Genomic DNA, 288358 nt, shown 5'->3' on the forward strand with positions numbered 1-288358 from the left:
AGAGTGATGTGTGCTGTATTCATGATGTGGATCTGCCTGGACTCACCGATCATGCAGGATGGACACATCTGTATCAAGTGTACAGAGGTTGCACTCCTCGAGGTGAAAGTAGCACAGCTTGAAAATCAACTGAACATCACTTCACAGCATTCAGGAGAGCGAAAGTTTTCTGGAGCAGGCATTCCAGAACCTGGTCAGCCCACAGGTTGCTAGGAGTAGAGAAGCTGGGAAATCATCATAGAAACATAGAAACATAGAAAATAGGTGTAGGAGTAGGCCATTCGGCCCTTCGAGCCTGCACCGCCATTCAATAAGATCATGGCTGATCATTCACCTCAGTACCCCTTTCCTGCTTTCTCTCCATACCCCTTGATCCCTTTAGCCGTAATGGCCACATCTAACTCCCTCTTGAATATATCCAATGAACTGTCATCAATAACTCTCTGCGGCAGGGAATTCCACAGGTTAACAACTCTCTGAGTGAAGAAGTTTCTCCTCATCTCAGTCCTAAATGGCCTACCCCTTATCCTAAGACTGTGTCCCCTGGTTCTGGACTTCCCCAACATCAGGAACATTCTTCCCGCATCTAACCTGTCCTGTCCCATCAGAATCTTATATGTTTCTATGAGATACCCTCTCATCTTTCTAAACTCCAATGTATAAAGGCCCAGTTGATCCAGTCTCTCCTCATATGACAGTCCAGCCATCCCAGGAATCAGTCTGGTGAACCTTCGCTGCACTCCCTCAATAGCAAGAACGTCCTTCCTTAGATTAGGAGACCAAAACTGAACACAATATTCCAGTGAGGCCTCATTAAGGCCCTGTACAACTGCAATAAGACCTCCCTGCTCCTATACTCACATCCCCGAGCTATGAAGGCCAACATGCCATTTGCCTTTTTTACCGCCTGCTGTACGTACATGCCCACTTTCAGTGACTGATGAACCACTACACCCAGGTCTCGTTGCACCTCCCCTTTTCCTAATCTGCCGCTATTCATATAATATTCTGTCAGCGTGTTTTTGCCCCCTTCTGTGGAGTTGGATTTATCTGATAGGTTAGGTACGAGTGATGCAGACAAAAAGTGTAACACATGAGCGTCTACAAGGCACTGAGGAACTTGGGACTGGATGGGAGAATATAAAAAGGTAGAAAGAAGGTCATTATCATAGGCAGCCCCTCAAAATCAAGGAAGATTTGCTTCCACTCTAAACGTGAGTTCTCAGGTGGCTGTACAGTCCAATGCAGGAATTACAGTCTCTGTCACAGGTGGGGCAGACAGTGGTTGAAGGAAAGAGTGGGTGGGACAGGTTTGCTGCATGCTCTTTCCGCTGCCTGTGCTTGCTTTCTGCATGCTCTCGGCGACGAGACTCGAGGTGCTCAGCGCCCTCCCGGATGTTCTTCCTCCACTTAGGGTGGTCTTTGGCCAGGGACTCCCAGGTGCCAGTGGGGATGTTGCACTTTATTAAGGAGGCTTTGAGGGGATAAATAAAAGAAGACTGAGTGACCATCAGACAGGGCAGCAAGAGACAAGCGAGGAGAGAAAGGGAATCTTCTGTGGAGCTGGATTTATCTGATAGGTTAGGTACGAGTAATGCAGACAAAAAGTGTAACACATGAGCGTCTACAAGGCACTGAGGAACTTGGGACTGGATGGGAGAATATAAAAAGGTAGAAAGAAGATATTTCAGTAAGGGTGATCAGACAGTGGAAATACTATGGGTATAATTAACAAAAAACAAAGAATGCAAGACTCTGTGGTGGAAGTTATCTACACTCCCCCAATACTTTTGGGAGGGAAATATAAATACAGATACCAGGGAAGAATATAGCAAAAAGAGTATGGTTATAGTATAGGAATAAGCCAGACCATGTAAGGATGGCAGGTTTCCTTCCCTACTGTCGGAAGTCGTGGATTGGAAGAAATTTGTGAATTATAAAGAAATTGTTACGTCCGTAATAAGGTAATGTGATTGAGTACTGTACACGTGAGTAAGTGTGACCTTAGTCTCTTTATTCTAACTCCAGAGTGTGGGTACAGCATGGGAGGCCTGCTTATATACAGTGCTCCCAAGGGATGCTGGGATCCCTTGGGACTCCAACAGGTACGCCCTCTGGTGGTGGTAGAATGCTGGTTACATAGGGTTGCATTCATAATAGAAATAATATGGTTTTCCTAGCTCAATAGTTTACCTAAGTTCATGACACAGAAGGATTCCAAATCACATCAGATAAGGAATTGTACAGAGAGCTGAGTTACAAGGTCATAAAGCAAAAACAGGCTTTGATAAGAGGTCTAGCAAGCAACCTTGAGATAAACAAACTGTTCAAGAGAAGGCATGATCTCATGAAACGGGGGAGGGTTTTTCATCTGAGAGTTGAGACAAACAACTCGACATACCATTGGGTACCTGGGTTTGGGAAGAGCCCTTACAGGTTAGATAGTCCTATCCATCTTCTACCCCAGCCCACCCCTAAAAAGCGAATAAAAGAGATATCTCAGGGACTTTTTAGCACAGACGGTGCAGAGAAGAGCTGTTCACGCACGCCAACCGTCTGTCGGATCGGGACCAATACCAGCTGCTTGTCACGGGCGTATGTCTACTATATCTACCCTGATTATTTGTTGTATTTGACTATACTTGAACTACCGCTCCTTAATAAAATGGCCGATGACTCTGAAGTCCCTTTTGGGTAATGGCCCATGAATCCTAAGATCCTTTGGGTACTCTGTGTATGACCTGTGATCCAAATCTTACACTAAAGTAGATTAGTGAACCATTTGTTTTTTTTAATGACAATCTGACAGTTTCATGGTCACTTTTACTGACACCAGCTTTGAATTTCCAGGGGTTTTAAAACTGAATTCATTCAAATTTTCTAACTGCCATGTGGGTGGGGAGCGGATTTGAACTCTCATTTTCTGGATTACTAGTCCAGTAGCACAACCACTACACTACAGTACCCAACCCCAGTTAAGTGCATTGTTGTTATAGTCTCATGTTAAATGGGAAACATTGCCTAATTAAAATGATAGTTCAGCTGAAAGATTACTTGTTGTATCATTTGTGCTCTTCATGATTCCTGCAAGCCAATGGGAGGAGGGAGAGGGGGGGTGTAGGTGGGGGGGTTGGTGGTGGAGAAGAGAGATTCTGCTCCTTTGAAGGACATCATGGCTGATGTTTTCCATGAATGAGCTGAAGGAGTCCATACTCCATTGTGAACTTGGTACCACACCTCCGCCTTCATCAATGTGTGAGGTTTATAGAGCCCACGTTCTCACTGCAGGAAGATGAGCCCAAGTACTTTAATATACATTGTAAACTTACAAAAGAAGCAACAGCTTAGAAAAAGCAAGCACTTGTATTTACATAGGACCTTTTACAGCCTCAAGATCTCCCGAAGTATGTTACAGCCAGTTAATGACTTTTGAAGTGTGGTCCCTGTTGTTTTGTAGACAAACATAGCAGCCAATTTGCAAATAGCAAAGTCCCACAAACAGCAAATTAAATAAGTGATCAGCTGACCTGTTTTTGATGCTTTGGTTGAGGGAGCAATGCGATCGTGGGATCTTTTACATCCACGTAAGCAGGCAGGTGGGACCACTCCCACAGGACAGCCCCGTTGACAATGCAGTACTTAGCCTAGACCACATGCTCCATTCCTGGAGTGGGCTGTGAACCCACAACCTTCTGACGAGAGTGCTACCACCAAGGATGAGCCGAGACCAGAGGGAACCCACTAAGCTATATATTAAAGCAAGACACGATCTGACTAGTTCAGGACCAGCACAAACAAAATTAAAGTTATTTGGGTGGCTTTAATTTCAAATAAAACATGCTTAGAAGACAAAATGTAATTTTTTGAGAATCGCAATGTTACGGTGAGGCAGTAATAGTCATTAGGACATTAAGATACAATGCACTTGCAAAATTCAAATGCACCATATCATTTAATTAGCATTTCCCTTATGCCCAGTAGATGGCGCTATATCTCAGGGAAACCATTGGAATTTCTTCTCCTGAAGATCACTATGCCTGTTCCCTTTGCCTAACGACCAAAGACATTGTTAAAATCATACTATACAGCAACGGGCCAAAAATCACAGTCTCTACGGGCATGGACGATGTGCACATGCACTTGTAGAGGTCCCGCAAGTGCCAGTTCTCGGTGCGCATACGCCAAAATCTGGCACTTGCAAACTGTCAAAATTTCTTTTGACATTCCAATGCATCCCCGGGAGAAGAGTCTTCGCGGGCGCAGATTTGGGCTATTTACCCAACTCTTGCCCAGTGAATGTCCTTCAAACTCAACTACCAGCATAAGAGTTTTAAAAGATAGAAAACAAAAATGTTATCAATAATTTTTATATTAAAAGCACTGTCCATTAAATTAAATTGATTTTTAATCTTATTTAAACATATTTTTAAAAAATTCCAAAAAGTATATTTTTGTCCAAAACTGAATTCAATTCAATTTCAATTAATTTTAAATATGTGAAATGTTTTTCTCATTTATTTAAAATGTTTATGGTCTAGAAATCCCGGTCAGCTGCTTCCCACGGACGATCGAGTGAAAAAGTTTAAAAAGATGCGCCCCTACTTGTTCCTGCTGCGCCCATGAGGGATCCCAGTCCTGAGGCCTTCACTGACTGCGCGTCGGAACGCGTGCACGGCAGGACGTGTGCAGGGCTGGAGCTGCAGTCACATGGCTCTGGGCAGCCAATCCAGGTGCAGTATATTCTCATTCATAACAATGGGAACTCCGTAAGTTGGAGTTCCCATTATTATGATTGAGAAACCCCCCCAAACACCCAAAACACTAATAAAAAATAGAAAAAATGCATCACATATTTAACATTAATTTAAATTAAAGTTATTTATGTCATAAATAAATATATTTTTCCTATTCTTTTTAAAGTTTTTAAAATTATGGCTTAAAATAAACTTACCTTAGTAGGCAGGGTTTTTAACAATAAAATGGGTTTTTAAAATGTTATTTTATTATGTTTTTGTGTGTTTTAGAACTCTTAAGCCTGTAAAAGTAGGCTATGCGCTTGCTTTTATCAGGCGCAAGAGTTTTCAGGACATCCGCTGGGCAAGATATGGGTAAATATCGCACTCTTGCCCTTGCAAATGCGCTGGCTCCCGAGATATGGAGGACCCGTCAAGCTGGAGCTGGCGCTGGAGCTTGACAGATCGGAAAAGCTGGTTTTCAGCGCATGCGCGTTGTGCGATGACAGCTGGCTTTTGCGATGCCTTCCCGGGTCCATACACACTCCGAACGGACCCGGGGAGGTCGGAATTTCTAGGTCATTGTGTTTTTGGGTGTATCCCCATTGATAGAAATGGTGATCTCCATACAAACGGAATGGGAATACGCCATTTTCATTGGTTGGTCCACGTGATCCCAGGCTGCACATACACTCCTGGAATACATGGGCCCGTATGCTGGACTGTGCAGTTAGGTCTCTGAGTGCAAGTCTACGTTCCTCCTGGACCACCAGGTACTTTCGTTAAAAATAATTTGGAAGGAGGCGTCTGCCCATGGGAAGCCTCCGACCATAATTTCTGGGCCATTATATTACTACAAAAATATCAACAAGGGCTGAGTGATAAAATCTTTTATAGAAACATAGAAACATAGAAAATAGGTGCAGGAGTAGGCCATTCGGCCCTTCTAGCCTGCACCGCCATTCAATGAGTTCATGGCTGAACATTCAACTTCAGTACCCCATTCCTGCTTTCTCGCCATACCCCTTGATCCCCCTAGCAGTAAGGACCTCATCTAACTCCTTTTTGAATATATTTAGTGAATTGGCCTCAACAACTTTCTGTGGTAGAGAATTCCACAGGTTCACCACTCTCTGGGTGAAGAAGTTCCTCCGCATCTCGGTCCTAAATGGCTTACCCCTTATCCTTAGACTGTGACCCCTGGTTCTGGACTTCCCCAACATTGGGAACATTCTTCCTGCATCTAACCTGTCTAACCCCGTCAGAATTTTATATGTTTCTATGAGGTCCCCTCTCATTCTTCTGAACTCCAGTGAATACAAGCCCAGTTGATCCAGTCTTTCTTGATAGGTCAGTCCCGCCATCCCGGGAATCAGTCTGGTGAACCTTCGCTGCACTCCCTCAATAGCAAGAATGTCCTTCCTCAGGTTAGGAGACCAAAACTGTACACAATACTCCAGGTGTGGCCTCACCAATGCCCTGTACAACTGTAGCAACACCTCCCTGCCCCTGTACTCAAATCCCCTTGCTATGAAGGCCAACATGCCATTTGCTTTCTTAACCGCCTGCTGCACCTGCATGCCAACCTTCAATGACTGATGTACCATGACACCCAGGTCTCTTTGCACCTCCCCTTTTCCTAATCTGTCACCATTCAGATAATAGTCTGTCTCTCTGTTTTTACCACCAAAGTGGATAACCTCACATTGTAAGTATCTTTTCAGGACATAAATGCTTACAGTGCCTTTCCACTCACACAAATGGGACGGATAACCCGCGACTAAATGCTGGTGAGGTTCTCGGCAGGCAAGGCACAAACTTCCACAATTTCTGGTCAGGACTGCGGTCCAACCTAACTGTGATTAACTAAAGAACGCCAAACACCAGACCAAGCTGGTCAAAGAACACCGCACTTCTGGTCTTCCCTACAAAGGGCCCCTGGACCCAGATTTGATAAATGCCTGGATTTCCTCTTAACTACAGTTCGATGGTGCATCTGACGGAGATGGTCAGTGGATCCTCTCACCAGGTGAATGTGGCTCCAGCTGCTATAGAACATAGCCCCGTCTGAAGAAATTAGGTACTCAAGGCTGAGCTGGGAGAAATTGGTCTCTAACTTGCTTGAAATGAGTTACAACACACTTGCCTCTTTAAAAGAAAATTGCACTCGCTGGCGCCCTGCAGAGGGAGTTTATAACCGGCTCATTCTCATTAGTGCATTCATTGATGCAAAACCCATAAAAAATTAGTGCGAATAGCTGAACTACCTGAAAACTACCTTTAGAAAAACAGTTCAGCCTACCATCTTCAGTAGCCGACTGTGGGACAAGCAGATAAGACAGGAACAGTGATTAGCCCTTGCACTTCACTCTCTGATAACATCACTGCCTGTCTTAACAATATTTATGTTGTGTTTGTGCAAATAGGCAGACACCACTTGGACCAGAGGGCAACAGGGCATGGCACCAAGCCACGCAGTTCTTCGTTGATTCAGACCTCCCAGACGCTCTGAGGAAATCAAAGGCAGGAAGCACAGACTGCTGGGTATGGATGTCACCAAGCCACCCAGAAATCTAACTGTGCCATCTGGAGGAAGGTGGCATTGGCATTGAGTGCCAATTCCTTCACGTCGAGGACTGTAGAACACTGTCGCAAAGTTCGATGACCTTACCAGAACTGGCAAGGTAACACACTGAGCACCACCTTAGGCATCAGCACACTCTTCACTCTCTTAAAGCAACACTTCCACAACTAACTCTTCATGCTGCAATGTGGTTAAGGGCGGCTCCAACTCGAGATGTTGCTACCCAGCTCCCCTTACAGAAATTGACACAAGTTAACAAGGTTATAACAAAAGCAAACCAAGAACTAGGGTTTATTTCTAGAGGGATAGAATTGGCAAAGTAGTGAAGTTATGCTAAACTTGTATCGAACCTTGGTTTGACCACATTTGGAGTACTGCGTGCAATTCTGGTCGCCATATTATAAAAAAGATTTTGAGGCACTGGAGAGGGTGCAGAGAAGATTTACAAGGATGATACCAGGAATGCAAGGGTATACATATTAGAAACGGATGAACAAGCTGGGTCTCTTTTCTCTTGAAAAGAGAAGGCTAAGATTTGACCTAATAGACGTTTTTTAAATCATGAAAGCTTGTGATAGAGTAGACATAGATAGAGTGTTTCCACTTGTGGGGAAGAGCATAACTAGAGGCCATCAATATAAGATAGTCATGAATAAATCAAATAGGGAATTCAGAAGAAACATCTTTACCCAGAGAGTGGCAAGAATGTGGAACTCGCTACCTCAGGGAGTGGTTGAAGTGAATAGATGCATTTAGGGGGCGGTTAGATAAGCATATGAGGGAGACGGGAATAGAGGGTTATGCTGATAGGGTTAGATGAGGAAAGACTGGGGCTGGGCTGAATGGCCTGTTTCTGTGCTGTATATCCTATGTATTATAATCCAATGTAAAATCATTTGTGTGCACAATCAGAAAATATCCTTCTCCCACCCAGCTTTAAACCCCTCGCCCCCTTCAAGGACAAGACTACGCAGCTCGTGTGCACTCACTCAACTCTTGCTTTAGGAGTTGGTGAGGTCGGTTGAATCTTGCCTGCACAAGGTTAATAACCAAGCCGGTTGTCCTGGTGCACTACAGAGTACAGAGACCGAATCTTCCAGACACTTTCACTATCGCTTTAAACTGAGGGGCAATGCTCATCCATTCTTACCTTTTATGCTCCTTTCCTACAATTTCACCACAGCCTCGGGGGAGGGGGAGGGATGCACAGGAGGAGCCTGAGGAGGAGGAGGATGAGGTGAAGGAGGAGGAAGAGGCGAAGCTGGAGACGCGGAGGATAATAACCAGCCCAGCCACCAAATGAGCTGCTTCATTCCGTCTCATCTTTCTCTGTCGCAACTACCTTCCAAATGACTCCCCGTCTCCCAGAGAGCAGCTCAGACAGACTCCCCAGGGGGAATTAGTTTGCGGGTTGTGAGGATGTGGCACCTGGTGATTTATCGACCAAGAAGGAGGAGTGAAAGCTGCCACTTTCCCAGCACAGGCCAAGAAGAAAGTTTTGGAGTCATGGGATCTGGAACCCTGGGTGCTCACCTGAAAAGAGGGATGTTTGAGGAACAATCCACCCACGTGCAGACTCTAGCATCAATCTTCAAGGATGAGCGGCAAATGACAGCCGCGACTCTCAAGTCTGCAACTGTCATTTGTGGCAACATCACGGAAGCTTTATCTTCCTCGTGGCACCAATGGGTCAAATGGTAGCTTCTTTGGAATGTGCAGCAGACCCCCTGGTAAGAAATGGCTAGGGACCAGACAGTGTGTCTCCCCCTCCACGTAAGCACATACTACAGTTCTGGAGGCAATAGGGGACAGAATGGAGGGCAGAGTGAACCACAGCTTCCAGACTGTGGGCCTACTGTGTCTCAGGGGTTTCGGGATCGGATAGCTGCCATTAGATCAGCCATCCCATTGATCAATGGGGCCACCAATCCAGAGCCCATTCAAGTGTTTGACTTAAACAAAATCATTCCGAACTAACATCCTGAATTCTCGTTCTGAGTCTGGCTAAAGCGAGACTTCAAAGCTTTGTCTTTAAAACCTGCCTCTGTCGCTGTCACTCTGTTCTATATCAGCCTCTGTCCACAGCCAGAAAAGACCAGAGACACGGTGGGGTGTTTATGAATTGCCGAGATATGCTAACAAATTGCTTTTTAATTACAGCCCAAGGAGAAATAACATCAAAGCTTAGCTCACTTGCATTTTAACCACCTACAGTCTCAGTAAAATTTTTAATAAACTTCTGTTAATACACTTGATTATTAAAAATGCAAAATTTAAAAGTAATTATTTTTTCCATATTCTTTATGCTGAAAAACCATTTACAAATTCCAAAGGTGACGCATGTATTACCTTTTTCAGTAAGATTAAACTTGGATGTCTCAGGATTGCTCCAACATGTTTCTGACAGTGAATAAATCACTCTGACCCACCTTTTCCTGGACACAGGAAGATAGAACACCTGATTAGATCAGAATACATGCCATCTGGTGGACAGGTTTATCAACTACAATATAGCATGGAGAACACATTCTCCAGCTGGACATAATATAAAAGCTCCTGACTCCTGACAACATCAGAAAGAGACAGTAGGCCAGACTATGTTGTGGAGATAACAATGAAGCTGTCAGCGTTCACCGTTATTTATGTGCTAATCGGATAGCAGCTTCCTTTCCGACGAATGCAAATACGCAGTTAAACGCGAAAATCTGGAAGTTGCTGTCCGAGATACGTCGGTCCTCCATAAGCTGCATGAAAACAGCATTTCGCCAACTGTCTCCCCATTCAAATGTATTGAATTGAGTGAAGTTCCTGTAATGACATCATAGATATTGACTAAACTTGCCACAATGTTAAGTCAAGTCATTCTTGTCTACATAATCTTTTACGTGATCCTTACCAACGGATCCATCACAGACCCAATCCACGTCCAGACCAGGGTCAAACAGGGCTGCGTCATCACCCCAACCCCCTTCTCAATCTTACTCGCTGCCATGCTGCACCTCACAGTTGACAAGCTCCCTGCTGGAGTGGATCTAAACTACAGAACCAGTGGGAACCTGTTCAACCTTCGTTATCTCCAGGCCAGGTCCAAGACCACCCCAACCTCTGTTGTCGAGCTACAGTACACGGATGACGCCTGCGTCTGTGCACCTACAGAGACTGAGCTCCAAGTCATAGTCAACGTATTTACTGAGGCGTTCGAAAGCATGGGCCTTACGCTAAACATCCGTAAGACAAAGGTCTTTCACCAGCCTGTCCTTGCCGCACAGCACTGCCCCCCAGACATCAAGATCCACTGCGTGGCTCTGGACAACGTGGACCACTTCCCCTATCTCGGGAGCCTCCTATCAACAAGAGCAGGCATTGACGACGAGATCCAACACCACCTCCAGTGCGTCAGTACAGCCTTCGGCCGCCTGAGGAAAAGAGTGTTTGAAGACCAGACCCTCAAAACTGTCACCAAGCTCATGGTCTACAGGGCGGTAGTAATACCCGCCCTCCTTTATGGCTCAGAGACGTGGACCATGTACTGTAGACACGTCAAATCGCTGGAGAAATACCACCAGCGATGTCTCCGCAAGATCCTACAAATCCCCTGGGAGGACAGACGCACAAACATTAGCGTCCTCGTCCAGGCCAACATCCCCAGTATTGAAGCACTGACCACACGTGATCAGCTCTGCTGGGCAGGCCATATAGTTCGCGTGCCAGACACGAAACTTCCAAATCAAGCGCTGTAATTGTAACTCATCCACGGCAAATGAGCCAAAGGCGGGCAGAGGAAACGTTACAAGAACACCCTCAAAGCCTCCCTGATAAAGTGCGACATCCCCACTGACACCTGGGAGTCCCTGGCCATAGACTGTCCTAAGTGGAGGAAGTGCATCCGGGAGGGCGCTGAGTTCCTCGAGTATCGTCACCGAGAGCATGCAGAAATCAAGCGCAGGCAGTGGAAGGAGCGTGCGGCAAACCAGGCTCCCTGCCCACCCTTTCCCTCAACCACTGTCTGTCCCACCTGTGACAGAGACTGTGGTTCTCGTATTGGACTGTACAGCCACCTAAGAATTCATGCTGAGAGGAAACAAGTCTTCCTCGATTCCGAGGGACTGCCTATGATAATGATGTTCAGCCACCTAAGGACTAATTTTTAGAGTGGAAGCAAGTCTTCCTCGATTCCGAGGGACTGCCTATGATGATGATGATGAAGTCTTAATTACTGCCAATCTGGCATTGAAAATGAACTTTAACAAGTGTGGGGTCTCATTCCTTCAGATTTTAATTATTGTTGGAGATTTTTTTTAAAGTAAATAATTTTTAATGTTACTTTATCTTTCTGTCTCTTTTATATCTCTCTTATAATCCAATCTTTATTTCTCTCTCTTTCTTTCGCATTCTGTACCTGATTTGACATTGAATTTAGCATTCTAACTGACACTTTCTGGTTCAGAATCTGCACGGCTCATTAGTGATTCTTTCATCTGATTGGTTAAGGAGATACACAGTTGCTTGTCCTGCTGACACAGGTCTCAGATGTCCTGTAACATAGAAACATAGAAAATAGGTGCGGGAGTAGGCCATTCGGCCCTTCGAGCCTGCACCACCATTCGATAAGATCATGGCTGATCATTCCCTCAATACCCCTTTCCTGCTTTCTCTCCATACCCCTTGATCCCTTTAGCGTAAGGGCCATATCTAACTCCCTCTTGAACATATCCAATGAACTGGCATCAACAACTCTCTGCGGCAGGAAATTCCACAGGTTAACAACTCTCTGAGTGAAGAAGTTTCTCCTCATCTCGGTCCTAAATGGCCTACCCCTTATCCTAAGACTGTGTCCCCTGGTTTTGGACTTCTCAACATCGGGAACAATCTACCCGCACCTAACCTGTCCCGTCCCGTCAGAATCTTGTATGTTTCGATGAGATCCCCTCTCATCCTTCTAAACTCCAATGTATAAAGGGCGTAGAGGGTGCCACGCTGTTTGAATGTACCAGCGACAGCGACTTGCCTTGCAATACCCCATGGAATGTCTATGAGCAAGTGCAGGTCTAACAAACGGCTGCTGCAGTTCGTTTGCCGCTCACAGCAAAACACGACCCATGGTCTTGTGATTTGTCACAGGATTCTGCAGCTACTATACGTACCTGCTAAATGTATGGGATCGGTTTCATATGCCAGGGCACACGCATCATGACAGAAGTTAAATCATGATTGATTGTTTCTCAAGTGCACGCTGAGTGAACATCATGTGTCTGCATGCATTGTGACATTGCTTGTTTTGACACTCCCCAGGTTGCACATGCATAGTCACTAAAATGCATAATGTGCATGTCGTCAACTAGAAACTGGCCTCCACTGAGCATAAAAGAGGAGCAGTGGCAAATCACAAGGGAAATCAGAGGGGACAGCACATGGTAGTCATGGGTCTCTATTTTGGCACCAATCTCTGGACAATAGCATAAAAGTACCTGTAACATTTTCCAGTTCTGACAAAAGGTCATTGGCCTGAAACAGTAACTCTGTTTCTCTCTCCACAGATGCTGCCTGACCTGCTGAGTATTTCCACAATTTAAGTTCATGTTTCAGATTTTGAGCATCTGCAGTATTTGCAAAAAACTATCTTATGTTTAGGTCCTCTTTGCCTGTTCACACATGCTAAGTCTATTCATTATAGAGAGGAGTTTATGCTAATTTACAGTAAGCTTGTCTGACCTTTTGTTAAATCACTTGCAACATACATAATTCCTCTTTTCTGTAAGTTTTACTATAAAGTTTGTTATATTTTCTGATTATCAAAGATAAAAGATTGTGACTGTGATTAGAAATTTCTTAAGTGTACAATTATTTGTATTTGTTCACAAGATTGCTGGCAAGACCAACATTTATTGCCCATTCCTGCCTTTGAAAAGGTGATGGTGAGCCACTGCAGTCTGTAGCGCTTTGGTACAACTGAGTGGCCATTGCTGTGGGTTTGGAGTCACATATAGGTCAGACCGGGTAACGATGGCAGGTTACCTTTCCGAAAGGATATTATGGGTTTTTACCAGATAGGTTCTTACATCAATACAGTTGTTTCATGGTCACCATTACTCCAGATTTATTTAATTAACTGAAGCTCTGGGATGTCCTGTGGCCATGAACGGCGCTATATAAATGCAAGTCTTTTATTTTTTTCATAGAAAACAAAAATATTGCCAGCTGCCAAGTGCAGTAACAGAAATCAATCATTGTCTCGACTAATTGTACAATACAACCCATTGTCTGAACACTGATGAACTAATTGCTTTCTTTTAAAGCTATTGAGATCAGCTCTTCATCGTGACATTTGACACTCAAATCCATATCATTATTGGAATCACTGTGAGAGGAACACAGGAGTGGGGAGGGCTAAAAGGCCATATTTGATGGCAATGTTTAATCATTGTCAATTCACACTGGAATGGACAGGGGCTATAGTTGTTAAATGATTGATAATTTGATGCACCATTTACTGAAGCAAGTAGCTAATTGGGTGAAAATGCATATGCCTTTTTCCCTTCAAAGGAAAGCTCCAGATTTTCCAGCGAGGCACAATTTCCTCAGCCACAGGAGTCCAGAATGTAACGTTCTTGCTGCCTCAAGTGCTGAACAGATGATTCTATTTAAATTTACGTATGTGATCCAAGGAAAAAAAACACTTTTGGTTTTCCATTCATTAAATAAAGTGGCAGTCATCAGGAAAAAGGAACTTTTGGCTGCTCATTGTTTTGCTTGGGGGAGGAAGAAAAGTCCGAAGATCCACATATTATTTTCACCAATGCTACATCATCCTTTAGCAACAGAAAAATGTACTTTTGGTGGGATTCACCTCATGGCATGATGTGCTTGCAATCAAATGAAAATGTTTTTTTCCATGAGAAAGATGCCTTTCAGCCTTGATGCATAGCATTGAAAAACCACAGACCACACAACTGGATGATTTCACTCTTTTTAATGAGATCAGTGCTCTTTAGAGTCACAAACTCAATGCAAAAATAAAACAATTGTCAAAAAATGAATAATTCTCTTGTCATGACAGTAATTAAAGAGTACATCGCAGACTGGATGAAAAAAAGTCAAGGCCAGATTTGGATCATGTTGTGCAAGGCTGGCAAACAGAGTAATTTCTTCAAAATAATATGCTGCAGATCAAAAGCTTGCAAGGCAGATTTGTTGCCTAAAGATAAAAGTAATTATACCACACGACTGAAAGCTTTACAGAGATGATTGAGGTCCTGTAAGATCAGCAACTATCTCTTGCAATCTTGTTTGTCCTTCTCATGTCTTTTGTGAACTAGCTGCAGTAAAAACATTGCCAGTGTAATAGTTGGAAGTACGATAAGTAACACTCCCGTTGGAAATTATTTGAACACAGTGTTATAAAAGTAACCCCAAAATAATGTTTTAATTTATAATCATTGAGCTTCTATAGTATATAGGGCAAGACGTTCTACTTCACATCGCCCATATATCGCCCAAAATGGACCTCTATTGCCCATTTTGGCCAAAAAGTGGAAACTAGGCCAGAAACATTGCCGGAAAATTAAGTCCCCACGTTTTGGCTCACTTCGCCGAACTGATCGCTGAGGTGATCACCCGCATAGTGTCCATCCCAACTTTCGGCACATCGCCGGCACTTCGCTGGGCTGATCGCTCACCGAGAACATCGCTGGATAATAGTTGCTTTTCCCGGGCCTTTCTCATCGAAATGGGCACTATGGACGCCATTTTGAATTTCGGAGGAAGGGAGGTGGCAGCAAAAAAACTGCAGCTGAGGTATTTGTTAGTTATTTAAGACTATTTTACAGATAGATCGACTCAGATTTATACTTATATTTCATTGTACAATTGTAGCTTAGTACATTAAGCATTTTTTAACTTAAAAGTGCATTTATAACAAGTGGCAAAAATTATTGATAGTGATGGGGCCTATGCTTTCTGTGCCATTACTCGTAACTGCTCACACGCTGGTTTCTGAAAGGATCAATCGAAGAGGTGGCAGAGTAATGCGTAGACAGAGACAGAGGAGACAGAGGAGGCGAGCACACAGCCAACGAAGGTACTTGGAAAAGCAATCTTACCTCAACTTGTCTGAAAACACGTGTCTTAGGAGGCTGCGCTTCCGGAAGAAGGTCATCGATGAGATTTGCGGTCTCGTCACGAGGGATTTGCAGCCTTCCAACACCATCAGAACCGCACTGTCCGTTGAGGTAAAGGTTACTGCAGCACTAGCCTTCTACACATCGGGATCCTTTCAGGCTTCAGCTGGCGACATCTGTCGTATCTCTCAGCACGCCAAACACTGCTGCATTCGGCAGATGACTGAAGCCCTTTACGCTCACAGTATTAACTTTATAAGCTTCCCTATGACCAGGGAGGCACAGATCGGGAGGGCTTTGGCTTTCTCCAGAATAGCAAAATTCCACAAAGCGCAGGGAGCAATAGACAACACGCTCATCGCCCAGAAAGTGCCTTTACAGAATGCGGAGGTGTTTCGTAACAGAAAGGGATTCCACTCCCTAAATGTGCAGCTTGTTGTTGACCACAGCCAACTCATTCTGACAGTTAATACTACATTTCCTGGCAGCATCTATGATGTACATATCCTACGTGAGAGTGCTATCACTGACCTGTTTGTCAATCAGCCAGAAGGTCATGGTTGGATGCTGGGGGATAAGGGATATGGCCTTGCCAGCTGTAATTCCATCACTGAAGCAGAGAAAGGTTACAATGAAAGCCTCATTGCGACATGGAACATAGTCAAGAAGACAATTGGAGTCCTAAAGCAGCGCTTCAGATGCCTGGACCACTCTGGTGGCAGCCTACAGTACCACCCTGACCAGGTCGCTGAGTTTATTGTGGTGTGTTGCATGCTACATAACCTAGCAATAAGGAGAGGACAGCAAATGCCTGATGGGGCTGCAGGTCCACCTCCAGAAGGAGGTTAGACTGAAGAGCCAGCCGGCGAGGAGGAGGAGGAGGAGCAGGAGGAAGAGGAGGCTGGTGAGGACTTCAGGGAGGAGAGCCTGGCGATATAGCCATGGTCCTACCACCCCCACCCCCACCCCAGAAGAACAGTACCCCGTGGGAGTTACGCGGCCACAAAGTTGTTGCGTCAGCAACTGATAAAGGAACGCTTTGCATGAACTTACATTGGGGATCGTCACATTTACATTTAGATTAACAATGACATTTATACAAAAGTTGCATTTGCGTTGAGTTACGTTGAGTTACATTTTAGCCTTGGCTGCACTGGCCTGGCCTTTGTAGTGCAGCATTTGCATTAATGCTTAACTTAAGTAATGTTATTACAAGAGAATAAAGATGTTAAATTATTCAAAATGCCTAAGTTAACTAACCTTATCAGAGAATGCACAACATTTGTTAAAATCATTAACAAAATTTATTGCAAACAGAATTCTTTTCAAACACCCTCCTCCCCACCCACCCGCCTCCGTACCCCGCCCCCACCAACTATGAATGAATATTTTGAACAATTTAACATACCATGAACAATGATCTCTCCTCTGTCTCTGCCTTCCTCCTCTCTCTCTAGCCTCTCTCTCTCTCTCTCTCTGCCCCTCCCTATGCCTTCTGTGCATGTGGAGATGACCCCTGACCTTCCACACATGCGCAGAAGCCCGTTGCTAGGGAAGCCTTTGCCTTCCACATCACTGGCCGTTCGGTGGGCGAATGTCACATCGCCGACATTTCAGATCACCCATTTCACATCACTGGCCTATCGCCGAGTGGAAAATCGCTCAAAAAAAATGGGCGATGTTCCAGTGATCAGTAAAGCTGAGACGGCATACATCGCGGAGTCGCCAACATTTCATAAATTTCCCTGTGTGTTTTTGCCTGCGGTGATGGTCACCATGCTGCCCATTTTTAGGGCGATGGCCAGCAAAGTGTAGCCCATACAATCTATGATGATCAACCCTAAAAGAATCCCAGTGTCACAGCTTGTCAAGTGATATGATTTAATCATGGAGCCTGCTGTCGAACCATCCCAGTCAGGACACTCCCACAGCAAAGCATCAAACATTGGAAGCAGTAACTAAAATAGTTTGACATCAGTACAAGAGAAATTCCTGTATTCAGCAATTTTAATGAAAAAGTAGATGTGAGTAACTAGTGGTGTTCCATTTGAGAATAAGGCATTCTAAGTGTGATGTGAGACAGTATTGATCTCAGTCTAAGGGGCCAAAATTGCTCCTTTTTATAAGAGCCGTGACTGACTCAAAGATGCCACCTCGGGTCGGTAAGGAGTCACCGTCGAGTCGGCGCGGAGTCGCCGACATTTCATAAATTTCCCTGCATGTTTTTGCCTGTGGTGATGGTCACTGTGCTGCCCATGTAGCTGCCCTGTCAGGCACGCGTTGACCCCTTTCCGCCCGGCGGCGACCTCCTTTCCGCCCCGCGGGGGAAATTGCCCCGCGGGGGTGGAGCGGCTGCCGCTCAGTGCCCCCGACAGCTTTCCCCGGTGGGACGCTGTGTGCGCCTGGGAAGGGCGCTCTGCCGGGGCAGCCATTTTACTTTAATTGTCGGCCGACTCCGAGGTCGGCCTGAAAATGGCGGCCATAGGTTCGGCCGGGCCACCAACAGGCAGCCCGTCACCCTCTCTTGGGTACTGGAACGCTGGCCCGGCCAAAACCCTCCCTGGTGGCCCAGTGGATGCCACTAATGTGTCTGCAGAGTTCGCAGTGGCCCTCCCCTTTACCTGAAGGGGACGGACATTGTGACACATCAGCGTGACGCGGCACATCCGCATCACGGTGACGTCATCAGCGACGTGCTGATGACTCCGAGCAGCTTCCGACCCACTCCACACGCACTTCCGCCCCTCAGCCGCCACGAACACCGCACCAACCGGAAAGAAAAGTTAACACCTGTGATGTCTGTAAGTGCTGTAAGCTTGTAATGCTTGTAGCTCCATACTCTGGATGTGGACGTATTGTGTACTGCAGCTGCAAAGTTATAATAAACAGACAGGCAGCTTCCGGTAGCTTCCGGACCAAGCAGCCTCCATGTTAGGAGCTGTGTGTGTGTGCTCTGTGAAGATATCACAGTTGGCGACTGAGGATGGAGATTCTTCGGATGTTTAAAGCTTAATTTTTGTTGGTGAAGGATTCAGCCAGTCGACAGAAGACTTTGGAAGTTTCTGTCTTTGAGAAAAAAGCTACAAAATCCGAGGTAAACTACAGCACACGGTGTGAACAGCTAGAGATTAAACATGGCAGGTGTAATCAGATATTTGGGTGAATATAGACACGACCATGAACGTTTTAAAGCGTATGTGGATCGGCTAGAAATATATTTCACTGCAAATAACATAATCGAAGTTCCAGACAATGCAGTCCAGAACCGGGCTGTATTGGAACGGAAGAAAGCGATCTTCTTATCGGTGGCGGGTCCGGCATTGTACAAAACCCTTGTAAATCTGCTTGTGCCTGACAAGCCAAAGGACACAACACGTAAAGAGATTTTAATGAAGCTGGAGCAGCACTATAACCCCAAACCGTTAGAAATTGCTGAAAGCTATCATTTCGGGATTCGGCAGACAGCGAGGTTGATGAGCATGGCCGAACAATATTCCCGAGAATTAAATAATGATTACGGTCGTCAGTCAACCAAGGTAACTCACCTGAAGGTTCAAAGTAAAAGACGGCCAGGGCCGAAAGTCTCAGAAACTGGAAATTCTACCAGAGCGTCGAAGTAGTGCTATAGGTGCCTGGGACAACACATTACTCAAAGTTGTCCATACATGAAGGCAGAGTGTTTCTTCTGCAGAAAGACTGGGCATCTTGCAAAGGCATGTCGACTGAAGGGTAAACCAGCTTTTAAAGCTATGAGTCCAGCGTTCAAAGCTATGAGTAGTAATCCAAAGAGACTGCATGGCTTGGAAGAACAACAACAGGACGAGGAGATGCTAGAATTACACGTCATCAGGAGCACGAGGTTAACGGACAACGATTCGGAAAGTATCAAAATCCACATAGATGTTGCGGGATTCAAGATACCAATGGAAATTGACATGGGTGCCTCCGTGAGTGTAATACCGGAGTCACTGTACCTCGACAAATTGCGTGATTTCGAACTGGAGAAATCCAAAATAGAGCTGCGAGGCTACTCAGGAGAGAAAATTCCTGTGGTAGGCCGTATCACCGTACCGGTGAAATATAAAGATCAATTTCAAAACTTGCCTCTAATAATAGTGAAAGGAGACTAGACTGCTTTACTAGGAAGAAATTGGTTAAGCTCACTGAAGCTGGATTAGAGTAAGATCTTCTCTGTGGAAGTGAGATTTTCATCAACGGATGAGGTTATCAAGCAGTATCCGAAGGTGTTCTGTGAAATGGGCAGTCCAATCCAAGGCTTTAAGGCGAGTGTCAGGGTACAGAAGGACGCTAGATCGGTTTACTACAAGCCACGTTCTGTACCATATGCACTAAAGGAGAAAGTTGAGCAAGAACAAAAAAGACTAGAGACTGAGAACATTATTTGTAAGGTAGATCGATGTAATTGGCCTACACCCATTGTTGTTGTACCTAAGTCTGATGGTAAAGTAAGATTGTGTGATGATTATAAGGTAACCATAAACCAGGTTCTAGAGGGTAATGTCCCCAATACATTGCCGAATATAGAAGATTTGTTCACAACACTGACAGGTGGTCAGATCTTCTCAAAACTGGATCTTACGAATGCCTACTTACAGCTTGAACTAGATGAGGAGTCCAAGTCATTTTTGATTATAAATACTCATCTAGGCCTATATCAATTTAATAGGCTACCGTTTGGAGTGTCTTCCGCCCCTGCCATATTCCAAGGGGTGATGAACCAGATTTTGCAAGGTATTGAAGGGGTAGTATGTTATTTGGATGACATACTAATTTCAGCACCAAATAGGTAAATTCATAATAAGATATTGAATGAAGTTCTCAAATGGCTAGAGAAGCACAGAGTACGAGTGTCTGGTCGTAAGTGTGAGTTATTTAAAAACTCAGTGGAGTACTTAGGGTACAGCATAGACAAAAATGGTTTACATCCAACCAAGGAAAAATTGGATGCAATTAGAAATGTACCCACTCCCAGGAATGTCACTGAACTTCGTTCATTCTTGGGTCTTTGGAACTATTATGGGAAGTTCCTACCAAATTTGGCTACAGTACTCCATCCACTGAATGAACTTTTGAAAAAACAGGTCCAGTGGAAGTGGTCAAAAGAATGCGAAGCAGCATTCAAGGAGTATAAAAACAAATTGGTAGAGAGCACCATGTTAGTTCACTATGACATATCTAAGGAGATTAAACTAGCATGTGATACCTCTCCGTATGGAGTTGGGGCAGTAATCTCTCATGTATTAAGTAGTGGGGAGGAGAGACCAATTGCTTTTGCTTCACGCACTCTCAGTGTCAGTGAGAGAAATTATGCGCAAATTGAAAGGGAAGTTTTGGCATTAATTTTTGGGGTCAAGAAGTTTCACAAATACTTGTATGGTCGTAAGTTTACCATCGTTACAGACCATAAGCCCCTAACAGCAATCCTCCATCCAAAGTCCCCAGTTCCAACATTAGCTGCAGCCCGAATGTAAAGATGGCCTTTGATTTTGTCAGCATATACATATGATATTGAATACAGACGATCAGCTGTTCACAGTAATGCTGATGCAATGTTTAGATTGCCTTCCCCATCACAGGTTACACCCGATAGGGAAGAAGTGTTTTATTTTTCATACATTGATGAACTGCCAGTCACAGCTGGGGAGATTGGTAGAGCAACCAAACGTGACCCCGTGATGTCAAAGGTGTATGAGTATATTGCAACTGGATGGCCAAACCAGGTAACAGACAAAGATACACATCCATTCTTCATTCGTAGGAATGAATTATCAGTAGATAAAGATTGTATCATATGGGGTGCAAGAGTGGTTATATCTAAGAAATTCAGGTCCAATTTATTAGGCGACCTCCATGACCAGCACCTGGGAATGTGCTTGACCAAGAGTTTTGCACGCAGTTATTTATGATGGCCAGGTCTTGATAAAGATATAGAGTACATTGTGAGTCAGTGTACGACATGTCAATCGGTAAGCAAGCAACCACCACCAGTACCATTACAGCCATGGGAATGGCCTCCCAGGGTGTGGCAAAGGCTACATATTGATTTTGCTGAGTTAGATGGACAACAATTGTTCATTGTAATTGATAGCCATCCAAAGTGGGTTGAGGTGTTTCCAATGTGGAAAATAACAACAAGTAAAACATTGGACATTTTATGAAAATTATTTTCTGCATTTGGCCTCCCTGAAGAAATTGTTTCGGATAATGGACCACAATTTCGTTCAGACGAATTTGCACAATTCACGAGCAAAAATGGTGTGAAACATACCAAGGTTCCACCATACCACCCTGCTTTGAATGGTGCAGCAAAGCGCATTGTACAAATTGTCAAACGTGCCCTCATAAAACAAATGTTAGATCCAAATCCAAGAAAACGACAGTTGTCATTGGATCACAAATTGGCAAATTTTTTGATTACATATCGAAATACTCCTCACACAACTACTGGTAGAATGCCAGCAGAGTTGTTTCTCAAACGACAGCCATGAACCAGATTCTCATTGTTAAAGCCAAATTTGGCACAGTCTGTAGAAGAGACACAAATTCGACAAAAAGAGAATCATGATAAAGGGAGACTAAAAGAGAGAAGAGTGAAATTAAACCAGAAGGTGAGAGTGAAGAACCATCACCATAAATGGTTAAAGTGGTTACCAGGAAGAGTGGTGACGCTATGTGGTCCTCACACATATTTGGTAAAGATGTTTGATAATGGGCAGGTTAGGTTTGTTCATATTGATCATATTTTACCTACAGACATGGAAGGAGTTGAAGGTGGGAATGATTCAATTATTTCTGACTCATCAGATAGTTTTGATATACCAGTAGAAAATTCTAAATCCAATGTACTGGAAACAAATCCAGGAGAGAATCAGAATGAAAGTCTGAGTCCAAGTCAGGAAAACAAAGAGCCTGAAGTTAGAGTGAGTGCAAATGAAAATCAAGGAAATTCCATGGAGGAAAATGTTCCTCAGGATGAGCCTCAAATGAGTGTGAAATCAACACCATGTTTGGAAGTTTCTGTTCGAGAGCGAAGGTATCCTCTTCGAAACAGAAAACAAGTCGTAAAGTTAAATTTGTAAATATGTATAAAAATGAAGTTATTTATGATGTTTATTATGATGGTTTTTTCATTAAGGAGGGAGAAGTGTGATATCTGTAAGTGCTGTAAGCTTGTAATGCTTGTAGCTCCATACTGTGGATATGGACGTATTGTGTACTGCAGTTGCAGAGTTATAATAAACAGACAGGCAGCTTCCGGTAGCTTCCGGACTGACAGCCTGCCATCTTAAGAGCTGTGTGTGTGCGCTCTGTGAAGATATCACAACACCTGAATATCGGTCAACTCTCCGCCCCATGGATTGGGGTGGAGAAAAAAGAACAAAAACGGTCGGTCTGCAACTTTTCAGGCAGGGGGCAATTTCAGTCCCTAAGTGTGTTGTAAGACAGTAGCAGATCTCAGTCTAAGGCTGGAATCTTACCAGCCCTGTGAGTGTGGGTTTGGAGGCCCACTGACAAAATGGCGGTGATTGACAGCGGGGCAGGATCCCGCTCTGAACCCGCCTCCTTGTAGGTTTCCAAAGTGTTGGGTCTGGCTGCAGTTCACAGACCCGACACCAAGTGGCGGGCCAGCCAATTAACATCATTAGAGGCACCTTAAAGTTATTTTAAAATAATTTTACCGGGTACTTACCATTTTTCCAAGTTTTTTTTTGTGAGGTTCATATCCCCTGGGGAACACGTCAGGTAAGTGTGTCGGCTTCTCAGTGACTCTCCATCGTTTTGACTAATTGACAGCTGCAGAAGTGGTATAAAAGCTACCATTTCACAGCTGCTCACTTTCCAATCTCAGAAGGATTTGAAAGACACTTTTGAGCTGTATGCAGTTTGGAAGTGTCTGTAATGAATTGTCTATCCAATGTAACCTCCTTGGAGCAACCTCTCTCACCATTGACAGATCCCTTCTGTCATCTCAACTTCAGCTGCCATCTATTCCATCAGCATCGGTCCCCTTGAAAAAATCTCAGCTTGGTCCTCAGTATTCTACCACGATCAGTTCCAACACCAACATTACCCAACACACGAGCATCACCAACAACAACAACAACCTTCTCTGCAATCACCTGATGCTGCACAGGACCACACCAGGGATGGCCTCACTGTGGCCAGATTTACTTCACTTGAAGCTGTACACCCTGGCTGCCACATGATGTGCCAGGTTGGCACCACCCCACACCAGCACCAGAAAGCATCCCTACAATGCCCAAGACATTCCTTTCTCACTCATCACCATTAGGCAAGGTACTCTTATGTCTCACCATTCACTACAACTCACTAAGCCACTTCCAAAGATGCACACTACTCTGTCCAAGAATGCAAAGTGTTCAAAATAAAGATTTCAATGTTTGACAACACATTAGCAGAAACTCTACATGAACATTGGCGAAAACGCTCAAGTGCTTAGCCTTGTGTGTTGTTAGTTGGTATGATTGGGCAAGGATTGAAGGTGAGTGTGAGGAGTGGTTAGTGAGATGGGGAAGTGATAATGTAGATAGAGAGAAGGATGGGTGGAGGTCGAAGGTAAGTTGGTGTGAGTAATGATGTGCAGGAGTAAGGTAGGGAAGGCAGAGTGATGGGGATGTGATGAGTGGCACAGCAGAATGAGGTTGAGTGTGGCTTTGCAATAACGTTTCGTGATCTACTGAGATAATTGAAAGGTATGTGCCACTGCACCCAGGCCCTCCTGATGACATCCCTGTTTGTGCCCTCCTGTGCAATGTGCAACCAGGCTGCGTTGGTGTCCTGGCGAGGTCTCTTCCGTCCATTGGAAGGGAAGAGAACCTGCCTGCATGCTGTGACTCCCTTCATAAGTGTATGGAGGGAGTCCTGTGAGAACCTCTGTGCAGCGCTTGTCTGTGTTGGCAGAATCTCAATGCTGTAGAACACTGACAGCGCAACTGTCAAAATGAATGTGGCCATGGTCCCTTTAATCATCAGATGACGTCATCAGACCCACTTCCTTTTAATTGGCCGGGAACCTCGCAGGGCGGGCTTAACAAGCCCAATCAGGGCAAGAACACTTCAAAGTAGCGTGATGGAACCGGGAGCGGGGTCGCAGTCCGCCAGCTACCTCAGCTGCACGTAGCCCGCCTCGGTAGGCGACATCGCAGCCTAAGTGTGTTGTATGGTAGTAACAGATCGCAGTCTAAGTGTGTTGTATGGTAGTAACAGATCGCAGCCTAAGTGTGTTGTATGGTAGTAACAGATCGCAGTCTAAGTTGAATATGAAGTAACATTTAGTGGAAACTCAAAACTAGAGGCTGGAATTTTGGCTTTTCTGTTTTCGGGGTATAATGGCGGCGGGGCGGGAAAGTTGGCGGCCGGGAATAGTTTGCGGTTTAGTATGTAAGTTTGGGCATCTGGGCCCTGCGTCAGAGGGTGCAGTGCTAAGGGAGGCATTGTACACCTCGCGTGGTGCAAGGAAGGGAAATTACCGAGTTAAAGAGCCAGGCCGTGAGTGCTCCGAGAGAGGCCTGGGGGAGGGGCTGGGGGGGGCGGCGAAACCTAAAAACCCCACAAAAACATTCCTAAACTATTGCCCACACCACCGCAACACAAATCGCACAATAAAAAAAACACTCGCACTTACTTTTGAAGAACTTACCTTCCTCTCGGCCGCCGGGATCGCTGGACCGCTCTGATGTTCCAGGCGGTCATTGCGGGCGCACTTCCGGGTGGACGGGTCGGCAAGAGTCAAAACTTGTGCTGGCGTTGCAACCAGGGGCGGTGCACAACCGGCGAAGCTCTTCCTGGCAGTGCTGCTCAGCGCCGCAAAACCCGACCAGAGCATCGCGGCTGGGTGCTGGAGGCTTCAGCACTGCCTTTCACGTCACTCCGGCGCGAAACCCGGTGCCTAAAGCACTGGAAAATCCAGTCCTAGGTATCTAATGAAATGTTAGATTCTATAAATATTAAATATATGATTTTCAACAAAATAAGTTTGAAATGTGAGACAAGTGCCTTGGAATCATTCATTTTACTGTCCAGCTTGGTAACTAAATTAATAAGTTGACTTACTGGTATACATGCAATGAAACACAAAATTAAAGAATTATCCAGCTTGATATATACTAAGAATTATGTCACCCAGAGGTAATGAACACACATACCGTATGTCAGATTTAAGACTGAACTTCATTAAGAAAGACATCTTTTAACAAGACGATAGCAATCTGCAGAAATGTATTGATTTGCTGACAGGACTGTGAGTCAGAAATGGCCTTTTATAGTGCGCACTAATTAGTTAATGTAGTTTAACTTCTGATGCTGGATTCAGCTGGGAATGACTGGGTACAATATTCAATGAAGGGTACAGTTTATGTAACACAACTGTAGGACATGCCAAAGCAGTTCACAACTAATGAAGTACTTTTGACGTACAGTCACTTTTGTCATGCAGGAAAACACACACAGCAAATACTGCAATGAAGTGTCAGCTTACATTATCTCCTAAAGTCTCTGGAGTGGGACTTGAATCTTCAATCTTCTGACTCAGAGGCGAGAGTGCTACCCACTGAGACAAGGCTGACACATATAAATCAATAATTGATGCAATTTATAAGGCTGCAGTGGTGTTTAAATCTTACCGGTAACACTGTGACTGTCAATGCTCCAGCCTTCTATCAGTCAGATTGCAAAGTACCATCTTTTGTCAAAAAAATGGAGATTACAGGGCAGGGAGATTACCCTAAAACCAAGACCGCCAGCTGCAGTTTTCAATGCTGCAGTCTGTTTTTAACTATGTAGTCATTAAGAGCTCATTACAAATCTTCAAAGGTGACAATAGAAATATCTCCTGTGTCAGACTCTGTCTATTCATTTTCAAAGTGGCAACATAGGGATGCAGTACCAGTTATGCCTATTGGGGGTAATGTGCTAGGCTATTTCTACATTAAATATATCATGTAATGTCAGCTTAAAATACCGAGGGCTAGAAATTTGTTTTTTGGCGAAAATTGAATTTTTTCACAAAAAATACCACTTTCGCTTCACTACCGCTATGAGGCTTAAAATTCAGGCTTCAATTTGCGCAGCAGTAAAAATCGGCGTTGCTCGAGAATTCGTGGCGCAAACCGCAAATTTTCTGCAACTTTACTCCGAGGCCGATACCGCTGCGAGTGAGGCTTTAGGAGGAGGGGAAAACACCCCCAAAAATTGCAAAAAACAAAAAATAAAAAAATCACTAAACATTCACAAGACACTTAACTATCGAATCGCTGGAAAAGAATTAAAAAATAAAAACTTTAACTTATCTTTTATGCAGGTCTTCATACTTACCGCTGCTCCAAGGGCTGCAACACAGCTTTTTACCTGTCGGTATTTTTCGCGTTAAATACAGGTGCGTGCTGAGCCAAATTTTTAGCGAAAGCGATGTTTCGAGTCTTGCACGGTGGTACTTAAAAACTGCCGCCGCAAGACGTCTCTGAATTTCCCGCCGACCGCATAGCGCCAAAAAAACGGTCGCAAGGTCAGCGAATTTTTAGCCCTCTGATACTCTAAACATATAATTGTGAGTCTTCATGCAGTTCATCACCTCGGCCTCCAGGTGGCTCTGCACCATTAAGTTAGTCGCACTGGCAACTCCCGCAAGCATTTTATTTCTGATATTCATTCACAGGATATGGGCGTTGCTGGCAAAGGCCGCATTTATTGACCATCCCTACTTGCCCTCAAGAAGGTGGTGGTGAGTCTTGTTTTTGAACCGCTGCAGTGCATGTGGTGAAGGGACTCCCACAGTGCTGTTCGGAGTTCCAGGAGAAATGTCGGGATCAAGATAATTAATGTGCTTAAGGTTTTAGCATACTATTCATCCTGGACCACTTCCTGTTCTTTCCCTCAATCTTTGAACCTGCCTTCTTTGCTGAGCCCCCATGTTCTATATTAACCTTGTCCTGGTGATCTTGTGGTTTGATAGTCTGCAGCTGCCCTGGGCCTGGGGTTGAGGGAGGGGAACACAACATCCTGAAATTGCACGAGCTTGAATCCCCATAGTTTCGCTCCGACCATTTCTTCTGACTTGCTCTCCCCACCGCACCATGATTGACCCTTTGGCGACCTTCCCTCTCCCTCCTCCCATCGTCCCTCCCCTTGCTAACGGTGGCCTTCACATCCAGTTGCCAGCAGCTGGGTTGTGGATGTTTTGCCGTGACCTGGAGAGTACGACTGCACGGTGTGATGTTTTTATGAGCCCTGTTGATTGATTTTCTATGGACACCCTGGGCCTGCAGTTGCAAACAAGCATTTTGGCCTCAGTGTCGCTTTATTCTCCCCCGCCCCCCACAAGTACAGCCTGGCCTTTATACAGCTTTCTTTTCTCTCCCCCGCTCCTCCATTAATGGCTGCTGTATACTGTAGCTTGATGTCTAACGCCCTCCACCCTCACAATCCTTTTTTTGGATGTGTTTCTGGCTTTTCACCCTCTCGTTGATTTAAATTTTTGTGGCCCCACCTCACCACACGTTGAGCAACAAATTCGGGTCTGCTGATGAGGAGCCTCCCGAATCCCGCTGAGATTGGGATTCGGTGCCTGGGCAGGGTATCACAGCACCCCCCTCCCGCCCCACCACAGCCCATCCCAGTGACGGCAATTTGGAGACGGGGGGGGAACACTCACTGCTGCCCTCTGCCTATCCCCGCTGAGATACACAGAGACTAATGGGGGATGGTTACTTCACAGGCCCCGCTCAGCCCTGACTTTAAAAAATCCAGACCTGGGTTAGCTTAATCCAAACCTTCCCTTCCTCACCCTTTTGAAAATCTGGATCTGGGGCATCAAAGGGGACCTCGCCACATTCTCTCAACTGAGCTAATATTCCAACCCTGGCAGACAGCCGCGTAGCTTCGGGAGTCGCTTACTGCTCCCTGCTGACAGAGTTTGCTGGTCTCCTCTCCTCCCCCCATTCTGCAGAGGCAGTTACTGGCAGCACTAACTCCATTTGGCAAGGAGCCTCCAATAATCAGATTCCGGCCATTTAATCAATACTTCTGGAAGAAAATTAATGGAGTACGGCGATTTCCAATTTTATACAGCTGCTTAAAAGGCTGAAGATATTGGCCCAGAGTACATTCTTTGCTTCTGTTAGACCTCCCACAACACAACAGCAACACTTCAGAATACTCCTGTTTCCTTTATCCCTTACCCAAATTGCTTGCTCTTGAAATTAAGGATTACCATCTACAAGATGCACTGGAGCAACTCGCCAAGGCTTCTTCGACAACACCTCCCAAACCCGCGACACCTACCACCTAGAAGGACAAGGGCAGCAAACGCATGGGAACACCATCACCTCCAAGTTCACCCCCTAAGTCACACACCATCCTGACTTGGAAATATATCGGCGTTCCTTCATCGTTGCTGGATCAAAATCCTGGAACTCCCTCCCTAACAGCACTGTGGGAGTACCTACACCACACAGACTGCAGCAGTTCAAGAAAGCAGCTCACCACCATCTTCTCAAGGGCAATTAGAGATGGGCAATAAATGCCGGCCTTGCCAGCAATGCCCACATCCCATGAACACATTTTTTAAAAAGCAGGTACATTACATTAAATGCTACAGTTTTGTGTCAGAGTTGTTAGAGAAAGAAAGAGCGAAAAGAAAACTCAGAAACACATTGGTTTACCACTGCTGTCTTCAGCCTTGGACCTTTTCTTTCAGTATTTATGAATTAGGAGTGACTTCACTCTCTACTCAAGTCCATAATGAACCCATCTGTTTATTTTATCATTATGACAAATTCTACGCAGACCAGCAGACAATGTTGCTCCTACCTCCCACTGATATGTACAACCGGGAATGATCTTCCCCCACCCCTTCATCAGCCTGGTTACATCTTCCACCCCTGGAGATCAGGCCTGGAAACATAGAAACATAGGTGCAGGAGTAGGCCATTCGGCCCTTCGAGCCTGCACCACCATTCAATAAGATCATGGCTGATCATTCACCTCAGTACCCCTTTCCTGCTTTCTCTTCATACCCCTTGATCCCTTTAGCCGTAAGGGCCATATCCAACTCCCTCTTGAATATATCCAATGAACTGGTATCAACAACTCTCTGCGGCAGAGAATTCCACAGGTTAACAACTCTCTGAGTGAAGAAGTTTCTCCTCATCTCAGTCCCAAATGGCCTACCCCTTATCCTAAGACTGTGGCCCCTGGTTCTGGACTTCCCCAACATCGGGAACATTCTACCTGCATCTAACCTGTCCCGTCCCGTCAGAATCTTATATGTTTCTATGAGATCCCCTCTCATCCTTCTTAACATCAATGTATAAAGGTCCAGTTGATCTAGTCTCTTCTCATATGTCAGCCCTGCCATCCCGGGAATCAGTCTGGTGAACCTTCGCTGCACTCCCTCAATAGCAAGAATGTCCTTCCTCAGATTAGGAGACCAAAACTGAACACAATATTCCAGGTGAGGCCTCACCAAGGCCCTGTACAACTGCAGTAAGGCTTCCCTGCTCCTATATTCAAATCCCCTAGCTATGAAGGCCAACATACCATTTGCCTTCTTCACCGCCTGCTGTACCAGTATGCCAACTTTCAATGACTGATGAACCATGACACCCAGGTCTCGTTGCACCTCCCCTTTTCCTAATCTGCCGCCATTCAGATAATATTGTGTCTTTGCATTTTTGCCCCCAAAGTAGATAACCTCACATTTATCCACATTATACGGCATCTGCCATGCAGTTGCCCACTCACCTAACCTGTCCAAGTAACCCTGCAGCCTCCTAGCATCCCTCTCACAGCTCACAGTTTAGTGTCATCTGCAAACTTGGAGATATTACACTCAATTCCTTTATCCAAATCATTGATATACATTGTAAAGAGCTGGCGTCCCAGCACTGAGCCCTGCGGCACTCCACTAGTCACAGCCTGCCATTCTGAAAAGGACCCGTTTATCCCGACTCTCTGCTTCCTGTCTGCCAACCAGTTCTCTATTCACGTCAGTATATTACCCCCAATACCATGTGCTTTGATTTTGCACAACAATCTCTTGTGCGGGACCTTGTCAAAAGCCTTTTGAAAGTCCAAATACACCACATCCACTGGTTCTCCCTTGTCCACTCTACTAGTTACATCCTCAAAAAATTCCAAAAGATTTGTCAAGCATGATTTTCCCTTCATAAATCCATGCTGACTTGGACCGATCCTGTCACTGCTTTCCAAATGCGCTGCTATTTCATCCTTAATAATTGATTCCAACATTTTCCCCACTACTGATGGCAGGCTAACCGGTCTATAATTACCGGCTTTCTCTCTCCCTCCCTTTTTAAAAAGTGGTATTACATTAGCTATCCTCCAGTCCATAGGAACTGATCCAGAGTCGATAGACTGTTGGTAAATGATCACCAATGCATTCACTATTTCTATGGCCACTTCCTTAAGTACTCTGGGATGCAGACTATCAGGCCCCGGGAATTTATCAGCCTTCAATCCCATCAATTTCCCTAACACAATTTCCCGCCTATTGAGGATATCCTTCAGTTCCTCCTCCTCACTAGACCCTCGGTCCCCTCGTACTTCCGGAAGGTTATTTGTGTCTTCCTTTGTGAAGACAGAACCAAAGTATTTGTTCAATTGGTCTGCCATTTCTTTGTTCCCCATTATAAATTCACCTGAATCCGACTGCAAGGGACCTACGTTTGTCTTCACTAATCTTTTTCTCTTCACATATCTATAGAAGCTTTTGCAGTCAGTTTTTATGTTCCCGGCAAGCTTCTTCTCGTACTCTATTTCCCCCCTCTTAATTAAACCCTTTGTCCTCCTCTGCTGAATTCTAAATTTCTCCCAGTCCTCAGGTTTGTTGCTTTTTCTGGCCAATTTATATGACTCTTCCTTGGATTTAACACTATCCTTAATTTCCCTTGTTAGCCACGGTTGATCTACCTTCCCCGTTTTATTTTTACTCCAGACAGGGATGTACAATTGTTGAAGTTCATCCATGTGATCTTTAAATGCCTGCCATTGCCTATCCACCGTCAACCCTCGAAGTATCATTTGCCAGTCTATTCTATCCAATTCATGCCTCAAACCATCAAAGTTACCTTTCCTTAAGTTCAGGACCCTAGTTTCCGAATTAACTGTGTCACTCTCCATCTTAATAAAGAAATCTACCATGTTATGGTCACTCTTCCCCAAGGGGCCTCGCACAACAAGATTGCTAATTAGTCCTTTCTCATTACACATCACCCAGTCTAGGATGGCCAGCTCCCTAGTTGGTTCCTCAACATATTGGTCTTGAAAACCATCCCTAATATACTCCAGGAAATCCTCCTCCACTGCATTGCTACCAGTTTGGTTAGCCCAATCAATATGTAGATTAAAGTCGCCCATGATAACTGCTGTACCTTTATTGCATGCATTTCTAATTTCTTGTTTGATGCTGTCCCCAACCTCACTACTACAGTTTGGTGGTCTGTACACAACTCCCACTAGCGTTTTCTGCCCCTTGGTTTTCCGTAGCTCCACCCATATCGATTCCATATCATCCAAGCTAATGTCCTTTCTTACTATTGCATTAATTTCCTCTTTAACCAGCAATACCACCCTGCCTCCTTTTCCTTTCTGTCTATCCTTCCTAAATGTTGACTACCCCTGTATGTTGAGTACCCAGCCTTGGTCACCCTGGAGCCATGTCTCCGTGATGCCAATTACGTCATACCCGTTAACTGTTATCTGCACAGTTAATTCGTCTACCTTATTCCGAATACTCCTCGCATTGAGGCACAGAACCTTCAGGCTTGTCTTTCTAACACACTTTGCCCCTTTAGAATGTTGGTGTAATGTGGCCCTTTTTGCTTTTTGCTTTAGGTTTCTCTGCCGTCCACTTTTACTTTTCTTCTTTCTATCTTTTGCTTCTGCCCCCATTCTACTTCCCTCTGTCTCCCTGCATAGGTTCCCATTCCCCTGCCATATTAGTTTAACTCCTCCCCAACAGCACTCGCAAACATTCTCCCTAGGACATTGGTTCTGGTCCTGCCCAGGTGCAGACTGTCCGGTTTATACTGGTCCCACCTCCCCCAGAACCGGTTCCAATGTCCCAGGAATTTGAATCCCTCCCTTGTGAACCACTCCTGAAGTCATGTATTCATCTGAGCTATCCTGCGATTCCTACTCTGACTAGCACGTGGCACTTGTAGCAATCCTGAGATTACTACTTTTTAATTAACTCCTAGCTCCCTAAATTCGTCTTGTAGGACCTCATCCTGTTTTTTACCTATATTGTTGGTACCTATATGCACCATGACAACTGGCTGTTCACCCTCCCTTTTCAGAATGTCCTGCACCCGCTCCGAGACATCCTTGATGTTTGCACCAGGGAGGCAACATACCATCCTGGAGTCTCGGTTGCGGCCGCAGAAACGCCGATCTATTCCCCTTACAATTGAATCCCCTATCACTATCGCTCTCCCATTCTTTTTCCTGCCCTCCTGTGCAGCAGAGCCACCCACGGTGCCATGAACTTGGCTGCTGCTGCCCTCCCCTGATGAGTCACCCCCCTCAACAGTACCCAAAGCAGTGTATCTGTTTTGCAGGAGGATGACCGCAGGGGACCCCTGCACTACCTTCCTTGCACTGCTCTTCCTGTTAGTCATCCATTCCCTATCTGGCTGTGTACCCTTTACCTGCGGTAAGACTAACTCACTAAATGTGTTATTCACGTCATTCTCAGCATTGTGAATGCTCCAGAGTGAATCCACCCGCAGCTCCAGTGCCGCAATGCAGTCCGTCAGGAGCTGCAGGCGGATGCACTTCCCGCACACGTAGTTGTCAAGGACACCGGAAGCGTCCCTGACTTCCCACATAGTTAGTACAGGAGGAGCATATCACATGTTCGAGCTGTCCTGCCATGACTTAACCCTCAGATAAACTTAAATTGGCAACAACAATGCTAAAGGTTACATACTGATATAGAAAAGAAAAAGAAAAACTACTTACCAATCACCAGCCAATCACTTACCCCCTTGGCTGTGACATCACCTTCGATTTCTTTCTACTTCTTTTTTGCCTCCCTGCTGCAGCTGCACTGGCTGGCCTTTTGTAGGCCTCACCAACACTACCACTCCATCTCCCGACTCCCTGCTGGGCCTCCCAACGATGCTGGCCTTTTGTAGGCCTCACCAACACTGCCACTCCGCCTCCCGACTCCCTGCTGGGCCTCCCAACGACGCTAGCCTTTTGTAGGCCTCACCAACACTGCCACTCCGCCTCCCGACTCCCTGCTGGGCCTCCCAACGACGCTAGCCTTTTGTAGGCCTCACCAACACTGCCACTCCGCCTCCCGACTCCCTGCTGGGCCTCCCAATGACGCTGGCCTTTTGTAGGCCTCACCAACACTGCCACTCTGCCTCCCGACTCCCTGCTGGGCCTCCCAACGATGCTGTCCTTTTGTAGGCCTCACCAACACTGCCACTCCGCCTCCCGACTCCCTGCTGGGCCTCCCAACGACGCTGGCCTTTTGTAGACCTCACCAACACTGCCACTCTGCCTCCCGACTCCCTGCTGGGCCTCCCAACGACGCTGGCCTCTTGTAGGCCTCACTGATGCTGCCGCTCCACCTCCCGACTCCCTGCTGGGCCTCCCGATGATGCTGGCCTCTTGTAGGCCTCACCAACGCTGCCGCTCCGCCTCCCGACTTCCTCGGGTCCTCCATTGAAACATCTGTGAACTCACCCCTTTTGGTGTGGAAATAAGTCATGCTCGTTCAAGGGACTGATGATGATAAGTCATTACAAATATGCAGTTCTGATTTTCACAATGAATACTACAAACAATATACAGGCTCAAGTCTGACACAGGTTAAAGTTCTGTTGTATTTTTAACTCTGCAAACCTATGTTTGATCACAGCATAAATATTGTGTTCTGGTCCATATTGGAGCATTATAAGCCGCTCCATTTTTAAACTTGTTCTTAGGATGTGAGCAATATTGGGAAGACAGTATTTATTGGCCATCCCTATTTGCACAGAATGCATGAAGAGCCAACCACGAAGTGTGGGACTGGCGTCACAGGTGGGCTATTCCAGGTAAGGGGTAGCAGATTCCTTACCCTGCCGGACAGTAATAAACCAGTTGAGGTTTTAAAACACTAGGCACTCTCAACATCAGTTTATCTGGTGCCAGCCAGCAAAATACCCAGATCTACTAAATCCAGTTTCATAAACTTGTCATGGTGGGATTTAAACTCACAACCGCTGGCATGTTAGTCCAGTACCATAACCCCTTGGTAATCACACCCACGGAGCTTGTGGTGTCCTGAGAAAGAAAGGGTACTGACAGCTACCTCAAAGTTTTGTGTAAATGCAATGATGTAGTATAGAGCCATACAGATCCAATAATACATTTTCCCCTTCAATGCTAGGTGTAAGAATGTAGCTGGCTAAAAGCCTTTGCAAAATTAACCCCAAACTGCTTGCGCCTTTCCATCCATTCATTTTCAATGTGCCTGATTATTTGTTATATTCTTTCACCCCACCAAGCTCTGACCAAAGATGACATTTCTGCCCTGTGCTATTCAATTCCTGGTCTGTTGAGTTAGCCAGTGTTAGCCAGAACAGCAGTGGGTATTTTAGCTGGTTTTATTGGGCTCAATTTTCCCCAAAGCTGTTTTTTGGCGTACTTGAAGAGTTACGCCCATTTTTTGGGGGCCCCAAGTACACCAAAAAGAAATCATCCAAGTTTCCCTGTTTGAATTCTTCATTTTGGTGCCGCCTAGCCTGTCGTTTAGTTTTGGGGGTGGAGCCCAAGATCTGCGCCAAAAAGATCGGGTTGCCACGGTAACCAGGGACACAATGCAGGCTGAGGCTGGAAAGTGAAACATACAGCCAGCTCACAGCAACATGCACAAGCACATTACACATTGCAGCAACTTACCGCCATTAAATTATTAAAGTGTGATGACAAAGGCCTATCTCCCTCCCCCCCGCCCCCACCCAATGCCGGTCTCGGTCCCCGCACCTATCCCAGGCTGAATGGCTTCCCACTCCTATCCCTGGCCGAACGGCCTCTTCCCTCCCGGTCCCCGCACCTACTCTACCCGAAAGGCTTCTCCCCCGCTCTCTCCAATTCTCTCTCACCTCTCTGCTGCTGCTCTCTGGGCCCTGGAACTGCATCTGCTGCACTGATTTACTTACCTGCGCCGATTTTCTTAACTCACCAGAAGGTTTTTCCACAGAGGCCACATACGCTGTCTAAGAAGAATTGGAGTAAATTGGATCTGGCCAAACTTGCTTAACTGGCCAGAATTGGCCGGGTGGCAGGTTCTGACACAAAAAAAACTAACCTAAAAATATCGTAACTAACTGAGTTATGCTGGCGCACATTGATTGGGGAAACTTGTATTTTTTAAACTTGGGCCAAACAAACGGTGCGCGCCAAAAAAATGCGCAAATCGCTGGGGAAAATTGAGACCAATGTCCCTGGGCTAAGAAGAGGAAAGCTGACCAGCATTCGGATCTCTGATCACTGTCACATGACCCCTGCTGAACGTGGGTACGTGTACGTCAGTGAGGACAGGACCAGCCTTGACAGTGATTCACACAGTAAAACAGACTACGAACAACCATTGTCTGGCTCACACATGACGAATGGTCGCTAGGATAGTTAATGCACCTCGCAACTCATTTCCAGCTTTCCTATCAATTTGCAATGTCAGTAGTATGTCCTGTAACTGGTGTCCTGAGGTAATATTAATAAATTATATTCAGATACCAGCAATGAAAAATATGAGCAGATTTATTGCATGGCCATAAATCTAGTGTAAAGCTTTAATAATTATTTGGATGTTCTGAGAATGTTTTCTGGCCAACTTCAGATACCGTCATTTTTTCAATAAAGTTGTCTGCTTTACATTGGAACATTAGTTGACACTGCACATGGAGACAGGGTACAGAGATGCTTCCTACTGTCCATTAATAAAAGCTCCCTCACAGCATATTTCTTTTGTCTCTGGAGTCAAGGGGTAGAAATTTGTCATTGGTGGTCAAGCAAAACAGACAGTATGGCTCCAACCACCCGTTATACGCCCAGCCCAATATTCAGTCCTGTTGAACGACACTGGCATTGGGCAGGTCGTTGAACAGACAGGCCACCCAACACCACTCATTCTGCACGACAGCCCGAGACGCATTTCTCCTCCAAGCTATTTGAAGAAAAGATTTAAATATTATAGTGCTTTGACAATGATTGAATACCTCATATACCGTGTCCTTGTATACAGTGGAACCTTTTCAGGAGGTTAATTCAACCAGCTGCATTAATGCTGACCCTGGCTCTGGGTCTGTAAGTCAAGCAGGCTGGGCTCTCAGGAATGCAGTGGCAGTGCAAGGTCAGCACGGAACAATTCAAATCCTTCAAGGAGGAAAATCAGCTGCACCATTCGTCACTGTTGGAGGCTTAACTTCACAGCCATACCTATGTAACATGCCACTTAATATAATGCCAACAGGGACTCTCAACAGATAAAAAGGTGTCAACAGCAGCACTTCCTACTTATTCAAGGCATTGGTGCGCTCCAGCAGTGTGTATGCCAATTAGGAATGTCCCAGGTAGTTATGTTGAGGTAAATCATAACAGATATGATTTGTGTGAACCACAGTGAAGTGATCCAACTTCATGTCACATTCTCCAGAGCAGAGATACAGCACACCATTCAGGTTTGCTCCAGAAAATACTGTTGAAAGTAGCAGTGATGGATAATAATAAACCCTTCATTGTCATTGCAGATTCAGAACGCTGTATCATGATGAAAAAGAGCTTGCCCAGATTAAGGGTTGGAGGATGCTGTTTTAACATGATTGAATTCTCAAAAACTATGCAAGGTCCTCCATTGATGGTCCTACTCCATTGATGGTCCTCTCACTCCCGTATATGACCATGAGAGATATCGGGGGTGAAATTGCGTAGCGCCCCGGTTGGGAAGGGCGGTAATAACTGTGAGGTGGGACTTCCTGTGCCATGTGCCGAAGTCCCGCCCCAGCAGCTAAATTCTCGGGCTCCATTTCCTCTCGGGGGCGGAACCGGGGCGCTAACCTCGGGAATTTTCCAGCGCAGCAACATCGCGGCACGGACCCCGCGATTTGAAAACGGCAAGGCCGCGACCGGTAAGTCGGCCATTTAAAAAAATGCCAGTGCCGCACCGCCACATTAATTGTCGCCCCGCGCGCGGTCTGAAGCCCGGTACGCACCTCATGGGGCGTTACCGAATTTTCGCTTTGGGGCGAAAACGGATTGCGACACAAGGTGGTGATGATGTCATTGCTGTCGCAGTGGCCCGGGGCACTACCGGCTGGAGCAGGGCGCTACCGGTCAGCGCCGCCACTAACTCCCGCGGAATTTCGTGGGAGTCGATAGTGGCGCTGCGCCTCGGGGGAGAAGTAATTTGCTCCCCATTAGCGGCCCCCACTACATTTACACAACATCATTCTCTTCAAGGACTGCAGTCCTACACCAACATGGTTGACTATTAATTGCCCTCTGAAGTGGCTTAGCGAGCCACTCAGTTGTATCAAACTGTAATAAACAATAGAATTTGGAGCGGTTCAATGAGAAAATCCACCACCACTATCTCAGGTGATCACCATCTAGAAATGGGCTTTAAATTATATAGAATTACATAGAATATCCAGCACAGAAACAGGCCATTCGACCCAACCAGTCCGTGCTGGTGTTTATACGCCACGCGAGTCTCCTCCCATTCAATCTGCCTTATCTCAGCCTTTCAACATCTCTTTCTATTCCCTTTTCTCTCATGTGCCTTAATGTTTCCTTTTGAAAACATCTAAGCTATTTGCCTAAACTACTTCCTGTGATAGCGAGCTGCATATTCTAACCACTCTCTGATGAAGAAATTACTCATTTTCCTATTAGATTTAGCTTGTATTCATGGCCCTTCAATTTGGATTCTCCCACAAGTTGAAACAATTCTCTCCACATTTACCCTGTTCAACACATTTATAATTTTAAAGACCTCCCTCAGCTCTCCTCTAAGTCTTTTTTTTTAAAGAAAAAAAAGCCTCAACCTATTCAATCTTTTCCGATAGCTGTAATCTCTCAGTTCTAGTACCATCCTTGTAAATCTTTGAAGCTCTTTCTCCAGTGCTTCTGTGTCCTTTTTATAGGATGGAGACCAGAACTGTGGTGTGGCCTGATCAGGGTCCTGTACAAGTTTAACACAACTTCACTACTTTAGAATTCTGTACCCCTGGAAATAAACTCCAGTCCTTTATTAACATTTTCAATTGCTTTGTTGACCTGCGGTGGTGCTTTCAATGATTTGTTCACCTGTATCCTGAGATTCTTTTGCTCTTCTACCCCATTCAGTTCTTATTTGGTAAATCCCACGAATTGAAAGAAATGGAGAATGTTACCTTTGAACCAGAAAAAAAGGCGATATATCTGCACATTTGCCAGGAACTGGAATAAATTTATTTTAAGAGATGTTGCAATACTGTACTGATAACACTGGCTCATATGGTGTGCAGAATTTACCTCAAATGATTTATTACTGCACTTGTATGTGGTGTGTTGGAATCCTAATAAACTGTTAGCATCAGAGCAGACCCTGTGGAAAGATACATGAGTGCTGACATGGTAATATTTTTCCCGGTTTTGCTGCAGTCTATTAATAGAGGTTGATACCACACCTCCCACGGTCACTGCTCTAACAAAGCAGTTATCTTTAACCTCAAAAAGCATGCCGACTTGTTGAAAGGCAGTCCATCTTCCTCATTATGGCTAGATTAATGCACTGCTCGCCAAAGATCACAGGGAGTAAAATGGAATATTCCATAATCAATTCAATCACTGCCTTCTCTTCCCCTAGCCAAAATACATCTTAACCATTAGTTTTCTGAATATAAAGCCACTACGACAAGTCTTCTAAGGGAGGGCATTGGGGGAGAAATAGAAGGGGATGCACAGACTTGAGAGAGAGGATATTTAAAATTCCTATATAAATATTAGTCCAAAACACAGTGGAATTCTTACAGATTTGTTCAGTTTTTCTCCGGGACATGCTCCTTAACATCCCAAGGAAGCATATTTCCCACATTATAATAGCGACTGCACTCCAAAAGTACTTCATTGGCTTTAAAACGCTTTGAGACGTCCGGTGGTCATGAAAGGCGCTATATAAATGCAAGTCTTTCTTTTTTTCTTTTTCTGTAGAGAACCTACAGGCATGACTATGAGAAGAGTTAAAGTATTTGAAATAAAACTCCCCTGATGGGTAAAGGTTCTGGTTAGAATTCCCGGGTCTGCATTGCATTAGCTAATCTCCACCTGAGAGGCGGTGGGCGACAACGTTGGCCCCAGTGTCTGTGGGTTCAGGAGGTAAAACGTACAATCCCCTCCAGCTTTCCAGTGACTCCCACTGGAAAGTGCACACTTATGGGCGCGGGGAATGGATAGGATCAGGCTCACTCATCCAGAATGGTCTTTTGGGTCAGGTACTCGAGGGCGGTTGGTATCCGTTGGACTCTGCCTCAGAATGAGTCCGTGCCATCAGGGCTGGAGATGAGAAAGAACAAAAGGTGGAATAATATCAGTCTCTGTAACATGTGGAATGCTGTGTGAGGTAGAGAGAATACACGCACTGGAAAAGGTTAAATGTGTCTTTGAAGATTTATTATCATCACCATGAAAGTACATTGTGTCGTGTTTACTTTACATAAATTAGTCCAGCAGAAGGGTGTAATCTATTCTTCATCTACAGGTTAACTGCTATTTTGTAGGAACACCCAGTTCACTGGTTTTAATTTGCTGTTTACTCTGACAGCAATTTAACTTTAGTAAAAACTGTACAGTGACTTTTGATTTCCTTCCTGTTCAATTTAACTTGCAGCATATACTGGTAAATGGAAGAGAAATGGTTAATTTAGTGAATCTTTTAAATGTACTTTTCGACCACATACCTGTAGCGTAACTAAGATCGCCTATTTCCACCACTGCAACATCGCTCGTCTCCGCCCTTGCCTCAGCTCATTCACTGTTGAAGCCCTCATCCATGCCTTTGTTACCTCTAGACTTGACTATTCCAACGCACTCCTGGCTGGCCTCCCACATTCTACCCTACGTAAACTAAAGGTGATCCAAAACCCGGCTGCCCATGTCCTAACTCGCAGCAAGTCCCGCTCACCCATCACCCCTGTGCTCGCTGACGTACATTGGCTCCCAGTTAAGTAACGCCTTGATTTCAAAATTTTCATCCTTGTTTTCAAATCCGTCCATGGCCTTGCCCCCCCCATCTCTGTAATCTCCTCCAGCCCCACAACCCCCCCGAGATATCTGTGCTCTTCTAATTCTGCCCTCTTGAGCATCCTTGATTATAATCACTCAACATTGGTGGCCGTGCCCTCTGTTGCCTAGGCCTTAACTTCTGAAATCCCCTGCCTAAAACTCTCTGCCTTGCTACCTCTCTTCCCTCCTTTAAGACGCATCTTAAAACCTACCTCTTTGACTAAGCTTTTGGTCACCTGCACTAATTTCTCCTTATGCGGCTCGATGTCAAATTTTTTTTATCATAATTCTTCTGTGAAGCGGCTTGGGACGTTTCACTACGTTAAAGAAGCTATATAAATACAAGTTGTTGTTGTTGTTAATCTACACATTACAACATACCAAATAACATTTAAACATAGCAAATAATATCTTAAACATTTAATTTACAATAAAGTCTCATAACGCATTCATCTTTACACTTTGCAGGTTTAATTCTAGGAGGAATGATGGAGACAGTATTTATTCCATTTGTAGTTATTTATGGCTCGCAGGATTGTGTTCAGCAACATTAGTCAATGTGCCTCGAGGTTTAGCGATGTGTAGATGGGTCACTCAGTGGGGGGTTGTCTGTGAATCTACTATTTACCTAGTGAAGATTCGCTTTTTTTTTTAATGACTCAATGCTGTCCAATTTTCAGTGTCGATTACTTGCACGACAAGCGACAGTAGTGATTTTCATTCTCTGCATCATAACATGAATCAGAGGCAATGCATAAACACAACACAGATCCTAAAAATTTGAACCAGAAACAGACAATGCTACAATTGCACAGCAAATCAATTGACACTTGATAATGCTTTGGCAAGGATCGTTCATTAGAACTGGAGGAAGGGCTACACAAAATGCTAACCTTCATTTCCTTGCAGATGCCGACTGGCCTGCTGTGTAATTCCAATATTTTCTGTTTTTATTTCAGTTGTAGAGCAGCTTGAAGTTTTCCAGGCAACATTTCTTCTGCGTCCTTCTATATTTTAATTGCTAATCTTTTCAGTATATTGCAATATATTTAATGAGTATTTACAGAATTGGATTCTGAGGGCTGGATTTTCGGCTTTGCTCATTTCGGGGCGGTAATGGAGGCGGGGCGGTAAAGTTAGCGCCCGGGAACAGTTTGCGTCTCAGTCAGCAAAATTGGGCAGCTTGGCCCCGAGTGTGGGGCAGAGCGTTAAGGAAGGCGTTGCACACCTCTCTGAGGGCGCTAGACAGGCTGAGCAAGTGATAATCCCAAGCTAAACAGTCGACCTCGGAGCGCTCTGAGAGAGGCCTGGGGAGGAAAAAAAAAACCTGAAACCGCCCCCCACCCCCCCCAAAATATTTCCAATAAATAACACATGCTACCACAACATAGATCACAAAAAAAAACCAATCACACTTACCTGAGGTCGACACTGCTTACCCTCACTGCAGCCGCTATAGCTCGGACCGCCGCTTTCACAGGCGGTCCCAGCACGGCACTCTGCGGAGTGCTATGGATCAGGCGGGAGCCAAAAATCGAGCCGGTGTCGCAACCACGGGAGTTGCACACCGGCTCGCCTTTGCCAGTCGGTAATGCTTCGCACCCTGCCGAAACCATCCTCGAAAACCCGGCAGGGCGCTGGAAGCTGGCCTCCCGCCCGGAAGAGCTTACTGTTGCCATTGCTGCCCCTCCAGGGCAAAAACAGAGGCAGCAGCAAGTGGGAAATCCAGCCCTCAAGATCTTAAGATAATTTTCTTCAAGGTTATGCACTTAAGATGGCATTACCTTTATATATTACACCATTATATATAACATTAAAGTGTAAGTCCAATTATTCCTTTAACCTTCCAGATCCTTATTACATTATGAAGTCGAAGGTCATTAGAAATGAAGTTGTATCACACCACACTTAATTTAACATTTTCTCATGAATGAACTGGATGCTTTGGTCCAACCCGTTCATTAACTTCAGATGAGGTTGCAGAGATCATTGGCCTTGGCTGAGGAGCTAAATATGTTGGGAAATCAAAGGGCTACAGCAGCTTTAGGTTCGGAATGAAAGCACAGGTTTGAAATAGGTTACTTTTAAACACAGGTCAATAGAATACTGCCTCCTCATAAGTTATTACAACTAGCCAGGAATTAAATCTAAACACATATCTGGACATTACAAAGGAAAAAAGTCTTTAAATAGCACAGACAACTTACAGCATAAAATGCTCTGTTAATCACAGCATGCTCAAACATTACTTAAGAATTTAGTTGTACTTTGAAAAGATTTTTAAAAAATGAAGAAGAAAAGACTACAGATGTATTCTGTACACTTTATATTAAATAGTTTCAATCCATCGAAGAATTATTACTTCAAGGCAGTCCTTTAAGTACCGGGCAACTGGTTTCTTCTATTCCGACTTTTCCTTCTGTCGATGAGTGCCTTTAGTTTCGGGTGATCTATTCGAATTGCTTGTCCCTCCGGATTCTGTCTCTGCTGATGCCAACTCTCCTTACAATACTTATTGATCGCCTGCATTTCTGTGTAACTGAATAGTCCGACCAGGTCCTTGTGAAGGAGTTGCAAGCCATTCAGGCCATTAGCAGCACCCCAGGACCACGAAGTCCCTTTGTTAATTATGGGGGGAGCTAGGTCCATATCAACAACCTTCAGTTTGATCTTGATCACTGTGCTTTTAAAGTTGTTCTCGGTGGCAATGCAGTGATAGAGCCCTCGGTCAACGTTTTGTACAGAACGAATCAGTAAGCCGTGCTCAGTTACGAGAATTCTGTCATCTTGCTTTACCTGTTATGAAATAGACACTTGTTTTAAAAGACTGTGCAGCTTAAAGAAATGTTTTTCCTCTAAAATACATCAAAAGACACTCTGAACAAATCTTGCTCATCCTGGAAAGCATTGTCATGCCGGCTCAGAGACAATGACCATGCACAGTTGTCACCTCAAATCTCTGGAGAAATACCACCAGCGTTGTCTCTGCAAGATCCTGCAAATCCCTGGGAGGACAGATGCACCAACATTAGTGTCCTCGACCAGGCCAACATCCCCAGCATCGAAGCACTGACCACACTCGATCAGCTTCGCTGGGCGGGCCACATTATTCGCATGCCTGACAGAAGACTCCCAAAGCAAGCACTCTACTCGGAACTCCTACACGGCAAGCGAGTCCAAGGTGGGCAAAGGAAATGTTTCAAGGACACCCTCAAAGCCTCCCTGATAAAATGCAACATCGCCACCGAAACCTGGGAGTCCCTGGCCAAAGACCGCCCTAAGTGGAGGAAGTGCATCCGGGAGGGCGCTGAGCACCTCGAGTCTCATCGCCGAGAGCATGCAGAAACCAAGCGCAGGCAGCGGAAGGAGCGTGCGGCAAACCAGTCCCACCCACCCTTTTCTTCAACCACTGTCTGTCCCACCTGTGACAGAGACTGTAATTCCCATATTGGACTGTTCAATCACCTAAGAACTCATTTTTAGAGTGGAAGCAAGTCTTCCTCGATTTCGAGGGACTGCCTATGATGATGATGAGTGCGCAACATCACAAGGTTATAGATTCACACTCCTGGAGAAGTGCAGAGACCGGGTAGGGAGGGAGAATTACCCTGGCCTGTTCTCATGCCTCTCCTGGGAACCAACCCACAGTGGTACTGGGGGAGGCTGGGAGCTGGTTCCTGATCCACGTTCTCAACTGTGATGATATGTAATGGGGGTAACAGGGGAACAAGGCAAAAGAGAGAAAATCAATAAACTTAGATTTAAAAAATTGTTTGTATTCTGACACATAAAATAAAAAAAATCATACCTAAATCCAAATGCAATGCCATGTTTTTATATGCATCTTAAATCAATGAATGAACATCTGAATACATTATCATGTACAAATCATTCATTGGCCCATCTTAGCAATTAAAGCAAAGAAGAGCAACAACAACCTATATTTATATAGTGTCTTTAATGTAGAAAAAACATCCTAATGTGCTTCACAGAAGCGTAGCCGGTCAGAAATCAACATATTAGAAGGGTTGACTAAAAGCTTGGTCAAGGAAATGGGTTTTAAGGAAGCTCTTAAAGAAAGGGAGGGAGATGGAGAGGCAGGTGGGTTTTGGGAGGATATTTTGTCATTGTAGACTGCGATCAAAATGGGGATGAAGAAGGGAGGACAGTTACTGTTCTGCATTTCCCATCACCTTGTTGCCTCTGTTCGGGAATGTGTGGACGTAAACCGGTATGAGAGGGAGCGCTGAAGGAGGAACGACACGGACACAATGGGCCGAATGGTCGCCTTCTGTGTCGTAATTTTCGATGATTCTATGAATGTAAAACAGGATGTCATTGATAACAGACCTGAAATGATAGCCTTAATTTAACTAAAGGGGCAATGGCTCATGAAAAGTGCTTGGTGAATCTTTTTTCATTTGTTTGCAGACTTACAATGGAACAAAATCAATTGCATCAAAAGTCATTGTGACAAAATTACCATTGTCTCCTGACAATTCTTCCCTAGGATGAACAAGGTTTTGCAAACAGTTTTTCATCGCTGAAAATTAAAATTACATAGGATTACATAGCATATACGACACAGAAACAAGCCATTTGGCCCATGCAGGCGTTTATACTCCACTCGAGCCTCCTCCCGCCTTTCTTAATCTAAATCTACCAACATAACCCTTTGTTCCCTTCTCCCTCATATGCGTGTCTAGCCTCCCCTTAAATGCATCTGTACTATTCGCTTCAACCACTCCCCGTAGTCACATTCTCACCACTCTTCGGGTAAAGAAGTTTCTTCTGAATTCCCTATTGGATTTCTTGGTGACTATCTTATATTGATGGCCTCTAGTTTTGCTCTTCCCCACAAGTGGAAACATTCTCTCTGTATCCACTCTATCAAACCTTTCATAATTTGAAAGATTTCTATTAGGTCACCCCTCAGCTTTCTTTTTTCAAGAGAAATGAGATGCAGCCTATTCATCCTTTCAAATTATATAAATGTTATAAAAAGTCAAATCTAAAACTGAAAAAAAAAATTCATTTTATCTTTCCTTTATATAAGAACTGGTTCAAGAACACAATACGATCACCCCTTAATATGGACACATGTATTAATTAATACTTTACCATGAAGCAACAATGACGTCCACTGACTGCTCTCTATATTGAGCATCAATATAAGGTTGCACTTACTCATTGAGAGTAACGGATTTCTCATTGCTCATTGAAAGTAAAACTATTACTGGGCCAACTCAGTAATTCTTGGAGCACATCCCCACTGAATCCAGCCAGTCAGGCCAAGCATGAGAAATGCAATACACTGAATTGAATGCTTCCTACATTTTCAAGGCTTCACCAGGAGTGTGCATGAGTTAGCGATCCTAATTTAGTGCAACCTCCTGCAAATTGGTCCCATGAAAGTCAGTGATATTTTTCACCTGGTCACCACTTTTCTGTTGCTTCCCCATATTATACGGGTGCTGCTAGGATTTGCCACTCTGGCCTGTGGGAATGGACTTCTAAAAGGCATGTTTTACTGACTGCTTCTGCCTCAAACATTCCGGCATGTGTGTAAATCTGCTTCTGTATTGCCCTTGGTGAATTCGTTGCTATTGGAGGTTGACACTGTTTTTTTCCATAATTCGTTTCCCACAAACGTCGTGCTGACAGCTGCTAGTTTACTGATAGCGAGAACATTTTTCAGCATGCTAATTCTTTCATGCATTCCTTTGGAAGCACTTGATTTAGAAGAGGAAGAGGACTTTGTGTAGAGGGAAAAAAAGCAGATACAACTGGCGAATGTGATGCTTATTCAAGCTTCCCAGGAGCCACGTGTTCAGACCTAGGTACACCTACCTGGGTTTATCTGAAAAGACCTGTCTTTGTCATCTATCATTCATATGTTTGGCTGCAATCAAATGATACCACCTCCTCAAACAGGATCTCCACACAAGTCCCATCACGGGGCTGTGAAAGTGACCTCAGCATAAGAACATAAGAAATAGGAGCCGGAGTAGGCCATTCGGCCCCTCGAGCCTGCTCCGCTAATCAATAAGATCTTCTACCTCAACTCCACTTTCCCACCCTATCCCCATATCCCTTGAGTCCCTTAGTATCTAAAAATCTATCAATCTCAGTCCCGAATATACTCAATGACTGAGTATCCACAGCCTTCTTGGGTAGAGAATTCCAAGAATTCACAACCCTCTGAGCGAAGAAAATTCTCATCTCAGTCCTAAATGGCCAACCCTTATCCTGATACTATGACCCCCGGTTCTAGACTCTTCATAGAAACATAGAAAACAAAGAAAATAGGTGCAGGAGTAGGCCATTCGGATGTTCAAGCCTGCACCGCCATTCAATAAGATCATGGCTGATCATTCCCTCAGTACCCCTTTCCTGCTTTCTCTCCATACCCCTTGATCCCTTTAGCCATAAGGGCCATATCTAACTCCCTCTTGAATATATCCAATGAACTGACATCAACAACTCTCTGCGGCAGGGAATTCCACAGGTTAACAACTCTGAGTGAAGAAGTTTCTCCTAATCTCAGTCCTAAATGGCCTAACCCTTATCCTTAGACTATGTCCCCTGGTTCTGGACTTCCCCAACATCGGGAACATTCTTCCCGCATCTAACCTGTCCAGTTCCGTCAGAATCTTATACAGTTCTATGAGATCCCCTCTCATCCTTCTAAATTCCAGTGAATAAAGGCCCAGTTGATCCAGTCTCTCCTCATATGTCAGTCCAGCCATCCCTGGAATTAGTCTGGTGAACCTTCGCTGCACTCCCTCAATAGCAAGAACGTCCTTCCTCAGATTGGGAGACCAAAACTGAACAGAATATTCCAGGTGAGGCCTCACCAAGGCCCTATACAACTGCAGTAAGACTTCCCTGCTCCTATACTCAAATCCCCTAGATATGAAGGTCAACATACCATTTGCCTTCTTCACCGCCTGCTGTACCTGTATGCCAACTTTCAATGCCTGATGAACCATGACACCCAGGTCTCGTTGCACTTCCCCTTTTCCTAATCTGCCGCCATTCAGATAATATTCTGCCTTCGTGTTTTTGCCCCCAAAGTGGATAACCTCACATTTATCCACATTATACTGCATCTGCCATGTACTTGCCCACTCACCTAACCTGTCCAAGTCACCCTGCAGCCTTTTAGCGTCCTCCTCATAGCTCACACCGCCACCCAGTTTAGTGTCATCTACAAACTTGGAGATATTACACTCAATTCCTTCATCTAAATCGTTAATGTATATGGTAAAGAGCTGGGGTCCCAGCACTGAACCCTGCGACACTCCACTAGTCACTGCCTGCCATTCTGAAAAGGACCTGTTTGTCCCGACTCTTTGCTTCCTGTCTGCCAACCAGTTCTCTATCCACGTCAGTACATTACCCCCAATACCATGTGCTTTCATTTTGCACACCAATCTCTTGTGCGGGACCTTGTCAAAAGCCTTTTGAAAGTCCAAATACACCACATCCACTGGTTCTCCCTTGTCCGCTCTGCTAGTTACATCCTCAAAAAATTCCAGAAGATTCGTCAAGCATGATTTCCCTTTCATAAATCCATGCTGACTTGGACCGATCCTGCCACTGCTTTCCAAATGCGCTGCTATTTCATCCCTAATGATTGATTCCAACATTTTCCCTACTACTGATATCAGGCTAACCGGACTATAATTATCCGTTTTCTCTCTCCCTCCTTTTTTAAAAAGTGGTTTTACATTAGCTACCCTCTAGTCCATAGGAACTGATCCAGAGTCGATAGACTTTTGGAAAATGATCACCAATGCATCCACTATTTCTAGGGTCACTTCCTTAAGTACTCTGGGATGCAGACTATCAGGCCCCGGGGACTTATCGACCTTCAATCCCATCAATTTTCTTAACACAATTTCCCGCCTAATAAGGATATCCTTCAGTTCCTCCTTCTTACTAGACCCACTGTCCCCTAGTACATTTGGAAGGTTATTTGTGTCTTCCTTCGTGAAGACAGAACCGAAGTATTTGTTCAATTGGTCTGCCATTTCTTTGTTCCCCATTATAAATTCACCTGAATCCGACTGTAAGGGACCTACGTTTGTCTTCACTAATCTTTTTCTCTTCACATATTTATAGAAGATTTTGCAGTCAGTTTTTATGTTCCCTGCAAGCTTCCTCTCGTACTCTACTTTCCCCCTCTTGATTAAACCCTTAGTCGTCCTTTGTTGAATTCTAAATTTCTCCCAGTCCTCAGGTTTGTTGCTTTTTCTAGCCAATTTATATGCCTCTACCTTAGTTTTAACACTATCCTTAATTTCCCTTGTTAGCCACGGTTGAGCCACCTTCCTAGTTTTATTTTTACTCCAGACAGGGATGTACAATTGCTGAAGTTCATCCATGTGATCTTTAAATATTTGGCATTGCCTATCCACCATCAACCCTTTAAGTATCCTTTGCCAGTCTATTCTAGCCAATTCACGCCTTATACCGTCAAAGTTACCTTTCCTTAAGTTCAGGATCCTAGTTTCCGAATTAACTATGTCACTCTCCATCTTAATAAAGAATTCTACCATATTATGGTCACTCTTCCCCAAGGGGCCTCGCACAACAAGATTGCTAATTAGTCCCTTCTCATTTCACATCACACAGTCTAGGATGGCCAGCTCTCTAGTTGGTTCCTTGACATATTGGTCAAGAAAACCTCCCTAATACACTCCAGGAAATCCTCCTCCACTGCATTGCTACCAGTTTGGTTAGCCCAATCAATATGTAGATTAAAGTCGCCCATGATAACTGCTGTACCTTTATCGCACACATCCCTTATTTCTTGTTTGATGCTGTTCCCAACCTCACTACTACTGTTTGGTGGTCTGTACACAACTCCCACTAGCGTTTTCTGCCCTTTGGTATTCCGCAGCTCCACCCATACCGATTCCACATCATCCAGGCTAATGTCCCTCCTTACTATGGCCAGGGAAAACAGCCTCTCAGCATCAACCCTGTCAAGCTCTCTAAGAATTTTATATGTTTCAATGAGATCACCTCTCATGCTTCTAAACTCCAGAAAATGTAGGCTGATTCTATTCAATCTCTCCTCATAGGACAGCCCTCTCATCCCAGGAATCAGTAAAGTGAACCTTTGTTGCAGCCTCTCTAAGGCAAGTATATCCTTCTTTAAGTAAGGAGACCAAAACTGTACACAGTACTCCAGGCGTGGTCTCAAAAGCCCTATATAATTGCAGCAAGACTTCCTTACTCTTATAGGAAGCTTATAGGAAAGGAAGCTAACAAAGGGAGATGGTTGTGGTTGTTGGAGTTCAATCATCCCAGCCCCAGAACATTGCTGCAGGAGTGCCACAAGGCAGTGTCCTAGGCCCAACCATTTTCAGCTGCTTCATCAAAGACATTCCCTCCATCATAAGGTCAGAAGTGGGAATGTTTGTTGATGATTACAATGTTCAGTTCCATTCGCAACTCCTCAGATAACGAAGCTGTTCATGTCCATATGCAGCAAAACCTGGACAACATCCAAGCTTATGCTGATAAGTGGCAAGTAACATTCGCGCTACACAAATGCCATGCAATGACCATCTCCAACAAAAGAGAGTCTAATCACCTCCCCTTGACATGCAATTGCATTACCATCGCCGAATCCCCCACCATCAACATCCTGGGGCTCACCCTTGACCAGAAACTTAACTGGACCAGTCACATAAATACTGTGGCTACAGGAGCAGGTCAGAGGTTGGGTATTCTGGGGCAAGTGTCTCACCTCCTGACTCCCCAAAACCTTTCCACCTGTTAGAAATTAGGGATACCTGAAAGGTATATGCTTTTGTGAATGAAACTGTGACGTGAATAATACGGTGCTTAAATGATTGTATTGGAGCCTGAGACAAGTAAGGGGATAATGTAGCAGTTATATTTTACTGGAAAATGAGTATGAGAGACTCTAACCTTGGGAGGACAGGGCTGGATGAGATAAGTGAAGACAGTCCTCAACATGCTGTAAGGCCATGATTGGTCAAGTACAGAAAGCATGTGTAATGGCTAAGAGAAGACCTCTGACAGGTGAGAGATAACAGGAGGATTGACCCTTTTTCCATGGTTTAGAAAAAGAACTCAACATGCCATTGGACACCTTGTTTTAAGGGGAACCTCTATAGGTTAAATGGTCCTGTCCATTATTTTACCCCAGGCCCACGCCTAAAAAGAGAATAAAAGCAAGACCCGAAAAGCCCTTAGTGCAGATGGTGAAGTAAGAACACCTAAGGGAGGAGTTAATACTGGCTTCGGTGTAACATCTCTGGGCAGTTCAGGAAGGAGAGGATCAAGGAGAGCTGTTCACGCACGCCAGCCATCTGTCCGATCGGGTCTGGTAGCCGCTACTTGTCACGGTTGTATATTTTTGCTGTATAACTAGTGTCTTATGTTCCGTCCTAAACTCCGATTAAACTCAAAATACCCACCATATTGGATTGCACTCAATCCTGATTGTTTGAAAGACCAGAGATAAGAACATCTCAGCACACCACCTACAAGGCACATGTCAGGAGTGTGATGGAATACTCTCCACTTGCCTGGATGAGTGCAGCTCCAACAACACTCAAGTAGCTCGACACCATCCAGGACAAAGCAGCCTGTTTGATTGACACCCCATCCACCACCTTAAACATTCACTCCCTCCACCACCAGCGCACTGTGGCTGCAGTGTGTATCATCAACAAGATGCACTGCAGCAACTCGCCAAGGTTTCTTCGACCGTACCTCCCAAACCCTCGACCTCTACCACTTAGAAGGACAAGGGCAACAGGTGCATGGGAACACCACCACCTCCACATTCCCCTCCAAGTCACACCGCATCCTGACTTTGAAATATATCACCTTTCTTCCATCATTGCTGGGTCAAAATCCTTGAACTCCCTCCCTAACAATACTGTGGGAGTACTTTCACCACATAGACTGAAATTAAGTGCATTCAATTTATTTTCCTACTAGTATTCAATGTATGTGCTATTATTGTTTCTTTCTTCTTTCCCCTTTGCCCACCAGTTTATGGTGTCAGTTTTCTGCTTATGAATCTAGTGCTCCTTCGAAGTGCTACCTTTCTGGCAGCAGTAAGTATGGCAAAAGCCTGCTGTTCCTCAATGGAGGCCTCCAGGGATTTATGTGGCCATGTACTTCCTTGTATTGGGTCCTGCGATGTTCCAGAACGACTGCCAGCACTTTGGAACACACCTTAGCTGGCAGTCTCTGTCCATTGCTATATTGATCCTATGCAGAGAGAAACTGAGTTGCACCCTCAGAGGATCCTACCTCACCCATTGCTCTTATTGTTGGACGTTCCTTCTAGTTAAACAGGGATCTGCATGGGAGCAGATCATTGGTCACCACTGAGGAATGTGAAGCCTGCCATCAAGATTGTCTCAAGCTGATTCCCTATTTTACCTAATCTGGAAGCGAGAACCTCTTGTAAATTGGGCCCCCAGGTGCAAGTAGAGCCTTAGAGATTTAATCATCTGTACATCTGTAATCTGACCCTTCATTGTCAGAAACTTCACTGCAGATGCCCATGACGTTGCCACTCCTTCCATGGTGTATGAATTGCTCATGCATTACTGCAGGGGTGCATATATGTAGAGTCTCTTCAGTGTACCTGGCAAACTTCTCTGGGCGTTCTCCAAAGGAGAGCATGAAGCATTTTTGTTCGCTGCAGGGTGCAGAAGACCTCACTGCCACTATTGCCGTTGTTCCGGGGTGAAACCCGGAGCGCAAAACACCGGAAAATCCAGCCCCAATAGTTTTATGGTCACACACCAGAATCCTGCTTCATTCCTGTGTCATTGCTTTTTGAAAAGAAACTGTTATATACTTGTATGAATACACACCTCCTTTCTTCTGTCATTTGCTTTCTGCATCAACCATTTGACTGATGCTTGGGGTGACTTTGGTGTGCATTCGAGGAAGGCAGTGTTGTTTTTCACTCCATATTGCATAGACTCCACTGCATTTCTGTAGGCTGAAATTAATGCACAGATTTTAAATATACATAACTACCATATATATTACATTAAACATGAAGCCAGAATCATAGCAAGTTTGAAATGTATCTAATTATCTCAATATTATGACTTTCAATATGTATTGAATAGAATTTAGTGCACTGACTAAAGGGAGGATATAAGAGATATCTCAATGATTGGGCTAGCCAGATAATAATAAGTGACAAAACCATGAATGAGTTACCAGTGCGACAAGTGGAATATAATTCACATCCCATAGAACACCATTCTGCATTCTATATATAGTACAGATTGGATGAGTAGGTGAAACTAAAAAAAAATGTAAGTATTCATTTAAAACTGTGTCGATGAGCAGATTCAGAGTGACTGAAGATGTCTCTGTGAATGAGATCTTTCATGCAGTCCTATCTGTTTTTTATTATAACATCATCTCCATGCAATCCAAAAAATAATGAAAAGTAATAACTCTAACCATATATCTTTTGTTGGAATTATAATTTGACAAAAGATGATGACATGTCTGTGAAGAATCTGCAGCACGTGTCTGCATTTTAAGTTTTGGATTCATGTTGTTATAAACAATCAAAACAGATGCTGACGATTTTGTTTGGCATCAAGTTTTGCAAGCCAAATGATATACAAACTATGGGAGCATTTTTGTACAGCATCACACAATATTTGTAGTGCTTTTAATGGCCTGGATTTTGCGCTCGCTGCTGACCTCGAAGAAAGCTGCCCATAAAAGTTTAGTGGGCCCTGTGGCATCACTTTCCCCTATTACGATGCCAAGTTCATTCTGGCGCCATCTAGAGGGGATCCCTGGTGTCCAGGAACAGTGAAGTCATCAAGCATGCGGAGCAGCCAATCAGATTGAAAAATTCTCAAGACAGCAAACCAGGAAGTAAAAAGCACTGATTATCATTCACTTTTTAATCATTTTACAGAAAGCAAAATAAAGATTGGGACATGCCACATGGGATTAAGGTGGAAGCTGAAATATCATAAACAAACTTTAAATATATAAAATAACAATTATTTTTTATTATCTAAAAAATCTATGGCATGTTTATCATGGAATGATGGAGGGAATGATGCACCAAACTTCTAAAATTCGTTTTTCAGGGCCAAAGAGGTTGTACGGCAATAATTATGACTTGGTATGCCGTTTAAAAATTCAGTTACACCTCATTCAGAAGGCTTTCGACAAGGTCCCACACAGGAGATTAATGTGCAAAGTTAAAGCACATGGGATTGGGGGTAGTGTGCTGACGTGGATTGAGAACTGGTTGTCAGACAGGAAGCAAAGAGTAGGAGTAAATGGGTACTTTTCAGAATGGCAGGCAGTGACTAGTGGGGTACCGCAAGGTTCTGTGCTGGGGCACCAGCTGTTTACGTTGTACATTAATGATTTAGACGAGGTGATTAAATGTAGTATCTCCAAATTTGCGGATGACACTAAGTTGGGTGGCAATGTGAGCTGCGAGGAGGATGCTATGAGGCTGCAGAGCGACTTGGATAGGTTAGGTGAGTGGGCAAATGCGTGGCAGATGAAGTATAATGTGGATAAATGTGAGGTTATCCACTTTGGTGGTAAAAACAGAGAGACAGACTATTATCTGAATGGTGACAGATTAGGAAGGGAGAAGGTGCAGCGAGACCTGGGTGTCATGGTACATCAGTCATTGAAGGTTGGCATGCAGGTACAGCAGGCGGTTAAGAAAGCAAATGGCATGTTGGCCTTCATAGCGAGGGGATTTGAGTACAGGGGCAGGGAGGTGTTGCTACAGTTGTATAGGGCCTTGGTGAGGCCACACCTGGAGTATTGTGTACAGTTTTGGTCTCCTAACTTGAGGAAGGACGTTCTTGCTATTGAGGGAGTGCAGCGAAGATTCACCAGACTGATTCCTGGGATGGTGGGACTGACCTATCAAGAAAGACTGGATCAACTGGGCTTGTATTCACTGGAGTTCAGAAGAGTGAGAGGGGACCTCATAGAAACGTTTAAAATTCTGACGGGTTTGGACAGGTTGGATGCAGGAAGAATGTTCCCAATGTTGGGGAAGTCCAGAACCAGGGGTCACAGTCTAAGGATAAGTGGTAAGCCATTTAGGACCGAGATGAGGAGAAACTTCTTCACCCAGAAAGTGGTGAACCTGTGGAACTCTCTACCACAGAAAGTAGTTGAGGCCAATTCACTAAATATATTCAAAAGGGAGTTAGATGAAGTCCTTACTACTCGGGGGATCAAGGGTTATGGCGAGAAAGCAGGAAGGGCGTACTGAAGTTTCATGTTCAGCCATGAACTCATTGAATGGCGGTGCAGGCTAGAAGGGCTGAATGGCCTGCTCCTGCACCTATTTTCTATGTTTCTATGTTTCTATTCAACAAGGCTTAACATTTTAAATGGATTTTACATTAAGAATAATATGCAAAAAGTTGAAATTCATGTAAATTTACTGATTCTGTGTTGATTGCATCTGCGAAGACTGCAACAGTGTACCCTATGGAGGAGCATGGTATCACTAATAGCAACTTCCGGATTTCCGTGTTTAACTGTGTACGTGCGGACGCCAGTAGTTGCTGTCAATTTTACACAGTAATGAGGCAAGGGCTGACAGTTTCGCTGTCATTACCACCTGGGCCATTCTATTAGAAAAACCGCTGACAAAATTCTGTGCGTTGGGTTTCCTTCCCCACCTTCTTACTTGAAGCAAATTGAACTCATACGCTACAAGAGGTAATTGTAAGTGAGTGTCTGAAAGCATGTTTATTTTGGTCCTCAATCTTTATCGAAACATAGAAAATAGGTGCAGGAGTAGGCCATTCGGCCCTTCCAGCCTGCACCACCATTCAATAAGATCATGGCTGATCATCCACCTCAGTACCCATTTCCTTTTCTCTCCATATCCCTTGATCCCTTTAGCCGTAGGCGATATCAACTCCCTCTTGAATATATCCAATGAACTGGTATCAACAACTCTCTGCGGTAGGGAATTCCACAGGTTGACAATACTCCTCGGATGTTGTGAATGTAACAAAGCAGCATAATAGGCTCAATTTTGCCCAACCCTTTTTTTCGGTGCACTTACCTTAAGTGCGCCAACTTTGCGCGCTGGAAACGGCGTCGGAAAAAAGTTGTCCCATCCTGGCCTCTCTTCCGAGTCCCCGGAGTCCCAGCGTGGTGTGCATTGTGAAGTGGTGGGCGGAGCAACAGGCCAGCGCCGAAAACAGTGCCGGCACCTGCCCGCATGCGCAGTGAAGTCTGCGCGCATGCTCCTGCCCTCCCAGCGTGTCCTGCGGGCTGTGAGCAGAAGCCGATGCTCGCAGCCCCTATCCCCGGCTGAAGGGCACCCCGATCTCGCCGCACCCTATCCCCGGCCGTGTGGTCTCCCGCACTGGCTGGCCGGCCCGCTGAGTTCCTGGGCCGAGGTAGGACTTCAGTTTTATTTTTTATTCATTGATGGTTAAGCTTGAGAGTTTTGATTGGTGGGAGGGGGGGCGGGTGGCGGGGGGGGGGGTGTGGGTGTGGGTGAGAGGAGGAGAGTTTTTGGGGGGGGGGGGATGACTTCAAAAAAAAAACTTGATTCTGGCATAAAGGTAGGACTTCTTTTTTTTATTTGTTATTGATTGATTGCTTATTACTTTTTGTGCTTTGTTTAGTGCTTTGTAAGTGTTGGTGCTTTAAATGTACTAACCTGCGACGAATTCTTCACTGCCCGCAATGTTTTTCAGAGCTGGCCACATACGCTGACCTAAGTCGATTTGGAGTAAGTTTTAGCTAGCCAAAGTGGCATAAATGGCCAAAACTGGTGTAAGTGTCTGGGAATGCCCCTTTTTGAAAAAAAACTGAACTAAAAAAAATCGTATCTAACTGCCTTACTCTGGAGCAAATTTTTAGGGGAAAATGCCACTTTTTAAACTTACGCCAGAAAAAACAACTTACTCCAAAAAAATTGATGCAAGTCATGGCCAAAATTGGGCCCAATATGTGTAGTAAAATGGAAAAAGTACGTGATATCTGCAAAAAGGTGCACTGAATTCTGTATTTCGGTATTTCCAGCAGCAATTACTTTTGTATAAATAATGGAGGCATGTGAAAAAGGAACGGCAGTAGTTATGGGGGATTATAACCTACATATCGATTGGTCAAATTAAATCGCAGGGGGTAGCCTGGAGGAGGAATTCATAGAATGCATACGGGATTGTTTCTTAGAACAGTATGTAACAGAGCCTACAAGGGAGCAAGCCATTTTGGATCTGGTCCTGTGTAACGAGACAGGAAAAATAAACGATCTCCTCGTAAAAGATCCTCTCGGAATGAGTGATCAAATGGTTGAATTTGTAATACAGATTGAGGATGAGAAGTTATGTCAGAAACGAGCGTACTATGCTTAAACAAAGGGGACTACAGTGGGATGAGGGCAGAGTTGGCTAAAGTAGACTGGAAACAAGGACTAAACGGTGGCACAATTGAGGAACAGTGGAGGACTTTTAAGGAGCTCTTTCATAATTCGCAACAAAAATATATTCCAGTGAAAAAGAAGGGCGGCAAGAGAAGAGATAACCAGCCGTGGATAACCAAGGAAATAAAGGAAAGTATCAAATCAAAGACCAATGCGTATAAGGTGGCCAAGGTTAGTGGGAAACTAGAGGATTGGGAAAATTTTAAGCAACAACAAAGAATGACTAAAAAAGCATTAAAGAAAGGGAAGATAGATTACGAAGGTAAACTTGCGCAAAACATAAAAACAGATAGTAAAAGCTTTTACAGATATATAAAACGGAAAAGAGTGACTAAAGTAAATGTTGGTCCCTTAGAAGATGAAAAGGGGGATTTAATAATGGGAAATGTGGAAATGGCTGAGACCTTAAACAATTATTTTGCTTCCGTCTTCACAGTAGAAGACACAAAAACCATGCCAAAAATTGCTGGTCATAGGAATGTGGGAAGGGAGGACCTTGAGATGATCACTATCACTAGGGAGGTAGTGCTAGACAGACTAATGGGACTGAAGGTAGACAAGTCCTGATGAAATGCATCCCAGGGTATTAAAAGAGATGGCGGAAGTTATAGCAGATGCATTTGTTATAATCTACCAAAATTCTCTGGACTCTGGGGAGGCACCAGCGGATTGGAGAGCAGCTAATGTAACGCCTCTGTTTAAAAAAGGGGGCAGGCAAAAGGCAGGTAACTATAGGCCAGTTAGTTTAACATCTGTAGTGGGGAAAATGCTTGAAACTATCATGAAGGAAGAAATAGCCTGACATCTGGATAGGAATAGTGCAATCAAGCAGACGCAGCATGGATTCATGAAAGGGAAATCATGTTTAACTAACTTACTGGAATTCTTTGAGGATATAACGAGTATGGTGGATAGGGGTGTACCAATGGATGTGGTGTATTTGGATTTCCAAAAGGCATTCGATAAGGTGCCACACAAAAGGTTACTGCAGAAGATAAAGGTACGTGGAGTCAGAGGAAATGTATTAGCATGGATAGAGAATTGGCTGGCGAACAGAAAGCAGAGAGTCGGGATAAATGGGTCCTTTTCCGGTTGGAAATCAGTGGTTAGTGGTGTGCCACAGGGATCAGTACTGGGACCACAACTGTTTACAATATACATAGATGGCCTAGAAGAGGGGACAGAGTGTAGTGCAGATGACACTAAGATTAGTGGGAAAGCGGGTTGTGTAGAGGACTCAGAGAGGCTTCAAGGAGATTTGGATAGGTTAAGCGAATGGGCTAAGGTTTGGCAGATGGAATACAATGTCGGAAAGTGTGAGGTCATCCACCTTGGGAAAAAAAACAGTAAAAGGGAATATTATTTGAATAGGGAGAAATTACAACATGCTGTGGTGCAGAGGGACCTGGGGATCCTTGTGCATAAATCCCAAAAGGTTAGTTTGCAGGTGCAGCAGGTATCAGGAAGGCAAATGGAATGTTGGCCTTCATTGCGAAAGGGATAGAGTACAAAAGCAGGGAGGTGTTGCTGCAACTGTATAAGGTATTGGTAAGGCCGCACCTGGAGTACTGCGTGCAGTTTTGGTCACCTTACTTAAGGAAGGATATACTAGCTTTGGAAGGGGTACAGAGACGATTCACTAGGCTGATTCGAGAAATGAGGGGGTTACCTTATGATGATAGATTGAGTAGACTGGGTCTTTACTCCTTGGAGTTCAGAAGGATGAGGGGTGATCTTATAGAAACATTTAAAATCATGAAAGGGATAGACAAGATAGAGGCAGAGAGGTTGTTTCCATTGGTAGGGGAGACTAGAACTAGGGGGCACAGCCTCAAAATACGGAGGAGCCAATTTAAAACCGAGTTGAGAAAGAATTTCTTCTCCCAGAGGGTTGTGAATCTGTGGAATTCTCTGCCCAAGGAAGCAGTTGAGGCTGGCTCATTGAATGTTTTCAAGTTAAAGATAGATAGATTTTTAAGCAATAAGGGAATTAAGGGTTACGGGGAGAGGGCGGGTAAGTGGAGTTGAGTCCACGACCAGATCAGCCATGATCTTATTGAATGGCGGAGCAGGCTCGAGGGGCTAGATGGCCTACTCCTGTTCCTAATTCTTATGTTCTTATGTTCTTATTTGGGGGGGTAAATTCTGTATCGCCCCATTTGGGGGCAGTGAAGCCCGAGACTTTGTGCCAGGTGCAGAAGTCTCGCCTCTCGCGAGAAATTGGGGTTACTGCCCCCCCCAAAAAAAGTGGGAAGCATTCCATTTCCTTTCTGGGGTGCTAGCGGGACGGACACAGCGGGAGCAGGGTGCAGCGCTACGCACTGGGCCGCTTAGCGCTGCCGCGTAGGAGGGGCTCTTCCCTTAATTAAAGCGAAGGGCCCAAGCTGCAAACTCTGCAGCTAAAAAAGTGTCCTGCCTGGACCACCGGGGAGCAGGGGTGCCGTGTCAAAAGCCCGGCACTCAAGCTGACGTACCCCGCGTTCGGAGCACCAACGGGCCACAGGAGAAAATGGCATAATTTTTTTTCTAAATGCATCACACCTCCCCTTTAAGTTGCGCCCCGTGAGCGGCGAGCTGCCCGGTTCACGTCCCCTGAATCTGTCGCTGTCAGCGCCGAGTGCATCTCCAGGGGGCGATACCCAATTTAGGGTCTGGAGCGCTAACTAGGTGTTGTGGACGGTCATCATCGCCAGCAGAGCAGAGCGCCACGTGTTACTGTCATCGCTAAACTCCCGCTGAATTTAGCGGGAGTCGTAAGTGGCGCCGCGTCCGGTCACAAGGTCGTTAGCGCCCCCGGGGCACTAATGGGAGGCACAAACTACCTGAATTTCTAGGCCTTGAAGTTATTTTAATAAACTTGCCCTATTTTCTTCGGTATTTGCTTCAGTAGCTCTGTATATTTCTGTCATTCAACAGTATAGGTGAACCTTTGGGCTTCAACTGTTAGTACAGCTCTGTATGTCAACCAATTAGTTGTAAGTGTCTGTGGGGCCAGGCAGACTAGAATGTATCATTTTCCCACAGTGGGTAGTCTAGTTACATACCAGCTGAGACTGACAGTGCTCATGATATATTATTTTACCAAGAGGTTCTACAGAGATATTTTCAGAGTAATTTACAAGGGGGAAGAAGTGAAAACATGTTGGGAGGGGGTGGGGATACAAAGAGTTGAGGTTTTAAGAGGCTTCTGAAAATGAGAGAATTGGCTAGCTTGGAAACAAACTCCAGAGGGTGCAATGGCTGAAGGATCATCCTCCAATGCTGGTGCTGAGGGGCCAGAGAAGCAGCACTTTATAAAGGTACTTTTGTCTATTTTTCAAGTTTCTAATGCTGTAAGAAAGTGGATACTCCCAACAGTTCTGCAAACATTAAAAATGATCTGCCCGGGAGTGGAACTCTGCTCACAAGCACGTACGAGCAGAGCTCCTTTGATCTGCAATACAGCTGGTAATATAACACTGGTCTGCCAGCTGGCCATTGTGGTCCACAGGTACCGCTTTGCAACCTCAGTCGCACTGCAGCCTTCAAATGTGGTTTCATAAAATGATAAATAAACCTGCTCTTTTTTTTTTACAAAGAATGGAATGCCTAAGGAGCATGGAAAGTTTAGAACTTATATGTAATAAAACAATAGGGGGCATTTGAAGCTCACTCTAAGGCGACTCCTTTACCTTGGTTTTATAAATACTTTCAGGTTTTGTATGGCATGCAAGTAACATTTGCTAACCATTTGCTAGGTAGACAATTCTTGGATCTTTTTCTGGAGGATGCTTTGTCAAAATGACACTTGACATATAATTGTACATTTGTTGGCTTCCAACACTTGAGGCTCTGTGAGAAATGTGACTCAGTGTGGGACTGTGTCTGCTTGTCTGGATAAGTGCCCTAAAAATGCATTAAAAGAAACAGAACCTAGTGAGGATGAACTTTAAAAAGATTGAAAAAAATTGCAAATATGACACCAGAAAAATGAACAATTTTGAGAGTCAGGTGAGTGACCAGTTTTGTGGGCGGAGATTTGTTCCGATAGAAAGTTTGATGAGCGGATGTAATAGATTGAGGAGATTTGGGCATATTGTTACGCAGGTAACTCACTTGTGACGAAAAGTGGTTTGATCCCAGATTAAGGGTGCATCGGGCACAAATGTGGAGGAAATGCCAGGCCAAGGACTCGTTCCCAAAAAACAAATTGGAAAAGCTCATGCTGTCTGCAAAAGAAACGACTAGAAGACTGCTGCAGATACTAGTGGATGAATGTTTAACCCATTCATATGACATTCGTTTATCTACTATTTTAACAGAGTTAGCACCTTCGCTAAAGTAGCAGACAAAAGAATGTGTACGAATACATTTGTCCATTAATATTGTCAACAGTCATTTCTAGGTATAGTGTTTCCTATAGCTCAAACTGACTGTTGCAGCCAAAAATTGTAGACTGCAAGAGTAGTTTTAGAACATGGTGTTACAGGAACTTATCCAGCCTCAAAATACCACAGTGCAGCTTTAACATATTTTAACAGATGACATTTTAAAGAATTAAAATGAAAAAAGCAATCAAAAATCCTTGTTATGGTGTTTACCTGCCTTTTCTTTTTCCAGATCACTCAAAGTCTTTTTCTGAGGCGGTCCCTCGTATCGAGGATGACTTGTTTCCCCCAAAATGGGATGAGTTCACAGGTGTTTCAATGAAGGAGCTAAAATTCCAGGTTCAGAACTAAATCTTGAAGGGTGGAAGATGCCTGTGTGTGGATTTTTTTAACGTGTGGTTGCCGTTGCACACCAACCATACGGGCTTGACAGAGCTCGGTCTTGTTCCAGTGGCGAGGATTGACCAAGACGACTGCAGACCTAGTGCACACACATATCGCAGTGTGGGCTGGCCTGTGCTGCCCCAGGGCTCTCACTTCTCCTGGGCCCCGAACTCATGCCTCTCCTGGGCCCCGATCACGTCGCTTCAGACATGCCACTTCAGGGAGTTGCGCGAGCTGATGCAGGAGAGCGATGACTTGGAGACGGGCGACTGGATTGGACGTCACCAAAATCAAGGTCGCTGATTGGAGCGTGGGCAGGTACAGCAGGAGAGGCAGCAAGCAGCAGAGGAGCAGCGAGGTCAGGGCAAAAGAACGCCGAGAGATTGTAAAGCGACTCAAAGTATCGTCAGGTTAATAAGGCCATTAAAAAAGCAGGATAGAATTCAAAAGCAGGGAGTTATGTTAAACTTGTATAGCACCTTGCTTAAGCCACACTTGGAGTACTGTGAACAGTTGTGGTCTCCATATTAATAAAAGGATATGGAGGCACTGGAGAAGGTGCAAAGATTTACTAGAATGATACCAGAACTGAGAGGTTATAGTTATCAGGAAAGATTGCACAGGCTGGGTCTTTTTCTCTACAAAATAGAAGACTGAGGGATGACCCAATAGAGATCTTTAAGATTATGAAAGGGTTTCATAGGGTAGACAGAGGGAAGATGTTTCCACTTGTGGGAGAGACCAGAAGTGGGGGCCATAAATATAAGTCACTGATAAATCCAATAGGGAATTCAGGAGAAACTTCTTGATCCAGAGAGTGGTTAGAATGTGGAACTCGCTACCACAAGGAGTAGTTGAGAGACTAGCCTAGATGCATTTAAAGGGAAGCTAGATAAGCACATGAGGAAGAAAGGAATAGTGGGATATGTTGATGGGGTTGGATGAGGTTGAGTGGAAAGATGCTTGTGTGAAGCATAAATCTGCTGGCATGGACCTTTTGGGCTGAATGGCCTGTTTCTACGCTGCAAATACTGTGCAACTATGTAACTATGTGACCCGCTGTGTACGTCTCATATTTTTTGTTCTTACTTGAGATTCCCAACCTTTAGAATTTTCCTTTTTATTAAACAACTGTTACTTCATAATTCCTAATTTTATTGCTGCTGCTTTTTGGTGATAAGATATTAGAATTTTTCCAATGCCTACTTTGGTAACATAAATTACTTTCAAGATCTTTCTGTTGCATCATTCATAGTAGATTGTAATGTTCACCTTTTAGATTGAAGCCCCTGCACTGTGCCATCGGGTTGCCATGTCTCACGTCCTGTCTACGGCTTCTCCTGTAACCAAAACAAAATCACAATTAAAAACAGCGGTTTTTGTGACGGAGCATTATAATTTGTATGGCAGGTAGAACTGTGGCATAAAAAGGAGTAAATTTTCATCTTCACCTCATGAGCAGTAACCTGGCGAAGTGGATCACCCATCTGGCATAGAAATCGGTGACTGAAATCAATGGATTGAAGATCGAGTGGGTTCTACAGCAGCTAGCTGAACCTCTCCACCAGGATGCAGCTTAGGCATTGGGGTCAAAATGTGCCCCCATGTGTTTCAACAAAATGTGCCCCCATGTGTTTCAACAAAATGTGCCCCCATGTGTTGAGCAAAGAGTCTGTGACAGAAACAAGCTCTGTTCATCCTGTGCTGTCAAACTCCAGAATAAAAATTGCTAATACTTAATCCTCTTCCAGGCAATCTTTGCCTGTAAGGAGATTCTCCTTTGTTCTTAGCACATTGCAATTGTCTTACTAGACAACAGGGCAATAGGCTAGAACTGTCGAGTCCAAGAGCACAATGTGAAGGTGTTTTTATAAATGGGTTGACAGGAGGCCTAAATCCAGCTACAGGAAGTAGCTGCAAAGAATCATTTGTTTGCCTCCTCCTTTCTGGTGCGGAACCTCTCACTTAATGTCCCGACTAAGAACTGACAAGCATTATCAGTGATAAACCGAGAGGCTGGTGAGGTTCTGTTTGGCTGATTTCAATCCCAAGCCTGCAATTAAGTATCTTATTACCTCTCCACTGCTGCTGTCTTCACTGGAACAGTTTGTCATTCTCATTTAATCTGTAAATGTGAGTGAGCGGGATGTGAGTGGCCATTCAGAAGTCTGAACAAGTGGTTATTTTACATGGGTAAAACTTGAAAAGAGTCATTCACGGATGTGATGTGGTATATCGCCATTATATTTATCCCTGGTGGCATGAAATTGAGCACCTATTCAGAAAAGCTAATTAAAAACAGAACAATTCCCCTCAGCCTGCTGAATGCATCATTCTTTCAGGACGATAAAAGACCCATTTAAAAACAGCATTGGCACTGTAGAAGATGGAGGCACTTGGGTCTTTACATGTGACAAATAGCCTATATTTAGTGATTGTTATATGAATTAATCCCTATCGTTGCCACTTTAACGTTGCTGAACTGCTTCCACTGAGTTTGTTCCCATTGATGCAGAAATTGCCTCATTTATTATCAGATGGATTCGGCAACAATGGGACAAATTGCGTATGCATTGCTTGTCTGTATGGGTGCACGAAGAACCTGGTTGTCTCATGGCTAGAGCCAAGGTAGTGGATCTAAAGCCGTAAATAGCTTTGACACCAAAGGCATTTGTGTTCAAGGCACCCAGCAAAGCATCCTCCGAGCAGAGTTTGATGGACCCGAGAGAATTAGTACTATGTTCTGGCCGTCCCATGCATTGGGGCGGCCTAACCTTCGAAATTCAGCACTCTTTTGGGGCGGGGCAGATGTGGCCTCATCATGGGGGCAGGTGGAGGCTGGTCGGAGTAGCCCAGGGCAGGGCAGTGTAATTAGTATTGGATTTCTCCAACAAAGAGCTGGCACTGATTCAGTGGTCTGAATAACTTCCTTCTGTGCTGGAAACATCTATGACTCTATGTTCTATTAAGGCTGATTGTTTACATAATAGATTGCAATCACCAGTGATCATGCAGTGCAAACAGCACGGACAAGTAGCCATTTAACTAAAGGATCTATTTGAATCATTTTCTGAAGAAATCAAGGGGCCGAAATTGGCCACCGCCCGAAACGAGGTGCACCTACCGGTTTTGATGTGTTCTGGCTGCCCCATGGATTAGGCCGGCCTAAGCGTCGAAATTCCGCACTTTTTTGGGGCGGGGCAGAAGTGGCCTCATCATGGGGGCAGAAGTGAAGGTGGGGCGGAATAGCTGAGGCTGTCAGTCATCAGCAGCGCGCTGGTGATGTCATCACGCTGGCGCGTCACAACTTCTCTCCCCTTCAGTTAAAGGGGAGAGCCGCTGCGAACTCTGCAGCCACTTTAGTGACAAACACTGGGCCACCAGGGAGGGTTTTGGCCAGGCCAGAGGCTTGGCACCCAAGAGGGGGTGCCAAGCTGCCTGTTGGCGGCCCGGCAGAGCCAGTGGCCATATTGTCGGACCGACCTGGCAGTCGGCCGCCAAAAAAAAATAACATGGCGGCCGCGGCAATGTGCCCTCCACTTTATGGGCAGCCGTGCCGCCATGCTACAGAGAGTGTACCGACAGCAAAGGCTGTCGGGGGCATCTATCGGCGGCGGGGCCGCTCCCGCGGGGTAATACCAGGAAAGCGGCTACTTCCCAAGGGGCAATTTTGTGAGGGGGTCCCGCCAGTCGTTAAGAGCTGGGCGCGTGCACGCCACGGCGGGTAAACGGGCGGAGCGGTCCCGGACACCGCTTCAAACCTGAGGAAGGGCAATTTCCAAAATGGCGGCCTCTCCGCAAAGACTCAGCGGCCATTCTGCGCCGCCCCCGTGACCACTGCTTTCAGGGGGCCAGAGGCCTAATCAGAAGGGGCAACTTCGCCCCCCAAATATTTTAATTGTTGGTTACAAATTGAATGTTAACTATTTGATTCGTGGTGTCTTTGGGCAACATATATCAGCATACATTATTCGTTGTTTCTCTTACCTTTTGCCAGTTAGATAGAACCTGGAGCAGGATTTGCCATCCCAGGCACAGTAAGGGTCTCTGGCCAAGCAACAGTCAGCACATGCTGTACCGTAGACATGGCAGCGATGAAAAGACACCTGGGTGATACCTTCATCTGAGCTCACATATAGCTGTTGCTGTTACAAAAATGAGATCATAAATAGCAATTAATACAGATGACCTCATTTCTCCCCTAGTTGTGAAAGAATGCACAAGGGACACAGCAACAAAGATGATTTAGGAGACTTTCTTTTATTCAAAGATTGTTTTCAATTTTCCCTTTCGCCTCCCCTCTCTGTTTCCTGAAGGTGCTGACTCATGTGACTTCAGTCGAACAACCGCATTCCTGTTTCAGTGAGTGTCGGAAGACTATTCCTTTCAGAGTGGCATTGCCACACACATTCCTGAGGAAGTCACTGGGTGCTGATGAGCACGAATGTTGGTTGAGTTTTTTGCTTTACCAGCCCAGGGGAGCTAAGGCCACATGCACTGACCGCCACTCAACACCTGGCTGTGACCACAGATTGAATACGCGTCCTTCCTGGTCTATATGTCTTAGGAATGCATATTGGTATCACTGATCTATTGTGCACTAAGGAGGTATTTATGTAATGTCACCAAGGTATTAGACTGTTAAATACATTCAGATAACTTTGCCTGAATATTTACAGAGTATTTACAGCACAGAAACAGGCCATTTAGCCCGACAGACCCATATTGGTGTTTAAGCTCCACATGAGCTGCCTCCCATCCTTATTCATCGATTCCTTTTGTCCTCATGCGCTTATCTAGCTTCCCCTTAAATGCATCTACACCATTAGCCTCAACTACTCCTTGTGGTAGTGAGTTCCACATTTTAACCACTCTCTGGGTAAAGAAGTTTCTCCTAAATTCCCAATTGGATTTATCAGTGACTATCTTATATTTATGGCCCCTATGTTCTGGTCTCACCCTAAGTGGAAAGATCTTCTCTACATTTACCCTAGCAAACCCTTTCATAATCCTAAATACCTCTGTCAGGTCACCCCTCAGTCTTCCGTTTTCTAGAGAGAAGAACCCCAGCCTGTTCAATCTTTCCTGATCGGCTTAACTTCTCAGTTCTGGTATCATTCTAGTAAATCTTTTTTGCACTATCTCCACTGCCTCTGTATCCTTTTTATAATATGGAGACCAGTACTGTTCACAATACTCCAAGTGTGGTCTAACTAAGGTTCTATTCATAACTTCCCTGCTTTTCAATTCTATCCCTCTAGAAATTAACCCCGGTGCTCTGTTTGGTCTTATTAACCTGCGTCGCTACTTTCAGTGATTTGTGTATCTGTACCCCCTAGATCCCTCTGCTCCTCTACCCCATTATTTTCCAAAGAGTCTGTGGTCTCCTTATTCTTCCTACCAAAATGTACCATGTCACATTTATCTATATTGACCCTAATTTGCCAATTACAGACCCATTATGTAAGTTTATTAATGTCTTCCTGTATTTTGTGACAGCCCTCCTCTGTATTAACTACACCCCCAATTTGGTGTCATCCGCAAATTTTGATATTGTACTTTCAATTCCCAGCCCACTTCATTTACATAAACAATGAACAACATTGGTCCCAGCACCGATCCTTGTGGAACACAACTTCCCACCATTTGCCAATCTGAGTAACTACTTTAAACTCCTACTCTCTATTTCCTGTTTTGTAACCAGCTTGCTATCAATTCTACTACTTGTTCCCTGACTTCACATGTTCTGACTTTAGTCACGAGTCTACTATGCGGTACCTTATTGAAGGCTTTTTGGAAATCCAAATATATTATGTCTACTGCATTACCCTATCTACTCTTTCTGTTACTTCTTCAAAGAATTCAATAAGATTGGTCAAGCATGACCTTCCATTTTGGAATCCATGCTGACTACTCTTTGTTATATTTTCAGTTTCTAGATATCTTTCCATTACAAGTTTCATGCCTCCCAACTGTTACCATCTCCAAACGGGGCATTACTGAATTTCGACCTGATACTCTGTAACCATTTACATAATAATGCTATAAATTTTGTTTTAAAATGGATTGATACCAACCTCCCTAACTTGTATTATGGAAAATTACATCATGACACATTGTTTTCATTTAAAGTTTCCAAAGATATGTTGATGATGTTCCAAGCCATGTGATCTCTTCACACAGAGGATTATATCATGCTGGCCATCACAATGGTAGCATCGGGCAGCTGTGCTCAGCATTTGTTCAGGAGTTCACGTGCATTTTCTACACACTAATTTTAGTCTAGCCAATTCTTTATCATGGAATAATCTGCCTCCGATTCTACTTAGCCCATCATTTTTTATAGAACAGCACTTTTTCAGTTAAGCGAAGATATTTGTGCTTCGTGATCCACTGTGTGTATTGGTTTGACACAGATGCAAAATTTTGTTCACCAATATCAAATGCTGGTTACAATTCTTTAAGTTAACAAAGAACTGACAGGACTCTACAAGACATTTAGGACTGAAGCTTAGATCATTGCGACTTCATGAAGTTTGTTTTCCCACACAGGTTGCAGTTATACTGCATCGAGTGACAAAATACCTGTTCGAGGTGGTCTCACACTGCTTGCCAGCATTTGACGATCAGTTAGATCAGCCACTTCACCATTTCATTATATTGCAGGTCTTGCAACATGAAAAGCATCTTGCACCAATCCAAATACTCCATTATAACTGGGCTATATCAATGATGAACCATTTTATTGAAATTGAATTGACATTAGCAGATCTCATGCACTGACTGACAACAGTTTTAAACTCAAAGTGCAATGAAATGCCAAGAAATAGATGTAAAAAGATACACAGGTAACAAAAATAAAAATCTACCTTTTTGGATGAGATTTTCATTGTTGTGATAGCTGATCGATTCTGCAAAAGAGAAAATAATTGTGATTATTTTAAGGTTAATTTGCACTCTTGGCGAATTGCCAAGTCGACTTATATTGGTAGATCTCCCAGTAATTTCTTATTAATTTTGCAACAATGAGCAGCAAATTGAATGGATATAACTTGCCTGTTTGAAGTTAGTCTCTATTGTTCTTTTGTGAACTATGCTTTAATGTTTACACTGTGATGAGGTCAATTGGCTATAAACATGAAATTAGTAATTGTGGATTGTTCTATGTGTAGTCATGAAGCAATTTGATTCAATTGTGATCACTTCAGTAAAATAACAGACATGAAGCCAAAACACATTAATGAATACAAACCTTCACAGAAGCCTCTAACCCATTATATAATAATGCATCCAATACGCTAAAGATGCAATTATACTGCTACGTTTGAATAACTGAAAATGAGTTTCTGCATTGCACGAATGACAGCATAACTCCGGAATGAGGTTCCTATGTGATTCTAGAATGCAGCTGTGCGAGACCCCTGGGGGAGGCCATCTCACATCCCTTGGCTTGGCTCCACAGGCACTACCAATATTGAATTCAACGTTTTGTGAAAGTGGCTACAGTCAGAACATTTACATTTTACTGGCCTGGACTGGAGCTCTGTGGATACAATGGGCTAGAAATTGCGCAGTGCGCCGTTTGGGGCGATAAGTTTTGCAAGAACGCAGAAGTATTGCCGGGCACTACCCAATTCAATCGGATGTGAACTTCCGGTTTAGCGCTCCAGAAGGGAAATGGAGCATCAAATCAAGTGCTACCACTTCCCTTGGAGCGCTAAACGGAGCAAGAGGGGCGGTAGCGACAGAGCCTGCACAATGTCCCGCGCAGTGCTGCTGGAATCATGGGCTCCTTCCCTCCCTTAAAGGGAAGGGCCAATGCTGCGGTGATTTAAAGGTAAGGCTGGGAAAGGCGGATGACGGGACCTGCGATCCACGAAGAGCAGCCCCAAGCACTGCACCAGAAGACAGACTGCTCAAGCATGGGATGGGAAAAATTGGGGTGAGAATAAGATTTTGGTCTACCTGACCACCACTGCCTTTAATTAGCGCTCCCCAAACGGCCGGCTGGGGTCACAACACCTCCTGCAGCTGGTGTTGTTGACGTCTGCCGATGTTGAAGGGGGCAGGAGCAAATTTAAGATCCAGGGCGAGAACAGAGCGAGAACCAGATGACCAGATGATGTCACGATCTTTGAGGGACAGGAGATCGTGGTGTTAAGGTTTATCGCCAGTGCTAACTCGCCAGGGAAGTTCGCGGGCGTTGGTACTTTCGTCGCGCCCGGTCGGTAAACCGTTAGCACCCAGTTATAGCCTCCAGGATGCACTAACGGGAGGCGCAAAGGAGGCCAATTTCTCTCCCAATGATTTTCCTTTTGGCTATGAGACTGTGATTCCAGCCAAGTAGGAAAACTCAGGTATTACCGATAACAAATTCTTTCTATAGTTGCTCGTCTCATAACATCAGTACAGTATAAACACAACCTAATTGTTTAATTAGCATCAATATTAATGCTGGGTCAAATTACTGTTTCATAGAAATAGTTGCACAAGGTTTTAATAAGAATCCATATGGTAGTAAACAGCGCTATATGTGGTTCAGCAGAAATTCCTAGAAATGGGGGGAGGGGGGCGGCGGCTGATTTTGATGAGATCCATTTCATTGAGTGAGAGGTGTACCCCTCTGAGGTCACATCCTGCCTTTGAAAGGTGTAACCTGATGGAGGCATGCTAAATACCAGGGGGGCGGGGGCGGGTGGAGAGTCGAAGGGCGAAATTGACACTTTTTGCGATGCCCATTAGCGTCTTTGGGGGGTGCTAACAAGGTACAAAGCACTTTTCACCCGGGGGGGAGGGGGGGGCGGTGCGCTACTGGCTCCCAGGAAATTGCCTGGGAGTTTGGGGGGGGTACCGTCACAGCAGCGCTGCACCCCTTGTTGAGCGCCCCGGGCCGCCGTGCAACCGGCGATGATGTCATCGCCATGCGCTGTGACCCCTTAGCGCTGCTCCAATTCTGCCCCGTGGGGATATTGCCCCTTCCCCGCAAGACTGGCGCGAGTGGGACAGATGTTAAAGGGGAACTTGCCAGTACCCACCCTCCCCACCCCCCCCCCCCCGCTGCCATCTTGCTTGTTTTGCCAACACGCGAGTAAGCTTTACTGGTTCCCCCTTAGCATGATCCGGGTTGCCATCGTGCAGCCCGGCACTCTGTTTTGGGTGCCAGGCTGCAGCCCTGGTACCACGATGCCCTTGTGGTTCAGTGGAGGCCATCAGAAGCCTTGCAGAGTGCACAGCGGCCCTTCCCTTTAAGCAAGGAGAAGGGGCCTTGAAGCGCTTCAGCGCTACACGGAGTATCCGCGTAGTGCTCCGGATTGCACCCCGTTAGTGCTGCTGGTCCCACCCCTACAGGAAGTGGAGTGCACGGGATTGCACTCCACTTCCTCTGAGGGGCAGTAGGGCCAATTCAGCGGCCGGGGCGGGGCTTCCCTGCCGAGCGCAGGAAGTACTGCCTGAGCAGGTTACCGCCCACAATTGGGGTGCAGGGCAATTTCACCCCCAAGACCTTTAATTCTATAGATTTATTCCATCCTGCTAGTATTTAATATAAATGATTTGTAATCAATGCTGGAATTCTTAGAGCTAGAAAACAGAATGCAAAATAAGCACCTTTTCTAAAAAGTGCCATCTTAAAACTCCTTATGAAAGCAAAAACGTCCTTTTATGTAGGCATTTTGGATTGCATTTGTTATGGAGTACAGTTCAAGATTCCCAAATGTTTATCTGTTTTTATCTAGGATATTGCTTGTATATGAATGATATATGTTTAAATAATAGATGTGTTGGCAGCCTGATTGCTCCAGTGGTTGAGCACTCGGCTCCTAATCCGAAGGTTACAAATGCAAGTCCCACCGTCTGCGTGTCACGTGCTCTCGTTTTCCTCAGCTGGATGAGGCCCATACGTTCCCTCAGCTGGATGAGGCCCATACCTTATCTCAGTTGGATGAGGCCCATACGTTTCCTCAGTTGGATGAGGCCCATACCTTATCTCAGTTGGATGAGGCCCATAACTTATCTCAGTTGGATGAGGCCCATACGTTTCCTCAGTTGGATGAGGCCCATACGTTTCCTCAGCTGGATGAGGCCCATACCTTATCTCAGTTGGATGAGGCCCATACATAATCTCAGTTGGATGAGGCCCATACATTTCCTCAGTTGGATGAGGCCCATACCTTATCTCAGTTGGATGAGGCCCATACGTTTCCTCAGTTGGATGAGGCCCATACGTTTCCTTAGTTGGATGAGGCCGAAATGTTTTCTCAGTTGGATGAGGCCCATATGTTTCCTCAGCTGGATGAGACCCATACCTTATCTCAGTTGGATGAGGCCCATACATTTCCTCAGTTGGATGAGGCCCATACCTTATTTCAGTTGGATGAGGCCCATACCTTATCTCAGTTGGATGAGGCCCATAACTTATCTCAGTTGGATGAGGCCCATACGTTTCTTCAGTTGGATGAGGCCCATACCTTATCTCAGTTGGATGAGGCCCATACCTTATCTCAGTTGGATGGGGCCCATGCGTTTTCTCAGTTGGATGAGGCCCATACCTTATCTCAGTTGGATGATGCCCTTACGTTTTCTCAGTTGGATGAGGCCCATACGTTTCCTCAGCTGGATGAGACCCATACGTTTCCTCAGTTGGATGAGGCCGATACGATTCCTCAGTTGGATGAGGCCCATACGATTCCTCAGTTGGATGAGGCCCATACGTTTCCTCAGCTGGATGAGACCCATACCTTATCTCAGTTGGATGAGGCCCATACGTTTTCTCAATTGGATGAGACCCATACCTTATCTCAGTTGGATGTGGCCCATAAGTTTTCTCAGTTGGACGAGGCCCATATCTTATCTCAGTTGGATGAGGCCCATACCTTATCTCAGTTGGATGAGGACCATACATTTCCTCAGTTGGACGAGGCCCATATCTTATCTCAGTTGGATGTGGCCCATGTTTTCTCAGTTGGATGTGGCCCATACCTTATCTCAGTTGGATGAGGCCCATACGTTTCCTCAGTTGGATGAGGCCCATACATTTCCTCAGTTGGATGAGGCCCATACCTTATCTCAGTTGGATGAGGCCCATACGTTATCTCAGTTGGATGAGGCCCATATGTTATCTCAGTTGGACGAGGCCCTTACGTTTCCTCAGTTGGATGAGGCCCATACGTTTCCTTAGTTGGATGAGGCCGAAATGTTTTCTCAGTTGGATGAGGCCCATATGTTTCCTCAGCTGGATGAGGCCCATACCTTATCTCAGTTGGATGAGGCCCATACATTTCCTCAGTTGGATGAGGCCCATACCTTATTTCAGTTGGATGAGGCCCATACCTTATCTCAGTTGGATGAGGCCCATAACTTATCTCAGTTGGATGAGGCCCATACGTTTCTTCAGTTGGATGAGGCCCATACCTTATCTCAGTTGGATGAGGCCCATACCTTATCTCAGTTGGATGGGGCCCATGCGTTTTCTCAGTTGGATGAGGCCCATACCTTATCTCAGTTGGATGATGCCCTTACGTTTTCTCAGTTGGATGAGGCCCATACGTTTCCTCAGCTGGATGAGACCCATACGTTTCCTCAGTTGGATGAGGCCGATACGATTCCTCAGTTGGATGAGGCCCATACGATTCCTCAGTTGGATGAGGCCCATACGTTTCCTCAGCTGGATGAGACCCATACCTTATCTCAGTTGGATGAGGCCCATACGTTTTCTCAATTGGATGAGACCCATACCTTATCTCAGTTGGATGTGGCCCATAAGTTTTCTCAGTTGGATGAGGCCCATACATTTCCTCAGCTGGATGAGACCCATACGTTTCCTCAGTTGGATGAGGCCGATACGATTCCTCAGTTGGATGAGGCCCATACGATTCCTCAGTTGGATGAGGCCCATACGTTTCCTCAGCTGGATGAGACCCATACCTTATCTCAGTTGGATGAGGCCCATACGTTTTCTCAATTGGATGAGACCCATACCTTATCTCAGTTGGATGTGGCCCATAAGTTTTCTCAGTTGGATGAGGCCCATACATTTCCTCAGCTGGATGAGACCCATACCTTATCTCAGTTGGATGAGGCCCAAAGCTTATCTCAGTTGAATGAGGCCCATACCTTATCTCAGCTGGATGAGGCCCATACCTTATCTCAGTTGGATGAGGCCCATACCTTATCTCAGTTGGATGAGGCCCATACCTTATCTCAGTTGGATGAGGACCATACATTTCCTCAGTTGGACGAGGCCCATATCTTATCTCAGTTGGATGTGGCCCATGTTTTCTCAGTTGGATGTGGCCCATACCTTATCTCAGTTGGATGAGGCCCATACGTTTCCTCAGTTGGATGAGGCCCATACATTTCCTCAGTTGGATGAGGCCCATACCTTATCTCAGTTGGATGAGGCCCATACGTTATCTCAGTTGGATGAGGCCCATATGTTATCTCAGTTGGACGAGGCCCATACCTTATCTCAGTTGGATGAGGCCCATACATTTCCTCAGTTGGATGAGGCCCATAAGTTTTCTCACTTGGATGAGGCCCATACGTTTTCTCAGTTGGATGAGGCCCATACGTTTTCTCAGTTGGATGAGGCCCATACGTTTCCTCAGTTGGATGAGGGCCATACAATTACTCAGTTGGATGAGGCCCATATGATTCCTCAGTTGGATGAGGCCCATACGTTTCCTCAGTTGGATGAGGCCCATACGTTTCTTCAGTTGGATGAGGCCCATACCTTATCTCAGTTGGATGAGGCCCATACGTTTCCTCAGTTGGATGAGGCCCATACGTTTTCTCAGTTGGATGAGGCCCATACATTTCCTCAGCTGGATGAGGCCCATACCTTATCTCAGTTGGATGAGGCCCATACCTTATCTCAGTTGGATGAGGCCCATACCTTATCTCAGTTGGATGGGGCCCATACGTTTTCTCAGTTGGATGAGGCCCTTACGTTTTCTCAGTTGGATGAGGCCCATATGTTTTCTCAGTTGGACGAGGCCCATACATTATCTTAGTTGGATGAGGCCCATACGTTTTCTCAGTTGGATGAGGCCCATATGTTTTCTCACTTGGATGAGGCCCATACGTTTTCTCAGTTGGATGAGGCCCATACGTTTCCTCAGTTGGATGAGGCCCATACCTTATCTCAGTTGGATGAGACCCATACGTTTCCTCAGTTGGATGAGGCCCATACGTTTCCTTCGTTGGTTGAGGCCCATATGTTTTCTCAGTTGGATGAGGCCCATACGATTCCTCAGTTGGATGAGGACTATACGTTTCCTCAGTTGGATGAGGCCCATACGTTTCCTCAGCCAGACTGTCAGACTGAATGTGATGTAATAGAAAGGCATTCCATTCTGGGGAAAATGAAAAGGGACTCTGAGCTCTGTGAGTCCCCCTTTGACTGCTTCACCCGATAGCCAGGGATGGAAGAGCTGCAAAGATTCTAGCATGGAAATGCCTACACCATCGGCCTTTTCTACACATTGTTAGAAAAAGCACATTGGCTCTGATCCACCCACCTTACAGCTATTTTTTCACATTGATACTTTCTTCACAGAGAATGTATATGCTTGTCTCAAAGTCAAATTAGTTTGTCTTGATTGAATTTACATAATTAAAGAGATTAGGGAACTAACAGGAAACATTAAAATAAATAAATGTCTCTGGTAGATGATAAAAATTCCAAATTGTTTATTGGCGAAAGGTCATAGAGAATTCCTCTCCTATTTTAACTGCATTTGCTCACAAGGTACTTATATCACAATGTCTAAAAGATAAATATAATGTTAATCATAGTGAGAAGCATTTGGATGGGACTGTGTTACAGATACAAGGAGCTGACTTGGGCTCGGAATTTGCGGTCAACAGCAAAGCAAAGGCATTCACTGCTGACCCCGAAGTATGCTCCGCACAAGGATCTCACGACCCTCATGTCAAAAACTTTATAGTTTCCCACCTTCAATTCAAATCAACAGAAGTTATTGGGGATCCCCTTGTACGATCTGCCGTGAGGTCAACAAGCTATCTAAGCAGCCAATCAAAAGACAGAATTCTCACAGACAGCGAACAAGGAAATGGGTAAGCCCTTAAAATCCTAACTTTTAAAAAATATTAGAGAGAGCAAAAGAAAGATTGGGGTTCTCACACGGGGAAAAGGCAACCCTGAAATAAAGATGGATAAACTTTAAAAAAAAATTTTGAAAAGTTTCTCAAACATTTTAATTTTTATCAAAATGAATAAATTTCACACTGCACAAAATTAAAATTAGTTTTCCAGGCCCATAACATTTGTTTAGCAGTAATAATGCTGTCAAAACTTCAGTTACACCCAAATGCGTTGGGTCTAACTTTTAGTGGGGAATTTAACAACGTACTTACTGCGGAAAAGCCAAAGTTTTTGTCTGTTTCAGTGATTTGGTTGATTACACAGATTGTTTGCTCTCTGTGGGCGGGGGGAGGGGGGGCGGTGGGGGGAGTGGTACAATACAGCCTGTTTCTGGGCTGTCAATGACTGACCGCAACTTCAGGATTTCCACATGCGCCTGGGCCAAACCCCAAAGTTGTGGTCAATTTCAAAGGCAGATTGACGGCGAGCGCTCACAGTCCGTCATCATCCCGACTGCAAATTCTGGGCCACAAGTATCAGAATAATGCTCAGGCAGTTTATAAACATTTGACCACCTGAGAATGTGTTACTCTCTATCTCACTCTAACACAATGATTAATTTACATAATTAGTTCATCCCCTGTGTCAGCACTCATAGTGTACAGGGCATAGGGTGGTAGTACATCAGCAAGTAGGTAGCAGAAAGACTGTGTAGAGTCAGTCTAGAGCAGGAAGAGAGCAACAATGGGTGATACACGGCAGTGATAAAGCTGGTGGTGCTGAGGTGGGAGAGCGTTGGGGGCAGAGTGGGGAGGTGTGGTGGGACCAGAGTTGTGTCTGCAGAGTCAGCGAGGAAGCAGGAGGAGAGCAGCAGAGAACAACACAGAGCTTTGACAGGCACACTGCTGTGGTAGGAGAATGGACCCTTACTGGGAGAAGAGGTGGAAAATAGGGTGGAGGACATCAATTTAGAAATGAGTTTTGTTCCTTTTAGTGTGTTGTTAATTAGTTATGAATAGTAATGAAACATAGCCATTCAACTCTCACAGGGACTGTACATGTTTGGTAGAACATGAGAGGTTTTGAACATAAGAACATAAGAAATAGGAGCAGAAGTAGGCCCTACGGCCTATCGAGCCTGCTCTGCCATTCAATAAGATCATGGCTGATCATCGACCTCACAAATGTGACTGTAGGCACCAATCACAAAGAGTAGATGTTGTGTTCATACTCTGTTTGTTTGTTGCACAACTTTCACTGGATGGGCATTAGGACCCTGGATGGGAGCTATTCACACACTGCTGTAAACATGCTGGTTCATGCTGGTTGTGGGACACCATTTTGAGAATTGTTATAAAGGACACAGTAAGTTACATTACTCCTGTTTCAGTTAGTCTGTTATTTACGTACACAACAGTAGTAACACTGAACCAATCAGGAAGCTGCTCCAAGAGAAGAAGAAAGGCAGATGGACAGGACAGACCAGCAGCGAGGGAACAGAGTTTGTGGTGGGGGCCAAAGACAATGGCTTCTGTCTTCCCAATATTTAATTGGAGGAAATTTCTACTCGTCCAATACTGGATGCCGGGCAAACTGTGTTACAGACAGAGTTACATATGATTATGTTCAGTGTACCTCATTTTCGGGATGCAACGATTATTTAGGCAGCCAGACTAATGGAACATTTTTCTTTAGTTTCCAGCACTTTCTACTCAGTAGCGCCTCATCAAATAAAAAGATAAATCCTTGTTTGATTTATTTTTTTAAATACCAATTAATTTGAACAAAGGCTTTTTGAGGAAAAAGACAGGATGAGCGGGAAGATAAAGAAAGGAAGGAGTGAGGGGAGGAGGAAACAAGATGACGGTGAGGGGGCCTCTCACCTCCTGCCCTTGGGGAAACACGTGGGAGTGAATATTTAGGTGAGTGCCAACAGGGGAAAGGGGGAGGGAAGAATACAGAGGTTGAGTGGGTAGTTCAAAGGCACAGAGGTCGGAGTAGTGATGGAAGTAAGGGAGGTGGAGCAGATAGTGGGAAGGTGAAGGAGGTAAGGATAGGGGGCATGATGGGAGTGAGGAGGTAAGAAGCATGAGCGATTGGGGAGGAGATCGGAGGGAAGCTGCTGAGGGCCACACTTGCCCTTTAATCTCACCCCAAATGCAGTCTGCAGCTGTTGGAGGTCTTTTCCCCACCACACAATACCACGCAACCTACCATCTCAAACAGCAAGAAGAAGGTAAAATAAAGACAGAGAGATAAGCAGAACAGAGCACAGAAAGAAGCAAATAGAGTTGTGAGAGAGACGGGGGAGATGAGAAAGAGATACGAGAAGTAGAGGGCACAAGAGAGAGAGAGAGACAGCAACACCTACATCAGAGACCGTAAGAGTGACACAGTATTCTCCAACTTACTGTGTGCAACACCTTGGGTGATCAACTAGTCGTATATTGAAACTCTGTGCACAATTCCCATCACCTTTCTCTATTATAAGTTATGTTCACATTTATAATGGAAACTATCTGTGTAAACAAGTAGGGAGCGATTTTGGCCAATTATTGTCGGTGCTGAAGAGGTAAAGAGGTGGCGAAGATGGGGGTCTTAAGCTAAAACACCGGCATCTTGCTAGGGGTCCCCCTTGGTCTACAGGAGTAATGGGAGGAGAACATCAGGCCAGGCTTCGCACCACCCGCTGCTGCAGGAGAGAAGGACAGGTGGACTCCTTCTCCCCTACGGGTACAGGACATCCCTCCTCCTTTGGACCTACTCCACCAGGACCTCCAGTGCCATGCTCGAGAACCTGTGCGCCATCTCCCTCGGTCCATGAGCCATCCTGAAACCTGCTGTTGTGTGACAACCAGCCCACTCCACACCTTAAGTGGAAGTGGATGCGAGGAGCCCACATATACTGCTCCACGAATATTGCGTCTAATCAGCACTTGAGTGCTAAACCTCCAGACAAGTTAAAATTATGATAATTAGCAATTAGGACCAAAATTGCATGCTAAAACCAGACTTTCAAACAGCCGTGTCTTATTAGCACAGCACCCACTTATTGCCTGTTTTCATCCTTTCACCAAAATAACCCTCGTAATGCTTAATCACATCCTCCCCCAATGGAAGTGTTGCAGCCCTACCACTGGCAGGAAGGTGCAGTTACAAAGACAAGTTTACAATTGCAGCTTCCATTCAAAATTTAGATGAAGATATTTATAATGGAAATATAGAAATAAAGACTGAATGCATGCTTCTAAAATGGGGACTGAATCATGCCTGCAGAATCTGGTCCCAATAGCCCCGCCTCCATCCCCTCCTCACCTGAGGCCTACACTTGGCTTTGACTCCCTTGCCTGGAATTTCCGTGGGCGTTCTGAGGCAGTGGATTAGCAGAACTCCTCGAGAAATAGCGTAAGTGGCTGGAAATGGCCATTTACGCCATTCCCCTCCTCACCTGAGGCCTATACTTGGCTTTGACTCCCTTGCCTGGAATTTCCGTGGGCGTTCTGAGGCAGTGGATTAACAGAACTCCTCGAGAAATAGCGTAAGTGGCTGGAAATGGCCATTTACGCCATTGCTCCAGGGTTTCTGCTGACGCAAAGGTGGGAAATTGGGGGAATTCCGTGGCAATTCCCACCTCCTCCGTAGGGTTGCCAATCCTCGAGGATTGTCCCGGAGTCGTCAGGAATTGAAGATTACTCTCCAGGACACTGCCACGAGCAACCCGAGAGGAAAGTCATGGTGACATCGCAAAGCATTGTGATTTTGTCCTTTTTGTTTGAAAATTTATTAATTATAAAAATATTGCCAATGGAATAAGAAGGCCATTTGAATGACAATCAAGCATCACCCAACTGGCTAATTAAGAGCCTGTTTGCCTTCCAGTCAGCGTGAGAATGAAGTATGCCGCCAGAATGGTCATGTCGGGTGGCCAATGGAGGGAGCGTAGCAGTTTGGAGGTAGGAAGTCATGTGATGAAACCACCAGGAGTCGGACCAACCAGAGTTGGCAACCCTCCTCCCCCGTGTGCTTTGCCGTGGGCGATCAACTAGTGCTTTAAATAAATATTTTGATTTATCATAATTCAAATTTCTTTTCTATATCAAATACTTTTCAAAACTGCTGGCACAAATTACACCCCAAGCTGCTTCTTCCTAAATATGCCAAGTATTGACGAGGACTGCCGAACTACCTCATGACCCCAAGGAGATCAGATCATGGGGGTCTGCGTTCGGGATTCGTTCCAGAATTTTGAGAAATTATTTGAATATATTTTTGTCATTATTTATTTCACGGACTAGTTGGCTGAAATCTACATCCTGTATTAAGAAAAGCAAAATCAGTAAAAGATGTGATAAATAAACAGTGCTGTTAAGCTTAAAATGTTACAGTTGCACAGCGTTGAAATGCATATGCAGTCCATGAGTCTAACACTATATCCACAGTGCATTACTTCAAAGCATGAATGGTTTGGCTGCCTAAAAAAATGTAAGATCTTTGGGGACTTGTATAATTAGCAGCACGCTCTGTATGTCTTCTGGTTTGAACCTAAAACAGCAGCTTCAACACAAAGAAAGGGGTGATTATTTCCACATGGGTCTGCTACACGGCATCTAACTCTGTCTGTTTCTGATTTTGACCAACATCTTTTCACCTACAAAATCCTGCTGAGTTAAACTTGGAAAGGCTTCCTTATAAATTCCAGACTAATGAATAAAAGCTGGCCAACGCTGTTGAACTTGCTCTGATGAAAAATACTGAGTCAGACCTTAAAAACTTCAATTTCTTCCAAGATAAGCTCTTCATTATCCGATGCATTTTTAGGCAGAACAACAATTTTCTGGACAGTTCCCTTATCTGAAAGACATAGCAGAGAACAAATTACTTTATTATATGAAAATTGGTTAAAATGGAACTTTGAGATTCATAGTTTTTGAAGTCAAAGTGATTTGATGAACCTTATAAAATAAATAAATAATAGTTTTGATTTTCCATACCCAGTGGGCGTAACTTTAACTTTTGGTGATAATGTAAAATGGGCACTATCGGATCCTTTCCATTAAGGAAAGAAAAAAAATCAGACGTGTATATCGGACGGCCAATCCATTATTGCCCATTTTATACTATTGTCAAAAATTAACATTACCCCCAACTGGTGTGAAATGAAGTCTGCTGTTGGCACCCAATTTTTCATGGAAAGCTCATTAGCATAATCATGCATACTTCAGATTTAGATTTGGATGGGTAGAGGGAGCATATTAGTGGTGGGTTATTATGCCACCATTCTGCAATTATGCGTAGGTGGAATATTAATGGGTGCATATAATTAAAGGGGAATAGGATAACAAAAATCATTATTGTAAAGATTCTGAAGGTATTTCAACTCATTGGCAGCTTTTGTCAAGACTGAGGGGGGAAGAGACTGAAGAAATTACAGATAAAAATGAAGTGAAAGGAAATTCAAGGTGCACGCATGAGTCTGCAGGCAAATGACCGAGCAGCCCAGCACTTGACTGCCACATAATGGTTGCTAAAGTGGAGGTGGTCCTTTATGGGGTGGTTGTGAGGAAGCTGGCCCTTCTTGTCAATCAGTGGCACTATTCTCAGGGGTCAGCATTGCAGCATGGCTTCAAGAAGGTGGAGGAAGCATTCAGGTTGCAAGCCCTATGCTGAAGTTTTCCTAGCAACTGATGGCACGGTTCTGCATCTGTCTCTCTGATGACATCTCCCCAGCATTATTGTTGGGTCGATGCAACAATCTTTAGATATGGCTAATGGCAACTTGGTAGGGATGGCCAATCAGGCTATGCTGACTGTTGCTATCCATCTGATACCAACTTTTAGAGGAACAAAGGAGCAGGAGTATTGCTCTTCTGAATGTCTGGCAAACAAGAAAGATTTCTTCTGTATTGCTAAATGACAATTGGATGCTTTTAATGCAATCTGCTTATTGGAGTTTAGATCATTTTTTGGGGATGTCTTACCTGTGCCAAGAAAGAGGACATGGTATCTTCCATCTGCAGCCTTCACTTGGTCCACCACTATCTTGGTGTACTTGTAATCGGTGTTAATCCTTACAATCAGAGGCTGCTTATTGATTGGATAAATAGGGTTATACATCATAGGATGGTTCCGTATAAATGTAACCACTTCATCTGGAAACTCCTTTGTTGACAATGTGTTTGGTGTAAAAGCTCCTCCAGGACACTAACAATGAAAAGATGAAGACTAGAAGGTAATACAAAACAAGTACAAATCTGTTTCATTAAATGACATTGAAATTAATGTTTCCTGCCTGTCTCAGACTTTGATTTTCAGGCACTTTGTCAGTTTAAATAATGTTATTCTTGTGGATTTGTTTCAGCTGTTTGGACTGATATATTACCCACAGTAACTCTCCTCTCCTGCTGTAATCAACTAGAGCGTTTTAAACAGTAAAGTTTCAATGCTTGCTCCGTCCAAAATGATTCAAAGTTTACACTGTTCATTAATAAAATGCAGTGATTATTAGCCTGATAAAACATCCCTGACAATCTGGACTTCAAACAACAGTAAGATTTAAATCATTTAAACAGGCAATATGTATGAACCCATTATATAAAAAGCTGCCTTAAGCTTCAGGACTCAACAGCAGAACATTGGATTTTCAGCCCAAAATTGAATTGAAATTCTAGCTTTTTACTAATTTTCCAATTTAGTGAAGCTGTCGGGGTGATTCTATTCGCTTTGGGTTTGTGTGTGTTGTATATATTGTATGGCACAAATAAATCCAACATCTGAAAAGGACACCTAAGCCTACAACAACAACTTGTATTTATATAGCACCTTTAACATAGTAAAATGTCCCAAGGCGCTTCAAAGGAGAGTTAGAAGACAAAACATTTGACAATGAGTCTCATAAGGAGAAATTAGGGCAGATGACCAAAAGCTTGCTCAATGAGATAGGTTTTATGGAGTGCCTTAAAGGAGAGGTAGGGAGGTAGGAAGGTGGAGAGGTGGAGAGGTGGAGAGGTGGAGAGGTGGAGAGGTGGAGAGGTGGAGAGGTGGAGAGGTTCAGGGAGGGGATTGCAGAGCTTAGGGCCCAGGCAGCTGAAGGCACAGTCACCAACGGTTGAGCGATAAAATCAGGGATGTTTATGAGGGCAGAATTAAAGGAGCGCAAATATCTCGGGGGGTTGTGGGCTGGAGGAGATTAGAGATTGGGAGGGGCGAGGCCAAGGAAGGATTTGAAAACAAGGATGAGAATTTTTAAATTGAGATATTTTTTAAAGCCTAGGAATTATTGATGGCGATATCAATGGATTCATGACTAACATGCTCACATGACGTTACTCTCTCCTTTGTTTTAGCAGTTGTGTTCACCCATTTAAAATCAGTGAAAAGCCACTTCACCGCGTTAAACCTTCATCCATAAATATCACCAACAGTCATTTCAAGGTTCAAAAGTCAAGTTTTTAATTTCAAGTCCCTTTTCTACTCCTATATATTATAATGTGGAAACATTTATAAGAACACAAGGCCTCAGTCTATAATTCTAACCGTACATTGTTTTCAAGTTTGTAAAAGGTGCCAATGCTAATCAGTTTTTGGCCTGGTTGAACAAGGGAGATATGGTTCTACTCAAGAAGGAAGAAAAACCGGAAGGATTTGTCCTATACAGCAAATGTATACTTCCGGTTGGCTGATCACTGAGTAGCAGAATGGTAGTTGTGGAAAAGCCATGATGCAGTTGATTGAGGCAGGAAGTGCAGAAGCTGTAGAGGACACTGATAGGACATCCAGGGCAACTAAATATACTGGAGCTTTTGAAAGCTTGAATGGACCACATTTTTGAATTTTTAGTTACATCGAATTAGGCAGGTCATTCTTTTTTCAGAACTTTGTGTACTTTGCTCTGATGGTATATCATGAATTCCTCACACCAGCTGAAGGAAGAGAGCTGTACATCAACTGCTAAGATGGCTCAAGGAGACAGCTCCTGTGAGCACTTTAGCTCCACTTGCCTTGGACTGATTCTATTGCCCATCAAACCTAAATCTAGATCTTACCCATTGTTATTGGAGCCAAAGTTAATAGAAGAAGCAAAAATGTGGTTCAGCAGCATACTTTTTGCTGGTTCAAAGTTTATATTGAATAAGAATTTTAAATACATTATTAAAACGAATGACCAAGGTGGGTTTGATCTTTTGAATGGGATGTGCTCTCTTACCTAATATTCAGTTCTTGATACATCCTATGTTTTTATTTTAACTAGAACAATATTTAGTAACTGGATCAATGAATTTTGAATTTACTGGGATTGCCTATATCAATTATTACAGTTGAGTAAGTGCCAAGGACTCATGTAAAGTTCAGACTGATCCTGAGGGATTGAGCATGGATCTATTTAGATATTCATAAATTGAGAATGTTCAGTTTGGATAACTTTGTGTGCTAGATAATGCTTGTAATTGCAGCCGTAGGTTGACTAGCATTGCAGACTGAGCAGGAAAACTAAGTTTTCTAAGATAAAGATGAAATTGAAGGCTGGCTTCCAGTTCAAGTGCACATAATAATCACAAGTGAACCTCATTATTGAACCTACAAGTAGACTCAGACTGTGTTTCCCAAATAGAAAGTCAAATGTTCATCTTTAAAGCCCACATGAGAGGTCAGTTTAACATTTCATCTCTAAAACAGCACCTCCGACAGTGCAGCACTCCCTCAGTACTGCACTGAAATGCCAGTCTAGATTACATGTTCAAGTGTCTGGAATAGGGTTTGAAACCATACCCTCTGACTTAGCAGGGAGAGTGCTACCACTGTGCCAAGGCCGACACATTTAGGCTAGAAAATAATTTCTAAAATTGACTGAATTATTATACAAGCCAGGTCAATGTATGGAAGACCTCTATTACTTACTGTGCCAGGCCTTGGATATGGAATCCTGCCTTGGTATGGGACATATTGATGGTTTGGTCCCTCTTTGTGAGCAAATGGTCCGTTGAAGACAGTGTGAATGTCAAGCATGTTATAAACGCACACAGCTGAACCTTTAAATACTGAGCTATAGGAACAAGGGCAAATGCAGAGTTATTGGCAATGAAGGTATAAGAGAGGAAATGTATAATTTTTATTTTTTCAGCACTTATTCAACATCACATATAGATGGAGTCATAAAGGATACCATCAAATATTAAAATAATTTCAATCTAAATGAAGAGGTAAGCTTGTGAAAAAAAAGAGAGAAAAGAGACTGATAGAGCATTATTCATGTTAGGAACAGGTTTTTCTCAACTTGAGAAATTGAAACACTTATTGGGTTCTTCTGAGGTTAGATTTAAATGCAATGATAGAGTTTTTTTATTAGTTCTAGGATGTAGGCATTGCTGGCAAGGCCAGCATTTATTGCCCATCTCTAATTGCCCTTGAGAAGATGGTGGTGAGCTGCCTTCTTGAACTGCTGCAGTCTGTGTGATGAAGGTTCTCCCACAGTGCTGTTAGCGAGGGAGTTCCAGGATTTTGACCCAGCGACAATGAAGGAACGGCGATATACTTCCAAGTCAGGATGATGTGTGACTTGAAGGGGAATGTAGAGGTGGTGGTGTTCCCAGGTCACGGATTTGGGAGGTGCTGCCGAAGAAGCCTTGGTGAGTTGCTGCAGTGCATCTTGTAGATGGTATACACTGCAGCCCCGGTACGTCAATGATGCAGAGATTAAATGTCTAAGGTGGTGGATAGGGTGCCAATCAAGGGAGCTGCTTTGTCCTGGATGGTGTCAAGTTTCTTGAGTGTTGTTGGAACTGCACTCATCCAGGCAAGTGTAGAGTATTCCATCGCACTCTTGACTTGTGCCTTGATGTTGGTGGAAAGGCTTTGTGGAGTCAGGAGATAAGACACTCACCGCAGAATACCCAGCCTCTGACCTGGTCTTGTTGCCACAGTATTTATGTGGCTGGTTCAGTTCAATTTCTGGTCAATGGTGACCCCCAGGATGTTGATGGTGGGGGATTTGGCGCTAGTAATGCCATTGGATGTCAAGGGGCGGTGGTTGGACTCTCGATTGTTGGAGATAGTCATTGCCTGGCACTTGTGTGGTACGAATGTTACTTGCCACTTATCAGCTCAAGCCCAAGCCAGGTCTTGCTGCATGCGAGCATGGACTGCTCCATTATCTGAGGAGTTGTGAATGGCACTGTGCAATTATCAGCAAACATCCCCACTTCTGACCTTATGATGGAGGGAAGGTCATTGATGAAGCAGCTGAAGATGGTTGAGCCTAGGACACTGCCCTGAGGAACTCCTGCAGCGATGTCCTGGGGTTGGGATGATTGACCTCCAACCATCACAACCACCTTCCTTTGTGGAATAGTGGAAAGGGCTTTACTTCTCACTGTCAACGCTGTACTTGGATTTGATAATGAATGCCAAAAATGTAAAAGCATCCCATTCCACAGAACTGATATATTGATGAAAGCAAATATATCTCTCAAGAAAGCTTTCATTCAACAATAAAGAACATGAATGAGATTTGGTTAACACTGATATTCAGTAACTGTATGTGATTCTTATTTCTATTATTCAACAGCAGAAAGGCATTGCAGAAGCCAGCTAGCTTTCATTTAGAAACACTCTTTGTTGTGGTCAGCTACAGACATATAAACTGCCTTGTAATAGAAGTACCTTTCAAGGGGTCCATGTATTGTATTTAACACGATGAAATAAATATATTTAAAAAAATGCATTAAAAAGTTCTTCAGGATAAAAATAGTTTATAGAAAATGAGAGAAAGATATTTGAATTCTGCCTTACCTTGAAGATGTGAACAGTCCATAGACAAGGAGGTTTTTAGGATTCTCTGTTTCTAATAAAAATACATCCTCTGAGAGAAAGAAAATGTAATTATTAGTCATTTGTTGATTCTGAAAACATTTCCAGCAGGGATTCTCCAGTGTTTAAAACGATAAATCCTATAACTGAAGTGGGAGGAAATGATCTGAATAGTCAGATTGTGTTTTCATAAAATACAAGGCTCCTGTTATTAAACTTGCAGAGCTACACTGTATTGTGCCAAAAGTGAAAACTCTTACATTTGTACAGAGAACATGCATTTATGCCTCGATTTAACAGCAATGGAAGGATTCTTTGTCTTTCAATATGTTTCATCATCTAAACTGAACAGTCTTCCAAAATAGAGACGTAAAATATAATTTAACAATATTGCTAACAAAGAATGAGGTTTGTAATTAGAAATTTTGCATTCAAGGTTGTTTCAAAGAAGCAGCCATCACAGCAGACCTAAGATCAATGTGAGATCAACACAGATCATAGTTACATTATGTGTGAGGGCATGTTATCAAGTTTTGACTGTATTTTTGGGGCTCTGAAATATGGAAATTGAATTGATCACCAGAACAATTTCAAAAGGCAACTCATCCAACATTACAGCGAAATAACATTTTCCTTCAGGTTCTGAGCCATCTTTATATAAAGGAGAGGATGGACAGGCAAGATATCACTGGCCAGTAACTGCTCAGACAGTTTAGATTGAACGAGTTCACACAGAGTGCACTAAGTGTGGGGAACAGGCCGGCAAGGAAGGCAGTGGAGGTGGAGTGGAGTGTTTCAGCAAATTCAAAAAGGAGCTGGACAGGTTTTGAGAAAAGAAGTAATTGAGGAATAAAGGAGATGAAGTATGGTATTTCCTGAACTTTGTGATTACCAGACGGACCACAATGGCCTTTTCCAATCTTAATAACTACTGGCAGCTCTACCCTGTCCCACCACAGAACACCAGGCATTTTAAGAAAACAAGAAATTCCTTTTCTATATTGGAACTGCAGTAAAAAGCACCACAAAAAGGCAAGTTCTTTCTTTATGCCAACTTCTGCAGTGTAATAGATTTAATAATATACCATGTGATACGAAATATAATGTTATAAAATTGTTCACTTACGCAATTCATCAAAGTGAGTTTCAGTGCCATCATCATCTATCACGGAACACACCAACCGGGCCTTTAAGAATGTTGTCCATTTGTTAACAAGACTGCGTTGACCTCCTATGTCATTCTAGACAGTGAAGGAAATTTAGCGTAAATGTGCAGTGAAGGAAGGCTTAAAACATCTGGAGGAGTAAAATTAGGCTTCACACTTGTTCCATGGCCTGTGAAACACAGTTCTAACATTGTTAGCACAACATCAAAACCACATAGGTTTAAAACAAATTCTAGCGGTTTTAAAAATACTTTATGCACCCGTTTGTCAAATATTTTAAATTGTGCATATTTGTTTTAATTCAAGTTGCAGTATGGAACAAGTGTGCTCTTTCAAGTTAGCTTTAACATTAAGAACTTTCCATCAGGGATTGGTGCATTGCAGAGATCCCATTAGACTGCCCCAGAAACATTGGCCCCGATATTTATAGGGAGGTGGAGAGGGTGTTGGGGAGGGGGTGGGGAGGTGGGGAGGATATGGCGGGGTATGGGGAGGGTGTGGTGAGGGTGTGGTGGGGGTTTGGGGAGCGTGCGGGGAGAGTCTGGTGAGATGGGGATTGTGTGGGGAGGGTTTGGGGGGGTATGGGGAGGTGGGGAGAGTCTGGTGAGGTGGGGATTGTGTGGGGAGGGTTTGGGGGGCTATGGGGAGGTGGGGAGAGTCTGGTGAGGTGGGGATTGTGTGGGGAGGGTTTGGGGGGGTATGGGGAGGTGGGGAGAGTCTGGTGAGGTGGGGATTGTGTGGGGAGGGTTTGGGGGGGTATGGGGAGGTGGGGAGAGTCTGGTGAGGTGGGGATTGTGTGGGGAGGGTTTGGGGGGGTATGGGGAGGTGGGGAGAGTCTGGTGAGGTGGGGATTGTGTGCGGAGGGTTTGGGGGTGTATGTGGAGGTGGGAGAGTCTGGTGAGGTGGGGATTGTGTGGGGAGGATTTGGGGGGGTATGGGGAGATGGGGAGGGTCTGGTGAGGTGGGGAGGGTGCGGTGTACACGATAGCAGGTTGGATTTCTGGCCAGACCGGGGATGCAGAGGTCCTGCTGAATGTAATGGCAGGACTTTAGAATTTCCTTCTTCCTAGCCCGTCCAGAAGCTGGCCAGATTGACAGGCTGATCAGCTGCCTGGTGGGAAAACAAGCAGCCAGAGGCTGCAGCCGGGATCCCCGGCAATTGCGATCGCAGGGCAGACCGGGAATCAGAGCCTGGTGGGGGTGGAGGAAAGTTGGTGATCACGGTGATGGGGAGAGAGAGGCTGTGATTGGTGGAAATGAGGCCGAATGGTTTGTTTGTGGGGCCGGGGGAGCACTCCCGCTCCTCCTGTCCCACCTTCTGGATCCGGCAGCTCCCGTCTCGCTTTCACTGCCGGGTTTTCCGAGCCCTGGGAAACCCACGCGGCAGCTGTTAAATTTAAATCAGGCTCTCAATTGCACTGTTGGAGCCTGATTTAAATATGACACTGAAGTCTCTGCCTCCCCAATATAGGACAGACACAGGCCTCGCAACCTGCCACCGTACAAATGACAACGGGCGCCTACGTGCATGTTGGGGATGCGTTCCCCATTTTGTAGGATTTAATCTCCCCCCCCCCACAACCATCCTGGGGGTTAATATCAACCTCATTACCCTTCCACTATAATGTTGACATTTCATATTCCAACCTCTGAATGAGACGAGCCAGCTCTTGTCAAATTGTAGGCACTTTATGCTGTTGAAATTAGACTGAACTCTTTTCATTGCAGTGAGGCGGGAAAGAAATAAGACATTAATACCATTTGTTTGGGCAATTCCCAGTTCCAAATTTGTACAACAACTTGCATTTATATAGCACCTATAACCAATGTTTCGAGGCAGAGATGCAGAACCGTAATCAGTCAAAAATGGAGATATTGGGAGGGGTGACGAAAAGCTTGGTCAAAAAGATGGATTTTAAGGTAGGCCATAAAGGAGGAGAGGGAGGTGGAGGAGTTTTGGGAAGGAATTCCAGTGTGAGGGCGTCTAGGTGACTGAAGACATCGCCATCAATGGTGCAGTGAGGGGGGGGGTGCACAAGAGGCTAGAGTCAGAGGGATACAGAATTCGGGGTAAGGGATGTCAGGCTGGAGGAGGTTACAAGTAAGCCATGTAGGAGATAAACCATGCGAGGATTTAAACAAGAGAATGCAAATTTTAAATTGGAGGTGTTGGGAGACCAGGAGCTAACATAGGTCAGCAAGAACAGAAGTGATGGGCAAGTGGGACTTGTTGCGATAGGATACGGGCAGGAGAGTTGCGGATAAGCTGCAATTTACAGAGCATGGAGGATCGTAGGCCAGCCAACAGAGTATTGGAATAATGGAATCTGGAAGTGACAAAAGGCATGGATGAGAGATTCAGCAGCAGATGTACTGAGGCAGGGAGGGACGTGGCGGGGGATGTTACAGAGGTGGAAGTAGGTGTTTTTTGTGATATGAGGTCAGATGCTCATCTTGGGGTTGAGTAGGAGGCTGAGGTTGTGCATGGTCATGTTCAACTGGAGACAGTGGCCAGAGGAGGGGGTGAAATCAGTGGCAAGGGTGCAGAGTTTGTGACAGGGACTGAAGGCAATGGTTTTGTCTTCCCAGTATTTAACTGAAGGAAATTGCAGTTCATCCTGGACTGGACGTCGGGTAAGCAGTCTGACAGCACAGAAGGAGTGGAGGGGTGGAGAGAGGTGATGGAGAGGTAGAGCTGGGTGTCGACAGCATAGAAGGAGTGGAGGGGTGGAGAGAGGTGATGGAGAGGTAGCGCTGGGTGTTGACAGCATAGAAGGAGTGGAGGGGTGGAGAGAGGTGATGGAGAGGTAGAGCTGGGTGTCGACAGCACAGAAGGAGTGGAGGGGTGGAGAGAGGTGATGGAGAGGTAGAGCTGGGTGTCGACAGCACAGAAGGAGTGGAGGGGTGGAGAGAGGTGATGGAGAGGTAGAGCTGGGTGTCGACAGCACAGAAGGAGTGGAGGGGTGGAGAGAGGTGATGGAGAGGTAGAGCTGGGTGTCGACAGCACAGAAGGAGTGGAGGGGTGGAGAGAGGTGATGGAGAGGTAGAGCTGGGTGTCGACAGCACAGAAGGAGTGGAGGGGTGGAGAGAGGTGATGGAGAAGTAGAGCTGGGTGTTGTCCACATATATGTAGAAGCTGACCCCACGCATTCACAATATTCTAACTATGATAATGACCTCACATTGCATTGACAACTTTAAGTTCATGAAGTAGAATTATAAAAATAAAAATGAATACATTGTAATCATTTGAACTTTTCCTTGTTGTATTTGCAATATTACCCATGTATCTATTTGAGAAAACAAATTTGAAGTTAATGGTGAAGAAGATCGGGCCAGGTGTGAAATGGGCTGGCGATTTGCTATCAGTCTGTTTTGTATAACTGCCACTGACTAATTTCACCCCACAATGTCAAAAGACTGTCTTCAACTTACATTTTTGTCATTACTATTTGATTTTATGACATTTTGCCACCTGCAATTTATTTTCAACCTGCCTTTCTGCAGAGCAGCAAGAAATGGAATTGGAATGCAACACACTGTTCTATTTTCCAGTTCTCTTGTGGCTTTGCAAACTCATACTCTGTGGAAAAAGCCTTCATGATGGGGCTTCAGACTGTCATGAGGGATGTTGCAAGCACATAACACTTCGACCTTTCACTGAAGGAGGATCAGTCTATGAGCCGCCCTGGGGAGCCCTGGTTTTGTCCAAGGTTTCCTGCTGGAATTTTTTTGAACAATGAATCCCCATATATAAAACAAATGTGGCTTCTCTGCTTTGCCAACTCATTTTGCTCTCCTTTGGTACTATTTGAAGGTCATACCACCCTTGCGGACAAGCGGGGATACATTTCCCTGTGGTATACTCATAATTAGCCCACCATGAACTAAGATTCTTGCAATAGCAATGTTCTGTTGATGTTGCAGGAGTGCCAAACTGCTCCAGTTATTGCCGATCCCGAGCTAAGCCTACACTGTGACTTCACAGCGAACCTTGAACCTGATCTTTCTTACACTCTTTTGAAAACTCCTCTTTATTCAGTAAGGTATATTCACTATTCTTGGAAAAAACATTACAAATATATGTTCAAAACTATCAACTAACTGGCAAATTCTGGGCATCAGGCCTTTGGACTTCAGTGTTTTCTTTAAGATACATTTTTATGTTGTGATTGGTGAATCTGAGCCGCTATTTAAAAAGGTGTGCACAGTAACGTTAGAAACATAAGAGGAGTCAGAACAAGATTTGGCCCATTAAGCCTCCTCTCTCAACAAATTCCTTCCATTTATTTTATCTGAAGGGAACTTTCTTCATAAATGCTCTCAGATCCTCAAAAGTAATCAAGCAAAACTTCAGAATAATATGCACCCCCAAATTCTCTATTATTCAGTCTTATCTGGCAGGCCTCCACAGTCAACTTCCTTCCCTACAATCACATGTCATGGAGTATTTGATCACCACACTCTATATCTATCCCTACATCTTTCAATGCTATACACAACTAGGTAATTTTGAAGCATTCCAATGCCTGGTCTTACTTGAGGTTTGTTAAGTTTCAACCCGTGTTCCCTAGTTCTGCACTTACAATCAATGTCAAATGTCTCATTCTATCTCCATGATCTATGTGACTCAGCAATTTGAAAACTTGGATCGTATCTTCTTTTGTCAAAAGTCTTCACTCTGTAAACGAATATTTGATTAGCCTTGCTGACAACAACTTCATATGGACTGAAAGCTTTCAGTAAATGACCAATAATCAATAATGTCCGCTTTTGCCAGCGGGTGAGAGGATTGGTGTGCATTGTAATCATAAAGTGATTGGTATTGCGGTTACAACAATCTTGGTTTGAATCTGAATCATGGCATTGCATCCTTCCTCATACACTATGCAGCCTGCTTCCCATGTTTTTATGTAAAACAGGAGCTTGCAATTGTGTCCATATATCTACTGTTTCCTGTTCCACTATGCATTACTTTATATTTGACTACATTAAATCCAACTGCCATTCTTCAGACCAACTGCTTAAGTTACCACCCCAAATGGGGCGCACCCGAATTTTTAGCCCAATGTGTTCAATGGTTTATAAGAGGCACATTCATTATGCTGATCATTAATGCCTTCTAATAAGTGAATATTATCCGTGTGCATTTTCCTGAAAAGACATGGGGGGAAAAATTCGGTACCGGGGATGGTACTATTCGCACGGTGCGAGACTTTGCGCCAGGCACAGAAGTCTCGCCTTGCACGAGAAATTGGGGTTATCAACCCCGAAAGGAAGTGAAGCATTAAAGGAAGCACTCCACTTCCTTTCTGGGGCGCTAATGGGCCGTGTAGTGCTGCCGTGTAGGAGGGGCATTCCCTCAATTAAAGTGAAGTGCCCAAGCTGCAAACTCTGGAGAGAAAAAAGGGTCCTACCTGGGCCTCTGGGAAGTGGAGGTGCTGTGCCAACAGGCCAGCATTCTAGCAGATTGCCAGGATGACCAATCGCGGCACGGATTCCGTGTTCAAAGCACCAACGGGGCGCAGGAAAAAGTGGCAATTTTTTTTTTCCAAATGCATCAAACCTCCCCTTTAAATTGTGCCCCGTGAGTGACCGGCGGCTTGGTTCACGTCTCCTGAATCTGTCGCTGTCATCACCTGGCGCAGGGTCCAGGGTGCTAATATGTGATGACGTCATCATTGCCGGCGCATCGGAGTGGGGCACTATGGGTTAGTGCCACCGCTAAACTCACACCGAATATAGCGGGAGTCATTAGTGGCGTCGTGCCTAGGCGGAAAGTCGTATGCGCCTCGTTCGCGCTCCCAGTGGCGCTAACGGGAGGCGCAAATGACCCGAATTTCTAGGCCATGGAATTTTGCTATTGAAAGAACTAAATTTGACAAATGCACTTATGGTTTTGATACCAGCTATTAGGACTTAATGGGTCCAACTTTACTCCTCAGTTCATCGGTGTAACCTGGCTGAGTGAGCGAGGAAAATCAGGCTTCTGCTGTCTCCCCAGTGCCTAACGCTACTTCCATAATTCCCAGCCAGAATTGATAGAGGGGTTACAATACATCTGTTCACATCTGGGCGGATGTATCATAATTAGACACAAATGGCAGGTATATCATATTTCCTGTTATTGGCATCTTAGCAATTTTGGGCACTAGGAATGCGATATGTTCCCGATGTCTAGGGTTGCAATGGGCCGCAGGGATGGATTTATAAACCGAAGGCCCACTTTGCTTAGTGTGAGTGCAGAGAGATCAATTGAGGTGGGAAAGGCAGGAGGTTTGAAATCAAAAATCTTAAAATTTTTCAACATTTCAGTTGCACCCCTGGCCAAACTGCACAGCAACCATTTTTCTCTCCTGATCCAAGGCGATTGGCCTGGCCCACCCAAAATAGTGGCAGGGCTCCATCAAATTATTTAAATGATTCTGACCCCAGGAAAATGGTGAGTGTTAGTGGTTGAGTCATGGGTTGGGCAGAAATCTTGCCCCACCTAAGTTATACCATCACTCATACAGTAAGTGAGGTATTCATTCTGATTGCAAAATGAAATCTGCTTCAGAATCTAAGTCTTTCAAAACAAGACCACCTTTATTTATTCAATGGCTCTGCAATCTGTCAGAGGTATACTCAAGAAATCACGTCCAGTAATATAATGAGGTTGAAATCTATGGTCAAGAGCTTTACTTACGGGGCATATTCTGGCAATCCTGGAGTGAATTTGTTTGGTATTGCCATTACCATCTGTCACCTTCTCCCGAAGGAAAAAGTACAATTTTGCATCATTTGGGTCTGTGCCATCGGGAATGATCTGGGCAGCCACAAACACAGGCTCTAGTAACAGAGAGAAGGGTAGATACAGCAATGAATAGAAGATTAACACCTTTGAGCCAACATTAAAGAGAGTTCAAACTTAAATCAAAATTTAAGACATGTGACTGATAGTTCAAAGCCTTAGCGCACACAGGACAATGACCATCTCTACATGAGCAAGGTTAATAAAGTAGGAAGAGCGTAGGTGCATTTAAGGGGAAGATAGAGAAGTACATGAGGGAGAAAGGAATAGAAGCTTATGTAGATATGGTGAGATAAAGTAGGGTGGAAGAGGCTTGTGTGATGCTTGCACACCGGCACAGGTTAGTTGGGCCGAATGGCCTGTTTCAATGCTGTAAATTCTACTTAATTCTATTCTATGTCGTGGACCATGAAAATTATCTGAAAGACTTCAGAAAAAAAAATGGTATCAGCTTACATTATGTGCTTTTCTGCAGTGTGGCTTGAACCTACAGCCTTCTGACTCAAAGATGAAAAGTGCTGCCAAATGAGCCAAGTTAAAATGTTGTATAAAATATACTACTGTGATCAAAATGATGGTCCAGTATAATCTAGCCATCTGAACTGACTAGTAACTATACTTTCATAAGAAGTAACATCACTCCCAACTGCCAGTTATTTACTATTTTTTTTATTAATAATCCATATACCAATTTCAGGATTAGTTTCATAAACCAAAAATGAGTAAATTAGACACGTACTCTGACTAATAATGTCGCTGCTTTACAACTATAGTTTTGCAGTGTGGACACCTGGCAAGCTTTCTTGGTTGCAGTTGTGTACCACATAGCCCAGAAAGTGAGAATTCAAACAGTGGGAAAAAAAGCTTGCAAAAATTACATGTCACTATAGGTTGAGTTGGTGCATTAGGTACAGCTAAACTAGCTAATTAAGGATATGTACCACTTAGCCACTTGGAGTTGTGCTGGTCTGTCCTTATACTGTTTCGTTTAGTAACACTGCGGAATATTGCTGCATCAGTGCCCATGAAGTCTATGTACATTCCTGAAAATAATTCTTCATCTAGAGAGAAAGTGACATGAAGATCATAAATAACACATAATGCAAACATATTTGAATAGTGAAACATTTTACAAATATGATCTGTTGTTTTATTTTCTCCATCCTACTCACTGATCATAAAGGACACGGTGTCAACGTGAGGGTTAAATGAGCAGCGGCCCTTTCCAGATTCATTCTTTGATTCTATCTTAAATATTTGTTCCTGCAAAATAAAAAGAAACAGAAAGGGTGATTCATTATTAGCTGGAGTGATCTTCAGGTAGAACACAAGTGCAGGTTGTGAGGGGCACAGATTCCTTGAGGTTTATTTCTGGGTCTCAAATCGGGCTTCAGGCCTCATTAACATTGCCTGGACCAGCCGCCTGTTGTGCCTCCACAGACAGCTGGGTCCTTTTGATACAGAGAAAGTTCGGGCCACTTTCCCCCCAAGGCAGCGGCCCGAAGATAAATCCCAGCGGGTGGGTGGGGGGGGGATGCTGGAGCGGCAACAGAGTGGTGTGGGGGGGCGGGGGGGGGGTGGTGGGGACACAATCAAGGAGTACTATGGAGTGGGACAGCATACCCAATCCTCTTGGCTGCACAGGAATGATGTTCAAAGGTGCAAATAAACCCTCATCTTTTGTTGGCGGCTACAGCTGCCCCTGAAGAATGCAGAGCGGGTCAGGTCCAGCTCCTGCTCCATTCAGCCCAAAGCAATTTCTGGCAGGGAGCCTGAAACAAGTGTTTGGCCCATGATTTAGATATGGAAGTGACTTAACACCCATTTTAGGTGACCACCGGGACACATCAAAAATGGTCCGACTCAATATTAGAACAGACATTCTTTGGGAGCGGGACATCAGTTCCCTAAATTGGTCCTTATTTGAGGAGCTTGAGGGCCAATTTCTACCCGTGCACAAAATCAGCCTCTTAATTTGAACGAAGAATGTGTGCCTCTTTCCCAGCAATTTCAATGTATATTTAAAGATTTGTGCTGTTTAAATGAGGTCCAGTTGTATAAGGACTTTTAGGTAATAAAGCTGATAAAATCCACCCTTGTTTTCTAAGGTGATCCTGATTATAAGTAGTTCTAAAATACTAATTATTATTGCTATGATGAGGAAGTATTATGGACAGACATTGTCAGAGTTAGAAAAAAGACAACAGTTTGACTGTTTCTCTTAATCTGCCTGTTTTAGGCACTACAGCAATTTGGTGCCAATTCTCGCCTATATTTGGTGTTAATGCACCAAACTGTGCCAGAACATTTACCGCAATCCAGATCCTCAGGTAGCCGATTGTTATCGGGCAGCTGATAACAATTGCTGCATTAAAAGTTGTAGAAGCCACAAAGTGTTCTGTTTTTGTCTACTGGGCTGGAGGTACAATGTAAGTTTAATTACTCATCCTACTGCTGCTGTATACATTGCTTGTATGATGCAATTTGACCCCATGGTGGCCGACACTCCATCTTCTTACCATTATCTGTGATAAGTGTTTTATTATTTTATGCATCACATTAGGTTAAGTAGCCAACCTTAAGTAAATAAAAATGTCATTGTTATCTCTTGCACCACATGGATTATGTATCTATGTACTGCTAATTAGTCTAAGATTGGACAGCCATTGAAAACCATGAAGAATTAAATAACTCGCTGCTTCTTGTCTCAGTTGGAAGAACAGTATCAAAAGATAAGAAACAAATATAGGACAAGAAACTGGAAACAGATCTTCAAGTGAATCCTAGACTGTGGTTCCTCTTGCACAATCAGTAACATTGCATGGTTGGATTGAGCCACATGTTTGGTTGAAATGAAAACAAAATCCTCCATTATATTGAGGACAGTTCTGATGAAATGTTAGTACTCATCATTAGAAAAGGAAAAGGCAAATTGAAGTTGACTAAATAAAGTTGGAATTTCGTATTTACCAGAAAGAACAAAGGCTGTATGCTCTACTTTTACAGGCAACTAATGAAAGTCTATTTATTCATTTATGTAATTGTTATTTAAAAGGAAGTTGCAGCTAGTTTTACAATGTTGTACATAGTCCCCTGAAGTTATTGTTTTGTCTCATATCCTAAGAACTCTGTAACACATTTCACCACAGGTCAGTGAACAGCTTTCCCCTACATAACAACAGTGACTGCACGTCAAAGTAAATAATTACCTGAGGTGTTTTGAGATGTTTCCGAGAGACATGATAAGAGGTTACGGAAGTGAAAGTATTCTAAAATAAAAGAACCTGGAAAATTCAGGAAACAGAATGTAGTGCAATAACTACAAGGGTTAGAATGTAATGTGCACCAGGTGGTAGTAATCTGGATATTACAGCATTGCTGTGACAGAAAAACATCCCTCTGGTCAGTTCAAGATTTATATGCACAGCAAATATATATACATCTTATATAATGACTATTTAATTGGTGATATAATACTAACCTCAGACCTACGACCTCTGTTGATGTACGTGCAGACGGGACTAAATGCACCACTTCCACAAACAAATAGATGAGTTCGGTTATAAACTTGTATGACACGAACAAAGTTACCACAACCATTCTGTCAAAAACAGAAAATCATGAAGAGGGCAGTGATCAAGGAGTCACTATTAAATAAGTCATCTACAATACATAAGTACTAAAAATTTTGCTTTAAAAATATTCCTTGATGTATTTAAAGGCCCAAGTTTCCACATGATTTGCGCCTGATTTTTAGGAGCAACTGGTGGAGAACGGACTATCTTAGAAATCGCAATTTTCCACATTTTTTTTTCTGCAGTTCTAGTCAGGTAGAACAGTTCCACTTTGGAACAGAATTTAAATAGTACCCGCCCCCTCCCACTTACAAAATCGGTGCGAGTGTAGGCTCCGCCCCCCTGGGCGCCGCGCCAAACAGACATGGAGCTGCAGGGCTCTCCAGAATCGCGAGTTTTTTTTCCGGCGCCGTTTTAGGCGCGAAAAACGGGCGCCCAGCTCAGAGGGGCGCCCGTTTTTTATCGTGTGGAAACTTGGGCCCTAAGAGTGTAACTTGGTAAAGTTTGATTAATACAGCTGAAAATGGGTTTATCACAAAAAATAAACATTTTAAATCACCATGTCAATCCACCACCTGTGAGTAACCTGATTTTAAATGACTGAAAATGACTTAAAAAAAATATATACAAAACTATTTTCAGCTTAATTTTTGGAGCCTCCTCAAAGGCCTGCAAATGAACGCAATTAGCGGAAACTCCCAATGGTGATTAATTCACCCTGGGGGGCCGTTGAGAGTTTTGTGGCCGGGGCCTGCTTCTAGCGCCATGTTTTAAAATTAGCGCAAAGGATCGCGGAAACTCAAGTTGCGCTGAACGCAATTTGCGCTTAAAATTCGTCGATCTTTTGTGTCGGTTACGCCGATATCGGGGGAATTACGCCGAAATAACCAGTGCAAACTCCAGGCCCTAACCTTTTTACCAAATTTTTGGTTCACTTTTGTTATTGATATTTAACAAATGCTTTGCATCAGCAGTTATAAAAAGAATGATATTGAGCAGGAGGTAAATCGTAAATTGGTTAAAAGCCAGATGAGAGATATTACAATAAGTTAAAGGAAACCATTAGAGAAGTTATTTAAGCTAAAGGGGGACAAAGTGGTGAAATGGGATCCATCCAAGGATCCTGAGGGAAATGGGGCAAGAAATCGCAGCGGGTTCTATGGAGAGTGGGTGTGCGATGGAGGGCTGGAGATTGGGCACTGGAGAGAGAGCTAACCTGGGTATATACAGCCCAGTTAGTTTAACATCAGTGGTAGGGAACAATTTGGAGTCTTTCCTTAAAGAGGAGGTTACTAAATACCTAGATGGAGAAAATAATTAGAAGCAGCCAATATGGATTTCAGAAAGGTAGATCATGCTTGACAAAATTGGTAGAGATCTTTGAGGAGGAGGCAGATATAGTGGATGGAGGAAATGCATTGGATGTGTTGTACATGGACTGTCAGAAAGCCTTTAAAAGAAAGAGTGGCTTTTATATAGCGCCTTTCACAACCACCGGACATCTCAAAGCGTTTTACAGCTAATGAAGTACTTTTGGAGTGTAATCACTTTATTAATGTGGGAAATGCGGCAGCCAATTTGCACACAGCAAGCTCCCACAAACAGCAATGTGATCATCTGTTTTTGTTATGTTGATTGAGGGATAAATATTGGCCAAGAATAAATATTGGGATAACTTCCCTGCTCTTCTTCGAAATAGTACCATGGGATCTTTTATGTCCATCTGAGAGAACGGACATGGCCTTGGTTTAATGTCTCATCTGAAATACTTCCAACAGTGCAGCACTCCCTCAGTATTGCACTGGAGTGTCAGCCTAGATTTATGTGCACATGTTCCTGGAGTGGGACTTGAACCCACAACCTTCTGACTCAGTGGCAAGGTACTGTCCACTGAGCCATAGCTGACACTTTAACAATGTACTTATTATTAAAGAACATTAAGGGCTATAGAATTAGGGAGAGGGTTTCAAATTAGATTAAAATCTAATTTTAAAAGCGGAATCAGTAGGGGGGAGGAGGGGGGGGGCGCGGGGACACAGGGATTTCAACTTGCTCCCGAAATGAACAGCAAGTCAGTAAAACAATTGCTCCACATGCTGCTCCGTGTTGGCCTGAGGCCCAAGCCAACTTTGGCATCGGGCCTCATTTGAATGGAAGTGGTAAAGTGCAGGTGCCAAATGGATGACTCAATGCAGTTCACTGGTTGGGGCCTGACAAATTCCTGTTGGTTCCTATGGCTGAAGCAGCCTGCAGGTAGATTATATGGGTGGGGGAGTGGGTGGGGAGGTGAAGCCGAGCAGGGTGAGCCCAGGCCAGCCGTGGTATGCTGCATTTGTATGGCGCCAGGACGAGCAGTCCTGCTCCAAAAAAATGGAACTTTGAAACATTTGTGGCTGTTTCTTGAGTTACCTCCAGGAATCCTTTGAAGGACCGTTGGTCATGGCACTCGGGACCCGCTACAATTATGTGGAGCATGTGTGGTGCAAGCTCTGCCCATCTGTACTTGAATTTTTCATAGGGTCCTACAAATGACGTAGGATCCAGATTTGCAAAATTAAGCAGCCGTATGCCTATTTGAGACAGACGGTCTGCTTGTCCATTTACATGCCTGGTTGAAAATGGCAGCAGGCGGGCCTTGGGCGTCAATGGGGCAGCCACGGTATCCCTCTGTGCCCACCCCTCCCCGACTTTCAATTCCAGCCCACCCATTTTTCTGGGGCAAAAAGGACGGCCATGAGTTGAATAAATATTTCTGAGGGCCTTAGGAAACTACAAGGGGATATTGATAATATGGTGGAATGGGCAAAAAAACAGCAATTGGAATTCAATATCAATGGATGCAAAGTAGTATGTATGTGTTGGTAAAGAAAATAACAATAATAATTATATTTGGAATGGGGGAAAGCTGAGTGATGTGGAAGAGTGGAGGGATTGGCAGATTCAGGTTCACAAGACATCAAAAGCAGCTCCTCTAATGGCTAAGGCTAAAAAAAAATGCTAAGAGAATACTGTGTTTCATGGCAAGAGGGAAAGAATATTAAAGTTGAAATGTAATTGTGAATCTACATGAAATCTTAGTAAGGTCACAGTCGTGGTGCTGTGTGCAGTTACTGGCTCCACACTATACACAGGTTGAACTTAAGACAACAGATAGGGTACAGCACAGATTCATTGGGATGCTGCCTGGTATGAAGAAATACAAATATAAAGAACGACTTGAAGAATTGGGGCTATTTTCATTAGAACAGAGGAGAATGTGGGGTAATTTGACAGAGGTGGTTCAAATTATGAACAGATGGGACAGATAGATAGATAGAAATTGATTTCTTCTCATGGTTGAGGAGTCTAGAACAAGAGGACATAGATATAAGATGAATTGGAAGAGATTTAGGCAAAAGAGCAGGGGAAACATGTTTACACAGAGAGTTGTGAGGCTGTGCGATTCATTACCAGAGTTAATGATTGAAGCAGAGACTATGCCAACATTTAAGTATAGGGAAGGTAGCTGAAGGAAAGCGGAATAATGGAATATGGGAACAGGGTAGGCACATGGGATTAGAATTACTGCTCATGTGGAGGATAAATACCGACATGGACTGGTTGGGTTAAATGACCTGTTTCCATGTTGTAACTCTAAATAATTCCATGTCTGTCAAAAAAAATCCATCATCACATGGAGAATCTAAACATTTGCTACTTACATTTGGATCCTTGCCAGCCATTTTGCATTCATCCACTTTATTGCTCGATGCTGGCCAGTGAACCTGATGAAAGACATCGCAATACTTTAACACACTATTAAAGCAATTCAGAGCTCAGTAAATGGGAAATACACCCAATTTAGATGGAGTTCTACGATCTGTTTATTGGTAGTTGTTTCGGTTAGGCATTCTTACTGTAACAGAAAAGTTGCCGGCGGAGAGGTCAATTAGAGAAACAAATACCAAGAGGAGAGCCCCACTCCCTCTATAAAAAGAAAAGGACAACTGGCATAGTCATTAGAATCGGTTGTCTTCAGGCACGTTATTAAATCGATTTTTTTATCAGTTTATTTGGAAAGTAATTCAATATCATATAATTTTTGGATGTGCTGACATGATTATTGCCAGAAATGTCCTATTAAAAGCAGCTTCTGGATTTCCTGGACTGGCTGTAGCTCCTTAAAAACTGTGGGGAAACATGATAGGAAGCACGCTGTCACGTCATAGGAGACCAGTATGGCCAGATACACCCAATAATTCTCATCACTGGGTGGTCTGTGCAATATCTGCTTGTAACAGCGATACACCAAAGGGCAGATGGAAATCTTATAATAACAGCATTAACCAAAAGTCACATTCACATCCAAAAAACTTCAGAGATGGAGCTTACAGTAAGAGGATTCTGGTTGATGCTGTTTACGTTGAGAGACAGAATGTGATCTTTGCAGCCCACGTATAAGCGATCTTGATCTTCATCCATCAGCAGGATTCTATAATCCAAAGGCTTCGAGGATAGACCATAAAACTGAGATGTATGAGTGGCCTTCAAATCTATAAAAGAAATGCAGGTAACAACATTATTAATATAATAGCTTTGCTGGATTCTTTGTAATAAAGTAAAACATGATGAAGTAATGTCGGGTAACTAAAAACAAGTTAGCTGGAGGGCTTACAGACAAGCTCCCAATTCTACCTCTCCATGTTCAGGACTGTTGCTACACTTTCCAACTGTTTGTCCCACATCAACCTTCGGATGAGTTGAAATTTCCGTCAGGTCAGTGTTAGCAAAACTGATCTCAGATCCGACCATCTCCTATGTGCCTCTAGCTCCAACTCCACCAACTTTCCCATCTACCCTCTTAGGCAGCATTCAGCTGCACAACTTTGATATTCTTTCCCAACGGTTTCCGCTGCTCTAGCAGTGTGTCACCACGACTACATTTTTCCACTTTGAGAACATTGCCTGCTTCAAGCATTACCTCTTCCAATCTGATTCTAAAACTCGAATCCAGATCTTCATCAGCTCAAGGACTGACCTTGCAAAGGCTTCACAACCTCCATTATTCACAACTTCACCAGAAATCTGCAGCTCGTGTCCACTACTGCACAAAGTCCTACACACTGTCACCACCGCCCCTGCAGATCTCCATTGGCTCTTTGTCCACCAGTTAAATGATTTCAAGTTCCTTGCCCATTTCTTCAAGTTCCTTCACAAACTTACTCTATACTGTCTGAGTGATCTTCTCCGGCTATACATCTCTACGCTTCTCTGCTTGTTCAGTACACCTTTCCCTCCACCATCGGCAGCTGATTATTCAGTCACCAAACTCCTGCAATGTGGATTTCTGTCCCCAAACCACTTTACTTTGCTATCTCCCTACTTTGTCTTCAAAAACCTCTCAAAAGAACATACCCAGGAAATTCCCGTGACCTCCTGCCACCATTTCAATGGGAGATCAACGGAAGCCCTGGGGAAATGTTGTAAACAGGTGCTTACATGGTTTCTTTGGAGTTTCACTGATCTCTTTCCCGTTGCAGGTACAGCAGGTGACCAGCAGGAGCCCTGCGTAAATGCAGGGTCCCTCTCTTCAATACATCCCTAAAATTAATTATTTTTATGGGCACGGTATCCAGGCCTTCTCGAAGTGAAATATTCCATTACGAGGAGCACTATGTAAATGCCTGTCGTTACTGTTTCCTCGATTTAGCCGTGAAGGATCATTGTAACTTATGTTCAATTATTTCAGCTACCAGACACAATCAGACCATTACTGTGCCGATTTTCATAGTAATTAGTTTATTCATAAATTATTGTAAAAGGATAATTCATGCTCTGCAAGAACACGCTACAGTTCATCAGTAATGTACCAGCAGAAATACTTAGGCCATTAATTATTTAATTGCAGTGGCCGTGATACTGTCAAATCACCATGATTGCTTTTTTACTGGTTTGATGGCAATTTGGGCAAAATTATGGGATCAGAAATAAAGAGCATTAGAAAGAACATACGATTACAAGCAGTTATGAAGAAAAGGCCATTCAACCCATTGGCTTATCGTACTGCTCAGATCCGTGTGCAGAACTCACATAGACTGCGTGCTGTAACATGAAGTTTCTCCTCGCCATTGTATGATAGCATAAAGCACATTACATTGGCTTACACAAACATAAGTGGAACCAAAATAGTTAAAAACGTGCACTACATCTTGGTATAGGGCATAAGATCATTTATTATAAATGCTTAACTTTTAGAAACTGGGAACAATTACTTTGTATTATATCTGATGTCTGTTTCAGGTTTTCCATGTCTCAGCAACACAATCTATGGAGAAATAAAATCTAAATTGATGGATTATTTTATGACAGGTTTGAATTCAGCCCATTATCATGTCTATACCAATGGACTTTCAAACTTGCTTGAAGACAATGCTAAAATCAGTGCTGGAATGAACCAGTATCCAACATTTCCTCAATAATACTTTTTTTTCCCAAGAATCACTGAGTATAAAAGGCAATGAGGGAGAAATGTGGTTGTTTAGCGCCACCATTAGCACCAGAGAGGGGCGCTAACGGAATGCTAAGCACCTAGTGCCCGAGCGGCGCTATGACAGCCTGCTGTGAACTTCACTGATGGTTTCGCGGCAGCGCTGTCATTTAGCGTTGCGCACTCTAGTACAACGCCCCCTTTGCGACGCGTTTCCGAAATTGACTGCTTTCGCCTGCCATCGCGCCTGGCGCTACTCCCGATAGGAGGAAGCAGACAGTGCACAGAGGATCCCGCGGCGATATCACAGGGAATGAAGAGCTAAGTGTTCAGGGTCAAATTTTTAACAATTAAAGTTACCTCTCTTAATTGTGGAAGGCTGTCGGTAGCCTCCCTGCCATTTTTTTGCCGGTTTCACATGGTTGACCTCACCTCCTCTTTAGGCGCTAGGATGCCGGTGTCCTCGCGCCTCAAGTTGAGAAGCGCTCCCGCTCCACGATGGGCCTGTAGCACCTGAAGAGGATTGTTCAACACTTCCCCTAGTGCTCCACTCTTCTCTTGAGGCGATACAATCGAATATCTCATTTTTGCGGCAGCAGATATTGTCCGGCGCTAAAGGTAGTGTCTCGGCAGCATCACCGCCTCAAGTGGGCGATACCGAATTTCTAGCCCAATATTTCTTGAAATTTAAGTACCTATTATGTCTACAGCAACAATCTTGACCCAATTAAGTGCTGAATATTATAAAATAAAATGCAACGTATGTCACAGAGTTGCTATTCTCTGTGGTATTTTGAAAATCATTTAGAAACTTAAACCCTTTTATAATTCATTGGAAAAATTACTTCAATAATCCTCAAAGGGCTAACTTATTTTTAATAAATTGAACATATTCTAGACCCTCCCAGCTCACATTGTTTGCAATTGAATGTATGAGTTTGAAGTCATGACCCTGTGTCCCAGGAGTCTACAAAATCTGAGTACAATGGTTTACTAATATAATCAGCAACATCAACTTTACTAAAGAGGTCAGAGCACCTTTGAAATCATCATGGAGAAGACAAGTGGATGGTCTCATTGAGCTTCGGGTTCCTGGGCAGACCTGTCCCCGAGGACAGAGTTCAGAAAGTGATGTGATGTATGCTCAGTGCATGATGATGTTTGACACACAGATGATGCACACTTTCATCTGGTTCCATCAATTTGGAAAGCTATCCTAAAATGTGCATTATGCTGAGATTTGAGGTTTGACAAATAAAGCAATAAATGCCACTCAGCAATGCTGCTTGTGTTATTTATTGCTTTTCTTTCAAGGTTACATCGAATTTTCAAACAACAACACCAACAACTTGTATTTAAATGTCCAAATGCGCTGACTGTCACAAGCAACTGACTGCCAACAAGAGATAATGGACAGGTACAATGTAGCGTAGTTGCTCCTAACTCTGAAATTCTGTTGGTGACTTTATCTTACGAGCTATAATTGGAAAGAATAATTAATCCTGTAATAATTGACCTTGTATACTGTTCCTGTTCCAATCGGCATTGATGTGTTCAAAACTGGCAAGTTTCTCTGTCACTTTTCTCATGTAACTACAACTGTTAGTCTATGTATTTTAAGACATATTGTGATTTAAACTCTTTTTTGTGAAATATTCTTCTTGTAAAGGAAAGCCCAGAAAAACTTGATTTATAATCTTGGGCTTCATTCATGATAAAAGATTGCACAGTTGGTTTCAAACACCATCTGTTCAGCTGCCTCTGCCATTTCCCTCCCACCAAGCCTAACTTCTTCTAAGGTTCGCCCCTGCCCTAGGCCTGAGCTCACATCTTTCTCTTATGTCTTTCCTATCTCGCCTCATGGCCTCTCCGAACTCATCTTATCCATGTGCCCCACCTCCTGCTGCCTCGACCCTATTCCCACTAAACTGCTGACCACCAAACTTCCCTTCCTGGCCCCCATGTTAGCTGACATTGTTAATGGTTCTCTCTCCTCAGTTACTGCCCGCTCCCCATCAAATCTGCCGTCATCACCGCTCTCCTCAAAAAACCAAACCCTTGACTCCTCTGTCCTTATAAACTACCACTCAATCTCCACCCTCTCCAAAATCCTCGAATGTGCGGTCGCCTCCCAAATCCATGGCCACTTTTCCCAGAACTCCATGTTTGAACCCCTCCAATCAGGTTTCTGCCCTGCCGCAGCAAGAAACGGCGTTTATCAAAATCACATGTGAAATCCTATGTGACTGTGACTGTGGTAAACTATACCTGGTCATCCTTCTCGTTCTGTCTGCAGCCTTTGGCACGGTTGACCACACCATTCTCCTCCAACGCTTCTCCTTGTTGGCAGGTTAAAAAAGAATTTGTTCCTGGGATGTGGGCGTCGTTGGCAAGGTCAGCATTTATTGCCCACCCATCATTACCCTTGAGGAGTTGGTGGTGAGCTGCCTTCTTGAACCGCTGCAGTCCGTGTGGTGAAGGTACTCCCACGCAGCTGTTAGGGAGGGAGTTCCAGGATCTTGACCCAGATGGCTGGTACTGCACTCACCTGGTTCCATTCTTATCTATACAGTTATAGCCAGAGCATCACATACAGTATCTTCTTTTCCCGCTCCTATACACCTCTGGTATTCCCCAAGGATCTATTCTTGGCCCTCTCCTATTTCTCATCTACATTCTGCCCCTTGATGACATCATCCGAAAACACAATGTCAGGTTCCACGCTGACGACACCCAACTCTACCTCACCACCACCTCCCTCAACGCCTCCACTGTCTCGAAATTGTCAGACTGCTTGTCCGACTTCCAGTACTTAATGAGCAGTAATTTCCTCTAAATAAATATTGGGAAGACCGAAGCTATAACCTTCGGTTCCTGTCACAAACTCCGTTCCCTAGCTATCGACTCCATCCCTCTCCCTGGCAACTGTCTGATGCTGAACCAGACTGTTAGCAATCTTGGTGTCATATTTGACCCCGAAATGAGCCTACGACCACATATCCACGCCATCTCTAAGACCATCTATTTCAACCTCTGGAACACCGCCCGACTCCAGCCCTGCCTCAGCTCGTCTGTTGCAGAAAACCTCATTGACCTAGCTTTTGGTCATCTGCCCTAATATCTCCTTATGTGGCTTAGTGTCAAATTGTGCTTGCTAACGCTCCTGTGAAGTGCCTTGAGACATTTTACTACATTGAAGGCGCTATATAAATGCAAGTTGTTGTTACCTATTTTAAGAATAAAGTATCATTCACCTATAATTCAAGACATCGCCGATTTTAAATTTTAGTTCCCCTAATTCTACCCTGTGCATATAAGCTTTTGGGGCTCACAAGTTTATTGATTTTGATGTTACACTGAACTGGCGGAGCATAAGTTGGGTGGCAAGGCCTGAACTGACTCTGATAGAAACTACCTCCTCCAAAAGTTCTTACTCTGTGTCAGATTGGGGCATAACTCAAAATTCAGGTTACTTTTACTCTATAACTGAAGTTTTGATGCAAAATGAAACATTTCACACCGACACGACAATAATCATGTGACTGCACCCTTAGATATTTGATCATGTTCTCAAAAGGAGCTGGCTGAAAGAAATGACTGATCCTAATAGTGTGATTAATTAATGTCAGTGTATGCATTCATTAACTTAAAGTACTTCAGCAATCCTATAGCTTCAATTGTGTGTGTTAGTTCTGGTCCCTCCCATTGTCAGGCTCTGAGATGTCTCCAAGCTTGTTTCCTTCATTGATGTCAACTCATCAACATTCATTTAGTCAAAAATATTCAAACAAATCAACAGAAAAGTGTTTAAAATGAAAAATGCTTAGCATAATTATTTATACAAGTAATTGTTTTTGAAAAGAAACAAGGATAGAGAGTAACAAAGAAAAACGTTTTTGTATTATTTTTTCAGAGGCTGATCCGAAATCTCACATTCTCAGCAAGCAGGGTCAATGCATTTACAATGTTCTTTCACAGACTTGATAGACTACATAAGTCTCCAGCAGTATATAAATGTGGTCTTGTAGTTCCCATTCAGAATGTTCTTCCTGCCTTCTGAATAGAGCAGGGTGAAAACGTTGTTTATCTGTCAGCAAGTCGTCCTGAGCTTCACAGAATACATTTTCAACACAAAACCAGTGAAGTGTGAAAGTGAAAAGTTAGAACAGGCCCTTGTCACAAATGGATCAGGCCTGCTTCTACTTCCTGAAATTTTTGCTGCAGGTAATTTGATTCTGAAGCTGTGAAATTGCAGTTTTCAGTCTGCTCAAGCCCACAAGCCTCAATATCTAAATAAATAAGTCTGGATTTCGAAGGCCACCGACAAAATGTTAGGTCTGATTTATGCGGTGTATCTGGGATTTCACCAGGTTTCTTGGGCTTTGCTAAGTGTGAAACCTGATGGGACCCAGAGCCCATCGATCACTCACAACTTGCTTGTCACAGTTCCCTCAGTTCCCAGTTGGGCTGCTGGGTACAGTGGCAAAACGAATCAAAATATCCTTGTGAGAAGAGAGCACAAGTCCATCGGTGGTTCGCCCAACATATTCCAGCTGCATCCTAGCGAACCATGAAACAAGGAAAGGTTTTGTGCCACATGATCCTATCCTAGCTGAGGGAGGATATACGGTCGGCTGAACGGCAAAAAATGAGGTCACAAATAGGTACTTCTGATGTGTCTCGGTGTCATAGCAGAGAAACTGAGGCTTCTCAGCACTTCCCATAAAAATGCTTTAGTCCCAATTTTAATGGGGCAGGAATCAGACCACTGGAGGCCAAAATGGGGGGTGAACCTCCCTGACCTTTTCAGTGTGAGGCCCAAGAGGTTTTAATTCACAGACTTCATACGTTCGCCCTTGGTTAGTTTCCCACCCAAAGCTGGCGGGAAGTGGCAGCTGGTGGGCAGGCAGAAGCACAGTCAGGCAGCAGGAGGTTGTCGATCGGGACCGATGGAACAATTCTCGGCACTCAGGAGGTTGCAGGTAGGGCGTTTGAGGAGGACCTTGTGAGCTGGAGGGTGGGGCAGCCTAAACCTTCCTTGCGTGGTCCAGAATCACACTCCTGCCCCTCCTGGCCCCACAAGGAAAGTCAAGAAAAAGTTTTAAAGTTTTACCCCTTTGGGACTCCTCTGGCCCGGGCTCCTCTTCTCACTGGATTGAACTGGTGGGAAAGCCACAACATGCCTTCCTTGCTCAGGCCCACAGTTAAAAGAACAGTCAGGCCCCAATCACATCATCGGAGCCCCAACTGCATATTTAATGAAGGACGCTGATGTTTTCTGGTGGGTAGCCTCGCCTGCTCAGAAGAGCAGGTTCAAATCAAAGCTTCAAAGCTTTCAAGAAGAGAGTGAATCATTGATGGGCAAATCCACCGGGTGATTTTAACTGCCCATGCATCCCGTTTCCGCCAAGCAGGCAGAGTTAGAACCATCCCTTCTTTAGCTCTACGAGCAAGAGTTAGCTTGACAGCTCATCAGTGACACAGTCAGTTTCTCAAATGGAAATACAATTTCACAAGGAAGTACTGAGTATTGGACATGATCTCTGTGTTTTCGGGAGGGTTACATTCCCTTTGTGCCCTTTGTATCCAGTAGGCAATGCACAAGGTTTGCAGACAGGAGCGTGTGCAGTGACATGATCAGTGACACAGATGTACCAACTGCCTTTGCTCCAACACAATATTTTACTGATGGAAAAAAACCCACAAAGCTCGATTGTTCCAGGTAACATCTCAAACTCTCGCAACAAGGCCCTTTTAGAAGGGAAATTCAGTCTCCTGAAGTGGTAATTCAGGAAGGCCTGTCAGTATGGTAAATTCCACTGATGGTTGGATGAATGCAAATCGCGCTTGATTTGGCAGAATTAAAGGTTTAACCCGATTGAGCAGCCAACCAGAAACGTAGGACACCTTGTGAGATGGAGTTCTGGGACCTTCAGGGTTTGTGTTTCACAAACCAATCCTTTCGTTTATTTATACTGTAAGTCTGTGATGATTTTCCTACTGATTCGCTTTTAGCAGCAAGTCAAGAGCCAGTCTTCTTCCAATGAAGGGTAAGTGGTTGTTTAGAGAAGTTACACATGGTTCCCATTTCAGTTATTGTAATATTTATGTTAAATCAATGAATTGACAGCTCAGCAACTGTGTCAGGTGGCTGCAGGTTTAAGCTGCCCTTTCAGCAGCCTGAAGTAGTTGATCTTCTTTTCTAAACAGACCCAATACTCTGTAATTAGTTCAAGCCACAAGTTTAAAAAACGAATACCCAGGGTAGAAACAATTACCGATACAATGAATACAAGTTATCCTTGGTTAATAGAGTTTATGCCCTCATAGGAATCTTTCCAGCCCCATTGAATTTCCTCATTCTAATGTGATTTATTTTGCAATGCTTTTCCGACATATAACACATATCTACAAAATTAAAGGTGCTTTTTAGGTTTGATCTTTATAGTATTTTTGTGCTGGTTTCTCCCGAAATGATGTTAAAATTAAATTTACTTACTCCAACCTTAATGATTCTTTTCTTTTTCCACCCCCTGCTTATCCCAGGCCTTTGACAGGATGTCTCTGTACACTGATCACTGGCAGGCACTGAAGGGCAGCATTGCATCGACTTGTCCTCCACCTTTCCTTATTTTCCGTGGGGCAGCTGAGATTTGGGACGTCACCACAGGGTTTCTGCCGCACCTCCGACAAAATCACAGTGAGAACAGCTCTGAGAAAATATCCAGCCAATGCTTACCTTTTGTCCTGACCAAATTTATTCCTCATTCGACATCACTAAACCAGATTATCCTGTCATTAATTCACTGAGCCTGAATCCGTGCTCCCCCACGGGCGTGTGCGCACCTCATGTGTGTATGATATGCGCAAACGCCCGTGGGGTCCCCGCAATTCCGGATTTAGGCTTGCACTGCGCATGCGCCTAAATCCAGAACTTGCGATCTGTCAAGAATTCCCTTGACAGATCGAATGCCTCCGAAGCTAAAGGGCCTCCGCGGGCAGAGAGTTGGGCTATTTGCTATTTGCCCAACTCCTGCCCAGCGAATGCCCTTTAAATTCTTATGACTGATAAAAGCAAGCGTAAGGTCTGCTTTTATCAGCGTAAGACTATTGAAGCACAGAATAATAAATTTTTTTCAATAATTTAAACAATTAAAATCCTATTAAATAAGGCAAGTTTATTTTTAGACCCTTTAAAATATGTAAATTTATTTTTCAAAAAATGTAATTTCAGTTTTAAATAATTAATTAAATTCAATTTGTATTAATTTTAAATGTGTGATTTTTAAAAAAAATGTATCTTAAGCACTTGTGTGTTTTGGGGGGTACAGGTATTCCCATTCATCACCAGAAATATGAATGGGGATCCTCCTACCCTGATAGGTTGGGCTGGCCCACATGATCCCAGTGATGCGTACGAAGCACATATGCTGTTGGGATACATGGGTCTCTTCGCAGGCCTTCGTGTAGGGGTCTAGGACCAGACATCTCCGAAACTCTGGGAACAATAGGTACTTGCGTAGAAATTTTTGAATCTGAGGCATCCGCCCGCGGGAAGCCTCCGACCACAAAATGCTGTGCTATTGCTGTTTGCGGGAGCTTGCTGTGCACAAATTGGCTGCCGTGTTTCCTACATTGCAACGGTGACTACGCTTCAAAAAATACTTCATTGGCTATAAAGTGCTTTGGGAAGTTCTGAGGTTGTGACAAGCGATATAGAAATGCAAATCTTTCTTTCTTTTTTTTTTGTTTTGATGCTCTCAGTATCCTTCAGTCATGGCATTTAATCTGTTCATCTCATACATGACACATCTATTTGCATTCCGTCACCTCCAGTGTTTGGTGCAGCGGGTAAAGTTAATCTCACAGTCTATAAACTGAGAAGGCCATTTAAAACTGCTAGTTAGCACAGCAGACCAACAACAAAATCATAAACTGCAATGAGAAACTATGGGTGCATTTACAGTCCTTTAGTAAATGCAGCTGACACAGCCTGTGGAGCAGGTGTGACTGACACATGTGGTGAAAAGAGGCTGGGGGAAAAAAACATTATGGAAAAATAGGCTAAAGGTTGGGTGGAGCTGTTGAATTTTTCCCCCATGAAGTACTTGCGATTTCAGACTAAAGGCTACATTTTTTAGGAATTGTGTTGAAAGATGATTCCAGCCACCGTTATATGCCAAACAGCTGCCTCAGTCACATCAGCCAAGGGTTTGTGACTGATTTCTTCAGGATATCTTAGTATCGGCCAAACTGAGGATAGCAAGTGATTGCACAAACAGCTTTCAGACACAAATATCTTAATAAAAAAACATGCTCAGTTAGGGATTGCTCTGCAACATTTGTCAAATTGTTAGAGCAGAGCATTTAGTTTCACGTCTCTCAAGAATATATGCTCACTGCATGAATCACTGACTACCTGCCATTCTGTAGAACATGGGCCTAAATTCACCTATAAAGACTTTGGGGAGAAATTGGGTGCCATTGGGCCTTCCACTAGCACCCCCGGGGGGCGCTAACGGGACGCAAATGCCTTTGTGACCGCGCGCGCAGTTAACATCGACTCCCGCCATATTCGGAGATCGTGATGTAATCGGCGTGCACATCGCCCCGGTAGCACCACGGACTCGAAATTGACTTCCGCCGCCTGCAGCAGCGCCGGGCGAAAACACCGACAGCTGCTGGAGGCGCGGATCGGGTGACTGGCCGCTACGGGGGGACGATGATTAAAGACGTTTTTCTCACGGGTTCCTGCCCACGATCGTTCAGCCCAGCACGCTGCTTGAGTGCCGGGCTGATCGCGTGGGTCCGTCGCTCCCTTGGTGGTCCAGGTAGGTCCCTTTTATATTGCTCAGCCTGCAGCGATGGTCCTTCCCTTCCCTTTGAACGCGGCAGCGTTGCATAGCCCAGTGAGCAGCGATGCTGAGGTCTCTGTCTTGCCTGCTGCCGTTAGCACTCCAGGAAGGAAGTGGAGCGCTTCATTTAGTGCTTCACTTCCTTCTTGGAGTGAAAACAGTGAATTTTTTAAATGTTTGAAATTGTTAGCACCTGGCCCCTTTATTCATTGTATTGATATTTCACTACCTCTTTATAGATAATGGGCCAAAAATCGCAGTCTCTACAGGCATGTACAATGTGTGCACGCACACGTGGAGGGCCCACAAGTGCCGATGTTTGGCGTGCAATGCGCATATGCCGAAATCCGACTCTTGTGAACTGTCAAAATGTCTTTTGGCAGCTCCATCGCATCCCCGGGAGAAGGGCCTTTACGGGCAGAGATTTGGGCTATTTGCCCAACTCTTGCCTAGTGAATGTCCTTTAAACTGTTACACCTGGTAAAAGCAGGCGTAAGGGTTTTAATAGATAGAAAAAAAAACAATGTTATTACTTATTTTTATATTAAATCCCTGACTATGAAGGCAAGTTTATTTTTAACACTATTAAAACATTTTTTTTCAATTTCAAAAAAGAATTTTTTTTCTCCAAAACATTTAATTTAATGCAATTTCTATTAATTTAAAAAAAGAGAAGTTTCTAAAATGCGATTTTAGTGGTATTCTCATTGATAGTAATGGGAACTCGGAGCTTTCATTACTATGAGTGAGAATGCTACATAGTGATTGGTGGTCGAGGCCCAAGTGATCCCAGGCTGCACATACGCTCCTGGAATACGTGGGCCCCTACGCTGGGCTGTGCAGCTAGGCCACGGAGCGCAAGTCTACGTTCCTCCGGGATCACCAGGTATTTTCGTTAAAACATTTTCAGTTGAAGGCATTGTGCTTTTCAATGCTTTTCACTTTAAACTGCTGAAATACAGAAGAGGCACAATCAATTGCAGGTCATTTCTCTATCAATCTGCAACAATAAAGTTACCGTAGTTTACCCTTTATCAGCAGGTACCAGCAGGCGCTTAGAGTTGGCATTGCGAGAAGCAGCCACAGTTACCACAAAAATATGACTGCAAAGCTATAATCGAACACGGAGTTTGTATGATGTTTATAACCTCAAGCCTCATTCAATGAGATCATTGCCTTGTAAATGCTCCCAAGAGCCCAGCTATTTTCTGTTTAATTTTCTAGTCCAGCTCATACCAATCGATCCCATTGATGTAACAGGATGATAAGCAAAATGTCTCCATTGCAACTGTGTAAATCTGCTGTATCTTGCAGGATTTCACACGATTTATCTGCGATTGTTGTAATCCTGTTTAAACAACCTTGTCAGCTCTACAGATCAAACTGGTTAAAACTTTTCATATTTCCATGAAATTATGCTCATTTTGTTATTACAATGTTTATCAAAAGCTTGGTTCAATTTTATATGATTCACACACATGTTAAACCCCATTTTCTGATACAAGGGAAAGAGAGTCAGCTCAATCGAATGCATTGGCCCAGCAGGTAAGGCAGCAGCAGTTCCTGGCTCACTCACCTGGCTCTCAGATAACTTCAATTCGTGTCTCATCAATCTTTCTTACTTACCTTTGAAGCAGGATACTGTAGAGCAAGCAGCCAAACATGGCAGCAGAGTGTGGAAGCCAGGCACAGGAGGTGAACAGAGACCTTTCCTGCCTCAGACCAAGCCCTCCTCGAGGAAATTGAATGAGTCTGTTCCTCATGTCAGCTGGAGGAGGTTGTATCAGCAGTGCCGCAAAAAGTTCAATATCTTTCAAAGAGCTGGCACAGGCATGATGGGCCGACTGGCCTCCTTTTTGTGCTGCACATATTCAGAATTCTAACTTCACAGGGCAGGCAAGGTAACACATTCCTCCTTTAATTCCTCGCCCACCCTGGGCACCAACACACTATCCTTTTAAAGCCACACTTGCACAACTAACTGTTCACAATGCACTTTGGTTAAGGGGGGGGGGGGCTCTAACTCGAGATCTTTCACTGTGTTACCCAGTTCACCTAACAGTCCTAAAAACCCTTTCTCTAGTTCAACAAGCTGATCTCCCCACATCTCTTACTTCAGCTTCCCCATGCCGCTTGGCACACATTCCTCAACTGTTAGCCTTCTTCTCATGTACTCAATCTCCTTGCAGGAGTAAAAGACATACGATATTCGCCAGAGGGAGGCCACCAGAGCGGTCATCGTGATCTTCAAATACCCTCCAAAAATGCCGCGGAGCTGATGGGGCGGCACTCTGCTCACACTGTTGGAGATGGTGAGGATTAGCAGCATATTACCACTGCCAGGTTAGTGACTGAGCACCTACACCATTGCCCTGCCATTCCTGTGAAGCACCACACAGGCACAACCTTCTACACCCCTCTTCTCTGTCTCCTTAATCACAGAGGGCACAGGAGAAGCCAACTGGTGATAATGAGGAGGAGGAGACAGTTCTCTTTTGCGGCAACATTACGGAAGCTTTATTTTTGTGCAGGAGCCCAAGCAGTGTGCGGCGGTTTCGTTGCAATCTGCGGCACATCCCCAGCTAAGAAACATTCAGGGGCTACTCAGTCCCTCCACCTCCACGGAAAAACGGACTGCAGTTCTTGGGGAAGAGAAGAGAAGAGAGAGCAACCTGCATAGCAGCTTTCAGACCATGGCGGCCAGGATGGATGCTATCTCTCAAGGCTTCCACCATTTGATAGCTGTCATTGGACCAGCCGTCTTGCTGATCAGTAGGGCCACAGATCCAGTGGCCTGTGGAACGGTGATGGCTGCAGTCCTCCATTGATACTGCTCTCTCTCGGGACAGCAGCACACGGCAGGTCTCCGGCCTTCTCTATCACCCCAATGGTACTTGGGAAGTGATACCAGGCTGCTCAGGAGCAAGCTCCAGAGATGCAACCAGCAGAGACACCCTGCCAGGAACAAGTTGCCAGGAGAGGAGGACCACCTCAGTCCCATGACCTTTCTGCAGAGAATGAGCAGCCAAAAACCTCCCCCAATCCTGACCCTCAGGTTTGCTCCTCGGAGAAGCACTAGAAATGAGATTAAATGCAAGAGGACAGGAGAAACCTCTGTACACACTGAGGCCGTGCAATTCACTTCCAGGTTTAGTGGTTGAGCAAAAATTGTCAACATTCAAGATTAGATTGGATAGGTGAATGAAGGAAAAGGGGTTGAAAGGATATGGAAACATGGTGGGCAAATGTGATTAGAACTATTTTCTCGCATGGAAGATAAATGCCAACATGGTCTGATTGGGCTGAATGGCCTATTTCCATCTTGTTATTTCTATGTATCTATTTTCTGTGGGGGTTGGGTAATATCTGGTACAATGGCATCCTCCTTACGTGCCATCTAACTCTCCTTTGTTCCATCCTGTACTGCTCCTCCTCCATGATAATGCTGTACAAGGATATGTCCATAGGGAATGCCATACCTGCTTTGAGAAGATCTCACTGTAGGTAGCAGGTGGGGTGGGCAGATCAAAATCTGACGATGGAATGACCTTATCAGAAGCAAGTGCCTGGTGGTTATGTTACAGGACTAGTAATCCAGAGGCCTGGACTAATGATCCACAGACATGAGTTCTCTGACCTGTGCCTTGTAGATTGTGGAAAGGCTTTGAGGAGTCAGGAGGTGAGGCACTCACTGCAGAATACCCAGTCTCTGACCTACTCTTCTTGCCACATTATTTATGTAGCTGGTCCAGTTAAGTTTCTGGTCAATGGTGACCCCCAAGATGTTGATGGTGGAGGATTCGGCAATGGTAACACCATTAAATGTCATGGGGCAGTGGTTAGACTCTCGCTTGTTGGGGATAATCATTGCCTGGCACTTGTGTAGTGCGAATGTTACTTAATGTCATCCAGGTCGTATTGCATTGATAAATGATACCAGCATGTGGTGCGTTTTTGTTTTGAAACCTAAGAATGTTGCTTAAAAAAAATCACTTTACTGGGGGGGACAGTGTTCCTTTAAGAGTTAAGATTGAACATGCTTCAATCTCAGTTGTAGATCTGGCAATTTTTCATGGTTGGATGAATCTTTAGTACTTCTTCTTTTACACTAACTATAAGCACATACATTGTCAGTTCACCTTTTAGGTTGCCAGTGATTTAAGAATAACTTTGAGGACAATATAGAGTTTTGGAGTAAGCATCAATATGACAAAATAACTTGGAAAGCTTTTGAAAGAAAATTTTAAGAATTCCAGAGATCAAACAAAAACCGCAAACGCTGGAAATAGAAACATAGAAACATAGAAATTAGGTGCATTCAGCCTTTCGAGCCTGCACCGCCATTCAATATCATGGCTGATCATTCAACCTCAGTACCCCTTTCCTGCTTTCTCTCCATACCCCTTAATGCCTTTGGCCATAAGGGCCATATCTAACTCCCTTTTGAATATATCTAACGAACTGGCCTCAGCAACTTTCTGCGGTAGAGAATTCCACAGGTTAACCACTCTCTGAGTGAAGAAGTTTCTCCTCATCTCGATCCTAAATGGCTTACCCATTATTCTTAGACTGTGACCCCTGGTTCTGGAACTCCAGCAACGGGAACATTCTTCCTGCCTCTAACCTGTCCAATCCCGCCAGAATTTTATATGTTTCTGTGAGATCCCCTCTCATCTAAACACCAGTGGATACAAGCCCAGTTAATCCAGTCTCTCCTCATATGTCAGTCCTGCCATCCCGGGAATCAATCTGGTGAATCTTCGCTGTACTCCCTCAATAGCAAGAACATGCTTCCTCAGATTAGGAGACCAAAACTGAACACAATATTACAGGTGTGGCCTCACCAAGGCCCTGTGCAACTGCAGTAAGAGCTCCCTGCTCCTATACTCAAATCCTCTAGCTATGAAGGCCAACATGCCATTTGCCTTCTTCACCGTCTGCTGTACCTGCATGCCAAACTGGAATGACGGATGTACCATGACACCCAGGTCTCGTTGCACCTCCCCTTTTCCTAATCTGTCACCATTCAGATATTATTCTGTCTTCCCGTTTTTGCCACCAAAGTGGATAACCTCACATTTATTCACATTGTACTGCATCTGCCATGCATTTGCCCACTCACCTAATTGGTCCAAGTCACCCTGCAGCCTCTTAGCATCTTAGTCACAGCTCACACCACCACCCAGCTTAGTGTCATCTGCAAACTTGGAGATATTACACTTAATTCCTTCATCCAATCATTAATGTATATTGTAAATAGCTGGGGTCCCAGCACTGAACCCTGCAGCACCACACTGATCATTGGCTGCCATTCTGACTCTCTGCTTCCTGTCTGCCAACCAGTTCTCTATCCACGTCAATACCATGTGCTTTAATTTTGCACAATAATCTCTTGTGTGGGACCTTGTCAAAAGCCTTTTGAAAGTCCAAAAACACCACACCCACTGGTTCTCCCTTGTCCACTCTACTAGTTACATCCTCAAAAAATTCCAAAAGATTTGTCAAGCATGATTTCCCTTTCATAAATCCATGCTGACTTGGACCGATCCTGTCAGTGGTTTCCAAATGCGCTGCTATTTCATCTTTCATAATTGATTCCAACATTTTCCCCACCACCAATGTCAGGCTAACCGGTCTATAATTCCCTGTTTTCTCTCTCCCTTCTTTTTTTAAAAGTGGTGTTACATTAGCTACCCTCCAGTCCATAGGAACTGATCCAGTCAATAGAATGTTGGAAAATGATCACCAATGCATCCACTATTTCTAGGGCCACTTCCTTAAGTACTCTGGGATGCAGCCTATCAGGCCCTGGGGATTTATTGGCCTTCAATCCCATCAATTTCCATAACACAATTTCCTGACTAATAAGGATTTCCTTCAGTTCCTCCTTTTCGCTAGACCCTCGAAAGTCTAATATTTCCGGAAGGTTATTTGTATCTTCCTTAGTGAAGAGAGAGCCAAAGTATTTGTTCAATTGCTCTGCCATTTCTTTGTTCCCCATTATAAATTCACCTGATTCTTACTGCAAGGGACCTACATTGGTCTTCACTAATTTTTTTCTCTTCACATATCTATAGAAGCTTTTGCAGTCAGTTTTTATGTTCCCTAAAGCTTCCTCTCATATTCTATTTTCCCCCTCCTAATTAAACCCTTTGTCCTCCTCTGCTGAATTCTAAATTTCTCCCAGTTCTCAGGTTTGCTGCTTTTTCTGGCCAATTTATATGCCTCTTTCTTGGATTTAACACTATCCCTAATTTCTCGTTAGCCACGGTTGAGCTACCTTCCCCGTTTTATTTTTACCCCAGAAAGGCATGTACAATTGTTGAAGTTCATCCATGTAATCTATAAATGTCTGCAATTGCCTATCCACTGTCAACCCTTTAAGTATCATTTGCCAGTCTATCCTAGCCAGTTCACGTCTCATACCATCGAAGTTACCTTTCCTTAAGTTCAGGACCCTAGTCTCTGAATTAACACTGTCACTCTCCATCTTAATAAGGAATTCTACCATATTATGATCACTCTTCCCCAGGGGGCCTCGCACAACAAGATTGCTAATTAGTCCTCTCTCAGTACACAACACCCAGTCTAGGATGGCCAGCTCTCTAGTTGGTTCCTCGACATATTGGTCTAGAAAGTCATCCCTAATACACTCCAGGAAATCCTCCTCCACTGTATTGCTACAAATCTGAAATGAAAGCAGAAACTAACCAAAATATGGAGTGGCTCCATCACTACTTGAAAGATAAAGCTTTGTTGGTATTGTCAGAGCGATCTTCATCAGGGCTCAGTTCTCATGAAGAGTCAGACCCGAAGTGTTAACTTATCTTTATCTTTCAGATGTTGATAGCCAACTGCCTGTCTGCTTTTCCAAAATTGCATATTGTGATTGTACAAAATGGTGATTCTTTCCAGACATTTTTACTGATTAAGGAAATTTCAATTTGTACGTCATGTCTAGACTGATACAGTAACTAAATCAAATAGGTGGAAGAGGAGATGAATCTTCGAACAAAACACCAGACCTCTGAAATGAAAGCACAAGATCTGCAAAAGAAACCTGAGTCTGGTGCCCCTCATACAAGGTGAAATCAACTTTTTGACTTCATTGAAAATAAGATAAATGGAAAGTGGAGATATAAAAAAAAATGACATAAAATAAGTTCAGAAATTGCTTAAATATTTGTTGATGTATTTGTTGCTCTGCATTAGTTATGATGCAAGACAGCAGATGCGGGCTGAGAGCTGGAGATCCAAGGTTCATCCCGGGAGTTATGAGGCATGTCAGCTAAACGGTGTTTGAGGCTTTCTTACAATGCCCAAAGGAAGACTCAGGAGAGATGTTGCGAGCAGCATCAGTGGGCTGGGTGGCCAAGGGTGTCTGGCAGAAGATGAACTAAATCAGCAGGCTGTTCAATGAGCCAATATATTCAGCCAAATCTTCCCAGCCAATTTTGATAGTTGAATGCATATGTTTCAGGGAGCAAGGAAATTCTGAGCAACAGCACAGGTTCTCAATCTTCCACTGACATTGGTTGGGAGTTCCCTGTTCTTGCAATTTCAGAACAACACTGTAATGACTGTTTTGTTGGAAGATTAAATTCCTTTCCTTTCAGACATTTTCTCTCCTTTCCTTTTCCTGGTCTAACCACACCCATTCACCACCTGCAGCTGAGAGGTCAGAATGGTGACCGTCACTTTGAATCCAGCCACCAGAGAATATAAAACAGTGACCTTGGTTAAGTGTTCCTCCAACTTTCTGCCTTCAGCCTCACAGCTTTTGATTTTGATGACACTTTTTCTGACTATTCTCTGCGATTTTCACCATCTGCTGAAGCACATCTTCCAGGCTAAGTAACATGCTTTGTGTTGCTTTAAAACTTCATCCATCAGCAGCTTTGCCATTGCATCTTCAAAGTCATTTCCATGTCATCAGCGGCGTGCCAGGAGGATGGCACTCAAGTGAAAGATCTGCGACATACAAGACCTGTTCTCCCCGTTTTTCTTTTGCATTGTGTCACGGGTTCTCAATGGGCTCAGCGGTCAACGTGTTACTTTTCTGCAGATTGAGAGGTGTTAGTGTAACAATGCTGCCAACTCACCTCTTTTATATTTGGCCACTGCCATGGCGGGAGGTAGCAAGTAAGACCACCGAAAAACATAGGAGGTGAATTTCCCCGGGGCTTTTGTCACCAATGTTTGTCAGAAACTCCGTTTTGGGCATAAATGGAGTTTGTGCCGAAGTTTCACTGGGGTGGGGTGGGGGGAGGGAAAGGCCCTGGGAAATCACCCCCAAAGATTTCCCATGTTTTCTGCTCTCCATTTTCCAGAGCTTATCTCAAGCAGCAACAGCCGCAGACTTGTTGATAAAGATAAAGTAGCTATCCGGGCCAATAACGTCACAGCACTGCTACTTAGAATCATAGAAATTTACAGCACAGAAGGAGGCCATTCAGCAAATTGTGTTTCTGCCAGCAAAAAGAGCTATCCAGCCTAATCCCACTTTCCAGCTCTTGGTCCGTAGCCTTGTAGGATACGGCACTTCAAGTGCATATGCAAGTACTTGTTGAATGCTATGAGGGTTTCTGCCTCTACCACCCTTTCAGGCAGTGAGTTCCAGACCCCCACCGCCCTCTGGGTGAAAACAGTTCTCCTCAAATCCCCTCTATATCTTCTACCAATTATTTTAAATCTATGACCCGTGGTTATTGACCCCTCTGCTAAGGGAAATAGGTCCTTCCTATCCACTCTATCTAGGCCTCTGATAATTTTTATACCTCAGTTAAATCTCCCCTTAGCCTCCTCTGTTCCAAAGAAATCAACCCCAGCCTATCCAATCTTTCCTCATAGCTAAAATTCCCCAGTTCTGGCAACGTTCCTGTAAATCTCCTCTGTACCCTCTCTAGAGCAATCACATATTTCCTGTAATGTGGTGGCCAGAACTGCATGGTGTATTCTAGCTGTGGCCTAACTAGTGTTTTATACAGTTTAAGCATAGCCTCCCTGTTCTTATATTCTATGCTTCAGCTAATAAAGGAAAATATTGCGTATACCTTCTTAACCACCTTATCTACCTGGCCTGCTACCTTCAGGGATCTGTGGACATGCACTCCAAGGTCCCTCTGTTCCTCGACACTTTTCAGTATCTTACCATTTAATGTGTTTTCCCTTGCCTTGTTAGCCCTCCCCAAATGCATTACCTCACACTTCTCTGGATTAAATTCCATTTGACACTTTTCTGCCCATCTGACCAGTCCATTGATATCTTCCCACAGTCTACAGCTTTCTTCCTCACTATCAACCACACAGCCAATTTTTGTATCATCTCCAATCTTTTTAATCATGTCCCCTACATTGAAGACTAAATCATTGATATATACCACAAAAAGCTGGAGACCAAGTTAATGTTCCCTGTAATTTGTTTTGGCGCCGCGCGGCCCATTCAAAATACATTGAAAAGGCGGAAAGCCGGCTGCGCAGGTTCCCGGAGTATCTGCGCAGCTTAAAGGGAACATTGGAGCTCGTACTGAGCCCTGCAGAACCCCACTGGAAACAGGCTTCCAGTCACAAAAACACACGTCAACCATTACCCTTCACTTCCTATCCCTGAAGCAATTTTGGATCCAACTTGCCACTCTCCCTTGGATCCCATGGGCTTTTACTTTTCTGATCAGTTTGCCATGTGCGACCTTGACAAAAGCTTTGCTAAAATCCATGTAGACTGCATCAAATGCGTTACCCGCATCGACCCTCCTTGTTACCTCCTCAAAAAATTCAAACAACCTGGTCAGGCACGGCCTTCCCTTAAAAGATCCATGCTGGCTGCCTTTGATTAATCCGTGCCTTTCTAAATGACGATTAGTACTGACCCTCAGAATTTTTTCCAATAATTTGCCCACCACCGTAGTTAGGCTGACTGGGCTTATAATTACTTGGTCCATTTTTAAACAATGGTACAACATTGGCAGTCCTCCAGTCCTCCACCACTACACCTGTAGCCAAAGATAGGAGGCTCCCGAGATAAGAGAAGTGGTTCACGTTGTCCAGGGCCGCACCATGGAACTTGATGACTGGTGGGCAGTGCTGTGCGGCGAGGACAGGCTGGTGGAGGACCTTTTGTCTTACTGATGTTTAGCGTAAGGCCCATGCTTTCATACGTCTCATTAAATGCGTCAACTATGTCCTGGAGTTCAGCCTCTGTATGTGCGCAGACGTTTATCTTTTCTCGGGAGCCTCCTATCATAGACGACGAGATCCAACACCACCTCCAGTGTGCCAGTGCAGCCTTCGGCCGCCTGAGGAAAAGAGTATTTGAAGACCAGGCCCTCAAAACTGTCACCAAGCTCATGGTCTGCAGGGCTGTAGTAATACCCGTCCTCCTGTATGGCTCAGAGACATGGACCATGTACTGTACACACCTCAAGTCACTGGAGAAATACCACCAACGATGTCTCCGCAAGATCCTACAAATCCCCTGGGAGGACAGACGCACCAACATTAGTGTCTTCGTCCAGGCCAACATCCCCAGCATTGAAACACTGATCACACTTGATCAGCTCCGCTGGGCAGGCCACATAGTTCGCATGCCAGACACGAGACACCCAAAGCAAACACTCTATTCGGAACTCCTTCACAGCAAACGAGCCAAAGGAGGGCAGCGGAAACGTTACAAGGACACCCTCAGAGCCTCCCTGATAAAGAGCAACATCCCGACTGACACCCAGGAGTCCCTGGCCATAGACCGCCCTAAGTGGAGGAAGTGTATCCGGGAGGGCGCTGAGCACCTCGAGTCTCATCGTAACGAGAGCATGCAGAAATCAAGCACAGGCAGCGGAAAGAGCGTGCGGCAAACCAGTCTCACCCACACCTTCCCTCAACGACTATTTGTCCCACCTGTGACAGAGACTGTGGTTCTCGTATTGGAGTGTACAGCCACCTAAGAACTCATGCTAAGAGTGAAAGCAAGTCTTCCTCGATTCCGAGGGACTGCCGATAATGATGATGATGATGAGCCAAAGAGAATTGGAAAATGATGGTCAAACCCTCTGCTATTTACTTCCTTGCTTCTCTTAACAGCCTGGGATATATTTCATTTCACTTGGAAACCAAAATCTAGTCCCAGTGTTTTTCTGAAAGCACCAGTGTACTGAAAGTCAAATTACATAGTTCCTTTGGAAATTAAAGAACTATAAAATTTGACTAAGGGAACAGCAGCTTCTGCTAACAGAGCTTATGTCAGTAAGAGCTTTGCTCCCTCCTGAAACAAATAAAGACTTTCTCATGAAGATTTCCTTTGAAATATCATCAGTATACAAGAGAACAGGGCTGTGTGATTAAGTGCTTACATATTTATAGAAATGGTGGGAATTTATTTACAACCAATGTGTGTGAATTATATTAGCTATTTTCACAATGTGAATTGAAGGATTTATTAGTGCAGTTTATAGTCTAACAACTATCTTGGAGTTAATGGTGCCATCAAAATTTCAACCAAAACAATATTCTTCTTTAAAAGATATAAACAGCAAATTTATTAAATTAGCAAATGTGCATTCTCTGCCCTAGCACCTAATGTACACATTCCCACACGAGCTATAACACTCTTGAAGGAAAATAAAAGTCATGTCAGGAGATCAGGAGAATGAGTAGGTCATCTTTACTGTTGGTGACGTGGGTTAGCTGTCCCTGCTCCTGGAAAGAGGGAAGATAACTGTGACCACAGCAGGAGCTATAGTTGGGTCAGATGGAAACAAGATTGACCAAAGGCCATTTCAGATCCCCTAATGGTTTCAGTGGGGACATTTAGGACTCTGAGTGGTGATACTAGCAGCGCTAAGAAATCTAGTGACACAAATCAGTGCTATCGGACCTCACAGCCACATTAGCTCAAATTACCCATTGGGCAGACTCGCAATACTTTGACATTTAGAATCTGCAAAGTTCAGAACAAGACCGTTGAGAAAACAAGACAATCCATTATTAACTAGTTTAATAATTCACCATTTTTGGATATTAGCAGTCAGACACTAAAGCCATTATGGGAATTCTAACCGCAGTTATCTAACACATTGTACATTGTGTGGAATGTTAGATGCTCACATAGTCCTTACTGCACGAATGTGCATTTGCCTTCTCTTCCAGCAATATGATGCCAGAAGCTTTCAGGCCAGAGTATGTAAACAGCAGCTCTGTTTAAGGGTCATGTCACTGGCAAAAGTCAATATTCAGCTGTCTCCGTAACAGCTGTCAGGGAGAAGACGCGATAGATATTCCATCTGTCACGGGTGTCACACAGAATGACAACCATCTGCTCCTGTCTCCATATGGCACCCTGGTGCCATTTTACAGCTTCACAGCATAGATATTGGGGTACCTTTAGATGAGATAATTAAAGATTGCAATATAAGAGATGTGACAAATAAATAGCATTTATCAGAATATTTTCAATAAAGCTGCAATGTCTCAGTTCACATCTCGGGCCTGGTCAATGACAGCTGTGTTTCATTAAAGAAATCAATTGTGCTTTATAGGCTGATTCAGATCATGGTCATCACTGAACTGAAAACAGCAAATAACTAATTTATTTTTAATGTGGTAGGGATGAAGGAACCACTGTAATTCATACATGGGAAAATAAAAGATCTTACTGTGAAATAATGGAGGTGTTTGAAGGAGCAATGCTTGTAGAAGTTTAACTCCATTAGGCTTTAATTTAATCCTTACTTACTGCTGTCTTAATCCCTGCGTTTTCACTTTCTTAAACCCCTTAGATCATTATTCATTTAAGTTCCGCTGCTGTTACATTATAATAAGATGTCTGTGGCTAACATTAAGCTCCTACACTCAGCAGCAGCGGTTCTTATACTTCTGTCCACTTTATGATTGACAGCACTACCCATATTAAATGTCCTAAAGGTCCCAACAGTAAAATAGGCAACACTGGGAGCACAAACAGAGGGAGTAGTGTAACACACTGTCGCTGTAGTAGAAAGTAAAACGACACACCGGCTTGTGTGTCAAACAGAGCTCTGGAACCAATGGAGGGAAATTTCCTTCCATCACCGCAACATTGTAAACACAGTGGGAAGAGTTCCTCTAATCGCCATGTCATTGTGACAGCCTGACGAGCACTCATGCCACTTAGAAAATAAGACGTAACAATCAACACACTGAGCTCCATCGTTCTGTTCAAATACGGAGTGCCTGCTGCCAAAGACCGGAAGCTGCACAGAAGCACTCTGCGCATAAATCTGTGGTGGTTTAAGTATGAATATACAATAATATAGTCATATCGCTGCCGGAATCTATGGAGCTGTGGATTGGTTTAGTAATGCATAATAATAGCGCAGGTTGGTTGAAGTATTAATGTATTATATTTTTGCGGGGGGAGGGTTGCTGAGATTTATTTGTATGGAACGCGAGCCCCGTGTGAACGGAAAGGAGAAGAAAATTAATAAAAATAAGCACATTCATAAAAATGGACGTTTGCTGTATTTTGCTGCCGCAGATTTTCTTTTCCTGGTGTGGCTCTGTTCGGCAGTTCACCACCCACCCCCACCCTGCCTCATTTCTCTCTGCAAGTGTTTTCGTTGTAACGGCAACAACATTTTCTTTTCAGTTAGCGAACGACTGAAAAACACTGAAACTACACGTGCGCAACTAGTTGAATTTCATGGGGAGTAGTCGCTTCCTTTCAAATATTTAATGATTTTGCTCAAAATTGCGGATGTAGAAAACTATCTCACTGTGGGGTGGGGGGGGGGGGCGGGGGGAATGGGCCGTGATGGAAGTTAGACTTGGGCAGGGGAGCAAAACAACTGGCATCACATCTGTCGTCCGTTGGATGTTCAGTTCCATTAACTTCAAAGAAAGTGTATATCGGGCGAATATCAGCCATGATCTTATTGAATGACGAAGCAGGCTCAAGGGGCCAAATGGCCTACTGCTCCTATTTCTTATGTTCTTATGAGGCATATAAACTGGCAGCAGATATGATACTGCTGGTTTTACATCCCTCGCCCAAATCCAATTTCCCCCGTGTTGCTAACACAGAGCAACCAGAAAACATTGCCCTCAATGCCAAAGAAAACACAGGCAGGGTGCAACAATTTAGAAAATACCATATCACATAGGGTCTGTGTTGCAAAACATTAATGTGGTTAAATAACTCGCCAATTGTTGCTCTGGTCTGTACCTATTAATGTTTTGCAATTGGCTGCCGCGTTTCCTACATTACAACAGTGACTACACCCCAAAATAACGTTATTGGCTGTAAAGCGTTTTGAGACATCCAGTGGTCGTGAAAGGCACTATATAAATGCAAGTCTTTCTTCTTTCTTTCTTTAATGCCTCATAACACACAGTAGTTATGCTGAGCAAAGTTATTAACTGACAAAAACACACATTTGAATGCAACAGACCAGAATTTAGTACAGTACTATTACACTGAGGAAAATATCCTACATTATCTAAAGTCTTCCTATGGATTTCCAGTACATGCTTTAGGGCATAATAGCAATTGTAGAAGTCTAACACAATTTGTAATAAGGAATTATATGGGATCGCATTGAAGAAAGCTTTGAATTGCCCACACTGCTGGGTCGAAGCTGTGGTTAAGAGCCAAAGCAGTCCACAAGGGACCAGGGAAGAGAAAAGTTAATTTCACAAAATATTTCTCTTATCTGATTCTAGAATTAAACATAAAGACATTAAATCACTGCTCATTTGTGATCATAGACACCGTTTTAAAGCACAATTCTTACATCTGTTCTCAGTCAGTGATCAGGTAATGTATGCAGTTACCATTTGGTAAGGATATAAAACTGATTTAGGAGCTAGCGATAGCTACATTCTATACCACCTCTGCCACATTAACCAAGATCTTGCTTTTAGGGGTGGTTGAGGTTTACTCACCCCTAGACTTTCCCATACTAAATCATTACTTTAAGAAGTAATTAGCTTTTCTCTTAAAACAGTGTCACTGATTATGTTGTCTATGGCTTTGACTTTTGAATCTGCTAAATCTCCAGCTTAAACATCACATCAGCAAATGGCATAGATGTTTGTCAGGCTGGTATCGCGAGTGTGATGTGTGCAGAAAATCTGTGTGAATGCTGTCAGCCCCACTGATAAGTACGCTGATTTGCGAGATGTTGAAAAAATGCAACTCCAACAGTAGCACTTCTGCACAGGATCACAACGTGGCAATGTAAGAAGCACTTTGTGAATTCGTCATCTGGGGCTTTCATTGCCGCACTCAAACTTGTAAGGATTATAATGGAGATTGCAACCATGAATTCAATTAATTGTATAATGACAGCAACATTGATACAGCAACATTAAAAGGCACATTTGTGTAACGCCTTTCACGTTGGAAAAATCTTGCAAGGCATTTCACAGAGAAGAAATCGGGCAAAAATGGACGGAAAGACAATGAAGGAAATATTAGGAGGGGGTGACCAAAAGATTGGTCAAGGAGTCGGGTTTTAAAGGAGGAGAGGGAGGTGCAGAAGCAGAGGGGTTTTAGGAGGGAATTCCAGAGATAGGGCCATGACGGCCATAGGCATTTTCACCAATGGTGGGGTGAAGGAAGGGAGCTGCATAAGAGGCCAGAGTCATAGGAACATAGGCCCTGATATTTGCAGGAAGGTGGGGAGGGAGCAGGGGTGTGTGTTTGCAACCAGGAAACCAGGAAATGTTGGGAACGTGGAGGTCCTGCTGAGCTCAATGGCAGGGCCCCATTCGCAGCCAGCCAGCCAAACTGACCGGCGGGAAATCCAGTGGTGGGAGATCGCAGCCAGGGGCCAGCCCGAGAAGGTGATAGTGGGGAGGGTGGGGTGGGGAAGGGGGAGCTCGGAGTGCTAGTGAGGAGGGTGGGAGGGAATGAGAGATTGCGGGACAGTGACCATGGTGATGGAGAACTCTCGAGGGCAAGGGATCACAGGGGGAGAGATCACGGGGGAGAGAGATCACGGGAGAGAGAGATCACGGGGGAGAGAGATCACGGGGGAGAGAGATCACGGGGGAGAGAGATCACGGGGGAGAGAGATCACGGGGGAGAGAGATCACGGGGGAGAGAGATCACGGGGGAGAGAGATCACGGGGGAGAGAGATCACGGGGGAGAGAGATCACGGGGGAGAGAGATCACGGGGGAGAGAGATCACGGGGGAGAGACATCGCGGAGAGAGAGATCATGGGGAGAGACATCACGGGGAAGAGAGATCACATGGGAGAGAGATCATGGGGAGAGAGATCACATGGGAGAGAGATCACAGGGCAAGGGATCACAAAGGGAGATAGATCACAGGGGAGAGTGATCATGGGGGAGAGAGATCACAGGGGAGTGAGATCACATTGGAGAGTGATCACGGGGAGAGAGATCACAGGGAGAGAGATCACAGGGAGAGAGATCACGGGGAAAGACACCACAGGGGAGAGAGATCACAGGGGAGATAGATCACGGGGAGAGAGATCACAGGGGAGAGATCGTGGGGAGGGAGAGATCACGGGGTAGGAGAGATCGTGGGGAGAGAGAGATCGTGGGGAGAAAGGGATCATGGGGAGGGAGAGATTGTGGGGAGAGAGAGAGTTTGTGGGGAGGGAGAGTTTGTGGGGAGGGAGAGATTGTGGAGAGGGAGAGTTCATGGGAAGGGGGGGGATTGTGGGGAGGGAGAGATTGTGGAGGGAGAATTCGTGGGGAGGGAGAGATTGTGGGGAGCAGGCGTTCATGGGGAGCGGGCGATCACAGGGGGAGAGGGCGTGGGGAGGGGGAGATCGTGGGGAGGGAGTGATCGTAGGGAGGGGGCGATCGCGGGGGGAGAGATTGTGGGGAGGGGGTGATCGTAGGGAGGGAATGATTGGGGGGGAAGGAGAGATCGTAGGGGGAGATCAGGGGGGGGGCAAGGAGAGAGATTGCAGGAAGGAGAGATTGCAGCAGGTTTGTTTGAAGGGCCGGGGGCCAGCATCCCTGCTCCTCCTGGCCTACAGCAATGCTGGAAAAGAATTTGCTGGCTGGATCTGGCAGCTCCCACCTCTCTTTAGCTGCCGGGCTTCCCGAGCCCTGGGAAACCTGGCATGCAGCCGTTGAGTTTAAAATCAGCGGAACGAAGTCTCACTTAAATATTATAAAGATGGACCCGCCTCTCCAGAGCAGCTTACTCGGATGCCCCCAAACTGCGGTTAAACTGGAATGTGACAGGTTGAGGTCAGGTTTTTACACTTTTACCGATTTATCCTCCACCCTGACCCTCCCTAGCCCTTCATGGGGGTATAAAAATTCCACCCTATAATGTTTGGGGAGTGGGAGTTTGTAGGGCTGGAGATGGTTACAGTGATAGGGAGGGGCAAGGACACAAGGCCATGAAGGGGATGAGAAATTTTAAATTGAAGGCATTGTAAACATTCATTTAAAATGGAAACATTTCTAATTAAGTTGAATATTTAGAATGAGACACAACATACCAACATGCGCTAAGATGGTCAATAAGATTGTGATTATTACACCAACTTTGAAATTATGCCTTTGAGGACTGAAGTCTGGAAATAATAATGAACAGTATAATTGTCTAAATGCTTAGTGCATTTGTATCACATTCCTTTGTCGATAATTTTATCAGAGGAGGTTAAAATAATTGGTTTAATGCCTCAGTGAAAATAATGGACAGGCGAGCTTTATAACACATTAAGCATTTGTTCAACAATTTTGCAGTGTAATTACCAGGGTTAAGATTGTAAATTGCACTAAATTAAAATATGTAAACTGTGTTTAATTTGTATGTTTATTCAGATTAATTCAAACAAAGATCTTGTACATTTCAATAATTCATCTATAACTTATTCCGGGTGAGAAATTAATAAAGCATCGGCTTTACAGATGCCGTGTGATTGAAACCATGCGTGCATGGAGAGGGGGGAGAGAAATTTAATACTCAAGAGTTAAATAAGTCTTGAAATAATTAAACAAAACAAACAGAAATCTTCACTATTTTCTCACTTTTCCCTATTATTCTTTCCCTATTTCATAGACACCATCTACTCCAGCTGGCGCCCTTTTATACAAATTCGCCCTTCCCTCTTTGAAACAAAGTAAGATGGTAGAGTATTGCAGTGGTCATAAAAACCCACTTAGCCGCCTTGCTAAGAGCGAGTATGGTTCATCATACTTATTGTTAGCATGTCAGCCTGCTTGGACTTATCAGTTAAACCCTACAAACGGCTGCTTTGGTTTCCCAGCACCTGGGCTTAAAGGTCAAAAGGAAATGGCAAATTCTGAAAATCTGAAATACAACAGGAAATTCTGAAAATGTACAGGCCAGTCAGCGATTGGAAAAGATAGGTTAATATTTTGGGCATAACCTTTCCTAAGTACTTGTAGTGATTCTGATGAAGGGTAATACCTAAAGAATTAACCTGCCGTTCCTTTTCAGATGCCGACTGTCAAGCACGGATCGATTTTTAATGCTACCCACGTGGCAGAAACTGGGCAGACGGGCAGGTAACAATGAGCAGCTTACTGACCTGCTCAGATCCTGACCGTTTACCATATTAACCCGCAGGTTTTTGCAGGCGGACGAGGCTCCGGCCTCGTGTCAGCTGTGGCTCAGTGGGTAGCACACTCGCCTCTGAGTCAGAAGGTTGTGGGTTCAAGTCCCACTCCAGGGACTTGAGCACATAAATCTATGCTGACACTCCAGTGCAGTGCTGAGGGAGTGCTGCACTGTCGGAGGTGCCGAATTTCGGATGAGATGTTAAACTGAGGCCCCATCTGCTCTTGCAAGTGGACGTAAAAGATCCCATAGCACTATTTCGAAGAAGAGCAGGGGAGTTATCCTTGATGTCCTGGCCAATATTGATCCCTCAATCAACATAACAAAAACAGATTATCTGGTCATTATCACATTGCTGTTTGTGGGAGCTTGCTGTGCGCAAATTGGCTGCTGCGTTTCCTACATTCCAACAGTGACTGAACTCCAAAAGTACTTCATTGGCTGTAAAGTGCTTTGAGACATCGGGTGGTCGTGAAAGGTGTTGTGTAGTTCGTGATCCCATTCTCATCGGCAGTTGTAGTGTATGTAGGCACCTTTAGTAATGACTCCACGAGGCAGGGTATGGTCCTTTAACTGTGCAGACCTGCAGTCCTTTATTAGCAGCTCCTGAGTGCTGACAACAAGCTGTGTGTTCCTTTTTATACTGGGTTACCTGCCGTGTGCAGGCAACCCCTGGGTCTCCAGCAACTGTACCGGTAAGGTGTGTACAGTACAAGGGTACATTCAATGTTGCATGACAGTGTTACAGACATCACACAGTAAACAGGCATGCCTACACAACAAAAGGCGCTATATAAATCCAAGTCTTTCTTTCTTACCCCTACCCACATGTCAGAAACTGGGCAGTCAGGCAGGCACAAACGGGTAGGTTACTGGCTCGCTCAGGTCCTGCCCGTTTGCCATATTAACCTGCAGGTTTTTGCGGGCGGCTGAGGCTCCTGTCTAAAGCAGACGGGAAGCTCGCTAGGACTCCGATGCAGTTTTATCCAGGGCTGAGCTTTGAAGCTGAGGCGGCTTTCTTGCTCGTCAGAAGCTGGTCTGAAGACGGCAGAGACCCTGCTGGGGAAGACCTCGTAAAGAAAGTCCTGCCTGCACCGGACGTTCGCCCCGCTGTCCGAGACCCCCACTCATGCAAGACTCTTCCAAATTCCTTCCCCCCAGTTACCTGGAAGGTGGTTGCCTGATCATTAGCTGCCCTTAGCCACTCTGCACCGTCTCACACTCCTTCTGGGCAGAGAGTGAAGCAGCATTTAAACCCGGCCCCGCGGTTAATTCCTGGGATTAGCTTTGGCCTGACATTCGTTCTCTACAAATGCGTAAGCTGCCTGTGGACAAAATGTAAATGGCCCCAGACAAATTTTTACTGCAATAAATGTGGAAACCTGTGGTTTTGCATCAGGGAAAAAAAAACCATGAAAGCTGCTGAATTGTTGTAAATTCTCCCCCACGCCCCACGAATGTCCTTGAGGGAGAGGAGCCTGCCAGCCTGCCACCTCTATCTGGCCTGGCCTGGCCTGGCCTACATAAGGCTCCAGTCCAAAATTATTTGATTGAATCTTAATGCCCTCCGGTTAACTAGGGATGGGCAATTAATGTCGCCTTGCTAATGTTGCCCAAGGAGGAAAACAAACCGAGCTCACAGATCTGCAAGGCCATATGATTCCTATCCATCTGTCACCAGATTTCTGTGTTTTTCTGGCATCCTAACACGTTGACTTCCTAGCATGTTATTTGCTGTGTACCAATACAAAACATTTTCTGCAGTATAGTTCTGTTTTCCTGTGAGTAGTTGGCACTTCTATTAGAGCAGGGGTCCCCAGGAGTGTATTCATATTTACAGGAGGTCCTCCTCACTGGAGACCACAGATCTAAACCATACAGATCAGCACAGTTCACGGAAAACTGAACTGAATGGACATCATTGTTGTTGTTGCCAGAACGTCTCCTTTTATTGCAGTGTTGCTATTGTTTAAGATTACTGTGGTTTCCCACCAGGTCTTGACTGACCTCTTCTTCACTCTCAAGCTGAGTACACTTCACCTGAGTTTCTAAGTAAACACTAAATTGAGAACCAAAAAGATATATATTTTTAAAAAGTTAACTTTTAGGATCTCTTCTGCCCCCGGTTCCTCTTGCTATCAGGTTGGCCTGACGGGGAAGCTACAACCGTTTCCCCACGCAGGTCTCCAGTCAAGATTGCAGTCTGACCCCGATGGCATCAGCAGAGGCCGATTTGCATAGTTAAAGAAGGATTCCACTGCCTTCCGAGGGGTGTCCCTCGCGCCTGCTCAGAAAAGCAGGCCAAGATTGCAACCTGCGGGGAGGCAGTGGGGTGGTGCGGGCCTTTTTAACTGCCACTTTCTGCCGAGCGGACATGGTTAAAGTTGGCCCTATGGTCTTTCAATGATTTCTTAATTATAAGGCCTTATGCATTTCCTTTCCATAACACACTTGAACGTTTTCTATGGTGTCACATCAAACACTCCACAGCACAGGATATTACTCATTGAAAGTCACATAACAGCTCTATTAAAACAGGTTACAAACCCCCCATGTGCCAGACAGTATTGGGTATTGATAGAGTCTAGCTCAGTTGTGTTCAAAGTTTTGTCAATGTTATGAGCAAACTGTCAAGGGAAAGTGTTGTTGAAAGTGTATTTTGTCTTTTCTTCACAGCTGGATAGCAGGTCACAGCTCTGCTGGCTGGTGTTTGGATAAGGTCTGTTTTGCTTCAAGAGTGTGAAACAGCCACCAGTTCAACTCTCACAGGTTATACAATGCAGCCGATGTTTGCCCAGGACAAGGTTGGAGGAACCACATGATGAGAAGATGTGCAAAATGTGTGAGAATTTATTTCTAAAAAACATCACAAATATATGCAGAAGATAATTCCACCACTGCATTTGTTGATGGCCAACCAGATGCGATTTGTACATTTCCTTTATACTGTACAAAGTTTTTACTATAAAATCTACGTTAGAAGAAAAATGACAATTTATTATAAGCATAACTCTTCTTCTTAGGCAGTCCCCCAGAGTCGAGGATGACTTGCTTCCACACTAAAATGAGTTCTCAGGTGACTGATCTACAGTCTCTGCGGGATCTCCAGTCTCTGTCACAGGTGGGGCAAATGGTGGTTGGAGGGATGGGTGGGCAGGGTGCTTGATTTGCTCCTTCTGCTGTTTGCACTTGACTTCCGCGTGCTCCCAGCGAAGAGACTCGAAGTGTTTGGCACCTTCTCGGATGCTTCTCCTCCACTTTGAGCGGTCTTGGACCAGGGATTCCCAAGAATCAGTGAGAATGTTACATTTTATCAAAGAGGCTTTGAGGGTGAATTTGAAGAGTTTACTCTGCCCTCCTGGAACTCACTTGCCATAATGTAGCTCGGAGTGGAGTGCTTGTTTTGGGAGTCCAGTATCGGGCATGCGGACAATGTGGCCTGTCCATCAGAGCTGATCGAATGTGGTCAATGCCTTGATGCTGGGGATGTTGACCTGAGAGAGAACACTGATGTTGGTGTGCCTATACTGCCAATGAATTTGCAGGATTTTGCGGAGGCAGCGTTGGTGGTACTTCTCCAGTGCTTTGAGGTGCCTACTGTATATATGCTTCAAGCATAATTAAGAGGTAGAAAGCCAACTGTTTTGTAGATAAGTGGCGACGACTGGCTCCTGAGGCAGACATTGCATTGATTCTCACTTTTGGGATTGGTGTGACTGCATGATACAGTGCTGTCAAATCACGCTTGTAACTCAGTGCCATGACTCGGGGACAGCACTATCACTTTACTTATGGCATCGCGATGTTCATTATCTCCCAGGTTCTCATGCTTAGACTGCCACTCATTCCTGCAATTTGTGATCAGTTCCCACTCTTGAAAAGTTTCTTAATTATATTCCCAGTGAATGCCAACTGGAGAATGAATAAGAATCCCTCTGGGGCCTTATCTCCAAGGCACAGAAAGAAACACTGTTCAATTTGCAAACAGTCCACCCTGCCAGAGATTACCTGCCTGAGTTGATCAAACTGCAAGATAAAGAGTGGAACTTGGACATGAGACAAGAAAATAAACTATTCCTCTTTGAGTGCCTCAAACATTGGCAGCATGCCTCCCAGCATTACTCAGCTCGATTTCACATGGCATGTAAAGTACTCAAAATGATTAGTTGCTTTTCAGAATTCTTCCTGGAACCAAGAGCAACCCACCCCGCCTACCCATCTGAATTGAGATGGTCGGTAAATACATTGTTTTCATTTGTCCATAGGTCAGAGTGATGTCAGCTCGTGACGTTGATAATGAAATCGTCAAATAAAATGCCAAAAGGATTTTGAGCCTGTTAATTTAATATTTATGACACCCACTCATCTACATCACCAGAACAGGAGGGAGTTCACCAATGGTCTATGTTATGGTTTATACGCAATATGCTTTCTATTTTGATATCCCATCAACAGTTGGATTTTTTACCGGCATTTTCAAAAGTTTAAAAAGAACAGTCAAGATTGAGAAAAGGTCATTTGGACTACCGCAATTCAGCTTTCTAGTACCAAAACTCTTCCAATCTAGCATCCAACTTCATTTTGTACACCTCTAATATCGTCGTCACTGCTACCCTGCCTGGCAGGTTATTCTAAACATTTCTCATCCTTTGAGTAAAGAAGTTCTTTTTAAATATGTCTCCTAAAATTGAAGTCCTCTGGCGCTATGAGACTGTATTACTTTGCATTAATTTTCGAAGTTAACCTTTTTATCTTTCTATAATAAATAATTAACGTTTATCAATCATTTCCTATGCTTGCAGGAATAGTCATGCCACACTCTTTCCATCAAGCCGAGGGATCAGACTTGAGTTAGTTCCAATCTGTAAGGTATGTACGCCCTCCGCTGTCCTCACCAATAATTTAGGCTTTGGTCACCGGCCCTGACCTCCCATCTTCTGTCCTTACTGCCATCACAGTTCACATTTTCTTCCTGCTTCTTGCTTCCTCTGGCCTCATGCCTTGGACCTTGAGACTCAGATATCTGGTCTCCACCATTATACAGCACTACCCACTTCACAGACTATCCCTTGCTGCTCCCCAGTGTAGCCAGCCATCTGTTTTCACCTCCCTCGTGCTTGTCTTTGCTTCCCTTCTGCCTGTTGTTGCCTCCCTCCCACCTGACCTCACTTTCCTTCCACTCTAACCTACTTCTCCATTGACCTCACTCTCCAGCTGACCTCAACGCCACATTAGGCTTTGATCAACTGCCCTCAACTCCCGGCCTTACCACCAACACAGTCCCCGCTTTCTGCCTGCTCTTTGGTTCTGCAAACTCTAGCTCGGCTGCTGTTTCTCGCTCTCTCCGGCCTCGTGCCTTGGGTCTCAGGCTTCTGGTGTCCACCATTGCCTCCCAGCTCCCCCTGTTCCCCTGGGCCTCAGACGTTGTGCTCGCCACACCCCCTCAGCCTGCTCCTTTGGGCCTTAGCTGCCTCACTTCTTGCCACCTATTCTCTTGGGCCTGCTCCCTTCTCTTTGTCAGTTTCGCATCACCGGGCAGTTTTGTTTTTAAAGCATGCATTGTGATTATAGTGTGTTTGGCAACTGTAATACTGATGGGAAACAAATACATCATGAGCTCACAAGTTCTTTAAGAACCAAGCTGTCAATTTCCCAGCTGACTGGTGGGAAACTGGCACAGGGGGGCCAGTAACCCTTGGGGGGATGGGGAGTGCAGTGGTGGCAGAAGGCTTGTGGGGGGGGGGGGGGGGGCGGTGGAGGCAGGGACCAGAGGCTGAAAGGAAGAGGGGCAAGGGAATGAGGGAAGTGGGGAGGGAAGAGATGGGAAAGGAGGAGAACAGGAAAAGATGAAAGAGGGAAGGGACAAAGAGGGGACTGGGTCATTTTGGAATGGCGGAACAGACCTGACAACTACAAGGGTATGGCAGTGAGACAGTTGGGAGAAGCTGACAGGAGGACACAGGGTGACAGGTTGTGTGTGGAGGAAAGGGACAGTAGAGGGGAGCGAAGGAAATGGAATCCAGAGGGAATGGTCGTGGGGGAAGCATGAGGGGGAGCAGTTGACAAGGAAGATGATTGGATTATCACCCTTATATTTTGTCTTCTGCTGCCACTCTGTGACCTGCCACCCTTGAACCAAAGCTGACCTGCAGCACCGGCTGCATCCCTCCACTTGCCCACAACCCAAACGCTGCCTCCAGCCCTGGCTGTGTCCCCCCGTAAACTGTCCCCTATACCACTCACTGACTAGCACACGTAGCTCCTGCTCTGCCAGTTTTAGTGCTGCCTGCAAATTTGCTAAACTTACAATTGATTCGGGCATCGAGTTCATTTATGTAGATTAGAAACAACAGTGGCTCAACTACGAGTCACTGTAGCCAGAACAAAAATTAAAAATAACACATTTGAGCCTTTGCACGGTATATCTAGAATGTAAAAATACTTAGGATTGCATATCAAAGCTGCAACACTTTGGAGAGCCCACAGAACTCAGAGAGTCTCATGTTAAATCGTTAGCTGATCCCCTTAATATATTGTAACACCCTCCCAAGCCTTGGTTATCCTATATCTAAAAAGTAATAACATTCCACTTCAATGACCCGTACCATTTAACAGCAGTATTTTTTTAAACAGTCCAGAGGAAAAGATTATTAAATATAAAATGAATAAACTGTAACTGAGTTCAACTGGGTTAACATTCTATTCATTCTATTAGATTGGTGCCAGAATAAATTCAGTGGGGACTCAATTTGAATTGATGCAGGTAACACCAAAGCTGACAAACTCCATACCCCAAAGGGATTGTGGCTGTAAAACTCAAGCCTCAGATTTCAGTCAACTTCCACTCCAGAGATGTTGCAATATAAATGTTGTTGAGGTCTGAACTCTCATCGGGCACTGAACTGGTTTTAACTCTACAAAACTGAATCATAAGTAATTTATTGCATAAACGTTGGCGTTAGGCCTTAATATAATTGACTTTTGCTATTCTAACAAGGTTCATAGCAGGATACGTAACTCAGAACAAAACCTGCGAGTTTGAGCTTCACTTGTCAGACAGGTTGCACAAGTTCATAGCAGTTACAAATATATTGCTAAACTAAAGAATTAGGGAATAACGGTAGTAATCATATGAAATATACTACATCCTTCTTTCCTGTCAGAGCAAAGTACAGTAGAGAAATTATCACATGTATAATGAATTGGCACAAGACTCGAGATACTGAGCAGGTATAAATTATGAGTTGAAGAGTTTTGTTACACACAGCGCCATACTACAGGATGGCTCAGGGACCGAGGGAGAAGGTGTACAGATTCTCGAACACAGCACTAGAGGTCCTGGTGGAGTAGGTCCAGAGGTGGAGGTCCAGCGGAGGAGGAGGTCCAGAGGTGGAGGTCCAGAGGTTGAGGTCCAGTGGAGGAGGGATGTCCGGTACTCTCAGAGGGGAAGGTACCTTGCCCTCCTCGCTCTTCTGTACCTCCTGTCCCTCTCTCCTGCAGCCACTGGTACTGTTCTGCCTGGCCTCATCTCCTCCTCCAGTTCCTCCTGTAGACCTAGCAGGTTGCCCATGAGCAAGCACTCCCTTTCTCCTGGTGACTCCTATCAGGCATCCAATAAGATAATGTAGCACAGTACACTCTCTTTTTAGGTGACTTCCTCAGAGAATTTCCAGAATAAATGTTGAAAGAGTATTGGTGAAGCATTGACAAAGTGTCCAGAAAGTTTCCCGATGTGTCTCAAAAGTCCTTAAGAAGCCTCCAGCAACAAGTAAACAGTAAAAGGAATTATACCTTTGGGTAGTGTTGAAAATCCTCTGCCGTGACCAGTTTACCCCTAATCATTTGCTCGCTGTTAGGAGAGGGCGTTAGGTCAAGCACAAGCCACCAAAGTGCTGTGCAGCCCCCTTAAGGAACACTAACAGGCTGTTTAAATGGCAATCAGCTGCTTAATGATCCTCCGGGTGGTCGTTCCTAGCATAAGCTTCAACTCCTTTACCAAGATGGTGTCTTGCGCTAAACGTGGACTAAACCGGCGTTTCAGCTTAAGATCCCATCTTGGCAACCTCAAAGGCTCTTTAGTGCCTAAAGTATCCAGGGAAAATCACCCCATTAACTTTTAAGGGTTCCAATAAATATTTGACATCATCAAAGCAAACATCAGAACTGAACCCATCGTCCCATCACCTCAGCCCACCCCATCCTCTCTCTTATCTGATTTTGAACTTCCCAATAGGTGACGACCCTAGTGCTATGTGTAGCAGAAGCATAACCCTGCTTATAAGAGACATGTTTAAGAGTGTCTTACCAAGGAAATCGTAATGATTTTGTAAATAAAGCAAGATACACAGTAATCTTAAATCCTAACAAGAAAATGAGGTAAGCATTAAATGGCCATTAAATACCAATAAAGTAGATGATCAAATAATGAACACAAACTATTTCTAATTGATGTCCATTAGAGGGTAAATATGTAAGTTCCATTATTCAAACCTCTCACAAGAAACTAGCTCGGAAAGAGAACTAAATGGATCCCTGAATCTCTGTTAGTAAGGATGTATTTATATGCAGTGAGTAACATGCAGTGTATACAGTTCTCAACATGAAAGCTACCCACACTCTCCTTGATAGAGTAAAAGGGGTCATTGGCAACTGAAAGCATGTGAGTTATAGACTAAGCATTGAATTTCAACCAGTGATCAGCTCTATAAATGATGAAAGCCATATAAATGATGTCAAAAACAAGCTTAATGTTAATCTGTAAACACTCTGGGCTCACTGCTTTCTGTTGTCAAGTTTCCTTACAAAATAGCATTAACTGAGCTAAAAGCACTCAGAACTATCAACTGAATGGTATTAATGACCAATGTATGTGTGTATGATATATACACACACAACTGTGCACCTTTCCTATCTACAAATCCATACTTCCTGTTGTCACATTTTTGTTTCAATTTTCTTATGATGAATTTTAGTTTCCACATTTATAATGAAAACTGCCGGTGAGAACCTGCCGTGTTGTGATTGCACCTTCCCACCAATGAGGCATGAAGCTCCTCAGTGTTATGCCTCTCAGCACCTTGCCTGTACTGATCCAATCTACTTTACCGCTCACTTCCCAAATTGCTGTTAGTTTTGCTATTTAACTATAAAAAACATAAAATCAAAGCAAAATCTAAAAATGAGGACTTTAAAATGAGTTACTTCTGTACATGCTGTTCCAGTTATCCCCCACCCGCTAACCCCTCTTCACCTGAAGCCCACACTTAGTCTTTACTCCTCATAGGCCACATCAAGGGAGATCAATGAGTGTGAGGGTGTGCGTGTATTCATCTCATCAAGAGGATCAAATGACATTCCTGAACTGCTCTACTTTCGTTCTGGTGGATTAGAATGTGATTGGAGTTTTGAAAGTTACTCTCTTTATTTATTCATTCATGGGATGTGGGCATCGCTGGCAAGGTCAGCATTTTTTGCCCATCCCTAAATCCCTTGAGAAGGTGGTGGTGAGCTGCCTTCTTGAAGCGCTGCAGTCCGTGTGATGAAGGTACTCCCACAATGCTATTAGGGAGGGAGTTCCAGGATTTTGCCGCGGCGACGATGAAGGAATGGCGATATATTTCCAAGTCAGGATGGCGTGTAACTTGGTGGTGTTACCATGCGGCTGCTGCTCTTGTCCTTCTAGGTGGGTTTGGGAGGTGCTCCGCTCTGGTCATTAGTAACGGACAAGAGAAGAAGTGAAAGCTGGTATGGCCCTCAACACTATCGCTCTCACCAGCACTTTATCTGCTCCAGTAACACTTTACCAACCTTACTGATGGTTTACGAACTTAAGCAGAACTCTACCAACATCACAGACAGTCTCACCTTCATAATAATTAAGTAAGTAAAACAAAAATAACCAGACATATATTTGTTGAATTGTATAACTAATTTTATACAGAAAAAGGTACTTGAATTGTGTTACTGGGGTTCCGTGGAATTTTTATAACACGGGAGGGGGGCCTCAGAAGCACATTCCTTCTTTTAAAGCTCTGCTTTATGCAATGTGCAACTGTTTTTATTTGTTATCAAGATCAGAGATCTTCCAGCAGATTGTGTTAGTACTGTATAGGTAGAACATGTGTTCGACTGGAAAGATTTCTTCTGGGCCTTTTACAACTGAATCACAGTAGGACTACCTAAGAGGGATACATGTTTGGTGTTAATGATCGGTACTTTAAAACAACTTTCCATTTTTAGCTGCACAGTAGCGCAGAAACTGGACAGGCATGGAACGGTGAGTTTGGGTCAGGTTACCTGGCTGGGGTGAACTAATGAATCCTTTATGAAACAAAAAGAAAAATCAATAGAGACGGTTTTCAATGCAGGATTTTAACAAAGTTTTAGGAGAGAATTAACAAGTTGTATGGACTAGAGACAATGGGGTAGAAATTCAGCCCTGCCGGAAACCTGGCGCACCTACCGTTTTCCAAGAGTTTTTACCGTCACGTCAGACGAGGACTCTTGATCCATTTTCAGCTCTTTGGCAATTTTTTTGGAGCGGACCGGAAGTCGGTCATAATGGGGGCGGAAGTGAGGCGGCAAGTGCTGGTGAGGGACGGAAGTGGGGGTGGGACAGAGTCTCCGCTGTCAGTCATTTAAAGGGGAGAGAAGCAGCAACCCCAGGAGGGGTTGCCAAGCTGCCTGTTGGTGGCCTGGCGGAACCTGGGGCCATAATTGCCATAGAGGGACTGCAGCGAAGATTCACCAGACTGATTCCTGGAACGGCAGGACTGTCGTATGAGGAGAGATTGGGTCGACTCGGCCTGTATTCATGAGAGTTTAGAAGAATGAGAGGGGATCTCATTGAAACGTGTAAAATTCTGACTGGGTTGGATAGACTGGATGCAGGGAGGATGTTTCCCCTGGCTGGGAAGTCTAGAACAAGGGATCACAGTCTCAGGATACGGGGTAGGAAATTTAGGAGTGAGATGAGGAAAAATTATCACTCAGAGGGTGGTGAAACTGTGGAATTCTCGAGCACAGAAGATTGTGGAGGCCAAGTCACTGAATATATTTAAGAGAGAGATAGATAGATTTCTAGAAACAAAAGGCATCAAAGGGTATGGGGAAAAAGCGGGAATATGTGAGTTAGAGGATCAGCCATGATCATATTGAATGATGGTGCAGACTCGAAGGGCTCCTATTTTCTATGTTTCTATGCAATTGTCCAGCCGATCGGAAAGCCGGCCGGCAAAAAAAAAACATGGTGGCTGCAACCGTGCGCCCTCCCCTTGATAGGCCGCCCTGCTGCTGTGGCTCACACAGTGAAAGGAAGGTGCACCGACAGAAAAAGCACTGCGCGGTGGATCCATGATTTTCGCAGCTAAATTTCGCGGGGGTGCCATGGATGTGCGGGAGAGCAGTGGTGCGCGCTTTGATGACACGCATCAGACGGTTGGCAGCAGCGGGGTGGAAGTGGGGACCGCCAGAAAAATCCCCGAGGTGAATTTCGATCAAGGCGGCCGTGGGACCGGAAGTTGGCGGTCGCTCGACTCCGCTGCCTGGCCGCTGCTTTCTGGCAGTAAGTGGCCTTTTTGGGAGGCTGAATTTCGACCCAAATCAGTCTGACTGGTGCCACACGAGGGAGTGAGTCCGATTCAGAGACCAAAGTTTTCTAAATGGGATACTATCACAGGGAGCAAAGGGACATATTCACTTGGGTGCCCAGGGACAGTTGGACGGCCCAAGGAACAAGAGAAATGAACTGAGAGGGGAAATCAGAATGCTGCACTGACTGAGGGGCAATATTTATTGATATCAATAAATTGTGGATTGAAGCAGATATAGAAAGAAAGACGCATTTAAGTAGCACCTTTTACGAGCACCAGTTGTTCCAAAGCGTTTTACAGCCAATAAAGTACTTTTGAAGTGTGGTCACTGTTGTAATTTAGGAACCACTGCAAGCAATTGATGCGAGGCAAGCTCCCACAAACAGCAATATGACAATGACCAGATAGTCCATTGTAGTAACGTTAATTGAGGGATAAATACTGGTCAGGACAGCAGGGATAATTCCCCTGCTCTAGTGCCCTGGGATCTTTTATGACCTCCTGAGAGAGAGCAGAGGTTGACTCGGTTTAATGTCTCATCCGAAAGACAGCAACTCTGACAGTGCAGCACTCCCTCAGCGTGGCACTGGAGTGTCAGCCTAGATTTTTGTGCTTAAGTCTCTGGAGTGGGACTTGAACCCACTACCTTCTGACTCAGAGGCGAGTGTGCTACCATTGGAGCCATGGCTGACACTGTTGTGTATCCATAAAGCGTGCACTCCCATGTTCCGCCACCAGGGAGCGCATCCCCTGAAGTCCCAAGGGATCCCAACATCCCTTGGGAGCACTGTATATAAGCCGGCCCCTAAAGCCTGTTACTCACTCTGGAGTGTCTTAATAAAGACCGAGGTCACTGTTACTTTAACCTCCCTGTGTGCAGTCTCATCTGTGTTCGGAACTCAACAACTGCCGACGAGTACACGAATCCAACGCAAAGATGCAGCAAACTGTGGGCATCTTGGAGACGTTCTCGGAGGGTGAGGACTGGGAAGCCTATGTCGAATGGCTAGACCAGTACTTTGTAGCCAACAAGCTGGATGGAGAAGGAAGCGCTGCAAAAAGGAAAGTGGTCCTCCTCACGGTCTGCGAGGCACCGACCTACAGCCTCATGAAGAATCTTCTTGCTCCGGTGAAACCCACAGATAAGTCATATGAGGAGCTGTGTATACTGGTTTGGGAGCATCTTAACCCGAAGGAGAGCATGCTGATGGCGAGGTATCGGTTCTATACGTACCAGCGATCTGAAGGTCAGGAAGTGGCGAGCTACGTCGCCGAGCTAAGGCGACTTACAGGACAATGTGAGTTTGATGGCTACCTGGAGCAAATGCTCAGAGACTTTTTTTGTACTGGGCATTGGCCACGAGACTATCCTACAAAAACTTTTAACTGTAGAGATACAGACCTTCAGTAAGGCCATTGCGATAGCACAGGCGTTTATGTCCACCAGTGATAACACCAAACAAATCTCTCAGCACACAAGTACGAGCAATGTTCATAAGTTAACTGGAACTGTGTTTGCGAGCAGAAATGTACAGGGCAGAACCCACGAGTCTGCAACTGCCAGCAGGCCTCAGGTAACCCAGATGACTCAAAGTCCCCAACAAAGGATGAATGCAAAGCAATTCACACCTTGTTGGCGTTGTGGAGACTTCCATTCAGCCTATACATGCCGCTGCAAAGGGTATGTTTGCAAGAGCTATGGAACAATGGGGCACCTCCAACGAGCTTGCAGACGAGCTGCAAGCTCTGCAAAACCTGCTAACCACCACGTGTCAGAGAAAGATCAGTCCATGGTGGACCAAAACAATTTCGAGCATCAGAGAGAGGAGGCAGATGCTGAAGTACACAGGGTGCACATATTTTCGACAAAATGTCCACCTATAATGCTAAACGTAAAATTGAATGGCTAACTGTAGCCATGGAACTGGACACTGGCGCTAGCCAATCCATCATGAGTAAAAAGATGTTTGAGAGACTGTGGTGCAACAAGGCACTCAGACCAGCCCTGAGCCTCATCCACACGAAACTGAGAATGTATACCAAAGAGCTCATCACTGTCATTGGGCAGTGCCATGGTCAAGGTCATCTACAAGGGCACGGTGCATGAACTGCCACTCTGGATTGTCTTGGGCGATGGCCACACACTGCTTGGATGGAGCTGGCTGGGAAAAATCCACTGGAACTGGGATGACATCCGAGCATGATCACATGTTGATGAGGCCTCATGTACCCATGTTCTTACCAAATTTCCTTCCCTTTTTGAGCCAGGCATTGGAAACTTTTCCGGGGCGAATGTGCGGATCCACTTGGTCCCAGAGGCACGACCCATTCACCACAAGGCGCGAGCGGTACCTCACATGATGAGGGAGAGAGTGGAAATCGAGCTGGACAGGCTGCAACGCGAGGGCATCATCTCCCCAGTGGAATTCAGCGAGTGGGCCAGCCCGATTGTTCCAGTACTCAAAAGTGATGGCACGGTCAAGATTTGTGGTGATTATAAAGTAACTATTAATCGTTTCTCGCTACAGGACCAATACCCGCTACCTAAGGCAGACGACCTATTTGCGACGCCGGCAGGAGGCAAGACGTTCACCAAGCTCGACCTGACTTCGGCCTACATGACGAAGGAGCTGGAGGAGTCTTCGAAGGGCCTCACCTGCATCAACACGCACAAGGGATTGTTCATCTACAACAGATGCCAGTTTGGAATTCGGTTGGCTGCAGCGATCTTCCAGAGAAACATGTAGAGCTTACTCAAGTCGGTACCACGCACGGTGGTTTTTCAGGATGACATATTGGTCACGGGTTGGGACACCGTCGAGCACCTACAAAACCTGGAGGAGGTCCTCCAGCGACTGGATCGTGTAGAGCTGCGGCTGAAGAGGTCGAAATGCATCTTCATGGCAACAGAAGTGGAATTTTTGGGGAGAAAGATCGCGGCGGACGGCATTCGGCCCACAGACACCAAGACAGAGGCTATCAGGAATGCGCCCAGGCCACAGAACGTCATGGAGCTGCGGTCATTCCTGGGACTCCTCAACTATTTTGGTAACTTCCTACCGGGGTTAAGCACTCTCTTAGAGCCCCTACATGTGTTATTGCATAAAGGTGAGAACTGGGTATGGGAAAAAAAACAAGTAATTGCTTTTGGGAAAGCCAAAAACATTTTATGCTCCAACAAGCTGGTTGTATTGTATAACCCGTGTAAAAGACTCGTGCTAGCATGTGATGCGTCATTGTATGGAGTCGGGTGTGTATTACAACAAGCCAACGTTGCGGGGAAGTTGCAATCTGTCGCTTATGCCTCCAGAAGCTTGTATAAGGCCGAGAGGGCCTACAGCATGATTGAGAAAGAGGCATTAGCGTGTGTGTTCGGGGTAAAGAAAATGCATCAGTACCTGTTTGGCCTCAAATTTGAGATGGAAACCGATCACAAGCCCCTCATATCCCTGTTCAGTGAAAACAAGAGGATAAATACTAATGCCTCAGCCCGCATACAAAGGCGGGCACTCGCGCTATCAGCGTATAACTATACCATCCGCCACAGGCCAGGCACCGAGAACTGTGCGGATGCTCTCAATCGCCTACCATTGCCCACCACGGGGGTGGAAATGGCGCAGTCTGCAAACTTGTTGATGGTGGCGCAGCCCGCAGACTTGTTGATGGTCATGGAAGCATTTGAAAATGATAAATCACCAGTCACGACCCGCCAGATGAGGACTTGGACCAGCCAAGATCCTCTGCTGTCCCTAGTAAAAAAAACTGTGTACTGCATGGGAGCTGGGCCAGCATCCCCGTTGAAATGCAAAAGCGAATCAAGCCATTCCAGCGGCGAAAGGACGAGCTGTCCATTCAGGCAGACTGCCTGTTGTGGGATAGTGGGGTAACCGCGTAGTGCTACCAAGAAAGGGCAGGGAGACATTCATCTCGGATCTCCACAGCACACACCCAGGTATAGTAATGATGAAAGCGATAGCCAGATCCCACGTGTGGTGGCCCGGTATCGACTCTGACTTAGAGTCCTGTGTACGGCAATGCAGCGTGTGTGCTCAGTTGAGCAATGCGCCCAGAGAGGCACCACTAAGTTTGTGGTCCTGGCCCTCCAGACCATGGTCGAGGATCCATGTCGACTATGCGGGCCTGTTTCTCGGTAAAATGCTCCTGGTGGTGGTGGATGCTTTTTCAAAATGGATTGAATGTGAAATAATGTCGGGAAGCACCGCCACCGCCACCATTGAAAGCCTGAGGGCCATGTTTGCCACCCACGGCCTGCCTGACATACTGGTCAGTGACAACGGGCCATGTTTCACCAGTGCCGAATTTAAAGAATTCATGACCCGCAATGGGATCAAACATGTCACCTCGGCCCCGTTTAAACCAGCCTACAATGGGCAGGCAGAGCGGGCAGTACAAACAATCAAGCAGAGCCTCAAACGAGTCACAGAAGGCTCACTCTAAACCCGCCTGTCCCGAGTACTGCTCAGCTACCGCACGAGACCCCACTCGCTCACAGGGGTGCCCCCGGCTGAGCTACTCATGAAAAGGACACTAAAAACCAGACTCTCGCTGGTTCACCCCAACCTGCATGATCAGGTAGAGAGCAGGCGGCAGCAACAAAATGTAAACGATGGTCGCGCCACTATGTCACAGGAAATTGATCTGAATGACCCTGTGTATATGCTAAACTATGGACAGGGTCCCAAGTGGATTGCGGGCACAGTGATAGCTAAAGAAGGGAGTAGGGTGTTTGTAGTCAAACTAGACAATGGACAAATTTGCAGAAAGCACATGGACCAAACGAGGCTGCGGTTCACAGGCTGCCCTGAACAACCCACAGCAGACACGACCTTTTTCGAGCCCACAACACACATCCAAAGGATCAACGACACCACGCCGGACCAGGAAATTGAACCCATCACGCCCAACAGCCCAGCAAGGCCAGGCTCACCCAACCACCCTGCAGGGCCAACAACACGCCAGCCCAGCGAGGGCACAGCCAATACATCAGAAGAGACATTTGTACCGAGGCAATCCACCAGGGAAAGAAAGGCTCCAACTGCCTCACCTTCTAAATAGTTTTCACTTTGACTTTGGGGGGGGAAGTGATGTTGTGTATCTGTAAAGCATGCACTCCCATGTTCTGCCACCAGGGAGCGCATCCCCTGAAGTCCCAAGGAATCCCAACATACATTGGGAGCACTGGATATAAGCCGGCCCCTAAGACCTGTTACTCACTCTGGAGTATCTTAATAAAGACTGAGGTCACTGTTACTTTAACCTCCCTGTGTGCAGTCTCACCTGTGTTAGGAACACAACAGACATGACTAATAAAAGCTATCATCTATTCAATAGCTGTGTTTCTAGGTAGAAAGGAACCCAGTCAATTTGCTCCAACTGATATTTGGGGTGTTATTCAGTTGTCACACTATTTTAACACTGAGACATAAAAAAATAAGCATGTGTTTCCATTTAATGCCTAATATACAAATATTTATGGTAGTGATATTTTAGAGCAGTTAAAGAAAAGAACTTGTTTTCACTTATCACCTTTCTCAGAAAAATCCCAAAGCATTTCCTACGTAATGAATGACCTTGTGTTGTGATGTGGGTAGACATGTCTGTCGCTTGGGTCCCACAAGGAACAGTGACGTGAATGACCAGCTATTTGGTGGTTTGGTTGAAGGAAGAATGCTGGTCAGGAGAACTCCCTGTTCCTCTTCAAGTAGTGACTTGGCATCTCTAGAGGCCGGAATTGCCCCTTTCGATAAGGCCTCTGACCGCTGGAAAATGGCGGTCACGGGGCGGCGCGGAATGGCTGCTGACTTTCCGTGGAAGGGCCGCCATTTTAGAAATTGCCCTTCCTCAGGACGGGACCACCCCGCCTGTTTTCCCGCCGCGACGTGCACGACGAGCCGTCCCCTTACCATCTGGCGGGGACCCCCTCACGAAATTGCTCGACTGAAATTGCCCCTTACCCAAAATCGCCCTGTGGGAGCAACCCCACCACTGGTCGGTGCACTCCGTGTGAAATGGCGGCACGGCCACCCTTAAAGAGGAGTGTGCACTGCCACGGCTGCCATGTTATTTCTTTTTGGCAGCCTACACCCGGGTTCAGCTGGGCCGCCAACAGGCAGCCTGACACCCCCTCTTGGGTGCCAGACTGCTGGCCCGGCCGAAACCCTCCCTGGTGGCCCAGTGGACTTAACTAAAATGAATGCAGAGTTCGCAGCGGCTCTCCCCTTTAACTGAAGGGAAGAGACATTGTGACGCGCCGCGCTGATGACTGACAGCGGCAGACACTCCGTCCCGCCTCCACTTCCGTCCCGCTAGCGACGGTCACTGCGCTCCGCTCCCACTTCTGCCCCGATGATGATCCACTTCCACCCCGCCGGAAAAAAAACAGCTGAATTTCGCTGGGTAGACTGCCGCATCCATTGCGGCGGTCAGAACACTTCAAAAACGGTAGGTGCGCCCCAATTTCTACTCCTAGGATCCAGCTGAACCAGCAGACAGGGCCTTGTTTAACATCTCACCTGAAGGACAGCACCTCAAACAATGCAGTGCTCCCACAGCATGCATTGTCTGCTTACATCGTGCACTGAATTTCTGGGGTTGACGCTGGGATCAGCTTGGCTCGGTTATGAGATCCAATCTAGAGGCAATATTATTTACACAGTCCCCTGAGTTACTTCATATCAATTAGAATTAAATAGTATTAAACATATCAAAATATAAACTAATTGTGCTTCTTGTATGCAATGTTTCAGTGTGCTTACAGAAGGACTTCGAAACCAGTGGGGTGCATTTCCCATGAGAAGCACTAGCTGGGCTGCATGAAGCTTTGAAGGAGGGGTCCCACAACATCAGGAAAAGATGACTCAGTGGAGAAAAATTAAAAGTTTGGCTCCACTTATTTTGACTAGAGAGCAGAATGCATTTGCCGATATCTTGATGTAGATCACTTCTGTCTATTAATACTGAGAAATCAGCATGGTTGAATGATTTTTGTGTGCCCCTGTTTGAAATATTAAGGTTTCTGATACAGTCTGGAATGTCAGAGTAGAAGTGCGTTTCTCCAATGACCGTACTCATCAGAAAGCCCATATTCACTTGTACCTGCAATGCATCACCTTGAACACCTTTTAAGGAAACCCAGTAATGCACCAGCTGTATTGAATTTTACTGTCCCAGGTATCCTTACCGCTTTTTAATGCATTAAAATGTTCAAACTATGTTAACGCAGATATGATGATGCATATTGCTTTGATGCAAGCTGCAAAAGTAATTAGTGGGCTATTTTTTAAATTATTGTAATTGTCAGGTTCCTGTGATTCCCTCAATACCACACGTCCCTTGTCTGCAATCTTCCCGCTGTAGAGTTTGCGGTTGTGTGCTCGCACTCAACAATTCCCTTGTGTAACAATTGAGCAGTCGGTGTATGTCGCATTGTGTGCCTTGTGGAGGAGGAAGTTCTTAAACAATACGCTGACTTTTTAATCTGTGACCTTTGGTGACCTTGTACTCTAGTACTGACGAACAAGATTCCTTTCTGTTGACATATTAGAAATGCGGGTTAAAGCATCAACATCAAAAACATCAATAGCTTCTGATTACTTTCCATAACCAAGAGTTGCAAATTGTTATGACGCTGCATGACATAGCTAATCACTTTGACACTGTTGTCAGATTGACTGGGAGGAACGCCAGGATGGGGGAAATTGATGAACAACCCGACCAATCTTAGCCCAAACTATGCGGTTTATATACAATTCTGGTATCAAAAACAATTGACTAGAAGATGCAATTCTCATGTAATAAATATGATCAATGCTCTTCTTGTCTTAGCATTTATTTGCTTCTATTAAACTTCTCTCAGTGCTTTATTTCTACTGGTGTTAAAACGGTTAATTCCCACGTTAAAAGTACATGGAGGGATTTGGTACCAGTAGTTGAAGCGTTCATATGGAATTAGTGGTGATCCTGATTTCTCCTCTCAGATGGATGAACTAGGAAAAAGGTGACTTATCTATTGGTTGCAAGTAACCACAGTAACTAGGCTGAATAAAAAGAAGTAACTTGAACCGATTGGGTCTGAATCACTGCAATAATGGGCTTAACTAATATAGTTCTTGGCAGAAGGGTACAGCAGGAGGGCGAGGAGGCATTAGAGAGGCGGGGCAGCAGAGTCGGGAGGCCTACAAAAGGCCCATCAGTCGGGAGGCGCCAGCGGGAGGTCGAGGAGGCCGACCGGTGCAGCTGCAGCAGGGAGGCAAAAAAGAAGTGGAAAGAAATCGAAAGGTGATGTCACAGCCAAGGGGGTAAGTGATTGGCTGGTGATTGGTGAGTAGCTTTACTTTCTTTTCTTTATCAGTAAGTAACCTTTAGCATTGTTGTTGCCAAATTAAGTTAATCTAAGGGTTAAGACATGGCAGGAGAGCTCGGCCACGTATTATGCGCCTCCTGTAATACGTGGGAAGTCAGGGACGCTTCCAGTGTCCCTGACGACTACGTGTGCAGGAAGTGTATCTGCCTGCAGCTCCTGACGGACCGCATTGCGGCAGTGGAGCTGCGAGTGGATTCACTCTGGAGCATCCATGATGCTGAGAGTGACGTGAATAGCACGTTTCATGAGTTGGTCTTGCCGCAGGTAAAGGTTAGACAGCCAGATAGGGGATGGGTGACCAACAGGAAGAGCAGTGCAAGGAAGGTAGTGCAGGGGTCCCTTGCGGTCATCTCCCTGCAAAACAGATACACCACTTTAGGTACTGTTGAGGGGGATGACTCATCAGGGGGGAGCAGCAGCAGCCAAGTTCATGGCACCATGGTTGGCTCTGCTGCACAGGAGGGCAGGAAAAAGAGTGGGAGAGCTATAGTGATAGGGGAGTCGATTGTAAGGGGAATAGATAGGCGTTACTGCGGCCGCAACCGAGACTCCAGAATGGCATGTCGCCTCCCTGGTGCAAGGGTCAAGGATGTCTCAGAGCGGGTGCAGGACATTCTGAAAAGGGAGGGTAAACAGCCAGTTGTCGTGGTGCACATAGGTACTAACGATATAGAAAAAAATGGGATGAGATCCTACGAGACGAATTTAGGGAGCTAGGAGCTAAATTAAAAAGTAGGACCTCAAAAGTAGTAATCTCAGGATTGCTACTAGTGCCACGTGCTAGTCAGAGTAGGAATCGCAGGATAGCTCAGATGAATACGTGGCTTGAGGAGCGGTGCAGAAGGGAGGGATTCAAATTCCTGGAACATTGGAACCGGTTCTGGGGGAGGTGGGACCAGGACAAACCGGACGGTCTGCACCTGGGCAGGACCAGAACCAATGTCCTAGGGGGAGTGTTTGCTAGTGCTGTTGGGGAGGAGTTAAACTAATATGGCAGGGGGATGGAATCGTATGCAGGGAGACAGAGGGAAGTAAAATGGGGGCAGAAGCAAAAGATAGAAAGGAGAATAGTAAAAGTGGAGGGCAGAGAAACCCAGGGCAAAAAACAAAAAGGGCCACATTATAGCAAAATTCTAAAGGGGGAAAGTGTGTTAAAAAGACAAGCCTGAAGGCTCTGTGCCTCAATGCGAGGAGTATTCGGAATAAGGTGGACGAAATAACTGCGCAGATAGCAGTTAATGGATATGATGTAATTGGCATCACGGAGACATGGCTCCAGGGTGACCAAGGCTGGGAACTCAACATCCAGGGGTATTCAACATTTGGGAAGGATAGACAGAGAGGAAAAGGAGGCGGGGTGGCGCTGCTGGTTAAAGAGGAAATTAATGCAATAGTAAGGCGGGGCATTAGCCTGGATGATGTGGAATCGGTATGGGTGGAGCTGCGGAATACCAAAGGGCAGAAAACGCTAGTGGAAGTTGTGTACAGGCCACCAAACAGTAGTAGTGAGGTTGGGGACAGCATCAAACAAGAAATAAAGGATGCGTGCAATAAAGGTACAGCAGTTATCATGGACGATTTTAATCTACATATTGATTGGGCTAACCAAACTAGTAGCAATACGGTGGAGGAGGATTTCCTAGAGTGTATTAGGGATGGTTTTCTAGACCAATATGTCGAGGAACCAACTAGAGAGCTGGCCATCCTAGACTGGGTGATGTGTAATGAGAAGGGACTAATTAGCAATCTTGTTGTGCGAGGCCCTTTGGGGAAGAGTGACCATAATATGGTAGAATTCTTTATTAAGATGGAGAGTGACACAGTTAATTCGGAAACTAGGGTCCTGAACTTAAGGAAAGTTAACTTCGATGGTATGAGGCGTGAATTGACTAGAATAGACTGGCAAAGGATACTTAAAGGGTTGACGGTGGATAAGCAATGGCAAACATTTAAAGATCACATGGATGAACTTCAGCAATTGTACATCCCTGTCTGGAGTAAAAATAAAACGGGGAAGGTGGCTCAACCGTGGCTAACAAGGGAAATTAAGGATAGTGTTAAGACCAAGGAAGAGGCATATAAATTGTCTAGAAAAAGCAACAAACCTGAGGACTGGGAGAAATTTAGAATTCAACAAAGGAGGACTAAGGGTTTAATTGAGAGGGGGAAAATAGAGTACGAGAGGAAGCTTGCAGGGAACATAAAAACTGACTGCAAAAGCTTCTATAAATATATGAAGAGAAAAAGATTAGTGAAGACAAACGTAGGTCCCTTGCAGTCAGATTCAGGTGAATTTATAATGGGGTACAAAGAAATGGCAGACCAATTGAACAAATACTTCGGTTCTATCTTCACGAAGGAAGACGCAAATAACCTTCCGGATGTACTGAGGACAGTAGGTCTAGTGAGAAGGAGGAACTGAAGGATATCCTTATTCGGCGGGAAATTGTGTTGGGGAAATTGATGGGATTGAAGGCCGATAAATCCCTGGGGCCTGATAGTCTGCATTCCAGAGTACTTAAGGAAGTGGCCCTAGAAATAGTGGATGCATTGGCGATCATTTTCCAACAGTCTATCGACTCTGGATCAGTTCCTATGGACTGGAGCGTAGCTAATGTAACACCACTTTTTAAAAAAGGAGGGAGGGAGAAAATGGGTAATTATAGACCGGTTAGCCTGACATCAGTAGTGGGGAAAATGTGGGAACCAATCATTAAGGATGAAATAGCAACGCATTTGGAAAGCAGTGACAGGATCAGTCCAAGTCAGCATGGATTTATGAAAGTGAAACCATGCTTGATGAATCTTCTGGAATTTTTTGACGATGTAACTAGCAGAGTTGGCAAGGGAGAACCAGTGGAGGTGATGTATTTGGACTTTCAAAAGGCTTTTGACAATGTCCCGCACAAGAGATTGGTGTGCAAAATCAAAGCACATGGTATTGGGGGTAATGTACTGATGTGGATAGAGAACTGGTTGGCAGACAGGAAGCAGAGAGTCGGGATAAACGGGTCCTTTTCAGAATGGCAGGCAGTGACTAGTGGAGTGTCGCAGGGCTCAGTGCTGGGACCCCAGCTCTTTACAATATACATTAACGATTTAGATGAAGGAATTGAGTGTAATATCTCCAAGTTTTCAGATGACACTAAACTGGGTGGCGGTGTGAGCTGTGAGGAGGATGCTAAGAGGTTGCAGGGTGACTTGGAGAGGTTAGGTGAGTGGGCAAATGCATGGCAGGTGCAGTATAATGTGGATAAATGTGAGGTTACCCATTTTGGGGGCAAAAACACGAAGGCAGAATATTATCTGAATGGCGGTAGATTAGGAAAAGGGGAGGTGCAACGAGATCTCGGTGTCATGGTTCATCAGGCATTGAAAGTTGGCATGCAGGTACAGCAGGCGGTGAAGGCGGCAAATGGTATGTTGGCCTTCATAGCTAGTGGATTTGAGTATAGGAGCAGGGAGGTCTTACTGCAGTTGTACAGGCCCTTGGTGAGGCCTCACTTGGAATATTATGTTCAGTTTTGGTCTCCTAATCTGAGGAAGGACGTTCTTGCTATTGAGGGAGTTCAGCGAAGGTTCACCAGACTAATTCCAGGGATGGCTGGACTGACATATGAGGAGAGACTGGATCAACTGAGCCTTTATTCATTGGAATTTAGAAGAATGAGAGGGGATCTCATAGAAACGTATAAGATTCTGACGGGACTGGACAGGTTAGATGCGGGTAGAATGTTCCTGATGTTGGGGAAGTCCAGAACCAGGGGACATAGTCTTAAGATAAGGGGTAGGTCACTTAGGACTGAGATGCGGAGAAACTTCTTCACTCAGAGAGTTGTTAACCTGTGGAATTCCCTGCCGCAGAGAGTTGTTGATGCCAGTTCATTGGATGTATTCAAGAGGGAGTTAGATATGGCCCTTACGGCTAAAGGGATCAAGGGATATGGAGAGAAAGCAGGAAAGGGGTACTGAGGGAATGATCAGCCATGATCTTATCGAATGGTGATGCAGGCTCGAAGGGCTGAATGGCCTACTCCTGCACCTATTTTCTATGTTTCTATGTTGGATCCAGAGCCATATTAGGTGAAGATTCTTGGTTCTGAATTCCCACCCATGAACAACAGGCGCCATCCTGATTGTAGCCTGTGGTCCCAGTCATGTGCATATGGTTGTCTTAATAGCTCAAAAAGTAAACAAGTGACACACTTGGCATTACTGCATCTAGGTTCGGTTACTGATTTTTTTCAAATTGGAGTTATTTTATGACGTACTTTAGCAGCAGATGAAGAAGCTGTGGACTGATGCAGCTTTCAAAGCAAATGTTGTCTCACTATTGCAAAGTCCAGTTTAGAAATAAATACCAGAACAGTGAAACTGTAAGAATCCGGTCATCTGGCACTTTAATATGCAGGAGATTTCTGTTTTTATTTCATTTTTAATGCAGCAGTAAATGTATAAAAGTTTAAGGCATTGCTCATGGGTAATTGTTTTTAAATTGCCTTTCCCTTCCTGTAACCATCTACTCGTCAATCACTCTGATCATAGGAATATACGAACAGGGAACAGGAGTAGCATAGAATCATAGAAATTTACGGCACAGAAGGAGGCCATTCAACCCATTGTGTCTGTGCCCGTCAAGAAAGAGCTATTCAGCCTAATCCCATTTTCCAACTCAGTCTGTAGCCCTATAGGTTCTGGCATTTCAAGTGCCTATCCAAGTACTTTTTAAATGTGATGAGGGTTTCTGCTTCTATCACCCTTTCAGGCAGTTTGTTTCAGATCCCCACAACCCTCTGGCTGAAAACATTTCTCCTCAACTCCCCTCTAATTCTTCTACCAATTACTTTAAATTTATACCCCCTGGTCATTGACCTCTCTGCTAAGGGAAATAGGATCTTCCAATCCACTTTATCTAGGCACCTCGTAATTTTAAACACCTCAATTAAATCTCCCCTCAGCTTCCTGTTCCAAAGAAAACAACCTCCGCCTATCCAATCTTTCCTCAGAGCTAAAGTTCTCCTGTCCTGGCAACATCTCGTAAATCTCCTCTGTACCCTCTCTAGTGCAATCACATCTTTCCTGTAATGTGACCAGAATTGTACGCAGTACTCTAATTGTGGCCTAACTAGTGTTTTATACAGTTCAAGCATAACCTCCCTGTTCTTATATTCTATACCTCGGCTACTAGAAGGATAGTATCCCGTATGCCTTCTTAACCACCTGATCTACCTGTCCTGTTACTTTCCGGGATCTTCGGACATGTACTCCAAGGTCCCTCTGTTCCTCTGCAATTCTCAGCACCCTGCCATTTATTGTGTATTCCTTTACCTTGTTAGCCATCCCCAAATGCATTATCTCACACTTTACTTGGATTGAATTCCATTTGCCACTTTTCTGCCCACCTGACCAGTCGATTGTTACCTTCCAGCAGTCTATAGCTTTCTTCCTCATTATCAACCACATGGTCAATTTTTGTATCAATATTTGTATCAATGAGTAGGCCATTTAGCCTAAAAATAAAAAGAATTACATTTACGTTGCCTTCACATACACTGATGGGCTAAACACAATTGATCTTTTCTTTCTCTTGATATACGTGTCAACACATTAATGCAGTATGTCAAAGAATCAGCAAGTTATCCATCTCAAGTCCCAAAACTGTCAAATCATCATGTTTCTCTGATATACTTTGCCAATAATGCAATATGTAGGAAAAAGATCAATGCCTTGCACTCATATAAGTATAATAACTGGGCCAAAACATGGGGATATGCAAAGTTGATTCCACAAAATATTTGATTGGTTGAAATGAGACTGTTTAATTCCTACTGGGAAAGTGGAGTAGGTCAGTTGGTTGCGATGGGGCTTGAGACCAGAAGGTCTTGTGTTCACTCAAGCCTCAGAGTGCTGGAGGGGAAGCAGGAAACTTCAACATGGCTTGTTAGCCGCTCGTTTGACAATGGGGATCGGTACTGCACTCAGTCGGTACTTTCATGTCTGATAGAGTCTATCATTTGTGGTTAATCTCTCTCTCCTGGCAGGCGCCAAACCATATGGAAGTTGAATATTTCAAATAATGTGCACTGCTAATGAAGACATACCCTTCTTGTTTAATCACACATTCAGATTGTTAATAACTTCGAACTTTTCCCTCTCAGGCTGTAATGGGTTAATGAACTGATTGATGGAGAAAAAAACTGAAAAAAATCATGCAGTTTGTGTGACCCTCAACCATTCTCCTATTTTAATGTTTGTGCAGAAATCAAACTTTGGTGGCTTACTGACAAAAGCCCTACGATATGACAAGTGCCCTTTGAGAAATAAATGGGCACGTGATAATGTCAGCAGATCTGTTCAATGTTGGCTGCTCAAGTACTAATGGCTACATTATTCATTAGGTAACAGTGCTCCATCACAGAATTACAAAGAGTCTGGGAACTGACTGTGGTTTAGAAAATCATGCAGTCTGTTGATACAGTACTAATAATCGCTAAGAATGCCTACACAGGCTGTTAAAACTGGTTCTACTTTGCAAACCTTGGAAAGCTAATATATTTACAACATGCACAATTATCCTCATTGGCACTTTTAGAGAATTATCACAAATAAAATCATAGACTGAGGTGCCACCTGGAGTTACATTATTGTGAGAACACCTGGCAGTCCTGGGACTGAAACCATTTGGGCTCCTCGCCGAGTTATGCAGCTTGACGTTGAAACAAATACACATCTCTTTAATTTATTGTTTAAAAAGCTCTGCTTGTAACTTGCACCTGTTTACTCTCACTCATGGACTATTATTCAATTGTAATATGGTACATTTCACTGAATTCTGCTAGGAATCTAAAATGTGATACTAACATAGTAATAATCACACAATTCCATATACCTCGAGCTCCTACATCACTAACTATCCTTATTAACACTTGCATTACGCCTGCTGTACTGTGTTGAGAACATCAGCTGTATAATGGTATAGTTTAAATGTATAAGTATAACAAACTACATTATAACAGTGACTACACTTCAAAAAGTACTTAATTGGCTGCAAATCATTTTGGGACATCCGGTGGACGTGAAAGGCACTATATAAATGCCCATCTGGTCTGCATCGGCTCTTTCGAAGAGCAATCCCCTGCTCTTTCCCCATGTCCCTGCAATTTTTTTCTCTAGAGTTGTATTCCCTTGATGTTTCCAAGATATTAAGGGCAACAGATTGGGTAAATAGAAAGAAACTATTTCCACTGGTTGGGGAGTCGAGGACTAGGGGACATCGTCTAAAAATTAGAGCCAGACCTTCAGGAGTGAAGTCAGGAAACACTTCTACACACAACGGGTGGTAGAAGTTTGGAACTCTCTTCTGCAAATGGCAATTGATGCTGGATCAATTGTTAATTTTAAATCGGAGGTTGACAGCTTTCTGTTAACCAAAGGTATTAAGGGATATGGACCAAAGGCAGATGTATAGAGTTAGGTCGCAGATTACCCATGATCTCATTGAATGGCGGAGCAGGCTCAAGGGGCTGAATGGCCTACTCCTGTTCCTATGTTCCTATGTTGTCCTTCAAGTATTCATCCAATTCCCTTTTGAAGGCTACTATTGAATCCTTTTCTGCGGCAGCGAGGCCACGCTAAGATGCCCCTCGCGAAAGATTTGTTGCATCTGTCTCCCAAGGAGGAGAAGAGGAAACATAAGAAGAAATGCTTGGTGCAAAGCCCGAACTCCTACTGCATGGATGTCAAGTGGCCTGGTTGCTGCAAAATCACCACCGTGTTCAACCACGCTCAGACCGTCGTGTTGTGTGTCGGATGTTCCACCGTGCTCTGCCAGCCCACTGGGGGAAAGGCCAGGCTAACAGAAGAAAGCAGCACTAAGATGAAGGTTGAGGTCGGAGGATGGGTTCGACTACCCACACGGCTGGTCAGTGGCACTCTCGCTGAGGGACACTGAGACACTTACTCGTCCCCCGGCCGGTGGTGGGGGAGAGGGGCAGCTGGATGAGAAGGGGGCGCTTCACTGCCCCGTAACCTCACCCATCTGGTTTCTACACATTTTTTTTTGGAACCTCTTGCTGGTATTGAGTTCTTTGTTTAAAAGAATTGTCAAAAATAAAATGACGCAACGCTAAAAAAAAACTATTCAATCCTATCATGCGGTGCATTCCAAATCCTGGCCACTTGTGTGAAAAGAAGTTTATCCTCAGGTCGTCTCTGGTTCTTTTGCCAATCACCTTAAAACTATGACCTCTGGTTATCGACCCTTCAGCTATTGGAAATAGTTTCTCCTTATTTACTCTATCTAAACCATTCATGATTTTAAACACCTCTATCAAATCTCCTCTCTCCAAGGAGAACAACCTAAGCTTCTCCACTCTATCCACATAAATATAATCCCTCATCCCTGAACCCATTCTAGTAAATCTCTTCTGTAAACCTGACTTTAAGGCAATAATTGAATCTCAGAGATTCTTCTGATACAAAGGCACCGACCTCTTAAGGTTTGCTCCCCTAGTTTACATTACTGAGATTCAATCATTCACTTGCTCTTCACGGTTCAATATCTAGAACGCTAGTTCTGATAGTGCTGACAGACTCCTAAAACTTTGCAGCAAATTAAACGTGAGCAAAAGGCCCCGGGTGGAGATTAGTCAGAGTAAGAAAGTCACCTCATCTTTCAGAGGCTGAAATGACATCTTGCAGTTTGTCAGTGATGCAGTTTAGGAGAGTTTTATGTGTGATTACACAGAAAACTTGTGCAATTAACATCAAAATAATAAAGTGCTACTTTCATATTTGTTGTGGCTTCCTCGTATCGCACTCCACCCACATCCCCCTTCCACTGTCCCATCCCAACCCCACCCTAACCTCCTTTTGTGTCTGGCCCTGGAAAAAATTCTCTCCCGACTGTCTTACAACTGCAATGAAATCCCAACTGTCCAGACTTTGGCTCTCCTTTCACCATGGCATTTCTGCAGCCACCATCTCTTCAATCACACCCTCTCCACCACCTCTTTGATACCCTAGTCCCTATTAAAACAATTACTCTCTCTCACCCTGGCTGATCCCCCTGGTACAGCCCTCATCTTCGCTCCCATAAGTCCAAGGGACGCAGACTTGAACAGATATGGCAGGCAACTGGTTCAGCCATTCACCGCCAGATCTGGCTGGACCAATAAAGCATTATTGGCTCCTGCTCTCATCTGCCAAAATTCCTTCATAGTCGCTGGGTCAAAATCCTGGAACTCCCTCCGTAACAGCACTGTGGGAGTACCTTCACCACACGGACTGCAGCGGTTCCAGAAGGCGGCTCACCACCACCTTCTCAAGGGCAGTTAGGGATGGGCAATAAATGCTGGCCTTGCCAGCAATGCCCACATCCCATGAACGAATAAAGAAAATAGGAGAGGCGCACAACAGGGGAACTTGGCCCCCTATATGTCATGATCAGAGGTCGGCAAGGAGCGAGAGGCCCGAAGGTCGGCGAGTAGCGGGAGGATAAACCCTGCCTGATTGATAAGTATCTCTCTTTCTCTTTTGTAACAAATAAGTCTAATTAGAGGGATGGCAGGGCAGCTCAGTCCTGTGGAGTGCACGCCCTGCGGCATGTGGGAAGTCCTGGACGCTTTGCGCAGCCTAGACAACCATGTGTGCAGGAGGTGTCTCCAGCTTCAACTATTCGAGCTCTTATTTCAGAGCTTGAGCGGTGGCTCGAGTCAAAACGGTGCATCCACGAGGCTGAGAGCTACGTGGATAGCACGTTTCAGGAAGTGGTCACCCCGCAGCTTAAAAGCATGCAGGCAGAGGGGCAGTGGGTGACCACCAGATGGATGAAGAATGCTAGGCAGGTAGTGCAGGAGTTTCCCCCCCCCCCGAGTCCACCTCACTTTCAAACGATATTTTCTTCTGAGATGGCGCCTCTGGGGAGTGCAACCAGAGCCAAGTCCAAGGCAGTGTGGGTGGCTCAGCTGCACAGGGGGGAGGGACAAAGAATAAAAGAGCTATAGAGGTAGGGGATTCAATAGTTGGGGGAATAGAGAGGCGGTTCTGCGGCCGTAGACATGACTCCAGGATGGTATGGTGCCTCCCTGGTGCCAGGGTCAAGAATGTCACAGAGTGGATTCTGGGGGGAGATGGTGAATAGCTAGAGATCGTGGTCCATATCGGGACCAATGACATAGGTAGAAAGAGGGATGAGCTCCTGCAGGCAGAATTTAGGGAGCTAGGAGAAAAATGAAAGGGTAGGACCTCAAAGGTAGTAATCTCCGGGTTACTACTGGTGCCACATGCTAATGAGTATAAGAATTGAAGTATAGAGAGGATGAACGTGTGGCTGGAGAGCTGGTGGGAGGTCTTTAAATTACTGAGGCATTGGGACCGCTTCTGGGGGAGATGGGACCTGTACAAATCGGATGGTTTCACCTCAACAGCACCAGGGAGTTTAGCTAATGCTGTTGGGGAGAGTTTAAACTAGCTTGGCAGGTGAATGGGAACCCGAGAACAAATTCAATAGGGAAGGAAGTAAAGCTGAAATTGGAAAGCAAAATGTAGACAGTGAATCTGTAAGACAGAGGAAACAAGGGCTAGTAAGTACTAATCAAGGAGGTTTTCCTGTGCTAAATGGTATATACTTCAATGCAAGGAGTATAGCGAATAAGGCGGATGAGCTGAAAGCATAGGTAGACACTTGGGAGTATGACATTATAGCCATTACAGAGACATGGCTGAAAGAGGGGCAGGTTTGGCAGCTCAATATTCCTGGTTACAGGATTTTTAGACAGGACAGAGAGGGGGGTAAAAAGGAGTGTGGTGATCGTGGTATTGATTAAAGAGCTATTACAGCTGTGAGGAGGGATGATATGTTAGAGGGATCATCAAATGAAGCCATATGGGTTGAACTGAAAAATAAAAAAGGGGCGATCACACTGCTGGGAGTGTATTATAGACCCCCAAACAGTGGGAGGGAGATAGAAGAGTAAATATGTAGGCAAATTTCTGTGCAGTCCAAAAACCATAGGATAGTAATAGTAGGGGATTTTAACTATCCTAATATTGATTGGGACAAATATAGTGTGAAGAGGGTGCGGAATTCCTAAAATTAATTCACAGAACATTTTTAGTCAATATGTAACAAGCCCATCACGGGTGGGGGCGGTTCTGGATTTAGTTTTGGTCCGGCATGTGCCCTTAAAGAAAAAGGGTGGTAATAACAATTCTAGAGCCCCCTGGATATCTAGGGACTTAAAGAAAAAAAGGGAAGCTTATGTCATATATCGACAGCTAAATACTATAGAATCTCTGGAGGAATATAAAAATTCAGAGGTGAAATTAAAAAGGATATTAGGAATGCCAAGGGAGAGCATGAAAAATTCTTGGCAAGTAAAATTAAAGAAAACCCAAAGATGTTCTATAAATATATTAAGAGCATGAGGATAACTAAAGAAAGGGTAGGGCCTATTAGAGACCATGAGGGTAAACTGTGTGTGGAGGCAGAAGATGTGGGTATGGTTCTTAATAAATACTTTGCATCTGTTTTCATAAAGGAAAGGGGCAATGCAGATACTGCTATCGAGGAGGAGTGTGATATTCTGGATGAAATAAACATTGTGAGAGAGGAGGTATTAAGGGGTTTAACAGCTTTGAAAGTGGATAAGTCCCCAGGCCTGGATGAAATGCATCCCAGGCTATTGAGTGAACCAAAAGAGGAAATAGCAGAGGCCTTGATCATCATTTTCCAGTCCTCTTTGGATTCAGGCATGGGTCAGAGAGGATTTTTCTCAGATTTGTTTCCCCTATTGGCCTGGGTTTTTATCTGGGTTTTTTTGCGTCTCCCAGGAGATTGCATGGCTCCAGGTGGGGTGGAGTGTAAAGTGTTGCGATACATGGGGTATCGCAGTTGTGTGGGGTGGACTGGTTGGGCCGGATGCTCTTTACCTGTCCGCCATTGTTCATAGGTTTATATGTAACCTTCAGGGCTGCTGACTGACGGTCGTGTGGCTCTTTGTCGGCCAGCGCAGGCACGATGGGCTGAAACGGCCTACTGCGCTGTAAATTTTTATGTTTCTATCGCTTTAGAAGTAAATAGTGTATATTTACAAAGGGATTTTAACCTGTGAGGCGCATGAACTAAGCTATGAAGTTTCACAAATACCTTGACATGTTACTACGTTGTGTATGTTTTTTCTTTAATATATGTAATGTAAAATATAACAAACTGAAATGGCCTCTACGTTTCTATCTTGGTGCGTCAAAGTATTTTATATACCCCAGCTGCCCTCAGATGATCAACAGCAATCAAACGTAAGCTGCAATGGGACTTTTCGCATGAAATGTCATCAACAAGATGATCAGAAAATTAGCTAGTTTTTATTTTTAATGGTCCAACGTTGCATTTGAAGCAGAATGAAATAATTAGCCTCAATTGGTCCACAGCTGCTGCTGCTGAAGGTTTATTTGTAGCCAGGGCAGTAATGTGGGGTAGAGTAGCACTTGCTGCCAAAACAACCAGGGCACTTGAGCCCGCATAGTACTGTATGTGGCTATTATTGATGACTTTTCTGGAATAGGCCCTTTATTTTATATTAGTCACAGATACCTCCTGTAATGAAATCTTTATTTTCAATGAAAAGAACCTTTATATAGAATTGGTCATAAGAGGAACATTCCTGAATGGTCTCATCACAGGCATTATGATGATGGCATGGTACGGTAATATATGGAGATGGTGTTTCTGCACCGAATACAATCAGATTCAGTCTTCTCAGTCAAAATAGACTAGGCTTATACCCCCATCCCCTCCTCCCCCCAGCATCCAATATGAGTGTAGTAACACTGGCAAATGCCTCTACATGCACACGAGTCTGACGACATTGACACAACGGGCTAGAAATTGCTGTGCATCCCTTTTGGGGTGCTAACTTTTGAATTCTTGGAAAAGTATCGGCAGGCGATAATCATTTTCTGCTCCCGGGAATTTCAACGTGAGTGCTCCAAGCAGGAAGTGGAGCTAAATCAAGTACTACCACTTCGCTTAGAGCGCTAAAGGGAGTGAGAGAGGCAGTAGCGACAGAACACTGAGCAATGTTCTGTGCAGCACTGCCGGTATTACAGGCTCCTTGCCTCCCTTAAAGTTCATTGATGCCTAAGGCTGTGTATGTTGGGCGATGGCCCCAAGCACTCTAAGAGCAGGATTGAGCAATCTCTGGGTACAACAAAAGCAAATGCAATACACTGGGGCATAATTACATTTTGACCTATCTGACCACCATTGCCTTTAATTAACACTCCCCAAGCAGCCAGCCGACGTCACAACACCTCCTGCAGCTGCCGTTGTTGATGCCTGGCGATGCTGCAGGGGCGGGAGCGAATTTTACATCTGGGACAATAATGGGGTGTTGCGCACCGGATGACATCACGATCTCCAGGATGCAACAGATCGAGGCAGCAAGTGTTAGCGCCAGCGCAAACTCGCCATGAAAGTTCGCAGGCATCACTGATTTTGCTGCACCTGGTCGGTAAGCCCTTAGCACCCAGTTATCGCCCCTGGAGGTGCTAACGGGAGGCGCAAACAAGGCCAATTTCTCCGCAATATACTGGAAATGCCAAACTGCAAGAGCTCAGGAGAGCCAAGTTTGTTGACAGTCCCATAACTGACATCAATTGAATGCCTCTGCACTGAACATTAATATCCGCACAGGAAGTGGATATGCCACCAAATCTTCAAAAACCTCCATGATATTTTTATAAATATTTTATATTACGTAGATGAGGGGAGTATTTTACATTCCTTCCATATTTACTTCCTTTATGTGAATTTTAGCCAACAATTGATGGTAAAAAATGTGTTAGTCTTGCATTAAAGATAGTTTTGTAGCATAATGGCGTGAGCCTTTAGCTTTAGTGGTAGCGTACCTGCCTCTGAGGCAGAAGGTGTAGGGTTCACACCTCGCTACACAGTCCCGGTGATTGGGGACCAGAGCTCCGGCTCTCAATTCTGGGTTGACATTCAGCGGGATACTTGCGTCCGGTGGATGTCCCCTCATCTTGTGGGTTGTGGGAGCTCAGAAAACCCCCTCGCTGTATAGGACTAACCGCCCTATTGGCTGGTGTAATGATGGTTACCGCCGTGAAAGGAGCGTTCATTTTGCAGCCTGTCAGGCTCTTAATCGGCATACGAATCCTCCCACTAATTCACACTATTTTCCAAGGGAAGAGTGGGAAGGTACAAAAACCACTTCTTTAGCACGAGTCAGTCAACTGAACCTTTTAATGCCTCATGCATGGCAATCTGCTTCATTATCCTTCTTTGCCTGATTGTTTTTAACTTCTTACATCTATATCATTGCGTCTTCCGTCAGCAGAAGATTGGAACGGACCAATCTCACTGACCTCTCCACAGACGTTGCCAATGTCATGACAACATGAGTTGTGCAGTTAAAGAGGAATGCCCATCTCCACCCACCTCCCCCGGGAGCTGGCTCTCCCTCCTTCAGATAACCTAGTAATGACAAAATTGCCTCCAACCAAACAAGAAAATCTTCATACAAAAGCCAGAATCTGAACTCTATTTTCCTCCCTCCCTCCACAGAGAGGTCAATGCTCTATTGCTGATACTTTCAGGGCACTCCTGTCTAATATACTTCTACCATTGTTGTTTCAGACATATAAAGCTAATCAGATACTGTTTGATGCATAAAAATGTCCCAATGGAAGCAAATAAACCTGACTCGTCTGCTATAAAAACAAATATTTTTCTATGCCGTTCCTTCATTTCTAAACTACATTCCAGCTGTGATCTTCCATTCTACCTCTTTGTGCACAGTTTGTTGGTTACACATAATAAAATTCCCAAATATACAAATGTGCATCAATTTCTTTCTTGTTAAAATGAATACAATGTGCACTTAAACATGATTTAAGAAGTAAATCATTAAAATGTTTAGGAGGTGTCTTCAATCAACAGACAATCCTTTTACTACTCAATTAAACTCCTTATTAATATGTAAAAAAAGGAGTCCGCGGATAATCTGACTTCAGTAACTTCCACAGAAATGTAATCACAGCCGCGTCCATCTTATATCGTACTGCCACACCTTTCTTCAGTTTCTTCCACAATATTTCTAATTTGCTGATGAAAAGTCCAATGCACCAGAAAAAGGTTCTAAAGATGTTTAACAGCTTCAAATAAGAACATAGGAACAGGAGTAGGCTATTCAGCCCCTCGAGCCTGTTCTGCCATTCAATGAGATCATGGCTGATCTGCGACCTAACTCTGTATACCCGCCTTTTGCCCATATTCCTTAATACTTTTGGTTAACAAAAATCTATCAATTTCAGATTTAAAATTAACAGTTGATCTAGCATTAATTGCCATTTGCAGAAAAGAGTTACAAACTTCTACCACCCTTTGTGTGTAGAAGTGTTTCCTAATTTCACTCCTGAAAGGTCTGGCTTTAATTTTTAGGCTGTGCCCCTCTTCCTAGACTCCCCAACCAGCGGAAATAGTTTCTCTCTATCTACCTATCAGTTCCCCTTAATATTTTGCAAACTTTGATCAAATCACCCCTTAACCTTCTAAATACAACCCTAATTTATGTAATCTTTCCTCATAATTTAACACTGGAGTCCGGGTATTATTGTAGTAAACATACGCTGCACTCCCTCCAAGACCAACATATCATTCTTCAGGTGTGGTGCCCAGAACTGCTCACAGTACTCCAGGTATGGTCTAACCAAGATTTTGTACTCCTGCAGCATAACTTCTACCCCCTTGTATTCTAGTCCTCCAGATATAAAGGCCAGCATTCCATTAGCATACAATAATATATATTTTTTATGTTGCACTTACCTTCAGATGTGAGATAAACTCGTGGCAAAGTATGGTGATGGCTAAAAACTTTGCTGGACTCCAGACAGATTCCCAGAATGACAAGAAGAAATAATTTTGCCATTTTTTAACTTTAAATATTATGTCCAATCAGAAGAAGCTGCAAGAAAATTAAGAGAGAACTGTTACATAGATGTTTTTACAATATGTCCACCATGTCATAAGACATCTTAAAAGAAATATTCATTTTTATCCATTAAAAACTGTCCTGTTTTCTACAAAGAATTACTTCACACTTCTGTTGGGGCAAGTGTGAGTGAGTTCCCAGTCTGGGATCAATTTGGAACAGTTTAAAATGTTATGAATACAAAGGTTTCCCCGCAAGTATATTCTCTCATCCTTTGTTGGTTTCTAAAAACTTCCACTGTTCTTTGCAACGTTATATGTTTTTGTTTTCAATTTGATACCATCCTTTATTTCAATTTGATATCACCCTTTACTTCCTTAGTTAGCCATGGATGGTTCATCCTTCTCTTAGAGTCTTTCTTTCTCACTGGAATATATCTTTGCTAAGAGTTGTGAAATATCTCCTTAAATGTTTGCCCCTGTTTTTCTACAGTCTTACCCTTTAATATATTTTCCCAGTCCACTTTAACCAGCTCTGCCTTCATTCCTTTGTAATGACCTTTATTTAAGTTCAGGACACTAGTTTGAGAACTAGCTTTCTCACCCTCAAACTGAATTTGAAATTCTACCACACTATGATCAATCTTCCCAAGAGAATCCTTTACCACAAGATTGTTCATTAATCCAGACTCGTTACACATTACCAGATCCAAAATAGTCTGCTCCCTGGTTGGTTCCACAAAGCATTGTTCCAAGAAACCATCCTGCATACACTCTATGAACTCTTCCTCCAGGCTACCTTTGCCAATTTAATTTGTCCAATCAATATGAAGATTAAAATCACTCATGATTATAGAATCATAGAATCATAGAAGTTTACAGCATGGAAGGAGGCCATTTCGGCCCATCATGTCCGTGCCGCACCTTTCTTACAAGCCTCTATTATTTATTGATTTATACACTGTCCTACAGTGTGGCTACTGTTTGGGGGCCTATAGACCATTCCCACCAGTGACTTCTTTCCCTTATTATTTCTTATCTCCACCCAAACCGATTCTACATCTTGATCTTCTGAGCCAATATCATTTCTCACTACTGCACTGATCTCATCCCTTATTAATAGAGCTACCCCACCTCCTTTTCCTTTCTGCCTATCCTTACGAAATGACAAAAACCCTGAATATTCAGTTCCCATCCTTGGTCACCTTGTAACCACGCCTCTGTAATGGCTATCAGATCATACCCATTTATTTCTACTTGTGCCGTTAACTCACCTATCTTGTTACGAATACTGCGTGCGTTCAGATATAGAGCTTTTAATTTTGTCTTATACGCTCTGACCCTCCTGTCACACTGTGATTATCATTACCCCTATTGCTAACCTGCACTATTGCCTGCTCCTTTCTCTTTTTATATTTCCGCTCGTCGGATCACTGCCCCCCACTAATTAGTTTAAGCCCTATCTACAGCCCTAGTTATTCGATTCGCGAGGACTCTGGACCCAGCCTGGTTGAAGTGAAGCACGTCCCAATGGAACAGCTCCCTCCTACCCCAGTACTGGTGCCAGTGCCCTATGAATTGAAACCCATTTCTCCCACATCAGTCCTTGAGCCATGCATTCATCTCTCTGATCTTATTTACCCTATGCAAATTTGCTCATGGATCTTTCCAGATATCTGGTGTCTTCGTTGTATATTGACAAGGCCCACTCTTGGAAAAATGTTTCAGGAATGAACATTGTTTCCATCAACCACACAAGTGTGGGATACTATGTGTGAAAAATGTAAACACTTACTAGTTTTCTGGCTTTGAGGAATAAATATTTTTCCTTTGAAATTATGCTTTGTGCACACAACCACCGTCTGCTTCAGCCATCATCACACTCATGCTAACATTAATTATTGACCTGTATGGAATTTTATGTGTGAGCCAGTTTGTCAGTGGCACAAGCTCTTGAAGTATTACACTGATCCGTCATTAACACATAATATTCTGTATTCCTAATAAATTACAACTTTGCCCTTTTAAAAGTAATTACATAAATGGTTACTTTTAAAGAAATATTAATGGTAAATCGTTCCGTGGATAGATCAATTGTAAAAGAAAAGAATTTAAGTGTACTCAACAGAGAAATATGAAAGAACAACCTAGAGTAATAATCACAACTGAGAGCTTCGATCACAGAGTGTGGAGCTTGTATTGAAGGCAACATATGGCAAGCAGATTTAAAAGCTGCCATTGTTATTCAAAAATCGGGACGTACAACTCAATATCCTATTACATCCATTTGTCGTACATGGAAAATATGTAAGATGAACGTTTTACAAACATTCATGCCAGAGTGTAAAAAACTTCAATCAATATTAAATCCATCATTCATCACTGAACTCTTTAGTGCTGCCCAAATATTCCTGCATTCAATTTCTAGCCTTTCATCTTCAAGAAATTCTCTTTGCCTGTTGCAAAGCACAATATCAATAGTGGGTCTCAGTTGGTTGCTCAAATCCATATTGCATTTGTATTTATATCAAAGAGGCAAATATACATTTGTATGAACCTGTAAAATAGATTTGTGTATCCGAGGGCTAATTCTATGATCTTGGGTTTCCAATGGGGAGTTGTGCTTACAGGTGGTACAGTCACAGAGCGCTACAATATTGTCACCCCGATTCTGTAACCCATACTCCCCCAGGACTACAGGATCTCACAATTGTCTCTCATATTGTCGTGCTCCTAGTACAATGTACTAATATAACTTTGCCGACACTTATTTCTATTGAGAAACCTAGGTGAGAACAAATGTCTAAAGTGAAGGACACCGCCAAAGTTGAAAGAGTTGGGTCCATCAAGAATGGTGATAAGGGGGTAGCAAGCTGTCATATTAATCTCATGTTAATTTTTGACACTCCTAAAGAATAACAGATGGCTGGGAATGTGTTTGAAGGCTGTGCTATTATCTTGCAGCTCAGATTTTGTTCAAATGTTTCTGAAAACTTTTCTGATCCCAAGAGTGTGTGAAAGCTTGAACATATCTGTAGATTTTTTTTAAACTTCTCTCCCACATATCCAGGCACACTGTGCGTACGCATCTCCATTAAAGTTTTTCCACTGGTGTTCATGCCTTCTCCTAGCACAGATGAATTTTCTTTACGTCTGCCAACTGATACCATGATGTTTGCTGGGTTTTTCCATGCACCTTCCTGCGAGGTGACATTTTATCTAAATGTAAGAGTACAATGCTAGTTTCCATGCCTCCCCCTTCCCTATGGATTAATGGACAAAGTTATTACCCGTGTGACTCTGAACCATACAGACCAGGAAAGTTCCAAGGTCAATCTCCAGTCTGTGCTGAATTTGTCAATCTCAGTTGGAATGGCAGTGGGAGTGCTACAATTGACCTTAATACCTCTCGGGTGGTCAGAACAGATCGAGCTGATTTATGCTCCTCACTCTCCAGTGGTAACACTAATAGGATATCAGGTGGTTTTACTGGAAAATCAAATGTGTGATCTTTTTACATGGCAGGAAAAGAGCATCTTACTCAAACATAATACATTCTTTGTTATTCAGTTCGATCCCCCTGTATAAAGTTAGCAATGCTGTTGAATGAAAGGTGCATTTGTTTCAAAGATGGGGATTTTTCTTATCCTTTTGAGGAGTTTCTCTTGCCCAGCAGACGTGTGTCTTCAACAAAATCAATTGAACAGTCTGAGACACAGGTTTCTCTGTGATTGCTGCAAGTGCACTCTGTGATTTGAGTTGCTGATGGAAGGTGGTTGGGAGGGGGTCGGAGGGTGGAGATGATGATCATGCACGTTTCGAATCCCCCACTCACCCCCTCTTCCTGAGACAGTGCTTCATCTGACAGCTTGAGACCTGTGAAACCTCACCACTCTACAGAGGCAGCTGAACCCGACTGACAGATTGTTTGGGCCTCAGGGTTACAGCCATCTGTCTTGCTGTAGATGCTCAGTCACCTGTGATACTGGGTTGATATAGAAATGTTAACCATTACCTGAAGAATTTTCAGATCTGCCCCAAATATTTTATGATGTTAGAAGGTCTCACTGTAAATATTTGTCTTTACAAACGTTCTGAAATTAGATGAAACAGAAGTAATCATCGGTCTTCTCTAAAGTTTCATTCAGCCAACTAACACTGGAAGGTTGATGTATTCCTATAGGTAGCAGAGAATAATGAATAAGGCATCTGCGTATTAGTAAGAGTTATACCATATCAATGATTGTTTTGCCAAGACATATTCTTTGGGTGAGTACCAGTAAAATGTCAACCACTTGTTGAGGAAATGCACCTTCATATCTAGGAATTGGTGTGTATATATGTAAACACATCAATTCCTAGATATATATGGTCCCTGAAATAATTTAGTTATGGCTGGCAGAATTTTGTTGAGCAAACGTTGGAGTTTATTTAACCTTTGTCCTCTTCTCTCCTCCCAGCACTTAGTACGAGGGTAGCATTCTCGTACTACTTAAAAATGTGCAAGGCCAAATTAGCGTTTACTTGAAAGATTCTATCCATATTGAAAGATTGCTGTGTTTTGCATTCTTACCCACAGAGTATTGAAAATAATTTCTGTTCATTTCTGTGACTATAACTGAACACATATGTTAAAATAAAGAGAAACACTTTTCTGCACAATCAGAAAATTATCAGTTAAGTCGGTTCATATTGGATGGATTCAGAATTCACCTTATCTTCACCATTTCTGCATGTGGAATTTAAACTAAATTAAACATTATTTTAAAACTATGCCAAATTGCAGAAAAAGTGCATTTTTCTCCCTCTCAAAAATGAAACATTCAGAATAGAATACAATGTATTGTACAATGATGGTCTTTCCACTGCAACTCATTGCAGAGCGATCATTGACAGAAATAAATTGCCGGGAATCTATATTTTACAACAGAAACTATCTCACTACTATAATTGCACCAATTAAGCTTATGGCTAATAATGTGTATGTATCTCATGATCAACATCACACGCAGCATTGATATATAAATGAAGGTAGAATCCACAGCTATAAGGGGATCATTTTAGAAGCTCTTCAATGAACCAACCTCAACTTCTTTGCCAAGCTGGGGCTCAAGTGTAACTTATACTGAGAATATGACTGAGCATCCATCATGACCAAGAATATAAGGTGTACGACAAAGAAATGGACAATATTCAAGAGCTTTAATCTGATTTGATCCTTATTAAAAGTCACAAGACATTCCATTCATCATCATTCCTAACCAAATCTAATACATCAACACAAACAGTAGTTCTTGTATCCAGTGAATTGAGTAAAGTGCTAAAGTAATACAATTTTCAATTGTACACAGTACACATGCGCTTCAAGTAAAAAAACAAAACTTTTGAGATAATCAGAATACACTTCTTTGTTAGCAAAGCTTTGCACATGTCATGCACTTTACAGGAAACAACAGAGACATTCAAGCACTGGAGGCGGTGCCGAGGACAACAATGAGGATAATCCCCAGTGTCAGGGCACAGACTGAACAGACAAGGGCTTTTCAACCAGGAATGGCAGCATCCCAGAGCTGATCTTATAGAGGTATACAAGATTGTTACGGTCAAGGAAAACGTTAACCTGGCCTTCCTCATCAGTAATTATCTTGTGACTTTGTGAAGTGTTGGAAAATCCTCTTGCCCAGCCTTTTGCATTAAAACTAGATAATTCTTCCTTGACATTCCATTAAATTGGCTCGTAAAATAAATCCAGACACAAGCGGCAGCAGAATGCCCTTCGCTACCTGCCATAACACCCTCACCAGCAATAAAACACTTCAAAATGCAAAAACGATATCACTACATTTTGTATAAACTTAATATACAGAATATCATATCTTTGAATGTTTAATAAAGCCATAACACATTGAGGGACTGAGAGGTCATCAACAAATTGAAGAGCTATTCCAAGGAAGTAGCAGATTGAAGGACTGAGGTGATACTGTTTAATCTCAGATGGTCTACTTTACTCTCATTACTTTCGACATCATCCGAGAATAAATTGCAACCTCGGTGCTCCCTGCTAACCATGTGTATTATTCTGCAAGGTGACCATGTACTTTGACAATGATGGCAATTCACAGCAGTACGTCTACTGACATTTTGTGATTGGTTCAAAATGCTTTTCTTTCATCTGAAAGTTTAATTTAATGTTGTTGAAACTAGCTATTTCATTTTAAATGTCTTATTTTACTATTGGATACAATGTAGACATTTTTCTAAATTTATAGTGAAGTTTTTCAAACTGATTTTGTAATCCTGCACAGGAGCCTATGAACATAATATACTGATTTAGATTGAAAAAATGCAAAAATCAGCACTAAACTATTTGAAAAATGGCATGCAGCAAATGTAACCCTTAGACTGCTGGCATCTCCATGGACACTTGCGTCTTCCTGGACTGACCATCTCTGTTGTTTTTCACTCACACGTAACACAGAAAATGATATTAATAGCAGAATAACAATGTTATTGTGAGATCAGGCATAACTTTGCTTCACTAATATTAATCCTAAACTGGTTGATCTCACATGTCATTATTCAGACACAAATGTAAGAAAAAAATAAATTACATGTACTTAAAGGGGAGGGCCGCTGCAATCAGAGCAGCACCTTCGGTGTCGCCCATTGGGCCACCAGGGAGGGCGTTGGCTGAGCCAGTGGCCCAGCACCTTAGAGGGGGTGCCAGCCTGTCTGTTGGTGGCCCGGCTGAACCAGCGGCCGCCATTGTTGGGCCGACTGAAAAGTCAGCCGACACAAAAATGATGGTGGCCCCTGCGGGACGCAAAGTGGTTGGCGCGGGGCAATAAGGGGTCGGCGCGTATGGCGATACATCATCATCGGGGGCAACACAAACCCCTTTTCGCCTGACGACCCCCGCGGGCAATTCCAGGGGAGCGTTCTGTGCACAGCAGCCGGGCAGAAACCCTTTAGCGCACCATTGGTGCCAGCCGGCAGCACCAATGGGCCTTGTGCAAAGGGGCAATTTCGGCTCCCAAATCTCCATCTTACATTAGCAGAGGGGTGAGACTAACTAAATTGCTCTACCCCTGAAAAAAGTAAAGCCTTAAATATATTTAAGAGCTGCTGGGGACAATTCACAATATGTTTCCAGTCTTCGTGCTTGGTGCTCAAGGAGTTAATGCAAGGCATTGATACAATGGACAAAAGCTGTTGTCGCATTCATCTGAGAGAGGCAGAATATAATAACATATGCCGCGCAGAATATCTTCCAGCATTCAATCAGAAAATATACCTGTATCCCAATTACGTCAGTTATATGACGCCATGTATCATTAGATCATATGTCACTGCTTTATGTATTATTCTCGCACTCATATTAATTCCATACTGTGTGTTTGACATCTAACAATTTAAGAAAAGATTAACAGAAGGCAGCATATCATACAAGCCACCATCTGGTAGTGGGTTAAAGGCAGTAATTTAATCTTGACTTTTAAAAATTACACACGCTTTGCTTGCAATATTTATGACATCATCATATTGAATTAGAACCGTTGTACCTCACCGCCAGCTACATATATATATGTATAAAAAGCACAAAATTCAATTCACATACGGCACAAATTATATTATTTATGTTATAGAAATATGCACTCCATCAAAATTGTAGTGTAATTTAGCGCAATTACACACATAATTAAAATGGTATAAATGTATGTGCATTGTAATGATGTCTTATTGCAAAATGATTAATTAATCTCTCCTTATCAATATTTTTAAAGCATAAAATTATAGAAAAGGCAAAATAGGAATCTTTTAAAAACCTAAATCGTTTGGAAATAAGATGTGGGAATGAATCAGAACTGACAGTCTTTCTGTTCAGAATGTCCTTCTGATTGTTGCTGTGCAAAGCCAAATGAAGTTGATACAGTATTTTGAATGATGACATTCTGCAATTCAGTAACGCTAACTGCACGAGATTGCAGGGTGATGGAATTACACCACCGCATAGAACTAAAATGTACATGTAAATATATGGAAAGTATGCTGTGCTGCAGAGGCTTGCAATATTTGTGGAACACTACATAGGTTTTGTAACATATGAATTATAAATCATAGATTAATAAGCATACTCGAAAAATATTAATTACACAATTCTAGTGAATTTCAACAACCTGTTCTGAATATGATTCACATTTCAAATGTTTTCTACATTACATCTTGAAGTGTTCGTTGTGGTAGAACTTGTCTGGTCTATATGGCATAAATACAATCAAAAACACAAAGAATACTGATTTGTACTGTTCTCTAAATGATCTGTGTTAAAAAGTGAAACTGCCAATGAGTGGTTAGATATGAACTATTATTACCTTACATACTTACTAAAATCCTCATTTAATGTTACTAAATAGTCAAACTTGTTTTTTCCAAATTTTCTTAACTGGAGTACATTAATGATCCATTCTTTTTTCCACACACACATTTCTAAATCACTACACAATATAGAATCAGTGCTTACCTACAATCAATCAGAGAGTATCCTGCAGCAAACTGTTTTGAATGACTGAGTGGTTTCGAAGTTAATCAGTTTAACGCTGAACAATTGACCATGACATGGTTTGTTTAACACCTCATTGGGAAGCTCATTGTCTTCTTGCTCCCCGCCAATATAAAGGGTTTTCCTTAAGATCCCTGTGACAGCTGAAACATACGCTCTCATGCTCCTCACTGTCAGAGCAAATAGCAAGGCTGCAGTCAAGACGCTCTCTGATTGGGGAGGGACCCACAGCAAACTGTAGGTCTCCAATTACATTAAGCACAGTGAGACCTGCTCCACCACTCCACTCCGCAAATCCTGCAGCTATCCCCACACTGGATTGCATGATTAGCAAATCACATGATGTGCTGCTTGTAAATAATGATCAGATGACATCCTCATTGCTGAAATATTCTGTTGGAAAGTAAAAGGCATAACAGGATGTAATGTGAAATAAAGCAGTGCGTGTTTCTGAATATAGAGCAGGCAGTTTTTAATCTGCTCCCAATCACCCGGTGCATCACAGAGATACAATCAAAGCCTTACACAAGATCAGTTCAGAGCGCACTGCCCAGGGTAAAACAGCAGCTCCTTTAAGGCAAGGGCAAGATATGTGATGAAAAGGAACATTTCAACAACTGCACCAATTAGTGTACGGCAGCCTAGAGGTTATGGTACAGGGCTCACAGCTCAGATGACTTGTGGTCAAACCCCTGCCCCTATGGTAAATTGGAAAATTGAATAAATAATTCTGCTCATTTGCAGGCTGGCGCTAGAAAACAAAATGACCATGAAAGCTGACAGATTGTTGCAAAAACCCAACTGCTTCACAACTGTCTCACAAGTGACTCTAGTGGCACACTATGTGGTTGACTCTTAATAAATACTGCCTTGCCAATCCCAAGAGGAGTGGAGCTATGGTTCAGCCCTGTGACAGAAGGTCTCTGGTATTAATGGAAATCTACCCTGGCATTGTGATTGCTTCAGTTAGGGAGACAATTATATATGCTGTAATCTCATCTTGATTTCAGGTGACAACTTCTGATCTCCATGAGAATATGGCCTGTAATTGTTTCTAACTTTCCATCATTCTTTATGTAATTGTTTCCAATTTTCCAACTTTCCATCATTCTTCATGTAATGCTATTTGATCTCTTGCAGGCAGGGCCAAGACTAGGTGTAGTCTTCAGGTAAAACCGGTTACAGGGTGGGGGAGAATGGATCAATGCGTGCAAATATCACTGAGTCTCCATTTTAAAGTCATGCATTTTGCCCTTATTTCTATCTCCCCATTATAAATTCCAATGCCCAATTTACAATGGAAACTGGCTATGTAAACTTGGCACCCTGTCATTACATCTTCATGCAAGTGGTCATCATCATAGGCAGTCCCTCGGAATCGAGGAAGACTTGCTGCCACTCTAAAAGTGAGTTCTCAGTGAGTACAGTCCAATACGGGAATTAAAATCGCTGTCACAGGTGGGATAGACAGTCGTTGAAGGAAAGGGTGGGTGGGGAGCCTTGTTTGCCACTGTTTGTGCTTGGTTTCTGCATGCTCTTGGCGACGAGACTCGAGGTACTCAACGTCCTCCCGGATGCGCTTCCTCCACTTTGGGCGGTCTTGGGCCAGGGATTCCCAAGTGCCAGTGGGGATGTTGCACTTTATCAAGGAGGTTTTGAGGGTGTCCTTGAAATGTTTCCTCTGCCCACCTGGGGCTCGTTTGCCGTGTAGGAGTCCCTAGTAGAGCGCTTGCTTTGGGAGTCTCGTGTCGGGCATGTGGACGATGTGGCCCGCCCAAAGGAGTTGGTCAAGTGTGGTCAGTGCTTCGATGTTGGGGATGTTGGTCTGATCGAGAATACTGATGTTGGTGCGTCTATCTTCCCAGTGGATTTGCAGGATCTTGTGGATGCAGCCCTGGTGGTACTTCTCCAGCGCTTTGAGGTGTCTACTGTATATGGTCCACGTCTCTAAGCCATATAGGAGGGTGGGTATCATTACTGCCCTGTAGACCATAAGTTACAGGTAGAAAAGGCCATCCATCAGCTCAAGAACAACAAGGCATCAAGAGCAGATGGAATCCCCGCTGGGGCACGAAAATATTGTGGAGAAGCACTGTTGGCATGAATGCATGAACTCATCTCTCTTATCTGGAAGGAGGAAAACATGCCAGGAGATCTCAGAAATGCCGTAATAGTGACCATCTTCAAAAAAGGGGACAAGTCCGAGGAATCTCTCTGCTGTCGGTTACTGGGAAAATCATTGCAAGAATCCTCTTCGACCATCTTCTCCCTGTGGCTGAAGAGCTCTTCCCAGAGTCACAATGCGGATTCCGTCCACTAAGGGGTGCAACGGACATGATCTTCACCGCACGACAGCTACAAGAGAAATGCAGGGAACAGCACCAACCTTTGTTAGTGGTGGTGCTGTAGCATCTCCACCAGCAAGAGCGTCGTTACAAGATGCCGGAATTCAGGGCCACCAGAAGGCTGGCGGATGTAGCTTTTTTTGGAGTTTTATTCCGCCAGGTGCGTTGAGGCAGTCCCTGGATCGGTTTTCAGCACTTAGAAGATTTTTTAACGTTGAGCCAGAAGTCGGTCATAGTGTGGTGGTAAGGCACGCTGAAGGGTGGAAGTTGGGGTGAGATCGAGACTCCGCCGCGCGGTGGTGACATCACAGCGCATGTGCGTCACCACGTGCTCACCCCTCCTTTAAAGGGGAGCGAATTGGGCATTTCCATCTTCGGCCACTGGGTCCCCAGGGAGGGTTTCGGCCGGGCCAGCGGCCTGGCACCCAAGAGGGAGTGCCAGGCTGCCTGTTAGCGGCCCGGCCAAACTTGAGGGAGAAATAATCCTGCCAACATGGAAGTCAGCCAGCAAAAAAAATAAGATGGCGGCCGCGGCATTCGGTCCTTTAATGGCCGCCGCACCACCAGAGCAGCGAGAGAGCAGACAAGGTGCACCAACAGAGAACGCTGTCGGGGGCATTGCACGACGGGGAAATGATTTTTTCAACTAAATTTGGGGCAGAGTATTCTGCGGGTGAGGGAGGGTGGCGGTGCGCATTTTGACGATGTGCTTGTGGTGGTTATCAGCAGCGGGGCGGAATTGGGGATAGGCCGAAAAATCCCCGACCTGAATTTGGGTCGGGGCGGCCAATGGACTGCAACGCGGTGGCCACTCGATTCTACCACATGGCCACTGCAAAACGGCGGAAACAGGCCTTATCCGGACCCTGAATTTTGGCCCCATAAGGTTACAAATGCAGTTTCCATTATAAATGTGGACACAAGAATTCATAGACAAAAAATTGGCAGAAAGGGCTCACAGATTTTTATATATTATAGATTTTCTCATGAGAGAAGATCTTGGTAAAATATGGTAATCAACAGTGGAATAAATAATTCATCTTTTGCCAATATGACAAGAAATTATTAGTCTTTTTGAATATTATAATAAATTAAGGCCATAATACATGCTTTGATCGATCACTAACTGTAACAGAAAATAATTTCAGAATTAATAGAGAATGATGGATACCCAGAGTAAATACAAGGTAACAAGAAATCGAAGGGGTCGAGGGGGTTGACTTATGAGGAAAGGTTGAGTAGGTTGGGCCTCTACTCATTGTAATTCAGAAGAATGAGAGGTGATCTTATCGAAACGTATAAGATTATGAGGGGGCTTGACAAGGTGGATGCAGAGATGATGTTTCCACTGATGGAGGAGACTAGAACTAGAGGACATGATCTTAAAATAAGGGGCTGCTCATTTGAAACAGAGATGAGGAGGAATTTCTTCTCTCAGAAGGTTGTAAATCTGTGGCATTCGCTGCCTCAGAGAGCTGTGGAAGCTGGGACATTGAATAAATTTAAGACAGAAATAGACAGTTTCTTAAATGATAAGAGGATAAGGGGTTATGGGGAGCGGGCGGGGAAGTAGAGCTGAGTCCATGATCAGATCAGCCATGATTTTATTGAATGGCGGAGCAGGCTCATGGGGCTGTATGGCCTACTCCTGTTCCTATTTCTTATGTTCTTATACAATATCAGAATCCACAAGAATGAAGATCAAGCAGTTTCTAATTATAATCTGAATATCAAGGTTCGGTTACTTTCTGTGCAATGTAGTTAAAATTGGTCACTTTAAAGGGCGTTTTAAAATATTTTTATAATCCTGTGTAATTATTTTCAAAGCCTTTATAAAAGTTGATAACATCGCCAATTGGCACTTTCTTTTATTCTCTGAACATATCCTCTTAGTTCCCTCTTGTTATTTGGAAGCACTTAAGGGTGAAACTTCCACTCACAGTGTAAAAGGATTGGGCCATCTTGAGTCTCATTAAGTAGTCTTGCATTATTGGTTTGATTAGATGCCAATTTCACAACATTTCCCATGGTTGGTGTATTTAATGTAGTCTAATATACGTAGGCAAACTCCTGGCCCACTTTGGGCCTACAGTGGGAACTATCCAAGGTTAGCCACCCCACCCACAGTATCATTAACCAGACCTAGATCTGACATTTACTGCTGGCTGATGACAAGTCCTCACATAGATTTACATCTCTTTCATTTCTGATTGTGCATACACATAAGGTACACTTTATAGCTGTCAATTACAATTGAAAGCCATGGTAAATCATGCATTCATGTCATTGATATCTTCAAAGGGCTTTACATATAAAAGCACAGCAACACAACTAGGTTGCATAATCCGTGGGTCCTTAGTGACACCCAGGATTGGCTGCTGCATGGGCATGTGTCCATCACTGTGTATGTGCAGCTTCAACTTACTAAACTAAAGGAAAAGATGCTCATTAATACAAGGGGACAGACATGAACTGGAGGAAGGTTCAAGCCCCCCTTGACTTTTTTTGAAGAGGTCGTCCTGGACAATGTTGCGCATGGTAACAGGATCAAGGGAGTAAAAGAAGGTAAAGCCTCTGGTCTCCCCAAGTTATGGGCCAGCACCATCTTGTATCTCTCACTCACTCCCAAAGACACATCCACATAAACAGCATGCAGAGTCATTATCTTACAATGCAAACCCTGTTTGAAGGTGTCTGGAGACAGAAGTGTCACTCTTCTGTCATTTTAGGTGTGAAACAGCATCCTGCTTGCAAGGTCAGGACAAGACAAGACTTGACACAAACCTGCACCCTCTCACCAATATTTGCAAGCATTCACAGGGCTGTACCAATCCCAGAGAATGTAGTTAGCGAAGTTGAGGAGGCAGCATCGAATGAGTTACAGGATACATGTGTCAGAGAAATTTGGTATTGGTGTACCAGCGGGACAAGGGTTAAAGTGCTGGTTCCTACACCGACCCATAAGGAGGTAAAAGGCCTCTCTTCAGCCTTGTACCAAGGCTCCAGAAGTTATCAATTCAATAATATTCCGACAGGATACAATGTGAGAACATAAACAGACATTGATAAGACCTTGCGAAGAGGCTCGAGGCGGACTCACGGGCACCAAGGAGAATCAACAAATTCTGACCTAATGAAGTCATTCTAGTCACGGCCTAAGGTGGTCACGAGGGTCTTGGCCTGTCAATCCAAAGTAGCACTAATAAGGTAGTCCAATTAGAGAAGTAGCACTGATAAGGTAGTCCAATTAGAGATTGAGGGAGGTCTTACCAGGGAACGGAGGGGTTTTTGAAATGTATAAAAGTTGTATGATTGTGCTGTTCGTGGAGCATCTCCACTCACAGGCGGCTGTGATAAGAGGTGTTCCCGGACGTTCGTAATAAAAGACCGTTATACCTTGCCATCCGTCTCTGCCTGCTAACTCTGGGGGCTGTTACGCGGGTTGGGGCGAGCGTCGACCCTCTATATCAGGGGGCCCGCTCGTGGGAGGAGAAGCCTTCCCATTTTCCCTTACACAGGTGAGGAGAAACAATTGATGCAGGCAAAAAAGAAGGAAACTGTTAACAGCCATCAAAAACCCACTGTCATTATCAGAGGCAGTCCCTCGGAATCGAGGAAGACTTGCTTCCACTCTAAAAGTGAGTTCTCAGACGACTGTACAGTCCAATACGGGAATTCCAGTCTCTGTCACAGGTGGGACAGACAGTCGTCGAACGAAAGGGTGGGTGGGACTGGTTTGCCGCACACTTCTTCTGCTGTCTGCGCTTGGTTTCTGCATGCTCTCGGCGACGAGACTCAAGGTGCTCAGCACCCTCCCGGATGCTCTTCCTCCACTTAGGGCGGTCTTGGGCCAGGGATTCCCAGGTGCCAGTGGGGATGTTGCATTTTATCAAGGAGGCTTTGAGGGTATCCTTGAAGCATTTTCTCTGCCCACCTGGGGCTCGCTTGCCGTGTAGGAGTTCCGAGTAGAGCACTTGCTTTGGGAGTCTCGTGTCCGGCATGCGGACAATGTGGCCGACAGCAGCAGTGTAGTGACATTAGGCAGCTGTGTCATCGTCTTTGTGCTTGTTCTCGAAAAGTAGATGAAAAAGCTGGCAATGCTGACCGATAAATCAGTCGCTTGTTTCATACTTCTGTGGGCAGCACATTAGCTGATAGTGTTGATAATTCCTGTGCTAGACTTAACAGAGGAAGAGCCAAAAATGTTGTACAGGCCAGACACAAACATTGCAACTGTCCTTGCAACAGATGGAATAGATCATCTGCAAGTAGTTTCATGCTGACCCAAAGGCTGTGGAGGCAATTCCTCATAGTCATTGTGAAGTAGATGTGTGAGGATCTGCAGATATAAACATAAGAATTAGGAACAGGAGTAGGCCATCTAGCCCCTCGAGCCTGCTCCGCCATTCAATAAGATCATGGCTGATCTGACCGTGGACTCAGCTCCACTTACCCGCCCACTCCCCATAACCCTTAATTCCCTTATTGGTTAAAAATCTATCTATCTGTGATTTAAATACATTCAATGAGCTAGCCTCAACTGCTTCCTTGGGCAGAGAATTCCAGATTCACAACCCTCTGGGAGAAGAAATTCCTTCTCAACTCGGTTTTAAATTGGCTCCCCCGTATTTTGAGGCTGTGCCCCCTAGTTCTAGTCTCCCCGACCAGTGGAAACAACCTCTCTGCCTCGATCTTGTCTATCCCTTTCATTATTTTAAATGTTTCTATAAGATCACCCCTCATCCTTCTGAACTCCAACGAGTAAAGACCCAGTCTACTTAATCTATCATCATAAGGTAACCCCCTCATCTCCGGAATCAGCTGAGTGAATCGTCTCTGTACCCACTCCAAAGCTAGTATATTCTTCCTTAAGAAAGGCGACCAAAACTGCACACAGTACTCCAGGTGCGGCCTCACCAATACCTTGTACAGTTGCAGCAGGACCTCCCTGCTTTTGTACTCCATCCCTCTCGCAATGAAGGCCAACATTCCATTCGCCTTCCTGATTACCTGCTGCACCTGCAAACTAACTTTTTGGGACCAAAAAGAGTTTCATGCACAAGGACCCCCAGGTCCCTCTGCACCGCAGCATGTTGTAATTTCTCCCCATTCAAATAATATTCTCTTTTACAGTTTTTTTTTCCAAGGTGGATGACCTCACATTTTCCGACATTGTATTCCATCTGCCAAACCTTAGCCCATTCGCTTAACCTATCTAAATCTCTTTGCAGCCTCTCTGTGTCCTCTACACAACCCGCTTTCCCACTAATCTTTGTGTCATCTGCAAATTTTGTTACACTACACTCTGTCCCCTCTTCCAGGTCATCTATGTATGTTTGATGGCATCATGGATAATGCAAACAATCCAACTTTGGTGCCCGTGGATCTCGTTTATTAATTTAGTAGCAGTTAATGTATAAAATGCTGTGATTGTGGTGCTTTTAAAGCAGCCCCCAGCATAAAGGTAATAGTGACTTGCTAAGGGGCACAGGACTTAGTAGCTTCCAGTTAGATACTATGGCGTACCCTGAAATAGAATGAACATTTAACTGGGGGAAGGTCAATTTCAGTGGGATGAGAACGGTTCTGGCCCGGGTAAATTGGAATCAAAGATCGTCAGGCAAAATTGTAATGGAACAATGGTCTGCCTTTAAAGAGGAAATAGTTCAGGTACAGTTGAGGTACATTCGCACTAAGGGGAAAGGCAGGGCAACTAAAGTCAGGGCTTCCTGAATGACGAAACACATAGAGAATATGATGAATCAGAAAAGGAGCATGGATAACAGATGTCAGGTTGCAAATACATCCAAGAATAAGACTATATATAGAAAGGTCAGAGGAGAAGTGAAAAAGGAAATAAGAGTGGCAAAAAGAGGGTATGAGACTAGAATGGCAGCCAACATAAAAGGTAATCCAAAAGTCTTCTATAGGCATATAAATAGTAAATGGGTAGTAAGAGTGGTGGGGCTGATTAGAGACCAAAAAGGAGACCTACACATGGAGGCAGAGGGTATGGCTGAGGTACTAAATGAGTACTTTGCATCTGACTTTACCAAGGAAGAGGATGCTGCCATAAACATAGTGAAGGAGGAGGTAATGGTGACACTTGATAGGATAAAAATTGATAACATAGAAACATAGAAACATAGAAAATAGGTGCAGGAGTAGGCCATTCAGCCCTTCTAGCCTGCACCGCCATTCAATGAGTTCATGGCTGAACATGCAACTTCAGCCTTAGAAAGGCTGTCTTGTACTGAAAAGGAGATAAATCACCAGGAGTGGATGGGATGCATCCTAGGATGATGAGGGAATTGAGGGCGGAAATCGTGGAGGTTCTGGCCATAATATTCCAATCCTCCATAGATACGGGGGCGGTGCCAAAGGACTGGAGAATTGTAAATGTTACACCCTTGTTCAAAAAAGGGTGTAAAGATAAACCCAGCAACTACAGGAACGTCAGTTTAACATCGGCAGTGAGGAAGCTTCTAGAAACAATAATCAAGGACAAAATTAGCAGTCACTTGGACAGGTGGGGATTAATTAAAGAAAGTCAGCACGGATTTGTTGAAGGCAAATTGTGTTTAACCAACTTGATTGAGTTTTTGATGAGGTAACAGGAAGGGTTGATGAAGGCAATGCAGTTGACGTGGTGTACATGGATTTCCAAAAGGCGTGCGACAAAGTGCCACATAACAGGCTTGCCAGCAAAGTTGAAGCCCATGGAATAAAAGGGACAGTGGCAGCATGGATACGAAATTGGCTCAATGACATGAAACAGAGTAATGGTGAACGGTTGTTTTTCGGACTGGAGAAAGGTATACAGTGGTGTTACCCAAGGGTCGGTACTAGGACCACTGCTTTTCTTGATATATATTCATGACTTGAACTTGGGTGTACAAGGCACAATTTCAAAATTTGCAGATGACACAAAACTTGGAAGTATAGTGAACAGTGAGGAGGATAGTGATACACTTCAAGAGGACATAGACAGGCTGGTGGAATGAGCGGACACGCGGCAGATGAAATTTTACGCAGAAAATTGTGAAGTGATACATTTTGGTAGAAAGAATGAGGAGAGGAAATATAAACTAAAGGGTACAATCTAAAAGGAGGTGCATGAACAGAGAGACCTAGGGGTATATGTGCACAAATTGTTGAAGGTGACAGGGCAGGCTGAGAAAGCTGTTTAAAAAAGCTTACGGGATCCTGGGCTTCATGAATAGAGATATAGAGTACAAAAGTGTGCAAATGATGATGAACTGTGTAAAACACTGGTTCGGCCTCAACTGGAGTATTGTGTCCAATTCTGGGCACCACACTTTAGGAAGGATATGAAGGCCTTAGAGAGGGTGCAGAAAAGGTTAACGAGAATGATTCCAGGGATGAGGGACTTCAGTTACGTGGATAAACTGGAGAAGCTGGGGTTCTTCTCCTCGAAGCAGAGAAGATTGAGAGGAGATTTGATAGAGGTGTTAAAAATCATGAGCGGTTGAGACAGAATAGATAGAGAGAAACTGTTCCTATTGGCAGAAGGGTCGAGAATCAGAGGACACAGATTTGAGACGATTGTCAAAAGAACCAAAGGCGACATAAGAATAAGCGTTTTTACACAGCGAGTGGTTAGGATTTGGAATGCACTGCCTGAAAGGGTGATGGAGGCAGACTCAATTATGGCTTTTAACAGGGAATTGGATAAATACCTGAAAGAAAAGAATTGCAGTGCTACAGGAAAAGGGTGGGGGAGTGGGACTAGCTGAAGCACTCTTGCAGAGAGCTGGCACGAGCTCGACGGGCCAAATGGCCTTCTTCCGTGCTGTAACTAATCTATGATTCTATGATTGGTATAGTGGGAGGCACTTTACAAATCTTGTCTTATTTAAGCACCTTTCTGTTCTGATGAACTTTTATAAAAAGTTTCTTTCCAGTCAGCTTCTCCGTGACATTGATAGCAATGATTCTGCGTCTTGTCGCACTACATGAACATTTCCTCCACCGCCTGATCCGGAAAACAAAGGTAAACTCCATCCCAAATCATTCATTTAAAAATCCAACATCTCTTTAAATTGTGACTTATCAAGTGGCTTCCCTTTAATGTCTGCTCAGAATTATTGGAAGTAATGTTGGACAGCAAACTTCGCCTCAACATTACACGATTCGGTGAGTTAGCTAAAGACTTCATTAGCAGGTAGAATGCTGCTATAATTAGGCTCGCAATCAGAATGTACACAATCAAAATGAAAAACTGGATGGCGTGAGTTTCCAGCAGGGAGTGGGCAGTTGTGCTGAGCATCGAAATTCCCATTCTCCTCACACCAGAGTCTCGCCAGTAGTACCAATACACCGATCTGAATGTTCACCCTCTAACATGCAGTTATATTCCGTTATACTACAGGGTTTATATATGAGCAGTGTGTCGGACCTGCAGCATATTTATCTTAGTCTAGCACTATAATGCTACATGGATTCAACTTGAAAACAATAGTCCCACATCAGTAGTGATATACAATGGTTGCTATAACACTGTAGCCAGTGTGTAGGAGGTTACTTTACCTCTAAATACTAAAGATTGAAAATCTTCACATAACCCCTTTTCTATTACTGATGATTAATTGGGGCGGTATAGCTGGAATGGAGACTTCAAAGACATATTTTCAAAACAGTATCTCTTGGGAATATTAGAAATTCAGATGATTCCAGTTTAAAGAAGTGCCTTACTTTTGAATATTTCAGACGGTGACCATAACTTCCAATTATGTTATTCCTGTCAAAATAAAAGCATATCAACTATTTGTTCTGAACTGATTCAAAATACCTGACACCACTATTTTATAATACACTACAGAATTGTCACCAGACAAATCGCAGTATCCATATATATATTCATACGTTCACACACAGCCTTCACTTCCATATTTACAAATGTATAAATGGTCAATATTCTCAGCAGAATCACCTTTACCTTCTTTCAAATATATTTCAGTACTCCATCCACATTACAAGACACATGTAACAATAACAACTTATGTTTATATAGCGCTTAACGTAGTAAAACATCCAAGGCGCTTCACAGGAGTGTTATGAAGCAAAACTTGACACCAAGCCACACATTAAGGCAGAAAGAGGTAGGTTTTAAGGAGGATCTTAAAGGAGGAAAGAGGTAGGGAGGCAGAGAAGTTTAGGGAGGGAATTCCAGAGTTTAGAGCCCAGGCAGCTGAAGGCACGGTTACCAATGGTGGAGCAATTAAAATCGGGAATGCTCAAGAGGCTAGAATTAGAGGAGCGCAGATATCTCGGAGGATTGTAGGGCTGGAGGAGATTATAGTGATAGGGCGGGGTGAGACCATGACAGGAGGATGTTGCAGGACGGGAGAGTGGAGAGCACCAGTTCCAACTGTCACAGGACGGGAGAGTGGAGAGCACCAGTTCAAACTGTCACAGGAGAGAGAGTGGAGAGCACCAGTTCAAACTGTCACAGGAGAGAGAGTGGAGAGCACCAGTTCCAACTATCACAGGACAGAGAGTGGAGAGCACCAGTTCCCACTGTCACAGGACAGAGAGTGGAGAGCACCAGTTCCAACTGTCACAGGATGGGAGAGTGGCGAGCACCAGTTCAAACTATCACAGGATGGGAGAGTGGCGAGCACCAGTTCAAACTATCACAGGAGAGAGAGTGGAGAGCACCAGTTCCAACTGTCACAGGATGGGAGAGTGGCGAGCACCAGTTCAAACTATCACAGGATGGGAGAGTGGAGAGCACCAGTTCAAACTGTCACAGGAGAGTGGAGAGCACCAGTTCAAACTATCACAGGATGGGAGAGTGGAGAGCACCAGTTCCAACTATCACAGGACAGAGAGTGGAGAGCACCAGTTCAAACTGTCACAGGAGCATCCAGTTGTGCCCCTAAACTGCCCCCAAAGGAAGTGGAGTTTGGGAAATTGCACTCCGCTTCCATTGAGGGGTGGTAAGGCCAATTCTGCGGCAGGAGCAGGACTTCCACGCTGGGGGCTAAAATTCCCTGTCCCAGAAGGTTACCGCCCCCAAGATAGGAGCTTGTGCGGGGAGGCAGAGGGAAGTTGAGGGGAGACGGGGGCGGGGGATGAAGGGGAGAGTGGTGGAGCTGGGGGGCGGAGAAACCCAGGGCGGGGGACAGGAGGGGCCACATTGCAGCGAAGGTCTGGGGGGGCAAAGTGTGTTGGAGGGGCGGGCCTGGGGGCTCTGTGCCTCGGTGCGGGGAGTGTTTGGAGTGGGGTGGACGGGTTGACTGTGCAGATGGCGGTTGGTGGATGTGGTGTGGTTGGCGTCGCGGGGGCGTGGCTCTGGGGTGGCCGGGGCTGGGGGCGCGACATCCGGGGGTGTTCGGCATTTGGGATGGATTCTGACGGGACGGGGTGGGTTGGGTGCGGGGGGAGTGTTCCCGGTGTTGAGTGGGTCCGGAGCTCTTGGGATGGGGGGTGGGATTGGGAGAGACTTCGTCACTCGGGGAGTTGTTGGCCTGTGGGCTTCTCTGCCACGGAGAGTTGTTGATGCCAGTTCGTTGGATGTGTTCGGGAGGGAGTTGGATGTGGTCCTTGCGGCTGGGGGGGGTCGGGGGGTGTGAAGGGGGTGTGGGGGGAGGTGCTGGGGTGGGTGATCAGCCATGATCTTGTTGAATGGCGGTGCAGGCTCGAAGGGCCGAATGGCCTACTCCTGCATCTATTTTCTATGTTTCTATGAAGAAATTTGAAAACAAGGATGAGAAATTTAAAAGTGAGGTGTTGCTTAACAGGGAGCCAATGTAAGTCAGCGGGAACAGGCGTGTTGGGTGAACGGGACCTGTTGCGAGTTAGGACACGGCAGCAGGGTTTTGGATGACCTCAAGTTTACAAAGGGTAGAACGTGGAAGGCTGGCCAGGGGTGCTTTGGAATAGTCAAGTGTAGAGGTAACAAAGGCATGGATGTGGGTTTCAGCAGTAGATGAGCTGAGGCAGTAGTGGAGTCAGGCAATGTTCCGGAGGAGGAAATAGATGATCTTAGTGATGGCGTGGGTATGTGGTTGTAAATATGACACCAAGGTTGCGAACAGTGTGGTTCAGCTTCAGACATTTGCCAGGGAGCGGGATGGGTTCGGTGGCTAGGGAACATTAAACATATGCGAATACACAAGGCACACTGGTTGCAGCACAAATAGAGCCACTAACCACAGAGACAAGTGACATGTCAAGTTCACTATTGACAATGGGTCCCATCCAATCATCAATTTTGCTGATCACTTATTTGGAAGAGCAGTGCATCTTTTTTTACCCTCAATGGCCCACACAGTTTGCTGTATTACAATGCTGCATGCCATGTTAAAATGCAGATGATTACACACAGCACAGGTGAACAACAGTTCAGCAGGTCACCCGTAAAGCTTTAGGGACTTTTAACATCGGGTATGATGTATCACTAAAAATGTCAAGGTGTTTTTCCTCGCAGACAAAAGATTTGAAATACATCTTGAGAAGATGCCCCTGTAATTTCTTATTAATAATGCAGCAGTACTTATGTTTCATATACATGGATACACCCAACAAAACCACCATTACCAACACTACAAACTATCACACCATTAATCATATCTGTATTTTAAGCTGTAAAATCCACAAAACTAAAATCAAAAAATAACCATCCAACCTGTCTTCATCGCAACTTACTGTGTCGCCCTGTACTCACTGATGCTGAATTTTTAAAGTAATAGCAATACTGTGACCCCGACTTTCTTCAGCACATCGGCACAGTTTCATCAAGAGGAAGAAATAACCTTCAAACTCTGAATTATAATATATCCGTAGTCAGAAAGCTGAGCAATTTGTACTCAATGTATTTGCCTATCCTGCAATCTCTTCCTTCATTTGTGCTGCTCTACACTCATTCAACCTACATTAGTCATTTTTCTGTATACTATGAAATATTTTCCAGAGGCCCAGTCTCCACTGAATATGACTCACTGAGCACAACTGGACTTAAAGCAATTTAAAAATGTCTTTCAAATTAGAGAAAGTGGACAATTGTGGCCGCCTCGTTAAATAGCATCACGGAACCCAAATCAAAGTGTTCCCTCAGAATAAATATTAACCAACTTTGAAAGAAACTTTCAATACAGACAGCCTGAGCTACTCATAGGATACAAGTTGAGAATTCAGCTGTCACCTGCTCACATATACCAGGAGCTAAGATTCTTAGTACACTTACAACTTGATTACTTGTGTGTTAAGAGGTCAGTCATTTAGTATATAGCTGATATCCCTTACTTATTAACCTGTTAAACTTGGCAAAGTATTTCACAACATAAATCAACTAAAATAGTTATTAATACTTGGTTAATAATTTTACACATTAGCTGCTAAAAAAATTAGAAATTACTCTGTGAGATGGAAGTTAACAGTCAATTTTCCTAAAAAGATTTTATATCCTAAAATTCTATTATTCAGGTATAAAAAAATATTTGACATCAATCAAGAACCTAATAGAATATTTAATTTAACCTTGAACAGAGATCATTTTCAATAATCAAACAGTTATAAATTTAAACCTCAACCAGGAGTCAATGAAAAGCCACCTCGTTAAGCCGTGAAACACATTTCCTTTGATTTATCCTGAGATGGATCACAAACAGCACAACCCAGGGAAATTGTTGGATCTCTCCATCCAGTGGTTCACTCAGAAACAACAATAAACCCAATCTCACATTCGCAAGTAGCCAGGCTTTAATTATGTGCAGTATAGAAGACACTCATTAATCCAGTGGGAGCTATTTTAAGCCTCACTTAGGAATTAAAGAACAAAGATTGCCAACTGAGGAAGATAAATTCAGTACTGATTTTCAAGCTCGTAGATGGTGCTTGACCATTTTCCTTTTTCTTCCAGTCACCAGTTTTTTTTGTCAGTTGGTTAATTAGCCCCATTAAGTATATAGTCGGTTATTACCTGGATATCCAGCTTGCCTTTGGATCAATGCAACTTTAAGGAATGAAAAAGTACTGCACTCCCACTATATAAGCTCTTCTACCACCCACTGACACATTTCCCCAAGAGCAGGGAAACATTTACTCATGACAAGAATTGCTTCCTAAATTATCTAGATAGATTTGCTGGTCTCAAATCCACAATGACTGTGCAGAAAAATCTGAAGAAAAGCTGCTAGAATCTGTAACCTGCAACTGAACCGGGCAACGCTTCTGTGTGCATGGAATTACACAAGAATAAGTCATATCAGCTGTCCAAAATATTTTCTTTCCTGAAAAACATGTTGGAAATGCAGTGGTTGATCAGTTTCCTAAATGGATTAGATTTTCCTTAGCTATTTAAGTTCTTGGTTGCTAGGTAATTGTGCAATCTTTAACAACACACTGTGTGCCTCGAAGTCAGATTTAAGTTGACTGAACAGTAAAATGGCACAACAGAGGGAATTTCTCACTGCTTTAAGACACAGAAAGACATCTGTTTAACTCCTGATCCAAAGCCAAGAGCAGGTATAAAACAAGACGCAAATTTACAAATCAAACTCGACTGCAATTTCAAAACAGCTTGCTGACACCTTACCTTACGTTCAGCCGTGTAATAGCTCCAGCAGCTTTGAGACAACTGTACCCTATTGTTTTTCTTCCCACTGTTGACTGCTTTCCTTACTTTGGTCAAAAGCATTCAAAGACATCATTCATCAGAAGTCACCCAAGCTCAAGCAGATTATTAAAACAAGTAGCCTGCACTGGACCAGAACAGAATCTGTTCAAAAACTGCAGCTTTCAGTGTTAGTTAGTCACCAGCAGTAATCTAATGTTGTATTGAAGGAAGTTAGTCACCAACCTTGCAGGCTCATATACAGCTCGAGCAAAGCAGAAACCAGTGAAATTGAAGTTAATGCGATAAAGCTGTAATTCTAAGTGATCATGCTTATTCCAGTAACAGAAAGCAGGCATTAATCCTCTTCCCGTTGCTATGCTAATAGGTCTGTTTGGATCTGCCAGTCTGTGCCAGCATTCCTGTGTGGGGGCAGCAGTCACATAGCACACCAATTAAACGGAGCTCACAAAGCCATTGTAAGGCCAGGATCATGCATTGCAGAATCCTTTAATATTTAACTTCATCATTTATTGGACTATCAATGGAAGTAAAATAATCAACCAGTAAATGAAGCCCACATGAACACATTGAAGGATATTTTCATATAAATATTTTAAACAACACTGCACAAATTAAACACAGAAAGAGAAATGTTCAGGAAATATTTAAACACACTTGTCCCAGTGAAAACCCTAGCATTTCATTTAACTTTTACATGATACTTTCTTTAATAAAACTATTTAGTACTTTTCAACCAGCCGATTGGAGACATTTTTATGAAAACATCTCCCTTAAAGAGCCCACACTGTAAATAATGCACAAAATATTTTAAAGGCTGACGAGTTACGAACAGGAAGATTTTTATGAGCCCAAACAGTGAGCGAGATAAACAAGTGCTTTACTGTGTCTTTTTTTAGATCCACTTTATTCTCTGTGTATTGGCAACATTAGCGTAATGCTGGCGCACACAAAATGTCCAACTTGTTATTTTAGAGCTGAAGAATGTATTATATACGAGCTTCATTACTTACTGGCTTCAGTAACAATATTAAATAAACAGAACTGCAGGCATGCCCTCCATTTATCCAGCATGTCTTTGGCACATTTACCCACAGGGCAGTGCTCAACATACAGACATTGGGCATCTGTTAGCGCAACTCACACATTGTTACACATTTAGTACCTTGCTCCTCCTGTGACTTGCTATTCCACTGTAGTGGGAACACGAGAAAAAGTGCTGAATGAAACAAATCTGTCAGTAATATCTTCTGCTGACTCCTGTTTCATCCGTTTTTCCCTATTGCTTAATGTATGGGATATTCAATAATAACATTTTTAAAATGGATAAATATTGATTTCCAGTATGTTTATAGAGTGGTAGAATTTATTGCTTTTGAGTTGTCACTACACGGCACTGGCACGGCAATGTGTGACTCCACGCTGTGTAATGACTGCAATTGCAGTGATGCATTTTGTTCCCTTGATTAACTGTAAATTTTCATACACATCACTTAAGGAGGAGGTGGTGTCAGACAAACCCCTTTAACACAGTGTGCCAATGGGATTTTATACATTGTGTAGAACTTGGCCCACTGACACCAATAACACCAGGATTGTGGCAGTGTAGCAGTGTCATGTTTGTGGTATTCAAAATATTTCAGAAAGGTATAAAATATTATATTAAGGACCCTTTACCTTCAACAGGGCTCAACATGCTTGCTGTTTGCAGAATTTTCCTAATGCAGTATTTTACTTCCAATGCTAATTGAAAGTTGCTATCCTTGCATTTTGAAAAAATAGCAATGTTAGATATTAATAGCTTTTGGAGACGGTATGTCCTTCATATTCCAATTCCAATTAATATTCATCTGATGGCGCAGAATTTGTGACTGCTGAAAGGAAAATAACTGTAGCAGTTCAGTGCCACCAATCTCTATTAGTAGTTATATTAATGCCAACACAGAAATAGGGCTCATAAATATAAAACAGTCATGAATAAATCCAATAAAGAATTCAGGAGAAATGTCTTTACTGAGAGAATGGTTAGAGTGTGGAACCCACTACCACATGGAGCTGTTGGGGCAAATAGGATAGATGAATTTAAGGGAAAGCTAGATAAACACATGAAGGAGAAAGGAAAAGGAAGATTATGTTGATAGTGTTAGAGGAAAAGTGGTGAGAGGAGGCGTGTCTGGAGCATAAATACTGACATAGAGCAGTTGGGCCGAATGGCCTGTTTCTGTGCAGTAAATTTAATGTAACTAGGCTCAGGAATTCTCTCCCTAAACCTCACACCTTTCTCTCCTCCCTTAAGATGCTCTTTAAAACCTACCTCTTTGACCAAGCTTTTGGTCACCTGTCCTAATGCCTCCTTCTTTGGCTCATGACAATTTATGGCTGATTATATTCTTGTGCAGTGCCTTGAGATGCAGTCGAAAGGCACTATATAAATGCAAGTTGTTGTTGTAAAAGATAACGCTCACATGGACAGGAACGGGAGCGGGAGGTCGAGGCCCATAAAAAGGCCAGCAGCAGTCAGAAGGAGCCAGCTGGTGCAGGGACAAAAAGTTAAAAAAAAAATCAAAATCGAAGTGTGACGTCACAGCCAAGCGGGTAAGTGATTGGCTGGTGGATTGGTGAGTATTTTTCTTTTTCTTTTTCTTTTCAGTAGGAAACCTTTGGCATTGTTATAAGTAGGATCTGCCAGTAAATATATGTGATCTTTATTATCTAAGGAGAGCCAGTTAATTAAATCAGCTGTTTGCTGAGTAGCGGCTGGGTGTGTTGTGCTAAGGTTTAGAATTTAGCTCTACTCGATAGTTGCGAGTGTAACTAGAGGGATGGCAAGGCAACTCAGTCCCGTGGGTTGCACATCCTGTGGCATGTGGGAAGTCCCGGGTGCTTTGCGCAGCCAGGGCAACCACATGTGTGGGAGGTGTCTCCAGCTGCACCAACTTGAGCTCCATGTTTTGGAGCGTGAACGGCAGCTGGGGTCACTGTGGTGCATCCGTGAGACTGAGAGCAACATGGATAGCACGTTTCTAGAGGGGGTCATGTCGCAGCTTCAGAGTGTGCAGGCAGAGAGGGAGTGGGTGACCGCCAGACAGAAGAGGAGGACTAGGCAGGTAGTGCAGGAGTCCATTGAGTCCATCTTGCTCTCCAACCGGCGATGGCGGCTCTGGGGAGTGCAGCCAGAGCCAAGTCGATGGCACCGTGGGTGGCTCAGCTGCACAGGGGGCAAGGAAGAAGAATGGAAGAGCTATAGTGGTAGGGGATTCAATAGTCAGGAGAGCAGACAGGCGTTTCTGCGGCCGCAGACGTGACTCCAGGATGGTATGTTGCCTCCCTGGTGCAAGGGTCAAGGATGTCACTGAGCAACTGCAGGGCATTCTGGGGGGGAGAGGGTGAACAGCCAGTGGTCCACATCGGTACCAATGACATAGGTAGGAAGAGGGACGAGGTCCTGCAGGCAGAGTTTAGGGAGCTAGGAGAGAGATTAAAAAGCAGGACCTCAAAGGTAGTAATCTCCGGATTACTCCCGGTGCCACGAGCTAGTGAGTACGGAAATAGGAGGATAGAGCAGATGAATACGTGGCTGTAGAGATGGTGCAGGTGGGAGGGCTTTAGTTTCCTGAGGTATTGGGACCGCTTCTGGGAGAGGTGGGACCTGTACAAGCCGGATTGGTTGTACCTCAAAAGAGCCGGGACCAATATACTCGCGAGGGGGTTTGCTTGTGCTGTTGGGGAGGGTTTAAACTAGCTTGGCAGGGGGATGAGAACCTGAAAATAGATTCAGTAGGGAGGGGGGTAAAACTGGAATTAGAAAGCTAAAATAATGAAAGTGAGTTTGAAGGAGAGAGGAAACAAGCAGGAAAAATGGGTAAAAAAACAAACTTAAAGGCACTTTGTCTAAATGCACATAGCAAATAACAAAATAGATGAGTTGACGGCACAAATTGAGACAAATCGGTATGATCTGATAGCCATTACAGAGACGTGGTTGCAAGGTGACCAGGACTGGGAATTAAAATATTCAGGGGTACTTGACAATCCAGAAGGACAAACAGAAAGGAAAAGGAGGTGGTGCAGTTCTATTGATAAAGGATGGAATCACTGCAATGGTAAGAAATGATATTGGCTCAAATGATAAGGGTGTTGAAACAGTTTGGGTGGAGATAAGGAACAATAAGGGGAAAAAGTCACTGGTGGGCTTAGTCTATATGCCCTCTAACAGTAGCAACTCTGTTGGTCGGAGCATAAACCAAGAAATAGTGGGGGCTTGTAAAAATGGAACAGCAATAATCATGGATGATTTTAACCTCAATATTGATTGGACAAATCAAATTGGTCATGGTAGCCTTGAGGAGGAGTTCATAGAGTGCATAAGGACGGGTTCCTTGAACAGTATGTAATGGAACCAACCAGGGGGCAGGCTATTTTAGATCTGGTCCTGTGTAATGAGACAGGATTAATAAACAATCTCCTGGTAAAGGGTCCCCTCGGAATGAGTGATCATAGCATGATTGAATTTCAAATTCAGATGGAGGGTGAGAAAGTTGGATCTCTAACCAGTGTACTAAGCTTAAATAAAGGAGACTATGAAGGTATGAGGGCAGAGTTGGGTAAAGTGGACTGGGAAAATAGATTTAAATGTAGGACGGTGGGTGAACAGTGGTGTATATTTAAGGAGATATTTCACAACTCTCAAGAAAAATATATTTCGGTGAGGAGGAAAGGGTATAAGAGAAAAGATAGCCATCCGTGGCTAAGTAAAGAAATAAAGGACGGTATCCGATTAAAAACAAGGGCATACAAAGTGGCCAAAACTAGTGGGAGGACAGAAGACTGGGAAGCTTTTAAAAGCCAGCAAAGAACGACTAAAAAAATAATTAAGAAAGGGAAGATAGACTATGAAAGTAAACTACCGCAAAATATAAAAACAGATAGCAAGAGTTTCTATAGGTATATGAAAAGGAAAAGGGTGGCTAAAGTAAATGTTGGTCCCTTAGAGGACGAGACCGGGGAATTAGTAATGGGGAATATGGAGATGGCAGAAACTCTGAACAAATATTTTGTATCAGTCTTTACGGTAGAGGACACAAACAATATTCCGACTGTGAATAGTCTAGGGGCTATAGGGGGGGGAGAGGAACTTAACATAATCATAATCACTAAGGAGGTGGTACTCAGTAAGAAAATGGGATTAAAGGCAGATAAATCCCTTGGACCTAATGGCTTGCATCCTAGGGTCTTAAGAGAAGTAACGGCAAGGATTGTGGATGCACTAGTTGTAATTTACCAAAATTCCCTGGATTCTGGGGAGGTCCCAGCAGATTGGAAAACTGCAAATGTAGCGCCCCTATTTAAAAAAGGAGGCAGACAAAAATCAGGAAACTATAGACCAGTTAGCCTAACATCTGTAGTTGGGAAAATGTTGGAGTCCATTATTAAAGAAGCAGTAGCAGGACATTTGGAAAAGCAAAATTCGGTTAGGCAGAGTCAGCATGGATTTATGAAGGGGAAGTCATGTTTGACAAATTTTCTGGAGTTGTTTGAGGATGTAACGAACAGGGTAGATAAAGGGGAACCAGTGGATGTGGTGTATTTGGAATTCCAGAAGGCATTTGACAAGGTGCCACATAAAAGGGTACTGCACAAGATAAAGGTTCACAGGGTTGGGGGTAATATATTAGCATGGATAGAGGATTGGTTAACTAACAGAGAACAGAGCGACGGGATAAATAGTTCATTCTCTGGTTGGCAACCAGTAACTAGTGGGGTGCTACAGGGATCAGTGCTGGGACCCAAACTATTTACAATCTATATTAACGACTTGAAAGAAGGGACGGAGTGTAACATAGCCAAGTTTGCTGACAATACAAAGATGGGAGGAAAAGCAATGTGTGAGGAGGACACAAAAAATCTGCAAAAGGACATAGACAGGCTAAGTGAGTGGGCAAAAATTTGGCAGATGGAATATAATGTTGGAAAATGTGAGGTCATGCACGTTGGCAGAAAAAAAAAATCAAAGAGCAAGTTATTATTTAAATGGAGAAAGATTGCAAAGTGCTGCAGTACAGCAGGACCTGGGGGTACTTGTGCATGAAACGCAAAAAGATAGTATGCGGGTACAGCAAGTGATCAGGAAGGCCAATGGTATCTTGACCTTTATTGCAAAGGGGATGGAGTATAAAAGCAGGGAAGTCTTGCTACAACTATATAAGGTATTGGTGAGGCCACACCTGGAATACTGCGTGCAGTTTTGGTTTCCATATTTACGAAAGGATATACTTGCTTTAGAGGCAGTTCAGAGAAGGTTCACTAGGTTGATTCCGGGGATGAGGGGGCTGACTTATGAGGAAAGGTTGAGTAGGTTGGACCTCTACTCATTGGAATTCAGAAGAATGAGAGGCGATCTTATCGAAATGTATAAGATTATGAGGGAGCTTGACAAGTGGATGCAGAGAGGATGTTTCCACTGATGGGTGAGACTAGAACCAGAGGGCATGATCTTAGAATAAGGGGCCGCGCATTTAAAACTGAGATGAGGAGAAATTTCTTCTCTCAGAGGGTTGTAAATCTGTGGAATTCGCTGCCTCAGAGAGCTGTGGAAGCTGAGACATTGAATAAATTTAAGACAGTTTCTTAAACGATAAGGGGATAAGGGGATAAGGGGTTATGGGGAGCGGGCGGGGAAGTGGAGCTGAGTCCATGATCAGATCAGCCATGATCTTATTGAATGGTGGAGCAGGCTTGAGGGGCAGTATGGCCTACTCCTGCTCCTATTTCTTATGTTCTTATCTGACTTATGATTTGTTATAGAAGGCCCTGAAAGAGGTACAGGTAATTGTACCCAGCTTTGGAGCCTGGCTTCTGGGCTAGGATGTCCACATCAGGCACAGCGTGAACATGTTGAAATAATTGATGTGTGTAGGGATTGAGAGATTATCTTGTAACAAATGTTTCTAATGATTACTTTACCAGATGAATATGTTCGCCTGCATTGGCAACATCCTCGTGAAGCTCACACCACAGCCAAGCATGCATAACCTGAACGTGACTGTTAGACTCGGGCTCCAGGCGAAAACTCAGGTCAGCAAAACTTTGTGTCAAACAGTGGCCAGACAGGTTTAATGAGGAAGAATAAACAACTGCTCTCTCAACAGAGGAACAAGTAATTGACTGACTGACAGGTGTGGAATCTGATGACATTCTAGGAGTTTAACACACTCCAAGATTCATTTCTTAAATTATTTTCAGAATTGTTCATTGATTTACATACTGGTGTAGTTGAACCCTTTGATTACACCGGACTTACAACAGCATACATTGACATAATGGCTCCAATATTTACGGTGAGACGGGGAATGAGTGGGTATGAGGAAATCCAGGTCCTGCCAAAGTTAACTGCCACTTAAAAGGTTGGCTGCTTGTCAGGCAGGAAAGTCTGCATCCTGGCAATCGTGAAGACCGGGGTGAGGGGGGGCAGGGCAGAAAGTCGGTCACGCCTCAGTTGTGGCGGTGTCTCGGCTGGAGCGGTAAATTTTATGTCGGCAAATGGTTTGTGTCTGCCGCCGCAAAATTCATCAGCTGGGCTCAGGAGTTTGGAGCGGGACGCTAAGGGAGGCGTTGCACACCTCTTTTAGGGCGCTAGGCCGGTTGAGCAAGAGAAACTCCCGAGCTAAACAGCCGGCCTCAGAGCGCCATAACAGAGGCCAGGGGGGAAAAAAAACCTGAAAAAAAACCCCACCAAAAACATTCCCATAGATAACTTACACCACCACAACATAAATCACAAAAAAATCCCTTAATAAACAATCACACTTACCTGAGATTGGCAGTACTTACTTCACTGAGGCCCCTGCAGCTTAGACTGCCCGCTTTCACAGACGGTCCCACCAGGGCGCACTATGGAGCGCTACAGTTCGGGCGGCAACCAAAAATTAAGCGGGTCTCGCAACCAGGGACGTTGCACACTGACTCGCCTCTCCCGGGCGGTAATGCTTTGCGGTCAATACCGGCACCGAATATCTCGGTGGGGCACCGGGAGCTGGCCACCCGCAAGTGCCTTCTGCCAGGATTGCCGCCCCTCTGGGATGCTAAGAGGGGCAGCAGAAGACCAAAAATCCAGCCCAGGATGTTGGTGCGGGTGGGCTCAGATAACTGGGAAAGAGAGACCACGGGGAAAGAGGGACCGCGGGGGGGGGAAGAGAGACCGCGGGGATGGGTGGGGAAGAGACCGTGGGGAGGGGAGGTGGGCAGCGGGAGACCACGGGGAAAGAGGGACCGCGGGGGAGGAAGAGAGACTGCGGGGGGAGGGGGGGTTGAGGGTGGGGAGAGACCACAGAGAAAGAGGGACCGCAGGGGGAAGAGTGTCCACAGGGGGGGCGGGGGGGTGGGGAAGAGACCGTGGGGAGAGACCACAGGGAAAGAGGGACCGCAGGGGGAAGAGGGACTGTGGGGGGCTTGGAGCAGGGTGAAGAGATCGACCGATTGCATGAAAGGGAGGTTTGCTTGAGGGGCCGGCGGGGGCGAAGCACTCCTGCTGCTCCTGGCCCACAGCAGTGTTGGAAAACACTTAGCTGCTGGATCTGTCAGCTCCCACCTCCCTCTTCCTGCTGGGTTTCTGGAGCCCTGGGAAACCCAGCCTGTAGCCATTAAATCCAAATTGATGACCAAATCTGAAGCACACAGTCACATTTAAATATGATAATTACCTCTACAGAACGGGTTAGTCGGACGACCAGAATCGTCCCACGGCGAAGCCAGAAGTCGGCTCGTTTGCGGCCGGTTTGGCGGCGGAATTCCTATATTTTCAAATTTATCCCCCGACCCTCTGAGGTGGGATGGGGGTGGTTAAAGTCACCCCAATAAAAATGTTGGCGTAACATAGAACTGTCACATTAAACAGGGTCAAGCTTCGTAATATACAAGAACTGAACCATGCAAATCAATTTCAAAATTTGATTATGAGCTAAATAGCTAGCTGGATAATAGATAAATAGAATTAGTATTCAATTTTTACTGATGCATTTTGCTGAGTCATTATAATCCTACCTATTGCAGTAATTGAATTAAAAAAAAAGTTACATATGGAACAAAAATGGAGCTTAACGTTAAGGAGTTTCCACAGATTTGTCAATCTAGGGTCAAGTTGTGTTGCTGCCTCTGTTCTCCCTCAATCCAGGTATTGTGTTGATGTTGTCCTGGGGCTAGCTGGATAAGGTGAACAGGGGCTTGGTTGCATAATCTTGTCAAGAGGTTGGGTCTCTATTCTAGTAGCACCTGGAGTCTTGTGATAGTGTGTTTCCGATTCCCTCTTGTACATTTTAAACATTCATCATTGAAATGTATCCAAGTATAAACCAGGACAATGACCTAAAACTAAGCTGCGTTACAGTGAGATTCGCCGAGAGTTTTTTTCACCCCCAGTATTGCAAGAATTTACAAAAAAGGTTGTCTCCTTTAAAAACTAGCATGCATATTTGTGAGCTTGGAGACACATGTGTTTCTCATTTGATTCGTGAGCAGAGCAAGCTGCCGAGTGAACGGGAAGGAGGCCAGGAGGAATGTTGTGCAGAGCAAGGAGCACAGCTTAGCCGGTGCAGCTGGAACATTAGACCCACCCCAAGTGACTCAGCCGGCAAAATGGACCAACTTTGTGAAGAAAAATAAAGTCTATGCTTGCTGAATGTGGGCTGAGTGCTTCGAGCCTGCCTGTCATCGGAAGAGGGTGCTTAAGGGAGGAGGGGAAAAGGGAAAGGCAGGGGAGGGAAAGGGAGAAGGAGGCGGAGCAAAGGAAAAGGAGGAGAGGGGCGGTGCAGGGAAGGGAGGAGAGGTAGGGAGGAGAGGTAGGGAGGAAAGTGATGAGTGGAGGATAGATGAGAGGAGAGGAAATAAGGGGAGGGGATGGGAAAGGAAATGAGGGGGGGGGGGCGTCGAGGAGGGGAGAGGAGAGGAGAAGAGAGGAAGCCATTACAGTGCCTGATTTGCATTCCACTGATTTCAACGCAGTGAAGTTTGGACTGGTCCTATAATAGATTATCATCCAGGCAGTGAAACTGATCAAAAAACATCGAAAGTGCTGGAACTTTTTGTCAGACCTGAAACATTAACTCTGTTTCTCTCTCCACAGATGCTACCTGACCTGCTGAGTATTTCCAGCATGTTCTGTTTCTATTTCAGATTTCCAGCCTCTGCAGTATTTTTCAGTTGTAATAGTGAGGCTGAAAATCCACCTAAAAATATTAATTATATGATATACCTTGAGCAATGTCATGGAAGATGCATCAGTGATGTAAAAAGCACGAATGGATCTTCTGTGACGTGGTTCAAAGTAAGTCAGATGATGGATCATATTTTGCGTGTGTATGAGGTGCGTGCCCACCTGTAAGGGCCGCACAAGTTCCAGGTTTTTGTGCGCAAAGCACATGCGCTAAAACCCGGAACTTGCGATCTGTCAAGAATCTTCTTGACAGATCGTAGCCATCCCTAGGAAAAGGGCCTCCGTGGGCAGAGAGTTGGGCTCTTTGCCCAACTCTTGCCCAGCGAATGCCTGCGAAATTCTTACGCCTGGTAAAAGCAAGCGTAACGCCTGCTTTCACCAGCATAAAAGTTTAAATGAATATAAAAATAATTCTTTTTCATTCATTTAAACATTAAAGCACCTGTAAAATATTTTAGCCCCTTTAAAACATTTTTCAAAAAGTTACATTTTTGTTTGAAATGTTTAATTATATTGTATTTTAATTAAGTTTAAATATGTAATGTTTTTATTTATTTGTTGTGTTAATGTGTTTTTTTGTGTGAGCCCCCAACTTAAATTGGTTGGGCAGCCCACGTGATCCCGGGGCGCTTGCAAACCGCCTGTGCCCCTGGGATACGTGGGCCTTTACACATGTCTACATGTAGAAGCCCAGGAGCACAAGTCTCCATGGATCCAGGACCATCAGGTAGGTTCATAGATTTTTTTTGCTGGTTGGAGGCATCAGCCCACCGGAAATTCAGGCCCAATATGTTTGGGTAGATATTCAGCTTTACTGCCTGGATGGTAATCCATTATATAATGTAAAAAAATATTTTGTTTTAGGCAAAGGAACAAATTACTTTTAGTTGGAAACATCCTAGTTCCCAAAATCATCCACCTATTAATCGCTGCCATTCTGTTCCACAGCTTTGAAGTTAGAAGATCATTTTGAAACCAACTGCTACACTGAGCGGGCCTGGGCTCAAAGATAGATGTCTGTTTCTTTGGGTGTCCTCCTAATGAGGGCCCTCCTGCCTCAGCTATCCAGTTGCCCCAGTGGTAGGCATCCCCCGAAAGATGCCCAGCAACACAAAGGGGCAGGCACCTGGCATCACGAATCCTCGTTCCTTTTTTACTCTCCTTTGCAGAGTAGTCCCAAACTCACAAGGGAAAGTGAAATCGCTCTGATAGTAATGTTCTAAATTTAGTCACCAGCTGTGAATTCTATTTCAAGGGAAATGTGCAGAAAGTAAATTAAGAATCAATGGATTCATTCCCGAGTAAATTAGTTGGCTCAGACGCAGAGGTGGCCATTTTAGCTTAGGGTGATGGTCTACAATGGGTGATATCGAATTGGCCACTCGGTTTACACCCTGCCTGATTTTCCGCTCCATTGAAGACAATAGAAAGGACAATAGGGCGAGGTGCATAATGGGCGGCTAATTCGATATTGCCCATTTTACACCAGCACACAAAGTTAAAATGACCCCAGAGTCTTTCAGCTTACTGACAATTTTACGATAGTCAAACGGTGCAAAATTCGGATTCAGATCGACCGTTTTTTGGCCGCTATGAGTGTCCTTTGATGTCCAAAATGGCCTCTGTGGCACACATGTACACCATATTGGTGATACTGGTAACCACAACCCCAATTCCCCATTCACCAACAGTCCCACACTTTACCTTCCCTCTGTCACTGACCATCACAGACTCTGTTTGGCCACAATGCAAAAATATAAACCTCCACAAAATAACATTCCAAACCAAATTTACAAATCAAATCATGCCATATTGAATACATGTGTCATCTATTCACCCTTGTGCATTCCCTTAGCGCCTGTCTTCCCTGTGCCTTTGCCTGTCCTGCTGCTCCTACGCAGGGCTACTCCAGTGGCTACAGCATGGCCGGTGGAAGGCTGCTGACTTTCAGTGGTGGAGACTGCAGATGGCTTTGAACGACGACCACGAGCAGCTCTGGGCCTAGAAGGCCTAGCTGTAGACTACACCATGTTGGCATGGCCGGCAGCAGTTTGGGTTGGTTGGCTGACAGGAATCAGCAAGGGTATTGGCGGAATGGCTGTGGTGGGAGGACAATGCTTTCAACCTGGGAAAGGTCAGCAGGTTCATGGTCCACAGAGCCACTGCCGCTCACCTGAGGAGGCACCTCAGCAATCCTAGTAATCTGTTGGAGGACGGATTGCTGGACTGCTGTGAAAGCCGCTGAACACTGGAATCCAGAACCTGATAGCGGCAGAGCGGCAGCAGTCTGAGCTTCCACTGCAGCGCCCAGACTTTGGGTGGCTGCTGCTTGTGCTGCAATGGAAGCTGAGACATCGGCCATCAGACGCTGCATCATGGTTGGGTCCACAAGTGTGCTAATGGAGTTTGCCACCACTTCTATGTTGGAAAGAATGGGCTCCAAGCTCGACACAAAACTCTGTGCCAACTTGGTGCTGGGCTCCTCCATGCTCCTTGACATTGCACGCAGGCTTTCTGACAGGCTTCCCAATGCACCGAGCATTTCATTGTACATATCCATCAGCCTTCCTCTGTAGCCTGCCCCATCGAAGTGCTAATCTGAGCCCTCTGCAGCAGAACCCGCGTGCAACCTCACCCTCCGGCGAGCTGGCACCTGCTCACTCCTTGCCCTCTGCCCTGGCTGCAGGCCACTCATACCCGGTGTCTCACCACGTGCAGATCTCGCCTAAATGCTGTCCTCTAAATTACGCTCAGTGTCAGTATCTGAGCGGGGGGCCTGCGAGTGTGGAATTGAATGATGGTGCGTCTTCACCTTCACTACCTTTCTGCTCTTCCACCACTGCCTGAGCAGGTTGAAGTACTTGGGTACCAGAAAAGTGAAAGGCAGAAGGGTAAGGTGGTGGTGAGGGGACAACAACAACTTGTATTTACATAGCGCCTTTAACGTAGTGCAATGTCTCATGGCGCTTCACAGGAATATTATGAGATAAAAAATTTGTCACCGAGCTGCATAAGTAGAAATTAGTGCAGGTGACCAAAAGCTTGGTAAAAGAAGTAGGTTTTAAGGAACGTCTTGAAGGAGGAGAGAGGTGGAGAGGCAGAGAGGTTTAGGCAGGGAGTTACAGAGCTTGGGGCCTAGGCAACAGAAGGCAAAGCCACCAATGGTTGAGCAATTATAATCAGGATGCTCAAGAGGGCAGAATTAGAGGAGCGCAGACATCTCGGGGGATGGGAGAAAATTAAGAGGTGCAGGCTTACAGAATCTGCAGCTTGTAAATCATAAGAGATTGTGGGATGGGGGGGAAGTGGGATGTGAGAAGGAGGATTAGGTATGAGGATACCCTCATCTGCAATTGATTCAGCCCCGCCACTGGCCACAGCCTGAACAATGGCCTTCCCAATAATGATCAGTCCCATCTCCTCCATGGCGGTTAGGAAATACAGGCGGCCTGTTCCCCGCCAGTTAGCTCCTGCTGCCTCCCGTTGTTTGCAGTGCTAAGTGTGTGAGGGTGAGATAAAGCTGGAAATGTTAGGTATACGTCCTCAGTGATAGAGCTTGCTGGTAGAGGAGTGATGCGGGTGTGGTGAATTGAGCAGTGGCTGAAACTAGTGGTACAGTCAGTAGGATATGGCATTGGAAAATGTATTTGTTGACCTTGACCACTCCTGTGAGATCACTGAACTTCTTACAGCACTGCATCCAGGTCCTTGAGGTTTGATTCCTGGCATTAGCCGCCATGGCTATCTGGTCCCAATGCCTTCCAGGCGTATGTCTGGAGGGTTTCCTGGCCCTCTGCGGATACAGGACATCTCTCCTCCTTTCCACCTCCTTCACCAAGGCCACCAGTGCAACCTCAGAAAAACCTGGAGCCTGCTCTCTCATTTTGTGCCATTATTGAGTGTTTCCCAGGACAGAATCAATTGGAGATCGACTTCCACCACCTGCGCCAGCCACAATGCACCTCCCCTTTAAAAGCTGCAGGCTAGCTTTAACTGGTGCTGGCCTCCCACGAATTTGGGCATGACGTTGGTGCGTTGCCTGCATCACGTCGAACAGGCGTGGGTTAATTGAACATCGTGATCCCCGTGCCTGTTTTTGGGAGCTGTAAAATGTAGTCCCAAAAGTCTCTTGTAGAGTAATGAATAAAGTAGCTAAGGGGCAAAAGGATGGTTAAAGTAGATAAGAGCACAAAAGGATTGATCCTTTAAATATTCCCTATTTCCATCAGTTAGAAAGTGAATCACAGTCTGCGCTAACAGTACATTTCGTCAACTTAATAAATATTATCTTGGTGATTGGATTGCTCAGTGATGGAGCCATTGCAGCATTCATTGCAAGCAGAATATAATTTGCCTCAAGACTTTGGGCTGTAAACTGATTAAAACATGAATGAGCTTGAAGCACGTATTAATTTATTGATCTGTGACTACACTTCAAAAGTACCTCATTGGCTGTATAGCACTTTGGGACACCCTGAGGTCAGGAAAGGGCGATACAAGTGCACGTTCTTTCTTTCTTCTTTGATTCTTTGGGCTAGACTTTCCACTTCACATCGTCCATTTAGGCACCTAAACAGGTGCCTAATTTTCCACTTTGATCGCCGAAATGATTGTCCAAATGATCGCCCACACAAGGCCCATCCCAAGTTTCAGCACCGAGCATGCACTTCGCTGGGCCGATGCAAGAATGCTGAGAAATAGTTGCTTTTTCTGCGCCTAAGAGAAGGATAATGGGCACTACGGACGCCATTTTGAACTTCAGAGTACGGGTGGAGGATTAGTTGTGAGTTATTTAGAGAGTTAATTTAAAGAGAATTGTACTCAGAATATTGGAACAGGGAATATAAAGAGGTATTATCAAGGTATTTTTGGAAAAAAGCTTTTATATATTGAAATTATTTTGTAAATAGCTTTTACATAGTGAAGTTATTTACTGATATTGTTGGGGCCCATCAAACTGACTGGAACACATCGTAGAGAGTACAGAGAGTGCAGAGTACAGTGATTAGAGAATATAGAGTAGATAGATTATTAAAATTAGTGAAAGTAATTATTGATAGTGATATGGGGCCTATGCTTTCCTTGTCTTTAATTGCAACTGCTCACACACTGATTACTGAAAGGATCAATCGAAGAGGTGGCACAGTAATGCGTAGACGGAGACGAAGACAGAGGAGAGACCGTATAGCCAACGGAGGTACTAGGGAAAAGCAATCCTACCTGAATTTGTCTGAAAATGCTTGTCTTAGGAGGCTGCAATTATTTTGAGACTATGGAGCAGTGATTTGCACGAATAGTTTTTGCACATGAGTCATTTCAATTATGATCCAGATGAAACCAATAAGGCACCATTCAACCAGCAACAGTTTTAAAAGAGTTTCCCTTCATTTTCAAATAATTATTAGAATCTTTAAATTCCATGAAGTTGTTTTGCTGAATCTGCTTTTATTCTGACTCCAATTGTAATCTCAGTTTAAATTTTTACTGCTTCACCCAGAGAATGGTGAATGTGCGGAACAGACTGCTCAGGGGGCAGATAACGTGGGGAACATTTAAGAGAGAACTAGATAGATATTTGGGGGGTGGGTGATTTAGGAATATTGGTCTAAAAATTTGTTGACTCCGTGCCTGTTTTACAGGCATAAAATGGACGTCCAACATGGCGGGAGAGGACATCACGTGCACAATTCTGGACCAGAAGTGCGCCACCCGATATATTGATGAAGTTGCAGTATAGGTGTCCAGGGCCCGTGCCTGAAACAGGCGATCGGCCCTTTGCATGCACAAATTGGAGCCTAATGCCTGCTTGAGGCCCACTTCCCAAAATTAGCTGCCCCGAAGGCAGCCGGCGTCAGGCCTGCTCTGTTTAGGATAACCATGGCTACATGTTGACCTGAAAGGGACCGCTGGTGGGTGCCACCAAAATGGTAAGGGAGTGTTCCTCCCAGCTCCATAACAGTCCCGGATATTGTTTGGTCTCCACTTGGCCCCCCATCCAATAGACCTCCTCCCTCACGATCAACCCCTCCATTCCGATTGCCTGCCCCCATTGCCCCTATCCCAGGAACTACCTGAGGGCCGCTGCCGTGGAAGCAGTCAGGGCAACTTCATCCTCGTAAAACGGGCGAGCTGCCTCTGGATGCCTGATCGGCTTTCGCAGCTCACCGGCAATATGTTGATTAGGCCTGAGGCTCAATGTCGGGTCAGCCTTGGGCCTCCGGCTTCTGTCACGTGTTTCCAGCACACCACCTCTTTCAGCCCTGAAAACGGACAGTAACAAATTTCCACCCCATTGGCTGAATTTGCGGCCCCTACGGGCGCATATGAGGTGCACGTGTGCACGTAGGGGCCACGCAAGTTCCGGGTTTAGGCATACGAAGAGCATGCGCTGGAACCCGGAACTTGTGATCTGTCACAAATCCTCTCGACAGATCATACAAATCTTAAATAAATGGGCATTAGCTGGCGGAGAATGGGGTTAATGCCTATCTAGCTTCTGCCTAGCAGATGCCCGTGAAATTCTTATGCCTGATAAAAGCTTAATTTTAAATATGTGATTTAAAAAAATTAATTTTAAGTGTTCGTGTATTTTTGGGGGTATTCCCATTCATACCTACGGTGATTCTGTGTACCACAAGTATGAATGGAAATACCCCTACTTTGATTGGTTGGGCCGGCCCATGTGATCCAAGAGCCGCTTGCAAAATGCCTGCGTAGATTTTTTTCAGGTCGGAGGCATCGCCCGCAGGAAGCCTTCGATCGCAATGGCTGCACCAATATTTTGAGACTAGCCAGTTTGACTGTAGAGCCTTTATCAATCCTGTCATTTCTTATGTTCTCCACCGCGGGGGTCAGTGGTTTGGGCTGGCGATTATCCCCTCCCCACAGCTGCATGCTGAGGTTGCCAATTGAAAATAATCTTGCCCTTGGCAAACCTTTCACATCTTTCAGCTATTTTCTTCGTCATCATCCCTATTCCATTTTGATTCGTAATTTTGTCTACTTGGCCTTTAACATGCCAAAGAGTTTGTACTTTTAGGGTGGGTTTCCTCATTATTGCTGCCCATGAATTCAAGCAGATGCCAAAAGAAAAATGTTTCCTTATTTGATTAAAAAAACTACGATTAAGTTTATTTTTTCCGTGCTTTCTATCTATTTCTTTAGATGAAGTTTGGGTCTGAGCAGCAGGCCGATAGAATACGATAGAAACGCAGAATGTTGCAGCACAGGAAGAGCATGGAGTTGGACCTGGAGTTTTTCTCCACACTCTCCCCTTACACAATATTCCTCTTTTTCAATTATCTAATTCTTTTGTAAAAGTACTTCGGGAATCTGCTTCAACAGCTTGTGGCAGAGAATTCCAAGCTCCCGCATCCTCTATATGAAGATTTTTTTCTAACCTTTACTGTAATTCTTTTTGCGATTATTTTAAATTTAGACCCTCTCGTTGGTGCCTCACTGATCAGTGGAAGCAATCTAATACTATTTACATGGTCATAACCTTTCCTAATCTTGTAGACCTATAGCGGGTCACTCCTCTGCCTTCTCAGCTCGAGTGAAACAAAGCCCCAACTTCCTCACAACTGTAACCCATTACATCTCTGGCAACATGTTAGTGAATCTCCACTTCTTCTCTCGCCTTCGCCTAGTGAGCGGATCGTAACTGTTCACCATACTCCAACTGTAGCCAAGCTTCACAATCACCAGCTTCCTTTCTCATTCAATAAAGAAACAAAAGGGAAAGAACTTGCCCTTTTATAGCGCCTTTCACAACCTCAGGATGTCCCAAAACTCTTTACAGCCAATGAAGTACTTTTGAAGCGTAGTCACTGTTGTAATGTGGGAAACGCGACAACCAATTTGCGCACAGCAAGCTCCCACAAACAGCAATGTGATAATGACCAGATAATCTGTTTGGTTTTGAAGTGATGTTGATTGAGGAATAAATATTGGCCAGAATCAGCAATAATTGTTTTAAGTCCAGCATGAAACAAATGTCACATTATTCTACCTGGGATGGCGATACTCACCTTGCTTTCTCATATGTTAAACCAACTCTTCTGGAATGTCACAACCTGGAGAACATAAGACACCAGCAAAGTAATCAGCCCCATGGCTTTCAATGAGGATGAAAATGAAACACGCATAGCCTGAAGATGTCACCTTTAACAACAGTATACCTGCACACCAGCAGCTGAATATTGCAAGCAACTAGTTGGAGGAGGAATCGAAATTTGTGACTCCTCACAGGAGTCAGGCAGGAAACTCCCAGTGCCTGGTCATTGACGAAATATGCCTGATATCCAAACTGGCTTTACCCAGATGAATAACATCCTAAAACTTACTCATACAACTATGTGAACTTTCAGGAAGCAAGTGGCAGCTTGGCTCATGGGGCCAGCCTGCTGAATCAAATGATCTCTCCCAGAATAGCTCCCCTCCACCCAGGATAAAGATGTTGCTAGTCATACCTCCCTTTCCCTCTCTCGACATTAGATAGCCTACTTACACACAGAATGATCAGCAGCCTCAAATGGCACTGAGACTGAAATGCATTAGAAATCCAAGCTGGATCCTGTGCACGTGTCCAAATCTGATTCTTCTACACACAACTCCACACCGAGCAATATAAATCTGCCGTAGTTTCCAAGGAATTAGGCAAGGCATTAGTCTGGATTTTGTAATAGGATGATTGGTGTATCTTTGTCCATATTACATACGGCTTCAATTGTTTTTGGTGTTTCACTTTCTATTAAATTCATTTTTATAGATATATAATAAAAAATTATTGAAACTCTAGTGCCCTTCATTTTTGATAAATATGGTGGCAATAATGTGTATCTGGAATATATGACACTTTTTTGGTAAGTGTTGTCATTTGGTTTACTTATCACATCAGATTGACTGATGCTGACTAAATTCAGCAAGAAGTGTCTGAAATAGCCAGTAATATGAATTACACCAAAATTTACTCTTGGAAACTCGAGCCTAGAAATTATTTGCAGGCGCACAATGGTCACCTAACCATCCAATATGGTGGGCGGGGTGTGCACAGGTCATTATGCACCAGAAGTGCGACACCCGCCATTTTGATAAAGGCAGAAAATAAGGCATCCAGGGCCCACATCTGAAACAGATGTTAGGCCCTTTGCAAATAGGAGGCCTCAGGCTTGCTTGAGGGCCCCTTTTCAAAATTGGAATGCCCTGAATGCTTCCATATTTAGGAAAACATGGTCTGCATGTGGCCTAAACTGCAGTCCTTAAAAAGGATCACTGAAGACTGCCACCAAAAGGTAAGTTTTAACGGAAATACTTACCTGAATGTGGAGCTGTGCTCCTCCTGGGCCCACTGCTGTCCCAAAAACTATTGTTGGCCCCCTCCCAATTGCCTTCCCCACTTTTGGTTTCGAACTCACTCGGTGTCTCACCTGACTCCCTAAAGCCTTTTCACCATCTACGAGGCACAAGTCCGGTGTGTAATGGAATACTCTCCACTTGCCTGGATGAATGCAGCTCCAACAACACTCAAGAAACTTGACACTGTTTAGGACAGAGCAGCCCTCATAATTGGCCCTCCATCCACCACCGGCATACCGTGGCTGCAGTGTGTACCATCTACAAGATGCACGACAGCAACTCACCAGGGCTTCTTTGGCAGCACCTCCCAAACCCACGACCTCCATCACCTAGAAGAACAAGGGCAGAAGACGCATGGGAACACCACCACCTCCATGTTCCCCTCCAAGTTACACTCCATCCTGACTTGGAAATATATCACCATTTCTTCATCGTCGCTGGGTCAAAATCCTGGAACTCCCTCCCTAACAGTACTGTGGGAGTACCTTCACCACACAGAGTGCAGTGGTTCCAGAAGGCGACTCACCACCATCTTCTCAAGGGAAATTAGAGATGGGCATTAAATGCTGGGCTTGTCAGCGATGTCCGCATCTCATGAACGAATAAAAAAAACTCCCTCCCTCCCAATAGCTCCCCACCCCCGCTCAATCACTGCCCTCCTCCCTCTGCCAGGCTGCTAACAATGTCACGGCCCGAAATCTTCCTCCTCTTCACCAGCAAGTTGCTTGGGGATGAGGATTTAAATAGTGGTGTGCCTCAGGCCTACCCGTTCCAGTGCAGACCTGCACGAAACAATTTCTAGATCAAAGTGTTCGTTTGTGTAACTTTTCTGCTTATTTATCGCTATTACTGTCTTTTAACCACTTTGCTGGTAAGTTTTGCTGGGCATTAACACTCACTGAGAACACCATCAATTATGCCGTTCGACAACAAATAAGGCCATTTGGCTAATTCAAACTGATTACTCCTGGTACATTAACTCTCCCAAGATGCTATCTCATTATATTTTGAATAACTCCAATATTTGTGCCTTCCTTACCTTGCTTGGTGGATTTTTCCAAACCTTCCTTAGTTTAGGTATTTTCTTCACATGTGACCCATGACTAACCGAAATATTACGAAGAATTCAAATATTAGGTGATACAAATAACCATTCTTGGGTGATTGGTCTCTTTCTCTATCTGGATCTTTAAATGTTAAGACACACTGGCATCAAAATTCATCTTGGGCAAAATGGGCGGTAGCGAATCGGCTGCTTGTTCCACACTCCGCCCGATTTTCTTTTCCATTCCAAGATAAATGTTTACCCCATTGAGCTGGGATATTTAGGAAAAATGGATCCAAATTGCTATGCTTTTGGCTCTGACCTTCTGTGGTACTTTAAAACGAAGATCAGCATTGATATATAATAGCGCCAAGATATTTAACTAAAATGTATTTTGGACCAGAATCAAAAATAACACATATTTATTATAACAGAATATCTATCAAGCATCTGGTTAATTGAAATATTGAACAGTATACCGACAGTATGTTGGATATAAAAAATGCATGTAAATTTGAGCTTACTAAGGGATTTATGCCATGCATGATTAAATACAGGATACACAATGAGCCCCAGAGGTCAATGGGAAGTTGATAACCGAGTGATGAGATTGTAATGGGCTTTGACACTTGTGTCAGGAAAGCTCATGGCCGAGAAATTCGAGCGCGGCTTTTATTGGCCTCAAACCTGCGCCTGAATGGACAAGCCCGAGGGGCACTTAATATTGGACCTCGGGCCTCATTATCATTGAGCTGGTGAGCTATGGGCACCTGATATGCTTCCTCAGGCAGCTCACTGGTGGAGGGATGGAAGAATATGGATAGGAGGGAGGATAGTGGTCAGTGGTGATTGGAAAGGTAGAGGCTGGGATCAGGTGTGTATGTGGGGGGATGGTGAGTAACGCTGGCATTCAGTGGGGGGTGGTGGAAGGAGTGGTGCCTGGCAGCCGCCCATATCGTTTGAACATGGGGACTGTTATGTATGTAAACCTGTAATTACCATGTCTAACCACCAGAGGGCTTATCCCCTGGCGTCCCAAGGGATCCCACAATCCCTGTATATAAGGAGGCCTCACAGGCTGGAGAAGCATTCTGAGATCTGCAATAAAGGACTACGGTCACACTTACTTTGAGCTTGCAGTATCTAGTCTGGCTCTTTATCCAAGACATTACAACTGGCGACGAGATACAGATAATAAACCTCAATGCAACAATGCAGAGAACTGTGGGCATCCTGGAGAAATTTTCGGAAGGAGATGATTGGGAAACCTTCGTGGAGCGATTTGACCAATACTTCATGGCCAACAAGCTGGCGATCCTCCTCACTATTTGCCGGGCATCAACGTATGGCCTTATGAAAAACCTGCTCGCTCCAGCAAAACCGACAGACAAGTCATACGATGAGTTGTGCACACTGGTCCGGGAGCACCTAAACCCGAAGGAAAGCATTCTGATGGCGAGGTATAGGTTCTACACGTACAAAAGGTCTGAAGGCCAGGAAGTGGCGAGCTATGTCGCTGAGCTAAGGCGCCTTGCAGGACATTGCGAATTTGAAGGATACTTGGACCACATGCTCAGGGACGTCTTTGTACTTGGCATTGGCAGATGACTCAGAGTCCGCCATCAAGGGTGGTGAATACAAGGCAATTAACACCTTGTTGGTGCTGCAGGGGTGATCATCGATTCCATTCATGCCGCTTCAAGGGATACGTTTGCAAGGGCTGTGGAACAATGGGATACCTCCAATGTATGTGCTGGCGAGCTGCAAACCCTGCTAATCCTGGAAACCACTATGTTGCAGAGGAGGACAGATCCATGGTGGATCATGACGAACCAGAGCCTCAGACCAAGGAGGCGGAGGTATATGGGATGCACACATTTACCACAAAGTGTCCCCCGATAATGCTGAAGGTTGAATTAAATGAACTCCCGGTGTCCATGGAGCTGGACACGGGCGCAAGCCAGTCCATAACGAGTAAAAAGACTTTCGATAAGTTGTGGTGCAACAAGGCTTCAAGGCCAGTCCTGACTCCCATTTGTGCTAAACTTAGAACAAAGGAACTGATTCCCGTAATTGGCAGTGCTACCGTAAAGGTCTCCTACGATGGAGCGGTGCACGATTTGCCACTCTGGGTGGTACCGGGCGATGGCCCCATGCTGTTCGGCAGGAGCTGGCTGGGAAAGATACGCTGGAACTGGAATGACGTCTGAGCGCTTTCGTCCGTCGATGACACCTCATGTACCCAGGTCCTAAGCAAGTTCCCCTCGCTGTTTGAACCAGGCATTGGGAAGTTCCAAGGAGCAAAAGTGCAGATTCATTTGATTCCGGGAGTGCGACCCATCCATCACAAGGTGAGAGCAGTATCTTACATGATGAGAGAGAGGGTGGAGATCGAGCTGGACAGGCTGCAACGAGAGGGCATCATTTCGTCGATCGAATTCAATGAGTGGGCCAGTCCGATTGTTCCAATCCTCAAGGGAGACGGCACCGTCAGAATCTGTGGTGATTACAAAGTAACTATCAATCGTTTCCCACTGCAGGATCAATACCCGCTACCAAAGGCAGACGACCTATTTGCGACGCTGGCGGGAGGCAAACATTCACGAAGCTGGACTTGACCTCGACCTACATGACGCAGGAGCTGGAGGAATCTTCGAAAGGCCTCACCTGCATCAACACGCACAAAGGTCTCTTCATTTACAACAGATGCCCATTTGGGATTCGATCGGCCGCGGCGATATTCCAGAGAAACATGGAAAACTTGCTGAAGTCGGTCCCGCGCACCGTGGTCTTCCAGGACGACATCTTGGTTACAGGTTGGGACACCGTCGAGCACCTGCAGAACCTGGAGGAGGTTCTTAGTCGGCTTAATCGTGTGGGGCTCAGGCTAAAATGCTCGAAGTGCATTTCCTGGTGCCTGAAGTGGAGTTCCTAGGGAGAAGAATCGCGGCGGACGGCATCAGGCCCACCGATTCGAAGACGGAGGCAATCAAGAACGCACAGAGACCACAGAAAGTGACAGAGCTGCGGTCGTTTCTAGGACTCCTGAACTAGTTTGGTAACTTCTTACCGGGTCTTAGCACATTGTTAGAACCCCTGCACTCTTTACTGCATACGGGAGATGAATGGGTATGGGGTAAAAGCCCAAAAAATGCCTTTGAGAAAGCTAGGAAGCTGTTATGTTCAAACAAATTGCTTATGTTGTATGATCCACGTAAACGTTTGGTACTAGCATGTGATGCGTCGTCGTATGGGGTTGGGTGTGTATTGCAACAAGCTAATGAATTTGGGAAATTGCAACCGGTTGCTTATGCATCCAGAAATCTGTCCAAGGCTGAGAGGGCTTACAGTATGATCGAAAAAGAAGCGTTAGCGTGTGTTTACGGGAAAAGAAAATGCATCAATATCTGTTCGGGCTCAAATTTGAATTGGAAACTGACCATAAGCCACTTATATCCCTCTTTTCTGAAAATAAGGGGATAAATACGAATGCATTGGCCCGCATCAGAGATGGGCGCTCACGTTGTCCACATACAACTACACCATCCGCCACAGGCCAAGCACAGAAAACAGTGCCGATACTCTCAGTAGGCTGCCATTGCCCACCACCGGGGTGGAGATGGCACAGCCTGCAGATCTAGTTACGGTAATGGAAGCATTCGAGAGTGAGCAATCACCTATTACCGCCCGACAGATCAGAACCTGGATGAGCCAGGACCCCTTACTGTCCTTAGTAAAAAACTGTGTGCTCCACGGGAGTTGGTCTAGTCTCCCGTTAGAGATGCAGGAAGAAATAAAGCCGTACCAGTGGTGCAAAGATGAAATGTCCATACAGGCTTACTGCCTCCTATGGGGTAATCAGGTAGTTGTGCCAAAAAAGGGCAGGGACACTTTCATTAGTGATCTCCACAGTACCCACCCAGGCATTGTAATGATGAAAGCGATAGCCAGATCCCACGTGTGGTGGCCCGGTGTCGATGCAAGCCTAGAGTCCTGTGTGCACAAATGTAATCCATGTTTCCAGTTAAGAATGCACCCAGGGAGGCGCCACTAAGCTTATGGTCTTGGCCCTCCAAACCGTGGTCTAGGGTTCATGTCGACAATGTAGGCCCATTCTAGGGAAAAATGTTTTTAGTGGTTGTAGATGCGTACTCCAAATGGATTGAATGTGTGATAATGTTGGCAAGCACGTCTGCTGCCAGCATTGAAAGTCTACGGGCCATGTTTGCCACGCACGGCCGGCCTGACATCCTTGTAAGTGACAATGGGCCATGCTTTACCAGTGCAGAATTCAAGGAATTCATGACCCACAATGGGGTCAAACATGTCACTTCTGCACTGTTTAAGCCAGCGTCCAACGGTCAGGCAGAATGAGCAGTTCAAACAATCAAGCAGAGCTTGAAAAGGGTAACTGAAGGCTCACTGCAGACTCGCTTATCCTGAGTCCTGCTTAGTTACCGCACAAGACCCCACTCACTCACCAGGTCCCTCCCGCTGAACTGCTCATGAAAAGGGCACAAGACAAGGCTCTCGTTAGTCCACCCTGACCTACATGAACAGGTAGAGAACAGGCGGCTTCAACAGAATACATATCATGATCGCGCAAATGTGTCACATGAAATTGAAGTAAATGATCCTGTATTTGTGTTGAACTATGGACAAGGTCCCACGTGCATTGCTGGCACTGTTTTGGCCAAAGAGGGGAGTAGGGTGTTTGTGGTCAAACTCGCAAATGGACTCACCTGTAGAAAACACTTGGAACCAAACCAAACTCAGATTTACGGACTATCCAGAACAACCCACAATAGGCGCTACCTTTTTCGACCCTCCAACACACACACAAGTGGCAACCGATCCAGCGGTTGACCACGAAGCAGAACACATCACCCGCAGCAGAACCCCCCAAGACTCACCACCCCAGCAGCCCAGCAAGGCCAGCTGCGCAGCAGCCCAGCGAAGGCCCAACAAATGACTCACCAACACCAGCTTTTGCACCAAGATGATCAACCAGGGAAAGGAAGGCCCCAGATCGACTCACATTGTAAATAGTTACACTATTAATTTTGGGTGGGGGGGGGGGGCGAGGGGGGTGGAGAAGTGTTATGTATGTAAACCTGTAATTACCATGTCTAACCACCAGAGGGCTTATCCCCTGGAGTTCCAAGGGATCCCACAATCCCTTGGGAGCACCTTTATATAAGGAAGCCTCACAGGCTGGAGAGGCACTCTGAGGTCTGTAATAAAGAACTACGGTCACACTTACTTTGAGCTTGCAGTATCTAGTCTGACTCTGTATTCAAGACATAACAGGGTTGGAAGGAGAATTCCTGGTCCTCCTGGCTCCACATTCAGGTAAGTATATTTTAAAATCTTACCTTGTTGGTGGCGACCTGCACCAGTCCTTCTCAGGATGGCCTGTTATGCCGCATGGAGACCTGATTTTCCTGAATGCAGTCAGATGCCTCTGGGCAAACCAATATTGCAAAGAGGGCTTCAAACAGGCATGAGGTACCTTATTTGCACATGCAGCAAGCCTACTGCCTGTTTCAGGCATGCGCCCTTGATGCCGATCTTTAGCCTAAACCAATATGGCGGGTGGGACACCTCTGGCCCTTAATGAGCATGCATTTCCTGGTTTCCATATTGGAGGCTGTTTTAGCGGCCACAAATCAGGCGCTTATGTGATCGAATTTCTACGCTGTATTTCTGTATATTGTTGGTCACAAATTATGTTTTCCAAGTATACCATAAATTTTTTAAGATAGCGGTAGGATCTCATATTTCTTTTAAGTTAATTCATAACTACTGAACTAAAAATATCAGTGATTCTTATAACAATGGAGATATAATAATGTGAAGTTTGTTTGTATTCGTTATTCTCTACAGTCAACCAAGTGAGTAGAACCACAGGCGGCTTCAGACTGGAGCTTATGATCTCAGTCACGTCCACATGATTGACCAACAGCTCAAAATATAAACAGAAACATTCTCAGTAATTAATGGAAATCAGAGGCTGATTGATTAAAGATAGGATTATCACAGGATGATTAGGGTTATTATGGGGTGTAGTTTCAAATAAAACAATAAATTCTAATGCAGAATATATAGAGTCCAGTCTGGCTGATTGACTAGAGCCATGCATTTTTATTGGTCTGTGGCTCCTTACAGCTTACTGTGTTTGCCAAGGATGCTCCAATAGACTTTCTCTGTGACACCATGCTTTTCTTAGCCCCCATGCCTGCATCTGTCATGCAATCTATATTCCTGGCATCGGTAGCCTGACTCCCCGGCCAGATGTCACTAAATCTCACTTGTACACAAGAAATATCCATAATTGAGCTCTTTACTCTTGGAAGGACTAACAAGGGTTCAATTAACTGCCTTCACATAAGGAATGAGAATTCAATGTCTCTCAAATTTGACTTACTAGGTATACAATGAGGATTCTCACAGATCAGGAAATTCTCATTTTCAATCGGCAGTGGACGATTTTCCCTAAAGAATTGCTGCGCTATTTATTTTTGCACCTGTGACGTAAGACACAGATGGCAGCCACTCAACCATTGCCGACCATGAATACACGGTGAGCTAGCTGATGACAACTGGAACACAAATGTGCTGGAGGACATTATCATCCCTCTGTATGTGAAATCTTCCATTTTTTTGAAAAATCAAAACTAGACAACGTTTGAGACTTTGTGAGTGGTCAAATTTAGGTCACTTCAGGTTCAAGGTTGGTATCAATCTTGTTCCTTCTTCACATTACCTTTTTGGACAAAATAAACTGGTCTGGCACTCAAGACTTGTACAATATTATAAGTGCTAGTTTTAACCCTGCCCACCGATGGGAACAGGGTGTGAGGGTGGTTAAAATGGCGGACGCGTGCTTTATCTCCATTCCCGAAGTGCTCCCACCCACCAACATTTTAACTGCCGTATTTTGGGTAGTGTGAGAGCATCCGATGCAGGTAGGCTGGAGCCTCATCAGTATTTAAACGTAGGGCTGCTATGACACACTTCGGTCCCCAACGTCATTTTTAAAACCAATGATGGAACATAAGCAATTGAAATAATGACTGCGGTTCATATTCCTGTGTGAAGCTTATTCAGCGCTGGTTTTTTTGTTGAAAGGATGGATAATTGAAATGTAAACAATGCTGTTGATTGGTTCAGCTTGTATATGATTGATGATTACTTTTTAAAATTTGAGTGTTGGGATATAATCAATCTTACTGCTGGCCAGAAATTCAAGAAAAGGAATCATTGTATAATATATCAAAGTTATCAACAGGAATTAGCATGGTACATAGAATTACAATCTTCCTATTATTTTGACCACTCGGAAGTCAAGTGGAAGATTGCCTGGAGTAAATATGTTATGTTGTAGGCTGGAGCTTACTTAAATATTCTGTGTTGTACGACTGTTACTTATGTGATTCTTCGTCTTTTGTAAAGTAAATTGCTTGGCATTTTAAATGAGGTCTGACGTAATACTTCACTAACTTTTGAAGATTGGAGTGAGATCTTATGAAGGCGTAAGATAAAGCCAGCAGCTAAAATTTATTATCATACAGGGTTTTCTCTTGTCTTAGCCCAGGCATGTTACCAAAGCCAGAAGTAGATCTGAAGGCAAGCACAGATTCTTTCAAAAATACAAGAAGTTGGGACTCGGCCATGAGAGTAATCTATGATACATGAGCCAAATAATCCAGGGTAAGGTAAACAGCTGAAGACTCAAAAACCGAACAGCTTGCTTAGAAATGAAGGTAAATGGTAGAGTTATTGAGTCAGTTGAGCTGTCCAAAGCACCATGCAAGGTGTGGAGACGACTATAGAGGAGTTCATTGGGCAACTGTCTGAGGCTCAACCACATTGTTCGCAACCTTGCTGTTGTATTTGACCCTGCGATGAACCTCCGACCACATATCCACTCCATCACCAAGACCGACTATTTCCACATCCGCAATATCGCCCCTGCCTCATCTGCTGCTGAAGCCCTCATCCATTCCTTTGTTACCTCCAGACTTGACTATTCCAATGCACTCCTGGCCGGCCTCCCATCTTCCAGCCTCCATAAACTTAAGGGCATCCAAAACTTGGCTGCCCGTACCCTAACTCACACCAATTCGCTTCACCCGTCACCTGTGCTCGCTGACCTATATTGGCTCCCGGTTAAGCAACGCTTCTATTTTAAAATTCTCACCATTGTTTTTAAATCCCTCCATGATCTCGCCCCTCCCAATCTCTGTAATCTCCTCTAGCCCTACAACCCTCCAAGATATCTGCACTCCTCCAATTCTGCTTCTTGCGCATTCCTGATTTTAATCGCTTCACCATTGGTGGCCCTGCTTTCAGCTGCTAAGGCTCTAAGCTCTGGAATTCCTTGCCTAAATTTCCGCCACTCTACCTCTCTTTCCTCCTTTAAGACACTGCTTAAATCCGACCTCTTTGACCATAACACTCCTGTGAACCAGTTTGGGATGTTTTACTATATTAAAGGTGCTATATAAATGCAAGTTGTTGTTGTTGTTGCTAGAAGGGTTATACACCAATGGGAATGCAAATGAGAAGATTCAGGAAACTTGTGTGTATCTTCTCCTGGAGGCCAATGGCAGATGTAACATTTTAGGTATAACGGCGATATAAGACCAAGGAACTTTGAGGCCTTATGGTGGTGTGAATGCTCATTCACTGAATGGCCACACAAGCTGTTCAGTTCATGCTGGAGTAATCCAAGTCTTTAGTTATTTGCTGAATAGTAATGTATTCCCAACAGAGCAATGATAAGACTGTAATTAACACCATCAATCCCATTTTTCCAGTTGCAGCGATGGGAACCACAAGTGTCATATTCTCATATCAGCTTGAGTGGTACACAGAGCGCTTTGTTCATAATCTCTACAACATTAGCAATTTTCTGAATTGTGAAAGTATAGTGCAAATGTGCCCAAGTGTAATAAGGTTATATTAGTGCAACTCTGTTCTGATACTTTGTACTAAAGGCATCTTAGGAAAGATACCTCTGTAAACTGTTACACTAGAAGCAGTTGGTTGTGATCGAATCATCGTGGTTAGGTTTAGCAGCGATTAAGTTACATGTACCAGTGCCCACGCATGATGGCATTTGACATGTAACACCATCTTTGCTGCACTATCTGTAGTCAGATGTCATACAATGTATAATTTTTTTCCCTTCAGCAGTTACCCAACACACACACACACACACACACAAGTACTTAACCCTTGACCTTTGCAACGATCCTTTGCACTGTGCATAAACAATGGCAAAGTCAATTTAATAATAATTGCTCCATGGAATGTTTGACATAATAATGCTTGTAATACCCAGCTTAGAATACAACGCATTAGAAAATGCATTCAATTCTATTGCAAGTTTTCTGGAAAAGTAATGAAGGAAAATACAGGCAACTCTCGATTATCCGGGTCCCTCGGGGATTGGACTATTCCGGGTAAACGATTTTTCCGTTAGGGTGAGTCTACATTTTCAAGTTTAACTTTTCATGAATAAATACAATTGTTAGGGCGAGTTTACATTTATAAGTTAAAACGTTAATGAATCAATACAAAGAGCTACAAACAGTAACAAAAGATGGACAATACCAGCATGCATGTACAGGTTCTGTACCTGGAACCCGGTGCCAGCACTGCCCCCGTTTCCAACGTCAGCGGCGGCCGCGAGAGACAGCGGCTGCAGCAACACACACAAACACACCAGCAAAGCAAGGGCAGAGGAGGGTGATTTTTACGGTGAGTGTGAAAGAGAGAGAGAGTGTGTGAGAGAGATAATGTGCGAGTGTGAGAGAGAGAGAGAGAAAGAGAGTGTGTGAGAAAGAGAAGGAGCAAATATAAATGAGCACGGTGTTTGGAAGGAGATTTTTCCAAATTATTTGGGGCTGTCTTTTCACTTGTTAGCAACAGAATTTTAAATCCTGTTACAACGGTTTTCCGTTGGGTCCGTGTATGGATAATCGAGAGTTGCCTGTATTATAATTTATCTGATATGTGATAGATTTACAACTGTGGGTTCTCTGATTTATGACTCATTAAGTTATTGCTGGGATAGTCGAGATAAATCTATATCCTCTAAAATCATCAAAGTGTTGACTTGTGCCCGGGATGGATCCCAAATTACTCAATATGAGCACTTGAAAGGCAGAAACAAAATATGAACCTATCCATCTCTTCAAAGATGATGACTAACCGGCTGTGCATTTCCAGAATGGTCTGCTTCTACTTGATTTCCAGCATGTCTTGGCCCTGGAATTCATGGATTGGAAGAGAGTGTAAATTGGAATCGGCGCCTTTCTGTGACAGGAATGCAGGGCAGATACCGGATCTGCTGAACTTCAGTAGAAAGTCAAGCAGGTTCGGAGTGAGTTGAACTATACAGATAATTTGTAGAAAATGTTTAATTCACATAAAATTTGGAGATTTTAAAGAGGTTTCGGATTATTCATAATGTTTACACTGAATTCGTGCCAAATGGCAAAAAAAACCTTAACTTTGAAACATATTTTGATAGTCTTAACACCACATAGTGCCGATTGATTTGAATGTAAATTCATTAACTTTCGAAGTTGATGACATTTTCTATTGTCCTGTAGTTTTGCTTTTAGTCCTTTTCAGGCTTGTAATTCACTTTCTATAACTCTTCATAACTTTGGGCATGTTCAGTGACATATTAATATCCCTGACAATGATAGTTCGCATCTTTCAAGGGGCTCCTGTTGTTAGTAAATGCTTAATTTTTCTTGTGTACTGTGCATCATCATCACAGGCACTCCCTCGAAATCGAGGAAGACATGCTTCCGCTCTAAAAGTGAGCTCTCAGGTGGCTGTACAGTCCAATACGGGAATTACAGTCTCTGTCACAGGTGGGACAGGCAGTCGTTGAAGGAAGGGGTGGGTGGGACTGGTTTGCCACACGCTCTTTCCGCTGCCTGTGCTTGTTTTCTGCATGCTCCCAGCGATGAGACTCGAGGTGTTCAGCGCCCTCCCGGATGCTCTTCCTCCACTTAGGGCGGTCTTTGGCCAGGGGCTCCCAGGTGCCGGTGGGGATGTTGAATTTTATCAAGAAGGCTTGGAGGGTGTCCTTGAAATAATTCCTCTGCCCACCTGCGGCTTGTTTGCCGTGTAGGAGTTTCGAGTAGAGCGCTTGCTTTGGGAGTCTTGTGTCGGGTTTGTGACTTGTTGTACACACACAAAGGCCAGAATTTTCTGGAGGAAGGCGGGTTGGGGGCAGTGGGGCTCCGAAGTGGTCGGGAAACCTGAGAGGCCGGGTTTTCCACAGGCCCTGCCAACTTTAATGGCGGGGGCCTGATTTGCATGTAAGGCCTCAGTTTCCTGACCGCAGCAAGGAGGGAAGGTTCGCTTGAGGGCCGGGCCAGGCAATGGATCAGGGATAGTGGGGGGCGGGGAGGGGGGGGAGCGGGGGGGGAAGAGAGGATTGGGGGCCGGGCAATAGATTGGGGGCAGTTGTGGGTGGGGCGGAGTGGGGTGGGGAAAGAGAGGACCGAGGACCAGGAAATGGATCGGAGATGGGGGGGGGGGAGGGAAGAGAAGACGAGGAACCGGGCAATCGATCAGGAGGCATGGTGGGTAAGAGAGGACTGGGGGCCGGGCAAGTGATTGGGATGGGGGAGGAGGAGAGAGGACTGGGGATCGGGGGCCGGGGGAAGCATTGGTGGGTGGGGGGGGTAAAAGATCAGGGTCTGCCTCAGCATCATCGTTGGGGTGGGGGGAGGGGGAAGGCCTGGGAAGGCAATTGGAGGCCTGTCAGGGTGGGGGAAAATCGGCAATCACGGGGGTGGGGATCCGGATCCAGCAATAGCCACCTTGCTGTAACTATCGGGTTTCACGAATTGTGTGAAAGCCGCCCATATGCAGTTAAAAACAAAATGGAGGATAAAAAACAGGCTTCCAGCCTCAATAAAACATTTCAATTGAAGTTCCGCCCCCTGGAAGCAGGTTGGTCGCCCAGCCCTCGCCTCCGTTAAAACCGGAAGTAGGCAGGTTGGAAGCGGGAATCCCATTTTTAACAATTTAACTCCCCCACACTCCAAACCCAACCATTTTTTTAGGTTAAAATTTCCCCCCAAATTTCAGTTCACTGGAATGTCATGTTCCGTGTCTGATCTCTGCTGCCATTTTCTGCTCTTCACCAGCACCACTCACTTTATTTACAGAGATGAAGTGACTTATTTCCACTCACTAAGGTTGGATATTTCAATCATTTTACTTTAGGCCTGATTAGATTGCTTACCATGATGGTGGCAGTAAATTAGACACAGCAGAGCCAGAAAAGTATTATTGACTTACTGATAATTGTCTGGAGCCAATTGTACTTGGTCAGGAAAGGTGAGGAAAGTATTTGCTGAGCAATTGAGAACCTGAACTTTTGAACTGTTCGGGCTCGGTGACATTATTAGTGAGCATTTAACTGTGATTAAACTCTCGAGGATATCAAATGCAACTCCTTGTGCACATTCAAGTGAAACAAATTATGTGCGGCTGCAGGAAGGATGTCACGTGCAATTCCATGTGCACTTCTAATGGGCTCCAGATGAAGGCATACCTGATCCAAACATATCATTCAGTGCACCAAACCACTTCCCATCCGCGTGTATAATGCAGAATTCCTGACCAAAGAATAATTATATTTAAAAAAACACCTGACTGAAGCACAAAATCCAGATCCTGACTTGTGCTCAAAGAACCAAATATAGTCTGACTATCAGACTTCACCGAGAGCTAGCAGCATCGTTTATAAATGCAATCATTTTAATATACAATATCTGTTTTATTAATTCCATTATTTATAATCAGGCATCATAATAGACACCTATTGAATACTTACACCACAGAAACAAGCCATTTGTCCCAACAGGTCCATGCCAGTGTTTGTGCTCAACATGAGCTTTCTTCATTGAACCCCATCAACAAATCCCTCTATTCCTTTCTCCTTCATGTTTTGTGTCTTAAAGCAAGGAGTATCCGCAATAAGGTGGATGAATTAACTGTGCAAATAGATGTTAACAAATATGATGTGATTGGGATTACGGAGACGTGGCTCCAGGATGATCAGGGCTGGGAACTCAACATCCAGGGGTATTCAACATTCAGGAAGGATAGAATAAAAGGAAAAGGAGGTGGGGTAGCATTGCTGGTTAAAGAGGAGATTAATGCAATAGTTAGGAAAGACATTAGCTTGGATGATGTGGAATCTATATGGGTAGAGCTGCAGAACACCAAAGGGCAAAAAACGTTAGTGGGAGTTGTGTACAGACCTCCAAACAGTAGTAGTGATGTTGGGGAGGGCATCAAACAGGAAATTAGGGGTGCATGCAATAAAGGTGCAGCAGTTATAATGGGTGACTTTAATATGCACATAGATTGGGCTAGCCAAACTGGAAGCAATACGGTGGAGGAGGATTTCCTGGAGTGCATAAGGGATGGTTTTCTAGACCAATATGTCGAGGAACCAACTAGGGGGGAGGCCATTTTAGACTGGGTGTTGTGTAATGAGAGAGGACTAATTAGCAATCTCATTGTGCGAGGCCCCTTGGGGAAGAGTGACCATAACATGGTGGAATTCTGTATTAGGATGGAGAATGATACAGTTAATTCAGAGACCATGGTCCAGAACTTAAAGAAGGGTAACTTTGAAGGTATGAGGCGTGAATTGGCTAGGATAGATTGGCGAATGATACTTAAGGGGTTGATTGTGGATGGGCAATGGCAGACATTTAGAGACCGCATGGATGAATTACAACAATTGTACATTCCTGTCTGGCGTAAAAATAAAAAAGGGAAGGTGGCTCAACCGTGGCTATCTAGGGAAATCAGGGATAGTATTAAAGCCAAGGAAGTGGCATACAAATTGGCCAGAAATAGCAGCGAACCCGGGGACTGGGAGAAATTTAGAACTCAGCAGAGGAGGACAAAGGGTTTGATTAGGGCAGGGAAAATGGAGTACGAGAAGAAGCTTGCAGGGAACATTAAGGCGGATTGCAAAAGTTTCTATAGGTATGTAAAGGGAAAAAGGTTAATAAAGACAAACGTAGGTCCCCTGCAGTCAGAATCAGGGGAAGTCATAACGGGGAACAAAGAAATGGCAGACCAATTGAACAAGTACTTTGGTTCAGTATTCACTAAGGAGGACACAAACAACCTTCTGGATATAAAAGGGGTCAGAGGGTCTAGTAGGGAGGAGGAACTGAGGGAAATCTTTATTAGTCGGGAAATTGTGTTGGGGAAATTGATGGGATTGAAGGCCGATAAATCCCCAGGGCCTGATGGACTGCATCCCAGAGTACTTAAGGAGGTGGCCTTGGAAATAGCGGATGCATTGACAGTCATTTTCCAACATTCCATTGACTCTGGATCAGTTCCTATCGAGTGGAGGGTAGCCAATGTAACCCCACTTTTTAAAAAAGGAGGGAGAGAGAAAACAGGGAATTATAGACCGGTCAGCCTGACCTCAGTAGTGGGTAAAATGATGGAATCAATTATTAAGGATGTCATAGCAGCGCATTTGGAAAATGGTGACATGATAGGTCCAAGTCAGCATGGATTTGTGAAGGGGAAATCATGTTTGACAAATCTTCTGGAATTTTTTGAGGATGTTTCCAGTAAAGTGGACAAAGGAGAACCAGTTGATGTGGTATATTTGGACTTTCAGAAGGCTTTCGACAAGGTCCCACACAAGAGATTAATGTGCAAAGTTAAAGCACATGGGATTGGGGGTAGTGTGCTGACGTGGATTGAGAACTGGTTGTCAGACAGGAAGCAAAGAGTAGGAGTAAATGGGTACTTTTCAGAATGGCAGGCAGTGACTAGTGGGGTACCGCAAGGTTCTGTGCTGGGGCCCCAGTTGTTTACATTGTACATTAATGATTTAGACGAGGGGATTAAATGTAGTATCTCCAAATTTGCGGATGACACTAAGTTGGGTGGCAGTGTGAGCTGCGAGGAGGATGCTATGAGACTGCAGAGTGACTTGGATAGGTTAGGTGAGTGGGCAAATGCATGGCAGATGAAGTATAATGTGGATAAATGTGAGGTTATCCGCTTTGGTGGTAAAAACAGAGAGACAGACTATTATCTGAATGGTGACAGATTAGGAAAAGGGAAGGTGCAACGAGACCTGGGTGTCATGGTACATCAGTCATTGAAGGTTGGCATGCAGGTACAGCAGGCGGTTAAGAAAGCAAATGGCATGTTGGCCTTCATAGCGAGGGGATTTGAGTACAGGTGCAGGGAGGTGTTACTACAGTTGTACAGGGCCTTGGTGAGGCCACACCTGGAGTATTGTGTACAGTTTTGGTCTCCTAACTTGAGGAAGAACATTCTTGCTATTGAGGGAGTGCAGCGAAGATTCACCAGACTGATTCCCGGGATGGTGGGACTGACCTATCAAGAAAGACTGGATCAACTGGGCTTGTATTCACTGGAGTTCAGAAGAATGAGAGGGGACCTCATAGAAATGTTTAAAATCCTGACGGGGTTAGATAGGTTAGATGCAGGAAGAATGTTCCCAATGTTGGGGAAGTCCAGAACCAGGGGTCACAGTCTAAGGATAAGGGGTAAGCCATTTAGGACCGAGATGAGGAGAGACTTCTTCATCCAGAGAGTGGTGAACCTGTGGAATTCTCTACCACAGAAAGTGGTTGGGGCCAATTCACTAAATATATTCAAAAGGGAGTTAGATGAAGTCCTTGCTACTCGGGGGATCAAAGGGTATGGCGAGAAAGCAGGAAGGGGGTACTGAAGTTTCATGTTCAGTCATGAACTAATTGAATGGCGGTGCAGGCTGGAAGGGCTGAATGGCCTGCTCCTGCACCTATTTTCTATGTTTCTATGGCTTTATCTAACTCTTCCTTAAATGCATCTATGCTAGTCGCCTCAACTAGTTTCTCCTGAATTCCCAATTGGATTTATTTTATTTGTGGCCCCTAGTTCTCGTCTGTGAGAAAAAACATCTTCTCTATGTCTACCCTATCAAACCCTTTCATAATCTTAAAGACCTCCATCAGGTCACCCCTCAGTTTTCTTTTTTCTAGAGAAAAGAGCCCCAGCCTGTTCAATCTTTCCTAATCTGTACAACCTCTCAGTTCTGGTATCATTCTCGTAAATATTTTTTGTACCTTCTCCAGTGCCTCTATATCCTTTTTGTAATATGGAGATCAGAACTGTTCATAATACTCCAAGTGTGGTCTGACCAAGGTTCGATACAAGTTTAACATAATTAACGATTGCATGTATTAAACCGTCAGGCCCACTTGTTGGACAAATATTCAACTTATGTCCTCAATACATCTGTAATGCCTGTGGACACTGTGGACACCTGTGTTATTGCAGCTAGTGCTGATTAATAAAGAGCAGGTCACCTGACCAGCAGGGGAAGTTTCTGGAACCTGCAGCCATCTTACAGGCTGTGTGATGTGAATTCTCTGAAGATATGACATTTGGCGACGTGAATGGGATCTAATCGGATTATACAAAGCTGAAATTTTTGTTGGTGAAGGATTCAGCCAGCTGACTGAGAGACTTTGAGAGCTTCTCTGTTTTTGGAAACAGCTACAAATCTGAGGTAAATTATGAGCACACGTGGTTAAACTGCCAGAGTCAAAATGGCTTCCCCTATGGGAGTTATAGGGCATGTGGGGGCATTTCAACATGACTGTGAAAGTTTCAGAGCATATGTGGATCGGCTAGAAATGTTTTTCACTGCAAATAATATCATCAAAATTCCCGGTAATGAAGACAATAACTGGGTGATGTTGGAACGAAAAAGAGCTATATTCTTAACTGAAGCCAGGCCTGAGTTATATGAAAGGTTGATAAATTTGCTTGTGCCTGACAAGCCAAAGGATATAACGCTAGAACAGATACTAACGAAGTTAGAACAACATTCCAGCCCCGTTCTGTTAGAAATTGCTGAAAGTTATCATCTTGGAATACAAAATCAGAAGGCTGAAGAAAATATCAGTGAGTACATTGTAGCATTAAAAAAGCTATCTATTCACTATCATTTTGGAGACTTTCAGAACCGAGCATTGTGTGACTGCTTTGTTTGTGGGGTGAAAAATGATGCGATCAGAAGAAAGTTATTGATGACGCCTAACTTGACTTTTGATTTAGCTTGTCAGACAGCTAGGTCGATGAGCATGGCCGACCAATATTCCCAAGAATTTCATACTAATTTCAGTCATCAGACAACCGAGGTGAATCGCCTACAGGTTCAAAGTAAAAGACGGTGGGGCCCCAAGGTCTCAGAAACTGGAAATGGGAACAGAGCATTGACATCCTGCTATCGGTGCCTGGGACAACACATTGCTCAAAGTTGTCCATATGTGAAGGCAGAGTGTTTCTTCTGCAGGAAAACTGGGCATTTTGCGAAGGCATGCCGACTGAAGGGTAAACCAGCTTTCAAAGCCTTGAGTAGAAATCCCCAGAGACTACATAGCATGGAAGAACAACAACAGGACGAGGAGATTTTAGAGTTAAACGTCATCAGGAGCATGAGGTTAACGGGTGGCGATTCGAAAAGTATCATAATCCACATCGATGTTGCAGGATTCAAGATACCCATGGAAATCGACACTGGTGCATCCGTGCATGTAGTACCGGAGCTGCTATACCTCGACCAATTGCGGGATTTCACATTGGAGAAAGCCAAGATAGAGCTGCGAGGCTACTCAGGAGAGAACATTCTGGTGGTAGGTCGTATCACCATACAGATGAAAAACAAGGATCAAGTTCAGGGCTTACCTCTAATAGTAATGGCAGGAGACAAGCCTGTCTTACTTGGAAGAAATTGGTTGGGATCACTGCAGCTGGATTGGAGTGAGATTTTTCATGTTGAAACGAGATTTGCATCAAAGGATGACGTCATCAAGAATTATCTGAAGGTATTCTGTGAAACGGGCAGTCCAATCCAAGGCTTCAAAGCGAGTGTCAGGGTACAGAAGAACACTAGATCGGTTTACTGCAAGCCACACACTCAAGAAGAAAGTTGAGCAAGAACTCAAAAGACTAGAGACTGAGAACATTATTTCTAAGATAGATCAATGTAATTGGGCTACACCCATTGTTGTTGTACCTAAATCCGATGGTAAAGTAAGATTGTGTGGTGATTATAAAGTAACCGTAAACCAGGTTCTAGAGGGTAATGTCCCCCATACATTGCCAAATATAGAAGATTTGTTCACAACACTAAGAAGGGGTCAGATTTTCTCAAAGTTGGATCTTACGAATGCCTATTTACAGCTTGAACTAAAAGGAGTCCAAGTCATGCTTGACTATAAATACCCTTCTCGGCCTATATCAATTTAATAGGCTATCGTTTGGAGTATCTTCTGCCCCTGCCATATTCCAAGCGGTAATGAACCAGATTTTGCAAGGTATTGAAGGGGGAGTATGTTATTTAGATGACATACTAATTTCAGCACCAAATAGGCAAATTCATAATAACATATTGAATGAACTCCTCAAACGGCTAGAGAAGCACAGAGTACGAGTGTCTGCTTGCAAGTGTGAGTTATTTCAAAACTCAGTGGAGTACTTAGGGTACAGCGTAGACAAAGATGGTTTACATCCAACCAAGGAAATACTGAATGCAATCAGAAATGCATCCATTCCCAAGAATGTCACTGAACTTCGATCATTTTTGGGTCTTTTGAACTATTATGGGAAGTTACGACCAAATTTGGCTACATTATTACATCCACTGAATGGCCTATTGGAAAAAACAGGTCCATTGGAAGTGGTTCAAAGAGTGCGATATAGCATTCAAGGAGTGTAAAAGCAATTTGGTAGAGAGCACCATGTTAGTTCACTATGATGTATCTAAGGAGATCAAGCTAGCATGTGATGCCTCTCTGTATGGAGTTGGGGCAGTAATCTCTCATGTATTACATAGTGGGGAGGAGAGACCAATTGCTTTTGCTTCACGCACTCTCAGTGCCAGTGAGAGTAATTATGCGCAAATCGATAGGGAAGCTTTGCCATTAATTTTTGGCGTCAAGAAGTTCCACAAATACTTGTATGGTCGTAAGTTTACTCTCTTTACGAACCATATGCCCCTGACAGCAAACCTCCATCCAAAGTCCCCAGTTCCAACATTAGCTGCAACCCAAATGCAGAGATGGGCTTTGATTTTATCAGCATATACATATGATATTGAATACAGATGATCAGCTGATCACAGTAATGCTGATGCAATGTCTAGATTGCCTTCCCCATTACAAGTTACACCCGATAGGGAAGAGCTGTTCTATTTTTCATACATTGATGAACTGCCAGTCACAGCTAAAGAGATTGGGAGGGCAACCAAATGTGACCCAGTTATGTCAAAGGTGTATCATTATATTGCAAACGGATGGCCAAACCAGGTAACAGACAAAGATATTCATCCATTCTTAATTCGTAGGAATGAATTATCAGTCGTTAAAGATTGTATCATGTGAGGTGCAAGAGTGGTTATACCAAATAAATTCAGGTCCAAATTATTAGGAGACCTCCATGATCAGCACCTGGGAATGTGCTTGACCAAGAGTTTTGCATGTAGTTACTTATGATGGCCAGGTCTTGATAAAGATATAGAGTACATCATCAGTCAGTGTACGACATGTCAATCGGTAAGCAAGCAACCACCACCAGTACCATTACAGCCATGGAAATGGCCTCCCAGGGTGTGGCAAAGGCTACATATCGATTTTTATGAGCTAGGACAACAATTGTTCATTGTAATTGATAGCCATTCGACGTGGGTTGAGGTGTTTCCAATGTGGAAAATAAAAACAAGTAAAACATTACACATTTTGCGAAGATTATTTTCTTCATTTGTCCTCCCAGAAGAAATTGTTTTGGATAATGGACCACAATTTCGCTCAGAAGAATTTGCACAGTTCACGAGCAAAAATGGTGTGAAACATACCAAGGTTCCACTGTACCACCCTGCTTCGAATGGTGCAGCAGGGCGCACTGTACAAATTGTAAAACATACCCTCATCAAACAAATATTGGATCCAAATCCAAAGAAATGACAGTTGTCATTGGACCACAAATTGGCTAATTCTCTAATAACGTATCGTAATACTCCTCACACAACTACTGGTAGAACACCAGCAGAGTTGTTTCTCAAACAACAGCCATGAACCAGATTCTCATTGTTAAAACCAAACTTAGCACAGTCCGTAGAAGAAACACAATTAAGACTGAAAGAGAATCATCATAGAGAAGTGTGAAACTAAATCAGAAGGTGACTGTGAAGAACCATCACCATAAATGGGTAAAGTGATTTCCAGGAAGAGTGGTGAAGATATGTGGTCCTCGCAGATATTTGGTCAAGACGTTTGATAATGGACAGGTTAGTTTTGTTTACATTGATCATATTTTACCCACAGATATGGAAGTAGTTGAAGGTGGGAGTGATTCAATTATTTCTGACTCATCAGATAGCTTTGATATACCAGTAGCATATCCTACATCCAATGTACTGGAAACAAATCAAAGAGAAAGTCAGAATTTAAGTCTGAGTCCGAGATGGGAAAACAAACAGTCTGAAGTTAGAGAGAGTTCAAATGGAAATCAAGGGCATCCCTTGGAGGAAAAATTCCCTCAGGATCAGCCTCGAATGAGTTTAAATTCAACACCATGTTTGGAAGGTTCTGTTCGAGAGCAAAGGTATCCTCTTCGAAACAGAAAACAAGTGATTAAGCTTGATTTGTAAATATGGCAAAATAAGTCCATATCCTTTGTTATGTATAACCATGCAAGTTATGTATGATGATTATTTGTTATAATAACTCTTCATTAAGGAGGGAGAAGTGTAATGTCTGTAGCTCCACACTGTGGACGCCTGTGTTACTGCAGTTAGTGCTGTTAATAAAGAGCAGGTCACTTGACCAGCAGGGGAAGTTTCCGAAACCTGCAGCCATCTTACAGGCTGTGTGATGTGTGTTCTCTGAAGATATGGCAACATCCAATATTTCACTGAAACAGAGTATGAAAATAATGAGGTGAGAATTGTTCCGTGCTTTTGTATCTGTATCCGTTATTGCTAAATATCAGAAGTAGAATATTGACGATAACCATTTTGCTGAAATTATAAAATGAACAAAGCAAATGTGACTGCAAAAAATGAAGGTCAATCTTCATGAAAGGTTTAACCAGGGAAGAATGATTTTCTGTAAGATTGCAGGATGCATTTTCTACAAGTACACCTTCACTAACTGCAATAGCTTTGCTGCCATGATGTGTAAGTTATAACTATTCAGTGATATACATTTTAAAGCTTCACATTTTAATGGTACCATACAATGCTGCTATGGAGGGGGTGTGATTTGTAAATCTTCAGTAGTGTGTTGATATAAGTAGTGCCAGTGGAATTTTTTTGGCAGCACACTGACCTAGGCTTGATTAACCGCGAACACCTCCTCAATACGACAGTGTTACTGCACCAGTACCCACTATTGTTAAATTCTTAATGTCACCATCTCCCCAGTACTTTTGGGAGTATTGAGCTCCAGGGAGGATTGGCTGCTATAATTTCCATTGTCAAGTACAACAATTCCTCTGGCAAAGATACAGCAATGAACAGCACGCTGGAAGAACTTTTCAGTGTGAATTTAAATATTTATAAGGACGTGCCAAATTATAACACTGTGGTCTTAAAGCTATCCTTAAGTTCACCATTAATACTTTGTATGGTAACAAAATCTCAGGCAGTGCATTTAAAATAAATAAACATTGTGGGTTAAAAATTTGTTTGCCCCTGGAAATGGGCGCAGGGATTGTGAGCGGGATCAACCCATGCCCGTTCAAAGTAGTGCAGGCAGCATGCAAACTTCATGCTGCCTGCTGATTATAATGATAATGGCGTGCAACCCAGCGCTGAACTCGCTGCTGAGTGGCTGCATGCTCAGCAGGGGATCCACATTCGACTGAGGCTAGCACCAATAAAGTGAACACGCACTTCTGAAAAGCAGCCTGCACCTCTTAAATGTAGGTGCATTCTGGCTGCAGCTGGTGATTCAACTGGCTGGGAAACAGAGTGAGCAGGATGAAGTACAATGGCACAACAGAGGAGAGAGCGTGCTCCCATGCAGCACTGGAGGCCTTGGAGCAGGAGGTGGACAGGAGGAGAGCAGTCCTGTTTCCATAAGGGACAGAAGGCCCTCCAGGCAAATGCCAGCAGTGTAGCCCCGAGGACCTGGAAGCAGTGCTGCTAGAAGTTTAATAACCTCACACGAGTGGTCAAGATGAGTGAATTCATCTTCAAATACAAACTGAACCACTAGCGTCGACACTGCTCCATTCACTTCGCTTACCTACCAACAAACTCTGCCAATCAGGACTCATACCTAACATTCATAGCTTCACCTCACCCTCACACACTTAGCACTGCTGCAAGCCTCACACCCACATCTCACACCTTGCACACACTGCCAGCTATTCTACCATGACAGGCACATCGTCCAAACATATTGCACCACACTCACTGATACACTTCCCTCTCCCTTGCAGGACAAGGAGGCTCATAACCGGAGGCAGCAGGGGCTACCCGCAGGAAATAGGCGCGCCTGTATAACCTTACCCAAATCGAGGAGACGGTGCCAGAAATCATTGGAGCAGCCATCACTGAGTGGTGCTGCCAAAACACTGCAAGACGACGGTATCTTCATACCTAATCCTCCTTCTCACATCCCAATTCCCCCTCATACCACAATCTCTTCTGATTTACAAGCTGCAGATGGTGTAAGCCTGCATCTTTTGCTTTTTCCCCCCTCCCCTCAACACAACCCTACCCTTATGCCTCTCACCTTTCAGATCACCAAGAGCTCCAACTTGACCAGGCAGTGGTGGAGGAGCCGGAACAACAAGAGGAAAAAGGCAGTGATGCTGAAGATACAGCACCGTCACTCGATTCCACACGCACAGCCACCAGCTCAGATGCCGACACTTATCATTCTTTGGAGGATAGTTTCGACGTGGGATCTGCATCTGGTGATTCACCGGGCATGAGTGGGCTGCAACCAGGCCTGGGAGGAAAGGGTAGCACAGGAGCCAGCTCACCGGAGGGTGAGGTCGCACGCAAATTCTGCTGCACAGGACTCAGATGAAGACATCGATGGAGCAGAAAAATGCTGCTGGGTATGCACAATGAGATGTTTGGTGCATTAGCAGGCCTGCCAGAAAGCCTGAATACAATGTCAAGGTGCATGGAGGAGCCCAGCATCTACCTTGCACAGGGTTTTATGCAGAGCTTGGAGCCCATCCTTTCCAGTGTGGAAGTGGTGGGCAAATCCATTAGTGCACTTGTGGACCCAACCACGATGCAGCGTGTGATGGCTGATGTCTCAGCTTCCATTGTAGCACAAGCAAACGCCAGCCACCATCTGAGTGCTGCACTGGAAGCTCAAACTAAAGTCATACAAGCTCAGCTTGCTGCCACGCAAGATCAGACTGATGTCCTGTAAGCTCAACTTTTTGTCATGCGAGCTCAGACTGTTCAAAGGGGCTGGAGGGTGTCACAGCAGGCTAGCAATCTGTCCTCCAGTAAATTACGAAGAATGCTGAGGCACCGCCCTGGGAGTAGCAGTGGCTCTATGGAGAACGACCGGCTGTCCTGTCTCAGGACGACAGAATTCATCCTCCCACCACTGCCACTCCGCCAGTGCCCTTGCCAGCCAGCCAGTCTGGACTGCTGCCACCCATTCCGAGGTGGTGAAGCCGGGCCGTCTAGATTCAGAGCTGTTTGAGGTTGCTCTCCAAGATTATCGCCAAAGCTGAACCAGACTGTTTGCAACCAAGGAGGAAATGGTCTGTGCAGAAGCCTTGAAGTAACCTGCCACACCACTACCTGGATACTTCAGCAACTTCAAATAAGATAACAGACCATAGAATTATAGAATCATAGAATGGTTACAGCGCAGAAGTAGGCCATTCAGCCCGTCAAGCCCATGTCGGCTCTCTGCAAAAGCACTTCAGCTAGTCCCTCTCCTCCTACCCTTTTCCCGTGGCCCTGCAAATATTTTCCTTCAGGTACTTATCCAAGCCTGTTTTGAAAGCCATGATTGAATCTGCCTTCACCATCTTTTCAGGCAGTGCATTCCAGATCCTAACCACTCACTACATAAAAAGGTTTTTCCTCATGTCGTCTTTGGTGCTTCTGCCAATTTCCTTAAATCTGTGTTCTCTGGTTCTCGACCCTTCCACCAATGGGAACAGTTTCTCTCAATCCCCTCTGTCTAGGCCCCTCATGGTTTTGAACACCTCCATCAAATCCCCTCTCAATCTTCTCTGCTCCAAAGAGAACAACCCCAGCTTCTCCAGACAATCCACATAACTGAAGTCCCTCATCCCTGGAACCATTCTTGTAAATCTTTTCTGCACCCTCTCTAAGGCCTTCACATCCTTCCCAAAGTGCGGTGCCCAGAATTGGACACAATACTCCAGTTCAGGCCGAACCACTGTTTTATAACACTAAACACGTCTACAAACTCACCAAGAGTCAGTAGGAATCAATCAGCAACTAACCTGAAAGCAGGTGACGATCCCTCTAAATAACGCTGGTAGGGGGTCCTTCCTGCTGCTGAACGTATGGTCATCTGTGCGTGTTTAAGAGACGCTGTTAGCTCCAGCATTCAGGTCAAAAATGGCAGTGCTGGCATCAAATCAACTTTGCACGCTGATTGACGTCATAATCTGCATATTTCCGTCGCATACTCCCAGCACCCGCGCTAACGACCTACCCAAAATGGCATCTGCAGGGGCCCACTTGGTACCATTTTGGACCCAAATCGGCAACGGTAGTGCCGAAAAACTGAGCGCTACGGAGACGAATTTAGCGGCCACTGTATTCATTTGTTTTTGCCACGTAATTTTAATTCATGCATTAAATTGTTCATTAATGATTTGATAAGAGCTTTTGCAAGGGGTGCAAGATTGCATACTAGTTCTGTTGTAGAGGAATCAGATGAGGACCTCGCAGGGCCAAGCTTCAGAAGAAGGCTGATGATTCTGACAAACCAAATGCTTGGTGCAATGGATAGCCTGCCTGAAAGGTTAGGGGTCGTGGCTGGGTTGTGGGGGAAGAGGAGTTCGCCTCCAGCTTGGCCCTTGGCTTGACACAGACCCTGGAACTTATCCTCTCCGGTGTGGAAAGGCTGTCCAATTCCATCCAGCAACCTGTGGAGCCCGACTTCATGAAGCGTCTGATGACTGAGGTCGTAGCTTCCACTGCAGTCATTGTAGCTGCCATGGAATGCCAAACATCGCGGATGGAATGAGAAAGTGCTGCAATGGAAGCACAAGCAGCTTCCATTGCACGAGGAGCATCTTCCAAGAAACAGCAAAGTCCTACATTGGAAGATCAGGCAGCTACCATGGTGACTCTGGGCTCTTTGCTTGAAAGGGGTTTGCAGAGTATCTCAGCTAACCATAATTCTGTCCTCCAGTAGATCAGTGGGCCAGTTGAACAGACAACCCGTGGTAGTAGCGTGGGAATCATGGAGCAGGAACCTACTGGCCTCTCTCTGGATGGCAGGATACACATTCCCTCCCCCAGCACTCCACCTTTGCCCTTACAGTTGTCTGTCAGGCAGGTGGCCCAGACTGCTCAAGTCCATGCTGAGATGGTGCAGTCCGAGGTGGGACCATCATGGTCGAAGGCCTCTCGAGGGCTTCGCAGGAGGACATCTGAACTGCCCTCTTCATATTCTCAGCACCCATCCGCCTCGCGTGCTGCTGCTACTCGGGTTGCACTTCATAGAAGCACCAGAGTCGGCAACAACGTAGGATAGTTACTAAGGGTAAACACCAGGGTGAATTGTTTAATAGTTGTAAGTGCTGTTGGTTTGGTCATGTTTTCATTGTTTGTCTTTGCTCGAGATAAAGAATGAATATGGTAATTCGCTCGTGCTAGAATTGGGGGTCTATGTTATTGTGTTCATGGGGAAGGGGTTGAAAGAATTGAGTGCAGATGGTGAACTTCTTGATGTATCCTCAGTCATGGAAGGTGAGGCATGTGGCAACAGTGCTCCAATGTCTGATGATGTAGGGTGTCTCTCAAAAGCGGTCTTCAATGAGATGGTGGCGAGCGTCCCTCCCGGGGTGTGGGCCATCTACCTGGAACTGTCCGATGCTCTCCAGGACCGCCTTGTCTTCCTCGTCCTCCTCCTCAATCTCCCCCTCCTCCTCTTCTTGTGGCTCCTGAGCTGGCCCCTCTGGCACAATAGCTGGTGGCAACAGCTGGTCTCTCATGATCTCCAGATTGTGGCGCATGCAGCAAACCACCAGGAATCTGGAGCCCTCCTCACCCTCCTCTCCCTCCGCTCCAGCAGCTGGTGCTGCTCTGCCCGGCCTCATCAACTCCTCCCATTCCTCCTACACACCAAGGGGGACTCCCAAGTAAGATCCCCATGAGCAAGCACACCTTTTCTCCTGGTGACTTCTATAAGGTTCCAGTAGAACAGCGCTCACTATCTTTACTTCAAGTCCTCAGAGAATTTGTTAAATAAACGTTGATAAGAGTACTGAAGTCTTGACAAAGTGCTCCGGAAAGTCTCCTGATATTTTATCAAAACTCCTCTTCAAATGCAGTGTTGTCAGTCGATCTCTAGCAGCAAATGAACAGTGAAAGCCGAGCATGGCTGTAAGTAGGGCTCGCAATCCTCATCAATAACTTCTTTGCTCCTGTTCAGCTGGTCACTGTTAGGAGAGGTCAGTAATTGCAGCAGTAGCCAGCAAAATGGCGTGCAGCCTCTTTAATGAGCGTTAGGAGCCACTTTAATTGGGTCATCAGACTTAATGATCCTTGGGGCGGCCGTTCCAGCATGCCTCAACTCCTTTACCAAGATGACGTCTTACACTAAAGGAGGGCTAACCAGACAGATCAAGTCCCCCACCTTGGCCACTTCGGAGACTCTTTAGCGCCTATAGTATCTGGGTGAAAATAGACAAGGAATCTCCTCACTTCAAATCCTCTAGTGTATTCATAATTCAGGTATCCCTGTGCAGTTATTTATTACAAAGCATTTTTACACTAGTCTTTTTACATTACAGCTCTTACTTCACCCTTTGGTACAAATATCAAAATAACAATATAAATAGTCTAGCTACTTACCAGCCTGGGACAAAAAAAACCATCTCCTGAAACTGAATATCATGATTCAAATTGGATTGTCAATTAACTTCCCAACTCGCAACCCATCACCCTCCACTGTGCTTTTTTCTGTTCCAAAGAAAACTGTAATGTGCCTGTCTAATGAGGAAACAAAGATATCAGTACCATCAGTAGCATGAATAGTTGGGACCAAGGTGAGCTAAAAATTTGACAAATTTCGATCATCTTGACTTGAACTGAATGTGATCTCTCAGTGTGAAAGGTCTGTTACAATGAGGTGAGGACTTCCATTTGCGACGACTGGATGAAGCTCCTAAAATTATGAATTATTGAGGCTACAAACTGAGACTCCAAGCTCAGGAGTTTTTGTGTGCAGTTACACTACAAGTATGGCACAGGTACAACATTGTTTTTACTTCACACTGTCGCTCAAATTTTGTTGTGTAAATTCGGAGTTCAACCCGTGTTGACTCCAGGATGATGTAGATTGAGACGTCCTACTCCACGAGTCCCACAGTACTTTGCTCTGGCATCAAGTTGGACCCTGACTACATTTATAATGTAACACGTACAATATAGCACTGGTGATCAATTGTTTCATAAAGACATAATGCCAGATTTAGCTGGACCATGCCCCGTTAGTTAGACTTGTTCGTGCGGGTTTAGGTTTGAAATGTATTTGCCCACAAAGTTGCTGGAAGTGCGAGCTGCTAACGGGAGCAACGGGGCATCTGGGACCTTGGAATGTAAAGGTTTAAGGATTGAGAAGTCAACAGAGGGAGGACTGAGAAGGAGAGTGGGTGAATTCATTGTCAAATCAGGACCACAAAGAGAATAAAGAGAGGGAAAGAAATTTAAAAAAATTAAAAGTTAAAATTTGACATTTTTGAAATCTCCAAAAGCAATTCACAACCTGAAGCAATGAGACCCCACACTTTTAATTGGTTACATTCTGGGCAAGAGAGGTTGATTGGCAGTCATTAACATGATCACATTGTTAAAAGGGTACTTATGCTGTTAATTACAAGACTTAACTTTCTGCGGCGAGTTTAATGGGTAATTAATTAATGCACAATTGCAGCAACTTCATGAAATTCATAGAGAGATTAAGGGCGAGATGCTGTTTTCTCGAAGCTAATGGAGGAATGGTGCAAGTTGGCCAACAACTTGTGGCAATTCACGGAGTATCTGTTCTGGACACCACACATTAAGAAGGATGTATTGGCCTTGGAGGGAACGTAGCATACATTTACCAGAATTATACCTGGACTTCAAGTTGCATAGGACCAGGAGTAGGCCATTCAACCCCTCGAGCCTGTTTCGCCATTCACCTTTGATTAACAGAAAGCTATCAATCTCCGATTTAAAATGAACAAATAATCGATCATTAATTGCTGTTTGCGGAAGAGAGTTCCAAATTTCTACCACCCTTTGTGTGTAGAAGTGTTTCCTAATTTCACTCTTGAAAGGTCTGGCTCTAATTTTGAGACTATGCCCCCAGTCCCTAACCAGTGGCAATAGTTTCTCTCTATCTACCCTTACTGTTACCCTTAATATCCTGAAAACTTTGATCAGATCACCTCTTAACCTTCTAAATTCTAGGGCATAAAGCCCTAATTTGTGTAACCTCTTCTCGTCACTTAACCCTTGAAGTCCAGGTATCATTCTAGTAAATGTATGCTACGCTCCCGCCAAGGTTAATATATCCTTCCTAATGTGTGGTGCTCACAGTACTCCAGGTGTGGTCTAATCAGGGCGTTGTATGGCTGCAACATAACTTCTACACCCTTGTATTCTAGTCCTCTAGATATAAAGGGCAGTATTCCATTTGACTTTTTGATACGTTTCTGTACCTGTTCATAACATTTTTTATGATCTATGCACCTGTACTCCCAAGTCTCTTTGGAACTCCACTGTTTTTAGCCTTTCACCATTTAGAAAGTACCCTGTTCTATCAATTTTAGGTTCAAAGTGGATGACCTCACATTTGCCTACATTGAAATATTTTTGGCACAGTTTTGCCCATTTACTTGACTCTTAATCTGTTGATATCCATCTGCACTGCCTACAATGTCACCTATCTTTGTGTCATCGGCAAATTTGGATATATGAGTTTCTATGCTATTAATAAATACTGTGAATAGTTGAGGCCCCAACACACTGTCAATCACCTCCTGCCAATTTGAGTACCTACCCATTATCCCTACTGCCTGTCACCTGCTGCTCAGCCAATTTCCTAACCAGGTCAATAATATGCCCTCAATTCCGTGTGCTTCTACCTTAGTTAACAATCTCTTATGTGGGACTTTATCAAATGCCTGCTGTAAGTCCATATAAATAGCATCCACAGACATTCCCCTGCCCACTACTTTAGTCAACTCTTCAAAAAATACAATCAGGTTCATCAGGCATGTCCTATCTTTCACAAATCCATGCTGGTTCTCTCTGATCAACTGAAAATCTTTGTGGTGTTCAGTCACACTATCCTTAATTATAGACGCTAGCATTTTCCCAACAACAGATGTGAGGTTAATTGGTCTATAATTTCCTGACTTCTCTCTTTCATAGAAACATAGAAAATAGGTGCAGGAGTAGGCCATTTGGCCCTTCGAGCTTGCACCACCATTCAATAAGATCATGGCTGATCATTCACCTCAGTAACCCCTTCCTGCTTTCTCTCCTTACCCCTTGATCCCTTTAGCCGTAAGGGCCATATCTAACTCCCTCTTGAATACATCCAATGAGCTGGCATCAACAACTCTCTGCGGTAGGGAATTCCACAGGTTAACAACTCTCTGAGTGAAGAAGTTTCTCCTCATCTCAGTCCTAAATGGCTTACCCCTTATCCTTAGACTGTGTCCTCTGCTTCTCTATGTCCCTGATTCTGGACTTTCCCAACATCGGGAACATTCTTCCTGCATCTAACCTGTCCAGGCCCATCAGAATTTTATATGTTTCTTCAGATCCCCACTCATTCTTCTAAATTCCAGTGAAGACAGGCCCAGTTGATCCAGTCTCTCCTCATACGTCAGTCCAGCCATCCCGGGAATCAGTCTGGTGAACCTTCGCTGCACTCCCTCAATAGCAAGAATGTCCTTCCTCAGATTAGGAGACCAAAACTGAACACAATATTCCAGGTGAGGCCTCACTAAGGCCCTGTACAACTGCAATAAGATCTCCCTGCTCCTATACTCAAATCCTCTAGCTATGAAGGCCAACATACCATTTGCCTTCTTCACCACCTGCTGTACCTGCATGCCAACTTTCAATGACTGATGTACCATGAAACCCAGGTCTTGTTGCACCTCCCCTTTTCCTAATCAGCCGCCATTCTGATAATATTCTGCCTTCATGTTTTTGCCACCAAAGTGGATAACCTCACATTTATCCACATTATACTGCATCTGCCATGCATTTGCCCACTCACCTAACCTCTCCAAGTCACCCGGCAGCCTCTTAGCGTCCACCTCACAGCTCACACCACCACCCATCTTAGTGTCATCTGCAAACTTGGAGATATTACACTCAATTCCTTCATCTAAATCATTAATATGTATTGTAAATAGCTGGGGTCCCAGCACTGAGCCCTGCAGCACACCACTAGTCACTGCCTGCCATTCTGAAAAGGACCCGTTTATCCCGACTCTCTGCTTCCTGTCTGCCAACCAGTTCTATATCCATGTCGGTACATTACCCCCAATACCATGTGCTTTAATTTTGCACACCAATCTCTTGTGTGGGACCTTATCAAAAGCCTTTTGAAAGTCCAAATATACCACATCCACTGTTTCTCCCTTGTCCACTCTACCAGTTACATCCTCAAAGAATTCTAGAAGATTTGTCAAGCATGATTTCCCTTTCATAAATCCATGCTAACTTGGACCAATCCTGTCACTGCTTTCCAAATGCGCTGCTATTTCATCCTTAATAATTGATTCCAACATTTTCCACACTAGAGGCTAACTGGTCTATAATTACCCGTTTTCTCTCTCCCTCCTTTCTTAAAAAGTGGTGTTACATTAGCTACCCTCCAGTCCATAGGAACTGATCCAGAGTCAATAGACTGTTGGAAAATGATCACCAATGCATCCACTATTTCTAGGGCCACTTCCTTAAGTACTCTGAGATGCAGACTATCAGGCCCCAGGGATTTATCGGCCTTCAATCCCATCAATTTCCCTAACACAATTTCCTGCCTAATAAGGATTTCCTTCAGTTCCTCCTTCTCACTAGACCCTCGGTCCCCTAGTATTTCCGGAAGGTTATTTGTGTCTTCCTTCGTGAAGACAGAACCAAAGTATTTGTTTAACTGGTCCACCATTTCTTTGTTCCCCATTATAAATTCACCTGAATCTATGCATGGGACCTACGTTTGTCTTCACTAATCTTTTTCTCTTCACATATCTATTGAAGCTTTTGCAGTCAGTTTTTATGTTCCCAGCAAGCTTCCTCTCATACTCTATTTCCCCCTCCTAATTAAACCCTTTGTCCTCCTCTGCTGAATTATAAAATTATCCCAGTCCTCCAGTTTGCTGCTTTTTCTGGCCAATTTATATGCCTCTTCCTTGGATCTCACCAAGTTGCCAGCTGATTTGCATCTCAATAACAGTATGCCTTGTTCACACCCCATTATTTTTTCAGTAAAACCCGGCCCACGGTGTTGTAGTGTAAATGTCTGCTTTTATTCGCAAAGAAACAAAGACAGAGCTTATAACTATCATACTGTACTTTAGCACCTAAATGTTGAACTTTATAATGGATCAAAGTGTCTGTATCTGGAAAAAAAGTTATACTTTATAAATTAAAAACAGTAAACAAAAGCAAAATACTGCAGATGCTGGAATCTGGAATAAAAACAGAAAATGATGGAGATCTCAGCGGGCCAGGCAGCATCTGTGGAGAGGAAGCAGAGTTAACGTTTCGGGTCGATGACCCTTTGTCAGAACTGGAGAGTGTTCGGAAAGAACAGATTCTTAACAAGCACTGAAAGGGGGAGGGGAAGAAAGAACAAAAGGGAAGGTCTGTGATACGGTGGAAGACAGGAAAAATTAGAGAGACAAAAACGATGATGGCCCAAATTCAAAAGGTAATGCCAGGAGTTAGAAAAACGTTAGTCAAGATAGGGTGTGAATGGCGGGATAATGACGAGCTGCCATTAGAGACAAGGAGAAAAAAAGAAAGAAAGAAACAGGCTCTGGAGGGGAGGGGGCGGGGAGGCGTTGGGGGCGGCGGAAAGGGAGCCAAAGATTGGCAGCGGTTATGCTCTGAAATTGTTGAATTCAATGTTGAGTCCTGAAGGCTGTAAAGGACCTAAATGAAAGGTAAGGTGCTGTTCCTCGAGCTTGCGTTGAGTTTCATTGGAACAATGTAGGAGGAGACCTAGGACGGACAGGTCAGAGTGGGAATGGAGTGAAGAATTAAAGTGACAGGCGACCGGAAGCTCAGGGTCACACTTGCGGACTGAACGTAGGTGTTCCACAAAGCGGTCACCCAATCTACGCTTGGTCTCCCCAGTGTAGAGGAGACCACATCGTGAGCAGAAAATACAGTATACTAAATTGAAAGAAGTACAAGTAAACTGCTGTTTCACCTGGAAGGAGTATTTGCGGCCCTGGATATTGGGAAGGGAGGAAGTAAAAGGGCAGGTGTTGCATCTCCTACGCTTGCACGGAAAGGTGCCGTGGGAAGATGAGGGGGTGCTGGGGGTGACTGGGGAATGGACCAAGGTGTCGCGGAGGGAGCAGTCCCCTCAGAATGCTGAGAGGGGAGGGGAGGGGAAGATGTGATTGGTGGTGGGATCACGCTGGAGGTGGCGGAAATGACGGAGGATAATCCGTTGAACATGGAGGCTGGTGGGGTGAAAGATGAGGACAAGGGGAACCTTGTCATGGTTCTGAGAGGGAGGACAAGGGGTGAGAGCAGAGGTGCAGGAAATAGAAAGGACACGGTCGAGGGCCATGTTAACCACGGCGGAGGGGAATCCACTGTTGAGGAAAAAGGAAGACATGTCAGAGGCACGAGTGTGAAAGGTGGCATTGTCAGAGCAGATATGATGGAGACAGAGAAACTGGGAGAATGGAATGGAGTCCTTACAGGATGCGGGGTGGGAGAAAGTGTCGTCCAGGTAGCTGTGGGAGTCAGTGGGCTTATAGTGAATACTGGTCGAAAGCCTATCCCCAGAGATGGAGGCGTAGAAGTCAAGGAAGGGAAGGGAAGAGTCGGAGATGGACCATGTGAAGGTGAGGGATGGGTGGAAATTGGATGCAAAGTGAATTAAATGTTCACGTTCAGGGTGCGAGCAGCAAACGGCACCGATACTGTCATCAATGTACCAGAAAAAGAGGTGAGGGAGGGGACCTGAGTAGGACTGAAACAAAGAATGTTCCAGAAATCTCACGAAAAGGCAGGCATGGCTAGGACCCATGTGGGTTCCCATAGCAACACCTTTAATTTGGAGGAAGTGAGTGGAGTTAAAGGAGAAGTTGTTCAATGTGAGAACAAGTTCAGCCAAGCGGAGGAGGGTGGTGGTGGATGGGGACTGGTTGGGCCTCTGCTCGAGGAAGAAGCGGAGCGCCCTCAGACCATCCTGGTGGGGGATGGAAGTGTAGAGGGATTGGACGGCCATGGTGAAAAGGAGACGGTTGGGGCCGGGAAACTGGAAACTGTTAAAGTGATGGAGGGTGTCGGAGGAGTTGTGGATGTAGGTGGGAAGAGAGTGGACAAGGGGAGAAAAAATAGAGTTGAGATAGAAAGAAATAAGTTCTGTGGGGCAAAAACAGGCTGAAACGATGGGTCTACCAGGGCAGTCCTGTTTGTGGATCTTGGGAAGGAGGTAGAAGCGGGCTGTGCAGGGTTGGGGAACTATGAGGTTGGTGGCTGTGGAGGGAAGATCTCCAGAGGAGATGAGGTCAGTGACGGTCTGGGAAATGATGACTTGATGTTCAGTAGTGGGGTCATGGTTCAGGGGGAGGTAGGAGGAGGTGTCAGAGTTGGCGATCAGCTTCTGCAAGGTAGAGGTCGGTTCGCCAAACGACAACAGCGCCACCTTTGTCAGCAGGTTTGATGACAATGTTGGGGATGGATCTGAGCGAGCAGAGTGCTGCAAGTTCAGAGGGAGGTAGGCTGGAGTGAGTGAGGGGGAATAGAGAAATTGAGACGGCCAATGTCCCGTCGGCAGTTTGCAATGAAGAGATCTAGAGAGGGTAAGAGGCCAAAGGGGATGGGGTCCAGGTAGAGCGAGAATTCTGAAAACGGGAGAAAGGGTCAGCTGTGCAGGAGGAAGACTGCTGGCCGAAGAAGTGGATACGGAGGCGAAGGTGGCGGAAAAAGAGTTCAGCATCGTGCCGAGCTCAAAATTCATTGAGGTGGAGGTGTAAGGGGATGAAGCTCAGGCCTTTGTTGAGGACTGATCGATCGGAGTCAGAGGGGATAGTGAAAACACGGCAGGGGGTGAGATTGGAAGAAGGAATGGGATCAGAGGGAAGTGTGGGGGAAGAAGATTCCAGCGGGGAGGCATTGGTGTCCAAGAGTTGTCGAAGTTTACGATCCTTGACACCTGAAAAGAGGAAAAAAGTTTTTGGTAATGCGCCAGATGAGGCGAAGGATGAAATGGAACTGCGGACCAGGACAGCTCTGAGATAGAGTGAGTCGGTGCTGCTGAAGAGAGAGGTCGAGAGTGTGCATGTGGGGGCACATAGTGTGGATCGCAGGATGCAGCACGAGCAGTGGTTTGAGGAACGTTGAATATCTCGGAGATATCTGTAATCCTGGGTAGATCCAAAACATGAGGGGTGGAATTTCAGTTGGAATCCATGTGGATTAAGTCTGAGGCGGAGACATTACTGAGGAAAGAGATGTGGCTGTGAAAGCGAGTCTTGGCAAACACAAGAAGGGAAACAGAAAGCAAAGAAGAAGAATAAGGTAAAAGAGAAAGACGGAAATCCCGTCTGAGGGAAGAGCTGAACTTCTTCAAGGTGGGCATTTCTAGAAGAGAAGTGGCAGCCAATTAAAACTAATACAAAAGCAAAATACTACGGATGCTGGAATCTGGAATAAAAACAGAAAATGCTGGAAATCTCAGCGGGTCAGGCAGCATCTGTGGAGAGAGAAACAGAGTTTCTCTTCATTAGAACTGGAGAGTGTTCGGAAAGAACAGATTCTTAAGAAGTAAATTAAAAATAGGTTTGTTTTGCTTCTCATAATCTAATATTTTGTGTGAAACATGAAAACCTACCATTTTGCTGACTTTTGGAGAACCTCATATATTTGAATTCATAGTGCTAAATATTGAATAAATATCCAGAATGGAAACTAGTTCAACCCTTAGATAGGAAATGGACATGATGCCAAATATTTATACAAGGTCAGAGTCAGAATTGCCACATGGAGCCTGTGGAATTTGGGCAGGCAATGCTACTCACCACGCAAACCTATAAATGTACCTCCGAGTCAGCATCACTTCCTACCACCAGACCCACTGCTGGAATAAGACATTCCTAGTGCCCTACTGGTATATCACTGTCAGATCAGTCACTGTTCTATCAGAGATTAACTTCTGCTCTAACTTAAAATGAGTATCAATGAAAAAGGCTCTCATACCCTCTCACTGTTTTAGCTACATTCGTGCTTAACGCAGCTTTCATACTTGCTTTACAGCTTTCAGTGTCAGATCAACTGTTGTGAGGACACATGAGAAGCGATATGTTCGAGGATTGGGACGTCTTACAAGATCTACAAACAGAGGATATCAGAGTTTACTTCTGCAGCTACAAAAACGTCATTTTTGTTTTATTAATCTTCAGCCAGTCTTTATTTTTCAAACAAAAACAGAAAAAGTTGGAAGCAGAAAGTAGGCCAATGAGCATTTTGGAGAGAACAACAATGTTTTAGGTTCAGTCAAGTAATAGAAGTAAAACTCCGATTAAAAAAAAAAGTAAAATACAGTGAAAAAAAAAGGACATTGTCAATGGGAGGCCACAGGAAAATGCAAAAAATGCAAAAAAACATGAGTGAGATGGAAAACTTGGCGATCAGGCTTGAAATTGGAACAGGTTTGAGATCGGCTCAGAAAGCCTATAGCCCCACACACACACTAGCGCTATGTTCTGATGAATGGTCTTCTCCCAACAAAAATGGAAAAATTGGCTAAAAGTAACTTCAGAGTATAGCTACCTCTTCCATTTCCTTTACAGCTGGTTTTCTGGTGATGTTAGGATAGGTCTGTCTGTGTCTGGGGGTGGGGGCAAGATGGATTGGCATCTTGGGTGTCTTTTATTTCTTTAATGATTCGGTCATTTGACTGAGATGATTTGTTACGTTAATTCACTGATATTTCCTCTTGATCTGGCCATTCATTTTTTTATACTTTTTCTCCCCTCCAGCCTCCTTCTGACCCTAATAATATCCTCGTCATCGCTGATTTTTCAGTTCTGATGAAGGGTAGAAACCCAAAACATTGACCATCCATTCTCTCCCCAGATTCTGACTGATCTGTCGAGTGTTTCTGCATTTTTCTCCAGCACCTGCAGTATCTTGCTATTTATTTCTCCGTTTTCTACAGTTCTTACCTCACTGCTGAGTCACAGAATTCCTTCCCCTATGCTAATGTCTGATAAGAATTCCACAGACAGCCCCACTTGCATTTTCTTCGGCTGTGAAATTGCAGAATTTTAGTGGACACCGAGGAATACAGCATCAAATTGAAAGTCAAGAGTGCTGGCAAAATCGCAGTGAGGAATCTAACAATAGAGGCCCTTCCAATATGGAAAACCTTGACTGATAAATTAAGCTGAAAACAACGAAGGAAATGTTCCCTTGAACGAGCTATTTTTACGAATATTCTGCTGTCAGAGACTGTACAGTTCCTCCTGATTGTGAAAGCTGCTTTGTTGTCAAAGGGAGCCTGCTGGCCATTTCAGTCAAGGGCCAACTAAGATGCACAGCATCCCGCCCTCTTGTGCTATACTTGTCTGCAGACTAATCTCTCAGTCATTCAGAGCTGCAAGGAACAAAGTGTAAGCCAAGTTTCAGAACTGCTAAGCGATGGTTTGCAAAGCCGCAAACTCCGCAACCTGCCCCCATCCACCACCCCTCCTCTTCTTCTTGGTAGTCATAGAGTTATTTATACTTAATGATGCTTTCATCCAACAGGGCACCAGTATTTCAGGTCATTAAGGCACAAGTACTCAGTGTTTGTTAGCTGGAAGATAACATCACTGACAAGTGTCTTAGTATATCTCGTCTGTTTTGGAAATAGTCAAGTCAGTCTTTGTTCCACTCACTCCTGAAGCCGAGCACTCAGCATGAATGATGTTGCCACTGTTCCTGCACTTACAGGAAGACCTGATAAGGAAACATAACAGCAACTGTGAGTGGGTCTTTATGATCTGCAAATCTGCGGGTGCAACTTTCATCAACATGAACAATCTTTTCTGGTATTGAGACACTTTGTGTAAAAGTTATGGGTTTATCTTGTGCATCCGTGTGAACAAGTTTTCATTGTCAGTGGAGCTGGGTAGCGATAACATGTGGGTGCAACCAAAAGCTAACGTTAGCGGCAGGAAGTCTATAAGGCAATGCTTAAAATCATGAATAATTCAAATTGGAATTTTTAAAAATAAATTTGAACAACCTCAAATTGGTTAAATTGAAGTTGGAAGTTCACCCTGCTCAGAAACTTTAAAGCTACATGCAATATTCATTTTATGATTTCAATGAATAGGGACTAGACTTCAAGGGGTAGAAATTCAGGCCTGCTGGAAACCTGGCGCACCTATCATTTTTAAAGTGTTTTTTCCGCCACGCTGGATGAGGTGGCCTCTTACGCGAAATGTAGCTCTTTGTCATTTTTTTTCAGGCGGACTGGAAGTCCGTCATAATGGAGGCGGAAGTGGGGCGGTAAGCAGAAGATCGACAACGAGAGGGGCGGAGTCACTGCCGCTGTCATTCATCAGCAGAGCGGTGATGACGTCATGACATGTGTACGTCACCACGGCTCTCCCCTTCACTTAAAGGGGAGAGCCTTCACCATTTTAAAACTTCGATGCACTGGGCCACCAGGGAGGGTTTCGGACCGGCCAACGGCCTGGCACCCAAAAGGGGGTGATGGTGGCTGGACTGAACCCGGGGGCCTAACTGTCGGCCCGACCTCGCAGTCGGCCGACAAAAATAAAAACATGGTGGCCGCCGCAGTGGGCCCTCGCGTAGCCATGTCCCACACACAGAAATTTGGCTGGAGGTGCGGGAGATCGGCGGTGAGTGCTTTGATTACGCACTTAGGACCAGTCGGCAGCAGCGGGGTGGAAGTGGGGACCACCGAAAAATCCACCGCTGGACTCCACCGCTTGGCCGCCGCTTTCTGCCGGTAAGAGGCTTTTTCGGGAGGCTGAATTTCAGCCCCCAAAATCTTCATATATTGTATGCATGGCACAACTACAAAGACTGAATAGATGGGGCAATGTTCTTATTTTGAACCTGATTTAGAGCTCTTTGCAATGCAAGACTGAATTAAAAAGAGAGAACTTTATTGAAGTTTTAAACACAGTTATACACAATTTAATTCAAAAGTTAGATACATTCTGTCTTCAGTCTGCTGTTTGGAGCTGCCTACTTCCAACTGGTTGCCTGATGGATGCATCCAGCAGTGATCATTAAGGGAATGTCTCTAAATAATATTGGCACTTACTAGATTAATGGAATATCAATAAATGCTCTGGCAATATGGGGGTACCTTTCACACTAAGTAACAACTAGCTCTCAAGATAATGTGCAATGTGAGAAGGGACCTGTGTTGAACCTTGATTAGACCACACTTAGAGTACTGTGTACAGTTCTGGTCGCCATATTATAAAAAGGATATAGAGGCACTGGAGAGGGTGCAAAGAAGATTTATGTTATGTTCAGAATAACTCCACAAGACTGTGTGCTGTAAGCTCAAACTGGTGTGACCTTAGTCTCTTTAATCAAAGTCCAGCTTGCCGAAGCAGCATGGCAGACAACCTTTTATACTTGCTTGCACAAGGTGTGCAGGTGACCCTTGGGTTTCCAGCAGATGCGCCCCCTGGTGGCAAGTCTTACCCTATTATAAAGTTTACATACATAACATCACTCCTGCCCCCCCGCCCCCCCAAAGTCTTAGATACAAGTTATTTACAAGTTGAGGCGATCAGGGATTCTTTGTTCCCGGGTCGATCGCCTGAGTTGAAGTCCTGGCGTGGGTGAGTTGGTCGGATCATTGCTGCACTGCAGTGTGGCTGGTCTGATCGGACTGTTGGGCATGGTGGGTTCATTCTTGTGATTGACAGCGAGGCCGATTGCTGGTTGGGTATGTGTCGCTGGATCAATGATGGTAATGTCCTCTTCAAACTGTTCTTGGTTATCAATGAATCGCAGTTTGGTCCGATCCAAATGCTTTCTGCACATTTGTCCATTCAGAAGTTTGACAACAAACACTCTATCCCCTTCTTGGCTAAAACAGTGCCAGAAAACTATTTGGGACCATGACCGTACTTAAGAACAAATACAGGGTCATTAACCTCAATATCACGTGATACAGCCGCGCGATCATGGTACATGTTATGCCGGTGACGCCAGGTTTCTACATGATCATTGAGATCCAGGTGGACTAAGGAGAGCCTGGTTTTGAGTGCTCTCTTCATTAACAATTCTGCCGGGGGAACTCCGGTATACGAGCGGGGTCGCGTCAGGTAGCTGAGCTGAACCCGGGATAACCGGGTCTGCAGGGAACCATCCTCCACGCATTTCAAGCTCTGCTTGATAGTTTCGACTGCCCGTTCAGGTTGACTGTTGGATGCGGGCTTAAACGGGGCAGACCTGACATGTTTGATGCCATTGCGGGTCATGAACTCCTTGAATTCCGAGCCAGTGAAACATGATCCATTGTCACTAACAAGGATATTGGGCAAACCATGGGTGGGGGACATGGCCCGGAGGCTTTCAATGGCGGCAGTGGACGTACTTGATGACATTATTACACATTCAATCCATTTAGAGTAAGTGTCCACTACTACTAGGAACACCTTTCCTAAAAAGGGGCCAGCGGAATCTACGTGGACCCTGAACCACGGTTTGGAGGGCCATGACCACAGACTCAGTGGGGCCTCCCTAGGCGCATTGCTCAACTGTAAGCAAGTGTTGCATTGGTGTACGCATGACTCCAATTCGGAGTCAATGCCGGGCCACCAAACGTGCGACCTGGAGATAGCCTTCATCATGACTATGCCTGGGTGGGTACTGTGTAAGTCGCTTATAAACGTTTCCCTGCCTTTTTTGGCAAAACCACGTGATTCCCCCATTGGAGACAATCCGATTGGATGGACATTTCTTCCTTGCGTCGATAAAATGGCTTCATTTCATCTTGCATTTCCCCGGGAACAGCCGACCAGCTCCCATTAAGGATGCAGTTTTTTACTAGTGTTATCACAGGGTCCTGGCTAGTTCAGGTCCTGATCTGGCGAGCCGTGACTGGTGACCCCTCGCTCTCAAAAACATCCATTACAAGAAGCAAGTCTGCGGGTTGCACCATTTCCACCCAGGTAGTGGGCAATGGTAGCGACTGAGGACATCAACACAGTTCTCAGTGCCTGGTCTGTGGCGGATTACATAGTCATACGCAGATAATGTTAGTGCCCACCTTTGGATACGGGACGAAGCATTGGTGTTAGTACCCTTGCTTTCTGAAAACAGTAAAATGAGCGGTTTGTGGTCGGTTTCGAGCTCGAACCTGAGTCCAAATATGTATTGGTGCATTTTCTTAGCCCCGTATACACATGCTAATGCTTCTTTTTCAACCATACTGTAGGCTCTTTTAGCCTTAGATAAACTTCTGGACGCATATGCAACCGGTTGCAGTTTGCCCGACACATTGGCTCGCTGTAACACACAACCGATGCATCACAAGCTAGTACTAAACGTTTACACGGGTCATACAATACAAGTAACTTGTTAGGACATAGCAGCTTTCTGGCCTTATCGAAGGCTGTCTCTGGGGATTTGCCCCAAACCCAGTCGTCACCCTTACGTAGCAATAAATGCAAAGGTTCCAGCAAAGTGCTCAACCCGGGTAGAAAGTTATCAAAATAGTTGAGGAGTCCCAGGAATGAATGCAGCTCCGTCACATTCTGTGGTCTGGGTGCATTCTTGATGGCCTCCGTCTTAGAGTCCATGGGTCTGATGCCATCTGCTGCAATCTTTCTCCCCAAAAATTCGATCTCTGGCGCCAGGAAAACACACTTGGAGTATTTCGGCCTGAGTCCCACTCTATCCAGTCGCTTTAGAACCTCTTCCAGGTTGTGCAAGTGTTCGGTGGTGTCACGACCAGTGATCAGGATGTCGTCTTGAAACACGACGGTGCGCGGAACCGCTCGGCTGCTGCCATGTTCCTCTGGAAGGTGGCAGCAGCCGAGGGAATCCCAAAAGGGCATCTGTGGTATATGAACAGTCCTTTGTGCATGTTGATGCACGTCAATCTTTTCGAAGATTCAGCCAGCTCCTGTGTCATGTAAGCAGAGGTTAGATCCACCTTGGTGAATGACTTCCCCCCTCTGCTAACATTGAAAACAGGTCCTTCGCTTTGGGTAGTGGGTACTGATCCTGTAACAAGACTCGGTTGATCGTTACTTTGTAGTCTCCACAGATTCTGACCGTGCCATCGCTTTTCAACACCGGAACAATTGGACTGGCCCACTTGTTGAACTCGACTGCCGATATAATTCCCTCTCGTTGAAGTCTGTCCAGTTCGATCTCGACTTTCTCCCACATCATGTATGGAACCGCTCAGGCCTTGTGATGAACGGGCCGTGCATCAGGGACTAGATGGATCGGCACTTTGGTGCCTGTGAAGTTGCCGATGCCTGGCTCAAACAGTGACGGAAATTTGTTTAGCACTTGAGCGCATGAGGCGACATCCATCGAAGACAGTGCTTTGATGTCGTCCCAGTTCCATCGGATCTTTTCTAGCCAGCTTCTGCTGAACAGCGTTGGGCCATCGCCTGGTACAATCCATGGTGGTAAATCATGCACAGCTCCATCGTACGATACCTTCACTGCCGCACTGCCAATGACTGGTATGAGCTCTTTGGTATAAGTGCGCAGTTTTGTTTTGGCCTTTGTGCCTTGCTGCCCCACAGTTTCTCAAAAGCCTTCTGGCTCATAATTGACTGACTCGCCCTTGTGTCCAATTCCATGGACACTGGAATGCCGTTTAATTTGACTTTCAACATTATCGGAGGGTTTTTGGTGGTGAAGGTGTGTACCCCATACACTTCCTCTTCAGCCTCAGGTTGAGTTGCCTTTCTTACTTGTTCAATGTGATCCACGCCGGATCGGTCATTTTCTGCTGACTCTGGCACGTGGTGAGTTGCAGCACGTTTGCACATTCGCTGGAGGTGCCCCATTGCTCCGCAGCCTTTGCACACGTAGTGCTTGAATCGACATTGATGGGCCCGATGATTACCCCCGCAGCGCCAACATGGTGTTAATGGATTCACATTCACGCCCCCACGGCAAACTCTGAGTCATCCTAGGTCTGGCCTGTGCAGGCGTGTAGGCCCTGCCATGTACAGTTCTGCCTGCTGAAGAGGTTATTTTATGCACAGTACTTGCCGGTGAGCTTCGATGCTGAGAAGATATCTGCTTAGTGTTATCATTCGTGGACATGAAAGCCTGGGCTATCGTGATGGCCTTGCTCATATCTAAGGATTCAGCAGACAGCAGTTTGCGAAGAATGACCTTGTGGCCGATTCCAAGCACAAAAAAATCCCGCAACATTTCCCCAAAAAATCCAGCAAATTCACACGGTCCCGCAAGGCGTCTTAGGTCGACGATATAGCTCGCCACGTCCTGGCCCTCGGGGCAATGGTGCGGATAAAAGCGATACCTGGCCATTAAAATGCTCTTCTTTGGCTTGAGGTGTTCCTGAACCAGCGTGCACAACTCTGCATATGTCTTGTCCGTTGGTTTCGTCAGATTTTTGATGAGGCCATATATCGTGGACCCACAAACGGTGAGGAGAATCGCCCTGTGCTTGACCGCATTACTGTCCGTATCCAGCTCATTGGCCATGAAGTACTGGCCAAGACGCTCAACAAAGGCTTCCCAATCATCACCCACAACAAATCTCTCAAGAATACCAACGGCAGCCATAACCGCGTGAAAGTTCGTGATCTGTTACTCATCGCCAATTGTTATGTTCAGAATAACTCCACAAGACTGTGTGCTGTAAGCTCAAACTGGTGTGACATTAGTCTCTTTAATCAAACTCCAGCGTGCCGAAGCACCATGGCAGACAACCTTTTATACTTGCTTGTACGAGGTGTGCAGGTGACCCTTGCGTCTCCAACAGGTGCGCCCCCTGGTGGCATGTCTTACACTATTATAAAGTTTACATACATAACAACTTACAAGGATGATACCAGAAATATGAGGATATGCACATCAGGAAATGATGAACAGACTGAGTCTCTTTCCTCTTGAAAAAAGAAGGGGTAATCTAATAGAGGTCTTTAAAATTATGAAAGGTTTTGGGAGAGTCGATACAGAGAGAATGTTTTCACTTGTGGGGAAGAGCATAACTAGTGGCCTCAAATATAAGTTGGGCATCAAGAAATACCATAGAGAATTCAGAAGAAACTTCTTTATCCACAGAGTGGTGAGATTGTGGAACTCACTACCACAGGGAGTGGTTGAAGCGAGCAGTATAGATGCATTTAAGGAGAGGCTAGACAAGCATATGAGGGAGAAGGGAATACAGGGTTAAGCTGATAGATGTAGATGAGGAAAGACGGGAGGAGGACTGGTTGGGCCAAATGGCCTGTTTCCGTGTCGTGTATCCTATGTAATCCTATGTAAGGAAATTCGGCCCATCATGTCATTCCCTTCATTGTACCAGGTGCAAGTTCTATTATCATGGCCTCTTAACATTTACATTTCCTGAGGGAGGGATCAATCACAGGTAAAACTTCCACGAAGCCAAAACGACAAACTTCCCCCAGATCACACTGCCATGTACTGAGCAATTTAGTCCACAGTGATACACAAACTATTAAAGCCTGATGCAAAGCAGGGCAGCCTGACAGGCCCTTTTAGCTTTGGAGTTGTCCTGCCACGATAACTGCCTTACAGATAAAGTACACATGTTGCAAAAATAACAGGAAACACATTTACTGCGGTGTTCAGCAATGCAAATGCAAATGAATTGCAGATGGTTGAATTGTTCTGCTAAAATTCCAGAGTGTCCAACTTCTTTTAAAAAAAATGCAAAGGTTTCAGAAGGCAGGGTGAGTATATAAGAAGTGGACTTAAAAAGTCTCATCAACAATGTCATGCTTTTTCTTCCCCTCACCTTTCCCTCCCAAAAATGTGGAGTCCCTTCTCAGGTAGCAGTTGCCCGCGGACCAATTGCTGTCCAGAATCTTGCCCAGGTAACTGTTATTCATTAAGAGCCTGGGCAGTAAGTGTTGGTGGGCTACATGAGGTGGAGGGCTTCTCTGCCGATCCTGATTCTGCCCACACCCAATGACCTCACAGGTGCATTTCCAGTGGAGCTAACAGGATAGTAGTTGGCAGTGGGACCTTTGCTGATTTTCTCTCTCACCATGCTCGGATTCCGGAGTCCAAAGGTAATTTCCCTTCCATTCCCCCAGTTGGGATCAACTAACTCTAATTACTTGAATAAAATTATTGAGCCATCAGGAAGCAAACAATACTTAGGATTTAATATTAGATATAGGTAAATACAACATTACTTTTTTGTTGCAGCTTCACTGTAGCATTGTTTTAAATGATGGAGAACTCCCAAACTATCAGCTAATGAAGACTGTCCTCATCACAAATGTGACCTTTCACACGTCATTTTTGTTCAAGCAATAAAGCTATGATGGCCATTAAACATTCTCTAAATTTGACAATGTTCTGCATTATATTTTGCCAAGATGTTTATTTTTACAGATGTATATTACGTTGAATACCTCAAGCATACTTCTGAAACATATCACAAGCAATTGGATTTGAGGTTGAACTTTGTTTATATGTACATAGACGCGATATGATCGTTGCAGCTTTAATGCTGCATAATCTTTACACCTTATGCATCTGACAAGAATATCCCAAAGGGCCACTATCCAAACACTGGTGACAGACAGTAACTGTTTGATCAGTTAAAATGTAGCATCATATCCTGCAGAAAAAGAGGAAGCAGAAAGTATATTTCATCACCTCCAGGGATTAAGCAGCTGTTGTTGAAATCGCTGTTATCACCTCTATAACCATCTATGTATAGATATCATTTGGAGTTATTAATCTAATTATATCTGCAAGAAGCTTGGTGTTTCACTGCATGGCATTTAAAGAGATTAGTCACTGCATTGTTAGCATTTTGTAAAAATGAAGAGACATACTACGCCAGGGATCTCACTTTATTAACTCTGCTAATGCCTCCATTGTTTCAACAGCCTCAATTGTTTGTCTAAAGCTGCACAGTAAAGGGAGCAGAAATAGTCAATCATTCCTGATGATCCCCTTAGATATCTCACTGCCTCCACGAGAACATACACAATAATGCGGCCATCATACAACAACAAGAACAACAACTTGTATTTATATAGTGCCTTTAATGTAGTGAAACGTCCCAAGGCGCTTCACAGGAGCATTATGAGATAAAATTTGACACCGAGCCGCATAAGCAGAAATTAGCGCAGGTGACCAAAAGCTTGGTCAAAAAGGGAAGTTTTAAGGAGCGTCTTGAAGGAAGAAAGTGAGGTAGAGAGTCAGGGAGGTTTAGGCAGAGAGTTCCAAAGCTTGGGGCCTAGATAACAATAGGCACAGCCACCAACGGTTGAGCGATCATGCTTGATATTCTCAATAAATAATCTTAATGCTGTTGTTGCTCAAGAAGATTTTATAACATGTGTCAGCTAAAGCAAATCATCAGCATGTAATACTGCAGATGGTGTGCCTTTAATAGACAGGAACAATCGGGTCAGCACTATTGCAGACAGTCAATCTGATAACGCCAGTTTTACAACTCACTGAAGTTGGAAGTTACCTCAAAAGTATTTAGCAGGAAAGGGTAAGAGTGAATCAAAGTCTAAAGAAAGGCCGAGTAAATTACTGGTCTCACTGTTGACAGAATGGATGGAGTTCTGGAGCCTCTGTGCAGGATTTTAACAAATGAATGTCACCAGGCCGAACCTTTGTTTGGTTATGTCTATGCAGTCATATGCAGTCATATCTGTACACGGTTACTGCAAAACCAGGATCCAATACAAAAGCAAAATACTATCGATGCTGGAATCTGAAATAAAAACAGAAAGTGTTGGAAATCTCAGCGGGTCAGGCAGCATCTGTGGAGAGGAACAGAATCAATGTTTCGGGTATGTGACCTTTCATCAGAACGTTCTGATGAAGGATCACAGACCCGAAACGTTGGCTCTGGTCATCTAACGTCACTTCACTGACTGTTCAAGAAAAATGAAGTTAGAGATTCTGTTCCAACACAACTGCGAACAATGCATTCTAGTCACTTAATGAGCAATTTCCTGACACAAATTGGAAATCAATGACTTGCGTTTGAGACTCATAACCTGTGCCAGAAACCATATCGTGAGAATAGCTCCTCTTCTTGTTATGTGTGTTGTGTAAAACAAATCGACCTGAAGTCTGTGCCCTCTGTAATTACTGTAACTGCTGCAAACCCGATGATGCAGAAAAATCCCAGTTTCTGTCCGGTTATGATGATCCCACTGAGCTTGTCCCTTTAAGGAAATAGCATCATTTATGCACAGTACAGCATGTTGATCTCTTTGCTGTCTGCCTTTTGAATGATCAGAAGATTTCCTCTGTTATCTGTAACGATATCAGCTTTACGATTGTGCTACATGTAGTGCACAGAGGAAAGTTTCTTCCTGTGTCGGAGCTGTGCAACACTTCAAATTTCACAAGCTTCTGGCAGCGAAATCACAGATGATTATCAGGCAGTCATTTGAAAAAAATGATTGATGAGGATAGTTAATAATTTTAGACAATAACAACTTTCATTTATATAGCACCTTTACCATAGTATAATGGCCACGGCACTTATGTGGGAGATTGTCAACCTGTGCCCCCAACAGACGCAAAGTAGGAAGGGAGGGTGGGTGGGGGGGTGGAGAGTGGGGTTCACAGTGCCCGCTGGTTGGGAAGTCTAAACCATTTTCAGCTCGGGCCTCATTTGAGTTCCACTGATGAGCTGTCAAATGGCTCACCCGTCTGGAAGGCCGAAAATCTGCCATTTGTTACTTGGAGAGGACGGGCAGATCGGGCCTGTTGGGAGCCAACCTCAGTGGGGGGTGTAGGCAGCGGGCCGGAAAGGTTTTGTTGGGCTACGAGGAGCACAAATGCTTTTCCTGGCTCTACAGAAAACCTTCAAGTACAAAGAATTCTCTTGAAGGACCTTTGGTTCGGTTGCTCATGCTTTGAACAACAAGGCCTGGGTGCTCTCATTTATAGATAGAAATTGTATCGGAAATGAGAGACAATAAAACAATAAAAGACAATGTGGAAAGGCAATCATTTGATGCAAGATTTCAGATATTGTCTTCGGCTATAAATTGAATCTCTTCCCCATCACCCTATGTGCCCATTTCTCTCGAATAGTTTATATTGCTGATCTGAGTGCTGTGTTCAACATTTGGGCCTTTCTTTGCTGACACAAACTGTCAGTGCAGATCATAACATGGGGTAAGCTACATGTCACAGATGTTTAGGGCTGTACGCTGTGAACAAGCTGCATAAGTTACATGAAATCCACAGAATCAACAATACTCCCATCAAATTTAATGCCTCTGTCAATTTTTAATTAAACACTTATGTGCCTTTAAATTTTTATTTAAAGCGGTTAAAATGTCAACTGATTGGTAAAGGATGTGAATCTTCACACCAATCCACACCAGACCTTCCTTTCCAATGAATTATGTGCGTCTGTTCTGCTCTTTGTATGTCGTGTAGAAGTAATAGAAATCACTGGTGTTTCTTTTTGGTTTAATGCAAACCATTGTGACAGTTGTGAGTTGGTCAGTGAGTAATTGATCATCCCTCATACAGGGTGGGGGGGGGGGGGGGGGGTGGAGAGAGAGAGAAACGTACACAAGCATGCAGACACTGAATTTACCCGTATAGAGTATTGGAGTTAAACCAGAGGCACCAGATGAACACTCCATCTTTGGCAACTTTAGTTTCAATCTGGAAACTTCAACTTCAATGATGGTTAAAAGAGCAAGAACTTTCATTTTTTCACACAAATATGAACGGAGTGGAAGCTCCTGTGGGCTGTGCAATGTATTTACTTCATGGGTTCTTTGCTTAAGAACTCATAGCAATATATTGCTATTAAGAACTAGTTGGCTTATTAACAAAGGTTTAACAATCACACTACACATTACCAGTTCATCCACCAGGCTCTCAACAACTTGCCTCATCGTGGATGACCTAGACCCAACTGACTGGGGTTTTATTGAGTCTTGTCATCATCATCACAGGCAGTCCCTCGAAATTGAGGAAGACTTGCTTCCACTCTAAAAGTGAGTTCTCAGGTGGCTGTACAGTCCAATACGGGAATTACAGTCTCTGTCACAGGTGGGACAGACAGTGGTTGAAGTAAAGGGTGGGTGGGACTGGTTTGCCTCATGCTCCTTCCGCTGCCTGCGCTTGCTTTCTGCATGCTCTCGGTGACGAGACTCGAGGTGCTCAGCACCCTCCCGGATGCTCTTCCTCCATTTAGGGCGGTCTTTGGCCAGGGACTCCCAGGTGTCGGTGGGGATGTTGTGGTTTATCAAGGAGGCTTTGAAGGTGTCCTTGAAATGTTTCCCCTGCCCACTTTGGGCTCGCTTGCCGTGTAGGAGTTCCAAGTAGAGCGCTTGCTTTGGGAGTCTTGTGTCAGGCATGCGAACAATGTCGCCTGCCCAACGGAGTTGGTCGAGTGTGGTCGGTGCTTCGATGCTAGGGATGTTGGCCTGATCGAGGACGCTAATGTTGATGTGTCTGTCCTCCCAGGGAATTTGCAGGATTTTGCGGAGACATCATTGGTGATATTTCTCCAGCAATTTGAGGTGTTTTGTGAACATCATGTGACTGGCTAAGCCACTCACAATTCACCAGCTCTGCACACTTGTGAGCATACTCACAGGTGCATACGTTACAGGCTTATTTTCCGGCTGTTACGATCACCGTGCACAGAGCCTGGCCGGCCTGAGATAGAGCTTCGGGCTTCATTAATATTAATTAGGCTGCCAGAGCCTGTTGTGGCTCCAAAGGCAGTTCAGCCATTTAACAAAAATTAATGTTGGGCCGTTTACCTCGCCGTCAGCAGCCCAAAGGCAAGTCCTGGGAGGTGGGGGGGGGTTGAGCGGCGCCTAGGGGAGCAGGCCAATCATGAGTACTATGGAGTGTCATGTGGTGGTGGGGGCGGTGGGGGGGGGGGAACACTCCTGCCCCTCCTGGCTCCAGAGGAATGAGTATTGAAATCTTTTGTAGAAAAAAACTTCCTGGCTGCTGAAGAATCTCGAGCAGGCCCAGCTCCTGCTACACTCACCACTATTAAATTCCTCAGAAAGGGCCTAAAACAGGGGTTCGGCACCTCATTTGCATATGCAATGATCCGAACACTTAGTTTTGGTGGCCATCAAGGACACCTCAGAAATGGCCCAACACAATATTGGTTCGGAGGTCTTTTTCAGGCGTACTTTGGATGTGGGACATTGGTTTCCGAAATTGGCCCTCATCGGGCCCGTAAAACAAGGTCCAATTTCTATCCCATTATATCTATTCTGGTCTATTCAGTGAACTTTTACATTTTACTCCTGCTCAGTTGCTCTCACATACTTCTAACCCAACTCAAGTGATCAGAGATATGTGACAGACATGCCTGTTACTGCCCCAAGAGTAGTGACTCATGATCAGGTTTCTGATGAGTGGAATGTATCATTTCTGAATACGCCCAAAATTATTATAGTCATTTTATACAGATACAAATTTGTTATTTGTTCGTGGCAATATTAGCTTTACTCGGTAATTGAAGAATATCACTCCTTTAAGAATTACAAGTTAAATAGTGTAGGGATGGTAGTGTGTACTGTTGAGGCATTTATTCATGCCGGCAATATGCTGAATTCATGATATCAGCTAAGTTGCTGTGAGGAGATGGTAAACAGAAAATGGACGTCACAGGCAGTGGGAGCGTTTCATCTCATGAACCTCCTAATGATCAATACAGAGCAGCATTGGAAGAAAGTAATGAAAGACAGACAGACCGACTTGCATTTATATCGTGCCTTTCGTGACCGAAGAATGTCCCAAAGTGCTTTACATTCAATGAAGTACTTTTGGAGTTCAGTCACTGTTGTAATGTGGGAAGTGCTGCAGCTAATTTGTGCACAGCAAGCTCCCACAACAGCAATGTGATAATGACCAGATGAACTGTTTTTGTTATGTTAATTGAGGGATAAATATTGGCCAGGACACTGGGATAACTCCTCTGCTCTTCAGCGAAATAGTACCACAAGATCTTTTACTTCCACTTAAGAGGGCAGACGGGGTCTGGGTTTAACGTCTCATCCAAAAGATGGTACCTCCAACAATGCAGCACTGGTGTCAGCCTAGATTTTTGTGCTCGAGTCTCTGGAGTGGGACTTGAATCCACAACCTTCTGACTCTGGCGAGTGTGCTACCCACTGAGCCACAGCTGAGACACAAGTGGGTTAGCAGCCAACTGCCCATTAGCCTCTTTACAACAGCAAATCAAGACTGACAGGCAAAAGTAGCTGAAAAATCAGAGAGGTTCCCATCACAAAAAAAATCCTTCAAGTTGAATAGATTTTGCCAAGCTGAAACTTTCAGATGGGTAACATTAGGCCTCAGAAGCTTGAGCCAGAGGATCAATTCACAAAAGGGAGGATCAGTTCATGGAGCTGAGGTAACTGTTCTGACTGTCCAGACAGGGTCAGGGCACAGTACACCCTGACTAACTGTGACAATTCATTTCAGCAAGTTATAAAGCGACTCCACATTTAGAAAAGGGGTGTGGCCACTCTGTTTTCCGGTTAATACGCAATATTATTGTGTCAATGTCATCAGAATCATTTGCACGTAGAAGAATTTTCCAGTGTTACTGCACTCATATTGGATGCTGGGGGGAGGAGGGGATGGGGGTATAAGCCTAGTCTATTTTGACTGAGAAGACTGAATCTGATTGTATTCGGTGCAGAAACACCATCTCCATATATTACCGTACCACGCCATCATCATAATGCCTGTGATGAGACCATGCAGGAATGTTCCTCTTATGACCAATTCTATCTCAAGGGTTCTTTTCATTGAAAATAAAGATTTCATTACAGGAGGTATTTGTGACTAATGTAAAATAAAGGGCCTATTCCAGAAAAGTCATCAATAATAGTCACATACAGTACTATGCGGGCTCAAGTACCCTGGTTGTTTTGGCAGCAAGTGCTACTCTACCCCACATTATTGCCCTGGCTACAAATAAATCTTCAGCAGCAGCAGCTGTGGACCAATTGAGGCTAATTATTTCATTCTGTTTCAAATGCAATGTTGGACCATTAAAAATAAAAACTAGCCAATTTTCTGATCATCTTGTTGATGACATTTCATGCGAAAAGTCCCATTGCAGCTTACGTTTGATTGCTGTTGATCATCTGAGTGCAGCTGGGGTATATAAAATACTTTGACGCACCAAGATGTCAATTTGTTATATTTTACATTACATACGTTAAAGAAAAAACATGGCAAGGTTTTTGTGAAACTTCATAGTTTAGTTGATACACCTCACAGGTTACAATCCCTTTGTAAATATGTACTATTTACTTCTAAAGAGATCATGGCACATAGGGAGCCAAATTCCCCTGTTGTGCGACTCTCCTTAGCACTGCCGGGGACGTGAGCCTGTTTTCGACCGGGGCGGGGGACGAGGGGGGTCTACCGGCTCCCGTAAAATTGTGCGGGAGTTAGTGGAGGCGTGACCACGATAGCACCGTGCCCCGCTGGTAGCGCTCTGGGCCGCTGCACCTTCGGGCGATGACGTCCTCGTCGTGCGCAGCGACCCCTTTCCGCCCCACGTCGGGAATTGGCCGGCGATGTCCACGCCAGCCTTGCGGGTCATGGAGCCTCTGCTCCTGGAGCGCAAGTTAAAGAGGAGGTGCGATGCGCCGCCGCCGCCATTTCTTCTCTTTGCGGCCCGCGCTCCATCGAGGTCACGTAGTCCGGGCTGCGATCGTGCAGCCTGGCAATCCGTCTCGGTGCCGGGCTGTGGGCACGGCACCACGCAGCCCTGGTGGCCCAGCGGGGGCCATCAAAGGGCCTGCAGAGTTCACAGCGACCCACCCCTTTAACGGAAGGGGAGGGGCATTGAAACACGTCAGTGCTACACGGAAAGGCCGCGTAGCGCCCAGGACACCACCTGAACAGGATGTGGAGCGCACAGCATTGCGCTCTACTTCCTGTGAGGGGTGGTAACCCAAATTTCACGGCCAGGTCAGGACTTCCGAGCCGGGTGCAGGAAGTCCCGCCCCGACTCAGTTACCGCCGCAATCACAGGGCAATTTTGGTCCCGTAGATTTTAGGGGGCCTATTGACAGAAGTCCAGTAAATATATAAATCCTGCATGATCTAACTGCTTTGATTGTGGTTCACATTCTGTGGCTGTTGCTGATAATGATAGAATAATGGGCATTTTGAATGAACCTGGATTTATATAGTGCCCTATTATAAAGAAAGACTTGGATTTATATAGTGCCTTTCACAACCACCGGACGTCTCAAAACACTTTAGAGCCAATGAAGTACACAGCCAATGACATACTTTTGGCGTGTAATCACTGTTGTAATGTGGGAAAGAACACCTTGATTTTCTTTGAACAACACTTTGAGATCTTTTGCATCCACCTAAATGGGCAGATTTAACATCGCGCCTGAATGACAGCACCTACCCAGTACTGTGTTGAAGTGGCAGCCGAGATTATGTGCTCAAGTCCTGGAGTATGGCTCATAAGAACCAGTGCAACTTATTTAAATGGCTTGCAAGGTACTTATTACAGGAGTTGAGCCTGAACAGTAATATCCACACAGAGAAACATATTTCAGCACTGTCAGAGGAATCCAAAACCAATTTGCACCGACAGCTCATTTGTCAACTACCTGAATCAGATTTTGCAATATTTCCCTGTCATGTTTCAGGGTTTTAAATCAATTGTTATTTTCATGGAGAGGATTTTGGAATGAGTTATGTTCCAGTGTTGTGTTTTATAAGAAAGTGAATTTGTACAGATTTGAAAAGCCTCAGGATGCAGCCACTGAGACAGGGAGGGGGGTTGATGTGAAGAGCCAGCTGTTCTTATTCTTGTTTACAACGACCAGGACCATTAGCAATTTGTTATCGCATCTCAGAAGGCCTAACAAGACATGCTCACCTATTATGGTGGGGCTAATTTTATTGATGTGAGCTCATTGGGCTCAAGTTTCGGCCTGAGTTGCTCCTATTTTTTTGGAGCAACTCGTTTAGAATGGAGCATCTTAGAAATTGCAATTTCTCGGCATTTAGTTTGCTCCAGTTCTAGTGAGTTAGAACAGTTTCATTGTAGAACAGATTTTTTCCAATCACACCTGTTTTGCAAGTTTAGGCAGTGAAAACTTACTCCAAACTAACTTAGAATGGAGTAAGTGTAGATTTTTGTACACTCGGAAAAACCTTGCCTACACTTAGAAATCAGGCGTAGAGAACGAGAGATGGGAGGTGGGGGGGAAGGGAGGTTTACAAACATTAAACACTTCACTTTTACAAATAAAGAGCCATCATCAAAAATAAATGATAAATAAATCAATACATCAACCAATAAAATCAAAAAAAATAAAAAATAAAAAAAATAATAATAAATCAATCAATAAATAAAAAATTACGTTTTTACTCACTGACTGCAGTACTGGGAGCCCTCCAACAGCGTGCTGGGATGGGGCTCCCCCAGTGTCTCTCTCTCTCTCTGTCAGTGTCTCTCTGTGTTTCTGACAGTGAGGGGGAAGGAGGAGGCGGAGGGGAGAGAGAGGGGGGGAGAGGGAGAGGAGGAGGAGGGGGAGAGGAAGGAGGAGTGAGAGAAGGAGGGAGGGGGAGAGGAGGGGGGAGGGAGAGGGAGGAAGAGGAGGGGGCAGGGAAGGAGAGAGGGGGAAGGGAGAGAGGTGGGAGGGAGAGGAAGGGGGGAGGGAGAGAGGGGGGATGGAGAGGAAGGGGAAGGGAGAGAGGGGGGAGGGGGAGGGAGAGGAAGGGGGAGAGAAGGGGGAGGAAGGGGGGAAAGAGGAGAGGGGGGAGAGGGAGGCTGAACGGGCTGCGCTGGGCTGAAGACTTCGGGTGGGGTGGGCGGGCCCCGCTGAGGGCGTAGAAGCCGGGCCGGACCGCCGAAGACTTCGGGCGGGGCCTGCCCCCAGCAAGATGCCGGGCGGGCAGGTGGGCCCCACCGACGATGATGTGGATGGGGGGGAGAGGAGGAGGGGGTGGAGTGAGAGCTAAATGGGAGGGAGGGGGGTGAGCGGGAGCTAAACGGGGGGGGGGGGGAGGGAGGGGGGGAGCGGGAGCTAAACGGGAGGGAGGGAAGGAGGCCCGAATCCGATATTTGCCCTGGCAGCCCATTTGGCCAGGGCTAGGGGCGGTGTGCTTCGGGCCCCTCCCACACAGCCTCGGGGACCTGGAGCTACTGCACATGCGCACACACTCTAGCGCGCATGTGCAGCGGTCCCAGCACTGTTTTCAGTGCCGGGACCTGGCTCCGCCCTCCACGCGTTCTGCTGCACTGCGCCAAGGGCCTGGATCGACCGGACAGAGGGGGAATATCAAGGTAAATAATAGGCGCCGTTTCTGTTCTAAAAAGTTGCCGCACCACACGGAGATATGCCGTTCTAACCCTGGGGGCAAACTTGGGCCCATTATGGGGTGTCTGCTGAGAATATGGTTGAGGGAGAGAGAATGGTCTGTTTGATTCACGGGTCCACTGGAGAATGTCTGAATGGGGAAGGAGTTGAAAGTTCAGCCCAGCTTTTTGCTGGGAACAGAGATGAAATGGAAAGTTTACACTTGGGCAGTCAGTCAGATTTTAAATAGAAGACTACAGATTTGAATCCAGACATTGAAATGCAGAAGGTCAGTCTTTGTAGTTAGAAATTGTGTAAAAAGAAAGGTATGTCAAAAATAAATAAGTTACAATTTTCATCCGATCTCGTCTCACTAGATTTTCTCAGTCCACCTACTGAATGATTGGAGAGGCGCACAAGTGAGCAAGACACAAGATTCAGTTCAGATCTCAAGAGGGTCCTTATAGATTTCAAAATTCTCATCCTTATTTTCAAATCTCTCCATGGCCTCGCCCTTCCCTATCCCTGTAATCTCCTCCAGCCCCACAACTCCACCGTTCCCCCCCCCCCCCCCAAGATGTTTGCGCTCCTCAAATTCTGCCCTCCTGAGCATCCCTGATTATAATCATTCAACCATTGGTGGCCGTGCCTTTTGTTGCCTAGGCCCGAAGCTCTGGAATTCCCCATGTAAACCTCTCCGTCTCTCTACCTCTCTTTCGTCCTTTCCGACCCTCCTCAAAACCTACCTCGTTGACCAAGTGTTTTGTCACCTGCCCTAATTTCTCCTTATGTGGCTCGGTGTCAAATTTTTTTTGTCTCATAATACTCCTGTGAAGCGCCTTGGGGCATTTCAATATGTTAAAGAAGCTATATAAATACAAGTTGTTGTTGTCATTGTTGGATCCCTGGGTGACACTAGCATATAATTAGATATTGACCAGTATGTGAATACTCTTAAACACAAGTCACTCAGAATGTTTGCAGGAGTGATCAGCACCACTGCCCTGATCGATCAGCAGCTGAAAGACACAGGTACACATTCAGGGGGGCTGTGGGGTGACTCCTTGCTGTTCGATGCTCCCACCCAAGATGTTCACCTACCTTTTCTCTTTCAGATGCTGACTGACCTGTGGCACACGGCCAGCACTGCCTGGTTTTGTTTCAACAGTAGGAACCCTTTGATAAGATTCATGTGCACTTCTCCAACCTTTCAGTCGTGGATAGTGGTTATTGGCAAGAGGACTTAAAAATCTAACACTGAGCGGATTGAATAAACCTCAAAAGTGATTGCACATTTCAAAACAGAGTGCATCATCCTAGGCTGATTTGTCAGGGTGGAGTTAAAACTGACATGTCTGGGGAATTCCATGGCAGCTGAATCAACATGTGTGACTGAAAAGGAAAAAAGAATCTGCCCCCCACTTGGCATGATCAGAAGTCTCCACCCCGAAACACACCCATCGTGCATGTTTTCTGTAAGGAAAGAACTGGAAGCACCCTCACACCACATTACCACCATGGCGTGACGACTGTGGTTACATACATTTAAAAGTTCAAGCTGTTTTCCACACTAGCTCATAAACCCATATCTTTAGGCAAAGATAGTAGGCAAAAACCCAATAATTAGGCAAACCCATCTCAATACTTCATTTCAATTGAAAACATATTTACATAGGGACATAAGAACATAAGAAATAGGAGCAGGAGTAGGCCATTTCGCCCCTCGAGCCTGCTCCGTCATTCAATAAGATCATGGTTGATCTGATCTTAGCCTCAATGCCACTTCCCCGCCCGCTCCCCATAACCCTTGAAAGACAATTTAAAGACAAAAACTCTCATGAGTAAGTAGAAAAAAATAATTTTGAAATATTGGCCTAGAAATTCCGCTTTCTCCTTCCCGCGGGTGTTCGACTGGATTCTAGAAAAAAGATGCGCACCTACCTGAAGCTGCTGTGCCCACACAAGTTCCTGGTCCTGAGGCCTCCACTGACTGCGTGTCGCAGCGCGTGCACGTCGGGACGTGCGCAGGCCTGGAGCTGGAGTCACATGGCTCTGGGCAGCCAATCAGGTATAGTGTATTCTCATTCGTAATAACGGGAACTCCGTTGGAGTTCCCATTATTATGAATGAGAAACAGACCCCAAAACACACATAACCAATAATAAAAAAATAGAAAAAATACAGCACATATTTTTATTAATATAAATTAAAGTTATTTATGTATTTAAAAAATATATATTTTTCCAATTTTTAAAAAGTTTTTTTTAATTATGGTTTAAAATAAACTTACCATAGTGGGGAGGGTTTTTAACAATAAAATGTGTATTTTAAATTTTATTTTACAATGTTTTTGTGTGTTTTAAAACTCTTACGCCTGTAAAAGTAGGCTATGCGCCAGCTTTTATCAGGAGCAAGAGTCTTGAGGACATTTGCTGGGCAAGATATGCGTAAATCCCGCAACCTTGCCCTTGCAAATGTCCTCACTCCTGAAATGTCCAGCTTGACAGATCGGAAAAGCCGTTTTTCAGCGCAAGCGCATTGTATGCTGAAAACCGGCATTTCCGATGCCTTTCTGGGTCTGTAGACACTCAGTACGGACCTGAGAGGCCGGAATTCCAGGGTCAATATCTTAAGAGGCCCTAGGATGTATTGATTATCCACTGATGAATATGTTGGGTATGTTTGGTTGCTCTAGTAATGATCTTAGCTAGGTGCCCTCTGGCTGGTCTGAAAGGAGGTCGTGGTGGTAGGTTAAAAACAGAGAAACCCCGTATTGTAGGACATCAAGGTTGAAAGTCAGAAGAGAAGATGAGGTAAATCAGGAAGTAGCTGTGAGATGAAACCAGACTTAGGTTTTAAAAGCATGTGTATAATTACAGGGAAGGAAGACAGAAATTCACAGGTTTTTAGTCCTGGGAGGGAATGGGTAAGATTTAAAGGCATATATGCATCTGGTCACATCTGGAGGGTAATTTTCACGTTTACTCCAGTGCAGTGCTGAGGGAGTGCTGCAATGTTGGAGGTGCCGTCATTCAGATGTGACGTTAAACCGAGGACCCGTCTGCCCTCTCAGGTGGACATAAATGATCCCATGGCACTATTTCGAAGAAGAGCCGGTGTCCTGGCCAATATTTATCCCTCGACCAACATAACAAAAGCGGATTATCTGGTCATTATCACATAGCTGTTTGTGAGCTTGCTGTGTGCAAATTGGTTGCCATGTTTCCCACATTACAACAGTGACTGCATTCCAAAAGTACTCATTGGCTGTAAAGCGGTTTGAGATGTCCGGTGGTCGTTAAAGGCGCCATATAAATGCAAGTCTTTCTTTTCTTTCTTTACCACCTGAGTGGTAATCTGAAGGAGCGGATTGCTCAGCCATTGTAGAACCTCGCCCAATTTACATCCTATGGATTTCAAATTGAGTATGTGGCTGCACTATGTCTGGATGTTTTTCTCCATCCTTTTTTATGTCCTCTTCTGATCTAAGGACTGATCTGTGGGGGAAATGCTTCCCCTGTGAGCTGTGTGTGACAACATTGAGATTCTAAAGAACTGATTTATGACTTTATCATAGAATCAGAGAATGGTTACAGCATGGAAGGTCATTTGGCCTGTCGAGCCCGTGCCGGCTCTCTGCAAGTGCACCTTCGTTAGTCCCACTCCCCTGCCATTTCCCTGTAGCCCTGCAATTTCTTTTCATTGAGGTACTTATCTAACTCCCTTTTGAAAGCCATGATTGAGTCTGCCTCCATCGGGCAGTGCCTTCCAGATCCTAATTACTCGCTGTGTAAAAACATTTTTTCTTCTGTCGCCTTTGGTTCTTTTGCCAATCACCTTTAACCTGTGCCCTCTGGTTCTCGACCCTTCTGTCAATTGGAACAGTTTCTCTCTATCTACTCTGTTTAGACCCCTCATGATTTTGACCACCTCTATCAAATCTCCTCTCAATCTTCTTTGCTGTAAGGAGAACAACCCCAGCTTCTCCAGTCTATCCACGTTACTGAAGTCCCTCATCCCTGGAATTATTCGCGTTAATATTTTCTGGACCCTCTCTAAGACCTTTACAAAAGTGTCCAGAATTGGACACAATACTCCAGTTGAGGCTGAACCAGTGTTTTACACAGGTTCATCATAATTGGCACACTTTTGTACTCTATACCTCTATTCATAAAGCCCAGGATCCCATAAGCTTTTTTAACCGCTTTCTCAATCTGTCCTGTCACCATCAACGATTTGTGCACACATATCTCCAGGTCTCTCTGTTCAAGCACCCGCTTTAGGATTGTAACCTTTCATTTATATTTCCTCTCCTCATTCTTCCTAGCATGTATCACTTCGCACTTTTCAGCATTAAATTTCATCTGTCACGTGTCCGCCTTTTCCACCGGCCTATCTATGTCCTCTTGAAGTCAATCACTATTCTCCTCACTGTTCACTAAACTTCCAAGTTTTGTGTCATCTGCAAATTTTGAAATTGTGTCCTGTACACCCACATCCAAATCATGAATATATATCAAGAAAAGCAGTGGTCCGACAACCGACCTCTGGGCAACACCACTGTACACCTTCCTCCAGTCCAAAAAACAACCGTTCACCACTACTCTCTGTTTCCTGTCACTTAGCAAATTTCGTATCCATGCTGCCACTGTCCCTTTTATTCCAGTGGCTTCAACTTTGCTGGCAAGCCTGTTATGTGGCACTTTGTCGAACTCCTTTTAGAAATCCATGTGCACTACGTCAATCGCATTGCCCTCATCAACCCTTCCTGTTACCTCATCAAAAACTCAATCAAGTTGGTTAAACACAATTTGCTTTTACCAAATCTGTGCTGGCTTTCCTTAATTAATCCACACTTATCCAAGTGATTGTTAATTTTGTCCCTGATTATTGTTTCTAAAAGTTTCCCCACTTCCGAGGTTAAACTGATTGGCCTATAGTTGCTGAGTTTAACTTTACACTCTTTTTTGAAGAATGGTGTAACATTTGCAATTCTCCAGTCCTCTGGCACCAACCCCATTTCTACGGAGGATTGGAAAATTATGGCCAGTACTCCTCGATTTCTTCATTCACATCCCTCAGTGTCCTAGCACCTCAAGTGAGGACAGATGCACCAACATCAGTGTCCTCGCTCAGGCTAACATTCCCAGCATTGAAGCACTGACCACACTCGATCAGTCTTGCTGGGCAGGCCACATAGTTCGCATGCCAGACATGAGACTCCCTAAGCAAGTGCTCTATGTGGAGCTCCTTCACGGCAAACGAGCCAAAGGTGGACAGTGGAAATATTACAAGGACACCGTCAAAGCCTCCACGACATCACCACTGACACCTGGGAGTCCCTGATCGAAGACTGCACTAGGTGGAGAAAGTGCATCTGGGAGGGCGTTGAGCTCTTCGAATTTCAACGCCGAGAGCGTGAAGAGGTCAAGCGCAGGCAGCAGAAGGAGAGTGCGGCAAACCAGTCCCACCCACTCCTTCCCTCGACGAATGTCTGTCCCACCTGTGACAGAGTCTGGGGCTCTCGTATTGGACTGTTCAGTCACCAAAGAACTCACTTCAGGAGTGGAAGCAAGTCTTAGAAACATAGAAACATAGAAAATAGATGCAGGAGTAGGCAATTTGGCCCTTCGAGCCTGCACCACCATTCAATAAGATCATGGCTGATCATTCCCTCAGTACCCCTTTCCTGCTTTCTCTCAACACCCATTGATCCCTTTAGCCGTAAGGGCCATATCAAACTCCGTCTTGAATATATCCAATGAACTGGCATCAACAACTCTCTGCGATAGGGAATGCCACAGGTTAACAACTCTCTGAGTGAAGAAGTTTCTCCTCATCTCAGTCCTAAATGGCCTACCCCTTATCCTAAGACTGTGTCCCCTGGTTCTGGACTTCCCCAACATTGGGAACATTCTTCCCGCATCGAACCTGTCCAGTCCTATCAGAATCTTACATGTTTCTATGAGATCCCCTCTCATCCTTCTAAACTCCAGTGTATAAAGGCCCAGTTGATCCAGTCTCTCCTCATATGTCAGTCTAGCCATCCCGGGAATTAGTCTGGTGAACCTTCGCTGCACTTCCTCAATAGCAAGAATGTCCTTCCTCAGATTAGGAGACCAAAACTGAACACAATATTCCAGGTGAGGCCTCACTAAGGCTCTGTACAACTGAAGTAAGAACTCCCTGCTCCTATACTCAAATCCCCTAGCTATGAAGGCCAACATACCATTTGCCTTCTTCACCGCCTGCTGTACCTGCATGCCAACTTTCAATGACTGATGAACCATGACACCCAGGTCTCGTTGCACCTCCCCTTTTCCTAATCTGCCGCCATTCAGATAATACTCTGCCTTTGTGTTTTTGCCCCCAAAGTGGATAACCTCACATTTATCCACATTATACTGCATCTGCCATGCATTTGCCCACTCACCTAACCTGTCCAAGTCACCCTGCAGCCTCTTAGCATCCTCCTCACAGCTCACACCGCCACCCAGTTTAGTGCCATCTGCAAACTTGGAGATATTACACTCAATTCCTTCATCTAAATTATTAATGTATATTGTAAAGAGCTGGGGTCCCAGCACTGAGCCCTGCGGCACCCCACTAGTCACTGCCTGCCCCCTGCCATTCTGAAAAGGACCCGTTTATCCCGACTCTCTGCTTCCTGTCTGCCAACCAGTTCTCTATCCACATCAGTACATTACCCCCAATACCATGTGCTTTGATTTTGCACACCAATCTCTTGTGTGGGATCTTGTCAAAAGCCTTTTGAAAGTCCAAATACATCACATCCACTGGTTCTCCCTTGTCCACTCTATCAGTTACATCCTCAAAAAATTCCAGAAGATTTGTCAAGCATGATTTCCCCTTCATAAATCCATGCTGACTTAGACCAATCCTGTCACTGCTTTCCAAATGCGCTGCTGTTATATCTTTAATAATTGATTCCAACAGTTTCCTCACTACTGATGTCAGGCTAACCGGTCCATAATTATCCGTTTTCTCTCTCCCTCCTTTTTTAAAAAGTGGTGTTACATTAGCTACCCTCCAGTCCAGAACTGATCCAGAATCGATAGAGGGATGATTCCGAGGGACTGTGATGAATGATGATGAGCATGCAGCCCATCCGATCCTGGTGAGTTATCTACTTTAAGTACAGCCAGCCTTTCTAGTCCCTCATCTTTATTAATTCTTATCCCATCTAGCATCTTCTCAACATCCTCCTTTATTATGTCTATGGCAGCATCTTTTTCCTTGGTAAAGACAGATGCAAAGTACTCATTTAGTATCTCAGCCATACCCTCTGCCTCCAGGCATAGGTCTCCTTTATGGTCCCTAATCAGCTCCACCCGTCCTCTTACTACCCGTTTACTATTTATATGCCTATAGAAGACTTTTGGATTACCTTTTATGTTAGATGCCATTCTATTCTCATACTCTCTCTTTGCCCCTTGTATTTTATTTTTCACTTTTCCTCTGAACTTTTTATATATAGCCTGATTCTCAGATGCATTCTCGACCTGACATTGGTCTTCTGCATCCTTTTCCTGCTTCATCTTACTCTCCATCTTTTTCATCATCCAGGGCTGGTTGCCCTACTTTTCCCCCTAACGTGAATGTACCTTGGCTGTACCAGAACTATTTCCTCTTGAAAGGCAGCCCATTGTTCCACCACAGTTTTGGCTGCCAATCTTTGATTCCAATTTACTCGGGCCAGATCTGTTCTCATCCCACTGAAATTTGCCCTCCTCCAATTAAGTATTTTTACTCTAGATTGCTCCCTGTCCTTTTCCATAGCTAATCTAAACCTTATGATACAATGATAACGGTTCCTAAATGTTCCCCAAATGACGCTTGCTCCACTCTACCCACCTCATTCCTGAGAACCAGATCCAGCAATGCCTCCTTTCTCGTTGGGCCAGAAACATACTGATCAAGAAAGTTCTCCTGAACACACTTCAGAAATTCTTCCCACTCTCTGCCCTTTACACTGTTATTATCCCAGTCTATATTAGGATAGTTTAAGTCCCCCATCATCACTACTCTACAGTTCTTGCATCTCTCTGTAATTTCTCTGCAAATTTGCCTCTCCATATTTTACCCACTATTTGGTGGCCCATAGAATACACCTAGTGGTGTAATGGCACCTTTATTATTTCTTAACTCTAACCAAATAGATTCTGTCCTTTGCCCCTCCAGGACATCCTCTCTCTATATCTCACCGTATATCCAGGAATATTTTATAGCTAATCCTGCCCTTTTTTGAGCCAGGTCTCCGTTATTGCCACAACATCATATTCCCTTTATTACAGATAACGAGGAGAAAGAATCTTCCCACAGTGTTTTGGAACTAGTCTTCTATTTGCAAATATTCAAACTTAGGACCGCGGAAGCCAAAACATCGCCAATCTCAAAGAGCAGCTTAGGACTTTGCATTTTGGTATGTTACCTTTCAGTTTTGAAGACACTAAAATTAGAATGTTTCAACTTAAAGTCAATACTAAATACATTTGTTTTAAAATCTTGTATTAGTGTCCACTTTTTCCTCTTCTGTTGAATCAGGCTAAATAGATGCTTCTTATTGTAATGTTAATATGAGCGCTCCCCTAGTGGCTTGCTGCGTAAATGCATCACGTGGTGTGGTCTTGCAGCACAGAAGGAGGCCATTCGAGCCATCATGCCAGTGGCAGCTCTTTGAAAGAGCAATCCAATTAGTCCCACTCGATTGTTATTGAATCATTCTGAGCCATAGAGACCAGAAATGTCTATGGTTCAATCCAAATCTGTACTGAGTTATGTGACCTCCACTGAGAAGGCAGTAGGACCTTCATTAGGCTAAAATTAGTCCTTGCTGGAAAGTGCATGAATGTTGACAGTGTGGTTGAGCACAGGATTGGTCCCGGCACTCATTGGTTGAATTGTCTACAGATACACACATGAAGAATGATTACTTGCTTAAGTTAGCACTTTCAGGAAAGGAATAAAGAAGTTTGAAAAAAAACAAGTATCACATGGTAAAAGAGATATGGTGGATCCACATTTCTGAAATCATCCATGCAGTCCTTACCACTGCCGCCGTGGGGGCAATTTTAACCTGACTCGCCGGGCGGGAACCCTACGGGATCGGTGGGAATGCTGGATTAACTCTCTGCCCAATATTGACTTCAATGACTAAAATCGGGCAGGGTGTAAAACCAATCTCGTCAGTTTACCACCTGGCGAGTTAAATTAAAGTTGCCCTCTGTAGGACTCCAGTACACTCTGTGGATGCTTCTCAATGCTGTGCTCGCATCGGACAACAGTGTTGCTGTCCTCACTTCACACAATGCACTGGTGTAACGAATCATTACACCAGTGCATTGTGTATGAAATCACAGAGTGTTTCTTAGTTCATATTTTTGTCAGCACTGTGGCAGCAATACAGAGGAAGGACGCAACTGCTGCTGTTACTGATGATCGCCATGCTGCTCTATATGAACGTGGCCACCTTTTACAATTGTGACATGAACAGCTTTTATTTTAAGCACGATGAGAGCGTGGTTCAGTTGTAGCAATATTTGTAACACCACTGACTAGGCAGAGATCAAACTCGTCAGCAAAACTGATCTGCACCATAAATACAAAACTGTGCATTCATGGCAGGTGAAGTATAATGTGGATAAATGTGAGGTTATCCACTTTGGTTGTAAAAACAGAGAGACAGACTATTATCTGAATGGTGACAGATTAGGAAAAGGGGAGGTGCAACGAGACCTGGGTGTCATGGTACATCAGTCACTGAAGGTTGGCATGTAGGTACAGCAGGCGGTTAAGAAAGCAAATGGCATGTTGGCCTTCATAGCGAGGGGATTTGAGTACAGGGGCAGGAAGGTGTTACTACAGTTGTACAGGGCCTTGGTGAGGCCACATCTGGAGTATTGTGTACAGTTTTGGTCTCCTAACTTGAGGAAGGACATTCTTGCTATTGAGGGACTGCAGCGAAGATTCACCAGACTGATTCCCGGGATGGCGGGACTGATATATCAAGAAAGACTGGATCAACTGGGCTTGTATTCACTGGAGTTCAGAAGAATGAGAGGGGATCTCATAGAAACGTTTAAATTTCTGACGGGTTTAGACAGGTTAGATGCAGGAAGAATGTTCCCAATGTTGGGTAAGTCCAGAACCAGGGGTCACAATCTAAGGATAAGGGGTAAGCTATTTAGGACCGTGATGAGGAGAAACTTCTTCACCCAGAGAGTGGTGAACCTGTGGAATTCTCTACCACAGGAAGTTGTTGAGGCCAATTCACTAAATATATTCAAAAAGGAGTTAGATGTATTCCTTACTACTAGGGGGATCAAGGGGTATGGCGAGAAAGCAGGAATGGGGTACTGAAGTTGCATGTTCAGCCATTAACTTATTGAATGACGGTGCAGGCTCGAAGGGCCGAATGGCCTACTCCTGCACCTATTTTCTATGTTTCTATGTTTCTATGTTACTGCTTCTCAGCACAGTTCTTTGCACACCTGCTTTCTAAGTTTCATTGATCCAGTCGCTGAAAAAAGATCATTCCTAGTGCCTCATGTTACAAAAACAGATTTTCATGTTCAAACAACCAGAAATAATTTCATCAGAACCATTATAATGTTGTCAGTGTACAACGGTGGCTTATGATCTGCCAGGCATGTAGGAACGACTACAGTTAAATCTGTATACAATGTACACATTGACAAGAATTGCCTTAAAGCTCCACAACCCATTCACATCGCTGCATGTCATAACTGATACTTTGATCAATTAAATGGATCACAGAATCTTTTTTCCATAAAGCTTTGAATTTCAAACTGCTGAACATGTCACTTCAATCAAAATAATGTGGCTCTAAATTAAATTTGTGGTTTAACAGCCCAACTGTTGCAGATTTGCACACTATTAGCACAAGGCACATTAACACTGAATATCTACTGGATTGATAAGAACATGTGACCAGTCGTTTGTAAGATTTAGCAGAAGGATTGCTAAACTAATTCCATGCTTTACGCACTCATTATTTCTCCTTCATAATTAATGTTCTGTGAGTAACAATGTACAATTAAGCACAGAAATAAAGCCTTTGCTGAGGACTTTAAAAACTGAAATTACAGAACTGCTCAAATATAGGGCTCAATTTTCCCCAATGCCGTGTTTTGGCGTACTGCAAGAGTTAAGCACGTTTTTTTTGGGCCCCGACTACTCCAAAAAAAAAATAGCAAGTTTCCCCATTCTATTTTTTGAATTTGGCACTGCGCAGCCTGTCCTTTAGCTTTGGGGGGTGGAGCCTAATGTCTGCGCCGAAAAAATGATGCCCCTGCCCACTTCTGCACATGCGCGGAAAAAAAAGTACCTTTTTGATGTGATTGCTATGGGCGTGCATGCCCAGTACAGCTCCCGGTCTGCATTTGGCCATTTTTAAAGAGCCAGTTGTGTGTGAGAACTTTAATTCTCAGTGGAAAAATTGGAGCTGCAATACAAGATGCAACGCGGCTCAAGGACCAACAATTTCTCACTGGACGAAGTGCAGGCACTGATTACTGTAATTGAGGCCAGATGGCACGAGCTGGACACCAGCAGAGGTCACATAAAAGTTTCACAAAAAGAAATGAAAAAATGCTGGAAGCAACTTGCAGAAGATTACTGTGCAATGGTGACCACCCCGAGGTCTGGAGGCCAGTGCAAAAAGAAGTGGCAGGACCTTGGTCAAGTAGTTAGTGTAAGTAATATTTTCATTTTTCAATGGAATTGCAATTGTAAATGTGACCATCTGTATGTCCCACCCAGCAGAAAGACACCCTCTCTAAAAAGTTATATTTTCAACTTTGCAGAGGAAGGTGGCACACAACATAAGGGAAAGAACTCGAACAGGAGGAGGCCCGGCAAATCTGCAGCCACTGACACCCTTGGAAGAGAGAGTCGCTGCTTTAATGGGTCCTGCCTGGAGAAAAGCAACCACCACTGCACAAGCTGGGCCCACACTCGAGGAAGAGGATAAGTCCTGCAAATTCCATAGTCTGGCTTTGCTAAATGTTAAGTATTGCGTGGGCTAGCCCTGCTTCGCTCAATGGGGATGTCTCCATCAGCTACGCTTCAGTTGATGTATTGTGCTATCATTCATCGTGGTTTTTCAAATCAGTCTGCTGCCTGCGCTGTGTGAGTCTACTCATGCCACCCTGCCCCCTCCTCTGTTGCTAACCATTTGTCTGTTCTGATATATTTTGCAGAACTTTAGGCCAACCCTGATGAGGCTGAAGCGGATGCAGAAGATTCAGACGCGGACGTGCCTGAAGAGAACATCTTGCACTCCCACCTTCCAGACCAAGAGCATGGGGATGAGGGGAAGGGGAGGTGATGGATGAAGCCCCCACTGTTGTACACACTCTGGAGGAGGTGTAGGTGCTGCCCATTGAGGTGCCAGGCCCTTTCCTGAGTGGTACGAGTGTTGGGACATTCCATGGTTTTGCACAGTCCGAGGCTGCGGGTTCCAGACGACAACTGGGGATGTGTGCACCATTTCTCAACATGTAACACATATTTGCATTCGCCAGGTGACTGCTGCACTATATGCCCAGAGGAATGATTACATAAAGTTCCCCCATGACCGCTCAAGCAATGCGTGACAGGTCTTTGGGCTTCTCCAGGATTGCTGGCTTCCCAAAGATACAGGGCTACCTTCTCACACAGTCTGCATCACTCAGGTGCAGGTACGAATGCCTGTCTTGATATACCCGCCGTGGGTAAGGCCTCCTGCCCATCATCCTACGTGCTGAGGTTCCTCATGCTATGATGTTGAATCAATCGTCTCCTCCGCGGCACCATCATGCAGAAGGCTTGCACGTTGTATGGCATTGTCAATATTGCCCCCATGATTAAATTGTACCTTTGCAAGAAGCTCAAAACAGCAGGACAGGCTTCTTTGTTGCCTCTCTCCCCAAAGTCGATGCCTTAGTATGGACCACACCCAGGTCTGGCCATGCGCAGTAGACTTGCTTAGATCGGGAATCATCCACCCCACCCCCCCCTCCCCTCCCCTCCCCTCCCCTCCCGGGCTTCATTTGATGCTGATGCTGCTGCTGCAGAAAGGCTTCTCATCCCTTTCATTTGGTTTACACACACCCCGACCGACCACCTCCCCCACCCCCCCGGGCTTCTTTTGAAGCCGAGCCAAGAGCCCTTGTGTCCGGTTGAGGGATCGATTCTGCTGGCTGATGCTCCGACCCTCGAGCCCGGTTTGGAGACCTTCAGTGTTGGTGTGGCAGTTTGAAAAAAATCCAAAATGAAAGAATTGCATTAAACTTCCATTTTATGCATTTTAAGTTTGAAAAAATTAAGCTTCATGATGCATTTTTCGTGTGTTCTTGACTCCCTCCAAAACTTTGCCTAAAAACAGGTTACGCCCCCTATGACACAAAAAAAACTAACCAAAAAAATTGTAATTAACTGCGTTACGATGGTGCACAATCTTTTAGGCCAAAAAAAGTGGTGCGCGCCAAAAAAAATGGCACAAATCGCTGGGGAAAATTGAGTCCATAAATAGGCAATTGTCTGGAAACATTTTTTAAAAAGTGTATTAAAATGTTATTTTATTCATGCCTCAATTCCCATCCAGCAAACAGCAATGTTCATTTTGAAAAAACAGACAGTATTCCCGTTACACTCCGAGGTGACTGGGATATTCAGAATGATAACTGCACCTCCCAGAAACTCAGTCATTGCTGAAGGAACAACATTCTTGCACTTCCATAGCTTCTTTAATGTAGAAAAACCTCCCACTTCTTTCACAGAGGCGTAGTCAGACAAAAAAGGAGATATTAGAAGGGACCGAGGTGGGTTTTAAGAAGGGTATTAAAAGAGAAAGGGGATGTAGAGCAGCAGAGAGGTTTAGGCAGTGAGTTCCAGAGCATAGGCCTATGTGGCTGAAGTCACAGCTACCAAAGGGTTGGAGGAAGAGGGAGATTTGGGGGAATTGTCGGACTGGAGGAAGTTGCAGGAATAGAAAAGGGCTAATGCCGTGAAAGACTTTAAACCCAAGGATGGGAATTTCACATTGGAGGCATTGTGGCCACGGGACCAATGTAGGTCAGTGAGCACAAGGGTGATGGGCAAGTGGAACTTGTGCCTGGAGTTTCTGCTTGGTCACATTGTTTTTTCAGCGTCTAAACTGCTGCAAGTGATCACGGAATTTCAAGCGCAAATTGCATCCACTGCAAACTGAGTTTCTGCAGTCTTTTGCGCTAGTTTAAAATCATCGCGCTAGAAGCAGGCTCCATCCACTAAACTGGTCACGCCCCCAGGTCGAATTAATCACCATGGCAAGTTTCCATTAATTACGATTGTTTGTGGGGCTTCAAGGAGGCTCTTAAAGTTAAGCTGGTTCTTTTGGGTGCAAGAATACTAATAGGCACATTTTAAAAGCTTTTGAATATCATTATTAAAAATTTGCTCAGAAACTAATTTCTGTACACCAATCTAACTAGAAAATGGTTCTGTATAGTTTTTTTTAAGTCATTTTCAGTTATTTAAATTCGGGTTACTCACAGGTGGTGGACTAGACAATGATTAAAAATGGCTATTTTTTGTGAGAAATCCTTTTTCAGTTGTATTAATCAAACTGCATCAAATTGCTACTCTTAAATATATCGGAATTATTGGAAAAGCAAAATGTAAAAAAAATTACTTTCTAAAAAGCTGCCCGATTGCACTGGTTCATGGCAGAGTTTATGTTTGGTAGTAGGCAAATGGGCGAGCGGAACTTGAGGAAACTTGAGGCAGTTTTGGATATTTTGTGCCCGGATTGCCAATTGCAGCCAAATTGGGAACTCCACCCCTTGGTGTAGGATAGGATATGGGCCGCAGAATTTGGAATAAGTTGAATTTAACAGAGGTGGAGGATGAGAGGCCGGACAGGGGAGAATTGGAATAATCGGGTCTGGAAGTGACAAAGTGAAGAGGGTTTCAGCCACAGATGGCTGAGGCAGGAGTGGAGGCAGGTGATGTTGCGGAGGTGGAAATAGGTTGTCCTTGTGATGGAGAGAACATGGGGACGGAAGCTCAGCTCGGGGTCAAATAGAATGCCAGGGCTGTGAACGTTGTGGCTCAGCCAGAAACAGTGACCAACTGGGGAGGGGAGATGGAATCGGCGATGAGGGTATGGAGTTCATGTGGGGGGCCAAAGACGATGGCATCAGTCTTCCCATTGTTTAACTGGAGGAGAATGTGGCCCCTCCAAGACTGGATGTTGCACAAACAGTCTGATAACAGAAACAGTGCAAGGGTTGAGAGAGGTGGTGGAAAGGTAGCAATGGATGTCATCGGCCTACATGTGGAAGCTGAATCCATGTCTTCAGATGATGTTATCAAGAGATAGTTTGTTGAAAAGGAACAGCAAAGGGCCAAGGATGGATCCTTGGGAGTGGGGCGAGGGTAGGGTTCCTGAGGTAACGGTGAAGGGGCCAGAAATGAAGCCCTTGCTGGAGAGGCTCTGTCTACAATTGGTCAGCATCATATGAAGAGGGGACATTCCCATTTTCCCACTGATTTGGATAACAAAGGAGGAGTGTTTGGAAAGGGTGGTGTGGCCGATCCTGCGAATGACTGCATTGAGTGTGAGGAGGATATGGAGTGACTGTGCACCACAGCCACAGAGGATCTCTTTTGTGACAACATGTTGAAGAACAGAGGTCCAGGAGGGATGGTCAAGGAGGGATTTTTGAGGAGGGAATCATGACGGCGGTTTAGAAAAGGAGGACAGTACCTGAGGAAATGGAACCATTTACAATGTCAGATAGCATGTGGGCCAGGAAATGAAGCTGTGTAAAAACAGAGTGCACCAGTGGATCCAGTATACCAGCATAGGAGTGAGTAGCAGTGGGAGTGGCCAAGAATAATTAATTCCTCAGAGCTAGGGGAGAAAGAAAGACTTGGATTTATATAGCGCCTTTCACGACCACCAGATGTCTCAAAGTGCTTTAGAGCTAATGAAGTACTTTTGGAGTGCAGTCACTGTTGTAATGTAGGAAATGCAGCAGCCAATTTGCACGCAAGCAAGTTCCCACAAACAGCAATGTGATAGTGACCAGATAATTTTTTTTTGTTATATTGATTGAAGGATAAATATTGGCCAGGACAGCAGGGATAACTCCCCATCTCTTGTTTGAAATAGTGCCATGGGATCTTTTACATCCACTTGAGAGAGCAGACATGCATGCTGCCTCAGCACTGCACTGGAGTGTCAGCCTAGATTTATTTGTGTTCAAGTCCCTGGAGTGGGACTTGAACCCACAACCTTCTGACTCAGAAGCAAGCATGCTACCCGCTGAGCCACAGCTGATACGCAGGAGAGTGAACGGATAATCCATGGGATCAGTACAGATGTGGGAGCTGGTCCACGAAACAGCTGCAGGGAGATGAGAAGTGCACAAGTTTGGGGGCCACAGTGGAGCTTGCCGTGCTGGGCCAAGTGAAAAAGAATGATCTAATTGTCAGCCAATGGCCTTGTGTTCTTGCAGTTTTTACATTTCAGACTGTATACTTTATTACAGTTTTGTTTAACACTGCTTGTTTCTCACTCTTTATTGATATATTTCCATTGCTGTTTCATAATGGCACTGCCTGCTTTATACTATATCTATAGTATAAAATCCTTATAAAATGTCAAATGGAACTGTGTTGGCTTCAGCGAGGAGCAGAGTAAACAATGTAGAACATGAGGAAAGACACCACAGTCTGATAGATGCCAAAAATCAAAATGCTTTGTTGGCCACAAAGCTGCACGAACAGTAAGCAGGAGACTGCATGCAGTTTATTGTAACAAAATGGAGCAAATAACAAATGTGGATCAGTCAAGTCTTTGTGATAAGGAGAGAGAGAGATGATGAAGTGATGTCAGGCACAGAATGTTTTGTGGTTCCGTTCAGGCAGACATTAATGGGCTCTGCTGCAATGCGTGTTGTCAGTGTTGCCCACTGCAATGACTGAAGCCCAAGGAGCGGATAATTAAACAGTTCAATGCTGATTTATTAGGCAGTTTTCATATAGCCAGGCTGTGTAAATTCCGTCATATCATGACAATAGCTGTGGAGTTATTTGCTAATCATTTGGAAGACCAATATATGTCCCTATCCATCTCTGACTTTTACCAGGAGTGCAGTTAGTATTACATAAATTGTCAGCCTCTGACTTGCCGCCTCATTTAACCCTTTTAGGCCAAGCTGTTTCTCTGCGAAGCTGTCAACCTGATCCAACTTTGATCAATGTTGGTAGAATCTATTGACTGCTTTTACTGTCAAACAGGGAGAGAGCTAAAGAGCATGTGGAACATTTCAGAATTGCAATCCCATCGAGCACCTTAATTCATATAATTGGAAAATGTAACCATCACTGACTTGTTTACAGCAATTGTTGACATTGTTTGTTGGTTGAATAAGTAAAATAATTTTCGCTGAATCTAACATTCAGTTGAAGTTGTTACATAGGACCAGATTTTTTTCTTTATTTATTAGTTCTCGGGAAGAGAGCATCGCTGGCAAGGTCAGCATTTATTGTCCATCCCAAATTGCCCCTGAACAACGGAGTGGTTTGCCAGGCCATTTCAGAGAGCAGTTAAGTGTCAACCACATTGCTGGGGGTCTGGAGTCACGTCTTGGCCAGACTGGCTAAGGACGGCAGATTTCCTTCCCTGAAGGACATTAGTGGGTTTTTGCAACAATCTGGTAGTTTTGTGGTCACCATTACTGACATTAGCTTTTTACTCCAGGTTTATTTAATTAATTGAATTTAAATTCCCCAGGTGCCGTGATGGGATTTTAACTCATGTCTCCAGATCATTAGTCCAGGCCTCTGGATTACTAGTCCAGTAACATAACTGCTATGCTATCTTCCCTACGTTCGCTAGATCTGGCTGGAAAAATAATGTGTCCAGCCCTGTCAATCTGGCCGGCCGCCGGATGGATCCGGGGTAAAAAAATTGAGGTCCCGCTGTTAAATTGAGCAGAACCTCACCATTCCAGGTTTATCTGAATTTCCCCCTCGTAATCAGGCCCCGCTGCTCCCTCCCCACTTCCCCATAAATAGCGGATCATGGTTATTTTTAGATCAAAATATATTAAGCTGTGCAGTATCATGTCTCTCTTTGCCCATGAGTCAAAGGATGCTATTTATTGTGGTGTCATTAATTTTGAGGTTCTAATATAGTGAAATTACTATCTGCTTAAGATGAGCACAAAGGTTCATCATTTAGCCACTAAAATGAGAAACTGTCTTCACACACCAGGAGCTTCAAGCAAAAAGCACTTTACATTCGAGAAGTAAAATAAATATATAGGATGGAACACTAAACTACAACAAAGTTGCTCTAATTTGTTGAATTTAATTCGATTTCAGAACAACACTGGAGAGATTCTATAAAATAAGATGAGCAAGAGGAAAAATATGATTTTTTTCTCTTTTTTGTATCTCCACATTATCTCACTGCTAATCTTTAATACCAAAAGGCAAAAGAAAAGTTGCACTGAAAAAATGCACAAACGTCCCTTAAAATAATTTTCAGGGATATGTTAAGCATGGATAATCTTTCTATTGGAACAAACTCAATAAATTGCTCACTGTCACTGAATGAATAAAGTGTCCTTGAAAAACATACTGCCCTGGGGGCATTTTCACAACAGTTCCCTCTGTAGTAAGCTCCCAACCTCTGCTTCACTGTTGTGGGGAGCTGCTGAGTGGATTCACAGTGTCACCACCACAATGATAATAGCGCCTTTAAAAGTAGAAACACTGCAAATTGCTTCACAGATGTGTCTAGGAAACAAAAGCTTACACCAAAAAAGATTAGAAGGGGTGACCAAAAGCGAGGTACAAAGAGGTTTTAAGGAAGTTCAAAAGGTGGAGAGGCAGAGGGATTTAGGGAGGGAATTCCAGAGAGTGGGACCCAGATGGCTGAAGGCTTAACGGCCAAGAGTGGGGCAAAGAGAGAGAGGGCTATGTCCAAGACAATGGAGTCAGAAGAGTGGCAGTTTCTATGATTTCAGCTTCTTGTGTCTTCCCAAAGAAAAAAAGAAGAAAATTAGATGGGAGTCACATTGGACTGCTCTTTCAAACTTTTCAACATCCGGTTTTAGTATGACATTGGTGCAGCCTGAAGCATTTACTACGGGGATACTACAGAGGGGAAGGGGAGACTAGCAATGAAACAAACAAAAAATAATTAAATGAAAGTCATTTTTCTCGCAATAAGTGACTTAGTGTGTTAATGACATCTTCCACATCTTCGGTCTGGGTTCAAATCGAGTTGGATGTAAACGTGAATGCAATGAACAGTCTCAATCCATTTCCCGAGAGGAATAGGTAGAAGGGAACTGACCACAATGTGGCACTTAGTGGAGCAAAATTGGCAAGTTCACTAAGGGAGGCAACAAAGTAGGTGGGCGGGGTGAGCTGGACAGGATGGGATGTGGGTTGACTAATCCCCGATGGGAGCTCTGGGTGAAAAGTTCAGCGAGAGTGGAGGGTGGGGCAATTGGAGTTGCTGCTCATAAATAGGCAACACGAAACCTAACCTTGGACAGCGTGGCTATCCATAATTTTTAAAATATTCCATTCCTTAGCAGTCATCATTCGGCTTCAGGGCACAATAATAATCACTACGAGATTAAAATGTAAAAAGATTTCTCCAATTACCAATATGACCTTCCAGAAGAATTTCTCGCTCTGCAGAGACTGTTTGTAAATGCTTTTCATTTTTTTTGAAACCATGAGCTACTCAGTGTGAAGGGAGAGTTGCGATTGTGCAGAAAGAGTCATATGCAACAAGAAAGCGGAGAACAAAACAGCAAAGAGTGAAGAAAGAACAAACGCTATGTTACGTACAAACTGACAATTTAAATTTGCTTTTCAGTTTTCTAGTGGTGGGAAGTAGCCTAACCACAGTTGGCAAGTGAAATGCTAAGCTTTGTGGCCTGTTGCT

The 288358-nt window shown here is 44.5% G+C and overlaps 1 protein-coding gene across 3 annotated transcripts; it reads right to left on the reverse strand.

Annotated features, from left to right (window-relative positions):
• Positions 1 to 40786: 40786 nt before the first annotated feature.
• sema3c (sema domain, immunoglobulin domain (Ig), short basic domain, secreted, (semaphorin) 3C) lies at positions 40787 to 192084 on the reverse strand. 3 transcript variants are annotated; one of them, XM_070897368.1, is made up of 18 exons: positions 192065 to 192084; positions 168109 to 168247; positions 102795 to 102955; positions 102125 to 102187; positions 98330 to 98449; positions 96021 to 96111; positions 95790 to 95909; positions 94744 to 94886; positions 88016 to 88130; positions 86872 to 86941; positions 84982 to 85126; positions 82065 to 82287; positions 80849 to 80937; positions 68852 to 68893; positions 65970 to 66127; positions 63255 to 63322; positions 52634 to 52764; positions 40787 to 43550 (listed from the first exon to the last, which is right to left on the reverse strand). In XM_070897368.1, the coding sequence occupies exons 2-18, from the start codon at positions 168209 to 168211 to the stop codon at positions 43131 to 43133; spliced, it is 2262 nt and encodes a 753-aa protein (XP_070753469.1). In that variant the 5' UTR covers positions 168212 to 168247; positions 192065 to 192084; the 3' UTR covers positions 40787 to 43130. The 3 variants fall into 3 exon arrangements, with proteins under 3 accessions (XP_070753469.1, XP_070753468.1, XP_070753467.1); XM_070897367.1 differs by lacking the exon at positions 192065 to 192084 and adding an exon at positions 176739 to 176998; XM_070897366.1 differs by lacking the exon at positions 192065 to 192084 and adding an exon at positions 176735 to 176998.
• Positions 192085 to 288358: the final 96274 nt, after the last annotated feature.

Source organism: Pristiophorus japonicus, chromosome 13, assembly GCF_044704955.1.
Source record: "Pristiophorus japonicus isolate sPriJap1 chromosome 13, sPriJap1.hap1, whole genome shotgun sequence".
Classification (NCBI taxonomy): Eukaryota; Metazoa; Chordata; class Chondrichthyes; family Pristiophoridae; genus Pristiophorus; species Pristiophorus japonicus.

Bases quoted from the DNA above. Each gene is read 5' to 3' on its own strand.
- sema3c (XM_070897368.1), bottom strand. From the start codon at position 168,211: ATGGCAAAATTATTTCTTCTTGTCATTCTGGGAATCTGTCTGGAGTCC. The intron at 88,131-94,743 runs GTAAGTAAAGCT...TTCACTGTCTAG, and splicing joins GGATTGCCAGAATATGCCCC to AATGACATAGGAGGTCAACG. The intron at 66,128-68,851 runs GTAGATTTTTAT...TTTTTGTAACAG, and splicing joins TGAAAATCTCATCCAAAAAG to CAACAGCTATATGTGAGCTC.